Raw genomic sequence first — 252281 nt, forward strand, 5'->3', positions numbered from 1 at the left:
GTGTTGCCAGCACCAACGCTGCCATGGACTTGGTGCTGGCAACACTCTCCAGAAAAACAATCACACTCATCAGCATTCATGGAATGTACTCAGCAAATGCCTGCATATTTCTACTTTGTCATCTCGTAGACTCTCATTGCCTCTTTCTCTACAAACTCTTAAGCTGCTGTGTGACCACACTTATAAACATAGAACCATAGAAAATTACAGCTCAGAAACAGGCCTTTTGGCCCTTCTTGTCTGTGCCAAACCATTTTTCTGCCTAGTTCCACTGACCTGCACTTGGACCATATCCCTCCACACCCCTCTCATCCATGAACCCGTCCAAGTTTTTCTTAAATGTTAAAAGTGACCCCACATTTGCTACTTTAGCCTACAGCTCATTCCACACTTCCACCATTCTCCGTGTGAAGAATCCCCCCCTAATATTCTCTTTAAACGTTTCTCCTTTCACCCTTAACCAGTGCCCTCTGGTTTTTTTCCTCCCCTAGCCTCAGTGGAAAAAGCCTGCTTGCATTCACTCTATCTATATCCATCAAGATCTTACACACCTCTATCAAATCTCCCCTCATTCTTCTACGGTCCAGAGAAAAAAGTCCTAACCTATTCAATTTCTCTCTAAAACTCAGCTTCTCAAGTCCTGACAACATCCTTGTGAAACTCAGCTTCTCAAGTCCCGGCAACATCCTTATGAACTATGCTATCCACGAATCCCTTAACCTCATGGGTGCACCTCATTACCGCCACCAAACCATAAACTTTACTTTTAATAAGATTTACTACTATTGGTAAAGGTTATTAATGCTAATAAACCCTACTAGTACCTTACTGGTAATAAACCTTAAAGGAAACTGATAAGACTTACCAGTTTTCAGTGGATAGGCATATGGATAACATTGGAATAGTTTAAGTTAGAGGGTCATTAGATTGGTTCCACTGGTCGGCGCAACATCGGGGGTGAAGGGCCTGTACTGCGCTGTAATGTTCTATGTTCTAGTTTACTCCCAGCTTAGAAAAGATAAATAGGAAATACTCACCAGTCAATCACTACCTGGTTCCCTGTCATCGACTTCTCATTCCAAACATGGCTCCGAATCTACAGACTGGCTATAGCTCACTGTTTTAAGCAACACTGCTGCTTCTTGCCACTCATATGTATTTCATATTTCATATCTGTGGCATGATAATGCCTAATATCAAATAAACTAACCTCCATATTCTGAATTGGATGGGTCAATGGACAACTCTTCTAAAGTAATTTTCACATAGAAGTGAGAAGAACCTTTTGAGAGAGGACTAGCTAGCTGCCTAAACAATAGGACTGAAAGAAGTATGACTTGTCCCCAAGTCAATGCCCCTGCAGATATCTGAAGCAGCCTTGCCAGAAACTATGGTTTCCTAACTTTTCTTTGCAAACTTATATTCAAGGTATTAAGATCCTAGAACTTTGCTCTCGGACCTTTTCACAGAATTGTTACAGTGGAGGTGGCAGCAATTTAGCTCACTGCATCTGCACCAGCTCTCTCAATGGGCTTGGGCAATTCAATTCATGTAACACACAAGGTAACCCCCCCTCCTCTTTCTCCGTTCTCCAACCCCCAACAAACTAACCTCCAAAGATATAGTCATTTTTTAAAATATTAAACACACAAATGTATATTCAATCACCTACTTCACTACATATTATTTTATACATACACATACATATTCAGATATGCACATGCTATATAGCAATTAAGCTCCTAAAAACCAAGTTAATTTAGTCAGGATGGCTTTAGCTCAATGTAATTAATTGAAAGCAAATCATGGACTTTTACAACAAATGTGATTTCAAATCATGACCATAAAAATCAAATGTTTTGCACGTTTAGCAATTTATTCCATTAATATATTTGTGACCCACTGTCCCAAAACAAAATTCTTGGTGTGAAAGTACATGACTGTATTTACTAATATAGAAGCAGATTATTTTTCTGTAAAACTATAGTACAAATCATAACCTGGTATTTTTGTATGAAATGCAATGCAGAGGCTACATCTTCTTACTGCACAATCCTTACTTCTTTGCAGTTACGTTTTAACATGACAAGGTCAATAGCCCATTCCTCTATCACATAAGATCATGTTTGATCTATATCTCAGCTCATTCCACTTCTACTTCTTTGGAATTAAAAATGTTGATACTAGTAAAGTATTCCTTCACTTCGGCTTTTCTAATTAGGAAACACACAAGCTGACATAAAAAAAAGCATTAAAGATTTACCTGTAGTGTGCAATTTTCATTTCTTTTCAAGAATTCCACGAATCTTTCCACAACACCAGCTGTGTTGATTACTTCATCAATAGGAGGATTTGGCTCTACGAATAAACACAAGGTTTCATAACAACAAGCTGAAGGGATTAAACAGGTGTGTTTTTTTAAAAATACATGTAATTTGAAATTTTCAAGCAGCCTTTATACATTGGTCCATTTACAAGAAAGGAAAATTATTCATGCACATATATTTAAAACACACCCACAGAGCTTTCCTTGCATGCTTGGTTTCCAATTTCAGCATGCGCTAGCAGGTGTTTGATTTGAATAATCCAAAATCTTTTAATTGAACTTGGGCTGACCTTTTCAATATGTACTTTTTTCAATATGTAATTCTATTGTGACGACCCATGTTCTTTTGGGGGAAAAATTACAATTTATCTTGGGGTGATGGTCCCTTTAAGAACTAGGTTTCTCCAGGATATGATTTCTGGTAAAGCACCTAGCTGCCAGTAAATGATCATGCGACCATGTTGCCTGAGAGATAAATAGAGGAAAAGGGGTCAATGTAAGTTAAATTATAAAGATAATTCCGTGTTCAAACAGTTTAGGTTTTATATCTGATAACAAATTGGCAGTAGAAGAGAAACCAAGCCCCGCTAAAGTTCAGTTGAAATTTGTGCCGAATCCTCCTACTGAAGAAATGATCAACACATCTAATGTTGTAGAAAGTTTTGTGGAATTCTTAGAAAGAAAAAAAAGATTTAAATCTCTTGTTGACTGAAGGACTCCCTCCAGTGTACTGGATTTAATGGTCTAGTCAAACTCAGAAAGACTGCACGCATAAGAGAAAGTTTTAGATGTAAAACTCCAGAGTTCAAGAATGGCAAGTTAGATGATTGATCAGACAGAATGAACAGCAGAGAATGACAAAATGGTTAATCAGAACAAAGAAATTAAAGTATGATTATAAAGGAAAAGAGAAAGTAAAGCAAGTGTTGGTCCTCTAGAGAGTGATAATGGGGCATTAATAGTAGATAATAAGGAAATGGCAGATGAAAGTAACAAATATTTCATTTCTTCTTCACTATAGAGGATGCAAAAACATTCCAGTATTAGATGTAAATCAAGAGGTGTAGAGAGAGGGAAACTCGATGAAATTACAATCACTAGGGAAACAATACTGGGCAAACTGCGTGCAGGCTGAATAGTCACACCATGAAGTTGTTCACATTGAAACATAGGCAGGTGGAGTATAAAAGCTGAGTATTACTTAAATTACTGCAGAGTTCTGATAAGCAGAGGGACCTGGGTGTTTTAATACACAGGTCACAAAAGGTTAGTATGCAGATACAGCAGGTAATTAAGATAGCTAACGGAGTGTATTCCTTTATTGAGAGGAACTGAACATAAAAGTTATGATAAAAGCAAAATACCGTAAATACTGGAAATTTAGAAGGATCCAAGGCTTCAGTTATACAGTGCATTGGCAAGATCTCATTTCAAATTTCGTGTGCAGTATTAGAATCATACAGCACAGAAAAAGCCCTTTTGCCCATCGAGTCTACAGTGACACATTAGAAACACCTGAACTCCCATCTAATCCCATCTGCCAGCACTTGGCCCACAGCCCTGAATGTTACGATGTGCCAAATGCTCATCCAGATATTTTTAAAAGGACGCAAGGCAACCCGAATCTGCATGCTCCCAGGCAGCACATTTCTAGGCTGTCACCACCCTCTGGGTAAAAAAGATTTTCCTCACATACCCCCTAAATGTTCTGCTGCTCAGCTTGGACCTTCGTCCCCTTGTAACTGACCCTTCAACTAAGGGGAATAGTTGCTCCTTATTCACTTTGTCCCCGTCTCTCATAATCTTGTACACCTCAATCAGATCGTCCCCAAGTCTTCTCTGCTCTAATGAAAACAACCCAAGCTTACACAATCTCTCTTCATAACTTAAATGTTCTGTCCAGTCAGTATCCTGGTGAATCTCCTCTGCGCCCCCTCCAGTACAATCACATCCTTCTGATAATGTGGTGACCAGAACAGCACACAGTTCTAGTTATGATCTCACCAAAGTTCTACACAACTCCAACGTGACTTACTGCTTTTGTAATCTATGCCTCATTAATAAAGGGAGGTGTCCCATATGCCTTTTTCATCAGCCGACTAACATGCCCTTCCACTTTCAGAGATCTGTGGACAAACACGCCAAGGTCCCTTGGTTCCATAGAATTTCCCAGCGTCCTACCATTCATTGAATACTTTCTTGTCAGATTACTCCTCCCAAAGTGTATCAACTCTAACTTTTCAGACTTAAATTCCATCTGCCACTTATCCGCTCGTTTGACCATTCCGCCAATATCTCAAAACATTCTGCTTCACTGTTAACCACCCATCCAATCTCGGTGTCATCGGCAAACTTACTAATGCCCCCCTCACCCCAAGTCTTCAATGTAATTTATATAAATAACGAGTAACAGAGGGCGCAACACGGATCCCTATGGTATGCCTCTGGACACTTTTGCTACCAAATAAACCTGTTGGACTTTAATCTGGTGTTGTGAGATTTCTTCCAGTCACTCAAACAATCTTGTTATCATCTTGTCTCCTATAACTGAGCCAGTTTTGAATCCATTTTATCAAATCCACTGCATCCCATGTGAATTTACCTTCTTCATGTGTCTCCCACGTGAGACATAGAAACATGCACAGTACAGACCCTTCGGCTCTCGATGTTGTGCCAAGCTACGTCTAAACCCAAGCTCAAGCTATCCCATTCCCTATAATTCTGGTGTGCTCCATGTGCCGATCCAATAACCACTTGAAAGTTCTTAAAGTGTCCGACTCCACTATCACAGCAGGCAGTGCATTCCACACCCCAACCACTCTCTGAAAACAAACTTAAATCATATGATCACTATCACAATATCACAGGAGAGAGGCGGGCCAGATCATTCTCTGGTAGAGGGGGGAGGAGGAGGAGGGAGGCCAAATTGTTCTTTTTTTTGGGGGGATGGATCTCGGATTGGGGTGGGGGGAGGAGGAGGGAGGCCCGATTGTTCTGTGGTGGGGGGAGAGGGAGGTCCCGATTGTTGGCCAGATTGCTCGGGGAGTGGGGATGGGGAGCAGATGAATCTCTAATGGGGGAGTGAGTAAGGCACGACAGTTATGTTGTAGGGGTGGGGTGATGTCAATGGAGGCCATTGCTCCCAGGCCTGATCTGCTTTTTGCAGCCTGGGAGCGATGGGGCAGGGGAGCATTTTTCAAATTTTTTTAAACTATGCTTGTGTAGTTGAAGGCTCCAATTGGAGCAGCAGCATTTCAGGTGCAATAAGTCCCACCCACAGTGCAATTCAGACTCCTGACTTTTTCAGGCTGAGTGGTTATGGGGGCGCCTGAGAACAGGTTTACAAGTTCGGATCTGAATCATGCCCAGATTCTGAACTTAGAAGAATCAAAATGGTAAAATTGGGCCCTTAATGTGGCTTAGATTCCTAAACTCTATTCATAAGAACATAAGAAATAGGAGCAGGAGTAGGCCATCTAGCCCCTAGAGCCTGCCCCTCCATTCAATAAGATCATGGCTGATCTGAAGTGGCTCAGTACCACTTTCCTGCTTTCTCCCCATAACCCTTAATTCCCTTGCCTACCAAAAACCTATCTACCCATGTCTTAAATATATTTAGCGAGGTAGCCTCCACCACTTCAACGGGCAGAGAATTCCAGAGATTCACCACCCTTTGAGTGAAGAAGTTCCTCCTCAACTCCGTTCTAAACTGCACCCCCCCCTTATCTTGAGGCTGTGCCCTCTAGTCCTGCTGTCCTTTCTGAGCGGGAAGAATCTCTCCATCTCTACCCTATCCATCCCCTTCATTATCTTATACGTCTCTATAAGATCCCCCCTCATCCTTCTAAACTCCAACGAGTACAAACCCAGACTATTCAGCCTCTCTTCATAGTTCAACCCCCTCAACTCCAGTCTCAGCCTAGTGAACCTCCTCTGCACTCCCTCCAAGGCCAAAATATCCTTGCGCAAGTGCGGCGACCAAAACTGCACACAGTACTCCAGCTGCGGCCTCACCAGTGCCCTGTACAGTTGCAGCAAGACCTCCCTGCTTTTATATTCAATCCCCCTCGCTATAAAGGCCAGCATCCCATTTGCCTTTCTGATCACCTGCTGCACCTGCAGACTGGGTTTTTGCGACTCATGCACAAGGACCCCCAGGTCCCTCTGCACCGCAGCATGTTGCAGCTTTTCACCCTTTAAATAGTAATCCCTCCTACTATTATTTCTGACAAAGTGGATAACCTCACACTTGCTAACATTGTACTCCATCTGCCAGGTCCTCGCCCACTCGCTTAGCCTATCTAGATCCCTCTGCAGACTTTCCACAAAGCTTCATCTGATGCCCCCTTCAAGATGCCATCTTTCCATCCTGCAGTAACTGACTCCTTAACTAATAATGCAATACCTCCTCCTCTTTCTTTTCCTCCCCTTAAGATTCTATATCCTAGAATGTTGAGTTGCCAATCATGTCCTTCCTTCAACCATGTCTCTGTGACGGTTACTATATCACACTTCCACGTGTCAATCATCACCCTTAACTCATTCGTTTTACCTGCAATATTCCTGGTGTTAAAGAAGACGCCATCTAGCCAGCTGCACTGGCTCTGATTTGTTTGTTTTGCTGTATGATTCCCTATTTACAGAAGGATGTAAATGCATTGGAGGCAGTTCAAAGGAGATTTATTAGATTGACACCTAGAATGAGTGGACTGTCTTATGAGGAAAGGTTAGAAGTAAGCAGAAGGACGGTGCAGGGGTATGGGGAATTACAAAATCAAAGGTAAAGGAGAGGGTATGAGTGCAGGTTAATGTTGAGGACATTCAACTAGTTAAAGGAGTAGAGGGTTCTGGAGAGGTTAGTAGCATTTCAACAAATGGGGTCCAGATAAAGGTTGGCATAAAGACATTTTACCTGAATGCACTAAGCATTCGAAACAAAGTGAATGAGTTGATGGCACAAATGGGTATGATCTAGTGGCCATTACAGAAACATGGTGGCAGGGTGACCAGGGCTGGGAACTGAATATCCAGGGGTATCAGACATTTAGGAAGGATAGACAGGAAGAAAGAGGAGGTGGGGTAGCTCTGTTAGTAAAAGATAATATCAGAGTGGTAGTGAGAGACGATATAGACTCCAAAGAGCAAAACGTGGAATCGTTGTGGGTGGAGATACGGAATAGTAAGGGGAGAAAGTCACTGGGCGTGGTCTATAGGCCCCTAAATAATAACTTTGAGGTGGGGAGGGCTATAAACAAGCAAATAATGTATGCGTGCAAAAACAGAACGGCAATAATCATGGGGGATTTTAATCTGTATATTGATTATATGACTCAAGTCGGACACGGTGGGCTTGAGGAAGAGTTCTTAGTATGCTGTCGGGAGAGTTTCCTTGAACAGTATGTTACAGAACCTACGAGGGATCTTAGATCTGGTACTGTGTAACGACACAGGTAGAATTAAGGATCTTCTTGTGAGGAATCCTCTTGGGATGAGTGATCACAATATGGTTGGATTTCTGATATAGATGGAGGGTGAGAAAGTAGGGTCCCAAACCAGTGTCCTCTGCTTGAACAGGGGGGAGTATGATAGGATGAGGGCAGAATTGGCCCATGTAGACTGAGAGCGCAGACTGGTTGGTAGGACAGCTGAGGAACAGTGGAGGATTTTTAAGGAGATTTTTTTCAGTACTCAGCAAAAATATATTCCAGAGAAGGAGGAGGACTGTAAGGAAAGGGATAAATAGCTGTGGATAACGAAGGAAATAAAGGAGAGTATTAAATTAAAAACCGATGCATACAGAGTGGCCAAAAATTGTGGGGAATTAGGAGATTGGGAAAGCTTTAAAAAACAACAAAGAATGACTAAGAGAGCGATAAAGAAAGGGAAGATAGATTATGAAACTAAACAAGCTCAAAATATAAAAAAAAGTAAAAGTTTTTACAAATATATAAAAAGGAAGAGAGTGGCTAGAGTGAATGTTGGACCCTTGGAGGACGAGAGGGGGGATTTAATAGTGGGAAATGAGGAAATGGCTGAGACTTTAAATGAGTTTTTTGTGTCGGTCTTCACAGTGGAGGACACAAATAGCTTACCGAATATTAACGAATGAAGGTTGGTAGGAGGTGAGGTCCTTAACACAATTACTGTTACTAACGAGGTAGTGCTTGGATAGACTAATGGGACTGAAGGTAGACAAGTCCCCGGCCCGGATGGAATGCATTCCAGGCTACTGAAAGAACTGGCAGAAGTAATAGCAGATGCGTTAGTAGTTATTTATCAAAATTCGTTTAACGCTGGCAAAGTGCCAGCTGATTGGAAAATAGCTACTATTATGCCACTGTTTAAAAAAGGAAGTAGACAAAAAGTGGGTAACTACAGGCCAGTTAGCTTACCATCCATAGTTGGGAAAATGCTGGAATCCATCATTAAAGAAGAAATAGCAAGACATCTGGAAAAGAATGGTTCAATCAAGCAGACGTAGCATGGACTCATGAAGGGGAAGTCGTGTTTGACGAATTTACTGGATTTTTATGAAGATGTGACTACTGCAGTTGACAGAGGGGAACCGGTGGATGTGGTGTTTTTAGATTTCCAGAAGGCGTTCGATAAGGTAGCTCACAAAAGGTTGCTGCAGAAGATTAGGATACACGGAGTTGGGGGTAAAGTGTTAGCGTGGATTGAGGATTGGCTATCTAACAGGAAGCAGAGAGATGGAATAAATGGGTGCTTTTCTGGTTGGCAGTTGGTGACTAGTGGCATGCCGCAGGAATCCGTGCTGGGGCCTCAACTGTTTACCATATACATAGTCAATCTGGAGGGAGGGACTGAGTGTAGGGTAACAAAGTTTGCTGATGACACGAAGATGAGTGGGAAAGCAAATTGTGTGGAGGACGCGGAAAGTCAGTAGAGAGATTTGGATAGGCTGAGTGAATGGGTGAGGATCTGGCAGATGGAGTATAATGTTGGCAAATGTGATGTTATCCACTTTGGAAGAAATAATAGTAAAATGGACTATTATTTAAATGGTGAAAAATTACAACATGCTACAGTGCAGAGGGACCTGGGGGTCCTTGTGCACGAATCGCAAAAACCCAGTCTGCAGGTGCAGCAGGTGATCAAGAAGGCAAATGGAATGTTGGCCTTTACCGTGAGGGGGATGGAATATAAAAGCAGGGAGGTCTTGCTGCAACTGTACAAGGCACTGGTGAAGATGCAACTAGAGTAGTGTGTGCAATTATGGTCCCCTCATTTGCAAAAGGATATATTGGCCTTAGAGGGAGTACAGAGAAGGTTCACCAGGTTGATACCAGAGATGAGGGGGTTAACTTATGAGGAGAGATTGAGTAGGTTGGGCCTGTACTCGTTGGAGTTTAGAAGGCTGAGGAGTGATCTTATAGAGACATATAAGATAATGAAGGGGCTAGGTTGGGTAGAGGTAGAGAGATTCTTTCCATTTAGAAAGGAAACCAGAACTAGAGGGCACAGCCTCAAAATAAGAGGGGGGGGCGGTGGTCAGTTTAGAACAGAGTTGAGGAGGAAGTTCTTCTGTCAGAGGGTAGTGAATCTCTGGAATTCTTGCCCATTGAAGTGGTGGAGGTTATCTTGTTGAATATGTTTAAGGCATGGGTTGATAGATTTCTGATCGATAAGACAATTAAGGGTTATGGGGAGCAGGCGGGTAAGTGGAACTGATCCACTTCAGATCAGCCCTGATCTTATTGAATGGCGGGGCAGGCTCAAGGGGCTGGATGGCCTACTCCTGTTCCTATTTCTTATGTTCGGATGTAGAAGGCCCAAGAAATCTCAATGTTTATATGAATCTTCAAAGCACTACTTAGATCAAGCGATTAATCTTCCAATTTTTGTTAAATATCTGATTTAAATTTATTGGGAACATAAATATAATCGTTGTAGAAGAAATGCAATGGAGAGAATTCAGTTTAGTTTATAGGTTACTGAATTCATTCTACTTTTATCATTACTTTTACAGACTATTTAAGATACAGTTCATTGGTATTCACATTTTTTGATTTGTGTGTAATAAAACATCTTTTAGTAAATACCCAGATTCTGAATAAACAAAAAAAAATTACTGGTCTCTACTGAGATCTAACACAATATAATTTTTCAGTTTCTGGATCTGGAAGAGACGTGAAGAAATGACAGATAACTCATTACAAGTGTCGAAGAAAAGTGACACAGGTGTAATGATACTATCCTGGGCGTGCAAATGTTCCAGTGAGAACAATGAATGTAAAATGTGCAACCAGTTGCTTATCTGTGCAAGAATCTTGTGAAGTGATTTTTCCTTCTAATTAAAGAAAACTAACAATGCTTTGGCTCACGCTGCACTATTTCAATTTCATGATGTGATTTTGTACTCCTCAAACATTTGAAATGACTTTGTGTAAATTATAGCCTGCATGAGGATTGCACGGGAATCTCTTCCAAGAGAGTTAAAAGGGATGACATGGTGGTGAGCATTGCTGCCTCACAGCACCAGAGCCCCCGGGCAGCACAGTGGCAGTGGTTAGCACTGCTGCCTCACAGCGCCAGGGACCCAGGATGGCACAGTGGCAGTGGTTAGCACTGCTGCTACATTGCGCCAAAGATCAGGGACGGCACGATGGCACAGTGATTAGCACTGCTGTCTCACAGCGCCAGGAACCCGGGTCAGGGCAGCACTGTGGCATAGTGGTTAGCACTGCTGCCTCACAGTGCCAGAGACCAGGGTGGCATGGTGGCAAGCACTGCTGCCTCACAGCACCAGAGGCCCGGGGCGGCACAGTGGTTAGCACTGCTGCCTCATAGTGCCAGGGACCCGGATTCGATTTCTGGCTTGGGTCACTGTTTGTGTGGAGTTTGCACGTTATCCCCGTGTCTGCGTGGATTTCCTCTGGGTGCTCCGGTTTCCTCCCACAGTCTGAAAGATGTGGTTAGGTGCATTGACCCAAACAGATGCCGAAGTGTGGCAGCTAGGGGAATTTCACAGCAACTTTATTCACTGTTAATGTAAGCCTTACTTGTGTCTAATAAATAAACTTTAATTTAACTTTAAGATGGCGCCAGAGTGAGGCAACTTCTTGTAAGCTTTGATTTTGATTTGATTTATTATTGTCACGTGTATTAGCACACAGTAAAAACTATTGTTTCTGGCACACTATACAGACAAAGCATACCGTTCATAGAGGAGGAAATGAGAGTGCATAGAAGGTAGAGTTAAGTTGCAGTCAAGCTTTGCCATGCATACTTTTTAATTTGATTTTTTACTCTTGTTCTAAAATTTCTTCAGAAACATTCTGCACTCTCTCCTTTCCTTCTCTATGAACAGTACACTTTGTCTGTGTAGCGCACAAGAAACAATACTTTTCAGGTCAGGTATACTAATACCTGACAACAATAAATCAAATTGACTAATAGTACTTGCACAGAATCTTCTTAAGTCCTTCTTGTAAAATGCTGAAGCTAAAAAAAAGTTGAGAGGTGACTTGATGGGAAACCATGGTGTGGGCCATCAGAGGCAAATGCTTCACTGGCCCAAGGTTTTGTAATTGGCTAAAAATAGCAAAAATCTAGCAGGGCACAAGAATAGACTGCCTACGTCAGGAGAATTAAAAATTTAGCAGAATTCTAGGTCCTATTGAGCTGAGACAAAATAACTGACTACCAAAGCCAGCATGTTTTTCTTGCTTTAGTCAAGGTTGGCAGTGAGCTGCTAACGAGGTGTTAAGAGTTGAAGTATGAGAAGTCTGATTTTCCTTGGGTGGGCAGCTGGGTTCTTGACATTATTTGTAACTGGGCTGTTCAAACAGCACTGAGATAATGATTTAGATAAACTGACCTCCATAGGTTTTGTCATTTTTTTTCATTCATGGGAAGTGAGTGTCACTGGCTGGGCCAGCATTTATTGCTCATCCAAACCATCCTGAACTGACTGCTTGGAGGGCCATTACAGAAGACATTTAAGAGTCAACCACATTGTTATGGATCTGCAGATGTTTACAGCATAAAACAAGGCTATTCAGTCTATTACGTCTATGCTGGTCAACAAAGATCTGGCTACACTAACGAAACATAGTTCACCACACAAAAACTGTGGCTACAAGAGCAGGTCAGAGGCAAGGAATATTGCGGTGAATAATTCTCCTGACTCCATAAAACCTATTCACCATCTACAAGGCACAAGTCAGGAGTGAAATAGAATACTCTCCACTCGCCTGGATGAGTGCAGCTCCAGCAACACTCAAGAAGCTTGGCTATCCAGGACAAACAGCCTGCTTGATTGACATCACATCTACAAACACCTGCTCCCTCCACCGCACTCAGTAGCAGCAATTCTATTATCTACAAGATGCACTGCAGAAATTCACTATAGACCCTTAGCACCAGCCAAACCCACCACTATTTCCATCTAGAAGAACAAGAGCAATAGATATATGGGAACACCACCAATTGGAAATTCCCCTCCAAGCCACCCATCATCCTGACTTGGAAACATATCACTGTTCCTTCACAGTCACTGGGTAAAATCCTGGAATTCCCTCCCTAACGGCCATAGCACGTGTACTGCAGTGTTTCAAGGCAGCAGCTCACCACCACATTCTCAAGAGTAATAAGTACTGCCAGCAGTACTTATTACTTGAGAAGGTGGTGATGAGTTGCCTTCTTGAAACACTGCAGTATTGAAAAAATTTAAATTTCACCATCTGCCTTGGTGGGGTTTGAACCTGGGTCCCCAGAAGATTAACCTTTGTCTCTGTGTTACTAATCTTTCTTTACTAGTGTATAGAAAGTAGAAATGATTCCTTGGGCAGACAGCATGGTGATATTTGGTATTTTGGCATTATTCCTCATAAGGAGAAGCTACAGAAGGGTCCACACTGATATATTTAAGTATTGGTGTGTGAAACTACGCACAGGGCACAGTTGTTTTGCATAGTCATGTGGAGATTATGCTTCTATTCAGAGTATAATGTTGATGTGCTTTGATATTACTACACAAGACATTTGCATACGTCAAATCAACTTATTAATAATTGTTTTATTCTCCTTTGTCCAATAATGCATGCCAATTCTGGAAAGCACAGAAAGGTTTTTCATTGATGGGATAACATATATGCAGCACCTGCACCTCCTCAACAGGTGCCTGCATTCCCAAATTTCACACTCCTGAGTATTGTCAAAATGCTGTGTTTGTGATGTTAAGCCAGTGACTTTTCCTTACTGCAGCATGCCAAAAAGCATGGGTTGCAATGCCTTCCTTCTCAATGAGGTCACTCTACTTTCAGCTCTAACTCAATTCAACTTAATCCAGTCAATGTGCTCCTCCCAGATTGTCTCAAGCCCCTACGTTTGATTTACAATTGTGCCATTACTCTGGCAAGCTGGTAAGATATCTCAATTCCTTCTCCCATAAGGTACCTGGCTCCTCATCTTTGAATTGGCCCATAGTGAATTAAACAATATCAATATCAACTATCACTTCAAATCATTTCAGAATTTAAAAATGAAGGGGGTTAAAGGATTAGTTAACTTTGACATTTCCAATTACAACTTCAACTACTCGAGTTCTCTGTTGACACACAGCCCCCATTTTGCTGGGGGTGTAGCAAGGAGGCAGGTCCCAAGATCAACATCAGACAAACTAGGGATTGAATCCCACGCTGTTGCACACTTGCTATCTGACCAATTGAGGCAACCAAACCCTTCCATAAGGATTCCAAGTTGCTGCGACATCATGCACTTTTACTAAAGCTATGGCCAGTGATGGTAAAGATGCCTTTCAAGCATCTGGCTGACTAGGAATCTTTCCCATGCTTACTGCCTGCCATTGGCTTATGTTAAAAGGATTAAAAGTTGATACATAACCTGTTGGCTGAAACCTGTATGAACACACACTCCTTGAGCATCAAGTCCTGGCGTGCAACTTGAACTCACAGCTTCGGGCTCAGAGACAGGGATGCTATCCACTGCACAAGACCTCTTCAGCCCAATTATCCTGGTGCGGAGATGCTGGCGTTGGAGTGGGATGGGCACAGAAAGAAGTCTGAGAACATCAGGTTAAAGTCCAACAGGTTCATTTGGAATCACGAGCTTTCGGAGCCCTGCTGCTTCATCAGATGATACTGCCAGAAGACTGGAGAGTGGCAAATGTTGTTCCTCTGTTCAAGAAAGGAAATAGGAATGACCCTGGTAATTATAGGCCGGTTAGTCTTACTTCGGTAGTCGGCAAGTTAATGGAAAAGGTCCTGAGGGATAGGATTTATGACCATTTGGAAAGATGCAGTTTAATCCGGGATAGTCAACACAGATTCGTGGAGGGTAAGTCTTGCCTCACAAATTTGATTGAATTCTTTGAGGAGGTACCTAAGTATGTAGATGAAGTTAGGAGGAGTTGATGTCGTATACGTGGATTTTAGTAAGGCGTTTGATAAGGTTCCCCATGGTAGGCTCATGAAGAAAGTAAGGAGGTGTGGAATAGAAGGAAATTTGGCCGATTGGATAAGTAACTGGCTATCTCACAGAAGACAGTGGTACTGGATGGAAAATTTTCAGATTGGAGACCAGTTACCAGCAGTGTACCACAGGGATCAGTGCTGGGTCTTCTGCTATTTGTGATTTTTATCAATGACTTGGAGCAGGGGGCTGAAAGGTGGGTCAGTAAATTTGCTAATGTCACCAAGATTGGTGGAGTAGTGGATGAGGTGGAGGACTGTTGTAGGCTGCAAAAAGAAATTGATAGGATGCAGTGCTGGGCCGAAAAACGGCAGCTGCAGTTTAACCCTGGTAAGTGCGAGGTGATTCATTTTGGTAGGACAAATTTGAATGTGGATTACAGGGTCAACGGCAGGATTCTGAGGAATGTGGAGGAACAGAGAGATCTTGGGGTTCATATCCACAGATGTCTGAAGGTTGCCACTCAAGTGGATAGAGCCGTGAAGAAGGCTTACAGTGTGTTAGCGTTTATTAACAGGGGGTTTGAGTTTAAGAGCTGTGGAGTTATGCTGCAACAATACAGACCTTGGTGAGAACCACATTTGGAATATTGTGTGCAGTTCTGGTCACTTCACTATAAGGAGGATGTGGAAGCACTGGCGAGAGTGCAGAGATTTACCAGGATGCTGCCTGGTTTGGAGAGTGGGTCTTATGAGGAAAGATTGAGGGAGCTTGGGCTTTTCTCTTTAGAGTGGAGGAGGATGAGAGGTGACTTATTAAAGGTTTATAAGATGATGAGGAGGATAGATAGAATGGACATTCAGAGACTATTTCCTCGGGTGGATGTAGCTGTTACTAAGGGGCATTAACTATAAAGGTTCATATAGAAGGTTCATATTAACTATAAAGGGAGATATAGAAGGGATGTCCGAGGTAGGTTCTTTACTCAGAATGTGGTTGGGCTGTGCAATGCACTACCTGCTGTGATAGTGGAGTTTAGGCTGAGGCACTTTAGAAACTTTCATACGGTTATTGGATAGGCACATGGAGCACACCAGAATGATAGAGAGTGGGATAGCTTGATCTTGGTTTTGGACAAAGCTCAGCACAACATCGAGGGCTGAACGGCCTGTATTGTGCTGTACTGTTTTTTGTTCTATGTGAGTCCAAACAAAAAAAAAATATCGTCAATGTATCTGGTGTACAACGTCGGTTGATGGCCCTGTGCAACGAAAAGGTATTGCTCAAATTTGTGCATGAGGATGTTGGCACATTGAGGTGTGAATTTGGTCCCAACGGCTGTTCCAGATGTAAAATTGGAGATTGGCAGTTGTCGGTGTTGAGTATTGAGGCTGTTGTAGTAATGGCGCCATCGTGGATGACCAGTTGTGAGACGCCACCAAGCTGACGAAACAACGGAACTATGCCACCTGCATGTACACCAAGAACAGGAAACTTGAGAAACTTATAATCACCACCAGCAGCAACCAAGCCTCCCCCAGTTCACCTGGTCCATAGGTGTTGAGTTTCTATAACATGTCCATAGTGTTGTGACAGAAGCTGGGGGTTCTTTGTACAATGGGTTTCAGGATGCCCTCGATGTAGCCAGACAGGTTCTCACAAAGGATCCCGTTGCCTGAAACGATGGGACAGCTGGGTGCGTTGGCCTTGCGCATCTTTGGAAGACAGTAGAGATCCCCAGTGTGGGCAGCACGTGGACTGAGAGAGCACGCAGGGTGCTATGAAGGTCTGGATCAAAGGTCTTGATCAGACTGTTGCGTTGGCGGATGTGTTCTTTGATCAGATCTGCGGGTATCTGTTTGTAGTGTTGTTCAGTTGTAAGGGCAATGCCTTGGCCAGAATCTGTCAAGTTTGAACTCAGCAAAGCTTGGCAGTTAAGCTTCAATCTTCAGCACCTACAGCTCAGGGGCTGCAGCTAATCAAGAAGGCAGCTCAACACCTTCTGAAGGCAACTGCGAATGGGCAATAAATGGTGACCTAGCCTTTGACACCCACATCCCGCAAATTAATAAAAGTAATTGGTACATTTGCCATGGTAACATCACTAACAGAATTCACTTGCCAACCAATCAGCACTTTCCTTTCATGAACTATAAATTGTTGTCCCCTTTACATTTGGTATTCTTGGGAATTGTTCTGATGAGTACAAGATGAAAAGATTTGACAACATACCTTTTTTCAGCCAAAATCAAGTTCTGTACTACTAAGTAATTATTTAAATATAGATAAACTGAGCCATAATAATTTGTTTGGTAAGATCACAAGAGGTCATATGCACTGTGTCCAAGAGGAAAGTGGACAATTCAGACTTGAGTACTTCACAGGGGTGACAATTGTGCAAAATGACAAGGAAGCAGAGGAATCATTAGAAAATTCAGAATTAGAATCAGAAAAACAAGTATATTTAGAAGAAAATAGAATTACCACAAAAACAGCATTAAACCTTGTACCTGGTTAGTCAGACTGTATAATCTTAGACCTAAAACAAAGAACAAAGAAAGTTATAGCGCAGGAACAGGCTCTTCGGCCCTCCAAGCCTGAACTGACCATGCTGCCTGACTGAACTAAAACCCCCTGCCCTTCCAGGGACCATTTCCCTCTGTTCTCATCCTATTCATGTATATGTCATATGTATATGACACCCCTTAAAACTCACTATTGTATCTGCTTCTACTACCCCCCCGGACAGCAAGTTACAGGCTTCCACCACCCTCTGTGCAAAAAAACTTGCATCGGACATCTCCTTTAAACCTCGTCCCTTGCACCTTAAACCTAGGCCCTCTAGTAATTGACTCTTCCACCGTGGGAACAAGTCTCTGCCTATCCACTGTCCATGCCCTTCATAATCTTGTAGACTTCTATCAGGTCACCTCTCAACCTCCGTCGTTCCAATGAGAACGAACCAAGTTTCTCTAACATCTCCTCATAGCTAATGCCCTCCATACCAGGCAACATCCTGGTAAATCTTTCCATACCCTCTCCAAAGCCTCCACATCCTTTTGGTAGTGAGGCAACCAGAATTGAACACGATATTCCAAATGTGGCCGAACTAAACTTCTATAAAGCTGCAACATGACTTGCCAATTTTTAAACTCAACGCCCCAGCAATGAAGACAAGCTTGCCGCATGCCTTCCTGACTACCTTCTCCACCTGTGTTGCCACTTTTAGTGGCCTGTATACCTCTACACCCAGATCCCTCTGCCTATGAATACTCTTAAGGGTCTGCCATTTATTGTATATTTCCCATCTGTATTAGACCTTCCAAAATGTTTTAACTCACATTTGTCCAGATTGAACTCCATCTGTCATCTATCCACCCAAGTCTCCAACCTGATTTTCTTTGGGTAACAGTCATGTAATATTTAGCACAATGATAGATGTCTGGTTTGACCCCATTGTGCGATGGTTCTGATATCATCCACATCAGGAAAGAAAAATTTCTGACCCAGTTCCATATCTTTTGTTCCAGGAGAAGAACCAGGCATATTGAGAAACAATGTCAAAGTTGGTGAAGTTACACACAGGATTACATCCATGTTCTAGGGCATAAACTCTGGTCCTCACTGCAGAACCTGGACAATGAGTATGAAAGGGTCAATCAAACCAGGATGAAGTATGTTGGGACCACTTGCGTCCTGGGCTTCTTCAGTTACTCTGAAGGCCTGTTAGGAACCCTAGAAGTGCTCAGCAGGTGGGGCTCTGGCAAACAAGACCTCAGTCGCAAAACAGGCCATCTGGAATATCTCAATGGCTGTTCCAGCTAATGAAGGCCATAGCAGAATTAAGTTTCCAAAACAATTTGGTGTCCTTGCCATTGGTTCGAGGTTTTGTTCCATCAAGACACATGTGGAAGGTGGTCTGCAATGGTTTCTCCTCACTGAAAGATGTCATGCATCAGTATCTTTCTTTCCAAGCACAACTCTGAAACCCTTCAGTAATCAAGAAATGACAATGGAAGCATGATTATGTTGCTTGGAAGGGGCAGACAGAAAAGTAGAGTTGAGGCTACAGTCAGATTAACCATATTTTTATCAAATGGTGGACGAAGCTCGAGGAGTCGACTGACCTACTCCTGGTCCTAATTCAAATATTTGTATATATGTTTGTACACAACAGAACTAGCATGCTATAGACAGAACTAAAAGCCCCACAAGCAACAGATTAGGTCAAAATTCTCCAGTCCTTCCATATATTGTGAATAGTGGTGGATAATTAAACAAGGTAGGCAAAAATGCCATGAACATCCCCATTCCCAATGATGGTGAAGCCCAGCAAGAGTAAAAAAGACAGTATTTACTGCCAACTTCAGCAACAAGTGTTAAATGGATGATCCCATCTCAGCCTTTTCCTGAGGTTACAGCTATCAGTTTTCAGCTAATTGCATCACTTTATTTGGTATCACGAAATTGCTGAGGGCACTGGGCACAGCAAACAAAGCAAAAAGCTACAACAACATTCCGGGCGTAACATTAAAGCCTTGTACTCCAGAAGAAGCCTTGCTGCTAGCTAACCTGTACTAGTACAGTTTTAATAGATTTGGTCTCCTTATCTACAAAAGGGCATACTTACCATAGACAGCATAGCAAGTTTGCCATACTGATTCCTAGGATTAAAAGGGACTGATAAAGTAAACGTAGACCAAATGTTTCCTCTTATGGGGCAATTTAAAGCAACAGAACACAGGTATAGCTTGTGAGGTGGTAGATTTAAAACTGAGATGTGGAGGAACGACTTCTCGCAGAGGGTGTGAATTTGAGGATCTCACTGCCCCATAGTGTGGTGGAGTCTGAATTGTTGAATGGTTTCAAGAGAGTGATAGATATATTTCTAATGAAAAATGTGAAAGAGGGATATTGGGAACAGATGGGGAATTGGATTTGAGATTAGGGAGAGATCAGCCATGTTCTGATTGAATGGTGGAGCAGGCTTGAGGGCTGAATTTGCCTATTTCTGCTACTAATTCTTATGTTTCTTTAGGATGGGGTCGTATGAGGACAGATTGTGTAGACTGGGCCTATATTAATTGCAATCTAGAAGAATGAGAGGGGATTTAATTGAAACATATAAAAATCCTGACAGGGTTGGATAGATTGGATGCAGGAATTCAGTTTCATCTGGCAAGGGAACCTAGAATGGGGGAATCACAGTTTCAGGAAAAGGGGTACTTAGCTAAGAAGAAAATTCTTCACTCAGAGGGTGGTGAACCTGTGGAATTCCCTACCATAGAAAGCTGTGGAGACCAAGTCAATGAATAATGGTGCAGCAGGCTCAAAAGGGTCGAATGGCCTACTCCTGCTAGGATTTTATGCTTCTAACACTGATGTTTACCAATAGGCTAGGGTCCTCCACAGCCTAAAAAGGAAAGTGATTGCTGGAGTGCAATCATCTCAACCCCAGAACATCCCTGCAGGTATTTCTCAGTGTGGTGTCTTAGGCCCAATCACTTTCGGCTGCTTTAATGACCTTCCTTTCATCACAAGGTCTAAAGTGAAGATGCTTGCTGATGATTGCAATGTTCATTTGCAACTCCTCAGATGATGAAACTTCAATGTCTACATGAAGAAAGATGTGGACATCATCAGGTTTGGACTAATAAGTGGTAAATAAAAAATGAACTACACTAGTGGCAAGCAATGACCATCATTGAACAAGAGCCTATCCACCTCCAATTAGCATCCAACAGCATTAACACCTTGGAGATCATCCCTGACCAGAAACCAGATCAGCCATATAAATAGCATGGCTACAAAAGTAGTTCAGAGACTGGTTATTCTTCAATAAGGGATTCACCTTTGACTCTCCAGAGCCTGTCCACCATCTATAAAGACAAATGTTAGGCGCATGGTAGAACATGCTACTTGTCTGAATAAGTTTCAAAAACACTCAAGGAGCTCAACACCAATCCAAGACAAAGTAACCTATCCACAAGCTTAAACAATCACTCAGGTAAGTGGGGTATTGTGAGAACAATGAGTACCATCTCCAAATAAATTGCAATAAATTGTCAAGGCTTCTTTGGCAGCACCTACCAAAGGGTTGTTACAATCCCAGCTGATGTTACAACTGAACAGTCAGATTCCAGAACTGAACCCTGGCTCAATAGACCAGAACTTGGAGACGTGAATGAACAAAATCATGGGACTGCCCATCAACAAAAATAAAACATTTCTTCAATGCAGAATGATCAACTGGAAGGAATGCAGAGATTCACCAGGCTGCTCCTGGGATGGAAAATTTAAGTTATGAAGAGAGGTTGGTTAGTCTTGGGCTGATTTCATTGGGGTAGAGAAGACTTAAGGGTGACCTGATATACAAGATTATATGGAGCATGGACAGAGTGGATAGGGAGCAGCTGTTCCCCTAAAGCTGAAGAGTCAGTTACGAGTGGGCATAACTTCAAGATGAGGGGTGGGAGGTTTAAGGGGATGTGAGGAAAAACATTTCTGACCCAGAGAGCGGTGACATCTGGAATGCGCTGCCTGGGAGGGTGGTAGAAGCGGGTTGCCTTACATCCTTTAAAATGAAGATCAAAATTACATAATATAATGTGAGTTCAGGCTTGAATGATCAAGACATAAATCTGACATTTATGGACCTGGTGTGTATTCTGTTTTATAAAACGTATCTAGTGCAATTTGTAAAGTTAATGCTAAGGGAAGTAGTTGAAGCAGCCAGTAGTTGAAGCTCTGATGAAGGGTCACCCAGACTCAAGTGGAACATGGAATGCTTTGATGAAGCATTCCATTCCATAGAGCATTCAGCTTTGACATCTAGGGCCCGATTTTACCATTTTTGTTCTAAGTGCTGAATCTGAGCGTAATGCAGACCCAATTTAGAAATCTGCTTTCAGGTGCGCCCATATGCCCTCTGCCTGAAAAAAAATCACCAGTCCCATTCACGCTGTGAGCGAGGCTCAGTGCAGCTGAACCAACCACAGCTCTGAACTGCGCATGCACAGTTAGAAACAAAATTGAAGAGGGCACCTGTCACATTGCTCCCAGGCCGGATTGCACACCTGCAAGTGCTCACTTGCTTTCCCCTCAATGCTAACAAGCAAACTGCATGGAACTTGCTGGAACGCTCTGTCAAACTGCCTGCAGCTGATCTGCTCCATAAAAAACTCCAGAGTGGACAGGCAGGCAGTACAGGACAATGTGTGCACGACCAGCCCCCCAGTTTTCTGAGGACGACTTGGGGAGGCTGCTCAGCAAAGGTGAGGCAGGACATCCTCTTTCTCCCAGGAAGACATCCGTACAGCAAGGGTGAGTGCTGAACCCTATTTAGTATGTTCCCCCATATCTCCCCCGATCCTCCTATTCCCAGCACCTTGCGTGCTTCCAGCTCCTTACCCCCAAGCACCTCCTTCCTTTCCTCCAATGAGCCCCATTGTGTGTGCCCTCTAAGGGTCACCACCTGATTCTCTGCATGAGTCACGCCACCATTTATTTCATGGTTCCTTCTGTCTCCAGAAGACCGAGCACAACACTCGTGAGAGGGCGAAAACAGGGGGTGGTGACCCAGACCTCCAGGTCCTCACCCCGTTTGAGGAGCGGGCGTTGGAGCTCATCAGAGAAGACGAGACGTGGGCTGACAGTGGCAGCATGGTCGGTCTGCTGTCCAGACGTGAGCACCTGTCATTCCTACACTCATTTTGAGGCAACATCTTGGGGCACGAGTTTTGGTGCAAGGAACAAGGTGTAAAGGAGATGTACGAGGCATTTTATTTGCAAAGATAGGATGGTAGGTGCCTGGAACTTACTGGCCGGGGAGGTCATGGAAGCAGAAACTATAGGGACATTTAAGGGGCATCTCTACAGCTATCTGCATGGGATGGGAATAGAAGCATATGGCCCCCAGAAGGATAGGGGCAAACAAATCAGATAGGCAGCCTGGTCACTACAGGGTTGGAGGGCCGAAGGGCCTGTTCCTGTGATGTAATTGTCTGGGTTCAGTGTCCTATGTTCAAGGGAGCCATGTGATTCATGTGCTCGGAGTCCTCTCCCTCCCTTGCATTTAACCTCGTGCCGTGTTTCAGGGACAGATCCTGATGCCTCAGGGCCTTCTGGACCGCAGACCCCAGCTACAGCTCCCATCCATCCTGAGAACGATAGCTCAGATGAGTCCTTGGAGGAAATGGGTGAAGGGACCTCCAAGGGCGGCACCTTTCATCAGTCAGCTTGTACCTCACAACTCACTGTCGCAGAAACAGACAGGTAGATGGGTCCAGTTAGTGTTGAGGCTTCTGGGTCACAATCTGGTGAGCATGACACATCTGCTGACGTACATCGGGTGGAGGAGGAAATGTCCGAGGCCTCTGGCACGCAGGGGCTTGCTGGAGGCAAGGACTCAGCTGGCCCCAGGCCTCTGAGATCATTTCTCCCTCAGCTGCTGGAGATGCAGAATGCAGGGGAGGCTAATGGCCACACTGGACCAACTGCGAGGCTGCTGGGAGGAGTCCCAAAGCTTTCAGGCGGACCAGTTATTGCCTGTCAAGCGTGCTTCCAATGCCAACACTGTGAGGGTGGCGTCTGCAGTAGAAAACCTGGGGCAGGGGATCCTCACCATGGGTGGCAGGCTCCAAGCAATGGCCGAGTCACAGCAGGCCACAGCGGAGGGACTGAGCAGGCTTTGAGATTTTGCGGCCCATGGCTGAGCGGCTCAAGAGCTTACAGGAGATCCAGCGAGACAGCACTGAGACACAGCGGGCAATGGCAGCAACGCTTGAGAAGGGGGCCCAGTCTCAGAGGGCCATGGCTGAGGGCTTGCAGAGCTTGGCCCACTCTCAGAGGGCCAAGGCTGAGGGCTTACAGAGCATGGCCCAGTCTCAGAGGGCACTTGGTGCAGCCATTGAGAGATGGCCCACGACACAGGTGGTCCTCCAGGACTGGCAGTGCCAGGTGATGCCAGAGCTTCTGGAGCTCACTGCAGAAGCACCAGTGTCCCATGGAGTGACCCAGGGGCCAAAAGGAACCCCAAGGGAGGAGGAAAGGTTTGAGCCCACGCCGGGACCTTCCAGCCAGGAGACTGTGGCAACACCTTCTGACTCCCCCCTTCCTGACCATGGGGCATCTCAGGGACAGCGGGATGAAGAAGGTGTCATGGAAACGTCCCAGACATCTGGAAGCTGCCCAGGGCGCTCAAGGTCCAGGACTTCCAGAGGACGCCCGCCACGTGCATCACAGGCCACGGGACGAGGTCGGCAGCTGGCCTCCTCCACCTCTGATGTACATTTTGGGGAGTCACTGAGGTGTAGTGCTAGGCTGCGTAAGGTAGGAAGTTGTAGTTGCACTGAGATGACACGGAAAGGGCTACACTAGTTAGAAACAACTGTAAGCGCCTTAATGTTTTCTTTTCACAAGTTTTTGTGTTTCACCAGCTTTATCTGAATGCCTTTATTGTAAATAAATGTTTTTTCTCCACAACCATCTGCAAATTGGTTGTCTCGAGTAGGATTCCTGCTCCATTGACAATCACCCAATGGATGCCTTATGGTGATATCAATTTGGGTGGCCCCTCAATGCAGTGTCACTGAGAAAAGGAAGCCATTGGTCTCTCGTACCCCATGAGTGATGACTTCTCGCCCTCCAACCCACCCATCCCAGGGCCCGTATGGGGGCTTTGGATCCCTTACCCACTAGACAAGCATGGGCCCAGCTGCTAGCATGCATGTGGATCCAAACCCACAATCACCATACCCTAGTGGCTAAACTACCTGGTTATCAGAGCCTCCCTAGCCACCCTCGCATACCACAGCTGAGATGCCAGCCCTCAACCACCAGGCTGGTGTTCCAAGGTGTTCTCATCCTCCTCTTATTGGTCATCCTCCACATCCTCTTCCTCCTCCAAGAGGTCACCTCGCTGCAGAGCCAGATTGTACAAGGCACAGCAACCACCACAATGCAAGAGGAGATCAGGGGGTTATACTGGAGCGCCCCTCTAGATCAGTCTCGGCACCCTCTAGATCAGTCTCGGCACCGGAATCGCATCTCGAGGAGCCCAATGCAACTCTCTACTGTTGCACGGGTGGCTACATGGGCCTCATTTTTGCGGGTCTCCGCACAGGCATCATGAACCATGTCCAAAGCGGGTAATCCATATCACCCAGGAGTCACCCCCGCAACCTGGATTCCTCCTCAAATGCTTGCGGGATGTCCGAGCTCCTTACAATGAAACTGTCATGCATGCTGTCTGGATGTCTGGCGCAAACGTGCATGATGATCATATTGTAGTCACACGATATGTACATTCAGGGAGTGGAACCCCTTCCTATTAACAAATTGTTGTCGATTCTGTAGGGGGGCTCTGAGCGCAACATGGGTGCAGTTGACCGCCCCCTGCACATTCGGCATCCTCGCAACTGCAGCGAACCCTGCAGCCTGGGCTTCCTGATGGGCCTGGTCCCGGTTGAATTTGATGTACTGCCCAGCCCGGGCATACAGGGCTTCACTGACCTGCTTGACACACGTGCGGACTGAAGATTGGGAGATGTCACAGACATCTCCACTTGGGCTCCAGAAGGCGCCAGTTGCATAAAAGTTCAGAGCAGCCATCAATCTGACAGCCACTGAGAGCGAATGACACCCCCCCTCCTTCCGCCCCTAGGCGCCAGGTCCTGTAACAGGTTGAATAAGTGTCGCACATTATCCTTTCGGAGTCAGAGACATCGGTGGCACACAGTGTCCAACATCTCCTCGAAGAACACTCATACAAGGAACTGCCGAGGTCTCTGCTCCCTCCTTCTCCAATGCCCCCACTCTAAGTGAATGACGACCACCTCCTGCCTCTGATAGTCGTCTCCCTCCTGGGCCCGCAATTCTTCCTCCAGTTCCTCCTCCTCAGCTCCAGCAGCAGCCAAAGAATAGCAAGATCAATTGGTTACATTGCAAAAGCCATCTCATCACTCTGAAAGGTGGGTCTGGGGTGGAGATGAACAAATGTGGAAGTCATGCAATGCTGCTTGCCCCTAGCACATCGACAATCACAGCCCCCTCATGCCCCCTAATCCGCCCAGCCACATGCTCCACACAATCACAGTTCTTGATAAAGTTGAGAGGCTGCAGCAGTGTCATTTGCAAGGGCTTTGTGCAAATCCTTTAGCTTGAAGTGAGCTAAGATGCTAGGATCCAGCAGTACTGCAAAACCCGAGGTCAGTGCTGAGACCCGCGTCCGTGTTGCAAAACATCAGAGATTGTGCACTGCAACTGCCCCCACTGTCCGCTACCCGCCGCGCACCCCCCACACACTCACATAGCCGCCACCGACCCGAGGCAGAAAATAGCCACAACAGGACACCGTGAGTAGAACATAGAAAGAACATAAGAACATAAGAACATAAGAAATAGGGGCAGGAGTAGGCCATCTGGCCCTTCGAGCCTGCCCCGCCATTCAATAAGATCATGGCTGATCTGTCGTGGCTCAGTTCCACTTTCCCGCCCTCTCCCCATAACCCTTAATCCCCTCTCTTATCAAAAACCCATCAACCCGCTTCTTAAAAATATTTAGCGAGGCAGCCTCCACCACTTCAACGGGCAGAGAATTCCAGAGATTCACCACCCTTTGAGTGAAGAAGTTCCTCCTCAACTCCGTTCTGAACCGCCCCCCCTTTATCTTGAGGCTGTGCCCCCTAGTCCTACTGTCTTTTTTGAGCGGGAAGAGTCTTTCCACCTCTATCCTATCCATCCCATTCATCATCTTATACGTCTCAATGAGATCTCCCCTCATTCTTCTAAACTCTAACGAGTACAAGCCTAGTTTATTCAGCCTCTCCTCATAGCTCAACCCCCTCAACTCCGGTATCAGCCTAGTAAACCTCCTCTGCACTCCCTCCAAGGCCAAAATATCCTTGCGCAGGTGCGGCGCCCAAAACTGCACACAGTACTCCAGCTGCGGCCTCACCAATGCCCTATACAGCTGCAGCAAGACCTCCCTACTTTTATATTCAATCCCCCTTGCTATGAAGGCCAGCATCCCATTCGCCTTCCTGACCACCTGCTGCACCTGCAGGCTGGGTTTTTGCGACTCATGCACAAGGACCCCGAGGTCCCTCTGCACCGTCGCCTGCTGCAGTTTTTCGCCCCGTAAGTAATAGTCCTTCCTACCATTCTTCCTACCAAAGTGGACCACCTCACACTTGCCAACATTAAATTCCATTTGCCATTTCCTGGCCCATTCGCCCAGCCTATCTAGATCCTTCTGCAGACTCTCCACACCCTCCGCACAATTTGCCTTTCCCCCAATCTTGGTGTCATCAGCAAATTTCGACACCCTACACTCGGTTCCCTCCTCCAGATCATCTATATAAATGGTAAATAGCTGAGGCCCCAGCACCGACCCCTGGGGCACCCCACTAGTCACCAACCGCCAATCCGAATAGCACCCATTGACCCCCACTCTCTGCCTCCTATTTGACAACCAATCCTCTATCCACGCTAACACCCTACCCCCAACTCCATGTCCTCTGACCTTCTGCAGTAACCTCTTGTGAGGTACCTTATCAAACGCCTTCTGAAAATCCAGAAAGACCACATCCACCGGCTCTCCTCTATCCACCGCCCTAGACACATCCTCATAGAACTCCAGTAAATTTGTCAGACACGACTTCCCTTTAATGAAACCGTGTTGCGTCTGCCCTATCAAGCAATTCCCTTCAAGATGCCTCGCAATTTCCTCCTTAATGACGGATTCTAACATTTTACCTACCACAGACGTTAAACTAACCGGCCTGTAATTCCCCGCCTTTTGCCTGGCACCCTTCTTAAACAACGGCGTAACATTAGCCGTTTTCCAATCCTCCGGCACTTCCCCGGAATCCAGCGACGTCTGGAAAATAACCACCAAGGCATCCACTATCACCTCCGCCATTTCTTTCAGAACCCTCGGATGCATTCCATCCGGTCCTGGGGACTTGTCCACAATCAGCCCCTCCAGTCTGTCGCGCACCACCTCTCTAGTAACAGTAATGTCATTAAGACCCTCCAGTCCTACCACCTTTCCATCGCTAACACCCGGCAAATTATTCACGTCCTCCTCCGTGAAGACAGAAACAAAAAAGTTATTCAAGACCTTAGCCATATCCCCATCCCCTACCACTAGGTCCCCTTTCTCATCCGCTAAGGGACCAACGTTCACCCTAGCCAGCCTCTTCCTTTTTATATATTTATAAAAACTCTTGCTATCCTTTTTTATATTAAGCGCTAGCCCAGCTTCATAGCTTCTTCTACCCTCCTTTATCAACTTTTTTGTCAATCTTTGTTGACATTTAAACCTTTCCCAATCCTCTTCTCGCCCACTGCTCTTAGCTACTCTAAATTCCTCCGCTTTTAATTTAACACTTTCCTTCACCTCCTTCGTTATCCACGGCTTATTACCTCTCTTCCTACTGTCCTTTTTAACCATCGGAATAAATTTCTGCTGAGCACCAAGAAAGATCTCCTTAAAGATCCTCCACTGCTCCTCAGCAGACCTACCTTCCAACGCGCTCCCCCAGTCCACATTCGCCAATTCTTCTCTCATCCTACCATACTCCCCTCTATTCAAACAAAGGACACGTGTCCGGGAACCCACTTTCTCCTCCTCCATCTGCAACAGAAACTCCACCATACAATGATCACTCTCTCAGAAAAAAAATGACAACACAAACAGGCCCTTCGGCCCACAAGTTGCGTTGATCATATCCCTACCTACTAGGCTTACCTATAACCCTCAATCCTATTAAGTCCCATGTACTCATCCAGAAGTCTCTTAAAAGACCCTATCGAATTTGCCTCCACCACCACCGACGGCAGCCGATTCCACTCACCCACCACCCTCTGAGTGAAAAACTTACCCCTGACATCTCCTCTGTACCTACTCCCCAGCACCTTAAACCTGTGTCCTCTCACAGCGACCATTTCAGCCCTGGGAAAAAGCCTCTGAGAATCCACCCGATCAATACCTCTCAACATCTTATACACCTCTATCAGGTCACTTCTCATCCTTCGTCTCTCCAAGGAGAAAAGACCAAGATCCCTCAACCTATCCTCATAAGGCATGCCACCCAATCCAGGCAACATTATTGTAAATCTCCTCTGCACCCTTTCAATAGCTTCCACATCCCTCCTGTAATGAGGCGACCAGAACTGAGCATAGTACTCCAAGTGGGGTCTGACTCGGGTCTTATAAAGCTGCAGCATTATCTCCCAACTCCTAAACTCAATCCTTTGATTGATGAAGGCCTGTACACCATATGCCTTCTTAACCACATCCTCTACCTGCGAGGCTGATTTAAGAGTCCTATGGACCCGGACCCCAAGGTCCTTCTGGTCCTCTACACTGCTAAGAGTCTTATCCTTGAGATTATACTCCTTGAGATTATACTCCTTGAGATTATACTCCTTGAGATTATACTCCTGACCAAAGAGGTGGATGGGGGTAAGGCAGTGGACGTGGTGTATATGGATTTTAGTAAGGCGTTTGATAAGGTTCACCATAGTAGGCTTCTGCAGAAAATGCAGATGTATGGGATTGGGGGTGATCTAGGGAATTGGATCAGGAATTGGCTAGCGGATAGGAGACAGAGGGTGGTGGTTGATGGTAAATATTCATCATGGAGTTCGGTTACGAGTGGTGTGCCTCAGGGATCTGTTTTGGGGCCACTGCTGTTTGTAATTTTTATTAATGATCTGGATGAGGGTATAGCTGGGTGGATTAGTAAATTTGCTGATGACACCAAAGTCGGAGGTGTGGTAGATAGTGAGGAAGGGTGTCATAGTTTGCAGGAAGACTTAGACAGGTTGCAGAGCTGGGCCGAGAGGTGGCGGATGGAGTTTAATGCGGAGAAGTGTGAGGTGATTCACTTTGGTAGGAATAACAGATGTGTTGAGTATAGGGCTAACGGGAGGACTTTGAATAGTGTGGATGAGCAGAGGGATCTAGGTGTATGTGTACAGAGATCCCTGAAAGTTGGGAATCAAGTAGATAAGGTTGTTAAGAAGGCATACGGTGTCTTGGCGTTTATTGGTAGGGGGATTGAATTTAGGAGGCGCAGCGTTATGTTGCAACTGTACACAACTCTGGTGCGGCCGCACTTGGAGTACTGTGTGCAGTTCTGGTCCCCACATTACAGGAAGGATGTGGAGGCTTTGGAGAGGGTGCAGAAGAGGTTTACCAGGATGTTGCCTGGTATGGAGGGGAGGTCCTATGAGGAGAGACTGAGGGATTTGGGGTTGTTTTCGCTGGAAAGAAGGCGGCTAAGAGGGGATCTTATTGAAACATATAAGATGATTAGAGGTTTAGATAGGGTGGATAGTGATAGCCTTTTTCCTCTGATGGAGAAATCTAGCACGAGGGGGCATGGCTTTAAATTAAGGGGGGGTAGTTATAGGACGGATGTCAGGGGTAGGTTCTTTACCGAGAGGGTGGTGAGGGATTGGAATGCCCTGCCTGCTGCAGTTGTAAATGCGCCTAGTTTGGGGGCGTTTAAGAGATCCGTGGATAGGTTTATGGACGAAAAGGGATTGGTTTAGGTTAGTGGGTCATTGTTTTTTTAACTGGTCGGCGCAACATCGTGGGCCGAAGGGCCTGTTCTGCGCTGTAATGTTCTATGTTCATCCCATTTGACCTGCCAAAATGGACCACTACACATTTATCTGGGTTGAAGTCCACCTGAGTAGCGGAGAGCTGTCGGATGCCATGCACTTACCTCTTCGCCAACCCTCACTGAAGTGCCCGATTCAGGCTTTTATTTAGCAGGTCCATTAGGGCACGGTTCTGGATTGGTAAAGGGGGAAATGCTGATAAAGTTGGGTGGGCAGTTCATTAATTCAACTGAAATGCATGCAAATGCATTTAAATCGCCGTTGCACCCATTTTGGGCGCGAAGTGGATTGCCACCATTCCTAGGTTTTGTTAAAATGATTATCTGTGCAGCCGCGGGTGCGGATCGCGTTAATGGCCTCACACCAGACTTTATCACGTTTTCGCGCCTGTTTAAAATTGGGCCCCTAGACTTGCAATGTTGGCTCTACTCTCTCTCCACAGATGCTGTCAGACCTGCTGAGATTTTCCAATGTCTCTGTTTTGTTCCTGGTGAATCTCCTCTGCACCATTTCTAGCGCAATCACATACTTGACTTTGTCCTCAAGATAGAGGCGAGGAGGATATTTTTCTCTGGAAGTTGTTGGCTTTTGGAATTCTCTTTCACAGAGAACAGTGGAAACCAAGTCATTGAATTTATTTTGCCCAAGTTAAATTTTAATCGATAAGGGAGTTCAGCATTGTGTGGGGAAGACACGGGAAGAGCGGGATATTGGAAGAGAAACCACAATCAGATCAACCATTATCTTATGGACTGACTTAATGTCCAAATAATCAACAGCTGCTTCTACTTTTTTTATGTTATTTATCTTAAAAGAATATAATTAAAAGTTAAAATTTAATCAGAAGCAGCATTAATTTATAATTGATTCATACAAGCAGAAAGTTCAGAATTCTAGTCAGCAAGAATTAACTGTCATTTAAATACAACGAACAATTAACTCACCCTACCTCTTAGTTAGATTTCTAAGTATCATTCTGCAAATATTAATAAAAGCAAAAATAAACATCTAAGTTGATGTCCTAATGCAGGCCATGCCATTTAAAAGCAACTCCCATTCTGTCAGCTGAACAAGTACCAGCAATAACAGTAGAACGTTTTATTAAAATGGATTAACAGGAGTGTTTGCCACAATTCTAAGTGCAAACAAAATCAGTGGTCTAAAAATGGTTAAAATTTATTCGGAAGTCAGTGAAGCAGTTTTGGAATGTTAGTGCAAAGAACACAATAATTGGAATGCTTCCTCCTGTGCCATAAACCTCATGATCATGAAAGCTGTAATTTCAGAGAAAACATTTGGACAATACTACGTGTGGCACTAAAATAAAAACAAAATACTGGGGATACCGGAAATCTGATTTAAAACAGAAAATGCTGGAAAAGCACAGCAGGTCTGGCAGAATCTGTGGACATGATGTGGGAATGCCTGTGGAAACAGTTAACATTTTGAACTGTACGATACTTATTCAGATGCTGCCATACATGCTGAGTATTTTCACCATGTTCTGTTTTAGTACTGTGTGTGGCATCTGTTTGGTTAAGTAAATATGAGCATTATTGGTTCTGATCCCAACCTTTGGTTAACCACGTGGGTTAGTCAAAACAAAGAATCTTTAAATGAAACGTAACCAGATTTCCATTTTAAGACCCTCAAAGAATATATAATTTCAGAAGGGCCATTGTCCTGAAAGCAATTGTTTGATTAGCAATTTTTGATATCGTCATTTCCTTTGATTTTTCAGTTGACGTTTTATTACCTTTAGAAAGCAATTTTCGAAATTTTTGCGTGGTAGCTAGCTGCTGCTCAGTATCATCAGAGAAAAGCATCTGTACCATTTCCCTTGAGATCACACCCTCCTGAATTGAAAATACAATAAGATATAAATAGCATCATTTCTTTGTAACAATCCATCAATTCATAAATATTTAACAGGAATGCAATTATGATACAAAAGCAAAATACTGCAGACTTTAAAAAGTTGAAATAAGCAAAAAATACTGAAAGACTGGGAAGATTTGGCAGCATCTGTGAAGAGAAACAAAATTACATTTCAAATCCATAAGGCCCTTCTTCAGAATTAAAGAAGGGGAGAAATGTGATGAAGTTTACACTGTACTGTGAGCTGCATCTGCACGCTCACTTTCAGTGACTGATGCACAAGGACCCCAAGGTCTCATTGAATATCCATCTCTTTCAATTTACATCCATTCAAGAATAATCTGTCTGGCTATTATTGTTACTAAAATTGTGGACATGCTGGCATTTGACTAGGGTGGGCACAGTAAGAAGTCTCACAACACCAGATTAAAGTCCAACAGCTTTATTTGGCATCACGAGTTTTTGGAGCTCTGCTCCTTCATCAGGTGATCATATTAACCTGGGGTTGTGAGACTTGTTATCGTGCTACCAAAGTGGATACCCTCACATTTACCCATATTATACTGCATCTGACATGCAGATGCTCACACACACAGTCTGTCCAAATCACACTGAAGCACCTCTGCATCCTCCTCACAGTTCATCCTTCCACCCAACTTTGTATCATCTGCAAATCTGGAGATAATGCATTCAGTTCCCTCTTCCCAATCATTAATATGTTATGTGAAAAGTTGGGGTCCTAGCACAAAGCCCTACAGAACCCCACTAGTCACTGACTGCCAATCAGAAAAAGACCCATTTATGCCAACTCTGCTTTCTAACTGCTAACCAGATTTCTATATTTGAAAGTCTAAATAAACCATACGCATTGGTTCTCCTCAGTCAATTCTACTGGTTACATTCTCAAAAATTCCAATAGATTCGTCAAGTACCACTTCCCTTTTGTAAGTCCATGCTGACTTTGTCCGATTATAGCAATAGTCAGACGAAGTCAGCATGGATTTACAAAAGGGAAATCACGGGATGGCACAGTGGTTAGCACTGCTGCCTCACAGCACTAGAGGGCCAGGTTCAATCACGGCTTGGGTCACTATCTGTGCAGAATCTGCACGTTCTCCCCATGTCTGTGTGTGTTTCCTGCCACACTTCAAAAGATGTGCTCGTTAGGTGCATTGGCCATGCTAAATTCTCCCTCAGCGTACCCAAACAGACACTGGAATGTGGCATCCAGGGATTTTCACTGTAACTTCACTACAGTGTTAATGTAAGCCTAACCTTGACAGTAATAAATAAACCTTAAAAAAAACTTTAATCCACTGCCTTCCAAATGCCGAGCTATGAAGTCCTTGGTAAAAAAACTCATAGCAACTTCCCCAGTACCGAAGTTAGGCTCACTGGTTTATTGGACCATGTTTTCTCTCTACCTCTCTTTTTGAATAGCGGGTTTATATTCGCTACCCTCCAGTCTGTAGGAACTATGCCAGAGTCCAAAGACTGGAGAGTGGCGAATGTTGCTCCTCTCTCTCTTCAAGAAAGGAAATAGAAATGACCCTGGTAATTATAGGCCAGTTAGTCTTACTTCAGTGGTCGGTAAGTTAATGGAAAGGGTCTTGAGAGATAGGATTTATGACCATTTGGAAAGATGCAGTTTAATCCAGGATAGTCAGCACGGTTTCGTGAGGGGTAAGTCCTGCCTCACAAATTTGATTGAATTCTTTGAGGAGGTAACTAAGTGTGTGGACGAAAGTAGAACAGTTAGTATCGTATACATGGATTTTAGTAAGGCGTTTGATAAGGTTCCCCATGGTAGGCTCACAAAGAAGATAAGGATATGTGGGATAGAAGGAAATTTGGCCGATTGGATAAGTAACTGGCTGTATCATAGAAGACAGAGAGTGGTGATGGAAGGAAAATTTTCAGACTGGAGGCCAGTTACCAGCAGTGTACCACAGGGATCAGTGCTGGGTCCTCTGCTATTTGTGATTTTTATCAATGACTTGGAAGAGGGGGCTGAAGGGTGGGTTAGTAAATTTGCTGATGACACCAAGATTGGTGGAGTAGCGGATGAGGTGCAGGGCTCTTGCAGGCTGCAAACAGACATTCATAGGATGCAGAGCTGGGCTGAAAAGTAGCAGATGGAGTTTAACCCTGATTAAGTGTGAGGTGATTCATTTTGGTAGGACAAACTTGAATGCAGATTACAGGGTCAACGGCAGGGTTCTGAGGAATGTGGAGGAACAGAGAGGTCTTGGGTTCGTAGCCACAGATCTCTGAAGGTTCCCACTCAAGTGGATAGAGCCGTGAAGAAGGCTTATAGCATGTCGGCGTTTATTAACAGGGGATTTGAGTTTAAGAGCCACGGGGTTGTACTGCAACTATACCAGATGTTGGTGAGACCACATTTGGAATACTGTGTTCAGTTCTGGTCACCTCACTATAAGAAGGATGTGGCAGCATTGGAGAGACTGCAGAGGAGATTTACCAGGATGCTGCCAGGTTTGGAGGGTAGGTCTTATGAGGAAAGGTTGAGGGAGCTTGGGCTTTTCTCTTTGGAACAGAGGAGGTTGGAAGGCGACTTAATAGAGGTTTATAAGATGATGAGGAACTATTTCCTTGGATGGATGTAGCTGTTACTAGGGGGCATAACTTTAAGGTTCATGGTGGGGGATATAGGAGAGATAGATTCTTCACTCAGAGACTAGTTGGGGTGTGGAATAGACTGCCTGCTGTGATAGTGGAGTCGGACACTTTGGAAACTTTCAAGTGATTATTGGATAGGCGCATGGAGCACACCAGAATTATAGAGAGTGGGATAGCTTGATCTTGGGATTGGACATAGCTTGGCACATCACTGAGGGCTGAAGGGACTGTACTGCACTGTAATGCTCTAAGTTTCTTTGAATCTGATACTTTCTCTAATTTCCCTTGTAAGCCACGGTATGCCCACAATTCCCTGACCATTCTTGCACTGTAAGAAGTCTCACAACACCAGGTTAAAGTCCAACAGGTTTATCTGGTGCTACCAAACAAACCTGTTGGACTTTAACCTGGTGTTGAGAGACTTCTTACTGTGCTCACCCCAGTCCAATGCCAGCATCTCCACATCACTCTTGCACCAAACAGAAATAAACTACTTCTGGAGTTCACTTATTCATTCTTTAAATGCCTGCCATTGCCTGTCCAATGTCTTTCCTTTCAGTAATATTTCCCAATCCATCATGGCTAATTCATGCCCCATATTATCATAGTTACCTGGCCTCAGAATCAGTTACATCAGTATCCACCTTGATAAAAGAATTCTACATATTAGGATCACTCGTTCCCAAGGGTTCTCCCACAACTAGACTGCCATCTCATCCTTTCTCATTGCACAACACCCAGCCCAAGATGGCCTGCTCCCTTGCAGGTTCCTCAACATATTGCTCTAGAAAACCATTACGTATACACTCCAGAAATTCCTCCTCTCTTGTACTGTAACTAATTTGACTCTTCCAATTTATATGCAGATTAAAGACGCCCATAATCACAGACGTTCCTTTATCACATGCATCTGTGATTTCCTGTCTAATGCTTTTCCCAATGTTACCACAACAGTTTGGTGGTCTGACATGTCTGACAAAGCGGTTACGACGAAGGACAAAGATCACTGTCTAAAGTTGTTGGACTCACTGTTGGGTCCCAAGGATTGTCACATGTTCAATCGGAAGACAATCTGGAGGAGGGGGCTGAGTGCAGGGTAACGAAATTTGCTGATGACACGAAGATGAGTGGAAAAGCAAATTGCATGGAAGGCGCGGAAAGTCTGCAGAGAGATCTAGATAGGCTGAGTGAGTGGGCGAGGACCTGGCAGATGGCATGTTAGCAAGTGTGAGGTTATCCACTTTGGCAGAAATAATAGTAGGAGGAATTATTATTTAAAGGGCGAAAAGCTGCATCATGCTATGGTGCAGAGGGTCCTGGGGGTCCTTCTGCACGAATCGCAAAAAACCCAGTCTGCAGGTGCAGCAGGTGATCAAGAAGGCGAATGGGATGTTGGCCTTTATAGCGAGGGGGATAGAATATAAAAGGGAGGTCTTGCTGCAACTGGAGTACTGTGTGCAATTTTGGTCACTGCATTTGCGAAAGGATACATTGGCCTTAGACGGGCTGCAGAGAAGGTTCACCAGGCTGATGCCGGAGATGAGCAGGCTAGCCTATGAGGAGAGATTGAATAGACTGAGTTTGCACTCATTGGAGTTTAGAAGGCTGAGGGGGGGATCTTATAGAGACATATAAGATAATGAAGGGGCTAGATAGGGTAGAGGTAGAGAGATTCTTCCCGCTTAGAAAGGATAGCAGAACTAGAGGGCACAGCCTCAAAATAAGGGGCGGGGGGGGGGGGGGGGGGGCGGTGCTGCAGTTTAGATCGGAGTTGAGGAGGAACTTCTTCACTCAAAGGGTGGTGAGTCTCTGGAATTCTCCGCCCATTGAAATGTGGAAACTACCTCGCTGAATATATTTAAGTCACGGGTAGATAGGTTTCTGATAGACAAGGGAATTAAGGGTGATGGGGAGAAAGCAGGAAAGTGGAACTGATCCACTTCAGATCAGCCATGATCTTGTTGAGTGACGGGGCGGGCTCGAGGGGCTAGATGGCCTACTCCTGCTCCTACTTCTTACGTTCTTATGTTAAGACGAGATGCCGCCCTTCCAATCTGTACTGGACTTCACTGGAACATTGCAGCAGACCAAGAGCAGACATGTCGTCAAAAGATCAAGATACTGAGTTAAAACTACAGGAAGTCTGGGTTCATGCTTGCGGGCGAGACAAAACTGTCCTACAAGTCAGTCACTCAGTCTGAGGAGACCACATTAGGAGTAATGAATACAACAGACCAAAATGAAGGAAGTGCAAGTGAAATATTGCTTCACCTGAAAGGAGTGAGGAGGAGGATGGCAGGGGGTGAACAAAAGATAATGTCTTTGGTGACACACCATGTTGGAATTCAAATAAACAGCAGAGGATGATCCTTTGAACGCAGAGGCTGCCAGGGTGGAAATTGAGGACTAGGGGACCCTATCATGATTCTGGGAGGAAGGAAAAGGGGTGAGGACAAAGATGCGGGAAATGGGCTGAACATGGTTTGGGTGCCCTGTCAACCACGGGGTTTGGGGGGAACCATGGTTAAGGAAAAAGGTAGACATGTCAGAAGAGCCAAGCTTCTACAAGACGCCAGTTAGACCATACTTGGAATATTGTGGATGGTTCTTGGCACCACACAATAGGGATGATGTGAACGCACTGGACAGAGTGAGAACAGGTTCACAAGAATGGTTCCAGAGATGAGAAACTTCACTTATGAGGATAGATTGGAGAGGTTGAGACTCTTTGGACAGAAGGTGGCTAAGAACATAGAACACAAGACATTACAGCGCAGTACAGGCCCTTCGGCCCTCGATGTTGCGCCGACCAGTGGAACCAACCTAATGACCCTCTAACCTAAACTATTCCAATATTATCCATATGTCTATCCAACGACCATTTGAATGCCCTTAAAGTTGGCTAAGAGGAGATTTAATAGAGATGTTCAAAATCATGAGGGTGCTGGACAGAGTAGATAGGGAGAAACTGTTACTGCTGGTAAAAGGTCAAGAAAAAGAGGGTACAGGCTTAAAACGATTTGCAAAAGCGGTAACTGTGATATGTGAAAAAAACTTTTTCACACGAGTGGTTCGGGTCTGGAATGCTCCACCCAAAAGCGAGGTGAAGGCAGATTAAATTGAAGCATTCAAGGGGGCTTTAGATGTTTATTTGAGTGGAAACAATGTATAGGAGGTATGGGGAAAAAGCAAGGGAATGACACCAAGTCATAATACTCATCTGGACAGCCTATGCCGATATGAGCTAAACGGCGTCATTCTGCACTGTGACAATTCTGATATTCAGAATGGGCAAATATCTGGGAAGTGGGGTATGATGTGGGAAAATGTGAAATTGCCCATTTTGGAAGGAAGAATAAAGAAGCATATTATCTAAACAGTGAGAGATTGCAAAGTTTGAGAGTTAGAGGGACCCAGATGTTCTAGTGCATGAATCACAAAAGGCTGGTAGTATGCAGGTATGCTTCAGTTGTACAGGGTCATGTTTGGAGTACTGTGCATAGTACTGCTGTTGCCTTATTTAAGGAAAAACGCGTATGCATTAGAAGCAGTTCAGAGGAGGCTACTGGACTAATACAAGAACATAAGAAATAGGAGCAGGAACAAAGAACAACCCAGCACGGGAAACAGGCCCTTCGGCCCAACGAGCCCACGCCGCCATTTCAACAAAGCATTTTCCAACACCTACCCTGCCCCATGTGTATGTGAATGGTACTCCTAATGTAGCCAGATTCAGGGGAGAATAGTGTAGGGTCAACTTGGTGCACCAATCAGCCTAAGAGCACACCTTTGGGGTGTGGGAGGAAACCGGAGCACCCGGAGGAAACCCACACAACCACAGGGAGAATGCGCAAACTCCCACAGACACAGGCCCAAATCTATGCATCTGCACAGCTAGCAGTGATAGTCACTGAGCTGTTGTGGTGCCCGTCTGCTGGTCCAGGATTAAGCACACACAACGACACAAAGTACTAGGCCACTCTCGAAACCTCCAAGAGCAGCCCACGCACGACCCACCGTGTGCATGCCCCTCGTTTGACAACAAGGTGGACCGACACCTGTGGATTAAAAGAGACAAAACATTAACATGTAATATTACATTTCCAGTGTCGTCCCGAGGCTCTGACCCTTTTTAATACCGTCTACTATAACCCTCCATCCCTGTTTCGCTCATGTGTCTAAGTAAACTTTAAACAAGTCCAATGTGCCTGCCTCCACCACCTTAGTTGGTAGCGCGTTCCATACCCTCACGACCCTCTGCGTGAAAAACCTTCCTCTAGTATCCAAATTATACTTCTCCCCCCTCACCCTTAGATCGTGACCTCTCGTAATAGTTGTCCCCAATCTAGGGAAAAGCCTACCACTGTTGACTCTATCTATTCCCTTCATTATTTTACACACCTCTGTCAGATCCCCCCTTAATCTCCATCTTTCTAAGGCGAAGAGCCCCAGTTTTTCCAATCTTTCCTCGTAACTCAGTCCTTCCATGCCAGGCAACATCCTGGTAAACCTCCTCTGCACCCTCTCCAGGGTCTCCACGTCCTTCCAGTAGTAAGGTGACCAGAACTGGACGCAGTACTCCAAATGCGGTCTAACCAACGTTCTGTACAACTGAAGCATTAGACGACAGCTCTTATACTCTAAACCCCTTCCTATAACGGCTAGCATTCCATAAGCTTTCTTCACAACCTTCTCTACCTGCGTTGACACCTTCAGAGACTTGTGCACCTGCACTCCCAGGTCCCTCTGTATTTCTATACTCTTAATCGGTCTACCTTTTATCATGTAACTCCTCCCTGCATTATTCCTTCCAAAATGCATCACCTCGCATTTGTCAGGATTAAATTCCATCTGCCATCTATCTGCCCAATATACCAACCTATCTATATCCTGCTGTGTCACCTGACAATCTTCCTCATTATCCGCCAATCCTGCCATGTTGGTATCACCCGCAAACTTGCTGATCACACCACGTACGCCCTCTTCCAAGTCGTTTATATATATTACAAAGAGGAGGTCCCAGTACTGAGCCCTGCGGCACACCACTGGTGACTGACCTCCAGCCAGAAAAGGACCCTTCCACTACTACTCTCTGTCTGCCATTGCCCAGCCAGTTTTCAATCCATCTAGCTACCTGTCCTTGTATCCCACGTGCCTTAACCTTTTCTACGAGCCTACCGTGAGGTACTTTGTCAAACGCCTCTCTGAAATCCATATAGATGACATCAACGGCTCGCCCATCGTCAACCGTTTTTGTCAGGAGTAGGCCACCTAGTCCTTCGAGCCTGCCCCGCCATTCAATAAGATCATGGCTGATCTGAAGTGTTCCACTTTCCCGCTATCTGCCCATAACCCTTAATTCCCTTGCCTATCAGAAATCTATCTACTTGTGGCTTAAACATATTCAACGAGGTAGCCTCCACCACTTCAATGGGCAGAGAATTCCAGAGATTCACCACCCTCTGAGTGAAATCGTTCCTCCTCAACTCCGTTCTAAACAGCCCCCCCGACTATTTTGAGGCTGTGCCCTCTAATTCTGCTATCCTTTCTAAGCAGAAAGAATCTCTCTACCTCTACCCTATCTAGCCCCTTCATTATCTTATACGTCTCTATAAGATCTCCCCTCAGCCTTCTAAACTCTAACGAGTACAGACCCAGTCTATTTGATCTCTCCTCATAAGCTAACCCCCTCATCTCCGGTATCAGCCTGGTGAACCTTCTCTATACTCCCTCCAAGGCCAATATACCCTTTCGCAAATTCGGGGACCAAAACTGCACACGCTATTCCAGCTGCGGCCTCACCAGTGCCCTGTACAGTTGCAGCAAGACCTCCCTGCTTTTATATTCTATCCCCCTCGCTATAAAGGCCAACATTCCATTTGCCTTCTTGATCACCTGCTGCTCCTGCAGACTGGGTTTTTGCAATTCGTGCAGAAGGAACCCCCAGGTCCCTCTGCACTGTAGCATGCTGCAGCTTTTCGCCCTTTAAATAATAATCCCTCCTACTATTATTTCTACCAAAGTGGATAACCTCACATTTGCTAACGTTATACTCCATCTGCCAGGTCCTCGCCCACTCACTCAGCCTATCCAGATCTCTCTGCAGACTTTCTGCACCGTCCACACAATTCGTTTTTCCACTCATCCTTGTGTCATCAGCAAATTTTGTTACCCTACACTCAGCCCCCTCCTCCAGATCATCTATGTAAATGGTAAACAGTTGAGGCCCCAGCACCGATCCCTGCGGCACTCCACTAGTCGCCAACTGCCAATCAGAAAAGCACCCATTGATTCCAAGTCTCTGCTTCCTGTTAGATAACCAATCCTTAATCCATGTTAACACTTTACCCCCAACTCTGTGTACCCTAACCTTCTGCAGCAACCTTATGTGAGGCACCTTATTGAACGCCTTCTGGAAATCTAAAAACACATCCACCGGTTCCCCTCTGTCTACCACACTAGTCACATCCTCATAGAAATCCAATAAATTCGTTAAACACGACTTCCCCTTAACGAATCCGTGCTGCGTTTGCTTGATCAAACTGTTCTCTTCTAGGTGTCTTGCTATTTCTTCTTTGATGATGGATTCTAACATTTTTCCAACTATGGACGTTGAGCTAACCAACTTATAATTCCCTGCCTTTTGTCTGCTACCGTTTTTAAACAGTGGCGTAACATTAGCTGTTTTCCAATCCTCTGGCACTTCCCCAGAGTCCAGCGAATTTTGATAAATAATTACTAAGGCATCCGCTATTATTTCTGCCATTTCTTTCAGAACCCTGGGATGCACTCCATCCGGTCCCAGGGACTTGTCTACCTTCAGCATATAGATGACATCAACGGCTCGCCCATCGTCAACCGTTTTTGTCAGGAGTAGGCCACCTAGCCCAATCACTACATCTCTAGTGACAGTAATTGCATTAAGGACCTTATCTCCTACCATCCCTCTGTCTTTAATATTCGGTAAGCTAAATGTGTCCTCCTCTGTGAAGACTGACACAAAAAACTTATTTAAAGCCTCAGCCATTTCCTCGTTCTCACCGCTAAATCCCCCCTCTTGTCCTCCAAGGGTCCAACATTCACTCTAGCCACTCTCTTCTTCTTTATATATTTGTAGAAACTTTTACTATCATTTTTTATATTTAGAGCTAGCTTCGCTTCATACTCCATCTTTCCTTTCTTTATCGCTTTCTTAGTCATTCTTTGTTTTTTTTTAAATCTTTCCCAATCTTCTAATTCCCCACTACTTTTAGCCACTCTGTATGCATCGGCTTTTAATTTAATACTCTCCTTTATTTCCTTCGATAACCACGGCTGGTTACCCCTTCTCTTATAGTCCTTCTTTACCATCGGAATATATTTCTGCTGAGTACCAAAAAAGATCTCCTTAAAAATCCTCCACTGTTCCTCAGCTGTCCTACCAACCAATCTGCGCCTCCAATCTACATTCGCCAATTCCACCCTCATCTTATCATACTCCCCTCTGTTCAAACAGAGGACACAGGTTCGGGACCCTACTATCTTATCCTCCATCTGCATCAGAAATTCAACCATACTATGGTCACTCGTCCCAAGAGGAGCCCTCACAAGAAGATCCCTAATTCTACCTGCCTCGTTACACAGTACCAGATAACTCACTCCCTCGTAGGTTCCGTTACATACCGTTCAAGGAAACTATCCCGACAGTATTCCAAGAACTCTTCCTCAAGCCCACCACGTCCGACTTGCGTCAACCAATCAATATGCAGGTTAAAATCCCCCATAATTATCACCGTTCCGTTTCTGCACGCATCAATTATTTGCTTGTTTATAGCCCACCCCACCTCAAAGTTATTATTTGGGGGCCTGTAGACCACACCCACCAGCGACTTTCTCCCCTTACTGTTCCTTATCTCCACCCACGATTCCATGATTCCAAGAAATGGCTGTATTGTCTTACGAGGAAAGCTTGAACAGGCTAGGCTCGTATCCACTAGAGTTTCCAAGAGTAAGAGGTGACTTATTTGAAACCGAAGATCTTGAGGGATGTCGACAAGAGTAGATGCTTCCTCTTGTGCAATAATCTAGAATTGGGGTTTATCGGTTTAACAAAAAAGTGGTTGCTCATTTAAGACAAAGAGTAGGAGAAATGTTTTTCTCTGAAGGTCCTGAATCTTCCTCAAAAGGCAGTGGGATCAGAGTCTTTGAATATTCTTAAGGTAGAGCAATGTAAATTCTTGGTTAACAAGGGAGTGAAATGTTACTGAGGTAGGTAGGAATGTGAAGTGGAGGCTACAATCAGAGCAGCAATGATCGTATTGAATGATGCAGCAGGCATGAGGGGCTGAGCTGTCTGCTCCTGATCCATATGTTTGTGTTTATTGAATTCAATTTCACAATTTGTTGTATGAACTCATAACCAAATTGTTAATTCAGTACCATAACATTAACATGAAGATATTGATTAAGTAACATGCAGTTATCCATCATGTAGTTCCTACCCCTGCTGCAGTTGAGCTGACATAGGAATCCATGAGAGGACTTTCAAATATGGCTGACTCTTCATTGATGAGCTCCACGTTCCTCCTTTTAAATAGCTGGAAGAGAATAATACTTAGTATCAAATCTCAGAACTTTCTAATAATGCACTCTTTTCCAGAAAATAATTACTTTGTGAAGAATAAACAAAAATGTTGATGACTTTGTAGATTATTTCTGTTATCCAAAAGGGTGAGATGGTAGGTAAAAGCATGGAATAATTTTTCCAAGAATGAGCATCACAGTTTTAGGGATCAACTTGAGAATGTCTCAATTTCACATGCAAGATTGTTCAATTCTGTTTTATAAATACATTTAGGCAAGTTTAAAAACATGGTTTTTTGCTGAATAATACTGAAAACTAAATTTCTAGTCACGACCTCCAGCGTTTCTTGTAATTAATGAACTTACATCTACATCGTGTCAAATCACATTTTAGGACATCTTAAAGTTCTTTACAACCAAAGTGATTTCAAAAGGAATCAGGCACTGTTAAGTAAGCAGTTTGAGCACTCTTTAAAAAAAAGTGGAAAGAAGAAAATTAAGCTACTGATAGAATCAACGTTGGCAATACTAATTGTGCCAAAATAGCAATTCAAACTTGACCTCATTGAGAAATTAACCAGGACCCAACTTGTCAGCAGGGCTCAAACTGGCTTATTTTACTTCTGAAATAATTGTAAACAAATAAGCTCATCCAATCTTTTTGTGTAGTTGGCGGGTAAACAGATAACCTGTTTACTGAAAAAGAGGTTCTCTGCAACGAAATTAAATGTCAGCCTATGAAGTGCCCTAATGACATCACCATCAAATCATATAATCAGTCCTTAAAGCAATCGTGCAACCATTTAAATATATAACATTTGTCCCCTTTATTTCTATGGCCATGACAACTAATTACTATGATGTTTAAACATAGTATCAATAATACACCAGACACAATACTATGCATAATTAATCATTTCACACAGTTAATATTAAAGTTGATCAGGAGGATATCTATTCTTCTTTGGTTAGCTGCAATTTGGCTGTCCTTGACCTAGAAGTATGATTTGAAACTTCCGTACACATTTCTTCTCTTGGAACTAATTCTGCATCATTCTCACATGGTACAATAGTAGAGATAAAATCAGTAGGCAACTCACAGAATATACAGTGCAAAAGAGGCCCTTCGGCCACATTTGGAATATTGTGTACAGTTCTGGTCACCTCACTGTAAGAAGGATGTGGAAGCATTGGAGAGAGTGCAGAGATTTACCAGGATGCTGCCTGCTTTGGAGAGTAGGTCTTATGAGGAAATGCTGAGGGAGCTGGGGCTTTTCTCTTTACAGCAGAAGATGATGACAGGCGACTTAATAGAGGTTTATAAGACGATGGGGGGCGGGGGGATAGATAGAGCGGACATGCAGAGACTATTTCCTCGGGTGGACGTAGCTGTTATGAGGGGGCATAACTTTAAGGTTCATGGTGGAAGATATAGGAGGGATGTCCGAGGTACATTCTTTACTCAGAGAGTGGTTGGGGTGTGGAATACACTGCCTGCTGTGATAGTGGAGTTGGACACTTTAGGAACTTTCAAGCGGTTATTGGATAGGCACATGGAGCACACTGGAATGATAGGGAGTGGGATAGCTCGATCTTGTGTTTGGACATAGCTCGGCACAACATTGAGGGCTGAAGGGCCTGTACTATGCTGTACTGTTCTACGTTCTATTAAAGCTCCACAGACTTACTCCCCATATACTTGTAAAAAGCCTCTCTTTTCCTTCTCATTGTATCCCAAATGTCTCTGGTCATCCATGGATCTCTGGGTTTGTTACACCTTCCTTTTACCCAGAGGGAATATATTGGGCCTGTACCCTTCTCATTTTATCTTTGAACACCGCCCGCACCACCCCCCACCCCCACTACTCTTCTGTAGATATCCCCACAAGTAACTTGTTCCAGTCTATCTTGGCCAGATCCTGCCATATTTTGTTAAAACCTACTCTTAATCCAAAACCTTTCTCTGCAACTTGTCAGCTTCTTTGGCCATAACAAATTTGTACTGAACCATGTTGTGGTCGCTATCACCAAAATGCTCCCCCACCAACAGATCAACCGCCTGTCTGACTTAGGTCCAGAATTAGGCCCAGCGCAGCTGCTTCTCTTGTTGGATCCTCTACACATTGACGTAAAAGGTTTTCCTGTATACATTTTAAGAACTCTATTCCATCTAAGCCCTTGACATGATGGCTGTCCCAATTAATGTTGGGAAAGTTGAAATCATCGAACATAATTACCCTCGTGTTATTTCTGCACCTCTCCATGAATTGCGCACATATTTACTCTTCAATATGCCTGACGATCTGCAGTTCTAGAATAAACACCTAACAACGTAGCTGTCCCTTTTTTACTCTCAAACTCTACCTACAAAGCTTCATTTGATGCCCCCTCCAAGATATCATCTCTCCTTACTGCAGTAACTACCTCCTTAACTAATAATGCAATGCCTCTTCCTCTTTTACCCCCTTTCCGTTCACCTGAAGATTCTATATCCCAGGATGTTGAGCTGCCAATCCTGTTGCTCAGCTATCACAGAGACATGGTTAGGTATTATATCAAAATTACACATGTCTGTCCTCGCTCTTAACTCATCCATTTTACCTTTACTACCACTGGCATTAAAGTAGAGGCCCTCCAGCCATGTCTTACTCCCTTGAAACTTACTATGCTGTATTCCCTCTGACCTGATTGCTTTTCTATGTTACACTGTGTCCCTATTTTACTCAGTCTGGGTCCCCTCCCCCTGCCAATCCAGTTTAATTCTTTCCAACAGCACGGATGTTAGACCCACTCTGGTTCTGATGTAGACCATCCTGCTTGTACAGATCCCACCTTCCCCAAGAACAGTCCCAGTGGTCTAGGAATCAAAAACCCTTCCTCCTGCACCAACTCTTCAGCCACACATTCATCTGTGCTATTGACTAGTGGGGTGCCCCAGGGGTCGGTGCTGGGGCCTCAGCTATTTACCATTTATATAGATGATCTGGAGGAGGGAACCGAGTGCAGGGTGTCGAAATTTGCTGATGACACCAAGATTGGGGGAAAGGCAAATTGTGCGGAGGGTGTGGAGAGTCTGCAGAAGGATCTAGATAGGCTGGGCGAATGGGCCAGGAAATGGCAAATGGAATTTAATGTTGGCAAGTGTGAGGTGGTCCACTTTGGTAGGAAGAATGGTAGGAAGGACTATTACTTACGTGGCGAAAAACTGCAGCAGGCGACGGTGCAGAGGGACCTCGGGGTCCTTGTGCATGAGTCGCAAAAACCCAGCTTGCAGGTGCAGCAGGTGGTCAGGAAGGCGAATGGGATGCTGGCCTTCATAGCGAGGGGGATTGAATATAAAAGTAGGGAGGTCTTGCTGCAGCTGTATAGGGCATAGGTGAGGCCGCAGCTGGAGTACTGTGTGCAGTTTTGGGCGCCGCACCTGCGCAAGGATATTTTGGCCCTGGAGGGAGTGCAGAGGAGGTTTACTAGGCTGGTACCGGAGTTGAGGGGATTGAGCTATGAGGAGAGGCTGAATAAACTAGGTTTGTACTCGTTAGAGTTTAGAAGAATGAGGGGAGATCTCATTGAGACGTATAAGATGATGAATGGGATGGATAGGATAGAGGTGGAGAGACTCTTCCTGCTCAAAAAAGACAGTAGGACTAGGGGGCACAGCCTCAAGATAAAGGGGAGGCGGTTTAGAACGGAGTTGAGGAGGAACTTCTTCACTCAAAGGGTGGTGAATCTCTGGAATTCTCTGCCCGTTGAAGTGGTGGAGGCTGCCTCGCTAAATATTTTTAAGAAGCGGGTTGATGGGTTCTTGATAAGAGAGGGGATTAAGGGTTATGGGGAGAGGGCGGGAAAGTGGAACTGAGCCACAACAGATCAGCCATGATCTTATTGAATGGCGGGGCAGGCTTGAAGGGCTAGATGGCCTACTCCTGCTCCTATTTCTTATGTTCTTATGTTCTTATTTCTGTACTCACTAGATTGTGGCACTGCGAATAATCCATAGACAACCTGAGAGGTCCCACTCATCAGTCTATTGCCTAACTCCCTGAATTCTTGGTGCAAGACTTCATCCCTCTTTCTACCTGTCACTGGTACCGACATGTACCATGCCCACTGCCTTATCACCCTCCCCCATTCAAGATGCCACGCAGCTATTCAGTGACATCCTGGACCCTAGCAACAGCGAGGCAACACAAAGGATGGAAGCATCTATCTGTGTCCCTGATTATTAAGCCCCTTATGACTATCTTTTGTAAACTGCTTGTATCCACCTCGCACTTGCCTTTCCACCTATTTTTGTGATGTCTACATTACTATGGGTCTCAGAACTGAATGGTCTTGTTAGCAACAGACAGTATGGTTTTGTACGTGGGACTTCATGTCTCACTAACTGAATTTACTATTTTGAGGAGGTGACAAAAATGATGATTGACAAGGGAAGGGCTGTGAATGTTGTCTGCATGGACTTTAGTAAGGCATTCAACAAAGTCCCTCATGGCAGGCTGGTGCTAAAGATTAAATCTCACAGAATCAGAGGCGAACTAGCTACATGGATTCAGAACTGGCTTGGCTATAAAAGACAGAGGGTAGTGGTGGAAAGGTGTTTTGTGAATGGAAGTCTGTAACTAGTGGTATTCTGCAGGGATCAGTGCTGGGACCTCTGCTGTTTGTTACATAAATGACTTGGAAGAAAAATTAGCTGGTCTGATCAGCAAGGTTGTGGATGATCCTAAAATTGACAGAGTTGTGAATAGTGATGAGGGTGGCACGGTGGCACAGAGGTCAGCACTACTGTCTCACAGCGCCAGGGACCCATTTCGATCCCCAACTTGGATCACTGTCTGTGTGGAGTTGCACATTCTCCCCGTGTCTGCATCTGTTTCCTCCGGGTGCTGCAGTCTCCTCCCACAATCTTAAGACGTGCTGGTTAGGTGCACTGACCCAAACAAGCGCGGGATTAAGAATATATGAACTAGGAGCAGGAGCCAGGTTTGCCATTCAATAAGATCAAGGCTAATCTTTTCATGGACTTAGCTCCACTTACCTGCCCACTCGCCAGAACTCTTAATTCCTTTACTGTTCAAAAATTTATCTATCTTTGCCTTAAAAACATTCAATGAGGTGGCCTCAATTGCTCCACTGTGCAGGGAATTCCACAGATTCACAACCCTTTGTGTGAAGAAGTTCCTCTTCAACTCAGTCCTAAATCTGCTTCCCCTTACTTTGAGGCCATTTCCCCTAGTTCTAGTTTCACCTTCCAGTGGAAACAACATTCCGGCTTCCATCTCATCTATTTCCTTCATAAGATGTCAGCTCACTCTTCTGAATTCCAATAAGTATAACCCCAGTCTACTCAGTCTCTCCTCATAAGCCAACCCTCTCAACTCAGGAATCAACCTCATGGATCTCCTCTGCAACCCATCCAGTGGCATTAAGTGGCAACTATGGAAATTTCACAGTAACTTCATTGCAGTGTTAATGTAAGCCTTACTTGTGACTAATGAATAATAAAAAAAGATTGTCAGAGAATACAGCAGGATATAGATAGACTGGAAAATTGAGTGGAGAAACGGCAGACGGAACTTAATCTGGACAAATGCAAATGAAGCATTTTGCTACATCCAATTCAGGTGTCAGCTATAAACAGCAGAACCATCAGGAGCATAGACGCACAAAGAGATCTGGGAGTACAGGTCCACAGATCCTTAAAAGTGGCAGCACAGGCGGAAAAGGTGGTGAAGAAAGCATATAGTATGCTTGCCTTTATCGGATGGGGCATCGAGTATAGAAGTTGGCAAATTATGCTATAGTTGTACAAAACGTTCGTTAGGCCACATTTGGAATTCTGTGCCCAATTCTGGTCACCATACTATCAGAAGGATGTGTAGGCTTTGGAGAGAGTGCAGAAAAAGTTTACCAAGATGTTGCCTGGTATAAAAAGTATTAGCTATGAGGAGAGATTGAATAAACTGGAATTGTTCTCCCTGGAAAGATGGAGGCTGAGAAGCGACGTGATAGAAATTGAGGGGGGATCTTACAGAGACATATAAGATAATGAAGGGGATGGATAGGGTAGAGGTAGAGAGATTCTTCCCGCTCAGAAAGGACAGTAGGACTAGAGGGCACAGCCTCAAGATAAGGAGGGGGGGGGGGCAGTTTAGAACGGAGTTGAGGAGGAACTTCTTCACTCAAAGGGTGGTGAATCTCTGGAATTCTCTGCCCGTTGATATGGTGGAGGCTACCTCGCTAAATATATTTAAGTCACGGGTAGATAGGTTTTTGGTAAGGGAATTAAGAGTTATGGGGAGAAAGCGGGAAAGTGGAACTGAGCCACTTCAGATCAGCCATGATCTTATTGAATGGCGGGGCAGGCTCGAAGGGCTAGATGGCCTACTTCTGCTCCTACTTCTTATGTTCTTATGATATAATTATGAGGGGTATGGACAGGCCGAGTAGTGGGAAACTTTGTCCCAGGGCAGAAATGACAATTACAAGGGGGCACAAGTTCAAGATTGTTTGGGGAGGGCGGGGGGGGCCGCGAGCAAGGAGAAGGAGGAGAGAGATTCAGTGGAGGTGTGCGGGGGAAGTTTTTTTTTACACAAAGGATGGTGGGGGCCTGGAATGCATTGCCAAGTGAGGTGGTTGAGGCAGTTACGTTAGCCACATTTAAGATTTATCTTGATAGGCATAGGAACAAATGGGAAATAGAGCGATACCGATAGGTAAATGTGATTGGTGCAGACTTGGAGGGATGAAGGGCCTGTTCCTGTGCGTACTGTTCTTTGTTCTTTTTTCTCAGTTTAAAAATATGTGATTGCCCATTTTAGTAATAGGAGAAATTTTTCTCAATGAAGGTTGTGAATCTTTGGAACACACTTCCTCAAAAAGCAGTGGGAGCAGGGTCTTTGAATATTCTTAAGGCAGAGCTAGATAGAATCTTCATTAACAAGGGGGTGAAAGATTATGCCCTCCCACTGGTGTTCCAGTTATCAGCAGCAAATGCAGGAGAGAATCAGGCTGTGATTGGAGCAGCAATTCCCTGCAGAAATCCTCAAACTCACTGAGCTATCTGACCAGCATTTTAAAAAATTGCTCTTGGGCCGCATAGGGGCTATAGGTTGGACAAGACTGACCCAAACTAAACCAGGTGACATACCTGTTGTTCTCGCTTTTGCTTTCTTAGCTGAATCCCTTCTTCCTCTCTCCTCCTACGCATCTCTTCAGGATTTAATGCTTTGTTCTTGTAACGATTCATTCTATAGTTTTCTTTTGCTGGACTAGCCGTGGTTTCTATGGGAAAAAAGTTAATGTTTAAACAATGAAATCCATCACAAAGCAACACTGACATGACAAACATTAAGTTAAAATGCCACTGTTGTGCTCCCAATTCTCCAGTGGCAAATTCACACTATTATTTGCTGGAAAAATAATTAGAACACATCATAGTGAACAGAGACAATTAAAAAAAATTGCAGTTCCATACTCAAGTGCCGTGCAGGAACAATACCAAACCTAATTTGGCACTGAGCCACATAAGGAGACATTAGGCCGGGTGACCAAAAATTTGGTCAAGGAGGTAACCTTTAAGGAGCATCTGCAAAGGAGAACACTGTCCTAGCAAACCATTGCTCCATCTCCAAACTCATTTTCTTTAACCCCAAGGTCCTTGAACACATTGCCTCCCAATCCAAGCCTATATATTTCCATAAGTGTTAGATCCCCAATCAAAGTTTCTTCTTCTACTACTGGGATTATCTCTGAAGTTGCATTGCCAATGGGTTTTACCATAGCAACAGGAAAGGCAAAAGGAATTAAGCACTCTTTTTTGAAAGAGTTTACTGCAAACATACTGTAGGAAAAGGATGGACTGACTGTGTACAACACTTTAGCTAACAATTTATAAATGGAATACAGTTAATAAAACAAATTAGTTGACAAAATAAGTTTTATAACTTAAATTAATGATCCAAACTTCACTATAATGTTTCTGGGAGGAGAGGTGCAAAGAGGAAATAGATTTACACAAGAGAACAAATGAAATACTATTTTTTAGCAGTCAAGAAAATGAAGAGTTGATCTGATGGAGATCTTCAATAAAGCATGTTAAATGTTGAGTGATATCAGTCTCAAACACAATAGAACCAATGCGGGAAAGGTTCAACAAATCCAAACAAGAATTAACATGAAGTTAGAATAAAAAAATCCTTGGACAGCAGAGATTTTAAAATTCTGACTGAAATGGTGTTAATATGTTTAAAATCCTTTTAACGATAGAAGGAGGAAAACGTGTGTGAAAATAGATAAAGTATCCAATGTATTAAAAATTACCAATGCATATGGACTCTTTACACCATGTCATAATTTCCATCAGTAAATGTTGCAAGCAAGAACTTAATATTCAATGATAAATTACTTTTGATTCATATCTTCAAAATTCATTCAAAGATCAATATATAACTGTCGTTCAACAACTGTTCCAACCACTGTTATGTAATTGCTAGCTTGAAGTCACTTTGAATAAGTTCCGGCTTAATATCTTGTTAAAATTGACATGAGAGATTCAGAAATTTTGTCCCACAGCATAATATGACTCAATACAGATCATCATAGATCATAAGAACTGGCTCATGCATGCTCCGCTGTGTCAGTATCATGGCTGATCTGATTTGTCACATATATTAGTATACAGTGAAAAGTATTGCTAATGACAAAGCATACCAAACAGAGAAGGAAAGGGGAGAGTGCATAATGTAGTGTTACAGTCATAGCTAAAATCATAGAGGCTTACAACATGGAAACAAGCCCTTCGACCCAACTTGTCCACGCTGTCCTTTGTTTAAAAAAAACCACAAAGCTAGTCCCATTTGTCCGCATTTGGCCCATATTCCTCTACACCCATCTTACCCAGGTAACTGTCAAAATGCTTTGTAAAAAACAAAATTGTACTCGTCTCCACTATTACCTCTGGCAGCTTGCTCTAGACACTCGCTGAAAAAATTGCCCTTCTGGATAGCGAGGGGGATTGAATATAAAAGTAGGGAGGTCTTGCTGCAGCTGTATAGGGCATTGGTGAGGGGAGATCTCATTGAGACGTATAAGATGATGAATGGGATGGATAGGATAGAGGTGGAGAGACTCTTCCCGCTCAAAAAAGACAGTAGGACTAGGGGGCACAGCCTCAAGATAAAGGGGAGGCGGTTTAGAACGGAGTTGAGGAGGAACTTCTTCACTCAAAGGGTGGTGAATCTCTGGAATTCTCTGCCCGTTGAAGTGGTGGAGGCTGCCTCGCTAAATATTTTTAAGAAGCGGGTTGATGGGTTCTTGATAAGAGAGGGGATTAAGGGTTATGGGGAGAGGGCGGGAAAGTGGAACTGAGCCACAACAGATCAGCCATGATCTTATTGAATGGCGGGGCAGGCTCGAAGGGCTAGATGGCCTACTCCTGCTCCTATTTCTTATGTTCTTATGTACCTCTCCCCTCTCATCTTAAACCTATGCCATCTAGTTTTAGACTCCCTACCTTTGGGAAAAGATGTTGACTATCTAGCTGATCTATGCCCCTCATTATTTTATTGACTTCTATAAGATCACCCCTAAGCTTTCAACTCTCCGGGGAAAAAAAGTCCCAGTCTATCCAGCCTCTCCTTATAATTCAAGCCATCAAGTGCTGGTAGCATCCTAGTAAATCTTCTCCGTACTCTTTCTAGTTTAATAATATCCTTTCTGTAATAGAATACTGTGTGTTGTTGTGGTTGTCCTACTGTGGCTTTACTAATGTCTTGTACAATTGCAACAAGACATCCCAACTCCTACATTCAATGCCCTGACCAATGAAACCAAGCATGCCGATTGCCTTCATCACTCTGTCCACCTGTGATTCCACTTTCAAGGAGCTATGAACCTGTATCCCTAGATCTCTTTGTTCTATAACTCTCCTCAGCACCATGCCATTAACTGAGTAAGTCCTGTCCTGGTTCACTCTACCAAAATGTACCATCATCTCACATTTATCTAAATTAAGCTCCATCTGTCAGTCATTAGCCCACTAGCCCAATTGATCAAGATCCCATTGCAATCCTAGATAACCTTCTTCGCTGTCCACTATGTCACCATTCTTGGTGTCATCTACAAACTTACTAATCATGCCTCTAAATTCTCATCCAAATCATTAATATAAATGACAAATAACAGAGAACCCAGCACTGATCCCTGAGGCACACTGCTGGTCACAGGCCTTCAGTTTGAAAAACAACCCCCTACAACCATCCTCTGTCTTCTGTCGTCAAGGCAATTTTGTATCCAATTGGCTAGCTCACCCTGGGTCCCATGAGATTTAACCTTATGCAACAACCTACCATGCTCGGGTATGGGGAAAGAACAGTTTAATACAAGGTAGGTCCATTCAAAGTTTGATTGAAGCAGGGAAGAAGCCATTCTTGAATCAGCTGGTACGTGACCTCAGATTTTTGTATCTTTTTCCCGATGGAAAAAGGTGAAAGAGAGTATGCCTGGGTGGGGTCCTTGATAATGCTGGCTGCTTTTCTGAGACAACAGGAAATATAGACAGTACCAATGGGTGAGAAGCTGGTTTGAGTGATGGACTGGGCTTCGTTCACAACACTTTGTAGTTTCTTGCGGTCTTGGACAGAGCAGGAGCCATACCAAGCTGTGATCCAACCAGAAAGAATGCTTTCTATGGTGCATCTGTAGATTCACTGATGAACATACCCTCGATGCTGTTGTGCCCCGTTCTCTCCCAGCTGTATTTAGTTCTATCATTACTAACAGCACGCCGGTTATCCTGGGTATGCCCTGGGCATGAGCTCTTTAAGAAATCAGCGTCAACAGGCTTGTATCAGTAGAATGTCCCATTTCTCTAAGAGAGTCATAATGGGCATGCTGAATTTCCTTAGCCTCCTCAGAAAGTAGCGGTGTTGGTTAGTTTTCTGAATATAGCATTGACATGGAGGGACCAGGATAGGTTATTGGTGATCTGGACACCTAGAAACTTGAAGCTCTCAACCATTTCAACTTCATCCCCGTTGATGTAGACAGGGGTATGTCCTCCACTACGCTTCCTGAAGTCAATCACTACCTCCTTCATTTTGCTGACATTGAGGGAGAGATTGTCATTGAACCAGTTCATCAGATTCTCTACCTCTTTCCTGTATTCCATCTTGTTATTGTTTGAGATCTGACCCACTACAGCGGTGTCATCAGCAAACTTGACTGTCGAGTTGGAGGGGAATTTGGCCACACAATCATAGGTGCATGAGTATAGAAAAGGGCTGAAGACACAGGTGTTGAGACATAGATATAGAAGACAGGAGCAGGAAGAGGCCATTTAGCCCTTCAAGCCTGCTCCACCATTCATTATGATCATGGCTGACCATCCAACTCAATAATCCTGCTTTTTCCCCATAACCTTTGATCCCATTCAGCCCAAGTGCTTTATCCAGCCGCCTCTTGGATACATTCAATGTTTTGGCATCAACTACTTCCTGTGGTAATGAATTCCAAAGGCTCACCACTCTTTGGGTGAAGAAATGTCCCTTCTCACCTCTGTCCAAATGGTCAAGCCAAATCTTCAGACTGTGATCCCTGGTTGTGGACTCCCCCACCATTGGGAATATTCTCACTGCATCTACCCTGTGGGAATCATTGGGAATATTCTCACTGCATCTACCCTGTCTGGTGCTGTTAGAATTTTATAAGTCTCTATGAGATCCCCCCTCATTCTTCTGATCTCTAGCAAAAACAATCCTAGCCTAGTCATTCTCTCCTCATACATAAGTTCCACCGTGCCTGGAATCAGCCTGGTAAACCTTCACTGCATTCTCTCAAGAGCATGAACATCCTTCCTTTGAAAAGGGGACCAAAACTGCACACACTACTCTACTGTGGAGCCTCACCAAGGCCTTGTATAATTCCAACAAAACATTCGTGTTCCTGTTCCCAAAAGCTCTTGCAATGAAGGCCAACATGCCATTTGCCTTTTTTTGCACCTGCATGCTTACCTTCAGCAACTGGTGCACAAGGACACCCAGTCCTGCTGCATACTCCTCTCTCTCAATTTACAGCCACCTCAGGTAGTAATCTGCCTTCTTATTTTTGTTTCCAAAGTGAATAACCTCACACTTATCCAAATTATACTGCATCTGCCATTGATGAGCCCACTCACTCAACCTGTCCAGATCATTCTGAAGGATCTCAGCATCCTCATCACAGTTCACCCTCCCACCCACTTGGTATCATCTGCAAATTTTGAGACGTTACATTTTGTTCTCTCATTCAAATTATTAATATATATTGTGAACAGCTGGGGTCCCAGCACCAATCCTTGTGGCACCTCACTAGTTACTGCCTGCCACTTTGAAAGCACCCATTAATTCCAACTCGTTTCCTCTCTGCCAACCGGTTTTCTATTGGTCTCAATACACTTCCCCCAATCCCGTGTACTTTAATCTTGTACGATAATCTCTTGTGAGGGACTTCATCAAATGCTTTCGAAAGTCAAATTATACCACATTGACTGGTCCCCCCTTGTCAGCTCTACTGGTTACATCTTCAAAGAATTCCAACAGATTTGTCAAGCACGATTTTCCCTTCATAAATCCATCCTGACTCTGTCTGATCCTGCTACTGCTTTCTAAATGCTCTGCTATAAAGTCCTTGACAATGGATTCGAGAATTTTCCCCACTACCGATGTTAAGACTACTGGTCTATAATTCCCTGTTTTCTCTCTGCCTCCCTTTTTGCATATTGGAGTGACATTCACTGCCCTCCCATCTGCAGGGGCTGTTCCAGAGTCTACTGAATCCTGGAAGATGATCACCAATGCATCCACTATTTCTAGAGCCACTTCCTTAAGCACTCTGGGATGTAGATTATCAGGCCCTGGGGATGTATCCACCTTAATTCCATCAATTTTCCTAGCACCATTTCTCTGCTAATATTGATCTCCCTCAGTTCTTCCCTCTCACTAAATCTTGCACTGTCCAACATTTCTGGCATCTGATTTGTGTCCTCTTTTCTGAAGACAGAACGAAAGTATGTATTCAGTTGCTCGGCCGTTTCTTTGTCCCCTATTATGTATTCCCCTATTTCTGTCTGTAGGGGACCTACAACTGTTTTCACCAACCTCTTTCTCTTCAAGAATCCATAGGGCCCTGTTTTACCATTTTGATTTTAAGAGCTGCACGGACTTCAAACTGGGAGTGTTTCAGATCCAACTTTTGGATCCGTTCATTCTCAGGCACCACAATACACACTGTGCCTTAAGAAATATCAGTGATTCCAAATTGAAAAAATTGAAAGGCAAATTATTACCTGAAGGAAAGAGTTAATGCATTTTGTACCTAGAATATGTCTCAATATAACCCTTCCTCATGGCTGATCTCCTTTAGCTTATACTGTTCCTGGCATTAATAAAAATTATTTGTTCATGTCTTATATGCTTTAACTCTCATTTTTATAAAGACAGATAGTTAAATGTGACTGTTACTTTGTAGACTTTGTGAATCTTACCTGTTTGTGTTAGTTGGACATCATTATATAGATGGTGGATTACGATACAGGCTTTGGACAACTGTAGATAGCAGATCGCGATCACACAAGTAACTTCAAAGACAGGGATGCCGGTACTGCTGTTGAAGGGTTTTGAATCGTGACCGGATTAGGCCTGTGTCATGACTGCAGCTGCCAGCTGGACAGTAATCTCTGGTCAACTCTGAAGCCAAATCGTGACCAGGGAAGGAAGACCGGGAGATCTGGTTGGAATTGGAACTTTGGATCGTGATTACTGCTGGAGCTCATGATGTATAAATGCCCTGTGTTTGTGCTCTATGAGAAGTCTGGTAGTCCCTGTTTGGAACCAGTTCTCCCAAAGCTCTGGAATAAAACCACTGTATTTTGACTCATTATCAGTCTCAGAGGTATTATTTTACCTACAACATCACCTAAATGGAAAGCAAATTCAAAATGCACCCAGGCAGAGGGATCTGGCTGTCTATGTTCATGAATCGCAGAAACTCTGTATGCAGGAGTAGCACGTAATAAAAAAGTCAAATGGGATATTGGTCTTTTTTTATAATAAAAGAGAAGTGCTGCAATTTATAGCGTGTTGCTGAGCCCACATCTGGAGTATTGTGGCCAGTTCTGGTCTCCTTATTTGAGGAAGGATATGGTGGTATTGGAGGCAGCTCAGAGGTTCACCAGATTGATTCCGGGGATGATGTATGAGGAGAGATTAAACAGTTTGGGCTTGTACTCGCTGGAGCTTAGGAGGGTGCGAGGGGATCATCGATAAATTTTTAAAACAGGTCGATAAATTAAATGTAGACCCAATGTTTCCTCTTCTAGGGCTTCTAGAACAAGAGGTCACAGGTATAGGTTGCAAGCTGGTAGATTTAAAACTGAGATGAGGAGGAACTATTTCTCGCAGAGGGTGGTGAATTTGTGGAACTCATTGCCCCACAGCGCGGTGGAGTCTGAATCGTTGAATGGTTTCGATAGATAGATAGACATATTTCTAATGAAAAGGGGGATATGGGAGCAGGTGAAAAGGTGGATTTGAGACCACAGAGATCAGCCATGATAGAAACATAGAAAATAAGAGCAGGAGGAGGCCGTCTGGTCCTTTGAGCCTGCTCCACCATTCATTACGATCATTGCTGATCATCCAACTCAACCGTCTAATCTTGCTTTCTCCCTATAACCTCTGGTCCCATTCACGCCAAGTGCTGTATCCAGCCGCCTCTTGAGTACATTCGATGTTTTGGCATCAACTACTTCCTGTGGTAATGAATTCCACAGGCTCACCACTCTCCGATGAAGAAATGCTTCCTCACCTCCATCCTAAATGATCGGCCCCGAATCCTCAGACGGTGGCCCTTGGTTCTGGACTCCCCCACCATCGGAAACATCCTCCTTTTGCATCTACTCTGTCTAGTCCTATTAGAATTTTAAGTCTGTAAGTTCCTCCTCATTCAAAAAACAAAGAAAATTACAGCACAGGAACAGGCCCTTCGGCCCTCCACGTCTGCACCAACCACGCTGCCTAACTGAACTAAAACCCCTATCTTTCTGGGGATCATATCCCTCCATTCCCATCCTATTCATGTACTTGTTCAGATGCCCCTGAAAAGTCACTATTGTATCTGCTTTGACTACGTCCTCCTGCAGCGAGTTCCAGGCATTCACCACCCTCCGTGTAAAAAACCTTCCATTACCTCATTTGTGCATAATGCATTACCTCACATTTGTCCAGATTAAACTTCATCTGTCATCTCTCCGCCCAAGTCTCCAACTGATCTATATCCTGCTGTATCCTCTAATGGTCCTTATCATTATCTGCAAATCCACCAATCTTTGTGTCGTCCACGAACCTACTATCAAACCAGTTACATTTTCCTCCAAATACATATATATATATGACAAACAGCAAAGGTCACTGATTTCCTAGGAACGCCACTTGTCACAGCCCTCCATTCAGAAACACACCCTTCCACTGCTTCCCTCTGTCTTCTATGATCAAGCCAGCACTGTATCCACCTTGCCAGCTCACCTCTGATTTCTTCTGCATCAGTCTGCCATGAGGGACCTTGTCCAAAGGATTACTGAAGTCCATGTACACAACATCCACTGCCCTACCCTCGTGAATCATCTTCATCGCTTCCTCGAAAAACTCAATCAAGTCAGTGAGGCATGTCCTCCCCTTCACAAAACTATGTTGCCTCTTGCTAATACGTCCACTTATTTTCAAGTGGGAGTAAATCCTGTCTCAAAGAATCCTCTCCAATAATTTCCCTGCCACTGGTGTAAGGCTCACTGGCCTGTAATTACCTGGATTATTCTTGCTACCCTTTTTAAACAAAGGAACAACACTGGCTATTCTCCAATCCTTGGGACCTCTCCTGGAGCCAGTGAAGATACAAATGTTTCTCTCAAGGCCCCGGTAATTTCTTCCCTTGCTTCTTTCAGTATTCTGGTGTATATCCCATCAGGCCCTGGGGACTTGTCTACCTTAATGTTTCTCAAGAACCCCATACCTCTCCGTTCTGATCTCAACATGACTCAACTATCTACACACCCTTTCCCAGACTGATCATCCAAGTCCTTCTCTTTGGTGAACATTGACGCAAAGTACTAATTTAATACCTCACCCTCTGTTTAATACCTTTTCCTCTGGCTCCATGCAGAGAGTGGAAGAGTCAATTACTAGGGGGCACAGGTTTAAGATGCAAGGGGCAAGGTTTAAAGGAGATGTATGAGGCAAGTTTCTTTTACACAGAGGGTGGTGGTGTCTGGGACTCGTTGCCGGGAGAGATAGTGGAAGTGGATATGGTAGTGACTTTTATGTATCTTGACAAATACATGAATAGGATGGGAATAGGAAGATATGGTCCCCAGAAGAGTAGGGGGTTTTAGTTCAGTCGGGCAGCATGGTCAATGTAGGCTTGGAGGGCTGAAGGGCATGTTCCTGCGCTGTAATTTTCTGTTCTTTGACCCTTTTTAGCCCTCCTTCTTTAGGTTTCTTTCTACTTTTCTTGTATTCCACACTTGCTTTGTGTGTTCCCAGCCTCTTTGCTTTGACAAGTGCTTCCTTTTTCTCTTTGACTAGGCTCACAATATCTATTCCCAAAACTGGTCATACTTATCCTTCACCCTTACAGAAATGTGCTGGTCCTGAATCCCTATCAACTTGCACTTGAAAGCCTCCCTCATGCCAGTTGTTGATTAGCCCTCAAACATCTGCCCCCAATCTACATTCATCAGTTCCTGCCTAATATTGTTGTAATTAGCCTTTCCCCAATTTAGCACCTTAACTGGAGGACGACACTTATCTTTATCCATCAATACCTTAAAGCTTACTGAATTGTGGTCGCCGTTCCCAAACTGCTCCCCAACTGAAACGTCGGCCACCTGGCTGGGCTCATTCCCCAATACTAGGTCCAATACGGCCCCTTCCCTAGTTGGACTATCATAGAATCCCTACAGTGCAGAAGGAGGCCATTCAGCCCATTGAATCAACCACAATCCCACCCAGGCCCTATTCCTGTAAACCCCTTATATTTACCCTGCTAATCCCCTGACACTAGGGCTAATTTTGCACGACCAATCAACCTAACCCTCAGATCTTTGGACTGTGGGAGAAAACCGGAGCATCCAGAGGAAACCCATGCAGACTCGGGGAGGATGTGCAAACGCCACACAGACACTGACCCGAAGCTGGGAATTGAACCCAGGTCCCTAGCACTGTGAGGCAGCAGTACTAACCACTGTGCCATGATCGTTTACATACTGTTTCAAGAAGCTTTCTGGATGCTCCTTACAAACTCTGCCCCATCCGTGCCCCTAGCACTACGTGAGTCCCAGTCAACATAGCAAAAGTTAAAATCTCCCACCACAACAACCCTGTTACTTTTATACCTTGCCAAAATCTGTCCTCATACCTGTTCCTCCATCTCCTGCTGGCTGTTGGGCGGCCTCTCATAAGCCCCCAACACTGTGACTATACCCTTCCTCGTCCTGAGCTCTACCCATACTGCCTCGCTCTATGAGCACTCCGAGGTTCCCTGGAGCAAGTTGAGTGGAGGAGCGATTTGTGACTGGTGCAGTAAGGTAAGCGACTGAGTCTATTTTTATTTTCTCGCGGGTTTTTTCTTTTTGTGAGTAGTTTAACTTTAAAGCGGAAGTTGAGCCGCGAGGTGAGCCGGGAAGGGTTTTTGTAGTATAAGTAAGCTACTCACCTGCAGATCCCCCTCATTGTTCCCTGGAGCAAGTTGAGTGGAGGAGTGATTTGTGACTGGTGCAGTAAGGTAAGCGATTGAGTCTATTTTTATTTGTTCGCGGGTTTTTTTCTTTTTGCGAGTAGTTTAAATTTAAAGCGGAAGTGAGTCGCGGGGTGATCTGGGAAGGACACGCGAGATATAAAAGGAAGGCTGCACTATACAACAGGCAGCATCAGGAGCAGGCAGTGGAGTGAGAGGGAGCAGAGTGAAGGCTGAAAGTGCTTTGGCTCAACAGGCTTCAGCGAAAACAGGCAGAGGCAGGGTAGGTTATGTTTTTGGCTCTTCCAAAACTATAAAGGAAAGGGCAAGTAAGAGGCCAGTTTGCTGCTTTCGGTGTCGGATGTGGGAGTTCCTAGAGACGCCTAGCCTCCCGGAAGTCCATACATGTGCCAGGTGCGTGGAACTGCAGCTCCTGAGGGACCATGTTAGGGAACTGGAGCTGCGGCTCGATGACCTTAATAGATAAAAGTTATAGGCAGGTAGTCATTCCGGGGCCTCGGGGGGAAGACATTTGGGTCACAGTTAGGAAGGGTAAAAGTCAGAAGGGTGGCATACCAGAGAATATGCCAGTGGCTGTCTCCCATAATAGTAAGGGCTGGGCGACAGATGGGAGAGGGGAGTGGAGTGAGCAGTCCCCTGTGGTTGTCCCCCTCCAAAATAGGTATATCGTTTTGGATACTGTGGAAGGCGATGACCCTCCAGGGGTAAGCCACAATGTTAAGATTGCTGGCAAAGAGTCAGGCTCTGTGGCCCAGAAGGGAAAGAGGAGGATTAAGAGAGCAATAGTGATGGGGGATGCAATGGTTAGAGGCATGGACAGGCGGTTCTGTGGGCGTGAACCAGAGTCCAGGATGGTTGTCTGCCTCCCTGGTGTTGGGGTACTGGATGTCTCTGAGCGGATAGGAAGCATATTAAAAAGGGAAGGTAATCAAACAGATGTCATTGTACACATTGGTGAAAATGACGTAGGTAGAACGAGCAGGGGGATCCTACGAGAGCAATTCAGGGATTTGGGTGCTAGGCTAAAAAGTAGGGCCTCCAGGACAGCAATCTCTGGACTGATCCCAGTGCCTAGCGCTAGTGAGGCTAGGCATGATGTGGAGATGCCAGCATTGGACTGGGGTAAACACTGTAAGAAGTCTGACAAAGACTGACAAAGAGTTTAACCTGACGAAGAGTTTAACCTCGAAAGCTTGTGAGTTTACTATCAAATAAACCTGTTGGACTTAAACCTGGTATTGTCAGACTTCTTACAGTGAGGCTAGGAACAGGGAGATTGTACAACTGAACGCGTGGCTAAAGGACTGGTGCAGGAAGGAGGGTTTCAAATTCGTGGATCACTGGGAAGTCTTCAAGAGATGTTGGCACCTGTACAAGAGGGATGGTTTACGCCCAAACTGGAAGGGCACCAATGTCCTGGCTCGGAGTTTTGCTGGAGTGTTTCAGGAGGATTTAAACTAATGAGGCAGGGGGGTTGGGATCAAAACAGTAGGTCAGTAAGCACAGAGTCTGGGGACGAGCTTGGGGCCAGGACAAGGCTAGCTAAGAAGAAGAGCATTCTGGAGGAGGATGACCTAAGTGGGCCTGGAGGTCTGGAGTGCATCTACTTCAATGCGAGGAGCGTAACAAGACAAATGAACTTAGGGCCTTAATGCTTACGCGAAATTTGGATGTGGTTGCGGTGACAGAGACTTGGTTAAAAGAAGGACAGGACTGGCAGCTGAATATTCCGGGGTATAAGTGTTTTAGGCGAGACAGAGGAGGGGGGAGTAGTGATATTAGTTAGGGAGCATATTACAGCAGTGCAGAGGGTGGACAATTTAGAGGGGTCATGTACTAAGTCACTGTGGGTGGAGCTCAGAAATAGGAAAGGCGCAGTCACTATGCTTGGGGTATACTACAGGCCACCCAACAGCCCACGAGAAGTGGAGGAATGGATACGTAAGGAGATTCTAGATAAGTGCAGAAAAAATAGGGTTGTTGTAGTGGGAGACTTTAATTTCCCTGGTATAGACTGGAAAGTGCTCACGGCTGGGGGTCTGGACGGTGAGGAATTTGTAAAATGTGTACAGGAAGGTTCTTTGGAACAATATGTAGATAGTCCAACTAGAGAGGGGTCTATACTGGACCTAGTACTGGGTCAGGTCGTCAAAGTTTTAGTAGGGGAACATGTGGCAAATAGTGACCACAATTCTGTTAACTTTAGGATAGTAATGGAAAAGGATGAGTGTTGTCCTACAGGTGGGGTGTTGAATTGGGGGAAGGCTAACTATAGCCGGATTAGGCAGGAATTGGTGGCCGTTGATTGGGAGAGGCTGTTCGAGGGTAAATCCACATCTGACATGTGGGAGTCTTTTAAGGAGCAGTTGATGAGGCTGCAGGACAGGCACGTGCCTGTAAAAAGGAAGGATAGGAAAAGTAGGATTCGAGAGCCGTAGATAACCAGAGAAATTGAGGATCTGATCAAAAAGAAAAAAGAAGCTTACATTACGTCCAGGCAACTAAAAACAGACAGAGCACTAGAGGAATACACAGAAAGTAGGAAAGAACATAAACGGGGACATAAACATAGAAGGGCAAAAAGGGGTCATGAAATGTTCTTGGCAGACAGGATTAAGGAGAATCCTAAGCATTTTATTCACACATTAGGAACAAAAGAGCTGTCAGGGGGAAAAAAAAATCAGACCTCTCAGGGACAAAGGAGGTGAATTATGCTTATAGCCCAAAGAAGTAGGGGAGATTCTAAATGAATACTTTGCATCAGTACTCACAAAGGAGAGGGACGTGTTGACTGAGAGTGTCTCAGAAGAAAGATTTTCTCATCAGAGAAAATCTTTCTTCTGAGACACTCTCAGTCATTAGAGAAAATCTCCATTACAAGGAGGAAGTGTTAGGTTTTTTAGGGAACATTAAAACTGACAAATCCCCAGGGCCTGATGGCATCTGTCCTAGACTACTCAGGGAGACAAGAGATGAAATTGCTGGGCCTCTGACAGAAATCTTTATCTCTTCATTGGACACTGGTGAGGTCCCTGAGGATTGGAGGATAGCGAATGTGGTACTGTTATTTAAGAAGGGTAGCAAGGATAATCCGGGTAATTATAGGCTGGTGAGCTTGACGTCCGTGGTAGGGAAATTTTTGGAGAGGATTCTTAGAGATAGGATGTATGCACATCTAGAATGGAATAATGCCATTAGTGATAGATAGCATTTCGTACGAGAACATAAGAACATAAGAAATAGGAGCAGGAGTAGGCCATCTAGCCCTTCGACCCTGCCCCGCCATTCAATAAGATCACGGCTGATCTGAAGTGGCTCAGTTCCACTTTCCCACTTTCTCCCCATAACCCTTAATCCCCTTGCCTACTAAAAACCTATCTACCCGCATCTTAAATATATTTAGCGAGGTAGCTTCCACCACTTCAACGGGCAGAGAATTCCAGAGATTCACCACCCTTTGAGTGAAGAAGTTCCTCCTCAACTCTGTTCTAAACTGCATCCCCCCCCCCCCCTTATCTTGAGGCTGTGCCCTCTAGTCCTGCTGTCCTTTCTGAGCGGGAAGAACCTCTCCACCTCTACCCTATCCATCCCTTTCATCAACTTATACGTCTCAATAAGTCCCCCCCTCATCCTTCTAAACTCTAATGAGTACCGACCCAGTCTATTCAGCCTCTCTTCATAGCTCAACCCCCTCAACTCCAGTATCAGCCTAGTGAATCTCCTCTGCACTCCCTCCAAGGCCAACATATCCTTGCACAAGTGCGGTGACCAAAACTGCACACAGTACTCCAGAGGGAGGTCTTGCCTCACAAATTTGGTGGCGTTTTTTGAGGAGGTGACGAAAACGGTTGACGAGGGTAGAGCTGTGGATGTCATCTATCTGGATTTTAATAAAGCGTTTGACAAAGTCCCTCATGGCAGGTTGGTGCAAAAGGTTAAATCTCATGGGAGAAAAGAAGAGGTGGCTAGATGGGTAAAGAACTGGCTTGGCCACAGAAGACAAGAGGGTAGCAGTGGAAGGGTCTTTTTCCAGCTAGAGGTCTGTGACCAGTGGTGTTCCGCAGGGCTCTGTACTGGGACCTCTGCTATTTGTGATATATATAAATGATTTGGAAGAAGGTGTAACTGGTGTGATCAGTAAGCTTGCGGATGACACGAAGATGGCTGGACTTGTAGACAGCGATGAACATTGTCGGAGAATACAGCAGGTTACAGGTAGGCTGGAAAATTGGGCAGAGAAATGGCAGATGGAATTTAATCCAGATAAGGGACTTGATGGATTGAGTTGTAAGGAGAGGCTGAATGGACTGGGACTTTTTTCTCTGGAGCTTAGGGGGCTGAGGGGTGACCTTATAAAGGTGTATAAAATAATGAGGAGCATAGACAAGGTAGATAGTCAATATCTTTTCCCAAAGGTAGGGGAATCTAAAACTAGAGGGCACAGGTTTAAGGTGAGAGGGGAGAGATACAAAAGTGTCCAGAGGGGCAATTTTTTCACACAGAGGGTGCTGAGTGCCTGGGAACAAGCTGCCAGAGGTCGTAGTAGAGGCAGGTACAATTTTGTCTTTTAAAAAGCATTTAGATAGTTACATGGTATGATGGGTATAGAGGGATATGGGCCAAATGTGGGCAGTTGGGATTAGCTTAGGGGTTTTAAAAGAAAAAGGGTGGCATGGACAAATTGGACTGAAGGGCCTGTTTCCATGCTGTAAACCTGCTGCGGAAAAGTGTGAGGTGATTCACTTTGGTAAGAGTAACAGGAGTACAGAATATAGAGCTAATGGAAGGACTCTTGGTAGTGTCGACAAGCAGAGAGATCTCAGTGTACATGTTCATAGATCCCTGAAAGTTGGCACCCAGGTTGATAAGGTTGTTAAAAAGGCGTAGGGTGTGTTAGCTTTTATTGGTAGAGGGATTGAATTTCGGAGCCGTGAGATCATGTTGCAACTGTACAAAACTCTGGTGCGGCCGCACTTGGAGTATTGCGTACAGTTCTGGTCGCAGCATTATAAGAAAGAGGAGGCATTGGAAAGGGTGCAGAGGAGGTTTACCAGCATGTTGCCTGGTATGGTGGGAAGGTCTTATGAGGAAAGGCTGAGGGACTTGAGGTTATTTTTGTTAGAGAGAAGAAGGTTAAGAGGTGACCTAATAGAGGCATACAGGATGATCAGAGGGTTAGATAAGGTGGACAGTGAGAGCCTTTTTCCTCGGATGGTGATGGCTAACACAAGGGGACATAGCTTTAAATTGAGGGGTGGTAATTATAGGACAGATGTCAGAGGTAGGTTCTTTAATCAGAGGGTAGTAAGGGCGTGGAATGCCCTGCCTGCAGCAGTTGTGGACTCGCCAACTTTAAGGGCGTTCAAATGGTCAGTGGATAGGCATATGGATAACATTGGAATAGTTTAGGTTAGAGGGTCATTAGATTCGTTCCACTGGTCGACACAACATCGAGGGCCGAAGGGCCTGTACTGCGCTGTAATGTTCTAAATGCAAAGTGATGCATTTTGGTAGGACTAACGTAGGGGGGAGCTTTACGATAAATGGCAGAACCATCAAAAGTACAGACACACAGAGGGACGTAGGTGTGCAGGTCCACTGATCCTCAAAGGTGGCAGGACAGGTGGAGAAGGTGGTGAAAAAGGCATATGGCGTGCTTGCCTTTATAGGACGGGGTATAGAGTATAAAAATTGGTGTCTGATGTTACAGCTGTATAAAACGTTGGTTAGGCCACATTTGGAGTACTGCGTCCAGTTCTGGTCACCACACTACCAGAAGGAGGTGGAGGCTTTGGTGAGAGTACAGAGAAGGTTTACCAGGATGTTGCCTGGTATGGAGGGTCTTAGCTATGAGGAGAGATTGGGCAAACTGGGGTTGTTCTCCCTGGAAAGATGGGGAATGAAGGGAGACCCAATAGAGGTGTATAAAATTATGAGGGGTATGGATAGGGTGATCAGTGGGAAGCTTTTTCCCAGTCGGAGGTGACAAACATGAGAGGTCACAGGTTCAAGGTGAGGGGGGAGAGGTTTAACTCAGATATCAGAGGGACGTATTTTACACAGAGGGTGGTGGGGGCCTAGAATGCACTGCCAAGCAGGGTGGTGGAGGTGGACACGTTGGGATCGTTTAAGACTTATCTAGATAGTCACATGAGCAGACTGGGAATGGAGGGATACAAAAGAATGGTCTAGTTGGGCCAATGAGCGGCACAGTCTTGGAGGGTCGAAGGGCCTGTTTCCTGTGCTGTATCGTTCTTTGTTCTTCTGTTCTTTGAGGTGTCCTCCCAGAGTACAGCTGTGATATTCTCCTTAACCAGTAGTGCAACATTCCCACTCCTTTTACATCCCCCTCTATCCCACCTGAAACATCTGTATCTGGGAATGTTAAGCTGCCAATCCTGTCTTTCCCTTAACCAAGTCTCTGTAATAGCAACAACATCATAGTTCCAAGTACAAATCCAAGCTCTAAGTTCATCTGCCTTACCTGTGCTTTACCTGTTGCATTGAAACAAATGCACTTCAGTCCACGAGATCCCCTTTGGTCAGCAACCACACCATGTCTGCTCTTTCCCAGAGTCTTACTGACCCTACTCTATGGTTCCCCTTCAGTTAATTTTCTTTGCTTTGGTTCCCATTCCCCTGCCGAACTAGTTTCAATCCCCGTGTGATACTAGCAAACCTTCCAGCCAGAATATTTATGCCTTTCCAGTTTAGATGCAACCCGTCCTTCTTGTACAGGTCCCATCCCACCTGGAAGATTTCCCAATGGTCCAGATATCTGAATCCCTTCCTCCTACACCAGCCTATGTAGCCATGTGTTGAGCTGTACTATCTTCCTATTTCTAGCTTCACTGGCACGTGGCACAGGGAGCAATCCTGAGATTACAACCCTGGAGATCCTGCTTTTTAACTTTCTACCAGAGTGCTTTCTGCCCATTCAGAGACATCCTGGGCCCTGGCACCAGGGAGGCAACATACCATCCTGGAGTTTCTTCCACGTTCATAGAAGCACCTATTTGCACCCCAACTATAGAGTCCCCTATAACTATTGCTTTAGTGCTCTTGTCCCTGCCTGCTTAACAACAGAGCCAGTTGTGCTACTGTTATCCCCTGATAGGCCATCCCTCCAACAGTATCCAAAACTGTATACTTGTTAGAGAGAGGGATAGTCACAGGGGATTCCTGCACTGACTGTCTGCCCCTTCTAGCAGTCACCCATCTACCTGCCTGCATCTTGGGTGTGACATCTCTAAAGCTCCTATCTATGATGCTTTCTACCAACTCATGCTCCTAAGTGCACCCAACTGCTGTTCTAACCTATCCTTGCGTTCTGTAAGGAGCTGCAATTGGGTGCGTTTCCTGCAGATATACTCGTCCAAGACACTGGAAGCATCACGGATCTCCCGCATCTCACAAGTGCAGCACTTAACCCCACTGACCAACATTTCTAGCAACAATGAAATTATTTAAGAAAATTTATAAAATTCTTATCTTCACTTTTACCTTCTCACAGAGACCTTTTTTTAAGTTAGATGAGGGCGGAGGGAAACACTAATGTGGTGTTTCAGGCTTATTACTCCTTGACACCAGATCTTCTGCTTCCCACTTCTTAGTAGATGTTGTTCATCCAACTTCTCCCAGAATGCACCAATGAAGTTCCTCAGCCACCTCTACTGAATGCCTGGATTCATCTGAACTCCAGTGAAAACAATCCTAACCTAGTCAACCTCTCTTCATATATCAATACAGCCATCCCTGGATTCAGCCTGGTAAACCTTTGCTGCACTCCCTCCAGAGCAAGAGCATCCTTCCTCAGAGAAGGAGACCAAAACTGCACAGAATTTCTAGGTGTGGCGTCACCAAGGCCATTGTATGATTGCAACAACACATCCCTGCTCCTGTACTCAAAACCTCTCGCAATGAAGATCAACATACTATTTGCCTTCTTTACCACCTGTGGCACCTGCCTGCTTACTTTCAGCAACTGGTGCACAAGGACACCCAGGTCCCGGTGCCCACTCCCCTCTCCCAATTTACAGCCACTGAGGTAATAATCTGTATCCTATGCAAGGTCAATTTTTATAATTTCCTCTTCAATCCTTTTCAGAAATGTTAAATCATTACTGATTACACTAATCTGAATTGGGGTCTTGTCAAATCAAATGATCTGATTGAAGAGCTGAATTTGCCTACTTCTACTCCTAATTCCTATGTTCTTACGAAACTTGGAGTAAATTAATTAACTGAAGACTGGCATTTGTGACATGGCGGACTTCCGGAGGAGCCCCAGAGGATCATCAATTCGGCATTTCTGACTGAAAATCACTGCAGATGCTTTAGATTGTCATTTGTACTGATGTGCTGAGCTTCCATATCATTGAAGACGGGGATATTTGTGGAGCTCCAATGTTTTCTGGAATTGTCCACCACTATTCATGGCAGAATGTGTCAGGATTGTGGAGCAGGCACGAAGGGCTTAATTTGCCAACTTCTGCTCCTATTTCTTATGTTCCTATGTAACTTGGGAACTTGGGAATCATGGATTCTAGTTATTTGGATTCATTTAGATTTATGTGAATTTTCATATGAAATTACACAGAAAGCAAAAAAATAGCATTTAGATTAACCCAGGTCACTGAGCACAGTATATTCTCTGGATTATATTTTGGATAGTCTTTATTCGTGCTATATTTGTTCTCATATTCTGAATGTTAAGGATTTATTCTGTATCCGACGCAAGGTCAATTTTCATAATTTCCTCTTCAACCGTTTTCAAAAATGCTATATCATTACTGGTTAAACTAATCAGAGTTGGAGTCATGTCAAATCAAATTATTGTAGACAGAATTTTTGAGAAAGTGACCAAAGAGGTGGATGGGGGTAAGGCAGTTGACGTGGTATATATGGATTTTAGTAAGGCGTTTGATAAGGTTCACCATGGTAGGCTTCTGCAGAAAATGCAGATGTATGGGATTGAGGGTAGTCTAGGAAATTGGATCAGGAATTGGCTAGCAGATAGGAGACAGAGGGTGGTGGTTGATGGTAAATATTCGTCATGGAGTTTGGTTACGAGTGGTGTGCCTCAGGGATCTGTTTTGGGGCCACTGCTGTTTGTAATTTTTATTAATGATCTGGATGAGGGTATAGCTGGGTGGATTAGTAAATTTGCTGATGACACCAAAGTCGGAGGTGTGGTTGATTGTGAGGAAGGGTGTCATAGTTTGCAGGGAGACTTAGACAGGTTGCGGAGCTGGGCCGAGAGGTGGCGGATGGAGTTTAATGCGGAGAAGTGTGAGGTGATTCACTTTGGTAGGAATAACAGATGTGTTGAGTATAGGGCTAACGGGAGGACTCTGAATAGTGTGGATGAACAGAGGGATCTAGGTGTATGTGTACATAGATCCCTGAAAGTTGGGAATCAAGTAGATAAGGTTGTTAAGAAGGCATACGGTGTCTTGGCGTTTATTGGTAGGGGGATTGAATTTAGGAGTCGCAGCGTCATGTTGCAACTGTACACAACTCTGGTGCGGCCGCACTTGGAGTACTGTGTGCAGTTCTGGTCCCCACATTACAGGAAGGATGTGGAGGCTTTGGAGAGGGTGCAGAGGAGGTTTACCAGGATGTTGCCTGGTATGGAGGGGAGGTCCTATGAGGAGAGACTGAGGGATTTGGGGTTGTTTTCGCTAGAAAGAAGGCGGCTAAGAGGGGATCTTATTGAAACATATAAGATGATTAGAGGTTTAGATAGGGTGGATAGTGATAGCCTTTTTCCTCGGATGGAGAAAGCTAGCACGAGGGGGCATGGCTTTAAATTAAGGAGGGGTAGTTATAGGACGGATGTCAGGGGTAGGTTCTTTACCCAGAGGGTGGTGAGGGATTGGAATGCCCTGCCTGCTGCGGTTGTAAATGCACCTAGTTTGGGGGCGTTTAAGAGATCCGTGGATAGGTTTATGGACGAAAAGGGATTGGTTTAGATTAGTGGGTCATTGTTTTTTTTTAACTGGTTGGCGCAACATCGTGGGCCGAAGGGCCTGTTCTGCGCTGTAATGTTCTATGTTCTATGAATTAGATAACAGATGGAAGCCATTTGGCACATCATGTTTGCACTGGATCTTCAAATGTACCACTCCTCTGCCTTCTCCCTGTAACCCTGCACATTCTTCTAATCATCTAATTCCTTCTTGAATGCCTCAACTGAACCTGCCTCCACTCAATTCAGGAATTCTGTTCCAGATCTAAGCCACTCACTACCTGAAAAGTTTCTCCTCATGATTCCATGCCAAGCAAGGTGGTGGAGGCAGGAACGCTGGAGTTGTTTAAGAGTCACTTAGACAGGCACATGAGTGGGTTGGAGATGGAGGGATATAGGAGATGGTTTTAAATAAGGTTCAGTAGCCTTGGGACGTCCCTGGTAATGTATAAGGATGTGGAATGATACTAATGTTTTTCTCTTTTAATTCACAGGTTTTAAGTCGGTCCGCCTTGTTGTCCAACAAGGGGCATACACAAGAACATAAGAAGTAGGAGCAGGAGTAAGCCATCTAGCCCTTCGAGCCTGCCCCGCCATTCAATAAGATCATGGCTGATCTGAAGTGGATCAGTTCCATTTTCCCACTTTCTCCCCATAACCCTTAATTCCCTTGTCTACCAAAAACCTATCTACCTGTGACTTAAATATATTTAGCAAGGTAGCCTCCACCACATCAACGCGCAGAGAATTCCAGAGATTCACCACCCTTTGAGTGAAGTTCCTCCTCAACTCTGTTCTAAACTGTCCCCCCCTTATCTTGAGGCTGTGCCCTCTAGTCCTGCTGTCCTTTCTGAGCAGGAAGAATCTCTCTACCTCTACCCTATCCATCCCCTTCATTATCTTATACGTCTCTATAAGATCCCCCCTCATCCTTCTAAACTCCAACGAGTACAGACCCAGTCTATTTAGTCTCTCTTCATAGTCCAACCCCCTCATCTCCGTTATCAGCCTAGTGAACCTCCTCTGCACTCCCTCCAAGGCCAAAATATCCTTGCGCAAGTGCGGTGACCAAAACTGCACACAGTACTCCAGCTGCAGTCTCACCAGTGCCCTGTACAGTCGCAGCAAGGCCTCCCTGCTCTTATATGCTATCCCCCTTGCTATAAAGGCCAGCATCCCATTCGCCTTCTTGATCACATACACGCGATGGGTCGTACGAGGGCTGCTCTTGGTTGTTCGAGAATAGCCTAGTACTTCATGTCGTTAGTGTACGCTTAAACTGGACCAGATGCTGGGCAACACGACAGCTCAGTGACTATCACTGTTTGCTGTGCAGACACATGGATTTGGGCCAGTGTCTGTAGGAGTTTGCGCATTCTCCCCGTGCTTGCATGGGTTTTCTCCGGGTGCTCCGGTTTCCTCCCACACCCCAAAGATGTGCTATTAGGCTGATTGGCGGTAATAAATTGTCTCTAAATTAGTTTTCCCTCAATGTGGAATGCCATAAGCATAGATAAGGGTCATGGGTGGAGAGGGGACTCGTAATTTTAAAATGGCGGCGCGGGCTCGTTGAGCCGAAGGGCCTGTTTCCTGGGCTGTTTTTGTTCTTTGTTTCTCTTTGTCAATTACCTTGAATCCGTACTCTTGATCATTCCACCAACGGCAACAAGCTTTTCTTAAGTATTCTGTCAAACCACTCAGGATGTTGAATACCTCTATCACATTTAATTATGCTAAACATGTGTACAGTTTTTGAAAGCAGCAATGATTTTTCCAGAAAGTATTCTTATCACACCAGAAATGTTAGAATTTATGGATTAAGATTCTACTCCATTACTGCCCATGACAGAAGGAAATGCTCAAATTTATATAATCAAATGTAAAGTGTCTAAAGCATTTATACACCTTTTACAACTGGCAGATTTACCCAGCATTGTTCTATATGCATTTGTGCTAATGTACAAGTTACACAAATACAAGTTAGAAAATAATCCCTCCTCCTGGTTGTAACAAATTGCTCAGGCACTAATAATATTGCCACACTGGACACATTTCACTGTCCTTTCATCACTTGATCAAAATCTGAGAACTCCCTACCAAGCAGTATTTTTGGTGTACCTCAAGTACATGACTGCAGCGGTTCAAGAAGAAGGATCACCAGCACTCTGTTAAGGAAAATTGAGAATGGGCAATATATTCTGCCTTCCTAACGAGGCCCAGTCCTGAAGAATGTTATAAACAAATGTCAGTATGACCACATAGCTATAAGAGATTCCATGGCACTTTTTCCCAAAGAGGAGAAGCAAATTCTTCTGGTATCTTGGCCATCGTGCGTTCCTCAACTAACATTAAACAGGTTAACTGGTCATTCATCTCAGAGACCTTACTGTGTGAATTAGCTGCTTGCATTTACCTATTACATAACAAGAGATGCACTTCAAAAGCAATTGATTGGCCATGCAGTGCTTTATGAGGTCATGAAGACATAAACAATGCTGAACAAATACAAGTTTTGTTTTCTTTAATGAACTAGACATTATGCCTCCCTCCCAACGTAGCTTGCATTGTAATTGATCGAAAGAAATTAATAGCTGGGTGAAACCACGTAAACAGATTCCAATTTTCTTTTCAACAATTTACATTTTCAGTCAACCAAATCCCAATTTTGCCTATTTAAGCAGGTTATTTAATCAGTCACTCTGCTACAGCCGACAACCCAAGTCCAAAGTGAGGGCTATAATTATATTATTTTATCACTTTTCTACAAAAAATAGCCAGGCCTGTGCATTAACGATCCTCAAAATGCCTTCCTCATTTAAATTGGCTATGACCATTTAAAATTTAAATGAACCAAGTGTTAATTCTAAATCACTTAACACCACAAATCTCTGAAAATGAAGTTATATTTTAGCTTTGTTTTTATCCATGTCAATCTATGCCAGTCATGAAACATATTAGTTTTCAGTAAAAAGGAAACTACAGCCTTGGGTTTCTTTGCTTGGAATGTAGGGAAATGAGGGGTGATCTTATTGAGATGTATGAAATCATGAGGGGCATAGAGAGGATGAACACACATAAATCTATGCCCTCTACTCTGGAAGAAAGATTAAGGGGAAAAATTTAAAAGGGGCCCAAGGGGCAACTTCTTCATGCCGAGGGTGGTGTGTGTGTATGGAATGAGCTGCCAGAGAAAGTGGTTGAGGCAGATTCAATAACAATATTTAAAATGCATTTGGATAAATACATGGAAAGATTAGAGGGATAAAGGTGGGCAATTGGGACTAGCTGGGAGGGCACAATGGTTAGCATGGACTGGTTGGGCTGAAGGACTGGTTTCCGTGCTGTATTGTTCTATGACCCTATGACTCTATAACAACCAAACTAACTGCTACAAATTCCATTACCTGTTGGCAAATACCCAACTCACATAGCCATTGTGACTCATCTAAAAGGACATTGACCACATCAATTATTGTCTTTTTTTTGCTTTTATGCCAATTCAATCAAATCAAGCCCAATTCAGAGTCTTAACAAGTTGAGACATTCCTGATCCAAGCTGACAAGAAGGGCTCCCACCTCCTGTCTTGGGCTTGATCTACAGGATCCAAGCTGATTGGAGTAGGTATAGCTCCTCCTCCAAAGCTTGATCTCATTTGCATCTTAGCCAAAAGACCGAGATGCTGCTTTTAAAACTTGCTTCAAATGAAGCTAAAACGTAATCTAATGACTTCAACCAAGCACAGCATGTCGATACTACACTTGATCTTAGCCAAATGTCTTAGGCATATAAAAGTCAAGTGAATTTGTATAAATCACAAGGTTTCATCCTTTAGTGATGAATATATAGAAGTCTAAAACAGAACACCCTGAAATAATAAATTTAACATTGCCATATGTAATACACAGCCTGATCAAGTAGCTACATGGACTATCCAAACCCTTGATTAAATAAAGTTAAACCTCAAACATCAAACAAACTTCTAAAAACTATTATTCAGCAGAGACTTAGTCACATGAAGAAACTTCAGTCATGAAGATCGTGTGGAGAGGTTAGGAACATTCCCCTTGGAGAGAAGGCAGCACAACCCTGTCCAATCCACTCCTATTACACACCCCGTCCCCACCCCTCCCAGCTCACCCTTTCTCCCTTTCCCCCACCCTAGGCTCACCCCATCTCATAGAACTCAGAGCTGGAGAAGGCCATTTGGCCCCTTGAGTCTTCTCTGCCATTCAATAAGATCATGGCTAATCTTTTCATCCACTCAGCTCCGCTTGCCCTCCCGCTCACCATAACCCTAAATTCCTTTAGAGTTGAAAAATCTTTCTTTGCCTTAAAAACATTCAATGAGGTAGCCTCAACTGGTTCACTGGGCAGGGAATTCCACAGATTGACAACCCTTTGTGTGAAGAAATTCCTCCTCACCTCAGTCCTATTCCCTGTTATTTTGAGGCCATGCCCCCTAGTTCTGGTTCCACCCGCCAGTGGAAACAACTTCCCTGCTTTTATCTTATCTATTCCCTTCATTATATTTTTGCTTCCAAAAGATGCCCCTGACACCCCCTCCCCATCACCCAAACTTCCTCCTCCCCATCGCCCAAACCCCACGCCAACGATCACCCTAATACCACCCACCAAACTCGAGATCACCCTAACCCCTCCCCCCGCATCTGGATTTCCCTAACCCCTCCGGCCCAGAATCACAATAATACCACCACCCCTGCCCAGGAACACCCGAACGCCCCCCTTCTGGATTCACCTTAATCCTCAACCCCGAATGATCACCTTACCCCTACCCCCAGTCAATCAATCTGCCCCCAATCAATAACCCTAGCCCCCCCGCCACATCGATGACCGTAGCCCCACTCCCCACCACCCCCTACATCGGTGACCCTAGCCTGCACCACCCGCCACAGATGACCCTAGCCCCAACCCCCACATCGATGACCCTGGCCCCGCCCGCCTGCCAAATCGATGACCCTGCCCCCCAACACCCCCCCCCCCCCCCCCCCGCCTGCCAAATCGATGACCCTGGCCCACCCCCCCGCCCCAATGACCATAGCCGCCCCCCCACACCCACCCTCGATGACCCTAGCCATCCCCCAATGACCATAGCCGCCCCCCCACACCCACCCTCGATGACCCTAGCCATCCCCCAATGACCATAGCCGCCCCCCCACACCCACCCTCGATGACCCTAGCCACCCCCCCACCCGCCCCAATGACCCTAGCCGCCCCCCACCCGCCCCAATGACCCTAGTCGCCCCCCACCCGCCCCAATGACCCTAGCCGCCCCCCCAACCCTCCTCAATGACCCTAGCCAACCCCCCCGCCCCAATGACCCTAGCCGCCCCCCAACCCTCCTCAATGACCCTAGCCGACCCCCCAACCCGCCCCAATGACCCTAGCCGCCCCCCCAATGATCTTAGCCACTCCCCCAATGACCCTAGCCACTCCCCCAATGACCCAAGCCGCCCCCCCCCAATGACCCTAGCCAACCCCTCCCCCCCTGCATCACCCCCCCCGCATCCTCTCCACCCCTCGCACCCCCCTACACACCCCGCACCCCCTCCGCCCCCCGCACCCCCTGCATCCCCCCCTCCACCCCCCGCACCCCCTCCAACCCCCGCACCCCCTCCAACCCCCACATCCCCTCCACCCCCCCATCCCTCCCCTCGCACCCCCTCCACCCCCCGCATCCCTCCCCTCGCACCCCCTCCACCCCCCGCATCCCTCCCCTCGCACCCCCTCCACCCCCCGCATCCCTCCCCTCGCACCCCCCGCATCCCTCCCCTCGCACCCCCTGCATCCCTCCCCTCGCAACCCCCCACCCCCCGCATCCACCTACACCCCCCGCATCCCCCTCACCCCCCGCATCCCCCTCACCCCCCGCATCCCCCTCACCCCCCGCATCCCCCTCACCCCCCCATCCCCCTCACCCCCCATCCCCGTAACCTCCCCCATCTCCGTAACCCCCCCCATATCCCCCTACCCCCATCCCCGTAACCCCCCCATATCCCCCTACCCCCCATATCCTCCTACCCCCATCCCCTTAATCTCCCCATATCCCCCTAGCCCCCATATCCCCCTACCCCGCATATCCCCCTACCCCCATCCCCATAATCCCCCCATCCCCCTAACCCCCCACCCCCGCGTCCCCCTATCCCCCAGTCCCCCTACACCACCCCCCGCTCATCCCTCTACATCACCCCCGCTCATCCCCCTACACCCCCCCTCACATCGATGACCCTAGCCCCCCCCCCCTCACATCGATGACCCTAGCCCCCCCCCCCCTCACATCGATGACCCTAGCCCCCCCCCCCCTCACATCGATGACCCTAGCCCCCCCCCTCACATCGATGACCCTAGCCCCCCCCCTCACATCGATGACCCTAGCCCCCCCCCTCACATCGATGACCCTAGCCCCCCCCCCCCCCTCACTCACATCGATGACCCTAGCCCCCCCCCCCTCACATCGATGACCCTAGCCCCCCCCCCCCCCCCTCCCCTCACATCGATGACCCTAGGCCCCCCCCCCCCCACATCGATGACCCTAGCCCCCCCCCCCCCCCCCATCGATGACCCTAGCCCCCCCCCCCCCCCCACATCGATGACCCTAGGCCCCCCCCCCCCCACATCGATGACCCTAGCCCCCCCCCCCCCCTCACATCGATGACCCTAGCCCCCCCCCCCCTCACATCGATGACCCTAGGCCCCCCCCCCCCCACATCGATGACCCTAGCCCCCCCCCCCCCCTCACATCGATGACCCTAGCCCCCCCCCCCCTCACATCGATGACCCTAGCCCCCCCCCCCCCCCCCCTCCCCCTCCCATCGATGACCCTAGCCCCCCCCCCCTCCCATCGATGACCCTAGCCCCCCCCCCCCTCCCATCGATGACCCTAGCCCCCCCCCCCCTCCCATCGATGACCCTAGCCCCCCCCCCCCCCCTCCCCCCTCCCCCCCTCCCCCTCACATCGATGACCCTAGCCCCCCCCCCCCCTCTCACATCGATGACCCTAGCCCCCCCCCCCCTCTCACATCGATGACCCTAGCCCCCCCCCCCCTCCCCCCCCTCTCACATCGATGACCCTAGCCCCCCCCCCCCCCCCCCTCACATCGATGACCCTAGCCCCCCCCCCTCTCCCCCCCCTCCCCCCCCCTCACATCGATGACCCTAGCCCCCCCCCCTCACATCGATGACCCTAGCCCCCCCCCCTCACATCGATGACCCTAGCCCCACCCCCCACATCGATGACCCTAGCCCCCCCCCCCCCCCACATCGATGACCCTAGCCCCCCCCCCCCCCCCACATCGATGACCCTAGCCCCCCCCCCCCCCCCACATCGATGACCCTAGCCCCCCCCCCCCCCCCACATCGATGACCCTAGCCCCCCCCCCCCCACATCGATGACCCTAGCCCCCCCCCCCCCCCCCCCACATCGATGACCCTAGCCCCCCCCCCCCACATCGATGACCCTAGCCCCCCCCCCCACATCGATGACCCTAGCCCCCCCCCCCCTCACATCGATGACCCTAGCCCCCCCCCCCCCCTCACATCGATGACCCTAGCCCCCCCCCCCCCCCTCACATCGATGACCCTAGCCCCCCCCCCCCCCCCCTCCCCCCTCACATCGATGACCCTAGCCCCCCCCCCATCGATGACCCTAGTGCCCCCCCCCATCGATGACCCTAGTGCCCCCCCCCATCGATGACCCTAGTCTCCCGAATCAATCACCCTAATTCCCACTCATTCGCCGCCGGAATGATCCGAGGTGCCACAGTCTGTCCCACTCACCCATCCCGCCGCTCCTCCTGCTCTCGGTGCCGGAGTTGTTGTTGTTTTCCGCTCTCGGTCCCGGTGTTTTCCGGTCCCGGTGTTGTTGTTGTTGTTGTTTTCCGGCCGCTCCGCTTCGAACCGACTCCGCCGCTAAAATGGCGCCGGACGGAAGCCGGGCGCTGCGCGCGGTTGCGCCGAAGTCGAAACGGCGGCTTTTGAAAGTTCAGCAAGATTGATGGAGCAGAGTGAGGGGACAGAGTGCAGAGTGAGGGGAGGGGCAGAGGGCAGAGTGAGGGGACAGAGTGCAGAGTGAGGGGAGGGGCAGAGGGCAGAGTGAGGGGACAGAGTGAGGGGACAGAGGGCAGAGTGAGGGCACAGAGTGAGGGGACAGAGTGAGGGGACAGAGTGAGGGCAGGGGGCAGAGTGAGGGTAGGGGGCAGAGTGAGGGGAGGGGGCAGAGTGGGTAGCGTGTGGGTGCAGAGTGAGGAGGCAGAGTGAGAGGACAGAGAGACGGCAGAGTGTGAGAGCAGAGTAAGGGCAGTGTGAGACAGCAGCATGAGGGGGGGAGAGTCAAGGCAGAGTGAGGGGCCAGAGTGAGGAGGGCAGAGTGAGGGCAGGGAGCAAAGAGAAAACACTGGAAAATGTCAGCAGCTCTGGCAGCATCTGTAAGGAGAGAAAAGAGCTGATCTTTCGAGCCCAGATGACTCTGTCAAACTGAGGGTAGGGGATCAGTCAGAATAATACTGCCGCTTGTAGTTCGGTTTAAATTCTATTTCCTTTTCATTCTATATAGAGGCCAGAATGCCTGCTTTAGCCCTGCCCTCTCATTCTTGATGCCTCACCGTTAAACATTGGCACAGTGGTTAGCACTGCTGCCTCTCAGCCCCGGGACTCGGGTTCAATTCCTGGATCGGTCACTGTCTGTGTGGGAATGGTTCCAAATCTCAAATCTTCCATGTCAGATCAAACCTTATCTGTCAGATCTCTGGCGAGATTGTCATTTTGACTTGGGCCTCAGTGGTATTTAATCAATCACAAAACTGTTTGCATCAATCACAAAACGTTAGTTTGCAAAATATTATTTAAATTGAGAAAGAGTACAAAATGCCTCTAGCAGCAGCTTCCCACCAGCCTTATCCCAGCAAAGCCTTTGACAAAGTCCCACATGGGAGACTTATTAAGAAGGCTAATGCACATGGGGTACAGGGTGATCTGATAAGGTGGATTCATAATTGGTTTAGTGGTAGGAGACATTGGGTGGTGACAGACAGCTGCTTAAGTGACTGGAGAGCAGTGGAGTACCTCAGGGACCTGTGCGGGCCCCATATTTGTCATTTATATAAATGATATAGATGACTATGTGAGGGGTAGGATCTGTAAGTTTGCCTATGACACAAAGATTGGCTCGGAGGTTAACAGTGAGGTTGAGTGTCTTGGGTTACAGGAAGATATAAATGAGATCATCAAATGGGCGGATAAATGATAGATGGTATTTAACCTTGAAAAGTGTGAGATATTGCACTTTGGAAGGAGTAATTTGACAAGGAAGTATTATGAAAGGTCTGACACTGGGAAGTTCCAAAGAACAAAGGGACCTTGGCGTGTTTGTCCATAGATCTCTGAAGGTAGAAAGGCAGGTTAATGAGGTGGTGAAAAAGGCATATGGCACACTCACCTTTATCAATCAGGCTATAGATTACAAAAGCAGAGGGGTCATGATGCAGTTGTATAGAACTTTGGTGAGGCTACAGCTGGGGTACTGTGTGCAGTTCTGATCGCCACATTATCGGAAGCATGTGAACGCACAGGAGGGGTGCAGAGGAGATTTAACAAGATGCTGCCTGAGATGGAACATTTAAGTTATAAAGAGAGGTTGGATAGGATTGAGTTGTTTTCATTGGAGTAAAGAAGACTGAGAGGCGACCTGATTGAGGTGTTCAAGATTATGAGGGCATGGACAGGGTGTATAGGGAGCAGCTGTTCCCCTTAGTTGAAGGGTCAGTTACGAAGGAACACAAGTTCAAAGTGAGGGGTGGGAGATTTAGGGACGATTTGAGGAAAAACATTTTTACCCAGAGGGTGGTGACATTCTGGAATGCGCTGCCTGGGAGGATGGTGGAGGTGGGATGCCTCACATCCTTTAAAAAGTACCTGAATGAGTACTTGGCATGCCATAACATTCAAAACTGTGGGCCAAGTACTGGCAAGTGGGATTAGGTGGGCTGGTCAGGACATTTCATGTATCAGTGCAGACTCGATGAGCCAAAGGACCTTCTATGCACTGTGGTATTCTGTGATTCTGGTCTTAATTATCATTTCAGTTATCTAATTGAATCTTTTAGGAGTCCCTCATCCTGTAGGTCTACAGCAGTGTAGTCCCTTTTCAACTTCCATGGCAACCCAGGAGGAATAGCAATTCAAACAGTTGTACTGAATTAACTACCGTGTTTGCACTCTCAAACAATATCATGATATCGCCCAGTATACTACTTTTATCTTGTATCTGTGATTCAGGAGCAATTCTGTAAGTATAGTCACCAATGACGCTCTGCAGTTGGACTTCCCCCCCATTTAATGGCATTAGGATGATCATAGAACATAGAACACTACAGCACAAACAGGCCCTTTTGCCCACAAGTTGCGCTGATCATATCCATACCTACCGGGCCATGGAACTATCTGTAACTCCCAATCCCATTAAATCCCATGTACTCACCCAGAAGTCTTTTAAAAGACCCCAGCGAGTTCGCCTCTACCACCACTGACGGTAGCCGATTCCACTCACGCACCAGCCTCTGAGTGAAAAACTTACCCCTAACATCTCCCCTGTACTTGCTCCCCAGCACCTTAAACCTATGTCCTCTCGTAGCGACCATTTTAGCCCTGGGAAATAGCCTCTGAGAATCCACCCTATCTATACCTCTCAACATTTTATAAACCTCTATCAGGTCGCCTCTCAACCTTCGTCTCTCCAGGGAGGAGACCTAGCTCCCTCAACCTATCTTCATAAGGCATGCCTCCCAATCCAGGCAACATCCTTGTAAATCTCCTCTGCACCCTCTCAATAGCTTCCACATCCTTCCTGTAGTGAGGCGACCAGAATTGCGCACAATACTCCATGTGGTGTCTGACAAGGGTCTTATAAAGTTGCAGCATTACCTCTCCTTCATCCCATTGGACCTGCCAAAATGGACCACTACACATTTATCTGTGTTGAAGTCCATCTGCCACTTCTCCTCCCAGTCTTGCATCCTATCTATGTCACGCTGCAACTTCTGACATCCCTCCAGACTATCCACAACACCACCAACCTTCGTGTTGTCGGCGAACTTACTAACCCATCCCTCCACTTCCTCATCCAGATCATTTATGAAAATGACAAACAGCAAGGGTCCTAGAACGGATCCCTGGGGCACTCCACTGGTGACCGACCTCCATGCAGAAAAAGACCCATCCACAACCCCTCTCTGCCTCCTGCAGGCAAGCCAGTTCTGGATCCACAAATCTAAAGCCCCTTGGATCCCATGCCCTCTCACCTTTTCAAGAAGTCTTGCATGGGGGACCTTATCAAATGCCTTGCTGAAGTCCATGTAAACCTCATCCACCGCTCTCCCTTCATCACTGTGTTCAGTCACATTTTCAAAGAACTCAACTAGGCTCGTAAGGCACAACCTGCCCTTAACAAAGCCGTGCTGACAATTTCTGATCATACTAAACTTCTCTAAATGCTCATAAATCCTATCCCTCAGAATCCTCTCCATCAACTTACCAACCACTGAGGTCAGACTCACCGGTCAATAATTTCCCAGGCTATCCCTGTTCCCTTTCTTGAAAATAGGAACCATATCCACAGTCCTCCGGAACCTCTCCTGTCTCCATCGACGACGCAAAGATCATTGCCGGGGCTCTGCAATCACTTCCCTCACATCCCACAGTAACCTGGGGTACATCCCATCCGGTCCCGGCGACTTGTCTATCTTGATAGAGTTTAAAAGTTCTAACACATCCTCCTCCTTAACACCCACATACTCAATCTTTTCAGTCCGCCGCAAACCTGTAGTACAACCTCCCAGATCATTTTCCACCGTGAATACCGAGGCAAAGTAATCATTAAGCACCTCTGCCATTTCTTCCAGTTCCACACAGACTTTTCCTCCTTCATCTTTTATAGATCCTTTCCCTTCTCTTCTCATCCTTTTACTCTTCACATATTTGTAGAACGCCTTGGGATTCTCCTTAATCTTACCCGCCACGGCCTTCTCATGACCCCTTCTGGCTCTCCTAATTTCCTTTTTAAGCTCCTTTCTACAAGCCGTATACTCCTCTAGATCCTTAACCTTTTGTACGCCTTTCTTTTCTTCCTGACTAGGTTCATCACAACCTTCGTGCGCCACAGTTCCCGCGACCTACCAAAACCTCCCTGTCTCATCGGAACGTTGTCATGCAGAGCTCCAGACAAACATTCCTTGAAAATCCGCCACCTTCCTTCAGTACTTTTCTCCAAGAACATCTCCTTCCAGTTTACTCATCCAATTTTCTGCCTGATGTTTTCATATTGCCCCTTACTCCAGATAAACATCTTCCTAGCCTGCCTGATCCTATCTCTTTCCAATGCTATCGTGAAGGAGATAGAATTATGATCGCCATTCCCAAGATGCTCTCCCACCGAGAGATCTGATGCCTGTCCTGGTTCATTAGCCAGCACCAGGTCAAGTACAGCCTCTCCTCTCGTAGGCTTATCCACGTGTTGTGTCAGGAAACCCTCCTGAACTCACCTAACAAACTCCTCCCCATCCAAACCCCTTACCCTAGGGATATTCCAGTCGATGTTTTGGAATTCCAGTCGATGTTTGGGATGATCGTGGCATGTTGAATGTAATATTGTTAATAAACCCGAAACATTGTATGTTACCACGAGAGATACCATTGTCACATCATGTAATCGAGCTTTAGCTTTCCCAATCCCAACTAATCCATCCAGGGGCGGCTTTACCATGTTTGGACATTGGATAGGTTTTTGATATCTGCAGGTATTAAACTGGTAACATTTAACATCTTCACAGTTTAGTCTATCTATTATATGCTTACATAGTTATTGACAATACTGGCCCTCAAGACCAGGTTCCGTCACATTGCATAAATATGTTTCACAAACCCAGGGTGGAATTCTCCCAAAAAAATTGTAAGTGTCAAATTATGTGAAAATTGGAGTAAATTGTGCAGTGTGTTTCCTGAAACAACCTCCCACACTCTGTACACTACAGAGGTCTTTAACATGACGTCTATACCCACTGGAGAGGCTGAAATCAACCCCATTTCACACAGACTGGCCACACTTCTGCCTTGGACACAAATAGTACTGTGCTGCCATGCACACCGCCTGCCTGCAAACATCAGGTATGGATATGGTCGGTGCAACTTGTGGGCCAAAGGGCCTGTTTGTGCTGTAGTGTTCTATGTTCTATTCCCTCTTGTTTGAGAATCTTGAGCATTGCACCCCCTGGACAACAGTACATGATTGAATAAGAACGAATCAGCACCTTGGGAGATGGCTCACCCTTTATTGAAACCAGATTCCCTTTACATTTCTCACAACAGTTTTTTACTAATGGGCCCATGATTGGCCCAAAGTGACTACACCCTCACTTCCTTAAGCTGCAGTAACGGACACACAGCCAGTCACGCCAGGAAGATAGCTGGAAAGTAACCTGCCCCAAGGTTCTCCGAGGCTGACCAGGTCCACCTGCTGGACACCGTGGAGGAGAGGTGGCAGTTGCTGTTCCCTACTCAGGGCCGTTGCCCAAGGGATATCACCGCAAAAGCATTGTGGTGGCGGTGGGGGGGAGATGACAGCTACAGTTAATGCCAGAATCTGACATCTCGGTCCAGGGGAACAGAGTTAAAAGAAACTGTACTACCTTCTTCAGGCAGCAAGGGTGAGTGAGCATCCCATTCTGAAAGCTGCATATGCACTGGACTAACCATGTCAAACCATGCTCTAATACCTGCAGGGCATTCAACAAAAGCACTACCCCCCCACCCCCACCAAGAACTGCATCCAACCCCTTTCCGCCCCCCCAATCAATACCACCCTAATGGTGATCCTTTTCCCTGAAATGACCAACACAAGCTCCGCTCAAGCACCCCATGTATTTCAATATATTATTAATGCTTTCAATCCTCCTTACGTCCTCACAGGAAAAAATCACATAACTGGCAAGACAGGGCACAGACTGGTAGCGGGGTTCCTGAGCTGCGGCACCTGACAATCTGCGAGCAGCGTGCCCTGGAGTTGGCGGGGGGGGATTCAACGCTTAGACTGGTGACCAGGTCGGCGTCTGACATGCAAGTGAGCAGCAGCTTTGAAGTAAGTGCCATGACGCGCAGGCTGTTTTCCCTAATCTGTGTTCTTTGTTACAGTCCTGGACCCTGATGCACCAGGACCTTCAGGTGTCCATCCCCGGCTGCTCATGAAGAAACTCCCCAGGACACCTCAGACGACGTTGGAAGGAGGTCTTGAAGAATCCTCTGAGGATAGCATGAGTGATTCGGCACAGGCATCAACAACACGACCCACCAACACAGAGACTGTCACGACGGTGAATCACGTTAGTACTGAGGTTTCTGGGTCACTTACCGGTGAGCACATCACAGCCACTGTGATATGCTCACCTGTGGAGGAGGGCACATCTGAGGGCTTGGGCACATGGAAGTCTGTCAGAGGCAAAGAATCAGCTGGCCTCAAGCCAGATGCTGAGCCTCAGGATGTGTTCATCCCAAGGCTGGTGGAGGTGCATTAGGAAACCTGGGGAGGTATAGATGGGCTGTCAGCAACCATGCTACGAATGCAAGGTTGTTTAGAGGAATCCGACAGAGTGCTGTCGATACAGCGTGCGCACAGTAAGAAGTCTGACAACACCAGGTTTAAGTCCAACCCATTTATTTGATAGTAAACTCACAAGCTTTTGGGGTTTGCCCTTCGTCAGGTGAATGGTAAGTTCGGGCCTCAGACAGAGCATATAACAGCACAGACAGTTTACAGATTACTGATTAGAATGTGAGTCTTTACAACTAACTTGCTATTCAAGTCTTGAAGATGCCGACAATGTGAGTGGAAAGAGCATTAAGCATAGGTTAAAGAGGTGTGTATTGACTCCAGACAGTACAGTAAGTGAGGTTTTGCAAACCCAGGCCAGTCATGGGGGTTACAGACAGTGCGACATAAACCCAAGATCCCGGTTGAGACCGTCCTCGTGTGAGCGGAACTTGGCTAGCATGTGAACCAGGCTAACACTGCAAGGGGGTACCTGTGGTGGAAAATCTGGCTCAGGGGTCTGTCCTCATGGGTGACAGGGTCCAAGCCACCCTGGAGATGAAGCGGCCATGACAGATACACAGCAGGTCATGGATGAAGGTGTTGCTGGCATCCAGGAGGCACATTGGTCCGTAGCCATAGGTATTGGAGCATGTGGGAGACACACCTGGCCTTGGCTGCGACTCTCACTGGCATTCTGGAGACACAGGAGGCTGTGGCTATGAGCCTCAACAACTTAACCCAGTCTCAGATGGCTAATGCAAAGGGGCTCCAGAGCCTGGCTCGCTCACAGAATGCTGTAGCAGAAAGGTTATAGAGTTTGGCTCAGTGTCTAAGGGCCAGGGCTGAGTGGACTCAGACCACGAAGCAGACACATCTGGGCCTCTAGGACTGACAGAGCTTCTGGAGCTCAGTCCAGCTACCCTGGCACCCCATGGAGTGTACCCAAGGCTTCTGGGCACCCTAAGGAATATAATGTTAGCAAGTGTGAAGTTATCCACTTTGGCAGAAATAATAGTAGGAGGGATTATTATTTAAAAGGCGAAAAGCTGCAGCACGCTATGGTGCAGAGGGACCTGGGGGTCCTTATGCATGAGTCGCAAAAACCCAGTCTGCAGGTGCAGCAGGTGATGAAGAAGGCAAATGGAATGTTGGCCTTTATAGCGAGGGGGATAGAATATAAAAGTAGGGAGGTCTTGCTGCAACTGTACAGGGCACTGGTGAGGCCGCAGCTTGAGTACTGTGTGCAGTTTTGGTCGCCGCACTTGCGAAAGGATATATTGGCCTTGGAGGGAGTGCAGAGGAGGTTCACCAGCCTGATACCAGAGATGAGGGAGTTGGCCTATGAAGAGAGACTAAATAGACTGTACTCGTTGGAGTTTAGAAGGATGAGGGGGGATCTTATAGAGACATATAAGATAACAACGGGTATGGATAGGGTAGAGGTAGTGAGATTATTCCCGCTTACAAAGGACAGCAGGACTAGAGGACACAGCCTCAAGATAAGGGGGGTGCAGTTTAGATCGGAGTTGAGGAGGAACTTCTTCACTCAAAGGGTGGTGAATCTCTGGAATTCTCTGCCCGTTGAAGTGGTGGAGGCTACTTCGCTAAATATATTTAAGTCACGGGTAGATAGGTTTCTGATAGACAGGGGAATTAAGGGTTATGGGGAGAAAGTGGGAAAGTGGAACTGATCCACTTCAGATCAGCCATGATCTTATTGAATGGCAGGGCAGGCTCGAAGGGCTGGATGGCCTACTCCTGCTCCTATTTCTTATGTTTCTTATGGAAGGAGGAAAGGCTAGAGCCCATGCCAGAGCCTTCCAACCAGGAGACTCCAAACATCCCAAGACCCTCCAATTCCCCCTTTCCTCACACTGGGGCATCTCAGGGCCAGCTTGATGAACAGGGTGGCACAGAAATTTCAGTGTCTTCCTCAAGTTAGCCGGGGCTCTCCAGGTCTCAGCCACTCAGGCAATGGTCGCCGAGGGCATCACAGGCAACACGGGGTGGATCACAGCTGGACACCTCCATCTCCAATGAGCATCCTTGGGGAGAACCGAGAAGAAGCAATAGACAGCACAAGATTACAAGGTTCACTAAGAGGGCCCGGATGAAAGTCACCAGTAGTCAGGGTTAAGTTTTAGTCAATGTTAAGAACACAATAAACTATTATTTGCCCCTCACAGCTGTGACTAATGTGTCTACAGAGCTGAGTTTTCCCCAATCCAGCATTGAGGTGCTGACTGCTGTGCTGTGCGAAACTCGGCCAAATGTTACAGACTTCCTGCCCTACTTTCCCTACCATCCACCAGACCCTTAGTCAGACAGGACCCCCTTTCATGCCCGCCCCCCCCTTCCCCCCAGTAGCACCCCCGACCCAATGCCCCACACACTTATGTTCCTAATCCTTACTGTTACGTGCGCCCAGATGGCAGTGTGCATTCGGAGAAAAGGTAGGAGTCAGACTTGAGTGGCACCAGGGGCAGGATCCCAGTGAGTCATCATCACCCTCCAGCCTTCACCAAAGACTCGCTACCACCAGGCCCATTAACCAGTTCTGATGTTTCTCAGGTGCAGGGTGGTGGGATGAGAGATGGTGGGGGAGGACCATGTGGGTTGAGGAGCCAGTTTGGGGTTGTGGGGGGTGGAGGCTGCAGTGGTTTCTGGGTTGTGATGGAAGTGTATTCATAACAGCCCCCACACTGCACAGCACCAGCAATGTGAATGGGGCTGCCATCAGGGCGTCCCTCACTGCCCTGCTGGGCATCTGCCATCACTGCCCGCCCTCCATCCTCCGACTCCACGTATGGCAGGATATCCACCTTTCCCCCCCTCCCACCCCTTGCCACTCTTCCTCCTCCTCTTCCTGCTCCAGCTAGACTCACCGTTGCTGAGTGATGTTATCCAGGATGCAGCACACAATGATGATGCGTGAGGCACACACTGCATACTGCAGGGCCCCCCCCACAGCAGTCCAGGCAGCGAGCAGAACCATCTTTCCAGCAGGCCTATGCAATGTGCTACTACAGACTGGGTGGCAGTGTGGGCCTCATTGTAGCGGGTCACCACCTCGGTCTCAGGCCCCTGCACTGGCATCATCAGCTATGACCCCAGTGGGTAGCCCTTGTCCTGGCAGCCTGGGCTGGTCTTCACAGAGCCCAGGGATGTCCTACTGCCTCAGCACAAAGCTTTCATGGACTTTCCCTGGGTGGTGTGCAGACCTGGATGATGTTCATGCGATGGTTGCAGACAATCTGTACGTTCAGGGAGTGGAAATTCTTGCAGCTGATGAATGGTTGCCCCTCACCTCACAGGGACTGCGTGTGTCTCTTCCACTGTCCCCTGGACATGGGGCATCCCAGCAATGGCAGCGAAGCCTACCGCCCAGGCCTCCTGCTGAGCCTGCCCGGGCATACAAGACACCTGTGATGTGGCAAACACACCTTGGGACAGAGACCTAAGAAATTCCGCACAGGTCACTACTGGGTGCCTGAAATGACCCTGTTGTGTAGACATTACGGGCCGCTGTCACCTTAACTTCAACTGGGAGCGGATAGCTGCCCCTCCCGTCAAGTGCCAAGTGTGTGAGCACCTCACAAAGTGCCAGATCGTATCATAGAACCATAGAACACTACAGCACAGAAACAGGCCCTTTGGCCCTTCTTGTCTGTGCCAAACCATTTTTCTGCCTAGTCCCACTGACCTGCACCTGGACCATATCCCTCCACACCCCTCTTATCCATGTACCTTTCCAAGTTTTTCTTAAATGTTAAAAGTGAGCCCGCGCTCACCACTTCATCTGGCAGCTCATTCCACACTCCCACCACTCTCTGTGTGAAGAAGCCCCCCCCCCCAACAATATTCTCTTTAAACTTTTTCCCCTTCATCCTTAACCCATGTCCTCTCTTTTTTTCTCCCCTCGCCTCAGTGGAAAAAGCCTGCTTGCATTCGCTCTATCTATACCCATCATAATTTTATACACCTTTATCAAATCTCCCTCATTCTTCTACGCTCCAGGGAATAAAGTCCTAACCTATTCAACCTTTCTATGTAACTCAGTTTCTCAAGTCCCGGCAACATCCTTGTAAACCTTCTCTGCACTCTTTCAATCTTATTAATATCTTTCCTGTAATTAGGTGACCAAAACTGCACACAATACTCTAAATTTGGCCTCACCAATGTCTTATACAACCACACCATAACATTCCAACTCTTATACTCAATACTTTAATTTATAAAGGCCAATGTTCCAAAAGCACTCTTTACGACCCTATCTACCTGTGATGTCACTTTTAGGGAATTATGTATCTGTATTCCCAAATCCCTAAGTTCTACTACACTCTTCAGTGTTCTATCATTTACCTTGTATGTTCTACCTTGATTTGTCCTTCCAAAGTGCAATACCTCACACTTGTCTGCATTAAATTCCATCTGCCATTTTTTAGCCCATTTTTCTAGTTGGTCCAAAACCTTCTGCAAGCTTTGAAAACCTTCCTCACTGTCCACTACACCTCCAATTTTTGTATTATCAGCAAATTTGCTGATCCAATTTACCACATTATCATCCAGATCATTGATATAGATGACAAACAATGGACCCAACACCGATCCCTGCAGCACACCACTAGTCACAGGCTTCCACTTTCTGGCTTCTTCCATTGAGCCAGTGTCTAATCCAATTTACTACCTCCCCATGTATACCTAGCGACTGAACCTTCCTAACTAACCTCCCATGCGGGACCTTATCAAAGGTCTTACTGAAGTCCGTGTAGACAACATCCACCGCCTTCCCTTCATCCACTTTCTTGGTAACCTTCTCGAAAAACTCTAATAGATTGGTTAAACATGACCTACCATGTACAAAGCCATGTTGACTCTCCCTAATAAGTCCCTGTCTATCCAAGTATTTGTAGATCCTATCTCTTAGTACTCCTTCCAATAATTTTCCTCCTACTGACATCAACGTTACCAGCCGATAGTTTCCCAGATTACTTTTTGAGCCATTTTTAAACAACGGAACAACATGAGCTATCTCCAATCATCCGGCACCTCACCCGTGGATACTAACATTTTAAATATATCCGCCAGGGCCCCTGCAATTTCAACACTAGCCTCCTTCAAGGTCCAAGGGAATACCCTGTCCGGTCCTGAGGATTTATCTACTCTGATTTGCCTCAAGACAGCAAGCACCTCCTCCTTTTTAATCTGTAAAGGTTCCAATGACCTCCCTACTTGTTTGCTTATTTCCGTAGACTCCATGCCAGTTTCCTTAGTAAATACAAGTGCAAAAAACCCATTTAATATCTCCCCCATTTCTTTGGTTCCATACAAAGCCGACCACTCTGATCTTCAAGAGGACCAATTTTATCCCTTACTATCCTTTTGCTCTTAATATACCTGTACCCTTAGATAGTCTGAGTTGGCGAGGCACAAAACCTCTGATAGCCCCTCAGATGAATGCCTGGTCCGGTGCCACCTTTGCCTCCACATCCTCCTTCTCTTGGCCACCCTTTCAGGAGACTGCTCTCCCACCTCATGGCCTTTAGCAGCAGCCCTCTCCCCTTCTTCTAGAGGGCCTGCCACTGGCTCCTGTGATGGCCTCCCCACGCCCTCCACCTCCTGGTCCGCCTCCTTCTCCTCAGTCGCCATCATGATGGCCAGCTCTAAATCTATCGTCCCAGATCCATTCTGCATGGTGGGGGTTAGAGAGAGAGAGATTGATAGATACACGGCATTGCTTCCAGCTACCCCCCCCAACCCAAACCCCCACTGGGACCAATACCGCCTCTAGTGGGAGCTGGTAACACAACACAATCTGTGGTACCATGTGTCACCTGATTAGATTACCTGCCATTGACATTGTGAACATAGCTGGGAGGGTGAACATGCAGGTTGGTGTCTGGGCGTGACCATTGCGTCTCCTTGAGTCATTGCCAAGAGTGCAACTATAGCATTCCCTTCCAGGCATGTGTTGCAGGTCAGGAACACAGGGCAGGGACGGACTGCTAATTATACATCTCATTGAGACGTATAAGATGATGAATGGGATGGATAGGATAGAGGTGGAGAGACTCTTCCCGCTCAAAAAAGACAGTAGGACTAGGGGGCACAGCCTCAAGATAAAGGGGAGGCGGTTTAGAACGGAGTTGAGGAGGAACTTCTTCACTCAAAGGGTGGTGAATCTCTGGAATTCTCTGCCCGTTGAAGTGGTGGAGGCTGCCTCGCTAAATATTTTTAAGAAGCGGGTTGATGGGTTCTTGATAAGAGAGGGGATTAAGGGTTATGGAGAGAGGGCGGGAAAGTGGAACTGAGCCACGACAGATCAGCCATGATCTTATTGAATGGCGGGGCAGGCTCGAAGGGCTAGATGGCCTACTCCTGCTCCTATTTCTTATGTTCTTATGTTCTTATCACAAGATGGGTTTCCATTCACTGCAGAGTACATGCAGTATGAGTGTCTAAGCTAACCTGAGCACCTCTGCTTGGAGCACCAGCTGCTGGAACTGATTAGCCCTCAAGCAGCACATGGTGCACTTCTTTCGCCTCCCCCGTCACCCACCACCCGCACGCCCACCTCATCACTCCCCCCTCCCCCCCAATCTTAAATCCCCACTCAGTCCGAACCCTCACCACACCCCACAGCCAGAACAAAAGAACAGCACAGTGGCTGCACAGAGCAGCCTGGCCAGCACTCCGTTAAGGACCCAACCCACCCCACAGGGCCAGGGCACAGCACCTGAAGATCTCCAGGAAGCTCCACACTGAGGGCAGCAAATCTCCTGGCCTTACCTCTAACCTCCACAGCACTCCAGTACTGCAGTTCTATAAAACTGACCTCTTCTGCTCAATGCTGCCATGTCAACTCCTGACTTTTATATACCTAGTGTAAACTGTGCCAGAGTGACATCATGCCAGAGAGGTAGGAGATGCTAAAGCGGGTGGAGATTGTTGTCTCAAACCTGCTAATCAGCTGCTGAGGTATGCAAACACATGCAAATGACAGTGATGCTGATTATCAGCGTAGTTTTGTTGCCGCAAAAAAAACTTGTGTTGGGAGACGCAAACCTCATGAATCGGCCGCTGTAGGACTCTCATGCTTCTGTGCAGTAGAAATACTGGGGATGAGAGAATCACCCCACAGTATTTCAATCAGTAATCCCTTCAATGCCAAAATTGCCCTCTGAGTCTTTTCCATTTTTGAATCCCATCTCAGAGGGTGTTATAACAGATTTCCCCATTTTACTTCCTTCTTGAATCACCACCCTATGAGGAGGCTATAATATACCAGGTTCCTATCCTGTGATCCAATCCTTTCTCTGGCTATCCACAATCTGAATTAGCAATTCGGATTGGCATATCTGGCCTTTCTACAGGCATGAAAACTCCATGCTCTGTCTCAGCTTTCTATGATGGTGTGATTACTTGTGCCCAGTGACTGGTAGTGGTCACTTGATCTGATATTCAGATGATGGGTTTCTTTATCCACTCTGTTGTTCCTCCAGTGGGTAGCTCTGGGGAGTGAGCGAATGTTGCCTTCCGTGTCAATGTCAGTGTGTCCCACAATTCCTTAAAAATCATCAGAGTAAATAGTACACCCTGCTATGTTTCCCTCAGGTAGTTGTATAGTTCGATCGATCATTAGCTCAAAAGGAGTTAATTTGGTAATCTGATTCGGGGTGGCTCATAATCACATCAGAATAAAGTAAAATAAAGTTTATTTATTAGTCACAAGTAAGGCTTACATTAACACAGAAATTAAGTTACTGTGAAATTCCCCTAGTCGCCACAGTCCAGCAACTGTTCAGGTCAATGCGCCTAACCAACACATCTTTCAGACTGCGGGAGGAAACCGGAGCACCCGGGGGAAACCCATGCAGACATGGGGAGAACGTGCAAACTCCACACAGACATAGGAGAATGTGCAAACTCCACACAGACATAGGAGAACATGCAAACTCCACACAGACAATGACCTGAGGTTGGAATTGCACCCGGGTCCCAGATGCTGTGAAGCAGCAGTGCTAATCACTGTGTCGAATACTCGGCAGGACCATCGCCCATTCTTCCCCACTTTCTTGAATCACTTTTCTATGGATGTCTTGAGTCTGGTTCAGTCACTCAACCATTCCAGAACTTTGCAGATAGCAAAATATGTGAAATTTCTGTTTATCATAGAATTCCAACAGTGCAAAAGGAGGCCATTCGATTCATCGAGCCTGCACCGACAATTCCACCCAGACCCTATCCCGATAATCCAATATGTTTACCCTGCTGGTCTGCCTGACACTAAGGGGAATTTGACAAGGCCAATCAACTTAATCTGCACAACTTTGGGCTGTGAGAGAGAACCAAAGCACCTGGAGGAAATCTAAGCAGACACGGGGAGAATGTGCAAACTCCACACAGACAGTGACCTGAGGCACAGTGACAAGGAAATAGACAAGCTGCAAAAGACATTTTGGATTGGGGAAGAGTGGATTTTAGTAAAACAAGGCAGGATCTGGCCGAGGTGGACTGGGAACAGTGATGAATGGTAAAATCTACAGAAGAGCAGTGGGGTGGACATTCAAAAAGGAAATAGGGAGGGTGCAAGGCCAGCATGTTCTGTCTAGGGCGATAGGTAGGAATAACAAGCCCAGAGAACACGGATGACAAACGATATTCAGGATACAATGAGAAGAAAAGAAAAGGTTTTTAAAAAGTAAAAAGGGGAGCAAATCAATGGATGCATTAGTGAGGTATAGAAAGTGCAGGGTGGAGCTTAAGAAAGCAATTCAGAATGCAAAGAGGGGATATGAGAAAGCTCTGGCTGGTAAAAGTAAGGAAAATCCCAAGATCTTTTTTAAGTATATCAACAGAAAGAGGATAACCAGGGAGAGAGTAGGGCCCATTAGGGACCAAACAGGCAATGTGTGGATGGAGCCTGTAGACATTGGTAGAGTGTTGAATAATTCACATCCATCTTCACCCAAGAGAAAGAGGATGATGATATGGATTTCAGGGAGAAAAATTGTGAAGTACTTGAGCAAATTGACAAAGTATTGGATATGTTGGCAGTCTTAAAAGTGGATACATAGAATCATAGAATCGCACAATGCACAAGGAGGCCATTCAGCTCATCGAGTCTGCTCCGACCACAATCCCACCCAGGCCCTATCCCCATAACCCCATGCATTTAACCTAGCTAGCCCCCCTGACACTAAGGGGCAATTTAACATGGCCAATCCACCTAACCGCTACATCTTTGGACTCTGGGAACCAACCAGAGAACCCAGAGGAAACCCATGCAGACATGGGGAGAATGTGCAAACTCCACACAGACAGTAGATTTGTGTTGGGCTCCCTATTATTCATCATTTATATCAATGACATTAATGATTACGTGGGGGGTGGGTTTAGTAAGTTTGTGGATGACTCAAAGATTGGCCGGGTGGTTAACAGTGAGGCGGAGTGTCTTGGCCTACAAGAAGATATAGACAGAATAGTCAAATGGGCAGATAAGTGGCAGGGGGAATTTAACTCTGAAAATTGTAAGGTGATACACTTTGGAAGGAGTAATTTGACAAAAAAGTATGCAATGAATGATAGGACATTAGGAAGTCCTGTGGAACAAAGGGATCGTGGCGTGTTTGTCCACAGTTTGTCCTTGAAATACGGAAGGACATGTTAGTAGGGTGATGAAAAAGGCAAATGGACACTTGCCTTTATCAATTAAGGCATAGATTACAAAAGCAGGGAAGTCACGTTGGAGTTATGTAGAACTTTGGTGAGGCCACAGCTGGAGTACTGTGTGAAGTTCTGGTTGCCACATTATTGGAAGGATGTGATTGCATTGGAGGGGGTGCAAAGGAGATTTACCAGGATGCTGCTTGAGATGGAACATTTAAGTTATGAAGAGAGGTTGGATGGACTTGGGTTGTTTTCGTTGAAGCAGAGAAGGTTTAGGGACAACTTGATCGAGGTGTACAAGATTATGAGAGACATGGACAGAGTAGACAAGGAGTAGCCGTTCCTCTTAGTTGAAGGGTCAGTCACAAGGAATATAGGTTAACATAGAAACATAGAACAGTACAGCACAGTACAGGCCCTTCAGCACTCAATGTTGTGCCAAGCTATGTCCAAACCCAAACCCAATAGGTTTGGTTCAAGGTGAGGGGCAGGAGGCTTCAGGGGGATTTGAGTAGAACCATTTTTACCCAGAGGGTGGTGACGGTCTGGAATGCGCTGCCTGGGAAGTTGGTGGAGGCGGGTTGCCTCACATCCTTTAAAAAGTATCTGGATGAACACTTGGCACATCATAACTTCAGGGCTATGAGCCAAGTGCTGGCAGGAGGTATTAGGTGGGAGTTCAGGTGAACATAGAACACTACAGCACAAACAGGCCCTTCAGCCCACAAGTTGCGCCGATCACATCTATACCTACCAAGCCATAGAACTATCTGTAACTCTCAATGCCATTAGATCCCATATACTCATCCAGAAGTCTTTTAAAAGACCCCAGCGAGTTCGCCTCTACCACCACCGATGGCAGCTGATTCCACTCACTCACCACCCTCTGAGTGAAAAACTTTCCCTTAACATCTCCTCTGTACTTGCTTCCCAGCACCTTAAACCTGTGTCCTCTCGTAGCGACCATTTCAGCCCTGGGAAATAGCCTCCGAGAATCCACCCAATCTATTCCTCTCAACATTTCAAAACCTCTATCAGGTCGCCTCGCAACCTTCGTCTCTCCAGGGAGAAGAGACCTAGCTCCCTCAACCTATCTTCATAAGGCATGCCTCCCAATCCAGGCAACATCCTTGTAAATCTCCTCTGCACCCTCTCAATAGCTTCCACATCCTTCTTGTAGTGAGGCGACCAGAACTGCGCACAGTACTCCAAGTGGGGTCTGACAAGGGTCTTATAAAGTTGCAGCATTATCTCCTGACTCCTAAACTCAATCTCTCGATTAATGAAGGCCAGTACACCACACGCCTTCTTGACCACATCCTCCGCCTGCGAGGCAGATTTAAGAGTCCTATGGACCTGGACCCCAAGATCCTTCTGCTCTTCAACCCAGCTAAGACTCCTACCCTTGATATTGTACTCCTGCATCCTGTTGGTCCTGCCAAAATGGACCACTACACATTTATCCGCGTTGAAGTCCATCTGCCACTTCTCCACCCAGTCTTGAATCCTATCTATGTCACGCTGCAACTTCTGACATCCCTCCAGACTATCCACAACACCACCAACCTTTGTTTCGTCGGCGAACTTACTAACCCATCCTTCCACTTCCTCATCCAGGTCGTTTATGAAAATGACAAACAGCAAGGGTCCTAGAACAGATCACTGGGACACTCAGCTGGTGACCGACCTCCATGCAGAAAAAGACCCATCCACAATCACTCTCTGCCTTCTGCAGGCAAGCCAGGTCTGGATCCACAAGGCCAAAGCCCCTTGGATCCCATGCCCTCCCACCTTTTCAAGAAGTCTTGCATGGGGGACCTTATTAAATGCCTTGCTGAAGTCCATGTAAACCACGTCCACCGCTCTTCCTTCGTCAATGTGTTCAGTCACATTTTCAAAGAACTCAACTAGGCTCATAAGGCATGACCTGCCCTTGACAAAGCCTGCTGACTATTCCTGATCATTCCAAACTTCTCTAAATGCTCATAAATCTTGTCCCTCAGAATCCTCTCCATCAACTTACCAACCACTGAGGTCAGACTCACTGGTTGGTAATTTCCTGGGCTATCCCTGTTCCCTTTCTTGAAAATAGGAACCACATCTGCAATCCTCCGGAACCTCTCCCATCTCCATCAACGACGCAAAGATCATCGCCAGGGGCTCTGCAATCACTTCCCTCACTTCCCAAATAACCTGGGGTACATCCCATCCGGTCCTGGCGACTTATCTATCTTGATAGAATTTAAAAGTTCCAACACATCCTCTTTCTTATATCCACATACTCAATCTTTTCAGTCTGCCGCAAACCTGTAGTACAATCTCCCAGATCACTTTCCACCGTGAATACTGAGGTAAAGTACTCATTAAGCACCTCTGCCATTTCTTCCGGTTCCACATAGACTTTTCCCCCTTCACCTTTTATAGATCCTCTATCCCTTCTTTTCTCATCCTTTTACTCTTCACATATTTGTAGAACACCTTGGGATTCTCCTTAATCTTACCTGCCAAGGCCTTCTCATGTCCCCTTCTGGCTCTCCTAATTTCCTTTTTAAGCTCCTTTCTACAAGCCTTATACTCCTCTAGATCCTTAACATCTCCTAGCTCTCTGAACCTTTCATACGCCTTTCTTTTCTTCCTGACCAGGTTCACCACAACCTTCGTGCACCACGGCTCCCGCGACCTACCAAAACCTCCTTGTCTCATCGGAACATTGTCGTGCAGAGCTCCAGTCAAACATTCCTTGAAAATCCACCACCTTCCTTCAGTACTTTTCCCCAAGAACACCACCTTCCAGTTTACCCGTCCAATTGTCTGCCTGATGTCATCATATTTCCCCTCGAGGTGACGTCAAGTACCTTTTCCTCTCACGTTTGTTCCCTTAACACCTGCCACAAACCCAGTCCAGCAGTTTATATCCTTAGGACTTGGCCAACTTGGTCAGTCATGGTGCTACCTTGTGATGGACATTGAAGTTACACCATCAAGAATACATTTTCGTTCTACCTTCAGTGCTTCTTCCAATTGGTGTTCAACATGGAGAAGCACCAGTTCATCAGCTAAGGGGAAGATAGTTTGTGATAATCAACGGGAGGTTTCCTTGCCTGTGTCTGATCTGATATCATGAGACTTCATGGGGTCCAGAGTCAATTTTGAGTGTTAATTCCAATGATAGCATATTATAGAAGAATGAGTCTACAGCTAGTGTTTTACCACAAACAGGTTTATTCTTAAGACAGCTCAGCAGAGTGACAAACTTGTGTTCCTTCCACACCCCATCATCACAGCTGTGTATATTTATACTCTTTTGGGAAACAAATTAACAAGTAAAAGAGGAAATATTAACAAATATTAACAAAAGATCAACAAATTAATGGAGCAGCTCCTTAAAAGGGGACAGTAACAAAATCCAGGATCAGAAAGGAAATTGATCGACGTCAAATCAAAATGTGCTTTGTGGAGGTAACAAAGATCCCAGCTCCCCATAGCGTAAAGCAGACACGTGAGGCTTCAGTGCCCACAGCCTCTCCAGGACACCTAGCTGTGAGCATAGCCCCAAGGAAGGGGCAGATAGTGGGCCCCTTCATTGCCAGCTCCCTAGACTTGTTAAATGTCAACTTAACCAGACCCAGGAGCAGGTTAGGAAAAGGTCCTTTTCCCTCCCCTATCCACATCAGATTCCCAAAGAATTATATAACAAATATTTAAGGAAACAAACAAGAGTGCTAAGAACAAAGAACAACACAGCACAGGAAACAGGCCCTTTGGCCCAACGAGCCCGCACTGCCATCTTAACAATGTGTTTTTTCTCCTCCACCCTTGACCCATGTCTATGCTTATGACACCCCCAATGGAAACCAGATCAAGGGGAGAATAATTTAGGGACAATTTGTTACACCAATCAGCCTAAGAGCACATCTTTGGGGTGTGGGAGGAAACTGGAGCACCCAGAGGAAACACACGCAACTAGAGTGCTGTCTATAATAACTTGTATATAGAGTCATAGAGGTAAAGAGCATGGAACCAAGTCCTTCGGCCCAATTTGTCCACGCTGTCCAGTTTTTACCACTAAGCAAGTCCCAATTGCCCATGTTTGAACAAAGAGCAAAGAAAATTACAGTGCAGGAACAGTCTCTTTGGCCCTCCAAGCCTGCAGCGATCATGTTTCCCGATTGAACTAAAACCCCCTATCCTTCCAGGGACCATATCCCTTCATTCTCATCCTATCCATGTATTTGTCATGTAAAGTCACTATTGCATCCACTTTGACTACCTCCCCCGGCAATGCGTTCCAGGCACCCACCACACTCTGTATACAAAACTTGCCTCGTACATTTCCTTTAAATCTTGCCCTTTGCACCTTAAATCTATGCTCCCTTGTAATTGACTTTTCCTGGAAAAAGCTTCTGACTATTCACTCTGTCCATGCCCCTCATAATCTTGTAGACTTCTATCAGATCGCCCCTCAACCTCTGTCGATCCAGTGAGAACAAACCAAGTTTCTCCAACCTCTCCTTCTAGCTAATGCCTTCCATACCAGGCAACATCCTTTTCTGTACCCTCTCCAAAGCCTCCACATCCTTCTGGTAGTGTGGCGATTAGAATTGAACATTATATTCCAAGTGCGGCCTAACTAAGGTAAGGTAAGCTGATCTTACTTGGCGATTTCAATGCAAGAGTAGGGTGTGATCTGCAATCTGGCAGGGGGTCATCGGGAGGCATGGAGTGGGCAAGTGTAACAGTAACGGCCTACTCTTAATGAAGACCAATGCAGCACACGACCTCCTCATCACCAACACAACCTTCCGTCTGCCTACCTGTAACAAGACCTCCAGGATGCATTCCCCGCTGTAAGCATTGGCATCTTATTGACTATGTCATTGTCAGGAGAAAAGACAGGCAGGATGTCAGAGTGACCAACGCCATGTGTGGTGCTGACTACTGGACAGATCACAGGCTCATTGTCTCCAAAATGAGGCTCCACATCAGACCCAAGAGGCGACCACAAAGAAGCAAGGTTATGAAAAGAATCAATGCGGCCAAGCTAAAGAACCCCAGCATAGCTTCAGCACTGGCTGAAGACTTAGAAATCAAGCTTGCTGACCTACACGTCGCAGGCAGTGCTGAGGACAATTGGGAATGCTTCAGGGATGCTATCCATACATCTGCGCTGAAGATGCTCAGGCCCTCTACCCGCAAGCAGCATGATTGGTTCGATGAGAATGATGAGGAGATACAGGCTTTACTTGTTCAACAGCACTGTCTTCATTGGGCCTGTCAGAACGACCCATCATCAGCTGCCAAGAAAAATGCTTTTACTGGTGCTCGCAGGACAATCCAGAATAAACAGCGTAAAATGCCGGATGCCTGGCTGAGCGCCAAGGCAGATGAAATACAGGGATACGCTGACAGAAACACCTTGAAATGGTTCTATGAGGCCCTCAACACTCTCTACGGACCTCAATCTCTCGGGAGCTCCCCCCTCCTGAGTACAGATGGTACAACTCTCATTACAGAGAAGGCTCAGATCCTGCAGAGATGGGCTGAACACTTTGAGTCTATCCTCAACTGACTGTCATCTATTAACAATGAGGCAATAGACAGGATTCCCCAGGTTGATATCAACAGCACCATGGATGACCCACTGGTAGTAGCCAAAGTCACAAAAGCTGTCAGCCAGCTATCCAGTGGCAAAACCCCAGGGGTAGATGCCAGACCCACAGAGATCTATAAAGCCACTGGTCCTGCACTTATCGAGAAGCTCACTGAGTTGTTTCAGTTCTCAGAGCCAGAGATGCAAGTCAGTATGGACAAATTTTCCACGGCTTGTGACAACTTTGGACTCACCATCAACATTAAAAAGACCAAAGTCATGCACCAACCTGCTCCTCATGCACCGTATACAGAACTTATAATCACAATCAAAGGGCAGAAACTACAGGCAGTGGACTAGTTCACTTATCTTGGCAGCATCCTCTCCCAAGCAGTGACAATTGATACAGAAGTTAACTGCAGAATAGCAAAGGCAAATTCTGCTTACGGTAGTCAACTGTATGGGAACGTCGAGGAATCAGCCCAGCAACAAAACTGAAGGTCTACAGTGCCATGGTACTCACTACCCTCCTGTATGCCTGTGAAACGTGTACTGTGTATCGAAGGCGTGCAAGACAGCTCAATCATTTCCAAATGATTGTCTTCGCAGAATATTACGTATCCGATGGCAAGACAAAGTACCAGACACTGAAGTTCTCTCTAGAGCAAGTCTACCATTAGTCTACACACTGCTGATGAGAGCGCAGACCCGGTGGGCTGGTCATGTCATCCGTATGTCAGACAAGGGCATACCCGAGCAGCTCCTTTTTGGGGAACTCTCTGCTGGAAGACGCTCGCATGGAGGGCAGAAGGAACGTTTCAAAGACACACTCAAGGCGTCCCTGAAGTTGCTTGACATTGACACGACCATCTGGAAAACGCTGGCACAAAACCGCCCTACCTGGCGCTGCCTTATCCACAAGGGCTGTCAAGCTCAAAAAGCAAGGTGTATTGCTGAAGCACAACTTAAGCATGAGCTGCACAAGTCCAGAGCCACGAGCGCAACAACTACAGTGTCTACACAAGTCTATCCAATATGTGCCAGGACATTCCGTGCCCGAATTGGCCTGATCAGTCATCTTTGGACACACCAAAGCCAGCCTCAAAATGACTAATGGTGTTGAGGTCCTCATCGATGACGACGCACGAACAACAACAACTAAGGTTCTATAAAGCTACAACATGACTTGCCAATTTTTAAACTCAATGCCCTGGACAATGAAGGCAAGCATGCCATATGCCTTCTTGACTACCTTCTCCACCTGCATTGTCACTTTCAGTGAGCTGTGTATCTGCACTCTGAGATCCTCTGCCTATCAATACTCTTGATAGTTCTGCCATTTGCTATATATTTCCTATCTTTATTAGACCTTCTGAAATGCATTACCTCACATTTGTCGAAATTAAACTCCATCTGCTATCTCTCCCAAGTCTCCAACCGATCTATATCCTGCTGTATCTTGTGATGGTCCTCATCACTATCCGCAAATCCACCGATCTTTGTGTCATTCACAAACTTACTAATCTAACCAGTTAGTTTCCTCCAAATCATTTATATATATTACAAACAGCAAAAGTCCCAGCACCGATCCCTGAGGAACACCACTTGTCAAAACCCTCCACTCAGAAACGCTGCTACCCTCTGTCTTCTGTGACTGAGCCAGTTTTGTATCCACCTTGCCAGCTCACCTCTGATCCCGTGCGGCTTCAACTTCTGCACCAGTCTGCCATGAGGGACCTTGTCAAAGGCCTTACTGAAGTCCATGTAGACAACATCCACTGCCCTACCCTCATCAATCATCTTCATCACTTCCTTGAAAAATGAGATCAAGTTTGTGAGACACTACCTCCCCTTCACAAATCCATGTTGCTTCTCACTAATACGTCCACTTATTTCCAAGTGGGAGTAAATCCTGTCTCAAAGAACCCTCTCCAATAATTTCTCTACCATTGACATAAGGTTCAGTGGCCTGTAATTGTCTGGATTATCCTTGCTATCCTTCTTAAACAAAGGAACAATATTGGCTATTCTCCAATCCTCTGGGACCTCACCTGTAGTGAGGTGCAGTCACATAACCACTCACATTGCCTGTACCTTTAAGGCTTGATTGCCTGTAAAGACTCACATTTCCAACCATTATCTTGTAAATTGAGTTTGTGTCTATGTATGCCCTGTTTGTGAACACAACTCCCACTCACCTGATGAAGGAGCAGTGCCCTGGAAGTTTGTGGCTTGTGCTACCAAATAAACCTGTTGGACTTTAACCTGGTGTTGTGAGACTTCTTACTGTACCTCCCCTGTAGCCAGTGAGGATACAAAGATTTCTCTCAAGGCTCTCAAGGCAATCTCAGTGATTGCCTCCCTTGCCTCTCTCAGTATTCTGGGGTATATCCCATCAGGCCCCGGGGACTCATCCGCCTTAATGCTTCTCAAGAACCCTCCTCCTCCTTTTTGATCTCAATATGATTCAATCCATTTACACACTGTTTCCCAGAATTATCATCCACCACGTCCTTTAATGAATACTGACGCAAAGTACTCATTTAATACCTCACCCATTTCCTCTGGCTCCACGTGTAGATTCCCTCCCCTGTCCTAGAGTGGGCCAATTTTCTCCCTGGCTATCATCTTGCTCTTTATGTATGTATACAAAGCCTTGAGATTTTCCTTAATCCTGGATGCCACTGACTTTTCGTGACCCCTTTTAGACCTCCTTACTCCTTTCTTAAGTTTTTTTCTACTTTCCTTGTATTCCACATTTGCTTCGTGTGTTCCCAGCCTCCTATCCTTGACAAATGCTTCCTTTTCCCCTTTGACTAGGCTCACAATATCTATCGTTATCCAAGGTTCTCAAAACTTGCCATACTTATCCTTCATCTTTACAGGAATGTGCTAGTCCTGAATTCCTAACAACTTATACTTGAAAGCCTCCCACATGCCAGATGTTGATCTGTTCCCAATCTACATTCTTCAGTTCCTGCCTAATATTGTTGTAATTAGCCTTCCCCAATTTAGCACCTCAACTTGAGGACTACATTTATCTTTATCCATCAGTACCTTAACATTTACTGAATCTTGGTCACCATTACCAAACTGCTCCCCTACTGAAATGTTGACCACGTGGCCGGGCTCATTCCCCAAGGTCCAGTACAGCCCCAGCCCCTTCCCTAATTGGACATTTCTTCATACTGTTTCAAGAAGACCTCCTGGGTGCTCCTTACAAACTCTGCCCCCTCCATCCATTCTTCGCTCCCCCCCGCCAACCCCCACCCTCCCAGCACTAAGTGAGTCCCATTCAATATAGGGGAAGTTAAAGTCTCCCACCACAACAGCTCTGTTACTTTTACAGTTTGCCAAAATCTGCCTACATATCTGTTCCTCTATTTCCTGCTGGCTATTGGGCAGCCTATAGTAAACCTCCAACATTGCGACCACACCCTTCCTATTCCTGAGCTCTATGCATTTTGCCTCACTATCTGAGCCTGCCGAGATGTCTTCCCGCAGTGCAGCTGTGATATTCTATTCAACCAATAGGGCAACTCCCCCATCCCTTTTACACCTCCCTCTATCCTACCTGAAACATCTGTATCCTGAAATGTTAAACTGCTATTCCTGTCCTTCCCTTAACCAATCCTCTGTAATAACATCATAGTTCCAAGTACTAATCCAAGCTTTAAGTTCATCTGCCTTACCTGTTATACTTCTCCCATTGAAACAATGCACTTCAGTCCAGCAGACCCTCTTTGATTCGTAACCACACTCTGCCTGCTTTTTCTGAGTCTTACTGGCCCTACTCTCTGGTTCCCCTTCAGTTAACTTGGCTCATATCCCTCTATACCCATGTAACTGTCTAAATGCTTTTTAAAAGACAAAATTGTACCCACCACTATTCTGATAGCTTGTTCCCATCACTCACTACCCTCTAAGTGAAAGAAATTGCCCCTCTGGACTCTTTTGTAACTCTCCCTTCTCATCTTAAACCTATGCCCTCTAGTTTTAGACTCTAATAAGTTTGGGAAAAGATGTTGTCTACCTGATCTATGTGCCTCAGTATGTTATAGACCTCTATAAGATCACCCCTAAGCCTCCTACACTCCAGGGAAAAAAGTCCCAATCTGTCCAGCTTGTCTTTATAACTTAAAGAAGTTTTTCTATGTTCTATGTCCTAAACCATCAAGTCTTGGTACCATCCTCATAAATCTTTTCTGCACTCTTTCTAATTCAATAATATCCTTTCTATAGTAGGGTGACTAGAACTGTACATAGTATTCCAAGTGTGGTCCACAGATTCTGCAAAGCCGTGAAAAAACACAGGTGTCTTGGGAGTCCATGATCCACCATAGTTTATGTACATATAGGGCTGCTACACATCTGTTGGGCTGCAGGCAGAACATGGTGAATCGCAACACCTGTGGAACCTGAATGTCGTCTGGAGTCCTCCAGTTCTAGGCCCGTCAGAGGATGCCCATCAGGGGCATAACAGGCTAGAGGGTTTGAAAATCAGCAGGTCACCTCCAGCTCTAATGTGCTTTCTGGGGACAAACCTAGAAGGTGCAGGAAGCCACGGCAGGTTAAGCTGGTAAAGGACCACTTAGCTGGAATGTGTGAAGGCAGGCAGATGTAGATAGGGAGAAAAAGGCACTGACTGTAAAAATACACAAACACATTTTCGCAATTAAACCAACATGCCTCTCCCTCTCAATGCTTGCCCATGGTACTGGGGGAGAGGGTTATCTCTCCCATAATCTTTGAACCTGCTGCATGTCTTCCAGCCTAACCCACAAGTGAGAACCCATGAGACCACCAGTCCCAATCATCCTAGTATGACAGCCTCGCCAGTCTTTGAGCTCAGACCTCATGACATTTCCTGTCCCTTGCGAGGGAAGTGTCCCCATCGCACAGTCAGGAATGAGGCAAGAGGTCAGTGGGCTGACCTCAGAAAGGCAGGAGTCAGATTGTGGGCAACAATACAGCTTCCCTCACAGGGATGTTGTCAGCCTCCTGCCTTGAGAAGAGACCCGCTGATACTGCCCTGGTGTCATGTCAAATAAACCCTTGGAGCAGGGAGAGGAGGAGCACTGGTTGTGGGAAGGGGTGATTATGTTTGGAGGGGGAGAGAGTAGGTCTATGGCAAGGGGTGGGAGTAAGATTTTAGAAAGAGGAAAGAAGGGATTAAGCAGAGCAGAATTTGAGGGTAAATGGAAGAGGGGGATGGTTTGATTTTCTGGACAAAGATCTGCATTCGTGGTGAATCTGGAGGATATGATTGGTCTTTTGTATTGGGATGATGTGGAGATGCCTGCATTGGACTGGGGTAAACACAGTAAGAAGTCTCACAATACCAGGTTAAAGTCCAATAGTCTATTTGGTAACACAAGCCACAAGTTTTCAGAGCACTGCCCCTTCATAGGACGAGTGGAAGTTGTTAAAGAGATGTATTGGGATACAGTGAAAAATATTGTTTCTTGCGTGCCATGCAGACAAAACGTATCATTCATACAGTACAAAGGGGAGAAGGGAAGGAGAGGGTGCACAATATGATATTGCAGTTACTGTTAGGGTGGAGAGAAAGATCAACTTAATGTACGATAGGACCATTCAAATGAGAGGGGTGTGAGGGATATGGTCCAAGTGCAGGTCGGTGGGATTAGGCAAAAAATGGTTCGGTACAGACAAGAAGAGCCAAAAGGCTTGTTTCTGAGGTGTAATTTTCTATGGTTCCAAAAGTCTGATGGCATCAAGGAAGAAACTATTCTTGAGGCAGCTGGCTTGCAACCTTAGAATTTTGTATCTTTTACCCAATGGAAGGTGGTGGAAGAGAATATGTCAGATGGAATCAATGGATGGGAGGCTGGTTTGTGTGATGGACTGGGCTATGTTCACAACTCTTTGTAGCCTTGGAAAACGTTTACCCGAAGATTAGAGGCTGAATGCCTGTGACTGCTGAAGTGGAACAGTCTTGCCGGTGATTGTCGAGTGGTGTTCATTCATCCATTGTCGTAGCGTCTGCATGGTCTCCCCAATGTAACATGCCTAGGGACATCCATTCCTGAGCATATCAAATAGACAACGTTGGCCAACTTACAAGAGTAGGTACTGTGTACCTGGGGGATGGTGCCGTCATGTGAGATGATGGCATCCGTGTTGATGATCCAGCATGTCTTGCAGATGTCTTGCTGCTGTGGCAGGGTTGTGTGGTGTCATGGTCACTGTTCTCCTGAAGGCTGGGTAGTTTGCTGCGGACTTGATCTTTGACAAGGTCCCTCATGGCAGATTGGTGCAGAAGGTGAAGTCGCGTGGGATCAGAGGTGAGCTGGCAAGATGGACACAAAACTGGCTCAGTCAAAGAAGTCATGATGTGGATGTGCCAGCGTTGGACTGGGGTAAACACAGTAAAAAGTCTGACAACACCAGGTTTTAGTCCAACCGATTTATTTGATAGTAAATGCACAAGCTTTCCCTCTTCGTCAGGTGCATTTACTATCAAATAAATCGGTTGGACTAAAACCTGGTGTTGTCAGACTTTTTACTCAGTCAAAGAAGACAGAGGGTAGCAGTGGAAGGGTGCGTTTCTGAATGGAGAGCTGTGACAAGTGGCATTCCTCAGGGATCAGTGTTGAGACCTTTGCTGTTTGTAATATATATAAATTATTTGGAGGAAAATACAACTGGTTTGATTAGTAAATTTGCAGATGACACAAAGGTTGGTGGATTTGCGGATAGCGATGAGGACCATCAGAGGATACAGCAGGATAGAGATCAGTTGGAGATTTGGGCGGAGAGATGGCAGATGGAGTTTAATCCCGACAAATTTTGGAAGATCTAATACAGATAGGAAATATACAGTAAATAGCAGAACCCTTAAGAGTATTGATAGACAAAGGGATCTAGGTGTACAGATACACAGGTCACTGAAAGTGGCAATACAGATGGAGAAGGTAGTCAAGAAGGCATACGGCATGCTTGTCTTCATCAGCCGAAGCACTGAGTTTAAAAATTGGCAAGTCATGTCGCAGTTTTATAGAACCTTATTAGGAATATAGGGTTCAATTCTGCACTTGGAATGTAGGGTTCAATTCTGGTCACCACACCACTGTGGAGGCTTTGGCGAGGATACAGAAAAGATTTACCAGGATGTTGCCTGGTATGAAGGGCATTAGCTACGAGGAGAGGTTGGAGAAACTTTGTTTGTTCTCACTGGAACTACAGAGGTTCAGGGGTGACCTGATAGAAGTCTACAAGATTATGAGGGGCATGGACAGAGTGGATAATCAGAAGCTTTTTCCCAGGATGGAAGAGTCAATTACTAGGGGGCACAGGTTTAAGGTGCGAGGGGCAAGGTTTAAAGGAGATGTACGAGGCAGATTTTTTACACAGAGAGTAGTGGGTGCCTGGAACTCTTTGCTGAGAGTAGTGGAGCAGATATGATAGTGACTTTTAAGGGGCTTCTTGACAAATACATGAATAGGATCGGAATAGAGGGATATGGTCCCTGGAAGAGTAGGGAGTTTTAATTCAGTCGGGCAGCCTGGTTGGTGCAGGCTTGGAGGGCTGAAGGGCTTGTTCCTGTGCTATAATTTTCTTTGTTCTTTGAGGATGCAGAGATCCTTCAGCATGATCTGGACAGTTTGGGTGAGTAAGCTAATCAATAGCAGATGCAGTATAACTTGGATAAATGTGAGGTTACTTACTTTGGAAGCAAAAACAAAAAGGCAGATTGTGACCTGAATGACTAAATTGGGAGAGGGGAGTGTGCAGCAGGACCTGCATGTCCTTGTGCACCAGTCGCTGAAGGTAAGCAGGCAGGTGCAGTAGGCGGTAAAGAAGGCAAATGGTATGTTGGCCTTCATTGCGAGAGGTTTCGAGTACAGGAGTAGGGATGTGTTACAATTATACAGGGCCTTGGTGAGGCCACACCTAGAGTATTGTGTGCAGTTTTGGTCTCCTTTTCTGGGGAAAGATGTTCTTGCTCTCTAGGGAATGCAGCGAAGGTTTACCAGGCTGATTCTGGGGATGGTGAAGTGGTGAGCCTGTGGAATTCATTACCACAGGAGTAGTTGATGCCAAAACATTGAATGTATTCAAGAGGCGGCTGGATATAGCACTCGGGCGAATGGGATCAAAGGTTATAGGAGAAAGCAAGATTCGGCAATTGAGTTGGACGATCAGTTATGATCATGATGAATGGCAGAGGGGGCTTGAAGGGCCAAAAGGCCTCCTCCTGCTCCTATCTTCTATGCTTCTAACACTTCCTCCCTCATAATGATGAGTTGCTCTAGGGGGTTTACGTACTCCTCTGAGATACCATCAAACAATCTCCTTTGTGAATACTCGTGCAAAGTACTTATAACAGGGGCAATTCTCCCAAAAAAGTTCTAAACGTTGAATTCACGGAAAACATGGTGTAAATCACAATTGGTTTTTCAGTGGGAGTTCAGACTCGAATCTCCTAAGTTCTGTGTACTGCAGAGGTCACAATCGTGAGTACCATTAAAAGCTCGGGGGCGGGGCGTTTTCACGCCAAAGTCTGACAGTTCTGGAACTCTATACAGTGGCCCAAACTGTCAGCTGCCCCATATGCTGGACACTGGCCAGCTCGGGCTTTCACAGTGCTGACCCTCCATCCTCTCATGGCCTGATTGCAGCCTCCATGATCACTCCTAGAACATAAGAACATAAGAAATAGGAGCAGGATTCAGTCATCTAGCCCTTCGAGCCTGCCCCGCCATTCAATAAGATCATGGTTGACGTGAAGTGAATCAGTTCCACTTTCCCGCTATCTCCCCATAACCCTTAATTCCCCTGTTGACCAGAAATCTATCTACCCGTGACTTAAATATATTCAACCACTGCAATGGGTAAAGAATTCCAGAGATTCACCACCCTTTGACTGAACAAGTTCCTCCTCAACTCTGTTCTAAACTGCACCCCACCCCCCCTTATTTTGAGGCTGTGCCCTCTAGTTCTGTTTTCCTTTCTAAACAGAAAGAATCTCACTACCTCTACCCTATCTAGCCCCTTCAATATCTTGTAAGTCTCTATAAAATCCCCCCTCAGCCTTCTAAACTCCAACGAGTACAGGCCCAGTCTATTTAATCTCTCCTCATAAGCTAACCCCCTCATCTCCGATATCAACCTGGTAAACCTTCTCTGTACTCCCTCCAAGGCCAATATATCCTTACGCAATTAAGGGGACCAAAACTGCACATAGAACTCCAATTGCGGCCTCACCAGTGCCTTGTACAGTTGCAGCAAGACCTCCCTGCTTTTATATTCTATCCCCCTCGCTATAAAGGCCAACATTCCATTCGCCTTCTTGATCACCTGAGTTTTTGCGATTCGTGCACAAAGACCCCCAGGTCCCTCTGCACCGTAGCATGCTGCAGCTTTTCACCCTTTAAATAATATTCCCTCCTACTATTATTTCTACCAAAGTGGATAACCTCACATTTGCTAAAGTTATACTCCATCTGCCAGGTCCTCAGCCCACTCACTCCTGGGACAGCCCCGACCTCCTTCCCAACCTGGAGCACCCTAATCTCCAGCCCCTTCCCCAGTAGTGACGATGCCCCCACCACCGCTGCAGACTCCCCTCATGGGAACAGACTGTCCCTGGCAGACACCCCCAGCCTGCTCTGATCACTGGCCGTTCTCCAACCCCGACAGATCTGCAGAGTGGCAGCAGGACCCTCCAACCCCACTGATTGCCCTCCAGGCTGTGCCCCCTTGGCACTGCCCCATGCCTGGTGGGCTGTGCCAAAGTGCCCCCTAGGCCTTTGCACCTTGGGCAGTACCAGAGGCATAGACTGGCATTGCCAGGGTGCCACTGCACCCCATTCCCTTGGGGACTGTGATTGCCCCCTTCATTCCAGCAGGGTCTTCTGCTCGTTCCCTGAAAGTGGGCGGCTACTCCAAATCCTGCCGGAGTGAAATACACCTGATAGGATGGGTGATGCTATTGGGCCTGGAGAATTAAGTCTCAGGCCCGATAATTACATTTCAATGACATTAAAATAAGATTAAAATAACCTAACTGGTTTTCCCGCCGGTTTCTTGCGTGGCCCCGGATATCCGTTGCTGGGAGATGCGCTTCAAGAATACGTGAATCCTGCGAGTCAGCACACACACGAATCTTCCGGCCTGACCCACCAAAAAATTAGCAGATGCAATGGGAGAATAGCCTTCGAAGGATCTCACACACTTTTTTTGATTTTATGCATAATTTCCCTCCTTTTTCCTTGAGTGGACCAACTCTTTCTCTAGCTACCCTCTTGTTCCTAACATATATATAAAATGCCTTAGGATTCTCCTTAATTGTACCTGCCAAGCTCATTTCATAACCCTTTCTTGCCCTCCAAACTCTTTTGAGTTTTTTCTACGTTCCCTACATTCATCAAGTGCTTCATCTGTTTTTAGTTGTCTAGATCTCATGTCTGCATCCTTTTTCTTTTTAAAGAGAACAAAGAACAATACAGCACAGGAACAGGCCCTTCGGCCCTCCAAGCCTGCGCTGTTCATGCGCCCAACGAGATCAATCGTTCGTATCCCTCTATTCCAGTCTGTTCATGTGGCTATCTAGATAAGTCTTAAATGATCCCAGTGTGTCCGCCTCAACCACCTTGCTTGGCAGTGCATTCCAGGCCTCCACCACCCTCTGTGTAAAATATGTCCCCCTGACATCTGTGTTGAACTTTGCCCCCTCGCCTTGAACTTGTGACCCCTTGTGTTCATCATCTCCGACCTGGGAAAAAGTTTCTCACTGTTCACCCAATCAATGCCCTTCATAATTTTATATACCTCTATTAGGTCTCCCCTCATCCTCCGTCTTGCCAGGGAGATCAACAGTTTACCCAATCTCTCCTCCTAGCTAAGACCCTCCATGCCAGGCAACAGCCTGGTAAACCTTCTCTGTACTCTCTCCAAAGCCTCCACATCCTTCTGGTAGTGTGGCGACCAGAACTGGACACAGTATTCCAAATGTGGCCTAACCAACGTTCTATATAGCTGCAACATCACATGCCAACTTTTATACTCTATGCCCCATCCAATAAAGGCAAGCATGCCATATGCCTTCTTCACCACTCTCTCTACCTGTGCTGCCACCTTTAAGGATCTGTGGACTTGCACCCCCAGGTCCTTCTGTGTGTCTGTACTCCTGATGGTTCTGCCATTTATTGTATAGCTCTCCCCCCTACATTAGATCTACCGAAATGCTTCACTTCGTATTTATCTGGATTAAATTCCATCTGCCATTTCTCCACCCAATTTTCCAGCCTATCTATATCTGCTGTATTCGCTGACAATGTTCATCACTATCCGCAACTCCAGCAATCTTTGTGTCGTCCGCAAACTTACTGATCACACCAGTTACATCTTCTTCCAAACCACTTATATATATCACAAACAGCAGAGGTCCCAGTACAGAGCCCTGTGGAACACCAATAGTCACAGACCTCCAACTGGAAAAAGACCCCTCCACTGCTACCCTCTGTCTTCTATGGCCAAGCCAGTCCTCCACCCATCTAGCTAGCTCACCTTTTATCCCGTGAGATTTAATCTTTTGCACCTGCCTGCCATGAGGGACCTTTACTAAAATCCATATAGACGACATCCACGGCCCTTCCCTTGTCAATTGTTTTTGTCACCTCGTCAAAAAACTCAACCGAATCTGTGAGGCATGACCGCCCTCGTATAAAACATTCTGTCTGTCGTTAATGAGATTATTCAGTTCTAAATGTGCATATATCCTATCTCTAAGAATCTTCTCCAACAATTTCCCTACCACAGACATCAAGCTCACCAGCCAATAATTACCCGGGTTATCCTTGCTACCCTTCTTAAATAACAGGACCACATTCACTATCCTCCAATCCTCTGGGACCTCACCTGTGTCCAGTGAAGAGATAAAGATTTCTGTTAGAGGCCCAGCAATTTCATCTCTTGTCTCCCTGAGCAGTCTAGGATAGATGCCATCAGGCCCTGGGGATTTGTCTGTCTTAATGTTTCCTAAATAACCTAACACTTCCTCCCTTGTAATTGAGATTTTTTTCTAACGGGTCAACACATCCCTCTGAGACACTACCAGTCAACATGTCCCTCCTTTGTGAATACTGATGCAAAGTATTCGTTTAGGATCTCACCTACTTCCTTTGGTTCAAAGCATAATTCCCCTCCTTTGTCCCTGAGAGGTCCGATTCTTTCCCTGACAACCCTCCTGTTCCTAACGTATGTATAAAATGCCTTAGGATTCTCCTTAATCCTGTCTTCCAAGGACATTTCGTGATCCCTTTTTGCCCTTCTAACTCCCTGTTTGAGTTCTTTTCTACTTTCTCTGTATTCCTCCAGTGCTCCATCTGTTTTTAGCTGCCTGGACCCTACATATGCCTCTTTTTCCTTTTTGATTCGACCCACAATTTCACTGGTTATCCACGGCTCTCGAATCCTACCTTTCCTATCCTTCCTTTTTATAGGCACATGCCTGTCCTGCAGCCCCATCAACTGCTCCTTTTTGACTAGACTCACAATTTCCCTGGTCATCCACGATTCCTGAACCCTGTCTTTCCTATCCTTCATTTTCATAGGCACGTGCCTGTCCTGCACTTTAATCATCTGCTCCTTAAGACTCCCACATGCCAAATGTGGATTTACCCTCAAACGGCCTCTTCCAAACAACAGCCTCCAAATCCTGCCTAATGCGGTTCTAGTTAGCCTTCCCCCAATTTAGTACCTCAACCCTAGGACAACACATATCTTTTTCCATCGGTATTCAAAAGTTTATGGAATTGTGGTCACTGTTCGCCACTTGTTTCCACATTGCAACTTTGATGACCTGGCCAGGCTCATTCCTTAGTACTAGGTCCAGTATGGCCCCCTCTCTAGTTGGACTAGTCACATATTGTTCCAGAAAACTTTTCTAAAACATTTAACAAATTCCTCACCATTTGGATCCCTAGCCCTTAGGGATTTCCAGTCAATATGAGGAAATTTCAAGTCTCCCAGTATAACAACCCTATTATTTCTACATCTGTCAGAATCTACTTACATATCCATTCTTCAACGTTCTATGGGCTGTTGGGAGGCCTGTAGGACACCTCCATCATAGTGACTGCCCTCTTCCTGTTTTTGAGCTCTACCCAGCCTACTCTTTCTTTCGGCTAGCTGGGCCTTGGTCCCAAGCTCATTCTCAGTCTCTACATTTGCTGGCCTGCTGTTCTGATTCCGACCCTCTTGCCAGCCTCCAGTCTTCCAGCACTATGCCTGTAGACAATGATAACATAAAGATCAAAGCCAAAGGCTCTGCAATCTCCTCCCTAGCCTCCCAGAGAATCCTAGGGTAAATCCCATCCGGCCCAGGGGACTTATCTATTTTCACACTTTCTAGAATTGCTAACACCTCCTCCTTATGAACCTCAATCCCGTCTAGTCCAAAAGCTTGTATCTCAGTATTCTCCTCGACTACATTGATTTCTTCCTGTGTGAATACTGATGAAAAATATTCATTTAGCGCCTCTCCGATCTCTTCAGACTCCATGCACAACTTCCCACTAGTGTCCTTGACTGGCCCTAATCTTGCCCTAATCATTCTTTTATTCCTGACATACCTACAGAAAGCTTTAGGGTTCTCCTTGATCCTACCTGCCAAAGACTTCTCATGTTCTCTTCTGGCTCTTCTTAACTCTCTCTTTAGGTCCTTCCTGGCTAATTTGTAACTCTCCAGTGCCCTAACTGAGCCTTCATGTCTCATCTTTACATAAGTCTCCTTCTTCCTCTTCATAAGAGATTCAACTTCCTTAGTACACCACGGTTCCCTTGCTCGACCACTTCCTCCCTACCTGACAGGTACATGTTTAGCAAGGACATGCAGTATCTGCTTCTTGAACAAGCTCCACATTTCAATTGTGCCCATCCCCTGCAGTTTCCTTCTCCAAGCTATGTATCCTAAATCTCGCCTAATTGCCTCATAATTTCCCTTCCCCCAGCTATAACCTTTGCCCTTCGGTATATACCTATCCCTGTCCATCGCTAAGGTAAACGTAACTGAATTGTGGTCACTATCACCAAAGTGCTCACCTACCTCCAAGTCTAACACCTGGTCTGGTTCATTACCCAGTACCAAATCCAATGTGGCCTCACTTCTTGTTGGCCTATCTACATACTGTATCAGGAAACCTTCCTGCACACATTAGACAAAAACTGACCCCTCTAAAGTAATCGAACTATAGCTTTTCCAGTCAATATTTGTAAAGTTAAAGTCCTCCATAACAACTACCCTGTTACATTCGCTCCTATCCAGAATCATCTTTGCAATCCTTTCCTCTACATCTCTGGAACTTTTTGGAGGCCTATAAAAAACTCCCAGCAGGGTGACCTCTCCTTTCCTGTTTCCAATCTCAGCCCATACCACCTCAGTAGACGGGTCCTCATTGATCGTCCTTTCTGCCACCGTAATACTGTCCTTGACTAACAATGCCACACCTCCCCCTCTTTTACTGCCTTTCCTGCTTTTACTGAAACATCTAAACCCCGGAACCTGCAACAACCATTCCTGTCCCTGCTCTATCCATGTCTCCGAAATGGCCACAACATCGAAGTTCCAGGTACCAACCCAGGCTGCAAGTTCACCCACCTTATTTCGTATGCTCTTAGCGTTAAAGTATACACACTTCAAGCCACCCACCCGCCTGCCAGTACACTCCTGCGACCTTGAAACCTTATCCATGACCTCCCTACTCTCAACCTCCTGTACACTGGAGCTACAATTCAGGTTCCCATCCCCTTCTGAACCAGTTTAAACCTCCCAAAGAGCATTGGCAAATTTTCCCCCCAAGATATTGGTACCCCTCTGGTTCAGGTGTGGACCATTCCTTTTGTAGAGGTTTCACCTATCCCAGAATGAGCCCCAATTGTCCAGCATGGTATGGTGACCAGAGCTGCACACAGTACTCGGGCTGTGGCCTCACAGCGTTTTATACAGCTCCATCATAACTCCCTGCTCTTGCATTCTATGTCTCAGCTTATAAAGGCAAATATATGTCTTCTTAACCACCTTATCTACCTGTCCTGCTGCCTTCAGACTTCATGGACATCACCCTAGTCCTCTGTACTTCCTAGCTTCTGACGATTCATTGCACATTCCATTGTATTGTTTGTCCTTTCAAAATGCATCACCTCTCACTTTTCAGGATTAAATTCTGTCTGCCACTGTTCTGCCCATCTGACCAGCCTGTCTGGTAGAGGCAGCTGAGGGATTTCACTGATGCATTCTGGAAGAAGTTGGACCAGTAACATCTAGTAATAAGTGGGACGCGGAAGATCTGGTGTCAAGAAGCCCGAAACATTACATTAGTGTTTCCCTCCATCCTTTCTCCTCTAACCAAAAAAAATGCCATGTGAGAAGGTAAAGTGAAGATGCGGGATTAATAAATTTTTAAAAATAATTTCATTGGTGCGAGAAATGTCAGTCAGTGGGGTTAAGTGCTGCACTTGTGACATGTGGGAGATTTGTGACCCTTCCAGCATCTTGGATGATTACATCTGCAGGAAATGCACCCAGTTGCAGTTCCTTCCAGACCACATGGATAGGTTGAAGCAGCAGTTGGATGCACTGAGGTGCATAAAGGTGGCAGAAAGCATCATAGATAGGAGTTTTAAAGATGTGGTCACACCCAAGGTGCAGGCAGATAGATGGGTGACCACTAGAAGGGGCAGACAATCAATGCAGGCATCCCCTGTGGTTGTCCCACTCTCTAACAAGAATACCGTTTTGGATACTGTTGGGGGGGATGGCCTATCGGAGGATAATACAGCAGCCAGAGCAGTGGCATCATGGCTAGCTCTGTTGTTAAACAGGGAGGGGGCTAAGAGCACTAGAGCAATAGTTACAGGGGACTTTATAGTTAGGAGTACAGATAGGCATTTCTGTGGATGTGAAACTCTAGGATGGTATGTTGCCTCCCTGCTGCCAGGGTCTAGGATGTCTCTGAACCTGCAGAAAGCATTTTGAATAGCCCAAGGAAGTCGTACATATTGGTACTAATGACATTGCTAGGAAGAGTGATGAGATCCTGCAGCAGCAGTTTGAGGAGTTAGGTAGAAAGTTAAAAAGCAGGATCTCCAGGGTTGTAATCTCAGGATTGCTCCCTGTGCCACGTGCCAGTGAAGTAGAAATAGGAAGATAGTACAGCTCAACACATGGCTATATTGGCTGGTGTAGGAGGGAAGGTTTCAGATATCTGGACCATTGGGATATCTTCCAGGTGGGATGGGACCTCTACAAGAAGGACGGGTTGCATCTAAACTGGAAGGGCATAAATATTCTGGCCGGGAGGTTTGCTAGTGTCACACGGGCTGATTTAAACTAGTTTGGCAGGAGGTTGGGAACCAAAGCAAAGGTGAATTAATTGAAGGGGAACTAAAGAATAGGACCTGTAAGACTCAGAGAAAGAGCAGGCAGGGTGTGATTGCTAATCAAAGAGGGTCTGGTGGACTGAAGTGCATTTGGTTCAATGCAAGAAGTGTAACAGGTAAAGCAGATGAACTTAGAGCTTGGATTAGTACTTGAGGCTATAATGTGGTTGCTATTACAGAGACCTGGTTAAGGGAAGGACAGGATTGGCAGCTAGTTACAATGTTAGGGGTTTACTATTAGCCACCCAACTGCCAGCAGGAGATAGAGGAACAAATATGTAGGCAGAGTTTGGCAAGGTGTACAAGTAACAGGTTATTGCAGTGGGAGATTTTAACTTTCCCTATATTGACTGGAATTCACTTAGTGCTAGGGGCATGAATGGAGCAGAGTTTGTAAGGAGCATCCAAGAGGGCTTCTTGAAACAGTATGTAGATAGTCCAACTAGGAAGGGCCTTTACTGAACTGGTATTGGGGAATGAGCCCAGCCAGATGGTTGACATTTCAGTAGGGGAGCAGTTCGGGAACAGTGGTCACAATTCAGTAAGCTTTAAGGTATGGATGGATATCATTGATGAAAATGAACATCTCGCCAGGGCCATCCCCACACCCCCACTTCTTGCTTTCAGACAACCACGCAACCTCAAACAGAGGTTCGCAGCAATCTACCCAGCCTTCAGGAGAGCAGTGATCACAATACCACACAACCCTGCCACAGCAAACTCTACAAGACATGCCGGATCATCGACATGGACGACATCATCACACGTGAGAATACCATCCACCAGGTACACGGTAAATACTCTTGCAACTCGGCCAACGTTGTCTACCTGATACGTTGCAAGAAAGGATGTCCCGAAGCATGGTACATTGGGGAGACCATGCAGACGCTACAACAACGGATGAATGAACATCGCTGGACAATCACCAGGCAAGACTGTTCCCTTCCTACTGGCAAATACTTCAGCGGTCACGGGCATTCAGCCTCTGACCTTCGGGTAAGTGTTCTCCAAGACGGCCTTCATGACACACGACAGTGCAGAGTCGCTGAGCAGAGACTGACAGCCAAGTTCCGCACACATGAGGACGGTCTGAACAGGGATCTTGGGTTCATGTCGCACTATCTGTAACCCCCATGACTTGCCTGGGTTTGCAAAACCTCACTTACTGTACTGTCTGGAGACAATACATATCTCTTTAACCTGTGATCTGTGCTCCTTCCATTCACATTGTCGGCCACTTTAGGACTTGAACAGCAGGTTAGGTGTAAAGATTCGCATTCTAATCAGTAATCTCTAAACTGTCTGTGCTTTATATGCTCTGTCTGAGGCCAGAACTCTCCATTCACCTGACGAAGGGACAAACCCCAAAAGCTTGTGAGTTTACTATCAAATAAATCGGTTGGACTTAAACCTGGTGTTGTCAGACTTTTTACTGTGTTTACCCCAGTCCAACGCCGGCATATCCGCATCATGGATAAAGATAAGCATGGTCCTCCAAGATGCTAAATCAGGGGAAAGCTAATATTAGGCAGGAACTGAAGAATGTAGATTGGGGGCAGATGTTCGAGGGCAAATCAACACCTGGCATGTGAGAGGCTTTCAAGTGTAAGTTGATAGGGATTCAGGACCAGCACATTCCTGTAAGAATGAAGGATAAGCATGGCAAGTTTCGGGAACCTTGGATAATGACAGATATTGTGAGTGTCGTCAAAGAGAAAAAGGAAACATTTGCTAAGGCTAGCAGGCTGGGAATACACGAAGCAAGGTAGAAAGAAACGTAAGCAAGGAGTAAGGAAGGCTACAAATAGTCATGAAAAGTCATTGGCCAGCAGGATTAAGGAAAATCCAAAGGCTTTTTATACAAAAATAAAGATAGGTTTCTGATAGACAGGCGAATTAAGGGTTATGGGGAGAAAGCGGGAAAGTGGAACTGATCCACCGCAGATCAGCCATGATCTTATTGAATGGCGGGGCAGGCTCGAAGGGCTAGATGGCCTACTCCTGCTCCTATTTCTTATGTTCTTAAAGTGCAAGATAGTAATCAGGCAGAGGGTTGGCCCATTCAAGGGCAGGGGAGGGAATCTATGCGTGGAGCCAGAGGAAATGGGCAAGGTATTAAATGAGTACTTTGCGTCAATATTCACCAAAGAGAAGGACTTAGTGGATGATGACTCTGGGGAAGGGTGTGTAGTTTGCGTCATGTTGAAATCAAAAAGCAGGAGGTATTGTGGTACTTGAGAAACATTAAGGTAGACAAGACCCCAGGGCCTGATGGGATATACCTCAGAATACTGAGAGGGGCACGGGAGGAAATTGCTGGGCCATCACTGGCTACAGAGGTGGTCATGATGTGGAGATGCTGGCGTTGGACTGGAGTAAACACAGTAAGAAGTCTCACAACACCAGGTTAAAATCCAACAGGTTTATTTGGTAGCAAAAACCACTAGCTTTTGGCTCCGAAAGCTAGTGGCTTTTGCTACCAAATAAACCTGTTGGACTTTAACCTGGTGTTGTGAGACATCTTACAGAAGTGGTCCCAGAGGATTGGAGAATAGCCAATGTTGTTCCTTTGTTTAAGAAGGGTAACAAGAATAATCCAGATAATTACAGGCCAGTGAGACTTACGTCAGTGGTAGGGAAACTTTGGAGAGGATTCTTTGAGACAGGATTTACTCCCACTTGGAACTAAATGAATGTATTCATGAGCAGCAACATGGTTTTGTGAAGGGGTCATGTCTCATTAACTTGACCTAGTGTTTCAAGGAAGTGACAAAGATGATTGATGAGGATAGGGCAGTGGATGTTGTCTATATGAGCTTCAGTAAGGCCTTTGACAAGGACCCTCATGGCAGACTGGTACAGAAGGTGAAGTTGCACGGGATCAGACGTGAGTTGTCAAGATGGATACAGAACTGGCTTGGTCATAGAGACAGAGGGTAGCAGTGGAAGGGTGCGTTTCTGAATGGAGGGCTGTGACCAGTTGCGTTCCTCAGGGATCAGTGCTGGGACCTTTGCTGTTTGTAATACATGTAAATGATTTGGAGGAAAATGTAACGGTTTGATTTGTAAGTTTGCAGATGACACAAAGGTTGGTGGATTTGCAGATTGTGATGAGGACTGTCAGAGCGTACAGCAGGATATAGACTCTTGAGCACAGAGATGGCAAATGGAGTTTATTCCGGACAAATGTGAGGTAATGCATTTTGGAAGGTCTAATAAAGATAGGGAATATACAGTAAATGACAGAACCCTTGAGAGTACTGATAGGCAGAGGGATCTAGGTATACAGGTACATAGGACACTGAATATGGCAAAGCAGATGGAGAAGGTAGTCAAGAAAGCATACGGCATGCTTGTCTTCATCGGCTGGGGCACTGAGTTTAAAAATTGGCAAGTCATGTTGCAGCTTCATAGAATCTTAGTTAGGCCGCAATTGGAATATAGTGTTCAATTTTGATCGTCACACTACCAGAAGGATGTAGAAGCTTTGGAGAGGTTACAGAAAGGATTTACCAGGATGTTGCTTGGTATGGAGGACATTAGCTTTGAGGAGAGGTTGGAGAAACTCAGTTTGTTCTCACTGGAATGACGGAGGCTGAGGGATGACCTGATATAAGTCTACAAAATTATGAGGGGCATGGACAGAGTGGATAGTCAGAAGATTTTTCTCAGGGTGGAAGCGTCAATTGCTAGGAGGCAGAAGTTTAAAATGCGAGGAATAGGTTTAAAGGAGATGTACGAGGCAAGTTTTCTTTTACACAGAGGGTGGCAGGTGCCTAGAACTTGCTGCTGGGGGAGGTAGTGAAAGCAGATACGATAGTGATTTTTAAGGGGTACCTGGACAAATACATGAATGGGATGAGAATAGAGGGATATGGTCCCCAGAAGGGTAGAGGGTTTTAGTTCAGTTGGGCAGCATGTTCGGTGTAGGTTTGTAGGGCCGAGGGGCCTGTTCCTGTGCTGTAATTTTCTTTGTTCTTTGTCCATGTCATCCTGTATTCCAAGTCTTCCGAATGTAAGGGCTTTCATCGTCAGAAGGGGAGAACAAAACAAGAAATCAAAAATATCTTCTTTTCTTCCACATAAGCGGTTTCAAAGTATATAAAATTTTTAAAATTCATTCATGGAACATGGACGTTGCTGGCTAGCTAACATTTGTTTCCCATTCTTAGTTGCCTTATGGCAGTTGAGAATCAACTACACTGCTGTGGGTCTGGAATCACATATAGGCCAGACCAGATAAATATGGCAGATTTTCTTCCCTAAAGGTTATTCGTGAACCAGATGGGTTTTTATGACAATGAAGAATGGTTTCATGGTCATTAGTAGATTGTTAATTCCAGGTATTTTTTATTGAATTCAAATTCCACCATCTGCCATCGTGGGATTCGAACCCAGGTTCCCAGAGCAAGTATAATAACTGGGTGTCTTTTTTGGGAAGTGAGCATACAAAAATAAAACAGCAGTGACAATGAACAAAAATGGCTCTGTTCCAGAGATATAAAAATATTTTAATGAAAGTTACATGAAAAAAAGCAATTGTAACAAAAATACAAAGCTCTGATCATTTTAACAGACACTGGGGGAGGCAAAAAGAATAGTTTAATTCATTTTACTCTCTGAATTTCCACTTATACAGTATGAATATGCTTTCCCCAAAACAATTCTGTCTCGGAGTAGTTTAAAGAAGGCATAATAATTACTGAAGAGAATTAATGCCAAAGATATTGTTTGATGCCATTTTTCTGAGCAAATTAATGAATACAATTGATAGAGGATGATGACTCCTTCTATAATGATAAGAATGTTCAAAATCCTCAATGGTTTACTGAAGAAAAACTGCAAAGAGATGAAACAAATGAGAGAATTTATCTAAATCTAACACATATTAATTAATCAATTAGAAGTTTAGATTAGAACCGCTGCTGGCTACGGGAAATAACCAGCAGGCCAGCAGCATTTGTGAAAATAAAGAGAGTTACCACTTCAAATCAATAACATTTTGTTAAAACTGAGGTGAACCATAAAAATAGTTTTGAGCAAGGGAAGGTGGGGTGGGTGGGATGGTGGTGGAAGGGAGGAAAGAAAAACAAGAAAAGTCTCTGAAAGGATGGACAGCAGGAGTGATTAGATGACAAAAGTTAGTTGTTTTCTTTTATTCTTTCACAGAACATGGGCATCATTGCCAAATATTTTGACTGCTCATCCCTCATTGCTCTCAAGAAGGTGGTGGTGAGCTGCTTTCTTGAACCACTGCAGTCCATGTGGTGTAGATACACCTACTGTTTTGTTAGAGAGGAAGTTCCAGGATTTTATTATAGCAAAAGTGAAGGAACGATGATAAATTTCCAAGTCAAAATGCAAGTGTCTGAGAGGATTGTGTTCCCATACACTTGTGTTACTTACAAATGGTGCACACACTGTGGCTAGTGTTTGTCAGTGGTGGATGGAGTGGATTTTGAAGGTTGTGGATGGGCTGCCTATCAAGGGTGCTTTGTCCTGCAATGTTGAGTCCAGAAGGCTATAGAGTGCTGAGGTGAAGAACAAGAGTCTGTTCTTCAAGCTTCATTGAAGACTGTAACATGCCAAGGACAGGAAGGTCAGAGTTCAGTTAGAAAATTGAAATAACAAGTGATAGGAAGCTTGGTGTTATGCTTGCAGACTGAATGGTGGTGTTCTCCAAGTCTGCATTTAATCTTCCCAGTGTAGAAGAGACTATAGCATGATCAGCAAGTACAGTTTGCAAAACTGAAAGAAGTACTATGCAGTTTTATTTGGAAGGAATATTTGGAACCATGGATGGTCAGAAGGGTGGCTGGGAAGATGTTGTATCTACTGTGATTGCATGGTAAGATGCCACAGGAAAGGGAGGCAGTATTGGGAGGGGCTGAGGAAGATATGTTTGATGATGACATCATGCTGGGGGTGGAAAAAATGGCAAGGTTTTTTTTAACTCATTTATGGGAAATGGACATTAGTGGTTAGACCAACAGTTATTGCCCAGTCCCTAGTTGCTCTTGGGAAGGTGGTGGTGAGCTGCCTTTGTGAACCACTGAATTATCTGAGGTACACCCACACTGCTGTTAGGAAGGGGGTTATTGCATTTTGACCTAGTAACAGAGAAGCAATGGCAATATAGTTCCAAGTATCATCGACAGCCAGAGGTGAGGCATGTGAAGATTGGAGGGTGGCAAATGTTGTACCTTTGTTTAAAAAGAGCTGAAGGGAAGTCTTGGAATTACAGGCCGGTGAGCCTAACATCTTTAGTGGGCAAGTTGTTGGAAGGTATTCTGAGAGACAGGATCTACAGGCATTGAGAGAGGCAAGGACTGATTAGGGACAGTCAGCATGGCTTTGTGAGTGGAAAATCATGTCTCACAAATTTGATTGCATTTTTTGAAGAGGTAACAAAGGAGGTAGATGAAGGCAGTGCAGTCGGTGTTGTTTACATGGACTTTAGCAAAGCCTTTGACAAAGTACTGCATAGTAGACTGTTGTATAAGGTTAATCGCATGGGATCCAGGGGGAGGTAGCCAAATGGATACAAGATTGACTCAATGACAGAAGAGAGAGAGGGTGGTTGTAGCGGGTTGTTTTTCAAACTGGAGGCCTGTGACTAGTGGTGTGCCTGATGTGGAGATGCCGGCGTTGAACTGGAGTAAACACAGTAAGAAGTCTCACAACACCAGGTGGTTTGGCTTTAACCTGGTGTTGTGAGACTTCTTACTAGCAGTGTGCCTCAGGGGTCACTGTTATTTGTCATTTATATTAATGATTTGGATGAGAATTTAGGAGGCATTATTAGTAAGCTTACAGATGACACCAAGATTGATGGCATAGTGGACAGTGAAGAAGGTTATCTAGGATTGCAACAGGATCTTGATCAATTGGGCCAGTGACAAATGACAGATGGAGTTTAATTTGGATAAATGCAAGGTGATGCATTTTGATAGATTGAACCAGGGCAGGACTTTACTAAATTAATGGTAGGGGGTTGGGGAGAATTATAGAACAAAAAGATCTAGGAGGAAAGATTCATACTCCTGGAAAGTGGAGTCACAGATGGATAGAGTGGTGTAAAAGGCATTTGGCATGCTTGGTTTCATCGGTCAGAATGTTGAACACAGGAGTTGGGACATCTTGTTAAAGTTGTACAGGACATTATTAAGGTCACAACTGGAATACTGTGTACAGTCCTGGTCACCCTATTATAGAAAGGATATCACTGAAGTAGAAAGAATGCAGGAAAGATTTACTATAATGCTACTGGGACTTGATGGTTTGAGATATAAGGAGAGGCTGGATAGACTGGGGCTTTTTTCCCTGGAACATAGGAAGCTTAGAGGTGACCTTACAGAGGTCTATATAATAAAGAGGGCATAGATCAGCTAGATAGCACTATCTTTGCTCAAAGGTAGGGGAGTCTAAAACCAGAGGGCACAGGCTTAAAGTGAGAGGGGAGAGATACAAGAGGATCCAGAGGGGCAATTCTTTCACTGAGGGTGGTGAGTGTCTGGAACAAGCTACTACAGAGGTAGTTGTAAAGGTGAGTACAGTTGTATCTTTTAAAAAGCATTTAGACAGTTACATGGGTAAGATGGGTATAGAGGGATATCAGCCAAACATGGGGATTGGGACTAGCTTAATGGTTTAAAAAAAAGGACGGCATGGACAAGTTGGGCCGAAGGGCCTGTTTCCATGCTGTAAACCTCTGGGACTATGACTCTAAGTCAGGATGGTGAGTGACTTGGAAGGGAACCTTCAGGTGGTGGTGTTCCCAGGCATCTGCTGCAACTTGTCCTTCTAGATGAAATGGTCTTGGGTTTGGAAGCTGCTACCTAAGGAATCTTGGTGAGTTCTTGCAGTGCACCTTGTAGATCGTACACATGGCTGCTAATATTCGTCACTGATGGAGGGAGTGAATGGTTGTGGAAGGGGTACCATCAAGTGGGCTGTTTTGTCCTAGATGATGTGCTTCTTGAGTATGTTGAAGCTGCACTCATCCAGGCAAGTGGAAGAGTATTCCATCATACTCCTGACTTGTGCCTTGTACAAGGTGGACAGGATTGGGAAGTCAGAAGGTGAGTTATTCACTGCAGGATTCCTAGACTCTGACCTGCTCTTCTAGCCACAGTATCTATTTGTCTAGTACTGTTCAGTTTCTGGTCAACAGTAACTCACATGATGTTGATAGTGGGAGACTGTATAAGACTCCAAGAAGAAGCATACAAATTGGCAAGAAAAAGCAACAGATCTGAGAATTGGGAGCAGTTTAAAATTCGACCAACGCAGGCCAAGGGAGTAATCAAGAAGGGGAAAATAGAGTATGAAAGTTAGCTAGGGAAGAACATAAAAACTGATTGTGAAAGTTTCTGTAGGAATGTAGAGAGAAAAAGATTGACAATTACGAATGTACACTCCGTAGAATCAAATGGGTGAATTCACAGCAGGGAACTACAAAATGCTGAGGAACTAAATTCGAAATTTGCTTCTGTCTTCACATGCATAATGTACTGGAAGTTCTGAGAAACACAAGTTTTAGTGAGGAGCTGAAGGAAATCAGTGTTAGTAGAGAAATGTTTTGGGAAAATTAATGAGATTGAAGTCGAATAAATTTCCAGGGCCTGATAATCTTCAAACCAAAGTACTTAAGGAACTGGCCCTGGAAATAGTAAATCCATTGGTGGTTATTTTCAAAACTTCTTTGGACTCTGGAATGGTTCTTTCAGATTGGAGGGTAGTTAATGTAAGCCCATTATTCAAAAAGGAAAGTAGAGAGAAAGTAGGAAACTAGAGACCAGTAAGCCTAACGTTAGTACAAGGGAAGTTGCCAGAATCCGTTATCAAGGATTTCATAGTAAGCTTTCCACATTTGAAAACCAGTAGTATAATCAAAGTCAGCGTGGGATTTGTGAAAGGAAAATCATGCTTAACAGACTCATGGAGGTTTATAGCATGGAAACAGGCCCTTTTGGCCCAACTTGTCCATGCCACCCTTTTTTTAAACCCCTAAGCTAGTCCCAATTACCTGTGTTTGGCTGATATCCCTCTGTACCCATCTTACCCATGTAACTGTCCAAATGCTTTTTAAAAGACAAAATTGTACCCGCCTCTACTACTACTTCTGACAGCTTGTTCCAAAGACTGTGTGAAAAAATTGCCCCTCTGGACATTTTTGTATCTCTCCCCTCTCACCTTAAACCTATGCCCTCGAGTTTTAAACTCCTCTACCTATGGTAAAAGATTTTGACTATCTAGCTGATCTATGCCCCTCATTATTTCATAGACCTCTATTAGATGACCCCTCAACTTTCTACGCTCCAGAAGAAAAAGTCCCAGTCTATCTAGCCTCTCCTTATAACTCAAACCATCAAGTCCTGGTAGCATCCTAGTAAATCTTTTCTGCACTCTTTCTAGTTTAATAATATCCTTTCTATAATAAAACTATTTCAACAAGTTGTCCCAACTCCTGTATTCAATGTTCTTGACCAATGAAACCAAGCATGCTAAATGCCTTCTTCACCACTCTGTCCAGGGGGACTGACCCCTTCAAGCTCCTTGAAATCCACTTTCAAGGAGCTTTGAACCTGTATCCCTAGATCTCTTTGCTCTGTAACTCTCCCCAACCTCCTACCATTAACTGAGTAAGTCCTGCCCTGGTTCAATCTACCAAAATGCATCACCTTGCATTTATCCAAATTAAACTCTATATGCCATTCATCAACCCACTGGCCTAATTGATCAAGATCCTGTTGCAATCCGAGATAACCTTCTTCACTGTTCACGATGCCACCAATCTTGGTGCCATCTGCAAACATGCCTCCTTATATTCTCTCCAAATCATTAAAATGACAAATAACAATGGGCCCAGCACTGATCCCTGAGCCACACCACTGGTCACAGGCCTCCAGTTTGAAAAACAATTCTCTACAACAACTCTCTGGCTTCTGTCGTCAAGCCAATTTTGTTTCCATTTAGCTACCTGGCCCTGGATCCCGTGAGATTTAACCTTTTGCAACAATCTACGATGCATTAGCTTGTCAAAGGCCTTGCTAAAGTCCATGTAGACAACATCAACTGCACTGCTCTTGTCTACCTTCTTGGTTACCCCTTCAAAAAACTCAAATGAAATTTGTGAGACATGATTTTCCACTCACAAAGCCATACTGACTGTCCCTAATCAGTCCTTGCATCTCTAAATGCCTGTTGATCCTGTCTCTCAAAATACCTTCCAACAACTCCCGCACCACAGATCTACAGGGATTCTTTGAGAATGTAACGAGTATAGTTGACAAGGGAGAAGCAGTGGATAGGGTTTATTTAGACTTTCAGAAATCTTTCGATATGGTCTAAGAACTAAATGTATTATCTCCAAATTTGCAGATGATGCAAAGTTGAGTGGGAAGTTCCTCTTTCTCAGACTGAAAAGATTGAGTATGTGGATATTAAGAAAGAGGATGTGTTGGAACTTTTAAATTCTATCAAGATAGATAAGTCGCCGGGACCGGATGGGATGTACCCCAGGTTATTGTGGGAGGTGAGGGAAGCGATTGCAGAACCCCTGGCAATGATCTTTGCATTGTCAATGGAGACGGGAGAGGTTCCGGAGGATTGCGGATGTGGTTCCCATTTTCAAGAAAGGGAACAGGGATAGCCCAGAAAATTACCAACCAGTGAGTCTGACCTCAGTGGTTGGTAAGTTGATGGAGAGGATTCTGAGGGACAAGATTTATGAGCATTTAGAGAAGTTTAGAATGATCAGGAATAGTCAGCACGGCTTTGTCAAGGGCAGGTCATGCCTTACGAGCCTAGTTGAGTTCTTTGAAAATGTGACTGAACACATTGACGAAGGAAGAGCGGTGGACGTGGTTACATGGACTTCAGCAAGGCGTTTGATAAGGCCCCCCATGCAAGACTTCTTGAGAAGGTGAGAGGGCATGGGATCCAAGGGGCTTTGGCCTTGTGGATCCAGAACTGGCTTGCCTGCAGAAGGCAGAGAGTGGTTGTGGATGGGTCTTTTTCTGCATGGAGGTCGGTCACCAGTGGAGTGCCCCAGGGATCTGTTCTAGGACCCTTGCTGTTTGTCATTTTCATAAATGACCTAGATGAGGAAGTGGAGGGATGGGTTCGTAAGTTTGCCCACAATACGAAGGTTGGTGGTGTTGTGGATAGTCTGGAGGGATGTCAGAAGTTGCAGCGTGACATAGATAGATAGATAGGATGCAAGACTGGGCGGAGAAGTGGCAGATGGACTTCAACGCAGATAAATGGCAGGACCAACAGGATGCAGGAGTACAATATCAAGGGTAGGAGTCTTAGCTGGGTTGAGGAGCAGAAGGATCTTGGGGTCCGGGTCCACAGGACTCTTAAATCGGCCTCGCAGGCGGAGGATGTGGTCAAGAAGGCGTGTGGTGTACTGGCCTTCATTAATCGAGAGATTGAGTTTAGGAGTCGGGAGGTAATGCTGCAACTTTATAGGACCCTTGTCAGACCCCACTTGGAGTACTGTGCGCAATTCTGTTTGCTTCACTACAGGAAGGATGTGGAAGCTATTGAGAGGGTGCAGAGGAGATTTATAAGGATGTTGCCTGGATTGGGAGGCATGCCTTAAGAAGATAGGTTGAGGGAGCTAGGTCTCTTCTCCCTGAAGAGACGAAGGTTGAGAGGCGACCTGATAGAGGTTTATAAAATGTTGAGAGGAATAGATAGGGTGGATTCTCGGAGGCTATTTCCCAGGGCTGAAATGGTTGCTACGAGAGGATACAGGTTTAAGGTGCTGGGAAGCAAGTACAGAGGAGATGTTAGGGGAAAGTTTTTCACTCAGAGGGTGGTGAGTGAGTGGAATCGGCTGCCGTTGGTGGTGGGAGGGGCGAACTCACTGGGGTCTTTTAAAAGACTTCTGGATGAGTATATGGAATTTAATGGCATTGGAAGTTACAGATAGTTCTATGGCTTGGTAGGTATAGATGTGATCGGCGCAACTTGTGGGCCAAAGGGCCTGTTTGTGCTGTAGTGTTCTATGTTCTATGATACAGTGATGCTCCAGCATTATTTGTACAGGCTGAGTGAGTGGCATACGCTTACATGTATGAGAGAGAGAACCAATAGTCTACATTTTAAAAATGGTAAGGCATCTTTGGAGACATTCGATCTTAATATAAATTTTATCTTTCCACTGATAGTGAGAATTTAAAATGCTTATTCATACTTACATAGAATCTGAAGTGTGAAACATCTGAAGGGATTGCCACATTGTAATTTCCCATTGCTTTGTACACATTTTTATTATGTTTTACTAACACGCCCTGTGGCCACATATACTCTTCTGACCAGCTATTGGGAGGAAAAAATATACACCATTTGTACTTTGAAAGTTAAAAAAAAATGTAAATCATTATCTTTTCCAATGTATAGCAACCTGCAGTATTTCGAGATTCATTACTGATCTATTTCATTGTCTTGGTGAGGATTTTCTACAGTTTCAACATTCAGTTTCCATGGCTGCAAAATAGCTTTATTAATGAAATCATACTCCTCCTAATATTCTTGAAATATACTTGTTGCTGAACTGCTTCTATTTCATGTAGAAGATTACAAAAAGATACATTATTAAAGGGAATAAAGCAATAATTTGCTTTATTTTCTCCCCATTAGAATGGATTTTTGTATAGGCATGATAAAATTCCTGTAATCTATTGTGATAAACATGAGGATTTGTGATAGTGGCCATAATAAAGAACACATCGACAATGCAATCTTTATTCATTCTGCTCAAACATTTTATAACAGCTGAACCCACACATCTCTGGACACTGAGGGACAATTTAGCTTGGCCAATCGACCTAAACTGCACATCTCTGGACTGTGATAGAAACCGGAGAAACAGAAGAAACCCACGCAGACACAGGAAGAACATGCAAACTCCACATAGTCGCCCAACACTGAAATTGAACCCAGGCCTCTGGCACTACAAGACAGCAGTGCTAATGACTGTGCACCCACCTATCACTTAATGCAAAAAGGAAGATTCAACATTCTTTCAATAATTATAGTGAAATGCAGCATTGCATATCTCAGAACAAAAACAATCAAAATTGAAAAAGTGTAGAAATAATAAAAAGTTGCAACTTACGGATGCTGAAGTACGTTGGAACAGAGTGCAGGATCCACTTTTTGCCAGCTACCCAGATGTGCTGCTGCCTTATGTAGCAGGTCACAATATCGTGATGGTAAGAGATGCCTCGTTAGTATTACACAAGTGCTTGCCCAAACTAAGATAAAAAGTTCACACGACCACCTTTTATCATAATATTGTGTACTCTGTCAAAAGCACAAAATGTAGAAGTTACAGGAGAAGGTACCTAAAAAGAACAGATCTTTGAACCTATAGCACAATTCTGCACTTACGTAGCATTGTTTTTTGAATGAGGAATAAAGCGAGATCAGAAACGTTCATCTACAGGAGGCCATGGCCCAGAAATTGATTTAGGGAGAGATTGTGGCTGGAATTCTCCAACCTCACCTGCAGCTGGGATTCTCTGGTCCCACAGCAGTGAATGGTGGGGCACTGAACATCAGAGAATTCTGGTCTATCTATACCAGAGATTTCCAAATAATGGGCTTTTTGGCCAACAAAGCCCAGGCGATTCTGCTTTTTCACCTGTCAGCTGTGACTTAGTCAATAGCACGCTCGTCTCCAAGTCAGAAGTTCTGAGTTCAAATCCCACTTCAGCTTTGAGCACAGGGCTCAGTCCTGAGGAAGTATTGCAGTGTCCAAGGTACCGTCATTTTTTAGATCAAATGCTAAACTGATGCCTCATCTGTGTGTTCTGGTGGATGCAAAAGATCCCATGGCACTTGTTATGATCCCTCTTGATACCAAAAGAACCAAACAACTCCAAACGAAGAAACCGATACACGTGGTTTCACTTTTTAATAACTTTAACACTCAAATCTACCAACAATCAAATCGATACAAATTAAACATGAATTAACAGGCAAATTGTATTCAGCAGGAACTATAAACTATACTATAACTAGCCAATACAACAAAAACAGATCCCATAGATTCATTAGCAGTCCCACTAGCATATACGCCACCACATTCAGCCACAAAGTCCTTCACAGTCTTCCTTCAACTAGAGTTCAATATCTTTTCTTCATGCAAGATTTGGATACCCTCTTACCTTTTTTAATTAATCTATGGAATGTAGGCATCACTACCTAGCCCAGCATTCATTGCCCATCCCAAGTTGCTCTTGAGAAGGTGATGGTGACCTACCTTCTTGGACTACTTCAGTCCCCAAGGTGTAGGTACATCCACAATGTTGTTACGGAGAGTTTTGACCCAGTGAAAGTGAAGGAACAGCAATATATTTCTCAGTTAGGATGGTGAGTGATTTGAAGGGAAGGCTCCAAGTGGTACTGTTCCTAAATATCTCCTGTCCTTAATCTTCTAGACAGTAGTGGTTGTGGATTTGGAAGGTGCTGCCTAAAGATCCTCGGTTAGTTCCTGCAGTGCATCTTGTGAATGGTACACACTGCTTTCGCTGCTCATCAGTGGTGGATAGAGTAAGTACCTGTGGAACAGGTACCAATCAAGTGAATCTCTTTAGTGTTATTGGAGCTGTACTTATCTAGGCTAGTGTGTCTTGTGGATGTTGGACAGGCTTTGGGGAGTCAGGTAGTGAATTACTCGCCGCACTCTAACTTTCTCTTTTAGCCATGGAATTTATATGGCTAGTCTAGTTCAGTTTCTAATCAATGGTAACATCCAGGACATTGACAGTGGGGCATTCAGTAATGGGAATGCCCCACTGGTTAGATTCTCTCTTGTTGGAGATAGTCACTGCCTGGCACTTGCACAGCATGAATGTTACTTGCCACTTGTTAGCCCAAGCCTGGGATATTGTCCAGGTCTTGCTCCATTTGGACATGGACTGCTTCAGTATCTGAGGAGTTGCGAATGGCACTGAAAATTGTGCAGTGACCAGCGAACATCCCCACTTCTGACCTTATAATGGAAAGAAGGGCATCAATGAAGCAGCTGAAGCTGGTTGGGCCTAGCAAACTACACTGAGGAACTCCTGCAGTGGTGTCCTGGATGAAGACGTATAACCTCCAACCATTGTATTTTGTGCCCGGTAATACACTAACCGGTGGAGGGTTTTCCTCTGGATTCCCACAGATTCCAAGGGCTCCTTGATGCCATACGCTGTCGTATGCTGCCTCGATGTTGTAGGCAAATTGATGTTCAATGATTAGTTTGGTTTACATAGGGGAGGCAATAGGGTAATGGTATTGTTACTGGACTAGTAATCCAGACACCCAGGATGATCCTCTGCGGTCCCAAGTTTGAATTCCACCATGGTGAAATTTGAATTCAATAAAAAAAATCTGGAATTAAAAGCCTAATGATGACTATGAAATCATTGTTGATTGTAATAAAACTCATTTGGTTTGGAAGGAAATGTGCCGTCCTTACCTAGTCTGGCCTACATGTGACTCCAGGTTCACAGCAATGTGGTTGATTTTAACTGCCACTTGAAATGGCCGAGCAAGCCATAGTTCAAGGGCAAATATGGATGTGCAACAAAATTTGCCCAGTTAATGATGCACACATCCCATTGAAGAACAAAAAAAAAGTACGTCAACCCAATGTGGCTTTACGTTGAATTCTGTGACATAAGCTCATCACATGACTTGGTCTTGGCATCACACTCAAAATTGACAAGAGACAAAGAACATATGATCCTTGAAGCTACTGATTCAAAATGTCAAGATTGAACAATTGCTGGTATGGAACTATCCATCTCCCCAGCAATTAAAATTATCAGCTCTAGACTCTAAATTCAAAGTCCTACTGTATAAAGAAAAGCAAGTATTAAAATATTCAACCTCGTGCACTACATTAATGCAGTTTAACTTATGTTAAAGGAAGTCACGTTATTTCACAAAATCTTTGATTTTGTAAGTATAGAAAAGTTCTGCAATCAACTATTTGTAACTGTGTAGTTCTTTTAAATTGTAATATTGATTAATTAAATGTATTGCATTTATATTTAGCATTGATATGTACGTTATATAGACTTTATGCAATTTATGTAACTCTGAAAGTTTAATTGATCTTTACCAAGTGCTGACAGACATAACAAAAACAAATTATAGCAAAGCAGTTAGCTCACAACAGTACATTGATAAGTGCATTTTTAGAACATAGAACATAACAGCGCAGAACAGGCCCTTCGACCCACGATGTTGCGCCGACCAGTTAAAAAACAATGACCCTCTAACCTAAACCAATCTCTTTCCATCCATAAACCTATCCACGGATCTCTTAAACGCCCCCAAACTAGGCGCATTTACAACTGCAGCAGGCAGGGCATTCCAATCCCTCACCACCCTCTGGGTAAAGAACCTACCCCTGACATCCGTCCTATAACTACCCCCCCTTAATTTAAAGCCATGCCCCCTCGTGCTAGCTTTCTCCATCCGAGGAAAAAGGCTATCACTGTCCACCCTATCTAAACCTCTAATCATCTTATATGTTTCAATAAGATCCCCTCTTAGCCTCCTTCTTTCTAACGGAAACAACCCCAAATCCCTCAGTCTCTCCTCATAGGACCTCCCCTCCATACCAGGCAACATCCTGGTAAACCTCCTCTGCACCTTCCTCCACATCCTTCCTATAATGTGGGGACCAGAACTGCACACAATACTCCAAGTGCGGCCGCACTAGAGTTGTGTACAGTTGCAACATGACGCTGCAACTCCTAAATTCAATCCCCCTACCAATAAACGCCAAGACACTGTATGCCTTCTTAACAACCTTATCTACTTGATTCCCAACTTTCAGGGATCTGTGTACACATACACCTAGATCCCTCTGTTCATCCACACTATTCAGAGTCCTCCCGTTAGCCGTATACTCGACACATCTGTTATTCCTACCAAAGTGAATTACCTCACACTTCTCCGCATTAAACTCCATCCGCCACCTCTCGGCCCAGCTCTGCAACCTGTCCAAGTCTCCCTGCAAACTATGACACCCTTCCTCACTATCTACCACACCTCTGACTTTGGTGTCATCAGCAAATTTACTAATCCACCCAACTATACCCTCATCCAGATCATTAATAAAAATTACAAACAGCAGTGGCCCCAAAACAGATCCCTGAGGCACACCACTCGTAACTGAACTCCATGACGAATACTTACCATCAACCACCACCCTCTGTCTCCTATCTGCTAGCCAATTCTTGATCCAATTACCTAGATTACCCCCAATCCCATACATCTGCATTTTCTGCAGAAGCCTGTTATCTACAGATCAATTAGCCATCCAATGAATCCATGATTCCTGATATTGTGTGCTTGTTATCCCAAGTTAAAGCAGTCATGAAAATCGTTCTCAATTATATTCTAAGTATATATATTTTATATTGGTACTTTGTAAATTCCTTTATTAGTTTTAAGGTTATAATCAACTTTACCACTCTATTTTTTGTTTTAAAACTAAAGTAACTCATTCCAGGTAACCAGAGAGAAGAAACAGAAATCTTCAAATAACTTACAAAACACAGAGGGCCCAATTTTACCACTGCGTTGTGCCCGTTCTCAGGCGCAAAAACTTGGTAAAGTCAGGCATGAGGTGATTAGTGTGATCTGCGCCCGCCTCCGCACCAGTTACCCCTTTACCAAGGCCCGAAAATGGCCGTGATCAAGAACACGGCCAAAATGGTCACGATGGCCATTTAAATGCATTTGCATGCACTTAAATTGACTTAACGGGCTGCACACCCAACTATATTGGCACTTCCGCTCTCTCCTTGAGATCAGTGGGGGGATGGGGGAAGGTGGGTGCAACAACTCTCTGCTTGAATTCAGTGGGTGGGGGGGAAGTGGGGAGGAGTCTGCTGCCACTCTGAGATCAGTGGGAGGGGGGGCGTAGTCCACGATCAGTCTGGTGGTGGAAGGGGTCAGGCGATAAAAGGGTCAGTAATGTTGGGAAGGTGGGGCAATGTTTGTGGGAGCCAGGCAGTGGCATTATCTGGCCCAGGACCGATGTGGCAGAGCAGTTGCATTCTATCAATTTTTTTCTGTGCATGCACAGTAGGAGGCGCCCATCAAAGCTGCAAAATTTTGGGTGCGTTAAGTCCTGCCCCCAGGTTTCTGCAGCACGATTCGAAATCACCAATATTTTTGCAAGCAGAGTGCATATGGGGCGCCTGACAAAGGGTCTAAAAATTGGATCTGAAACGGTTCCAGTTCAAGTCTGCCCAGCACTTAGGATCAAAATGGTAAAATAGGGCCCAGAATCACTGACAGGACCTGACTTAATATCACTTCAATGAGATTTTGAGACAATGAACTCAAGGTATCAAGTATGGGGGCATGACAGCATATTTCCCCCATCCTGAACAAGTGGGTAAGGAAAATATAAAATATTATTTTATCTTAACAAAAAGTAGAGCAACACTAACAGAGAGGTTGTCCCATAAGTTACTGATACCTTAGAGGGCCAGTCAGGGGACTGTAGGAAATGATAATAATAGATGGCCTTCAGCCTCAAGAAACTAATTAGAAAACGATCATGCCCGATCACACATTGATCACACAACCCTTAAGCCAATTAAGAATTAGTCTTGTCTCATTTAGGCCAATAAGAATACAACATTATTTATTGGGTTATGGGTTGTGGCTTGGAATGAGTTAATAAGCCGAAACTTTCACTCAGCAAGATGTGCAGCAAATAACTGCTGTTCCAGAGAGAAACAAAAGTTATGGAGAGAGAACAGAGATTGAGTTTCAACCTGTGCCCAATGCTGAACCAGAAAACAAGAGCTGTAATATGCTACTCAAGTCCGCCCTGTCTTTAATGGGTATAAATTTACAACTTATTAAATAAAAATTTCCTGAGTTACTTCACCAAAATGTCTCCTGTTGCCTAAATGGTTGAAGTCTCAAATACACAATTAGAATTTAAGTTCAAGTAATATATATCAATGTGAAGGCAGCCACTCTCACCCCACTCTCGAATTCAGTTCTTCTGTCCGTGTTTGAAACAAGGCTGTAATGAGGTCAGGAACTGAGTGACCCTGATGGAACCCAAACAGGTGGAGGTGATAGAGTGGTCCATCTCTGCCATTTCCCTTGCCTTCTCTGTCTCCATTTCTGGTGATAAAGATCGTCCACTAGTGTCCATTATAAGCCCACCAATTCCAACAGCAACCTCAACCACAGCTCTTCATACCCTTTGTTCTGTAAGGACTCCATCCCATTCTTTCAGTTCCTTCACCTCTGTAGTACCTGTTCCGATGATGCTATTTACCAAAATGGCCCTGCTGATAGGCCTTCCTTCTTCCTTTATTGTGCTTTCCCACCCACTGTGATTGAGAGAGCTCTCAGCCGTATCTGATCTACCTCCTGCGTCACTGCTTTGACCCCTTCACCTCCATCCCAGGACTATATAGAAATTAGGAGTAAAAGTAGGCAAATTCAGCCCTTCGAGCCTGCTCTGCCATTCAATCAGATCATGGCTGATCTCTGCGTGGTTTCAAATCCACCTCCCTACCTGTTCCCCTAATCCCTTTTCAAATTAGAAATGAATCTATCTTCCTCTTGAAACTATTCAACTATTTAGACTCCATCGCGCTATGGGGCAGTGAGTTCCACAAATTCACCACTCGCTGCGAGAAACAGTTCCTCCTCATCTCAGTTTTAAATCTACTCCCACTCAACCTGTGACCGCTTGTTCTAGATGCCCAAGAGGAAACTTTGGTCAACATATACTTTATCGATATGTTTTAAAATTTTATCAATGATCCCCTTACATCCTTCTAAACTCCCAGCGAGTACAAGCCCGAACAAAGAAAAAGAACAGTACAGCACAGGAACAGGCCTTTGGCCCTCCAAGCCTGCACCGATCACATTGTCCTATCTAGACCAACTGCTTATGTCCCTCTCTTCCCTGTCTGTTCATGTGTCTATCCAGATAAGTTTTAAATGTCATTCATATCTGCCTCAACTACCTCACTTGCATAAGAACATAAAAAATAGAAGCAGGAGTCGGCCATCTAGTCCCTCGAGCTGTTCCCACCATTCAATAAGATCATGGCTGATCTGATAGTGGTTCAGTTCCACTCACCCGCCTGCTCCCCATAACCTTTAATTCCCTTATTGGTTAAAAATCTGTGACTTCAACACATTTAACGAGGTAGCCCCTATTGCTTCAATGGGCAGAGAATTCCAAAGATTCACTACCCTCTGGGAGAAGAAGTTTCTTCTCAACTCTGTTCTAAATTGACTCCCCCGTATTTTGAGGCTGTGCCCCCTAGTTCTTGTTTCAATTCTAAGTGGAAATAACCTCGTTGCTTCTACCCTGTCTATCCCCTTCATTATCTTGTATGTCTTATAAGATCTCCCCTCAGCCTTCTAAACTCCAATGAGCACAGGCCCAGTCTACGCAATCTCTCCTCATAAGCTAATCCCCTCATCTCTGGAATCAACCTTCTCTGTACCCCCTCCAAAGCTAATTTATCCTCTCTTAAATAAGGGGACCAAAATTGTACAAAGTACTCTAGGTGTAGCTTTACCAGTACCTTGTACAATTGCAGCAAGGTCTCCCTGCTTTTATATTCCATCCCTCTCGCGATAAAGGCCAACATTCCATTCGCCTTCTTAATTACCTATTGCACCTGAAACTGAAGTTTTTGTGATTCATGCACAAGGGCCCCCAGGTCCCTCTGCAAAGTAGCATGTTGTGATTTTTCACTGTTTAAATAATAGTCCATTTTACTATTATTCCTTCCAAAGTGGATAACCTCACACTTACCAACGTTATACTCCATCTGCCATATCCTTGCCCACTCACTTAGCCTATCCAAATCTCTCTGCAGACTTTGTGTCCTCCACGCAATTTGCTTTCCCGCTCATCTTTGTGACATCAGCAAACTTTGTTACCCTACACTCAGTCCCCTCCTCCTGATCGTCTATGTATATGGTAAATAGTCGAGGCTCCAGCACCGATCCCTGTGGCATGCCTCTAGTCACTTGGCAGGGCATTCCAGGCCCCCATCACTCTCTGTGTAAACCCCCCCCCCACCCACATGTCCATTGAACCTTCCCCCTTTATCTTGAACTTGTGTCCCCTTGTAATTGTCATTTCTGCCCTGGGAAAAAGCTTCCAACTGTTCGCCCTACCTCTATCTCTCATCATTTTATAAACTTCTATCAAGTTCTTTTATCATTCCTCAGCCTCCGTTTTTCCAAGGAGAACAATCCCAGTTTATTCAATCTCTCCTCATAGCTAATACCCTTCATACCAGGCAACATCCTGGTAAACCTTTTCTGCACTATTTCCAAAGTCTCCGCGTCCTCCTGGTAGTATGGTGACCAGAATTGGACACACTATTCCAAATATGGCCTAACAATGTTTTATATAACTGTAACATCATTTGCCAACTTTTAACTCAATGTCCTGTCCAATGAAGGCAAGCACGCCATATGTTTCTTCACCACCTTTTCCACCTGCGCTGCCACTTTTAAGGATCTGTGGACCTGTATTCTTGGATCTCTCTGTATATCCATGCTCCTGATGGTTCTGCCATTTGTTTTATTGCTCCCACCCGAATTAGATGTAGCAAAATGCATCGCCTCGCACTTGTCCAGGTTAAATAAAGAACAAAGAAATCTCTCATCATATGTCAACCCTTCCATCTCTGGAATCAATCTGGTGAACCTCCTCTGAACTGTCTCCACTGCCACGACATCCTTCCTCAAATGAAGAAACCAAAACTGACATAATACTCCAGATGAGAGCTCATAAACACCCTACACAATTGCAACAACGCTTCTCTACTTCTATACTCCAGTTCCTTTGCAATAAATGCTAACCATTCTATTTGACTTTTTTTATTACATGCTGCAGCTGCATATCTACTTTCTACGATTCATGAACATTGACACCCAGATCCCTCTGCCCGGCCACATTTTGTATCTGTTTTCCCATCTAGGTAATAATTTGTCTTTCTATTTTTTCTGCCAAATGAATACCTCACTCTTACCCACATTAACTCTGCGGAACTTGTTGTTGCAGAAGGCTGTGGAAGCCAGGTCATTGAGCGTTTTTAAGACAGAGATAGATAGGCTCTTGATTAATAAGGGGATCAGGGGTTATGGGGAAAAGGCAGGAGAATGGAGATGAGAAAAATGTCGGGTATGATTGAATGATGGAGCAGACTCAATGGCCGAGTGACCTAATTCTGGTCCTATGTTTTATTGTCTTATTAAACTCCATCTGCCAAATTTTGGTCCATACTCCTAGCCTATCTAAATCCATCTGTAAAATCTTTATACCCTCTTCATTGTCTGCTTTCCCTGCCTATTTTAGTATCATCCACAAATTTTGCAATGTTACACTCTGTCCCTGCTTGCAGATCATGTATATAGATTGTAAACAGTTGAGGTCCGAGAACAGACCCCTTATGGCACCCCACTAGTTACATTTCTCCAGCCAGAGAAGGATCCATTTATTCTGACTCTCTGCTTTCTGTCGGTCAGCCAATCCTTAATCCAATCTAGTATTCTACTCCCAATCACCTGCAATCTCACCTTCTGGATCAGCCTTTTATGTAGCATCTTGTCAAATACGTCTGGAAATCTAGATATACCACATGCACAGGTTCCCCATTATCCACATTGCTTGCTATGTCCTCAAAGAACTCAAGCAAATTTGTTAAGCATGGTTTACCCTTCATAAAACCATGTTAACAACGGTAGATTGAGCTTTGTCTTTCCAAATGCTCATTCATTTCCCTTATGACTGATTCTAGGAACTTCCCCCACCATAGTGGTCAAGCTAACTGGTCTATAGTTTCCTACCTTTTGCCTCTCTCCCTTTTTGTATAGGGGTATCACATTAGCATGTTTCCAATCCATCGGGACCTTACCAGAATACAAGGAATTTTGAAATATCATAACCAATGCATCCACTATTTCTGCTGCCACCTCTTTTAATACCCTAAGGTACCGACCATCAGGTCCTAAAGACTTATCTGCCTTTAAACCCATTGGTTCATTGAATACCTTCTCTCTAATGATGGTTATCTGGTCTTGTCTATCAGGTTTCTGATAGACAAGAGAATTAAGGGTTATGGGGAAAAAGCGGGAAAGTGGAACTGATCCACTTCAGATCAGCCATGATCTTGTTGAATGGCGGGGCAGGCTCGAAGGGCTAGATGGCCTACTCCTGCTCTTATTTCTTATGTTATTACACAAAGTTGCTCTGCATTAACTACAGTTTTTGAAAAATCTTCATTATTCTCTACCATGAAGACAAAGGCAAAATATTGGTTTAGTGCCTCCGCCATTGATGTGTTCCCAAATAATACCTCACCAGTATTGTCCTCTTAAAGGACAACATTTACTTCGGCTAGTCTCTTCCTCCTTGTATACTTATACTCTGGTATCAGTGTTTATGTTTTCTGTTAGTTTCCTTTCATAGCACTTTTGATTCTTTATTTTAGTAGCCTTTTGCTGAACTTTAAAGTTCTCCCAAACCTACTTTTGCAGTTAGGTATGTCCTAACGTGCCCCTTGTCCTCACTTTTCACCCCACCAGCTTTTGCAATGAAAGGATCTTCCCCCACCATTTCTGCCAATCTAGCATGATGCCACCACTAAACACATCTTCCCCTCACTCCCCCTGTCAGCATTCTGTAGAGACTGTTCTCTCCAGGATACCCCGGCCCATTCCTCCATCACACCCAACACTCCACCCACTTCCCATGCAACCATAGAGGCTGCAACACCTGGTCCTTAATATTATGACATTAAATAGGAAATTAGAGATGCATGCAATAAAGGAACGTCTTTAGTTATGGGTGATTTTAATCTGCATAAAGATTTGGAAAATCAAATTAGTCACAATACCGTAGAGGAGGAATTCCTGGAGTATATACAGGATAGTTCTCTGGACCAATATGTTGAGGAACAAACTAGAGAGCAGGCCATTCTAAACTATGTATTGTGTAATGAGAAAGGAATAATTCATAATCCAGTTATTTGAGACTTCTTGGGGGTGAGCGACCATTACATGATAGAATTTGTGATCAAGCTGGAGAGTGATGTAGTTGATTCTGAGACTAGGATCCTGAATCTTAATAGAAGAAACTTGATGATATGAAGCATATGTTGGCTATGATAGAATAGGAAATGGTATCTAATGAGATAAGGGTGGATAGACAATGCAGTGCATTCAAGGAGCACATGGGCGAACTGCAACAATTGTTTATTCTTGTCTGGCGCAAAAGCGTAACTGGAAAGGTGGGCAAACGATGACTTACAAGGGTAAATAGAGATTGTATTAGATCCAAGGGAGAGCCAAAATAACAAGACCTAAGGATTGGGAGCAGTTTAGAATCCAGCACAGGAGGACCAAGAGACTGATTAAGAAGGGGAAAATAGAGTATGAGGGTAAGCTTGCAGGGAACATTAAAACTGATTGCAAAAGTTTCTATAGGTATGTGAGGAGAAAAAGATTGGTGCAGACAACTGAAGGTTCCTTACAGTCAGAAACAGGAATTTTTCATGGGGAACAAAGAAATAGCAAATCAGCTGAATACATATTTTGGTTCGTTATCATTTGAATCCATTATCAAAGACTACAGCAAACATTTGGAAAACACTGGACAGAGTCAACATGGATTTTGTAATAATTTCAATCAGGCCACTGAGGTTGGCCTTTTGGAATATGAAGTCCCTGATTACAGAGTCCACAAAAAGATGTCACTGATTAAAGAGTCAATTGATGGTCCAATCAGGGAGTCTTTTCCTTGTATTTAACCGGGAGTGTCAGTTTCTCTGGCACTCCTGGAGGTAGACTATTAGCATTCTGTGTACTGCTGTTGGAATGGTAAATAAAGGGATTTTGATGAAGAGACTTCTGTCTCCAAAAACTTAAATACAGATTTATGAAAGGGAAATCATGTTTGACAAATCTACTGGAATTTTTTGAAGATGTAACCAGTAGAGTTGATGACAGGGAGGTCAGTGGATGTAGTTCATTTGGGCTTTCAGAAAGCCATTAACAAAGTCCCACAGAAGAGATTTGCATTGTAAAATTATAGCACAAGGGATTGGAGGTGATGTGTTGAGATGGATAGAAAACTGGTTGGCAGACAGGAATTGACAAGTAAAAATAAATGGGTCTTTTTCCAACTGGTAGGCAGTGACTAGCGGGGGCACCACAGGGATCCATGCTGGGACCCCAGCTATTCATGATGTATATTAATGATTTAGATGAGGGAACTAAATGTAATATTTCCAAATCTGTAGTTGACTCAAAGCTGGGTGGGAGGGTGAGCTGTGAGGAGGATGCAGAGATTCTTCAGAGTGATTTGGACAAATTGAATGAGTGACCAAATGATTGGCAGCTGCAATATAATTTGGATAAATGTGAGGTTATCTGAATGAACATGATTGTGTTAGAAACAGTTTAGAGAAGGTTCACTCCATTGATTCCTGGGATGAAGGGGTTACCTTATGAGGAAAACTTGATCAAATTGGGCCTATGTCCATTGGAGTTCCAAAGAATGAGAGGGGATCTTATTTAAACATAGATCTTAGGGGACTTCACAGGATGGATGTTGAAAGGATGTTTCCACCTGTGGGGGGAGTCTAGAATTAAGGGACACAATTTAAAATTTAGAGGTCTTTCATAAAAATTGTGATCAGTAGACTTTCTTTTCCCCTTGGATTCATTAGTCTGTAAATTCTGTTCCCCAAAGAGCAGTTGAGGTTGGGTCATTGAACATGGCATTTCATGTGTCGGTGCAGACTCCATGGGCCGAATGGCCTTGTCTGCACTGTAGTACTCTGTGATATTGAAGGCTGGGTTTGGTAGATTTTTGATCAAAGAAAATTTACAGCTCAGGAACAGGCCCTTCAGCCGTCCAAGCCTGCACGGACCACGCTGCCCGACTGAAGTAAAACCCCCTACCCTTCCGAGGACCTTACCCCTCGAATCCCATCCTATTCTTTGTTTAAATATTTAAATGTTTCAAAGTGGTGCTCCTCAGGGATCAGTGCTGTTTGTAACATATATAAATGATTTGGAGGAAAATGTAACTGGATTGATTAATAAGTTTGCGGACGACACAAAGGTTGGTGGGTCATTAGATTGGTTCCACTGGTTGGCGCAACATCGAGGTCCGAAGGGCCTCTACTGCACTGTAACGTTCTATATTCCAAGTGCGGCCTTACTAAGGTTCTATAAAACTGCATGTGGCATGCTTGCCTTCATTGGCCGGGTATTGAGTTTAAAAATTGGCAAGTCATGTTGCAGTTTTATAGAACCTTAGTACGGCCGCACTTGGAATATAGAACATTACAGCGCAGTACAGGCCCTTCGGACCTCGATGTTGCAGCGACCAGTGGAACCAATCTAATGACCCTCTAACCTAAACTATTCCAATATTATCCACATGTCTATCCAATGACCATTTGAATGCCCTTAAAGTTGGCGAGTCCACTACTGCTGCAGGCAGGGCATTCCACACCCTTACTACCGTTTGAGTAAAGTATAGTGTTCAATTCTGATTGCCACACTACCAGAAAAATATGGAGGCATTGGAGAGGGTACAGAAAAGATTTACCAGGATGTTGCCTGGTATGGAGGGCATTAGCTATGAGGAGAGGTTGGAGAAACTTGGTTTGTTCTCACTGGAACGATGGAGGTTGAGAGGAGACCTGATAGAAGTCTGCAAGATTATGAGAGGCGTGGACAGTGGATAGTCAGAAGCTTTTTCCCAGGGTGGATGAGTCAATTACTAAGGAGCGTAGGTTTAAGATGCAAGGGGCAAGGTTTAAAGGAGTTGTACGAGGCAAGTTTTTTTTTTACATAGAGGGTGGTGGGTGCCTGGAATTCGCTGCTGGGAGAGGAAATGAAAGCGGATATGGTAGTGACTTTTAAGGGGCGTTTTGATAAGTATATAAGAGGATGGGAATAGAGGGATATGGTCCCCAGAAGAGTAGGGGGTATTAGTTAAGTCGGGCAGCATGGTTGGTGCAAGCTTGGAGGGCTGAAGGGCCTGTTCCTGTGCTTAATTTTCTTTCTTCTTTATTCATGTATTTGTCAAGATGCCCCTTAAAAGTCACTACCATATCTGCTTCCACTCCCTCCTCCAGCAACGAGTTGCAGGCACCCAATATTCTCTGTGTAAAACATCTGTCGTGTAGATCTCCTTTAAACCTTGCCCCTTGCATCTTAAACCTGGACCCTCTAGTAATTGACTCTTCCACCCTGGGCAAAAGCTTCTGACTATGCACTCCGTCCATGCCTCTCATAATTTTTTAGACTTCTATCAGGCCGCCCCTCAACCTCCGTCGTTCCAGTGAGAACAAAGGAAGTCAAGGGTTATGGGGACCAGACAGGAAAGTGGAGTTGCGGTCACAATTCAATCAGCCTACTCCTGGTCCTAATTATCAGGTTCTTGGGTTACAATGAAGATGAGCAAATACATAAAAGATTCAAAAAACCTCCCTTCCATATTACTGTGTCTTGAGTTTGAGGCAAATATGGTTTGAATGGGACAGAGAAACGTATGAACCAAATAAAAGGCAGAAACATTGACTAATTAGCTAAGGTCTGCTAATGACAAATATGTGTATGCAAGATTAGACTATACTAAAGAACAAAGAACAGTACAGCACAGGAACAGGCCCTTCAATCCACCAAGCCTGCACCGATACATGACACCTTTCAAAACTAAAGACATTTTGTCTCTATATGGTCTGTATCCCTCTATTCCCTGTCAATTCATATTTCTGTGAAGATACCTCTTAATCATTTTTATTGTATGTGCTTCTACTGCCTCCGCTGGCAATGCATCCCAGACACTTCCCATCCTTTGTATAAAAAAGATTCCAGTAAACCTTTTCAGTACCCTCGTCAAAGTCTCCACATCCTTTTAGTAGTGTGGCAACCAGAACTGTACGCAACATTCCAAATGTGGCCCAACTATAGTTCTATACAGCTGCCACATGACTTGCTAATTTTTATACTCTATTCCACGACCGATGAAAGCAAGTATGCCATATGCCTTTGTGACCACCTTATCCAGTTGTCTTGCCGCTTTCAGGGAGTCCTGGATCAGTACGCCTAGATTCCATTTATTGTATACTTCCTTCCTGCATTACATCGTCCAAAATGCATCACCTCGCATTTGTCTGGATTAAATTCCATCTGATAAATCCATTTAGAACATAGAACATAGAACATTACAGCGCAGAACAGGCCCTTCGGCCCACGATGTTGCACTGACCAGTTACAAAACAATGACCCACTAACCTAAACAAATCCCTTTTCGTCCATAAACCTATCCACGGATCTCTGAAACGCCCCCAAACTAGGCGCATTTACAACTGCAGCAGGCAGGGCATTCCAATCCCTCACCACCCTCTGGGTAAAGAACCTACCCCTGACATCCGTCCTATAACTACCACCCCTTAATTTAAAGCCATGCCCCCTCGTGCTAGCTTTCTCCATCAGAGGAAAAAGGCTATTACTATCCACCCTATCTAAACCTCTAATCATCTTATATGTTTCAATAAGATCCCCTCTTAGCCGCCTTCTTTCCAGCGAAAACAACCCCAAATCCCTCAGCCTCTCCTCATAGGACTTCCCCTCCATACCAGGCAACATCCTGGTAAACCTCCTCTGCACCCTCTCCAAAGCCTCCACATCCTTTCTGTAACGTGGGGACCAGAACTGCACACAGTACTCCAAGTGCGGCCACACCAGAGTTGTGTACAGTTGCAACATGACGCTGCGACTCCTAAATTCAATCCCCCTACCAATAAACGCCAAGACACCGTATGCCTTCTTAACAACCTTATCTACTTGACTCCCAACTTTCAGGGATCTATGTACACATACACCTAGATCCCTCTGCTCATCCACACTATTCAAAGTCCTCCCGTTAGCCCTATACTCGACACATCTGTTATTCCTACCAAAGTGAATTACCTCACACTTCTCCGCATTAAACTCCATCCACCACCTCTCGGCCCAGCTCTACAACCTGTCTAAGTCTTCCTGCAAACTATGACACCCTTCATCACTATCTACCACACCTCCGACTTTGGTGTCATCAGCAAATTTACTAATCCACCCAACTATACCCTCATCCAGATCATTAATAAAAATTACAAACAGCAGTGGCCCCAAAACAGATCCCTGAGGATCTGTCTGGATTAATTTGTCTGGATTAAATTCCTCCTCGCACTGTGACTATGGATTTTACTCAAATTTTCGGTAGCTGTAACTTCATTTTGAGGCACCCGCAAACCTGGTACTGTTGCCACCTGTAGCCTCTCTCCCCAACAGGTGGACCTTTGCTCCTTGCATGCTTTGCAATTCTTGTTCCAAATTCGCTATATCCCTTCAATTTCGCAGCTTCCACAACCTTGTAATGAAATCTGCCTCCTGGGGCCCTCCCCATTTAACTAAATTTGCACCTCTGAAGAACCTTTTATTCCTGACCATCTCCATGAGCATGGTAAATGACTAAAGCCTCCAGATAAATCAAACTTATTACCCCATACGTTTGGGTGCCGCATATTGTAAGCAACTTTCTGCTTTTCTTCCCCTACTACGCTGTTTGTTCCAATGCTGCATACACTCTACATATTACATCCAACCTTCTTCACTTGCATCAAATTGTTCAAGCTTACCTAAAAACAGCACAATGGTCATTAAAAAAAAAATTCATTCGTGGGACATGGGCATCGCGGACTGACCAGCATTTATTGCCCATCCCTTGTTGCCCTTGAGAAGGTGGTGGTGAGCTGCCTTCTTGAATCGCTACAGTCTACGTGCCATTAGGGAGGGAATTCCAGGATTTTGACCCAGCAACTGCGAAGGGACGGTGATATATTTCCAAGTCAGGACTGAGTGTGGCTTGGAAGGAAACTTGCAGGTGGTGATGTTTCCATGTAGCTGCTGCTCTTGTCCTTCCAGATGGAAGTGGTCGTGGGTTTGGAAGGGTGCTGTCTAAGGATCTTCAGTGAATTGCTGCAGTGCATCTTGTAGATAGCAGCAGTGTGAGCATCGGTGGAGGAGGGAGGGGATGTTTGTGGGTGTGGCACCAATCAAGCAGGCTGATTTGTCAAAGAACAGTACAGCACATGAACAGGTGCTTTGGCCCTCCAAGCCTGCGCTGATCATGATGTCTGCCTAAACTGAAACTGTACGCACTTATGGAGTTCGTATCTTTCCATTCCCATCCTATTCATGTCTTTGTTGAGATGCCCCTTAAATGCTACTATCGTACCTGGTCCCACCGCCTCCCTCGGCAGCATGTTTCAGACATTCATCACCCTCTGTGTAAAAAACATGCCTCGCACATCTCCTCTAAACTTTTCCCTATGCACCTTAAACCTATGTCCCCTAATACTTGACTTTTCTACCCTAGAAAAGCGCATTTGACTATCCCCTCTGTTTATGCCACACATAATCTTGTGAAACTCTTATCAGGTCGCCTTCAACCTCCGTCGTTCCAGTGAGAACAAACCAAGTTTGCTCACAAAACCATGCTGGCTATCACTAATAATCCATTTGTTTCCAAATGTGAGTAAATCCTGTCCCTGAATCATCTCCCATAATTTCCCTACCACTGATGTAAAGCTCACTGGCCTTTAATTCCCTAGATTATCCCTGCTGCCCTTCTTAAACAATGAAGAATATTGGCTATTCTCCAGTCCTCTGTAGTCAATGAGGATACAAAGATTTCTGTAAAGGCACCAGCAGTTTTCTCCCTTGCCTCCTTCTGTAATCTGAGGTAGGTCCCATCAGACCCTGGAGACTTAACTACTTTAATGCTTTTTTGACACCCAACACTTCCTCCTTTTTGATATCGACATGGTCTAGAATATCTACACACCCTACCCTAAGATCCTCATCAACCAAGTCCTTCTCTTTGGTGAATATTGGATGTTGTCAAACTTCTTGAGTGTTGTTGGAGTTGCACCCATCCAGGCAAATGGAGAGTATTCCATCACACTCTTGACTTGTGTCTTGTAGATGGTGGATAGGCTTTGGAGCATCAGGAGGTGAGTTACTTGCTGCAGTTTTCGCAGATTCTGACCTACTCTTGTAATTACTGTGTTTATGTGGTGAGTCCAGTTGAGCTTCTGGTCAATGGTAACCCCAACGATATTGACAAAGAGGGATTCAGTGATGGTAACACCATTGAATGTCAAGGGGTGATGGTTAGAGGGTTTCTTATTGGTGATGGTTGTTGCCTGACATTTGCGTGGTGCAAATGTTACTTGCTACTTGTCAGCCCAAGCCTGGATATTGTTACACTTGAATTGATTTGATTTGGTTTATCATTGTCACATGTATTAGTATACAGTGAAAAGTATTGTTTCTTGCATACTACACAGACAAAGCTTACCATTCACAGAGAAGGAAATGAGAGAGTGTAGAATGTAGTGTTACAGTCATAGCTAGGGTGTAGAGAAAGATCAACTTCATGCAAGGTAGGTCCATTCAAAAGTCTGACGGCAGCAGGGAAGAAACTGTTCTTGAGTTGGTCGGTACGTGACCTCAGACTTTTGTATCTTTTTCCCAATGGAAGAAGGTGGAAGAGAGTGTGGCTATCACTAGGACCAACATGGACTGCTTCAGTATGAGGAGTTGTGAATGATGCTGGACATTGTACAATCATCAGCAAACTTCCCCACTTCTGACCCTCTGAGGGACAGGAGGTCATTGATGAAACAGCTGAAGATGGTTTTCTGCTCTGTAATAGCGTGCCAAAATTTTCTCCTCTAGGTGACCACCAGGTAATAATCAACTATGAACTATTTGTTTACAAACTAGAGCTCTGTACAAACTGTTGCGATAGAGGCCATACTTCCTCAACTTCCAAATCCAAGAACTGAGGACAAAAGCCCTGCTCTCACTGAGGCCATGCTCCTGTCCCAGTGGATTAATAGATCACATGATCCAACCAGAAATTGCCCCTTAAAGGGGGCATGCTCCAAAAGATAAGATGCATCTTTTCTGAAGCAGTTGCAAAATATATAAAGGTTTGTATTTTAACTTGCATGCTGCTGCCATAGTGACAGAAATTTTTGGAATGCTAAAATTTCTTAAATGGTGTTCTTTCAGATATGTCTGAATTTACACAGTGTAAAATAGCACTACAACCTCATCCATAAAAATATTCCCTTTCTGAACAAAGTAAAATACTTTTTAATTTTACTATATAGAACATACAATTGGAAAGGGAAGTAAAAGTGAAGAGTAAGGCTTGTTGTTCATCTATCGTCATCGATGAGAACCTCAACATCATTAGTCATTTTGAGGCTGGTTGCAGCATGTCCGAGGATGACTGATCAGGCCAATTTGGGCACGGAATGTCCTGGCACATACTGGACAGACTTGTGTAGACGCTGTAGTTGTTGCACTGGTGACTCTAGATTTGCGCAGCTCGCGCTTAAGTTGTGCTTTAGCAATACAACTTGCTTCATAAGCTTGACAGCCCTTGTGGATGAGGCAGCGCCAGGTAGGGCGGTTTTGTGCCAGCGTTTTCCAGATGGTCTATGTCAAGTGACTTCAGGGAGGCCTTGAGTGTGTCTTTGAAATGTTCCTTCTGCCCTCCATGCGAGCGTCTTCCAGCAGAGAGTTCCTCAAAAAGGAGCTGCTCGGGTATGCCCTTGTCTGACATACGGATGACATGACCAGCCCACCGGGTCTGCGCTCTCATCGGCAGTGTGTAGACTGATGGTAGACTTGCTCTAGAGAGAACTTCGGTGTCTGGTACTTTGTCTTGCCACCTGATGTGTAATATTCTGCAAAGGCAAGTCATGTGGAAATGACTGAGCTGTCTTGCATGCCTTTGATACACAGTCCATGTTTCACAGACATACAGGAGGGTAGTGAGTACCACGGCACTGTAGACCTTCAGTTTTGTTGCTGGGCTGATTCCTCGACGTTCCCATACAGGGGGAGCGCAGTCTACCATAAGCAGAATTTGCCTTTCCTATTCTGCAGTTAACTTCTGTATCAATAGTCACTGCTTGGGAGAGGGTGCTGCCAAGGTAAGTGATCTGGTCCACTGCCACTTCGATTGTGATTATAGGTTCTGCGTATGGTGCATGAGGAGCAGGCTGGTACATGACTTCATTCTTTTTAATGTTGATGGTAAGTCCAAAGTTGTCAGCTGTGGAAAATTTGTCCATACTGACTTGCATCTCTGGCTCTGAGCCAGTATGTGCAGATGCCGGCGTTGGACTAGGGTAAACACAGTAAGAAGTCTGACAACACCAGGTTTAAGTCCAACCGATGATCAGACTTCTTTCTGATCCAGTATACAGGGCACAGTCATCAGCAAAGAAGAAGTCTCTCAGAAGTCTCCTTCATTTTGGTAATAGTTTGAAGTCTCCTCAGGTTGAAGAGCTGTACTTGAGGCTGATTCCAGCAACACTGTCCTGGCAGGCATCATTCAGCATGGCAGTAAACATCATGCTGAACAGTGTGGGTGCGAGCACACAGCACTGTTTGACCACTGGTGACTGGGAATGCCTCAGAGGATTCTTCGCCATCCAGTATTCTGGCCATCATGCCATCATGGAACTGGCGTACCATCTGAATGAATTTGGGGGTGGGCAGCCAAACTTTGACATGATCCTCCACACGCCTTGTCGGCTTACACTGTTGAAGACTTCCGTGAAGTCAACAAAGGTTGTGCAGAGCTCGCGATTCTGCTTCTGACACTTCTCCTGAAGTAGGTGCACAGCAAAAATCATGTCAATAGTCCTGGGACCTTTATGGAAGCCACACTGTGATTCTGAAAGCAGGCACAGCTCTAGATGAGTGACTAGACGATTTAGCAGGACTCTTGCGAGGGTTTTTCCTGTAATGGGGAGCAGTGAGATTCCTCGGTGGTTGTCGCATACTTGACAATTGCCCTTCTTCTTGTAGAGGTGTACAATGGAGGCATCTTTAAGTTCCTAAGGAATGGATCCTTGCTTCCAAAAGAACTGGAACAACTTGGTGAGCTCCTTGATAAGTAAGGGCCAGCAGCTTTGTAGATTTCTGAGGGTATGGCATCTGCCCCTGGGGCTTTGCCACTGAACAGCTGGCTGACAGCTTTTGTGACTTTGGTTCCTACCGGTGAGTCATCCATGGCGATGTTGATATCAACCTGGGGAATCCTGTCTATTGCCTCATTGTTAATAGATGACGGTCGGTTGAGGATGGACTCAAAAGTGTTCAGCCCATCTCTGCAGGATCTGTAATGAGAGTTGTACCATCTGTACTCAGGAGGGGGGAGCTCCCGAGAGATCGAGGTCCATAGAGAGTGTTGAGGGCTTCACAGAACCATTTCAAGGCGTTTCTGTCAGCGTATCCCTGTATTTCATCTGCCTTGGCGCTCAGCCAGGCATCCGGCATTTTACGCTGTTTATTCTGGACTGTCCTGCGAGCACCAGTAAAAGCATTTTTCTTGGCAGCTGATGATGGGTCGTTCTGACAGGTCCAATGAAGACAGTGCTGTTGAACAAGTAAAGCCTGTATCTCCTCATCATTCTCATCGAACCAATCATGCTGCTTGCGGGTAGAGGGCCTGAGCATCTTCAGCGCAGATGTATGGATAGCATCCCTGAAGCGTTCCCGATTGTCCTCAGCGCTGCCTGCGAGGTGTAGGTCAGCAAGCTTGACTTCTAAGTCTTCAGCCAGTGCTGAAGCTATGCTGGGGTTCTTTAGCTTGGCCGCATTGATTCTTTTCATAACCTTGCTTCTTTGTGGTCGCCTCTTGGGTCTGATGCGGAGCCTCATTTTGGAGACAATGAGCCTGTGATCTGTCCAGTAGTCAGCACCACACATGGCGTTGGTCACTCTGACATCCTGCCTGTCTTTTCTCCTGACAATGACACAGTCAATAAGATGCCAATGCTTAGAGCGGAGGTCTTGTTACAGGTAGGCAGACGGAAGGTTGTGTTGGTGATAAGGAGGTCGTGTGCTGCACGGGTTTTCACTAAGAGTAGGCCATTACTGTTACACTTGCCCACTCCATGCCTCCCAATGACTCCCTGCTTGATTGCAGAGTCACCCCCTACTCTTGCATTGAAATCGCCAAGTAAGATCAGGTTGTCGGTGCTGCTCACTGCTGATGGCGTCTAGTTCTTTGTAGAACTTGTCTTTCATCTCATCCAGGTTGTTCATTGTGGGGGCATAGGCACTGATCAGAGTGGCTTGGCTTCTGTTTTGTAGCGGAAGCAGTAACGCCATAAGCCGGTCGTTCACACCCTTGGGTAGACTATCGAGTTTCCGAACAGGGTGATTCCTGATGGCGAATCCAACTCCAGCATCACGACACTCATCGCTGCCACGACCGCTCCAGAAAAAAGTGTATCCACCTCCAGTTTCAGTCAACTGACCTACGTTGGCAAGAAGAGTTTCGCTCAGGGCTGCAATGTCAATGTTGTATTTTGCAAGCTGATTGGCAACTAAGGTTGTTCTTGTCTCTGGTCAGTCTGCTGTCCGGTTGTCCAAAAGCCTGTGCACGTTCCAAGTGCCAGTGGTGAGCAGTGTCACCTTGTGTTTTATTTTGTTTGTTTGACCGCAAGATGGGATCCCCGCCAGCCGCAGTAAACTGACCAGGGTGTAGTGAAGCAGGGAATGTTTAGGGCACCTTTTCTAGCCCCTTCCTCATTCTACGGAGGTGAGCAGTGCGTTCCTGAAGAGGACTGCTCGGTCGCCCAGGTAGACGCCGAGTTTCACTGCTGCTTCGGTCAGCAGAAAACGACCATTAGACCTGAGTCGCCTATGTGCAGGTCCGTGACTACAGCTCCCAGTGTGTCCACACCTGCTGCTTCGTCGCTCGCCCATCGCCACAGGACTTCAAGGGCTGAAGACAATATGATGATGATGATGTTAAGACTAGTGCTTGATTTGGATTAAAGTGAGGGAGAGTTGTGCAGCATCAGCCTCACTCTCTCTTCCCAATTCCCATCTGGATCCAGTGTCAAGACAAGAGTCAAGATGGCTGGAGGTGGGACTAGGTGCAGTAGATGACCAGGGCGTCTTCTGTGTCTTGTTCTGCCCTTTGCGTTCCCCGACGCTTGCAGAGACTGCCTTCTTGACCGTTGGACCTTCCATTGGTCTCATCCGCTCAATCTGCCGGAGTCTGTCTTCACATGCTGGGATAGACATCTATCTCACCAAGCGTTGAGATCCGTCGGCTATCCTCACCTGGCTTAGCCGGCTTGTCAAAGCCGTTGCCTGGGGTATGACTGCTGTCGCATGCAAACAGCTACGGGAAGCCACAGGTGAGAGCTGAGTGCCAGGTGGGGAAAAGGGTGGACAAACCGCCCTGAAAGAATGCGACATGTTCCCCCACCAGAGATGCTACCCCTTCCTGACACCCCATACACAGAGTAAGGTTTACAGTTCTGTTCAAGGACAAATTACCTGTTTGTTGAGACATCTTTGAACTTGAGCTGGAAAAAAAAGTTACTTGAACATGGAATTTGGGGAAATGTTTTACTGGATCTCTCAAATGTTAATGAGGAAATATTATTTTTCTGCTCACTTTCCATTTCTTTTCCTAGTATTCAACATTGGAAGCTTATAATTAGCAGCTTTGTATTATTGGATTTACACAAAAAATATGTTCTGACAAATGAAAAGATTTTTCAATATTCGAGAATTAAACAGGGGAGGTGGAATAACCGGATTCAGTTTCAAACGTTCTGACACAGACTTAATAGGTTGAATGGTCTTCTGCGTTGTAGCGTCTATGATAATGAACCACTATTTAACAGCAATTAAAAATCTTTGTGACAGAGCTCAAATCCATCCAGCTGCTGAAGGCATGAATCAAAAAATGCAGCAAAGAGATTGCTCTTAAGTCAATTCTGCCTGTTGCCTACTTTTATACATATATAAAGAACAAGAGGGTAGCCAGGGAGAGGGTTGGCCCACTCAAGGACAAGGGAGGAAATCTATGTGTGGAGCCAGAGGAAATGGGTGAGATATTAAATGAGTACTTTGCGTCAGTATTTGCCAAAGAGAAGGATTTGGTGGATCACGAGTTTGGGAAAGGGTGTGTAGATAGTTTGAGTCATGTTGAGATCAAAAAGGTGGTATTGAACATAAGAACATAAGAAATAGGAGCAGGAGTAGGCCATCTAGCCCTTCGAGCCTGCCCCGCCATTCAATAAGATCATGGCTGATCTGTGGTAGCTCAGTTCCACTTTCCCGCCCTCTCCCCATAACCCTTAATCCCCTCTCTTATCAAGAACCCATCAACCCGCTTCTTAAAAATATTTAGCGAGGCAGCCTCCACCACTTCAACAGGCAGAGAATTCCAGAGATTCACCACCCTTTGAGTGAAGAAGTTCCTCCTCAACTCCGTTCTAAACCGCCTCCCCTTTATCTTGAGGCTGTGCCCCCTAGTCCTACTGTCTTTTTTGAGCGGGAAGAGTCTCTCCACCTCTATCCTATCCATCCCATTCATCATCTTATACGTCTCAATGAGATCTCCCCTCATTCTTCTAAACTCTAACGAGTACAAGCCTAGTTTATTCAGCCTCTCCTCATAGCTCAATCCCCTCAACTCCGGTATCAGCCTAGTAAACCTCCTCTGCACTCCCTCCAGGGCCAAAATATCCTTGCGCAGGTGCGGCGCCCAAAACTGCACACAGTACTCCAGCTGCGGCCTCACCAATGCCCTATACAGCTGCAGCAAGACCTCCCTACTTTTATATTCAATCCCCCTCGCTATGAAGGCCAGCATCCCATTCGCCTTCCTGACCACCTGCTGCACCTGCAAGCTGGGTTTTTGCGACTCATGCACAAGGACCCCGAGGTCCCTCTGCACCGTCGCCTGCTGCAGTTTTTCGCCACGTAAGTAATAGTCCTTCCTACCATTCTTCCTACCAAAGTGGACCACCTCACACTTGCCAACATTAAATTCCATTTGCCATTTCCTGGCCCATTCGCCCAGCCTATCTAGATCCTTCTGCAGACTCTCCACACCCTCCGCACAATTTGCCTTTCCCCCAATCTTGGTGTCATCAGCAAATTTCGACACCCTGCACTCGGTTCCCTCCTCCAGATCATCTATATAAATGGTAAATAGCTGAGGCCCCAGCACCGACCCCTGGGGCACCCCACTAGTCACCAACCGCCAATCCGAATAGCACCCATTGACCCCCACTCTCTGCCTCCTATTTGACAACCAATCCTCTATCCACGCTAACACCCTACCCCCAACTCCATGTCCCCTGACCTTCTGCAATAACCTCTTGTGAGGTACCTTGTCAAACGCCTTCTGAAAAATCCAGAAAGACCACATCCACCGGCTCTCCTCTATCCACTGCCCTAGACACATCCTCATAGAACTCCAGTAAATTTGTCAGACACGATTTCCCTTTAATGAAACCGTGTTGCGTCCGCCCTATCAAGCAATTCCCTTCAAGATGCCTCGCAATTTCCTCCTTAATGACGGATTCTAACATTTTACCTACCACAGACGTTAAACTAACCGGCCTATAATTCCCCGCCTTTTGCCTGGCACCCTTCTTAAACAACGGCGTAACATTAGCCGTTTTCCAATCTTCCGGCACTTCCCCGGAATCCAGCGACGTCTGGAAAATAACCACCAAGGCATCCACTATCACCTCCGCCATTTCTTTCAGAACCCTCGGATGCATTCCATCCGGTCCTGGGGACTTGTCCACAATCAGCCCCTCCAGTCTGTCGAGCACCACCTCTCTAGTAACAGTAATGTCATTAAGACCCTCCATTCCTACCACCTTTCCATCGCTAACAGCCGGCAAATTATTCACGTCCTCCTCCGTGAAGACAGAAACAAAAAAGTTATTCAAGACCTTAGCCATATCCCCATCCCCTACCACTAGCTCCCCTTTCTCATCCTCTAAAGGACCAACGTTCACCCTAGCCAGCCTCTTCCTTTTTATATATTTATAAAAACTCTTGCTATCCTTTTTTATATTAAGTGCTAGCCCAGCCTCATAGCTTCTCCTACCCTCCTTTATCAACTTCTTTGTCAATCTTTGTTGACATTTAAACCTTTCCCAATCCTCTTCTCGCCCACTACTCTTAGCTACTCTAAATTCCTCCGCTTTTAATTTAACACTTTCCTTCACCTCCTTCGTTATCCACGGCTTATTACCTCTCTTCCTACTGTCCTTTTTAACCATCGGAATAAATTTCTGCTGAGCACCAAGAAAGATCTCCTTAAAGATCCTCCACTGCTCCTCAGCAGACCTACCTTCCAACGCACTCCCCCAGTCCACATTCGCCAATTCTTCTCTCATCCTACCATACTCCCCTCTATTCAAACAAAGGACGCGTGTCCGGGAACCCACTTTCTCCTCCTCCATCTGCACCAGAAACTCCACCATACAATGATCACTCTCTCCAAGAGGATCCTTCACCGCAAGGTCCCTAATTCTACCCGCCTCATTACATAGCACCAGATCCAAGATAGCTCGCTCCCTCGTCGGCTCCAACACACACTGTTCAAGGAAATTATCCCGGCAGCATTCCAAGAACTCCTCCTCGAGCCCACCTCGTCCAACATGGGTCGACCAATCAATATGCAGATTGAAATCTCCCATAACTACTGCCGTCCCATTCCTGCACGCCGCACTTATTTGCGTGTTAACAGCCCGCCCCACCTCCAGATCATTATTCGGGGGCCTATAGACGACACCCACCAGCGTCTTCCTCCCTTTGCTGTTCCTAATCTCCACCCACAACGATTCCACGTTCTGCTCTTTGGCTCCGATATCATCCCTTGCTACCACCTTGATACTATCCTTAATCAGCAGAGCTACGCCACCCCCTCTTTCCTCCTGCCTATCCTTCCTAAACACTTGATAGCCCTGTACATTCATCTCCCAGTCCCTGTCACCTTGCAGCCACGTCTCTGTAATGGCCACCAGATCGTATCCATTTGTGTCGATCTGCGCCACCAGCTCATCCACTTTATTCCGAATGCTTCGTGCATTCAGATAAAGCGCTTTCATCCCAGCCTTCACCTGGACCCTATTTGCCGTAACGCCACCAATTGGGACATCCTTGGCCTCTTCCCTTACCTGTACCCTATCCTTAACTTTAGACCTCGTAGCGTCACCTACCCTCGCACCCTCCCCCCCCTAATTAGTTTAAAGCCCTGTCTACAGTCCTCTTTACTCGATTCGCCAACACTCTGGTCCCAGCACGATTCAGACCCACCCCATCCTGCCCGAACAAGTCCCACCTACCCCAATACTGGTGCCAATGCCCCATAAATTCGAACCCATTCCTCCCACACCAATCCCTGAGCCACCCATTCACTTCCTTTATCCTGTCAATCCTACGCCCGTCTGCACTCAGTTCAGGCAGTAGCCCAGAGACGACCACCTTGTCGGTTCTACTTTTTAATTCCATTCCCAGCTTCTCATACTCCCTCCCCAGATCCTCAGTCCGCACTTTGCCTACGTCGCTGGCACCCACATGTACTACAACGACCGGGTTCTCACCCTCCCACTCCAGGTTCCTCTGCAGCCCAGCTGCGACATCCCGTACCCGAGCACCAGGCAGACAACACACCCTTCTGTGCACTTTGTCATTGTGACAAAGGACAGTGTCAATACCCTTCACCCCACTATCTCCAATCACTACTACGTTCCTTTTCCCCTTCTCTTTGCCTATGTCCTGCTGCATCACTGTACCGTGTGCAGTTTGCTCACCAACCTCACCTGCCTCGTCCTCTTCCAGACTGGAAGCAAGAACCTCAAACCTGTTATGCAGATTAAGAGGCTGAGGCCTCCGCTCCTCACCCCCCTTCCTCCTCCTCCCAGCAGCCCCCTTTTGTCCCTGACCTTTAGATTTAGCCAGTCTAGGGGCACCCTCTCTCCCCCTGATGAGCCTCAGCGTCTGTAGCTCAGAGGCCAGCTCATCCACCTTGAGCTGGAGCTCCTCCAGCAACCTGCACTTACTGCAGACATGGTCACTGGGAAGGACCCTGGGGTCCGCCAGTTCCCACATCATACAGAAACCACACATCACATGCCCCTCCATTATTCACTGTAATTTTTTATGGGGAAAAAAAATTTTTTTCCTTGTTTCTTGCTGTAGTAGTTTTGAAAAAAATTTTTTTTCCTTGTTTTTTTTTCAAACAAACTCACCTGGCCTTTTTTCTTTCAAGCCCTTTTTGATATTAAGCCCTATTAACTCACTCTGCTTCCCCCTCACTCCGCTGCCCGCTCAGACGCTGCCCGCTGTCTACACCAGGCCTCCTTTTTAAACCTGGCGCTGATTTAAAGCAGGCTGGTCCACAAATGCCTTTTCACCACACCCTCAGAATTCTTAAAGCAGTAAATACAATAAATAAATGCTTTAAACAGTTCTACAAAGAGTAAAGTGCTTTAAACTTATTTTAAACAGGTTTTTAACAGGTAAAATCTTAGCTCTCTCTCTCTCTCATTGGGGTTCTTGAGAAGCATTAAGACAGACAAGTCCCCAGGGCTGAAGGGATATACCCCAGATTACTGAGAATGGCAAGGGAGGAAATTGCTGGAGTCTTGAGAGAAATCTTCGTATCCTCACTGGTTACAGGGGAGATTCCAGAGGGTTGGAGAATAGCCAATGTTCTTCCTTTGTTTAAGGAGCGTAGCAAGAATAATCCAGATAATTACAGACCGGTGAGCCTTACATCAGTGGCAGAAAAATTATTGGACAAGATTCTTTGAGACAGAATTTATTCCCACTTGGAAATAAGTGAACGCATTAGTGACTGGCAACATGGATTTGTGAAGGGGAGGTCGTGTCTCGCGAATTTAATCAAATTTTTTGAGGAAGTGACCAAGATGATTGATGAGGGTAGGGCAGTGGATGTTGTTTACATGGATTTCAGTAAGGCCTTTGACAAGGTCCCTCATGGCAGACTGGTGCAGAAGGTGAAGTCACGTGGGATCAGAGGTGAGCTGGCAAGATGAATACAAAACTGGCTCGGTCATAGAAAACAGAGGGTAGCAGTGGAAGGAAGCGTTTCTGAATGGAGGGCTGTGACAAATGGTGTTCTTCAGGTATCAGTGCTGGGACCTTTGCTGTTTGTAATATATATAAATGATTTGGAGGAAAACGTAACTGGATTGATTAGTAAGTTTGATGTCACAAAGATTGGTGGATTTGCGGTTGGCGATGAGGACCATCAGAGGTTACAACGTGGTATAGATCAGTTGGGGACTTAGGCAGAGAGATGGCAGATGGAGGTTAATCCGGACAAATGTGAGGTAATGCATTTTGGAAGGTCTAATACAGGTAGGAAATATACAGCAAATGGCAGAACGCTTAAGAGTATTGACGGGCAAAGGGATCTGGGTGTACAAAGAACAATACAGCACAGGAACAAGCCCTTCACCCTCCAAGCCTGCGCCCTCATGCGCCCAACTAGATCATTTGTTTGTATCCCTCTATTTCCAGTCTGTTCATGTGGCTATCTAGATAAATCTTAAACGATCCCAGCGTGTCCGCCTCAACCACCCTGCTTGGCAGTGCATTCCAGGCCCCCACCACCCTCTGTGTAAAATACGTCCCCCTGACATCTGTGTTGAACCTTGCCCCCCTCGCCTTGAACTTATGACCCCTCGTGTTCATCATCTCCGACCTGGGAAAAAGCTTCTCACTGTTCACCCGATCTATGCCCTTCATAATTTTATACACCTCTATTAGGTCTCCCCTCATCTCTGTCTTTCCAGGGTGAAACAACCCCAGTTTACCCAGTCTCTCCTCCTAGCTAAGATCCTCCATACCAGGCAACATCCTAGTAAACCTTTTCTGTACTCTCTCCAAAGCCTCCGCATCCTTCTGGTAGTGTGGCGACCAGCACTGGACGCAGTATTCCAAATATGGCCTAACCAACATTCTATATAGCTGCAACATCACATGCCAACTTTTATACTCTATGCCCCGTCCAATAAAGGCAAGCATGCCATATGCCTTCTTCACCACTCTCTCTACCTGTGCTGCCACCTTTAAGGATCTGTGGACTTGCACACCCAGGTCCTTCTGTGTGTCTGTACTCCTGATGGTTCTGCCATTTATTGTATAGCTCCCCCCGCTACATTAGATCTACCAAAATGCTTCACTTCGCATTTATCTGGATTAAATTCCATCTGCCATTTCTCCGTCCAATTTTCCAGCCTATCTATATCTGCTGTATTCGCTGACAATGTTCATCACTATCCGCAACTCCAGCAATCTTTGCGTCGTCCGCAAACTTACTGATCACACCAGTTACATCTTCTTTCAAACCACTTATATATATCACAAACAGCAGAGTTCCCAGTACAGAGCCCTGTGGAACACCAATATTCACAGACCTCCAACCGGAAAAAGACTCCTCCACTGCTACCCTCTGTCTTCTATGGCCAAGCCAGTCCTCCACCCATCTAGCTAGCTCACCTTTTATCCCGTGAGATTTAACCTTTTGCACCTGCCTGCCATGAGGGACCTTTACTAAAATCCATATAGACGACATCCACGGCCCTCCCCTCGTCAATCGTTTTGTCACCTCCTCAAAAAAAACTCAACCAAATTTGTGAGGCATGACCTCTGTCATATCGCTAATGAGATTATTCAGTTCTAAATGTGCATATATCCTACCTCTTAAGAATCTTCTCCAACAATTTCCCTACCATGGACGTCAAGCTCACCGGCCTATAATTACCCGGGTTATCCTTGCTACCCTTCTTAAGTAACAGGACCACATTTGCTATCCTCCAATCCTCTGGGACCTCACCTGTGTCCAGTGAAGAGATAAAGATTTCTGTTAGAGGCTCAGCAATTTCATCTCTTGTCTCCCTGAGCAGTCTAGGATAGATGCCATCAGGCCCTGGGGATTTGTCTGTCTTAATGTTTCCTAAAAAACCTAACACTTCCTCCCTTGTAATTGAGATTTTTTTCTAACGGGTCAACACATCCCTCTGAGACACTACCAGCCAACATGTCCCTCCTTTGTGAATACTGATGCAAAGTATTCGTTTAGGATCTCACCTACTTCCTTTGGTTCAAAGCATAATTCCCCTCCTTTGTCCCTGAGAGGTCCGATTCTTTCCCTGACAACCCTCTTGTTCCTAACGTATGTATAAAATGCCTTAGGATTCTCCTTAATCCTGTCTTCCAAGGACATTTCGTGATCCCTTTTTGCCCTTCTAACTCCCTGTTTGAGTTCTTTTCTACTTTCTCTGTATTCCTCCAGTGCTCCATCTGTTTTTAGCTGCCTGGACCCTACATATGCCTCTTTTCTCTTTTTGATTAGACCCACAATTTCACTGGTTATCCGTGGTTCTCAAATCCTACCTTTCCTATCCTTCCTTTTTATAGGCACATGCCTGTCCTGCAGCCCCATCAACTGCTCCTTAAAAGACTCCCACATGCCAGATGTAGATATACCCTTGAACAGCCTCTCCCAATCAACAGCCACCAGATCCTGCCTAATCCGGCTGTAGTTAGCCTTCCCCCAATTCAGCACCTTACCCATAGGACAACACTCATCTTTTTCCATTACTATCCTAAAGTTTAGAGAATTGTGGTCATCATTTGCCACATGCTCCCCTCCTGAAACTTCGATGACCTGACCGGGCTCATTCCCCAGTACCAGGGATAGCCTCCTCTCTAGTTGGACTATCGACATATTGTTCCAAAGAACCTTCCTGTATGCATTTTATAAATTCCTCCCTGTCCAGACCCCCAGTCCTAAGCGATTTCCAGTCTATACATGCAAAATTAAAGTCTTCCACCACAACAACCCTATTTTTTCTGCACCCATCCAGAATCTCCTTACATATCTGTTCCTCCACTTCCCATGGGCTGTTGGGAGGCCTGTAGTACACCCCCAGCATAGTGACTGTGCCCTTCCTGTTTCTGAGCTCCACCCACAGTGACTCATTACATGACCCCTCTAAATTGTCCACCCTCTGTACCACTGTAACATGCTCCCTAACCAGTATTGCTACTCCGCCTCCTCTTCCTCGCCTAAAACACTTATACCCTGGAATATTCAGCTGCCAGTCCTGTCCTTCTTTTAACCAAGTCTCCGTCACTGCAACCACATCCAAGTTCCGCATGAGCATTAAGGCTCTAAGTTTGCCTGTCTTGCCCGTTATGCTCCTTGCATTGAAGCAGACGCACTCCAGCCCTCCAGGCCCATTGAGATCATCCTCCTCCAGAATGCTCTTCCTCTTTAGAACATAGAATCCTACAGTGCAGAAACAGGCCCTTTGGCCCATCGAGTCTGCACCGACCACAATCCCACCCAGGCCCTACCCCCATATCCCTACACATTTACCCTCTAATCCCTCTAACCTACGCATCCCAGGACACTAAGGGGCAATTTTAGCATGGCCAATCAACCTAACCCGCACATCTTTGAACTGTGGGAGGAAACCGGAGCACCCAGAGGAAACCCACGCAGACACGAGGAGGATGTGCAAACTCCACACAGACAGTGACCCGGGCTGGGAATCGAACCCGGATTCCTGGAGCTGTGAAGCAACAGTGCTAATCGCTGTGCTACCGTGCCTTAGATAGCCTTGTCCTGGCCCCAAGCTTGTCCCCAGCCTTTATGCTTATTGACCTATTGTTTTGATCCCCACCCCCCTGCCACATTAGTTTAAACCATCCGAGCCACACTACCAAAACTCCCACCCAGGATATTTGTGCCCCTCCAGTTTAGGTGTAACCCATCCTTCTTGTACAGGTACCATCCTCTCTTGAAGACTTCCCAGTGATCCATGAATTTGAAACTCTCCCTCCTGCACGAGTCCTTTAGCCACACGTTCAGTTGTACAATCTCCCTGTTCCTAGCCTCACTAGCACTGGGAGTAGTCCAGAGATTGCTACCCTAGAGGCCCTGCTTTTTAGCTTACTACCCAACTCCCTGAATTGCTCTTGCAGGACCTCCCTGCTCTTTCTGTCTACGTCATTTGCACCAATGTGGACAATGACGTCTGTCTGATTATGCGCCTCTTTTAGGATGCTTCCTACCCACTCAGAGACATCCAGGACCCTAGCACCAGGGAGGCAGACTACTATCCTGGAGTCTCGCTCATGCCCACAGAACTGCCTGTCTGTGCCTCTAACTATTGCGTCCCCCTCTTTCCCTTCTGAGGCACAGAGCCTGACTCTGTGCCAGTGACCTGGTCACCATGGCTTACCCCTGGAGTGTCACCTCCACCGCCCCCCCCCCCCCCCACTCCAAAACGGTATACTTATTTTGGAGGGGGACAACCACAGGGATCCCTTCACTGACTGCCCTCTCCCCTCCCCTTTCCTGACTGTCACCCAGCCCTTACTGTTAAGGCGGACAGCCACCGGGGTACTCTCTGGTATATGACCCTTACCCTTCCTAATCGTGACCCACGTGACTTCCTCCTGTGGCCCCGGTGTGACTACCTGCCTGTAACTTCTCTCTATTAATTCCTCATTCTCCCTGACTAAACTAAGGTCATCGAGCCGCAGCTCCAGTTCTCTAACGCGGTCCCTCAGGAGCTGCAGTTTGACGCGCCTGGCGCAGGTATGAACTTATGGGAGGCTAGGCGACTCCATGAACTCTCACATCTGACACCGAAAGCAACAAACTGGCCTCTCACTCATAATTACCTCTTTCTTTAAATTACTGGAAGAACGAAGAACAGAACCTATCCTGCCTCTGCCTGATTACGCCTAAGCCCGTTCAGCCAAAGCCCTTCAGCCTTCACTCTGCTCTCTCTCACTCCATGCCTGCTCTCAATGCTGCCCACTGTATAGAGTGGTCTGCTCTTTATAGCTCCCGTTCACCACTGGCTGGCGTCAGGCACCTGCGCAGTTTTCCCAGTTAAAAAAAAACTTTTGCAAAGGGAAAAAGCTTGCGAAAAACCTTAATGGATAAATAAATAGCCAAACACTAACTGCCTTACCCTCAGCACAAATCTCTCTCCCTCAATCTTGCTCTGGTCGCACAATGAGGTCAATTCCCCAGGTAAGTGACTTTTATATTAAAATTTAAAAAACTCAAACTCCCAGACGAGCCCGCGGCCCACTTCCACTTTCCTAGTAAAAAAAACTTTTTAAGGGAAAAAGCCCATGAAAGACCTTAATGGATTAACAGATACACAGGTTACTGAAAGTGGTAATGCAGGTGGAGAAGGTAGTCAAGAAGGCATACAGCATGCTTGCCTTCATCGGCTGGGGCACTGAGTTTAAAAATTTGCAAGTCATGTTGCAGCTTTATTGAACCTTAGTTAGGCTGCACTTGGAATATAGTGTTCAGTTCTGGTCACCGCAGTACCGGAAGGATATGGAGGCTTTGGAGAGGGTACAGAAAAGATCTACCAGGATGTTGCCTGGTTTAGAGGGCATTAGCTACGAGGAGAGGTTGGAGAAATTTGGATTGTTCTCAATGGAACAACGGAGGCTGAGGGGCGACCTGACAGATGTCGACAAGATTATGAGGCATGGACAGTCAGAAGCTTTTTCCCAGAGTGGAAAAGTCAATTACTAGGAGGCACAAGTTTAAGGTACGAGGGGCAACGTTTAAAGGAAATGTATGAGGCTAATTTTTTATGATGTGGGTATGCCGGCGTTGGACTGGTGTAAACACAGTAAAAAGTCTGACACCAGGTTTTAGTCCAACCTATTTATTTGATAATATACTCGCAAGCTTTCGGGTTAGCCCCTTCGTCAGGTGAATTCACTTTTTGCTAATTTTTTACACAGAGGATGGTGGGTGCCTGGAATTTATTGCCAGAGAGGTAATGGAAGTAGATACGGTACTGACTTTTAAGGAGTGTCTTGACAAAAACATGAAAAGGATGGGAATAGAGGGATATGGTCCCCGGAAGGGTAAGTGGTTATAGTTAAGTCCGGCAGCATGGTCGATGCAGGCTTAGAGGGCTGAAGGGTCTGTTCCTGTGTTGTAATTTTCTTTATTCTTTATATATCAAAAAGTAGTCAAGTTCAAAAGACTAAATTCCTGTGACGATGATTTACTTTTAACAATGTAACAGAATGATTATATATATATTCACTATTTAGTTCTGATATGTGCCAATAAGCAACTATCCTTAGGAACATACAAATTAGGAGCAGGGATAGACCATTCAGCCCCATTCAATAAGCTCATGGTTGACTAGGCAGAGAAATCAAGGACCAGAGTCAGTTAAGGACCAAGTAAAAAATAGTAGGAAAGGGAAAGAAATGTTAAAAGTGCCCACCTGAAGGTTTTGTAGCTGAATGCTTGGAGTATCCAAAACAAAATGGATGAACTAGTTGCACAGATAGATATAAAGGGATATGGTACGGTTGGCATTAAGAAGATGTGGCTCCAAGGTGAGCAAGGATAGGAACTAAACATTGAAGGCTATTTGTTGTTTAGGAAGGACAGACAGAAAGGAAAAGGTGGTGGAGTTGCATTCTTGATCTAGACGATATGGATACGATATTGAGGAAAAATATTAGCATAGATGATATGGAATTTGTATTGGTCAAGTTAAGAAACATCAAGGGCAAAAAACACTGGCGAGGGCGGCACTGTAATGGTAATATTGGGAAAAACTTTAGACAGGGAATCAGAGATGCGTGCATTAAAAGAACGTCGGTGATTATGGGCGACTTTACTCTGCACATGGATTGGGAGAGCCAAATAAGTCAAACTACAATAGAGAAGGAATTTCTGGAGTGCATACAGGATGGTTTTCTGGAGCAATATGTTGAGGAACCAACAAGAGAGCAGGCCATTCTTGGACTGGGTGTTGCGCAATGAGATAAGATTAGTTGGCAATCTAGTTGTGAGAGAACCCTTGGGGACGAGTGACCATAACACAGTAGAATTCTTTGTCAAGGTAGATAGTCATCGAGTCATACAGATTTATAGCATTGAAAAATCCCTTTTGCCCAATTTAAAACAGCAGCAAAGACAAGTCAGGGAATTATAGGCAATGAGTCTGACATCAGTGGTGGTTAAGTTACTGCAGTGGATTATGAGGGACAAGATCTACCAACATTTGGATAGTTAAGGTCAGTTTAGAGATAGTCACCATGGTTTTGTGCATGAGAGGTGATGTTTGATGAATCTTTTAGAATTTCTCAAAGAGGTATTGATTGAATTTTCTGAGGAGGTGACCAGGTGTATAGATTAGGGTAATATAGTCAATGCAGTTTATACGGATTTCAGCAAAGCCTCTGACAAGGTCCTATTTGTTAAGAAGGTAAATTCACAAGGGATACAGGAAATTTGATGAAGTGGATTCAAAATTGGCATAGGTTAGGAGGCAGGGCAATGACAGAAGGGTACTAGAAGCCAGTGTCCAGTGGCACACCACAGGGATCTATGTCAGGCCCCCTGTTATTCGTCATTTAGATAAATGACATTCATGGCTATGTGGGGGATAGGATTAGTAAGTTTGCGGATGACATAAAGATTGGATGGGTGGTTAACAGTGAGGTGGAGTGTCTTGGGCTACAAGAAGTTAAAGACGGAATGGTCAAATGGGCAGATAAGTGGCAGATGGAACTTAACCCTGAAAAGTGAGCGGTGATACACTTTGGAAGAAGTAATTTGACAAGAAAGTATTCAATGAATGCTAGGACACTAAGAAGTTCTGTGGAACAAAGGGACCTTGGTGTGTTTGACTACAGATCACTGAAAGCGGAAGGGCATGTTAGTAGGGTGGTGAAAAAGGCATATGGGACACTTGCCTTTATCAATCGAGGCATAGATTACAAAAGCAGGGAAGTTATGTTGGAGTTATGTAGAACTTTGGTGAGGCCACAGTTGGAGTACTGTGTGAAGTTCCAGTTGCCATATTATCGGAAGAACGTCATTGCACTCTTCTTGTGGAAGGGGCGCAGAGGAGATTCGCCAGGAAGCAGCCTGGGAATGGAACATTTTAGTTATGAAGAGAGGTTGGATAGACTTGTGTTGTTTTTGTTGGACCAGACCAGACTGAGGGGCGACCTGATCGAGGTCTACAAGGTTATGAGAGACATGGACAGTGTGGATAAGGGGCAGCTATTCCCCTTAGTTGATGGGTCAGTCACATGGGGATATAGGTTCAAGGTAAGGGGCAGGAGATCTAGAGGGGATGTGAGGAAAAACTCTTTTATCTAGAGGGTGGTGACAGTCTGGAATGCACTGCTTGGGTGGGTATAGAGGCAGGTTGCCTCACATCCTTTAAAAATTATCTGGATGAACATTTGGCACATCATCACATTCAGGGCTATGGGCCAAGTGCTGGCAGATGGGATTACGTGAGGGTTTAAATGCTTCTAATATGTCAGTGCAGATTCGATGGGCCTCTCCTGTGCTGTATGATTTTTTGAGGATGAAACGAGGAAGTTAGATAAAGGAGAACCAGTGGACATTATTTATTTAGATTTCCAGAAGGCCTTTGACAAGGTGCTGCATAGGAGACTGTTAAGTAAGTTAAGAGCCCATGGTGTTAGTGGTAAGATCCTGGCATGGATAGAGGATTGACAGACTAGCAGAAGGCAGAAGAGAGTGGGGATAAAGGGGTCTTTTCAGGATGGCAGCTGGTGACTAGTGGTGTGCCTTAGGGGTTGGTGCATCTTTCCACAATATACATTAATAATTTGGAAGAAGGAACTGAAGGCACTGTTGCTAAGTAAAAGTAAAGTAGTTTATTTATTAGTCACAAGTAAGGCTTACATTAACACTACAATGAAGTAAGTGAAATTCTCCTAGGCATCACAGCCCAGCGCCTGTTCAGGTCAATGCACCTAACCAGTACGTCTTTCAGGATGTGGGAAGAAATCAGACCACCTGGAGGAAACCCACACAGACGTAGGGAGAACATGCAAACTCCACACAGGCAGTGACAGGCAGTGGGAATGCAGCCTCTCCTGATAACTCAAACCACCAAGTTCTGGTGGCATCCTAGTAAATCTTTCCTGCATTCTTTTCTACTTTTGTAATATCCTTTCTATAATAGTGACCAGAATAGTGATGTAGTTGATTCTGAGACCAGGGTCCTGAATCTCAATAAAGATAACTACGATGGTATGAGGCACGAATTGGCTATGGTGGATTGGGAAACATTACTAAAAGGGAAAAAAGTAGACAGGCATTTTTTTAAAGAACGAATAGGTGAACTACAAAAGTTGTTTATTCCTGTTTTGCACAAGAATGGTAAGGGAATTGTGGCCAAACCATGGATTTGGAGTATAACATTAGCCAATGTGAGGTTATCCACTTTGGTAGAAATAATAGTAGGAGAGATTATTATTTAAACGGTGAAAAGCTGCAGCATAAGAACATAAGAAATAGGAGCAGGAGTAGGCCATCTAGCCCTTCGAGCCTGCCCCGCCATTCAATAAGATCATGGCTGATCTGAAGTGGCTCAGTTCCACTTTCCTGCCTTCGCCCCATAACCCTTAATCCCCTTGCCTACCAAAAACCTATCTACCCGCGTCTTAAATATATTTAGCGAGGCAGCCTCCACCACTTCAATGGGCAGAGAATTCCAGAGATTCACCACCCTTTGAGTCAAGAAGTTCCTCCTCAACTCCGTTCTAAACTGCCCCCCCTTACCTTGAGGCTGTGCCCTCTAGTCCTGCTGTCCTTTCTGAGCAGGAAGAACCTCTCCACCTCTACCTTATCCATCCCTTTCATCATCTTGTACGTCTCAATAAGATCTCCCCTCATCCTTCTAAACTCTAACAAGTACAAGCCTAGTTTATCCAGCCTCTCCTCATAGCTCAACCCCCTCAACTCCGGTATCAGCCTAGTGAACCTCCTCTGCACTCCCTCCAAGGCCAAAATATCCTTGTGCAAGTGCGGCAACCAAAACTGCACATGCTACAGTGCAGAGGGACCTGGGGGTCCTTGTGCACGAATCACAAAAGCTCAGTCTGCAGGTGCAGCAGGTGATCAAGAAGGCGAATGGAATAAAGAACAAAGAACAAAGAACAAAAACAGCCCAGGAAACAGGCCCTTCGGCCCAACGAGCCTGCACCGCCATCTTAACACCACCAGTACCCCCCTCCACCCATGACCCTTGTCTAATGTTTTATGGCCATCCACATTGAGGGAAACTAATTTAGGGACAATTTATTACTGCCAATCAGCCTAACAGCACATCTTTGGGGTGTGGGAGGAAACCAGACATCAAGCCCCTCTCCTTCATGAATACCGACGCAAAGTATTCATTCAGGATCTCCCCCATTCCCTCTGCCTTTAAGCACAATTCCTCTCGTCTGTCCCTGAGAGGACCGATTTTACCCCTAGCCACCCTTTTGCTCTTAAGATGGGAGTAAAACGCCTTTGGATTCTCCTTAATCCTACCTGCCAAAGCCATCTCATGCCCCCTCTTTACTCTCCTAACTCCCCTTTTGAGATCCCTCCTACTCTGTCTGTAATCCTCCAACGCTCTCTCCGTTCCCAGCTGCTTAGACCTGACATATGCCTCTCGTTTCTTCCTAACCAGGTCTTCTATATCTCTAGTAATCCACGGATATCTAATCCTACCTAATGTGGGCCTTCATCGCGAGGGGAATAGAATATAAAAGCAGGGAGGTCTTGCTGCAACTGTACAAGGCACTGGTGAGGCCGCAACTGGAGTACTGTGTGCAGTTTTGGTCCCCTTATTTGCGAAAGGATATATTGGCCTTGGAGGGAGGACAGAGAAGGTTCACCAGGCTGATACCGGAGATGAAGAGGTTAGCTTATTAAGAGAGACTGAATAGACTGGGTCTGTACTCGTTAGAGTTTAGAAGGCTGAGGGACGATCTTATAGAGACTTACAAGACAATGAAGGGGCTAGATAGGGTAGAGGTAGAGAGATTCTTTCCGCCTTGAAAGGGAAACAGAACTAGAGGGCGCAGCCTCAAAATAAGGGGGAGGCAGTTTAGAATGGAGTTGAGGAGGAACTTCTTCACTCAAAGGGTGGTGAATCTCTGGAATTCTCTGCCCATTGAAGTGGTGGAGGCTACCTTGTTGAATATACTTACGTCAAGGGTAGATAGATTTCTGATAGACAAGGGAATTAAGTGTTATGGGGAGAAAGCAGGAAAGTGGAACCGATCCATTTCAGATCAGCCATGATCTTACTGAATGGAGGGGCAGGCTCAAAGGGTTAGGTGGCCTACTCCTGCTCCTATTTCTTATGTTTTATGTTCTTATGGATTACAAGGGAAATTAGAAATATTATCAGATTCAAGGAAAAAGCATTCAAATTGGCAAGAAAAAGCAGTATGCCTGAGGATTGGGAGCAGTTTAAAATTCAACAAAAGAGGACCAAGGGATTGATGAAGAAGGGAAAAATCAAGAATGAAAGTAAGCTAGCAGGGAACATAAAAACTGAATGTAAAAGATTCTATAGATATGTAAAAAAAACTGATAAAAGCTAATGTAGGCCCCTACAGTCAGAAACGGGAGAATTCATAACAGGGAATAAAGAAATGGCCAAGAAATTAAAATGGTACTTTGCTTCAGCCTTCACAAAGGAAGACATGAATAAAGTACCAGAAGTTTTGAGAGAAACATATGTTAGTGAGGAACTGAAGGGAACCAGTATTAATAAAGAAATGGTTTGGGGGAAATTGACGAGAATGAAGGTGTATAAATCTCCAGGTTCTTTTCAACTTCATCCCAGAGCACTTAAGAAAGTGGCCTTGGAAATAGTAGATTAATTGGGTGGTGTGACATTAGTATACCTTTAAGAGTTTTTTTTAAAAATCTGCAACTCTTACAGTCAGGGTTTCTCAGCCTTATCTGATATCATTATGTGATGAGTCCTTTTATTGCTACTTAAGTAGTTTAAATAGGGTTGTTTGTGATTGAAACACATTGGATATCTTTATTAAGGGTTATATGTTATAGTGGTTGTTTACTTTCTTGTTTGTAATTGATATAAGTTTTTGCTAATTTTCTTACTATACATGTCAACTGTATTCTTAAATGAACTTTGTTTGATAAAAGCTCCCTGGTGGGTCATTTGAATCATACCTGATTCAATACAAATGCAAGAAAAAAAGTTATGATCCATGTGGGCTCCATAGAACACTTTGGAGTTTCTGATCCGAACCATAACAGTGGTTATTTTCCAAAATTCTTTGGACTCTAGAACAGTTAGAACATAGAACGTAGAACACTATAGCACAAATAGGCTCTTCGGCCCACAAGTTGCGCTGATCATACACATACCTACTAGGTCTATCTATAACTCTCAATCCCATTAAATCCCATGTACTCATCTAGAAGTCTCTCAGAAGACCCCAGCGAGTTCGCCTCTACCACCACTGATGGCAGCCGATTCCACTCACTCACCACCCTCTAAGTGAAAAACTTACCCCTGACATCTCCTCTGTACCTGCTCCCCAGCACCTTAAACCTGTGTCCTCTCGTAGTGACCATTTTAGCCCTGGGAAGTAGCCTCCGAGAATCCACCCTATCTAGACCTCTCAACATCTTATAAACTTCTATCAGGTCGCCTTTCAACCTTTGTCTCTCCAGGGAGGAGACCTAGCTCCCTCAACCTATCTTCATAAGGCATGCCTCCCAATCCAGGCAACATCCTTGTGAATCTCCTCTGCACTCTCTCAGCGGCTTCCACATCCTTCTTGTAGTGAGGCGACTAGAACTGCGTACAGTACTCCAAGTGGGGTCTGACAAGGATCTTATAAAGTTGCAGCATTACCTCCCGACTCCTAAATTCAATCCCTCATAGAGATTGGCAGGTAGCTATTCAAAAAGGGAGGTAGAGGTAGAAGAGGGAAGTAAAGACCAGTGAGCTTAATGTTGCTATTGGGGAAGTTGCGAGAGTCCATTTTCAAGGATTTCATAACTCGGCATTTTGAAGGCAGTGGTATAATCAGACAAAATCAATATGGAATTGCGAAAGAAAATCACGCTTGGTGAATCTACTGGAATTCTTCAAAGATGTAACTAGTAGAATTGACCAAGGAGAACCAGTGGATGTGGTTTATTTAGTCTTACAGAAGGCTCTCGGCCAGATCCCACTTAACAGACTACGATGGAAAGTAAAAGAACATGGGATTGCAAGTAATGTCTTGAGATGGAAAGAACGCTGGTTAGCAGATAGGAAGCGAACAATTGGTATAATTTGTTGACAATTTACATAGATTATTGGAACTGGGGACCAAGTGTAGTGTGTCAAAGTTCGCAGATGACACCAAGATGAGTGACAGAGCTAAGTGTACAAAGGACACTGAACGTCTGCAAAGGGATATCGATAGATTAAGTAAGTAGGCAAGGGTCTAACAAATGGAGTACAATGTTGGTAAATGTGAGGTCAACTATTTTGGCAGGAATAACAGCAAAAAGGACGATTGTTTAAATGGCAAAAAATTGCAGCATGCTGCTGTGCAGAGGGACCAGGATGTCCTTGTGCATGACTGACAAAATGTTGGTTTGCAGGTGCAGCAGGTAATTAAGAAGGCAAATGGAAATTTGTTCTTCAGTGCTGGAGGGATGGAGCTTAAAAACAGGGAAGTTATGTTGCAGCTGTATAAGGTCTGCTGAGGCCACACCTGGATTTCTGTGTAGTTTTGGTCTCCTTGAGAAAGGATATACTGGCACTGGAGGGGTGCAGAGGCGATTCAATAGGTTGATTCCGGAGTTGAGAGGGTTGGTTTATGAGGAGAGACTGAGTAGATTGAAGTCATACTCATTGGAATTGAGAAAAATCGGCCGGGGGGGGGGGGGGGGGGGGTGCGTGGTGGGATCTTATAGAAACATATAAAATTAAGAAGGGGATAGAAAAGGTAGAAGCGGGGAGGTTTTTTCCACTGGTGGATGAAACCAAAACTAGGGGGCATAGCCTCAAAGTAAGGGGGAGCAGATTTAGGGCTGAGTTGAGGAGAAACTTCTTCACCCAAAGGATTGTTAAGCCATGGAACTCCCTGCCCAGTGAAGCAGTTGAGGCGGAAATTCCAGAAATGGAATTTGTCTGGACCATGATGGTCCTGGTCCTTCTCTCTCACCGCACTTTGCACCATCCATTGCAGAGAGTAATTACCCAAGTACACAAACTAAATTGGCTGAGATACATTATAATTCAAGTAAAATATTAGTCGTCATATACTAACTCACCAAAATGCAACTTAAATTCAGAAAATCAAAACAATGGGAACCAACGGTTATTGGGAGAAGGCTGGAAGGTGGAATTGAGGAATATAATTTCAATCAGTCGTGACTTCATTGAATGGCAGAGCAGCCTTGATGGGCCAAATGGCCTACTTCTGCCCTGACATCTTACGGCTTGGAATGGCTTTCTATCAAACGGCATCATAATAACTCCACTGTATTTTACTACTTACCTTTATAAACCAAACAGGAACAAAGGCTATGTAATATGCACTCAACATTGCATTGACCAGAACTTCCTTCATACGCCAGTTGAAATCCATTTTCAGATGTTCTACTTCGTTTCTAATCAAGTCTGGAGACAAGCAGCATGCATGCGTTGGCATAGTGCTTAGACTGTACATCTGGTTAGTATGATGTTTCCAAGTTTCCTTTAAAACTGTTAGATAGTCTTTACTTCTTCCAACAGCTGTTCCTGTGTCATTGGGACCAATGTTAGTCACAGATGTTGGGAGATTTGATTTCTTTGGATCATAATTCAGTCGAAAGAAAGGTATGTATATTCCAAACCTGCAAACACAGGAAATATTATAAGCCTGTTATCCCCCTATAAATTTTAGCACAATTTATTACCAGCAATTTTTTACCAACTTATCAAAGATGATCAGTTTATGGCAGAATTTGGTCACACCATGCAATGAGACAACAGTCAGAGATCTGTGCATTGGTGGATTAAATTATGACAATAGCAGGCTGTTTTATAGTCCAGTAGGGAATAACAGTGAGTCTAAGACAATAGAGAGAGAAAAGTAATAGATATGCGGAGTAGAAAAATCGGATGCAACAAAAGTGGAGTTGGAGATAAAGATGAAACAGGGAGGAAATGGGAAGGGAGGTAGAATTGCTTAGGTTCAGGACAGCAACTGCTATGTACACAGTGAAGCAGAAAACAACGATGGTCTCTTGTTGAAGAATTTGCAGTAATACAGGAAGCTCTCTCAGTATTCTGCACTCTAGGGATTCTATGATTCTATCCGGAACTGTACTGTCAAAATTAAACTAAATAAGCCTCACGGAAACACTATTACAAATCTGGATGTAAAAATATGAATGCAGATTAAGAATATCAAAATGAATATCTTTTGAGAAAATCTGGTAATTATTATAGATGTCACTCTCACCAACCTGAATCAGATTTGCATTGCATCAATTTAAGAAACTACATCAACTGGAAAGATGCGAGTAATTTTTCAGACAAAGTATTGCAATGACAACTTCAATTTGTGGAACCTCAAATTTGAAACATAGGTAAATGGAATTCTAGCACTTCAAGGGCAAAATCTTTTCCAATTATATTCTTAATGTGGTCACTATTATCTAAGCCCTTTTCATTCCAGATTCAATTACAAACATGCGCTACTGCTGGAAAGCTGAACATCACTTCTATTTCCATTATACAGCACATCACTGTCTAATTTATTTCTCAATTTTGCTGTACTTTTAAAAATGAAAACAAATTATATTACTTTGCATTACTACATTGCATTACTTCTTAAAACAAACATTCACATAAACTTTAACTATAGAATGTAATTCACCAATGTTTTTCAATTCATTTATAGAATGTGAGCAGTGCTGGCATTTATTGCCCATCCCTAATTGGCCTCAAGTGGTGGTGAGCTGCATTCTTGAACCGCTGCATTCCCTGAGGTGAAGGTACATCCACAGTGCTGTTATGGAGGGGGTTCCAAGATTTTGACCCAGTGACAGTGAAACATTAGCAATATATTTCCAAGTCAGGATGGTGAGTGGCTTGGAGGGGAACTTCCAGTGGTGATGTTCCCATGCGTCTGCTGCCCTTGTCCTTCTAGATAGTAGCGTTCATAGATTTGGAAGTTGTGGCCGAAAGGGCCTTGGTGAATTCTTTCTGTACATCTTATAGATGGGGCACACTGCCACCCGCGTTCATTGGTGCTGGAGGGAATTAATGTTTGTGGAAGGGGTACAAATCATATGGGCTGCTTTGTCCTAGATTGCATTGAGCATCTTGAGTGTTGTTGCTGCACTTATCCAGGCAAGTGGAGAATATCCCAGTACACTCCTGACTTGAGACGTGTAGATGGTAGACAGATTTTGGGGAGTCAGGAGATGAGGTACACTCTACATAATTCCGAGCCTCTGACCTGCTCTTGAAGTCACAGTATTTATATGGCTAGTCCAGTTGAGTTTCTGGTCAATGGAAACCTGCAGGATGTTCATAGTGGGAGGGTCAGTGATGGTGATGTCACTGAATATTAAGGGACAATGGTTAAATTCTGTAAGGAGATGGTCCTTGCCTAGCACTTGTGTGGCATGAATATTACCTGCTACTTGTCAGCCCAATCCTGGAAACTGTCCTGCTGCATTTGGATGACATAGACAGCTTCAGTATTTAAGGGATCACAAATGTGAACATTGTGCAGTCATCAGCGAATGTCCCCACTTCTGATATTATATTGGAAGGTACATCATTGACGAAGCAGCTGAAGATGTTTAGGCCTAGGATGTCGTGCAGCTCAGATGATTGTCCTCCAATCACCACAACCATAAGAACATAACATAAGAAATAGGAGCAGGAGTAGGCCATCTCGCCCTTTGAGCCTGCCCCGCCATTTAATAAGATCATGGCTGATCTGAAGTGGATCAGTTCCACCTTCCCGTTTTCTCCCCATAACCCTTTATTCCCTTGTCTATCAGAAACCTATCTACCCGTGACTTAAATATATTCAGCGAGGTAGCTTCCACCACTTCAACAGGCAGAGAGTTCCAGAGATTCACCATCCTTTGAGTAAAGAAGTTCCTCCTCAACTCTGATCTAAACTGCACCCCCCCACCTTATCTTGAGGCTGTGCCCTCTAGTCCTGCTATCCTTTCTAAGCAGGAAGAATCTCTCTACCTCTACCCTATCTATCCCCTTCATTATCTTATACGTCTCTGTAAGATCGTCCCTCAGCCTTCTAAACTCCAACGAGTACAGACGCAATCTATTCAGTCTCTCTGCATAGGCTAACCCCTCATCTCTGGTATCAGCCTAATGAACCTCCTCTGCACTCCCTCCAAGGCCAATATATCCTTCCACAAGTGCAGCCACCAAAACTGCACACACTACTCCAGCTGCGGCCTCACTAGCACCCTGTACAGTTGCAGCAAGACCTCCCTGCTTTTATATTCTATCCCCCTCGCTATAAAGGCCAACATTCCATTCGCCTTCTTGATCATCTGCAGACTGGGTTTTTGTGATTCGTGCACAAGGACCCCCAGGTCCCTCTGCACCGTAGCATGCTGTAGCTTTTCGCCTTTTAAATAATAATCCCTCCTACTATTATTTCTACCAAAGTGGATAACCTCGCACTTGCTAACATTATACTCCATCTGCCAGCTCCTCGCCCACTCACTCAGCGTATCCAGATCTCTCTGCAGACTTTCCACACCCTCCATGCAATTTGCTTTTCCACTCATCTTCGTGTCATCAGCAAATTTCGTCACCCTACACTCAGCCGCCTCCTCCAGATCATCTAGTAAATGGTAAACAGTTGAGGCCCCAGCACTGATCCCTGCGGCACTCCACTAGTTACCAACTGCCAACCAGAATAGCACCCATTGATTCCAACTCTCTGCTTCCTATTAGGCAACCAATCCTCTATCCACGCTAACACCTTACCCTCTACTCTGTGCACCCTAACCTTCTGCAACTATCTTTGTTTGAGCTAGGCATGATTGCAACGAGCTGAGAGTTTACCCTCAATTTCCATTATTCCAGTTTTTCTAGGGCTCCTTGATGCCATATTTGGTCAAATACTGCCTTGATGTCAAGGGGAGTCACTCTCAACCTCTGGATTTCACTCTTTTGTCCCTGTTTGAACCAAGACTGTAATGACGTCTGGAGCTGAGTGACCCTGGCTAAACACAAACCCTGGCTGAACAACATTGGGAAGGTTATTGTTAAGCAACTGCTGTTAATAGCACTGTTGATGAATGCTTCCATCACTTTGCTGATGACAGAAAGTAGATGAAATGGGTCGTAATTGGCCGAGTTAGATTTGTTCTGCTTTTTGTGTAAAGTATATACCTGGGCAATTTTCCATATTGCTGGTTAAATGCCAGTAGCTGTATTAGAAAGAGCTTTGCTAAGGGTGTACCAAGTTCTGGAGAACAAGTCTTCAGTACAATTGCAGGAATATTGTCAGGGCCCATTATCTTTGCAGTATCCAATGCACAGCCATATTTTGATATTACGTGGAGTGAATTGAATTGGCTGAAGACTGACATGTGTGATGCTGGAGACCTCTGAAGGAGGCCGAAATGAATAATCCCCATGGTACTTCTGGACAAAGATTGTTGCGAATGCTTCAGCATCTTTTAGACGGATGTACTGGGTATGGGGTAACGTCTGTAGTTGAAAAAATGCTTGAATCCGTCATCAAAGAAGAAATAGCGAGGCATCTAGAAAGGAATGGTTTGATAGAGCAGACGCAGCACGGGTTCGTTAAGGGGAAGTCGTGTTTGACGAATTTATTGGATTTCTATGAGGATATGACTCATGCGGTAGACAGAGGGGAACCGTGGATGTGGTGTTTCTAGATTTTCATAAGGCGTTTGATAAGGTGCCTCATAAAAGGTTGCTACAGAATGTTAGGGTGCACGGAGTTGGGGGTAAGGTGTTAGCGTGGATAGAGGATTGGTTGTCTAATAGGAAGCAGAGAGTTGGTATCAATGGGTGCTATTCTGATTGGCGGTTAGTGACTTGCGGAGTGCTGCAGGGATCGGTGCTGGGGCCTCAGCTATTTACCACTTATGTAGACGATCTGGAGGAGGGGGCTGAGTGCAGGGTGACGAAATTTGCTGATGACACGAAGATGAGTGGTAAAGCAAATTGCGTGGAGGATGTGGAAAGTCTGCAGAGGGATCTGGATAGGCTGAGCGAGTGGGTGAGGACCTGGCAGATGGAGTACAATGTTGGCAAGTGTGAGGTTATCCACTTTGGCAGAAATAATAGTAGGAGGGATTACTATTTAAAGGGCGAAAAGCTGCAGCATGCTAAGGTGCAGAGAGACCTGGCGGTCCTTGTGCATGAGTTGCAAAAACCCAGTCTGCAGGTGCAGCAGGTGATCAAGAAGGCAAATGGAATGCTGGCCTTTATAGCGAGGGGGGTAGAATATAAAAGCGGGGAGATCTTGCTGCAACTGTACAGGGTACTGGTGAGGCCGCAGCTGGAGTACTGTGTGCAGTTTTGGTCGCCGCACTTGCGCAAGGATATTTTGGCCTTGGAGGGAGTGCAGAGGAGGTTCACTAGGCTGATACCGGAGATGAGGGGGTTGGACTATAAAGAGAGACTAAATAGACTGGGTCTGTACTTGTTGGAGTTTAGAAGGCTGAGGGGGGATCTTATAGAGACGTATAAGATAATGAAAGGGATGAACAGGGTAGAGGTAGAGAGATTCTTCCCGCTTAGAAAGGATAGCAGGACTCGAGGGCACAGCCTCAAGATAAGGGGGGAGCAGTTTAGATCGGAGTTGAGGAGGAACTTCTTCACTCAAAGGGTGGTGAATCTCTGGAATTCTCTGCCCGTTGAAGTGGTGGAGGCTACCTCGCTAAATATATTTAAGTCACAGGTAGATAGGTTTTTGACAGACAAGGGAATTAAGGGTTATGGGGAGAAAGCGGGAAAGTGGAACTGATCCACTTCAGATCAGCCATGATCTTATTGAATGGCGGGGCAGGCTCGAAGGGCTAGATGGCCTACTCCTGCTCCTATTTCTTATGTTCTTATATTTGTGGAGTCTTCGCTTCCAGCAAGTTGTTTAATTGTCCACCACCATTCATAACTGGATGTCGCAGGACTGCAGAGCATAGATCTGATCCATTCGTTGTAGAATAGCTCAGTTCTGAACGTTAGTTGCTGATACTGTTTGTCATGTAAATAGTCGTGTTGTAGTTTTACCAGGTTGATAACTCATTTTTCGGGAGGCCTGGTGTTGCTCCTGCCATGTCCTCCTGCATTCTTGTTTGAATCGTGGTTGATCCACTTGCCACGTGGAAAGGATAAGGTGGGATATTTGCCAGTCCATGAGTTTACAGATGGTGGTTGGGTACAATTCTGCTGTTTATGATGGCCCACAGTACCTAATGGATGTCCAATGCTAGATCTGCTTGAAATTTATCCTATTTAGTACAGTGGTAATGCCACATAACATGAAAATGAGGATGGAACTTTGTCCCCACTAGGATTGTTTCTCTCTCTTGTTGGTTCCCTCACTGCCTGCTGCGGAGCCAGTCCGTTAGGATTTGGCCAGCTTGCTCTGTGATAGCGTTTCCAAGCCAGTCTTAATGCTAGACACTGAAATTTCTCACCCACAGTACATTCCTTTGCCATTCTCAATGTTTCTTCCAAGTGGTGTTCAACATGGAGGTGTACTGATACATCGGCTGAGGTGATACGGTACATGATAATCAGCAAGGGGTTTCCTTGCCATGTTTGACCTGATGCCATAAGACTTCAAGACGTAGAATCATAAAAACCCTACAGTGCAGAAAGAGGCCATCTGGCCCACTGAATCTGCACCGATCACAATTCCACCCAGGCCCTACCCCCACATCCCTACATATTTATCCCTCTAACCTATGCAACTCAGGACTCTAAGAGGCAATTTTTAGCATAACCAATCAACATAATCCACACATCTTTGGACTGTCGGAGGAAACCCACGCAGACACAAGGAAAATGTGCAAACTCCACACAGACAGTGACCCAATCCAGGAATCGAACCCAGATCCCTGGAGCTGTGAAGCAGCAGTGCTAACCACTGTGCTATTGTGCTATCCACAGCCTTTGTTGAGAACTCACAGGGCAAGTCCCTCCTGATTGCATAACATTGTGCCACCACCTCTGTTGGGTCTGTCCTGCTGGTGGGCCAGGTATACTCAAAGATGATAATGGTGGTGACTAGGGCATTATTTCGAAGTTATAATTCTGTGAGTACCATTATGCCAGGCTGTTATTTGACTAGTCTATGAGTCAGCTCTCTCAATTTTGGCACAAGACCCCAGTTGTTTCCGGTTGATGCTGGGTGGTCTATACGGTTTAATTCCTTTTTGTTAACTTTGTGGTAGCTTAATGCAAACATGGCTAGCATGTAGCACAACGCTTAGAACTGCTGCTTCTCAGTGTTAAGGAGCCTGGTTCGATTCTAACCTTGGGTGACTGGCTGTGTGGAGTTTGCACATTCTCACCATGTCTGCATTGGTTTCCTCCATGTAATCCAGCTTTTCCCATAGTGCAAACATGTGGTTAGGTGACTGGCCATGAATAATGCATGGGGTCACAGGGTAAGGGTGGGAGATTGGGCCTGGGTAGGGTGCCCTTTTGTAGGGTTGGTACAGATTCGAATGGCTGAATGACCTCTTCTGCACTATAGAGATTCTATGACACAACTGAGTGGCTCGATAGGCCTTTCAGCAGGTATTTAAGATTCAACCACATTATGTGATAACACTGTCATAAAACATCTATATTATAGATATTATATAAATACAAGCGTGCTGAAAATAAAAGTAGGTTTATCGTAACAAATATGTTTTCCTATCTCATGAAAGTCCAATTATTCTTTTCAACCTCTATTTTAGTCTCATGCATGTAACTTCATTGTAACTATTTTTATTTTAAAAATCTTATTGTCTGTTTCATATTCCAATTTTGTTCTTGCACTGGGAGGTCTTTCCAACGTGGCAAATGCTATATCAATGTTCTATGATACTAAATGGGTTACTTTTTTGTGAAATAACATTAAATCTTCAGAAGACAGCGACTTACGGATAACATAGGAACAATAAATTCAAAAAAGAATATGTTCTGAAAAGGTAAATGAGTGATCGGCACAGACTCCATCCTGTTCCAGTCAGAACTACGAATCGAGTGGTCACAAAAATGACAGACTGTGGTACTGAGATTTTACCACCATGAGAGGCCTGAGGAATAAAACAGAAATAAGCAGTGAAGCAAGAATTTAAAAGTAGAACATTAGTTGGATTTTGCCCCTACTGATGACAACTTTATTGAAACCATAACCGTGGATCAAGACTGACATGTGCATCATCAATTTAAAATTCAAAACTGTTGCTCACTATTCAATTCGCTAATATGCTATAAATCTTAAACTGTACCTTTATTTTTAGAATATCCATTTCTACATTGGCTGTGCTCATGGCCAAATGAAGTCTCGAATTTAGAGCAGATAGTATCCAATTATATAAGGATGATAGAATCATAGAACCCTCCAGTGCAGAACGGGGCCCTTCGGCCCATCCAGTCTGTACCAAACACAATCCCACCCAGGCCTACCCCTTATCCCTACATATTATACCCACTAATCCCTCTAACCTACGCATCCCTGGATACTAAGGGGCAATTCCTTAGCATGGCCAATCAACCTAACCCGCACATCTTTGGACATAGCTTTATGTTGCCTTCAAAGGCGATGAAGACTGATCCACCTCATTTTATTAGTCAAGCGGTGATTGCGAGATTGAAGGAAATTGTTTGCATCCACTTGACGATGTCGCCTGATGAAGGCATTTTGAATACAAGTAATTTATGCTGCAAGTTGTAGAACTTTCGTCAAATTCTATTTAATATATTCAATAGATCAAAATGGTAAGATTTTACACTAGCCAAAAGGAGCTCTTCTGGAAAAGTGAAAATTAGGCAAAGGTTGCATGTAACTGTTATATATTTAAAGAGGTTGCTTTAAGAGCTGATCACATTATTTAATGATGATGTCATTAGGATATTCGCAGAGTCTGCTGTTTTACTTTCAGTTTGTATTTGATGCAGTGAAGACAATATCTGGAATAAATCTGTTGTTGTTACTTTCAATCCACGTGTGCAAACCACATCTTTTCTTTTTCTGTTAAAACCCACAACCCCTAACATGGTTACAGCATTACAGAAAGAAAATTGGTGACGTCAGGATTTTCCTTTATCAAGAACATAAAGTTGGGCGGCGTGGTGGAACAGTGGTTAGCACTGCTATCTCACAGCGCCAGGGACCCGGGTTCAATTCTGGCCTCGGGTCACTGTCTGTGAGAAATTTGCACTTTCTCCCCACGTCTGTGTGAGTTTCCTCTGGGTGCTCCAGTTTCTTCTCACACTCCAAAGAGGTGCGGGTCAGGTTGATTGACCAATCTAAATTGCCCCTTAGTGTTGGGGGGACTAGAAAGTAAATCCATGGGGTTACATGAATAGGGCCTGGGTGGGATTGTTGTCAGTGAAAGTTTGATGGGCCAGATGGGCTCCTTTTGCACTATAGAATTCTATGATTCTATGTCATTAGGGTGTTTGCAGAAGCTACTGTTTTATGTTCGGTTTGTACGTGGTACAGTGCAGGGGACATCTCCTAGAATAAATCTCTGGTTGTTACTTTGAATCCGCATGTGCAAACCATGTCTTTCCTTTTTCAGTTAAAACCCACGACCCATAACAGTTAGAACGTTACAGGAACTTACCTCTTTTACAACTGCAATTATAAGACGACGTGCCAACACAATAATAGTGAGGACTAATAAATTGTAGTCAATCAGATGGAAATTCTAAAGATAGAGAGAAAAGAAGTACTTTAACATTATCTAATGTTCTGCTGTGGTCATGGAGTTTTATAGCACAGAACAAGGCTCTCCAACCCATCATATCTGTGCCAGCTGTCAAACATTTATTTATTTTAATCCTATTTTCCTATCCTTGATCTGTAATCTTCTATGCTATAGTGTTTCAAGTGCTCATCTAAATGCTTCTTAAATGTTGTGAAGGTTCCTGCCTCTACCATCCTTTCAGGCAGTGAGTTTCAGATTCCAACCACCCTCTGGGTGAAAAGGTTTCTCCTCAAATTCTCTCTAAATCTTCTGCTCCTTACCTTAAATCTATGTCCCTTAGTTATCGACCCCTCCACTAAGGGAAACTTTTCTTTCTGTCTACATCCTTCATAATTTTGATGAGATTTCTCCTCAACCTTCTTGCTCTAAGGAAAACATCCTCAGCCTATCCATCCCCCCTTCATAGTTGAAGCTCTTCAGCCCAGACAAAATTCTGGTGAATCTCCTCTGCTCCCTTTCTAATGCAAACACTAGTGCAACCAGAATTTCATGCACTATTCTAGCTGTGGTCTAACAAGTGTTTTATACATCTCCACTATAACCTCCCTGACCTTATATTCTACTCCATGGCTAATAAAGACAAGTATTCTATGTGCTTTCTTAACCACTTTGCCTGCCAGTCCTGCTACCTTCACTGGGGCAGCACGGTGGCACAGTGGTTAGTAATGCTGCCTCACAGCACCAGGGACCAGGGTTTGATTCCCATCTTGTGTCACTGCCTATGTGAAGTTTGCCCCGTTTCTGTATGGATTTCCTCTGGTGCTCTGTTTTCTTCCACTCCAAAGATGTGTGGGTTGACCATGCTAAATTGCTCCTTAGTATCCGGGGGACTAGCTAGGGTAAAATGCATGGGATTACAGGGATAGGGCCTGGGTGCGATTGTTGTCAGTGCTGATTCGATGGGTTGAATGGCCTCCTTCTGCACTGTAGGGATTCTGTGAATCTATGAGTACAATCCCAGCAACGTGATTGCACCCTTTTTGTTTTTAACTTATAAGTGCGAGATGATTCATTTTGGTAGGACAAACTTGAGTGCAGATTACAGGGTCAATGGCAGGGTTCTGAGGAATGTGGAGGAACAGAGAGATCTCAACAGCAAAAATATCATAATCCCATGTGTTAATCGATGCCCACCCTCAGTTCATCGGACATACCCGTAAGATAGATCCTGCTCTTCAATTTGCTACTTAGCTCCCTAAATTCTAGCTGCAGGACCTCATTCCCTTTTCTACCTATGTTGGTACCAATATGAAACATAACCTCTGATTTTTCAACCTCCCCTTTCAGAATGCCCTGCAGCCATTCAGTGATATCTTTGACCCTGACACCAGGAAGACAACACATCATCTTGGAGTCACATCTGTGGCCAAAGAAATGTCTGTCTGCACCTCTCACTACTGACTCTCCTACCACTATTTCTCTTCCACTCTTATTACCCCTTCCTTGTGCAGCTGAGTCACCCAGAATGCAGTGAACTTGGCTCTGGCTGCACTCCCCAGAGAAACCGCCGCTCTTATTATATCCCAATACAGAAAAATGGTTCTTGTATGAGATACACTCTGGGGCTTTCCAAACTACCTGCCTGCCCCACTTCTTTTAACCGGTGGTCACCCATTCCCTCTCTGACTATACTTCCTTAAGCCGTGGGGTGACCATGTCTAAAAGCATGCTATCCACAAACCTATGAAGACAGGTTGGAGAAACTTGGTTTGTTCTCACTAGAGCGACGGAGGTTGAGACGAGACCTGATAGAAGACTACAAGATTATGAGAGGCATGGACAGAGTGGATAGTCAGAAGCTTTTTCCCAGGGTGGATGAGTCAATTACTAGGATTACGGTTAGGGTTAGGTGCGAGGAGCAAAGTTTGAAGGAGATGTACGAGGCAGATTTTTTTTTACACAGAGTGTAGTGGGTGCCTGGAACTCATTGCCGGGGGAGGTAGTGGAAGCGGATACGGTAGTGACTTTTAAGGGGCGTCTTGATAAGTACATGAATAGGATGGGAATAGAGGGATACGGTCCCCGGAAGGTAGGGGGTTTAGTTCAGTCGCGCAGCATGGTCGGTGCAGGCTTGGAGGGCCGAAGGGCCTGTTCCTGTGCTGTAATTTTCTTTGTTCTTTGTTTCAGGTGTGAGGGGCAAGGTTTAAAGGAGATGTACGAAGCAAGTTCTTTTTTTACGTATAGGGTGGTGGGTACCTGGAACTCGTTGCCGGGGGAGGTAGTGGAAGCAGATATGATAGTGAATTTTAAGGGGTAGCTTGACAAATACATGAATAGGATAGGAATAGAGGGATATGGTCCCCAGAAGGGTAGGGGGCTTTAGTTCAGTCAAGTAGCATGGTCTGCGCATGCTCGGAGGGCTGTTCTTGTGCTATAATTTTCCTTGTTCTTTGTTGAGAGCAATGCATTTTCTACAGAAAAGTCCAAGATTTTAGCTTCATTTTTCTCAGGTGTTGTTTGGATATCAGACAGAAAGCAGCACCTCTTGTTTACCCCCTTTCTGGAGTTGAAAATTCTGCTGTCTGTTAGTTGTTAGCTATAAGGTGGTGGTGGGAGGCAATGTTTCTGTCTCTCTCTTTCCAGAGATGTGCTGAAAGTTCTGGGACTTGGATGCTTCAGCGTATCAATCCACCAGTCAAAGGACCAATTCACGGCAGGGATAAAAAATTGCAAAATCCTGCATCACTTGAGCATTCTTGGTTGACCCATGTTGGACGTGGTGGGCTTGAGGAGGAGTTCTTGGAATGCTGCCGGGATAGTTTCCGCGAACAGTGTGTGTTGGAGCCGACGAGGGAGCGAGCTATCTTGGATCTGGTGTTATGTAATGAGGTAGGTAGAATTAGGGACCTTGTAGTGAAGGATCCTCTTGGGAAGAGTGATCATTGTACGGTGGAGTTTCTAATGCAGATGGAGGAGGAGAAAGTGGGTTCCCGGACATGTGTCCTTTGTTTGAACAGAGGGGAGTATGGTAGGATGAGAGGATTGGGGGAGTGTGTTGGAAGGTAGGTCTGCTGAGGAACAGTGGAGGATCTTTAAGGAGATCTTTCTTGGTGCTCAGCAGAAATTTATTCCGATGGTTCAAAAGGATCGGAGGAGGAGAGGTAATCAGCCGTGGATAACGAAGGAGGTGAAGGAAAGTGTTAAATTAAAAGTGGATGCGTTTAGAGTAGCTAAGAGTAGTGGGCAAGAAGAGGATTGGGAGAGGTTTAAATGTCAGCAAAGAATGACAAAGAAATTGATAAAGAAGGGTAGGATAAACTATGAAGCTGGGCTAGCGCTTAATATAAAAGAAAAGGATAGCAAGAGTTTTTATAAATACATAAAAAGGAAGAGGCTGGCTAGGGTGAACATTGGACCCTTAGAGGATGAGAGGGGGGACTTAGTGGTAGGGGATGGGGAAATGGCTGAGGCCGTGAATAACTTTTTTGTTTCGGTCTTCACGGAGGAGGACGTGAATAATTTGCCGGGTGTTAGCGATGGAAAGACGGTAGAAGTGGAGGGCCTGAATGAAATTATTGTTACTAGAGAGGCGGTGCTCGACAGACTGGACGGACTGATTGTGGACAAGACCCCAGGACCGGATGGAATGCATCCAAGGGTTCTGAAGGAAATGGCGGAGGTGATAGTGGATGCCTTGGTGATTATTTTCCAAACGTCGCTGGATTCCGGGGAAGTGCCGGAAGATTGGAAAACGGCTAATGTTACGCCGTTGTTTAAGAAGGGTGGCAGGCAAAAGGCGGGGAATTATAGGCCGGTTAGTTTAACGTCTGTTGTAGGAAAAATGTTAGAATCCGTGATCAAAGAGAAAATAGCGAGGCATCTTGAGGAGAATTGTTTGGTAGAGCAGACGCAGCACGGTTTCGTTAAGGGGAAGTCGTGTCTGACGAATTTATTGGAGTTCTATGAGGATGTGTCTAGGGCGGTGGATAGAGGAGAGCCGGTGGATGTGGTCTTTCTTGATTTTCAGAAGGCGTTTGACAAGGTGCCTCACAAGAGGTTATTGCAGAAGGTCAGGGGGCATGGAGTTGGGGGTAGGGTGTTAGCATGGATAGAGGATTGGCTGTAAAATAGGAGGCAGAGAGTGGGGGTCAATGGGTGCTATTCGGATTGGCGGTTGGTGACTAGTGGAGTGCCCCAGGGGTCGGTGCTGGGGCCTCAGGAATTCAGCATTTATATAGATGATCTGGAGGAGGGAACCGAGTGTATGGTGTCGAAATTTGCTGATGACACCAAGATTGGTGGAACGGCAAATTGTGCGGAGGGTGTGGAGAATCTGCAGAAGGATCTAGATAGGCTGGGCGAATGGGCCAGGAAATGGCAAATGGAATTTAATGTTGGCAAATGTGAGGTTGTCCACTTTGGTAGGAATAATGGTAGGAAGGACTATTACTTACGTGGTGAAAAACTGCAGCATGTGACGGTGCAGAGGGACCTCGGGGTCCTTGTGCATGAGTCGCAAAAACCCAGCCTGCAGGTGCAGCAGGTAGTCAGGAAGGCGAATGGGATGCTGGCCTTCATCGCGAGGGGGATTGAATATAAAAGTAGGGAGGTCTTGCTGCAGCTGTATAGGGCACTGGTGAGGCCGCAGCTGGAGTACTGTGTGCAGTTTTGGTCGCCGTACTTACGCAAGGATATTTTGGCTTTGGAGGGAGTGCAGAGGAGGTTTACTAGGCTGATACCAGAGTTGACGGGGTTGAACTACGAGGAGAGGCTGAATAAACTAGGCTTGTACTCGTTAGAGTTTAGAAGAATGAGGGGAGATCTCATTGAGACGTATAAGATGTTGAATGGGATGGATAGGATAGAGGTGGAGAGGCTCTTCCCGCTCAGAAAGGACAGTAGGACTAGAGGGCACAGCCTCAGGATAAAGGGGGGGCGGTTTAGAACGGAGTTGAGGAGGAACTTCTTCGCTCAAAGGGTGGTGAATCTCTGGAATTCTCTGCCTGTTGAAGTGGTGGAGGCTGCCTCGCTCAATATTTTTAAGACGCGGGTTGATGGGTTTTTGATAGGCAAGGGGATTAAGGGTTATGGGGAGAGGGCGGGAATGTGGAACTGAGCCACGACAGATCAGCCATGATCTTATTGAATGGCGGGGCAGACTCGAGGGGCTAGATGGCCTCCTCCTGCTCCTATTTTCTTATGTTCTTTTTTGTGGCGAGTCTAGGAGGAGTGGTATGTTTGTTGGGTGTTGTTTGACTTGGAACATCATTGCTAGCTGTTAAAGTTTATGCTATATCATGATTGTTTTTTTATAACTGGTAAAAGTTGTACTAATTTTTCTTATTATATGTTAACTGTGTTCTTAAATAAACTTTGATGTGGAGTTGCTGCCGTTGGACTGGGATAGGCACAGTAAGAAGTCTCATAACACCAGGTTAAAGTCCAACAGGTTTATTTGGTAGCACAAGCTTTTGGAACACTGCCCCTTCATCAGGTGAATGAACAGTTGGATTCACAAACATGGCATATGTAGACACAAACTCAATTACAAGATAATGGTTGGAATACAAGTCAACGCGTACGGAGTGTCGGCGAGGGATAGTACCTCTGGTGGGGGAACATGTCACGGCCTTTCGGGGTGGTTTGTCCACCCTTTGTCCCCACCTGGCACTCAGTTCTCACCTGTGGCTCCTTGTAGCTGTTTGTATGCGACAGCGGCCACACCTCGGGCAACGGCTTCAACAAGCCGGCTAAACCAGGTGAGGGTAGCCGACGGGTCTCAACCCTCGGTGAGACAGGGAGATGTCTATCCCAGCATGTGACAGACAGACTCCGGCGCATTGAGTGCATGAACATAGAACATTACAGCGCAGAACAGGCCCTTCGGCCCACGATGTTGCGCCGACCAGTTTTTTAAAAAAAAACACTGACCCACTAATCTAAACCAATCCCTTTTCGTCCATAAACCTATCCACAGATCTCTTAAACGCCCCCAAACTAGGCGCATTTACAACTGCAGCAGGCAGGGCATTCCAGTCCCTCACCACCCTCTGGGTAAAGAACCTACCCCTGACATCCGTCCTATAACTACCCCCCCCTTAATTTAAAGCCATGCCCCCTCGTGCTAGCTTTCTCCATCCGAGGAAAAAGGCTATCACTGTCCACCCTATCTAAACCTCTAATCATCTTATACGTTTCAATAAGATCCCCTCTTAGCCTCCTTCTTTCCAGCGAAAACAACCCCAAATCCCTCAGTCTCTCCTCATAGGACCTCCCCTCCATACCAGGCAACATCCTGGTAAACCTCCTCTGCACCCTCTCCAAAGCCTCTACGTCCTTCCTGTAATGTGGGGACCAGAACTGCACACAGTACTCCAAGTGCGGCCGCACCAGAGTTGTGTACAGCTGCAACACGACGCTGCGACTCCTAAATTCAATCTCCCTACCAATAAACGCCAAGACACCGTATGCCTTCTTAACAACCTTATCTACTTGATTCCCAACTTTCAGGGATCTATGTACACATACACCTAGATCCCTCTGCTCCTGCACACTATTCAAAGTCCTCCCGTTAGCCCTATACTCAACACATCTGTTACTCCTACCAAAATGAATTACCTCACACTTCTCCGCATTAAACTCCATCCGCCACCTCGCGGCCCAGTTCTGCAACCTGTCTAAGTCACCCTGCAAACTATGACACCCTTCCTCACAATCTACCACACCTCCGACTTTGGTGTCATCAGCAAACTTACTAATCCACCCAACTATACCCTCATCCAGATCATTAATAAAAATTACAAACAGCAGTGGCCCCAAAACAGATCCCTGAGGCACACCACTCGTAACCGAACTCCATGACGAATATTTACCATCAACCACCACCCTCTGTCTCCTATCTGCTAGCCAATTCCTGATCCAAGTACCTAGATTACCCCCAATCCCATACATCTGCATTTTCTGCAGAAGCCTACCATGGTGAACCTTATCAAACGCCTTACTAAAATCCATATATACCACGTCAACTGCCTTACCCCTATCCACCTCTTTGGTCACTTTCTCAAAGAACTCAATAAGGTTAGTAAGGCACGACCTACCTGCTACAAAACCATGCTGACTGTCTCTAATCAATTCATTACTCTCCAAATAACTATAAATCCTATCCCTAATAATTCTTTCTAAAACCTTGCCCACAACAGAAGTAAGACTCACCGGTCTATAATTCCCGGGGAAGTCTCTGTTCCCCTTCTTAAACAACGGGACAACATTCGCTGTCCTCCAATCTTCCGGTACTGTACCAGAGACCAACGATGACCTGAAGATCAGAGCCAGAGGCTCTGCAATCACCTCTCTTGTCTCCCAGAGAATCCTAGGGTAAATCCCATCCGGACCAGGGGACTTATCTATTTTCAAGCCCTCTAGAATATCCAGCACATCCCCGGTATCAACTGCAATACTGTTTATTTTACACCCATGAGACCAATGAAAGGTCCAACGGTCAAGATGGCGGTCTCTGCAAGCGCCGTGGAATGCGAAAAGCAAGATAAGACACAGAAGACGTCCTGGTCATCCATTGCGCCTAGTCCCATCTCCAGCCGTCTTGACTCTTGTCTTGACACTGGATCTAGATGGGAATTGGGAAGAGAGAGTGAGGCTGATGCTGCACAACTCTCCCTCACTTTAATCCAAATCAAGCACTAGTTTCAACACTGTCATCATCATCAGTGTCCTGTTCAACCCTTGAAGTCCTGTGGCGATGGGCGAGCGACGAAGCAGCAGGTGTGGACACACTGGGAGCTGTAGTCACGGACCTGCACATAGGCGACTCAGGTCTAATGGTCATTTTCTGCTGACCGAAGCAGCAGTGAAACTCGGTGTCTACCTGGGCGACCGAGCAGTCCTCTTCAGGAACGCACTGCTCACCTCTGTAGAATGAGGAAGGGGCTAGAAAAGGTGCCCTAAACATTCCCTGCTTCACTACACCCTGGCCAGTTTACTGTGGCTGGCGGGGATCCCCTTCCGGTCGAACAAACAAAATAAAACACAAGGTGACACCGCTCACACTGGCACTTGGAACGTGCGCAGGCTTTTGGACAACCCTACAGCAGACAGACCAGAGACAAGAACAGCCTTAGTTGCCAATGAGCTTGCAAAATACAACATTGACATTGCAGCCCTGAGCGAAACTCGTCTTGCCAACGTAGGTCAGTTGACTGAAACTGGAGGTGGATACACTTTTTTCTGGAGCGGTCGTGGCAGTGATGAGCGTTGTGATGCTGGAGTTGGATTTGCCATCAGGGGTCACCTTGTTCAGAAACTTGATATCTACCCAAAGGTGTGAACGGCTGGCTTATGACATTACATCTTCCGCTACAGAACAGAAGTCAAGCCACCCTGATCAGCGCCTATGCCCCCACAATGAACAACCTGGATGAGATGAAAGACAAGTTCTACGAAGAAGGGTGGTGAATCTCTGGAATTCTCTGCCCAATGAAGTGGTGGAGGCTACCTCGTTGAATATATTTAAGTCATGGGTAGATAGATTTCTGATAGATGAGGGAATTAAGGGTTATGGGGAGAAAACGGGAAAGTGGAACTGATCCACTTCAGATCAGCCATGATCTTATTGAATGGTGGGGCAGGCTCGAAAGGCTAGATGGCCTACTCCTGCTCCTATTTCTTATGTCCTTATGACTGGCTGCAGCCTTAGAAATCAAGCTTGCTGATCTACACCTCGCAGGCAACGCTGAGGACAATGGGAATGCTTCAGGGATGATGTCCATACATCTGCACTGAAGATGCTCGGGCCCTCCATCCACCAGCAGCATGATTGGTTTGATGAGAATGATGAGGAGATATAGGCTGTACTTGTTGAAAAGCACCGTCTTCATTGGGCCTGTCAGAACGAACCATCTTCAGCTGCCAAGAAAAATGCTTTTACCAGTGTTCGCAGGACTGTCCAGAATAAACTGCGTAAAATGCAGGATGCCTGGCTGAGCGCCAAGATGAAATGCAGGGATACGCTGACAGAAACAAATTGAAACAGTTCTATGAAGCCCACAATACTCTCTACGGACCTCAATCTCTCGGGAGTTCCCCCTCCTGAGTACAGATGGTACAACTCTCATTACAGAGAGGGCTCAGATCCTGCAGAGATGGGCTGAACACTTTCGAGTCCGTCCTCAACCGACCGTCATCTATTAACGATGAGGCAATTGACAGGATTCCCCAGGTTGATGTCAACAGCGCCATGGATGACCCACCGGTAGTAGCCGAAGTCACGAAAGCTGTCAGCCAGCTATCCAGTGGCAAATCCCCAAGGGTAGATGCCAGACCCACAGAAATCTACAAAGCTGCTGGTCCTGTACTTATCGAGAAGCTCACTGAGTTGTTCTAGTCCTTTTGGAAGCAAGGATCCATTACTCAGTAACTTAAAGATGCTTCCATCATACACCTCTACAAGAGGAAGGGCAATCGGCAAGTATACGACAACCACCGAGTAATCTTGCTGCTCTCCATCCCAGGAAAACCCTTGCAAGAGTCCTGCTAAATCGTCTGGTCACTCATCTGGAGCTGGGCCTGTTTCCAGAGTCACAGTGTGGCTTCTGCAAAGGTTGCGGGACTATTGATATGACTTTTGCTGCGTGCCAAGTTCAGGAGAAGTGTCAGGAGCAGAATCGCGAGCTCTACACAACCTTTGTTGACCTTGCGAAAGCCTTCAACACTGTCAGCCGACAAGGCGTGTGGAGGATCATGTCAAAGTTCAGCTGCCCACCCCCAAATTCATTCAGATGGTACGCCAGTTCCATGATGGCAGAGAATCCTCTGAGGCATTCCCAGTCACCAATGGTCAAACAGGGCTGTGTGCTCGCACCCACACTGTTCAGCATGATGTTTACTGCCATGCTGAATGATGCCTTCTAGGACAGTGTTGCTGGAATTAGCCTCAAGTACAGAGTGGATGGGAAGCTCTTCAACCTGAGGAGACTTCAAGCTATTACCAAAGTGAAAGAGACTGTTCTGAGAGATTTCCTCTTTGCTGTTGACTGCACCTTGTATACTGGCTCACAGCCAGAGATGCAAGTCAGTATGGACAAATTTGCCACAACTTGTGACAACTTTGGACTCACCATCAACATTAAAAAGACCGAAGTCATGCACCAGCCTGTTCCTCATGCATCGTACACAGAACCCATAATCACAATCCAAGAGCAGAAACTACAGGCAGTGGACCAGTTCACTTATCTTGGCAGCACCCTCTCCCAAGCAGTAACTATTGATACAGAAGTTGGCTGCAGAATAGAAAAGGCAAGTTCTGCTTTTGTTAGACTGCGCTCCATTGTATGGGTCAAGAATTCAGCCCAGCAACAAAACTGAAGGTCTACAGCACCGCAGTACTCACTACCCTCCTGTATGCCTGTGAAATGTGTACTGTGTATTGAAGGCATGCAAGACAGCTCAATTATTTCCACATGACTTGTCTTCGCTGAATATTATGCATCAGATGGCAAGACAAAGTACCAGACACTGAAGTTCTCTCTAGAGCAAGTCTACCATCAGTCTACACACTGCTGATGAGAGCGCAGACCTGGTGGGCTGGTCATGTCATCCGTATGTCAGACAAGGGCATACCCAAGCAGCTCCTTTTTGGGGAATTCTCTGCTGGAAGATGCTCGCATGGAGGGCAGAAGAAATGTTTCAAAGACACAGTCAAGGCCTCCCTGAAGTCGCTTGACATAGACACAACCACCTGGGAAACGCTGGCACAAAATCACCCTACCTGGCGCTGCCTCATCCACAAAGACTGTCAAGCTTACAAAGCGAGGTATATTGCAGAAGCACAACTTAAGCGCGAGCTGCGCAAGTCCAGAGCCACCAGCGCAACAACTACAGTGTCTACACAAGTCTATCCAATATGTGCCAGGACATTCTATGCCCGAACTGCCTGATCAGTCATCTTTCGGACACCCTGCAACCAGCCTCAAAATGACTACTAGTGTCAAGGTCCTCATCGATGACAATGGACGAACATATATGCCCTGTTTGTGAACCCAACTCTTCACTCACCTGGCAAGGGAGCAGTGCTCTGAAAACTTATGCTACCAAATAAACCTGTTGGACTTTAACCTGGTGTTGTGAGACTACTTACTGTAAATGAATTTTGTTTGATAAAAGCTTCCCAGTGGATCACTTGAATCATACCTGGAGTGAAACATCTTATGCTCACCCGTGCCAAATTCAAATATAAAAACTTAGGACTTAGGTATAAAACACCTTGGAGTTTTTGGTCTGGGTTATAGGAAGCCTCAGGCTTCAAAAGTTAAATGAAATGTTTAATGTCATTTTAATAAGAGTCTGAGAATTTAGAGTTAAAGCTAATATGAAACATTTGAACAGTGGTCAAGGTGGTTGGTTGAAATGCTGGACAGGATTCCCTGTTAAAAGTGGAGGAGGAGCTTTGTTCAGAAATGTCATTTGGAAAACTTGGTCTGGATATCAAAATGGAAATCACTAAGAGAAAGCATGAGAACGAGAGAAGATTTTAAAGATGTTTTTGGGAGTGGAGGTTGGAAATGCTAATATGTAAATCATCTGAGAGGATTCTGAGGAGACAGCCAAATAAAGACACCAAAACTGCACATAATACTTTAGGTGTGGCCTCACCAACGCCCTGTACAATTGCAACAAAACATCCCTATCCCTATAGTCAAATCCTCTCGCTTTGAAGGCTAACATACCATTTGCCTTCTTTACTGCCAAATATGCCTGCGCGCTTACTTTCAGCGACTGATGCACAAGGACATCAAGGTCTCGTTGAGTATCCACCACGCTCAATTTACACCCATTCAAGTAATAATCATTCTTTAAAGGGCATCAGTTATCCCGATGAGTTTTTAGCTCAATCACCAATGTGATTTAATTCCAGATTTTTACTGAATTCAAATTTCACCACAGCATTTACCAGGATCATTCAATTACTAGTCCAGTGACATTACCACAATGCTACAGCATTCCCCTGGTTGCACTACAACAGTAACCATACTTCCAACCATATGACCAAAACCTCTACTTTCTCAGAAGACTAAGGAAATTCAGCATGTGCTGCAATTCTCACCAACTTTTACAGATACACTATGGAAAGCATTCTTTCTGGTTGCCTCACAGCTTGGTATGGCTCCTGCCCTGTACAAGACCACAAGAAACTGCAAAATGTTGTGAATGATGCCCAGTCCATCATGCAAACCATCCTCCCAACCACTGACTCTGTTTACACTTCCCGCTGTTTTGGAAAAGCAGCCAGCATAATTCAGGACTCTGCATACCCCAGACATTCTCTCTTCTATCTTCCGTCTGGAAAAATATACAAAAGTCTGAGATCCCACACCAACTGACTCACGAACAGCTTCTTCCCTGCTGCCATCAGACTTTTTGGATGGACCTACCTCACATTAAGTTCATCTTTCGCTATGCCCTAGCTATGACTGTAACACTACATTCCGCACTCTCTCATTTCCTTCCCTATGAACAGTATGCTTTGTCTGTATAGCGCAAGGAACAATACTTTTCACTGTATACTAATATATGTGACAATAATAAATCAAAACAACTTCAAAAACTCTTAATTGGCTATGAAGGACTGAGACAATTTGAGGTACTGAAAGAAACTATATAAGAAACTATATAAGACGAAGGTTGAGAGGCGACCTGATAGAAGTTTATAAAATGTTGAGAGGAATAGATAGGGTGGATTCTCAGAGGCTATTTCCCCAAGTTGAAATGGTCGCTACGAGAGGACACAGATTGAAGGTGCAGGGAGGCAAGTACAGAAGTGATGTTAGGGGTAAGTTTTTCACTCAGAGGGTGGTGAGTGAATGGAATCGGCTGCCGTCAGTGGTGGTGGAGGCGAACTCGCTGGGGTCTTTTAAAAGACTTCTGGATGAGTATATGGGATTTAATGGGATTGGGGGTTATAGATAGGTCTATAGATTGGTAGGTGTTGATGTGGTCGGCGCAACTCGTGGGCCGAAGGGCCTGTTTGTGCTGTAGTGTTCTATGTTCTAAGTGCAAATCTTTTTTACCACTCTAATGTTGCCAAATCATAATTCCATTTCCTATGCTAAATTATAGGGCTGTTCTGATGGTCAGTGGTAAAATCCTAGCTATACAAAACAGGAAGATGCTGGCTGTGATTCCCCAGTATGAGTTAAATGCTCTTAAATATTAGAGGTAGTAAGGATGCTTCAACTGACCCTCAAACTCAAAGCAGGGAGAGAGGTCTCATAAAAGGATTAGGTTTACAGACTGGAATTGGAACATTGTTGAAAGAGTAAACTTGATTGAAAAATCAATATTCTAACATCAGCTCCTTTGAAGACACTTGCTGTCACACCATCTCAAATGATGGCTGTGAAGACAGTAAGATACCCCTCAAAGTCATGCTGTGATGAACTTCTGAGCTTTGTACATTAGACTGCCTCATACCTTCATACACATAATTATTACAGCGCAGGAGAACATAAGAACAGAACATAAGAACATAAGAAATAGGAGCAAGAGTAGGCCATCTAGCCCTTTGAGCCTGCCCAGCCATTCAATATGATCATGGCTGATCTGAAGTGGATCAGTTCCACTTTCCTGCTGTCTCCCCATAACCCTTAATTCCCTTGTCTATCAAAAACCTAACTACCCATGACTTAAACATATTTAGCGATGTAGCCTCCACCAATTCAACGGGCAGAAAATTCCAGATACTCACCACCCTTTGAGCGAAGATGATCTAAACTGCACCCCCCCCTTATCTTGAGGCTGAGCCCTTGAGTCCGGCTCTCCTTTCTAAGCGGGAAGAATCTCTCTACCTCTACCCTATCCATCCCCTTCATTATCTTATACGTCTCTATAAGATCCCGCCTCATCCTTCTAAACTCCAACGAGTACAGACTCAGTCTATTTAGTCTCTCTTCATAGTCCAACCCCCTCATCTCCAGTATCAGTCTAGTGAACCTCCTCTGCACTCCCTCCAATGCCAATATATCCTTCCGCAAGCATGGCGACCAAAACTGCACACAGTACTCCAGCTGCGGCCTCACCAGTACCCTGCACAATTGCAGCAAGATTTCCCTACTTTTATATTCTATCCCCCTCGCTATAAAGGCCAACATTCCATTCGCCTTCTTGATCACCTGCTGCACCTGCAGACTAGGTTTTTGCGACTCATTCACAAGGACCGCCAGGTCTCTCTGCACCTTAACATGCTGCAGCTTTTCGCCTTTTAAATAATAATCCCTCCTACTATTATTTCTGCCACAGTGGATAGCCTTACACTTGCCAACATTATACTCCATCTGCCAGGTCCTCGCCCACTCGCTCAGCCTATCCAGATCCCTCTGCAGACTCTCCACACCCTCCATGCAATTTGCTTTTCCACTCACCTTCGTGTCATCAGCAAATTTCGTCACCCTACACTCAGCCCCCTCCTCCAGATCGTCTATAGGTAGAGGCGAACTCGCTGGGGTCTTTTAAAAGACTTCTGGATGAGTATATGGGATCTAATGGCACTGGAAGTTACAGATAGTTCTATGGCTTGGTAGGTATAGATGTGATCGGCGCAACTTGTGGGCCGAAGGGTCTGTTTGTGCTGTAGTGTACTATGTTCTATATAAATGGTAAATAGCTGAGGCCCCAGCACCGATCCCTGTGGCACTCAACTAGTCACCAACCGCCAATCAGAATAGCACCCATTGATACCAACTCTCTGCTTCCTATTAGACAGCCAATGCTCTATCCACGCTAACACCTTACCCCCAACTCCGTGCACCCTAACCTTCTGAGGCATCTTATCAAACGCCTTCTGGAAATCTAAAAACACCACATCTACCGATTCCCCTCTGTCTACCGCACTAGTCGCATCCTCATAGAAATCCAATAAATTCCCCTTAACGAATCCGTGCTGCGTCTGCTCGATCAAACCATTCTTTTCTAGGTGCCTCGCTATTTCTTCTTTGATGACGGATTCAAGCATTTTTCCAACTACAGACGTTAAACTAACCAGCCTATAATTCCCTGCCTTTTGTCTGCTACCTTTTTTAAACAGCAGTGTAACATTAGCCATTTTCCAATCTTCCGGCACTTCCCCGGAACCCAGCGAATTTTGGTAAATAATTACTAAGGCATCCACTATCACCGCTGCCTTTTCTTTCAGAACCCTGGGATGCATTCCATCCGGTCCTGGGGACTTGTCCACCTTCAGTCCCATTAGTCTATCAAGCACTACCTCTCTAGTGACAGTAATCGCATTCAGGCCCTGAACTCCTACCATCCTTCTATCTTTAAGATCCGGCAAACTATTCACGTCCTCCTCCGTGAAGACGGAGGCAAAAAACTTATTCAAAGCCTCCGCCATTTCCTCATCTCCCACCGCTAATCCCCCCTCATCCTCTAAGCATCCAACATTCACTCTAGCCAGCCTCCTCTTCTTTATATATTTGTAAAAACTTTTACTGTCCTTTTTTATATTTAGTGCTAGTTTAGCTTCATAGTCTATCTTTCCTTTCTTTATCACCTTCTTAGTCATTCTTTGTTGATTTTTAAATTTTTCCCAATCTTCTAATCGCCCACTACTTTTAGCCACTCTGAATGCATCGCCTTTTAATTTAGTACTCTTTTTTATTTCCTTCGATAACCACGGCTGGTTCTCCCTTCTCCTACATTCCTTCTTTACCATCGGAATATATTTCTGCCGAATACCGAAAAAGATCTCCTTAAAAATCCTCCACTGTTCCTCAGCCGTTCTACCAACTAATCTGCGCCCCCAATCTACATTCGAGGAGGCTAGTGCAATTAAGGGTAGAAACAAAGGATAGCCTTGTTAGCAATGCTCATTTGCTATGAATGAATAGAAAAATTGATTCCTTCTCAATTACTAAAAATCTGTACCTTCAGGCTTGTACTGGGAGCAGCAAACTTCATCAAAACAGTCAAAGGTGCGAAGGAAAACATTTCAAAATGGGACCTATCAGAAATCTCATTTTTTTCTGTAAAACAGAATACTGGTGTGTGCCAGTACAACAGTACTGGTATGAAGAATAATTCATGATCCATGCTATCAAAAAGAGGATTGAGGATGGTAGAAGCATTTTAACATAGAACATAGAACACTATAGCACAAACAGGCCCTTCGGCCCACAAGTTGCACCGATCATATCCATACCTACCAGGCCATAGAATTATCTATAACTCTCAATCCCATTAAATCCCGTGTACTCATCCAGAAGTCTTTTAAAAGACGGCAACAAGTTTGCGTCTACCACCACCGATGGCAGCCGATTCCACTCACTCACCACCCTCTGAGTGAAAAACTTACCCCTGACATCTCCTCTGTACTTGCTCCCCAGCATCTTAAACCTGTGTCCTCTCGTAGCAACCATTTCAGCCCTGGGAAATAGCCTCTGAGAATCCACCCTACCTATACCTCTCAATATTTTATAAACTTCTATCAGGTCGCCTCTCAACCTTCGTCCCTCCAGGGAGAAGACACCTAGCTCCCTCAACCTATCTTCATAAGGCATGCCTCCCAATCTAGGAGGTAAATCTCCTCTGCACCCGCTCAATAGCTTCCACATCCTTCCTGTAGTGAGGCGACCAGAACTGTGCACAGTACTCCAAGTGGGGTCTGACAAGGGTCTTACAAAGTTGCAGCATTACCTCCCGACTCCTAAACTCAATCCCTCGATTAACGAAGGCGATTTGATTCACCTAAGAGTTCTGATAAGTGTGCAGAAAACTTGCAAGGTTACCAAGTTTCTGATTGTATAGATTTTGCATGGATCGTTGTAGAAGTGTGTTTGATAGTGAAAAGATTATTCTTGTTTTAAGTTTGTGTTCTTAAGCCCTGAGCAAGGATGTTCAATGCCAGAGCACAACAGGAGCTGAATAGAAACTCATTTGGTGCACAGAATGCATACAGCATAACATTTTGCCATCACAATACCATGAATTTCACAGTGCAGTAAACATGAACATGCACGTATTCTCTCATATCAACATTAAGTCTCACTGGCATTTTAGACAGTCAAACAGAAAGTTGGATTCCACTGACCCATTAGGCAAAATATCTCTCAAATACTGGATCACAAGGAGTAATAAAATGATACTCACCAGTGATGTAAGTGCAGGTGGATGAGTAGGAGGATACCACCATACAGTTTTATAGATGTTGATGTAATGAACAAACAAAGCTACGAGGTGGCAGAAGAGTAGGTGAACTTCGAACAGAATGCCTTTCTCAAGAGGTAATTCAGGGATCTTATTGTGTTTCAGAGGGATCACAGTCTGGGTTGCAAGGGGAGGGCTTGTCAAGCCAGTTCCTGAGCCACTCCTAATGACAAACAACAAATAAATTGCAGTTGATCAGGAGTCAAAGCATAACGTTTCTTCATATCTTGATGTAAAAGCAAATTAATGAAAAAATTCTTCCACAAATATCATAAACCAAATGGGTTTTTGGAGTTAATATGTTGGAAGAGGAACACAGAGGATTCTTGCATTAATCAAACCATTAAATGAGGAAAATGCTTTGGCTCTGTTACATTTTAATCCTAATCTAGAGTCCTAACATCCATGCAGGTAAATGAAACACCACTCCAATTGGATATCCACAATTGGCAAACATTCTAATGTTAGGCTACTGTCAAATTCTCACTGCTTTGTCCTAATGTTTTTAACCCCTTCTTTCCCTGAGTGAGTGGGTGATGACCTGGCAGATGGAGTATAACATTAGCAAATGTGAAGTTATCCACTTTGGTAGAAATAATAGTAGGAAGGAATATCATTTAAAGGGTGAAAAGCTGCAGCATGCTACTGTGCGGAGGGACCCGGGGGTCCTTGTGCACGAATCGCAAAAACTCAGTCTGCCGGTGCAGCAGGTGATCAAGAAGGCAAATGGAATGTTGGCCTTCATCGTGAGGGGGATAGAATATAAAAGCAGGGAGGTCTTGCTGCAACTGTACAAGGCACTGGTGAGGCCACAACTGGAGCATTGTGCGCAGTTTTGGTCCCCTTATTTGCGAAAGGATATATTGGCCTTGAAGGGAGTGCAGAGAAGGTTCACTAGGCTGATACCGGGGATGAGGGGGTTAGCTTATGAGGAGAGATTAAATAGACTGGGCCTGTACTCATTGGAGTTTAGAAGGCTGAGGGGGGATCTTATAGAGATTTACAAGATAATGAAGGAGCTAGATAGAGTAGAGGTAGAGAGATTCTTTCCACTTAGAAAGGAAAACCGAACTAGAGGGCACAGTCTCAAAATAGGGGGGCGGGTGCAGTTTAGAACAGAGTTGAGGAGGAACTTCTTCACTCAAAGGGCGGTGAATCTCTGGAATTCTCTGCCCATTGAAGTGGTGGAAGCTACCTCGTTGAATATATTTAAGTCATGGGTAGATAGATTTCTGATAGACAAGGGAATTAAGGGTTATGGGGAGAAAGCAGGAAAGTGGAACTGATCCACTTCAGATCAGCCATGATCTTATTGAATAGCAGGGCAGCCTTGAAGGGCTAGATGGCCTACTCCTGCTCCTATTTCTTATGTTCTTATGTTCCCCATCATGCCACTCGAGGGCACAAATGGTAATGTTTTCATTTTCCACATCAACTATTTCTTCTCTCCCAATGAAGAGCAAACTGGAAACATATGGAACTTAATAACGGCTGCTCCAATTTATTTCATGTAGCATCAGTACACCAATACAGACAAATCTTTCATGTTAGCAGATTTGATCCTAACTTTCTGAAGTCAAAGAATTAAACCAATATGCTTCCAAAGTCCCAACTGTCTAATATTAATAAACATGACATTACACCTCTCTTGGCTACATCCAAATAAATGCTACTATTTTATGGAAATAACCAAAAACACAAAGCTCTGCAAAAATACAATGCTCCTCCTGCATAATGAAATGAACAAAGAACAAAGAAAAGTACAGCATAGGAACAGGCCCTTCAGCCCTCCAAGCCTGTGCCAATCACGATGCCCTAACTTAAAAAACCTTCTGCCTTTACTTAGTCTGTATCCCTCTATTTCTTCTCCATTCATGTACCCATCCAGTTTCCTCTTAAATGTTGCTAATGTGCCTGCTTCCACCATATCCTCTGGCAGCGTGTTCCAGGCACCCATCAAAACTGCCCGCACATCTCCCTTAAACATTTCCCCTCTCACCTTGAACCTGTGCCCTCTTGTAATTGACACTTCCATCCTTGGAAAAAGCCTCTAATAATAGACCTCATCTATGCCTCTCATAATTTTTGTAGGCCTCTATCAGGTCTCCACTCAGTCTTTGTCTTTCCAGTGAAAACAATCCCAGTTTATTCAACCTCTCTGAAGGACACTGATGACCATGTGTGCAGAAGGTGTATCCAAATGAAGCTCCTAGGTAACTGGATTTCAGAGCTGGAGCTGCACGTGGTCTCACTGTGGAGCATCAATGACGTTGAGCAAGTCATGGATAGCATATTTAGTGAAGTGATCATACCGCAGGTGAAGACTGCACAGGCAGAAATAGGTGACCATCAAGAACAGTAAAAGACTCAGGAAGGGAGTGCAGGAGTCTCCTATGGTCATCCCCCTTTCAAATAAATATACAGCTTTGGATACTGTTGGCGGGGGGCGGGGGGAAGGGGGAATGGCCTCTCAAGGGAAAGCAGCAGCAGCCAGGTTCATGGCACCATTGTTGGCTCTGCTGCTCAAAGGGATGGGAGGAAAAATGGCAAGGCTGTAGTGATAGGGGATTCAATATTTATGAGCACAGACAGACTTCTGTGGTCGCGAACATGAATGAAGGATGGTATGTTGCCTCCCTGGTCCTGGGATCTGTGATGTCATGGAGCAGCTGCTGGGCATTCTGGGGAGGGAAGGTGAACAGCCAGTGGTTGTGGTACACACTGGTACCAATGACAGAGATAAACTAAGGGATGAGAACCTGCAAGCTGAGTACAGGAAGTTAAGCGATAAATTAAAATGCAGGACCTCAAACGTAGTAATTTTAGGATTACTCCCAGTGCCACATGCTAGTGAAAGCAGAAATAAGAGGATAGACCAAATAAACACATGGCTGGAGAGCCTGTATAGCCAGGAACGATTCAGATTCTTGAGGCAGTGGGACTGGCTCTGGAGAAGGTGAGACCTGTACAAACCGGACCCTCCTCTACTACTACCACCTCTGGCAGTTTGTTCCAGACACTCACCACCCTCTGTGTGAAAAAATTGCCCCTCTGGGCACTTTTGTATCTCTCCCCTCTCACCTTAAACCTATGCCCTCTAGTTTTAGATTCCCCTACCTTTGGGAAAAGATATTCTTGTCTATGCCCCTCATTATTCTACAGATCTCTATAAGGTCACCCCTCAGCCTCCTATGCTCCAGAGAAAAAAGTCCCAGTTTATTCAGCCTCTCCTTAAAACTCAATCCATCAAGTCCCGGTAGCATCCTAGTAAATCTTTTCTGCACTCTTTCTAGTTTAATGTCTTGTACAACTTCAACAAGATGTCCCAACTCCTGTAACTCAATGTTCTGACCGATGAAACCAAGCATGCCGAATGCCTTCTTCACCACTCTGTCCACTTGCAACTCCACTTTCAAGGAGCTATGAACATGTAGCCCTAGATCTCTTTGTTCTGTAACTCTCCCCAGCGCCCTACATTAACTGAGTAAATCCTGCCCTGTTCAATCTACCAAAACGCATCACCTAGCATTTGCCGAAATTAAACTCCCTTTGCCATTTGTCAGCCCACTGGCCCAATTGATCAAGATCCTGCTGCAATTGGAGATAACCTTCCTCACTGTCCACCACACCACCAATCTTGGTGTCATCTGCAAACTTACTAACCATGCCCACATATTCTCATCCAAATCATTAATATAAATGACAAATAATTGATTTTCTAATCCTCACTAAATACAGGAGAGGTACCAGAGGATTGGTGAAATGCAAATGTAGTTCCATTGTTTAAAAAGAGCTTGAAGTAAATGCCAAACAATTATAGGCCAGTTATTCTTACTCCAGTGGTAAGCAAATTAGTAGAATCAATCCTGAGGTATAGGATTAACTGTCACATAGAAGTGGGTGAGCGTTCTCCAAGGCAGCCATCATGACCAATGACAACACAGAATCGCTGAGCAGAAACTGATAGCCAAGTTCCGCATGCATGAGGATGGCCTCAACCGGCTTCTTGGGTTCATATGCACATCGGTTAGCACTGCTTCTTCACAGCTCCAGGGTCCTGGGTTCGATTCCCGGCTCGAGTCACTGTCTCTGTGGAGTTTGCACGTTCTCCTCGTGGCTGCGTGGGTTTCCTCCGGGTGCTCCGGTTTCCTCCCACAGTCCAAAGATGTGCGGGATAGGTTGACTGGCCATGCTAAGAAATTGCCCCTTAGTGCCTAGGTTAGAAGGATTAGTGAGTATAATATGCAGGGATATGGGGGTGGGGCCTGGGTGGGATTGTGTTCGGTGCAGACTCGATGGGCCAAAGGGCCTCTTTCTGCACTGTAGTGTGTTATGATTCTATCTGTAACCCCCACGGCTTGCCTGGCTTTGCAAAATCTCACTAAAGTCTTGGCTGGAGACAATTCACATATTTTTAACCTGTGCTTAACCCTCTCTCCACTCACATTGTTTGCATCTACATAAGATAAAGGTGCATGGTGTTACGGGTAATGTATTAGCATGGATAGAGGATTGGTGAACTAACAGAAAGCAAAGAGCAGGGGTATATGGGTGTTTTTCTGCTTGGCGATCAGTGACTAGTGGTGTACCTTAGGGATCAGTGTTGGGACCACAATTGTTTACAATTTAAATAGATGATTTGGAGTTGGGGACCAAGTGTAGTATGTCAAAATTCGCAGATTACACAAAGATGAGTGGCACAGCAAAGTGTGCAGAGGATGCTGAAAGTCTGCAAAGGAATATAGATAATCTAAGTGAGTGGACGAGGGTCTGGCAGATGGAGTACAATGTTGGTAAATGTGAGGTCATCCATTTTGGTAGGAATAACTGCAAAATGGGCTGTTTAATGGTAAAAAAATTGCAACATGCTGCAGTGCAGAGAGACCTGGGTGTCCTTATGCAAGAATCACAAGGAGTTGGTTTGCAGGTGCAGCAGGTAAATGGAAGGCAAATGGAATTTTGTCCTTCATTGTTAAAGGGATGGAGTTTAAAAACAGCGAGGTTATGTGCAGCTGTATAAGGTGCTGGTGAGGCCTCACCTTGAGTACTGTGTACAGTTTTGGTCTCCTTGGGAAAGGATATACTGACACTGGAGGGAGTGCAGAGGAGATTCACTAGGTTGATTCAGAGTTGAGAGGGTTGGCTTATGAGGAGAGACTGAGTAGACTGGGGCTATACTCATTGGAATTCAGAAGAATGAGGGGAGATCTAATAGAAACATATAAGATTATGAAGGGAATAGATAAGATAGAAGTAGGGAAGTTGTTTCCACTGCTCGGTGAGACTAGAACTAGGGGGCATGGCCTCAAAATAAGGGGAAGCAGATTTAGAACTGAATTGAGGAGGAACTTCTTCACACAAAGGGTTGTGAATCTATGAAACTTTCTGCCAGTGAAGCAGTTGAGGCTACCTCACTGAATGTTTTTAAGGCAAGGGTCGATAAACTTTTGAACAGTAAAGGAATTAAGGATTCTGGTGTGCGAACGAGTAAGTGGAGCTGAGCCCATGAAAAGATCAGCCATAATCTTATGGAATGGCAGAGCAGGCTGGAGGTGCCAGAAGGCTTCTCCTGCTCCTAGTTCTTTTGTTCACCTGTAAAGACTTGATTATCTGTTAAGACTCGCATTCCAACCATTATCTTGTAATTGAGTTTGTGTCTATATAATATGCCCTGTTTGTGAACCAATCCTGCACTCACCTGATGAAGGGGCAGTACACTGAAGGCTCATGCGACCAAATAAACCTGTTGGACTTTAACCTGGTGTTGTGAGACCACTTACTGTGGTAGTTATAGGACGGATGTCAGAGGTAGGTTCTTTACCCAGAGGGTGGTGAGGGATTGGAATGCCCTGCCTGCTGCAGTTGTAAATGCGCCTAGTTTGGGGGCGTTTAAGAGATCCGTGGATAGATTTGTGGATGGAAAGGGTTTGGTTTAGGTTAGAGGGTCATTGCTTTTTAACTGGTCACGCAACATCGTGGGCCGAAGGGCCTGTTCTACGCTGTAATGTTCTATGTTCTACTCCAGTCCAACGTTGGCAACTCCCCATCATGTCACATAGAAAGACATGGGCCTATCAGCGATGGTCAGCATAGATTTGTTAAAGGAAGGTTTTGTTTTACGAACTTGACAAAATTCTTTCAGGAAGTGACAAGGTAGCTTGATGAAGGTGGTGCAGTGGATGTTGAGTCCATGGATTTTAGCAAGGCATCTGACAAGGTCCCACATGGCACATTGGTCAAAAAAAAAGCCCTTGGGAAACAGGAGAGTGTGGCAAATTGGATCAAAGTTGGCTTAATAACAGGAAACAAAGAGTAATGGTTGATAATGCTCTTGTGAATGGAAAGCTGTTTAAAGTTGTGTTCCACAGGGTTCGGCGTTGGCACCCTTGCTGTTTGTGTTATTTATTAATGATTTGGGCGTGAACATGGTGCAGGATTGGAAAATTTGCAAATGACACAAAGATGGCCAAATAATATCAATGGGTTAGTGGAGTGGGCAATCAAGTAGCACATGGATTTTTAACATAGAGAAGCATGAGATAATGCACTTAAGGAGGTCAAACAATTATAGAGAATACACAATAAGTGGAGTGAGAGATCTTGACGTACAAGTACACAGGTCCCTAAAGGCAATAGCTCCAAACAGACAAGGTTATAAGGAAGGCATATGGAATGCTCTCCTTCATTGGCAAAGGAATATAGCATAAAAATAAGGATGCTGGAATTGTATAAAACACTGGTGAGGCCACAACCGGAGTATTGTGTACAGTTCTGGTCATATTACAGGAAGAACATAACTGCTCTGGAGAGAGTGCAGAGGAAGTTTACAAGAATGTTGCCAGGGTTAGAAATGTGTAGCTGTGAGGAGAGATTGAAGAGGTTGGGGTTATTTTCCTTGGAACAAAGGTGGCTGATGGGTGACTTCATAGAGGTGTACAAAATTATGAGGGGAAGAGATAGAGTGGATGCAAACAAATTATTTCCCTTCATGGAGAATTCTAGAACCAGGGGACATAGATTCAATACAAGTGGCAGTAGGTGCAGAGGGGACATGAGGAAGAACTTTTATACACAAAGTGTGGTGGATATCTGGAATTCATGGTCCACCTTGATGGTGGAGACAAAGACTAAACTCTTTTTAAAAAAGCACAGGGCTATGAGCTGGTGCAGAAAGGTAGGAATAGAAAGGGCACCTGGGTGTTCTTGGGCTGCCATGGACAAATGGGCCATTAGGCTCACCAATCTGTAGTTCCCAAGCTTTTCCCTGCAGCCCTTCTTAAACAAAGGCACACTCCAATCTTCAGTCACCTCACCTCTGGCTGTCGATGATTTAATTATCTCTGCTAGGGAACACATAACCTCCTCCGTACCCTCCCAGAATGTTCTGGGATACACTTCATTAGGTCCCCAGGATTTATCTACCTTGATGCGCTTTAAGAATTCCAGAATTTCCTTCTCAGTTATATATACACTTGTCAACACATCTCTATTTATTTCCCAAGTTCCCTAACATCTGTGCCTTTCTCAACAGTAAATACTGATGAGAAATATTCATTTAGGATCTCATCTATCTCTTGTGGATCCACACATTGATGACCCTGTTGATCCTTACGAGGCCCTACTCTCTCACTAGTTATTCATTTCCCCTTTATGTATTTGTAGAATTTCTTTAGATTCTTCTTTGCCTTATCTGCCAAAACAATCTCATATCCCCTTTTTGCCCTCTTGATTTCTCTCTTAACTCTACTCCTACACTCTCTATACTCTTCAAAGGATCCATATGATCCCAGCTGCCGATGCATGTCATATGCTTCCTTCTTCTTCTTGACCAGGGCATCGATAACCTGAGTTATCCAGAGTTCCCTAATTCTACCAGCCTTGTCCTACATTCTAAGAGCAATTTGCTTACCTTGAATCCTGATAATACATTCTTGGAAGCCTCCCATTTACCAGATGTCCCTTTGCTTGCCAACAGATTCTCCCTATTAACTTTTGAAAGTTCCTGTCTGATACCATCAAAATTGGCCTTGCCTGAATTTAGAATTTTAACTTTTGGGCCAGACCTATCATTCTTCATAGCCATCTTAAACTAATGGAATTATGGTCACTGGTCCCAAAACGATCCCTCACTAACACCTCTGTCATCTGCCTTTCCTTATTTCCCAACAGGAGGTCAAGTTTTGCTTCCTCTCTAGTCAGGTCATCAACATACTGAATGAGAAATTCCTCCTGAATACACTCAACAAATTTCTCTCCATCCAAGCCTCTAATACTATGGTTGTTCCAGTCAATGTTGGGAAAGTTAAAATCCCCTACTACGACCACCTTATTTTTCTTGGAGCTATCTTTAATCTCCTTATATTTTTGCTCCTCAATTTCCCACTGACTAAACCTCTGACTGGCAGACCAAATGCAAATTGGGTGATTGCTTTTTGAAGCACCTTGGTTTTATCCACATTGTCCCAAGCTTCCAGTGGCCTGTCATTTTTATTCTTGACCTTACTTTCATGCTGACATCTCTGTCTTTGGTCTGCTGTACTGTTCCAATAAGGTTCAACCTGCATTTCAGAAACTGCATTTCAAAAGAAAATAGAGCTTCAAAGAAAATTACAGCACAGGAATACGGCCTTTGGCCCTCCGAGCCCGTGTCAACCATGATGACCTAACTAAAGAAAAAACTTTCTGTCCTTCCTCGGTCCATATCTCTCTATTCCCTCCCTACTCGTGTACCCTTCCAGATGTCTACTAAATGTTGCTAATGTGCCTGCTTCCATCACCTCCTCTAGCAGTGCGTTCCAGGCGCCCACCATTTTCTGCGTGAAACTTCCTCCGCACATCTCCCTTAAACTTTCCCCTTTTCACCTTGAATCCGTGTGCCCTTGTAATTGACACTTCAACCCTGGGAAAAAGCCTCTGACTATCCTCTTGGAATTTTGTAACCCTCTATTAGGTCTCCCCTCAGCCTCCATCTTTCCAGGGAAAACAATTCTAGTTTATTCAACCTCTCCTCATAATCAACACCCTTGAGACCAGGCAACATCCTGGTGAACCTTCTTTGCACTCTCTTCAAAGCTTTCACGTCCTTATGGTAATATGGTGACCAGAACTGTATGCAATACTCCAAATGCAACCTAACCAAGATTTTATGTAGCTGCAATATGATTTTAACATAAGTAAGAACATAAGAAATAGGAGCAGGAGTAGGCCATCTAGTCCCTCCAGCCTGCCCCGCCATTCAATAAGATCATGGCTGATCTGATAGTGGTTCAGTTCCACTTATCCACCTGCTCCCCATAACCCTTAATAGAACACAGAACATAGAACACTACAGCACAAACAGACCCTTCGGCCCACAAGTTGCGCTGATCGTGTCCCTACCCACCAGGCCTATCTATAACCCTCAATCCCATTAAATCCCATGTAATCATCCAGAAGTCTTTTAAAAGACCCCAACGAGTTCGCCTTCACCACCACCGACGGCAGCTGATTCCACTCACTCACCACCCTCTGAGTGAAAAACTTACCCCTGACATCTCCTCTGTACCTGCTCCCCAGCACCTCAAACCTGTGTCCTCTCGTAGCAACCATTTCAGCCCTGGGAAATAGCCTCCAAAAATCCACCCTATCAATACCTCTCAACATCTTATATATCTCTATCAGGTCACCACTCAACCTACGTCTCTCCAGGGAGAAAAGACCTAGCTCCCTCAACCTATCCTCATAAGGCATGCCTCCCAATCCAGGCAACATCCTTGTAAATCTCCTCTGTACCCTTTCAATAGCTTCCACATCCTTCTTGTAGTGACGCGACCAGAACTGCGCACAGTACTCCAAGTGGGGTCTGACAAAGGTCTTATAAAGTTGCAGCATTATCTCCCGACTCCTAAATTCAATCCCTCGATTAATGAAGGCCAGTAAACCATATGCCTTCTTGACCACATCCTCCACCTGCAGGGCCGATTTAAGAGTCCTATGAACCCGGACCCCAAGGTCCTTCTGCTCCTCAACACGGCTAAGAGTCCTACCCTTGATATTGTATTCCTTCATCCCATTGGTCCTGCCAAAATGGTCCACTACACGTTTATCCGCATTGAAGTCCATCTGCCACTTCTCCGCCCAGTCTTGCATCCTATCTATGTCTCGCTGCAACTTCTGACATCCCTCCAGACAATCCACAACACCGCCAACCTTCGTGTCATCAGCAAACTTACCAACCCATCCCTCCACTTCCTCATCCAGATCATTTATGAAAATGACAAACAGATCCCTGGGGCACTCCACTGGTGACCGACCTCCATGCAGAAAAAGACCCATCCACAACCACTCTCTGCCTTCTGCAGTCTGGATCCACAAGGCCAAAGTCCCTTGGATCCCATGCCCTCTCACTTTCTCAAGAAGTCTTGCATGGGGAACCTTATCAAACGCCTTGCTGAAGTCCATGTAAACCACATCCACCGCTCTTCTTTCGTCAATGCGTTCAGTCACATTTTCAAAGAACTCAACTAGGCTCGTAAGGCACGACCTGCCTGCTGTGCCTTACGACAAAGCCGTGCTGATTATTTTTGATCGCTCTAAACTTCTCTAAATGTTCATAAATCCTGTCCGTCAGTATCCCCTCCATCAACTTACCAAACACTGAGGTCAGACTCACTGGTCGGTAATTTCTCGGGCTATCCCTATTCCCTTTCTTGAAAATAGGAAACACATCCGCAATCCTCCAATCCTCTGGAACCTCTCCCGTCTCCAGAGATGACGCAAAGATCATCACCAGAGGGTCTGCAATCTCTTCCCTCACCTCCCACAGTAACCAGGGGTACATCCCATCCGGTCTTGGCGACTTATCTATCATGATAGAATTTCAAAGTTCCAACACATCCTCTTTCTTAACGTCCACATACTCAATCTTTCCAGCCCGCCGCAAACCTGCAATACAACCTCCCTGATCATTTTCCACCGTGAATACCGAGGCAAAGCATTCATTAAGCACCTCTGCCATTTCTTCCGGTTCCGCACAGACTTTTCCTCCTTCACCTTTTATAGATCCTATTCCTTCATTGGTCAAAAATCTATCTATCTGTGACTTAAACACATTTAATGAGGTAGCCTCCACTGCCTCAATGGGCAGAGAATTCCAAAGATTCACTACTCTCTGGGAGAAGAAGTTCCTCCTCTACTCTGCTCTAAATTGACTCCCCCTTATTTTGAGGCTGTGCCCTCTAGTTCTTGTTTCCATTCTAAGTGGAGATAATCTCTCTGCTCTTACTCTGTCTAGCCCCTTCATTATCTTATATGTCTCTATACGATCTCCCCTCAGCTTTCTAAACTCCAGTGAGTGCAGGCCCAGTCTACTCAATCTCTCCTCATAAGCTAACTCCCTCATCTCCGGAATCAACCTGGTAAACCTTTGCTGCACTCCCTCCAAAGCCAATATATCCTTTCCCAAATAAGGGGACCAAAACTGCACACAGTACTCCAGTTGCGGCCTCACCAGTACCTTGTACAGTTGCAGCAAGACCTCCCTGTTTTTATATTCCATCCCTCTTGCGATAAAGGCCAACATTCCATTTGCCTTACTGATCATCTGTTACACCTGCAGACTGGTTTTTGTGATTCATGCACAAGGACCCCCAGGTCCCTCTGCACAGTAGCATGTTGTAATTTTTCACTGTTTAAATAATAATCCATTTTACTATTATTCCTTCCAAAGTGGATAACCTCACACTTACCAACGTTATACTCCATCTGCCAGATCCTTGCCCCCTCACTAAGCCTATCTAATCTCTCTGCAGACTTTCTGCATCCTCTATGTAATTTGCTTTCCCACTCATCCGCAAACTTTGTTACCCTACACTCGGTCCCCTCCTCCAGATCATCTATGTATGTGGTGAACAGTTGAGGCCCCAGCACCGATCCCTGCGGCACGCCACTCGTCACCAACTGCCAAACGGAAAAGCACCCATTTATTCCAACTCTCTGCTTTCTGTTACATAGCCGATCTTCAATCCACGCTAACACTTTACCCCCAACTCCGTGTACCTTAATCTTATGCAGCAACCTTTTGTGAGGCACCTTATCGGACACCTTCTGGAAATCTAAAAACACCATATCCGCTGGTTCCCCTCTGTCAACTGCACTCATTACATCTTCATAAAAATCCAGTAATTTCGTCAAACATGACTTCCCTTCAGGAATCCTGAGATTATTATCCTAGAGACTTTTAGCTCCCTACCTAACTCCCGGAATTGTCTTTGCAGAACCTCTTTCCCTTTTCCTGCCTATGTCATTAGTGCCAATGTGGACAATGACATCTGTCTGTTTACCTACCCGTTTCAGGATGCCCTGTAACCCAGAGGCATCCAGGACCTTGGCACCAGGAATGTAACACACCATCCTAGAATCTCGTTTGTGGACACAGAAGCACCCGACTGTCGAGCCTCCTAGTACTATCACTTGCTTGGACTTAGCCCGACCGTGCTCTACAGTAGAATTGGTTGTAGTGCCACAGGCCTGGTTGCTGCTGGTATTTTCCCCTAAGAAGCTATCACCGCACCCCCCCCCCCCCCCCCCCCCCCCCAAAACAGGATCCAAAACAGTATCCCTATTTGAAAGGGGATTAATCACAGGAGAGTCCTGCTTTACCCACCTGCCTCACCTGGCAGTCACTCATCTACCCGTCTGGACCTGTGGTGTGACCAGCTCCCTGAAGCTAGTATCTATCACACTCGCTGCTACCTGTATGCTCTGCAGTGTGTCTAGCTGCTCTCCAACTGAATCACAAGGTCTGTGAGGAGCTGCAGCTAGTCACACTTTCCATAGACATAGTCGTCAGGGACACTTGATAGCTCCCTGATTGCCCACATCTGGCAGGAGGAGCATATCACTGCCTCATGTCTCATCTTTCAATTGGACACAGCCTTCCAGGCTCAACACTGAGTTCAACAATTTCAGACTATAATTTCTGTCCACCATTTTGTTTCCTTTTTTTTCTTGTTTTTTTCAGTCAGTAGCACACCTGCTCTGGTTACATCTTTTTTCTTTGTTAATGATGGTAGGAAGGACTATTACTTACGGGGTGAAAAACTGCAGAGGGAGCTCAGGGTCCTTGTGCATGAGTCGCAAAAACCCAGCCTGCAGGTGCAGCAGGTGGTCAGGAAGGCTAATGGGATGCTGGCCTTCATAGCGAGGGGGATTGAATATAAAAGTAGGGAGGTCTTGCTGCAGCTGTATAGGGCATTGGTGAGGCCGCAGCTGGAGTACTGTGTGCAGTTTTGGTCGCCGTACTTACGCAAGGATATTTTGGCCTTGGAGGGAGTGCAGAGGAGGTTTACTAGGCTGATTCCGGAGTTGAGGGGGTTGAGCTATGAGGAGAGGCTGAATAAACTAGGCTTGTACTCGTTACAGTTTAGAAGAATGAGGGGAGATCTCATTGAGACATATAAGATGATGAATGGGATAGAGGTGGAGAGGCTCTTCCCGCTCAGAAAGGACAGTAGGACTAGGGGGCACAGCCTCAAGATAAAGGGGGGTGCGGTTTAGAACGGAGTTGAGGAGGAGCTTCTTCACTCAAAGGGTGGTGAATCTCTGGAATTCACTGCCTGTTGAGGTGGTGGAGGCTGCCTCGCTAAATATTTTTAAGACACGGGTTGATGGGTTTTTGATAAGCGAGGGGATTAAGGGTTATGGGGAGAGGGCGGGAATGTGGAACTGAGCCACGACAGATCAGCCATGATCTTATTGAATGACGGGGCAGGCTCGAAGGGCTGGATGGCCTACTCCTGCTCCTATTTCTTATGTTCTTATGTACTTTTCTTGCCACATCACCAATTCCTATTTCAAGTGAAAGCAAGTGTCCAGGTGAGAGCAGCAGAGTGGCAAAGGTGATTGGTAGTTGCAGGTCACATTTGCATAAGTGTAGTCACTGCAACCAGAAGGTGGGTTTCCGGGAGACTCATGCACAAGGACCCCCAGGTCCCTCTGCACCGTAGCATGCTGCAGCTTTTCACCCTTTAAATAGTAATAGACACTGTAATTTGGACAGATCTGCAAACATGTTTTGATTTCGCATTATCTTGCTACTCAAAGCCCTGTACAATGTAATAGATTACTTGAGATTTTTATGAATAAAGTATATTTTTGGAAAAAAAAATCCCTCCTACTCTCCGAAATCAGTTGCATTCTTGGACACATGCATTTTCATCAAGGACTGCCACCTCAGCACCTCACTGTACCACGTGCCCACGGATAACCTCACGATACTCCACTTCTCCAGCTTCCACCCTAAACACATTAAAGAAGCCATTCCCTACAGACAAGCCCTCCATATATACAGGATCTGCTCAGGTGAGGAGGATTGCAACAGACACCTCCAGACACTGAAAGATGCCCTCATAAGAATAGGATATGGTGCTCGACTCATCGATCGACAATTCCGACGCGCCACAGCCAAAAACCGCACCAACCTCCTCAGAAGACAAACACGGGACACGGTGGACAGAGTACCCTTCGTCGTCCAATATTTCCCCGGAGCGGAGAAGCTACGACATCTTCTCTGGAGTCCTCAATATGTCTTTGAAGACGAACATCTCACCAAGGCCATCCCCACACCCCCACTCCTTGCCTTCAAACAACTGCACAACCTCAAATAGACCATTGTCTGCAGCAAACTACTCAGCCTTCAGGAGAATAGTGACCACGACACCACACAACCCTGCCACAGCAACCTTGCAAGACATACTGGATCATCATCATCTCACGGGGGAACACCATACACCAGGTACACACGCTTGCAACCCGGCCAACGTTGTCTACCTGATACGCTGAGGAAAGGATATCCCGAGGCATGGTACATTGGGGAGCTCACCAGAACAGATGAATGAATGAACACCGCTCGACAATCACCAGGCAAGACTGTTCTTTTCCTGCTGGTCAACACTTCAGAGGTCACGGGCATTCGGCCTCTGATCTTCAGGTAAACGTTTTCCAAGGTGACCTTCATGACACACGACAGCGTAGTGTCGCTGAGCAGAGACTGATAGCCAAGTTCCACACACATGAGGACAGCCTCAACTGGGATCTTGGGTTCATGTCACACTATTTGTAATCCCCATGACTTGCCTGGGCTTGCAAAATCTCAGTTACCATCCTGTCTGGAGACAATACACATCTCTTTAACCTATGCTTAATGCTATCTCCACTCACATTGTCTACACCTTTAAGACTTGATTAGCTGTAAGGACTTGCTTTCTAATCAGTATTCTGTAAACGGAGTGTGTGTCTTTATATGCCCTGTTTGCGATCAGAGCTCCCCACTCACCTGACGAAAGGGCAAAGCTCCGAAAGTTAGTGGTGTTTGCTACCAAATAAACCTGTTGGACTTTAACCTGGTGTTGTGAGACTTCTTACTGCGTTTACCCCAGTCCAACGCCAGCATCTCCACGTCATGACTACAGGGGAGGTCCCAGAGGATTGGAGTTACAATATGTCTCAATCCCATACATCTGGAGGGCATTAGCTATGAAGACAGGTTGGAGAAACTTGGTTTGTTCTCACTGGAGCAATGAAGGTTGTGGGGAGACCTGATAGAAGTCAGAAAGATTATGAGAGGCACGGACAGAGTAGACAGTCAGAAGCTTTTTCCCAGGGTGGAAGAGTCAATTACAAGAGGGCATAGGTTTAAGGTGTGAGGGGCAAGTTTTAAATAAGACGTACGAGGCAGATTTTCTAAATAGAGAGTGGTGGGTGCCTGGAACTTGTTGCCCGGGGAGGTAGTAGAAGCGGATATGGTAGTGACTTTTAAGGGGCTTCTTGACAACTACATGAATGAGATGGGAATAGAGGATATGGTCCCCGGAAGCGTACGGGGTTTTAGTTAAGTTGGGCAGCATGGTCGGTGCGGCTTGGAGGGCCGAAGGGCCTGTTCCTGTGCTGTAATGTTCTTTGAGGGCAGCCGAGCAGCAAAGGTGATTACAGGTCACATTTGCATAAGTGCAGTCACTGCGACCAGAAGGTGGGTTTGCGGAGGAGCTGCTGAGAAGGGACAGTTAAACCCCGAACACTACTTCAGTGTTTCCCTCTCTACCTCCTCTAACCAAAAGAAAAGTTGGTAGGAGGACCCACAAGCAAGGGAAAGGTGAGTTGAGATTCTTTTATCCTTTTGCCTGCGTAGGGGCAGTGATATGCTTCTGCTGCCAGATGTGGGCAATTACGGAGCAATCATGTTTCCCTGACAACTTCGTCTGCAGGAAGTGTGTCCAGTTGCATATAGGAGGCAGAGAGTGTGATAGACACTAGTTGCAGGGAGGTTATCACACCATAGGTTCAGACAGGTAGGTGGGTGACTGCCAGGAGAGGCAGGCAGATAGTGCAGGAGTCTCCTGTGCCTATTCCCCTTTCAAACAGGTATATTGCTTTGGATGCTGTTGAGGAGGATAGCCTGTCAGGGGGAAATACCAGCAGCAGCCTGGCCTGTGACATCATGCTGGTTCTGCTGTGGGACAGGGTCAGGCAAAGAGCAAGCAAGCAGTAGTAATAGGGAACTCACTAGTTAGAGGCACGGATAGGCATTTCTGTGACTGCAATCGAGACTCCAGGATGGTGTGTTGTCTCCCTGATGCCAGGGTCAAGGATGTCTCTGAGGATTGCAGGACATTCTTAAAGGGGAGGCTGAGCAGCCACAGGTCGTTGTACATATTACTGCCAACGACATAGGTAGGAAAAGGGATGAAGTCTGAAATGAGAATATAGAGTTATGATGTGGAGATGCCGGCGTTGGACTGGGGTAAACACAGTAAGTCGTCTGACAACACCAGGTTTAAGTCCAACCGATTTATTTGATAGTAAACTCGCAAGCTTTCGGGGTTTGCCCCTTCATCAGGTGAATGGAGAGTTCTGGCTTCAGACAGAGCATATAACAGCACAGATGGTAACTGTTGGACTTAAACCTGGTGTTGTCAGACTTCTTACAATATAGACTTAGGCAGAAAGCTGAAGTGCAGGACTTCGAAGATTTCAGGACTACTACCGCTGCCACGTGCTAATAAGAGTAGGAATAGGGGGATTAGACAAATGAATGCCTGGTTTGAGAACTGGTGCAGGGGGCAGGGATTTAGATTTTTGGATTACTGGGATCTTTTCTTGGGAAGGGCTGACCTGTTCAAGAGGGGTGGATTACATCTGAACTGGAGGGGGCTAACATTCTGGTGGGGAGATTTGCTAGAGCCGCTTGGGAGGGTTTGGCAGGGAGTTGGGATCCACAGCAGTAGGGAGATAGAAGAGAAGTTTGAAGACAGCACAGAAATTAGATAGCACATTGAGTAGTAAAGGGAGTGTCAGTAATTTTAGTATCAGACAGATCAGGCAAAAGCAAGACAGAAAGCAAAGGATTTCCAGATTTCAATGCATGAGGCCTGACAGGAAAGGCAGATGAACTCAGGGCATGGATGGATACGTGGGACTGGGATATTATAGCAATTACTGAAATATGGCTAAGGAATGGACAGGACTGGCAGCTCAATATTCCAGGGTACAGATGCTATAGGAAAGATAGAACAGGAAGTAAGAGAAGAGCGGGAATTGCACTTTTGATCAGGGAAAGTATCACGGCTGCACTGAGAGGAGATATATTCAAGGGTTTGGCCACTGAGTCTATATGGGTAGAACTGAGAAATAAGAAGGGGGCAATCACTTTGACAGGGTTGTACTATAGGCCCCCAAATAGTTGACGGGAAATTGAGGAGCATTTACGTAAGGAGATTACCGGTAGCTCCAAGAAAAATAGAATGGTAATAGTCGGAGAATTTAACTTTCCCAACATGGACTGGGACAGCCATTGTATTAGAGGGTTGGATGGAGAGAAATTTGTTGTGTATTCAGGAGGAATTTCTCATTCAGTATGTGGATGGCTAGACTTGAGAGGGGCCAAAACTTGACCACCTCTTGGTAAATAAGGAAGGGCAGGTGACAGAAGTATTAGCGAGGGATCACTTTGGGCCCAGTGACCATAATCCTATTGGTTTTAAGATAGCTATAGGGAATGATAGGTCTGGCTCAAAAGTTAAAATTCTAAATTGAGGCAAAGCCAATTTTGATGGTATCAGGCAGGAACTTTCAAAAGTTAATTAGGGGACTCTGTGAGAAGGCAAAGGGACATCTGGTAAGTGGCACGCTTTCAGAAGTGTGTTAACCGGGGTTCAGGGTAAACATATCCCTCTTACAGTGAAGGGCAAGGCTGGCAGAAATAGGGAACCCTGGATGACTCGGGATATAGAGGCCCTGGTCAAGAAAAAGAAAGAGGCACATGACATGCACAGGCAGCTGGGATCAAGCTAATCCCCTGAAGAGGGACTGTAGGAGTAGAGTTAAGAGAGAAATCAGGAGGGCAAAAAGGGGATACGAGATTGTTTTAGCAGATTAAGGCAACGGAGAATCCAAAGAGCTTCTACAAATACATAAAGGACAAAAGAGTAACAAGGGAGAGAGTAGGGCCTCTTAAGGATCAACAAGGTCATCTATGTGCAGATCCACAAGAGATGGATGAGATCCTAAATGAATATTTCTCATCAGTATTTACTGTTGAAAAAAGCAATAATGTTAGGGAACTTGGGGAAATAAATAGTGATGTCTTGGTAAGTGTACATATTACAGAGAAAGAGGTGCTGGAAGTCTTAAAGCGCATCAAAGCAGATAAATCCCCAGGATCTGATCAAGTGTATCCCAGGACGTTGTGGGAGGCTAGAGAGGAATTTGCATAAATTTAATCAATACATATGATGCTCTGGAATTATTTGTCCAAAATGATGATAAAAGCAAATTCAAATGTACCTTCAAAAGGGAAGTGGATGTATTCTGCAAACAAAGAAACATTCTCAGGATTGTGAGGAAAGAGCATGAAATGGAACTAACTGCACAGTTCTTTCAAAGGGGCAGATTGGCACAATGACCTCCTTGTATTCTGAATGATGCAATGACCACAAGTTCATCAAGAAATGCAGCAGAAGGGATTCCCTTTTTCGGGATTTCTGACGAAAGAGGTTTACAGGAACATAGCACAAAAAGAGGAGCCTATGCTCCCAGGGAAGTTTACCAGCCTTCAGAAGGGCAAAAATGGATTGCCAAAGGAGGGTGGGCCAGAATAGGAAAGCGATTTTCAACATCCAAATCCAAGGTTTATTTCAATGAATAAGTTAGTGAAGAACTGTTCTGTATATTTGTTCTATTTTACATGTCCAACAGCAGATTTCAATAATAGTAGGTGAGTACTTTAAAATCATTTAAACATAATTAAAAATTAAGGAGTTATCAGACCTTCTGCATTGCTCACATATAAAATCAGCAAGGAGTCACGAGATGAAGTAATTTTTATAAAAGTAGATTTTGCTTTATAAACAATGAAATTGTACTGAAACTCTACTTCTGTAAGTTAAAGATAAGATTTTGTAAGTGTTTCACTTCCTGACAGACAATCAAAATCTGTAAAGAAGAAATTAGATGAGTCAGTTGCTACTCACTAGATATGTTTTCAGGAATAACATACTATTTTCCCTCCTTCAGGAAGCTCTTTACCTTGTCCTTGATCGCACTCCTGTAATGGGTGAGCTGGTGGAATAGCTAGAGCCCCCTAATGTTCCAGATTCATTGAGTGGTGTTCTGCAGTAGGATGCTCGGCTGGGCCCTCTTCGACCCCCTGCCATACCAGAGAAAGGCACTTTTTCAGCTTTGGCGCTTACCTTTGGTATGAGGGCTTGCTGTAATTAAATAAAACAACATAAGTGCTACACCACCATTTGTGTAACATTTTAAAAAATGGATAGTAAATTCACCTTTACATGTGAAACAATTGTAACCATAGATACACCACATTTTAACATTGTATATTTTGCTTTGGCAAAGTGCTCCCCTACTAGTCTACCTGTCCACTATTTGTCCAATACAAGTTCAATTCAACGATGTAGAATCAAAACGTAGAATGGAGAATTGCTATTACAAACCTGTTGAAGGTCCAAGATCAGTCCCTACTGATGTGCAATGTACTTTGAACTATTCTGCTAATTATCTCAATTACTCTTGTAGAATCACGTTATGCTTTGTAAAATTTTAGTCAGGATTCTTTCGAAGACTTGGGGAGTCCATGGACCATGTCCTTGTTCAGTGTTACAGGCTGCACTCCCTTTTCAATTACCTTAAAGACCTTTTATTGATGCTTTGTTTGCACTTCAGTCCCATGCTCCTGATCTACGGGCACCTGTGCGGAGGGGGTGGGGGCAGGGAAGGCAGAGGACCTCTTCGTGATTCTGCTCCTGGGTCTGGCCAAACTTGCCACCAACAGGTCCAGGCAGTGAGCAGCCGAAGGGGTCATCCGATCCAATTGTCTGCTTCTACTGCAACTATATTCACAGTTGGGTGTTCCTAGAGAGGGAGCGTACGATGTTCGATAATGTTAGCAAGTGTGAGGTTATCCACTTTGGCAGAAATAATAGTAGGAGGGATTACTATTTAAAGGGCGAAAAGCTGCAGCATGCTACGGTGCGGAGGGACCTGGGGGTCCTTGTGCACGAGTCGCAAAAACCCAGTCTGCAGGTGCAGCAGGTGATCAAGAAGGCGAATGGAATGCTGGCCTTTATAACGAGGGGGATAGAATATAAAAGTAGGGAGATCTTGCTGCAACTGTACAGGATACTGGTGAGGCCGCAGCTGGAGTACTGTGTGCAGTTTTGGTCGCCGCACTTGCGGAAGGATACATTGGCCTTGGAGGGAGTGCAGAGGAGGTTCACTAGGCTGATACCGGAGATGAGGGGGTTGGACTATGAAGAGAGACTAAATAGACTGGGTCTGTACTCGTTGGAGTTTAGAAGGATGAGGGGGGATCTTATAGAGACGTGTAAGATAATGAAAGGGATGGATAGGGTAGAGGTAGAGAGATTCTTCCCGCTTAGAAAGGATAGCAGGACTAGAGGGCACAGCCTCAAGATAAGGTGGGGGTGCAGTTTAGATCAGAGTTGAGGAGGAACTTCTTCACTCAAAGGGTGGTGAATCTCTGGAATTCTCTGCCCATTGAAGTGGTGGAGGCTACCTCGCTAAATATATTTAAGTCACGGGTAGATAGGTTTTTGATAGACAAGGGAATTAAGGGTTATGGGGGGAAAGCGAGAAAGTGGAACTGATCCACTTCAGATCAGCCATGATCTTATCGAATGGCAGGGCAAGCTGAAAGGGCTAGATGGCCTACTCCTGTTCCTATTTCTTATGTTCTTATGAGGGCACCGTTGAGGCCTTCCATGCTTGTTGGGCACTGCAGGGGCTAGTGTGTATTACTGACCCTATTAACCACATTTTGGTTTCATGTCTTAAGTTTCTTTTCTGATTTGTTTTTAGTTTTGGATGGTTCCCTTCTTTTTGGGAGCTGCTCTTTTTCATTTGTCCCTCAGTTAATTTGACTTAGTTTATTTGTTCAGTCAAAAAGATTGACACTTTGGAAGATAATTTATAGTATACTTTGGGCCTTTAAATTGCATTACAATTGAAATTTTAATTTTGCCAGTTCTCCTTACAAGTTGCAAACTACAGTGGCATTTTAATTGAAGTTCTGTGCAAGTTTTTTTGTTCTACAATATTCTGTATTCTAATAAAATTCTTCAGATTAAATAAATTATAGAATTTTTGCAGCACAGAAATATGCTGTGACAAATAGTGTTCCAAAGGTGCTAAGACCTTTGCTGTTTGTAATATATATAAATGATTTGGAAGAAAATGTAACTGGATTGATTAGTAAGTTTGCGGATGACATAAAGGTTGGTGGATTTATGGATAGCGATGACGATCATCAGAGGATACAGCAGGATATGGATGAGTTGGAGACTTGGGCGGAGAGATGGCCGGTGGAGTTTTATCCAGACAAATTTGTGGTAATGCATTTTGGAAGGTCTAATAAAGATAGGAAATATACCATAAATGGCAGAACCCTTAAGAGTATTAATAGAACATAGAACATTACAGCGCAGAACAGGCCCTTCGGCCCACGATGTTGCGCCGACCAGTTAAAAAACAATGACCCTCTAACCTAAACCAATCCCTTTCCATCCATAAACCTATCCACGGATCTCTTAAACGCCCCCAAACTAGGCGCATTTACAACTGCAGCAGGCAGGGCATTCCAATCCCTCACCACCCTCTGGGTAAAGAACCTACCCCTGACATCCGTCCTATAACTACCCCCCCCTTAATTTAAAGCCATGCCCCCTCGTGCTAGCTTTCTCCATCCGAGGAAAAAGGCTATCACTGTCCACCCTATCTAAACCTCTAATCACCTTATATGTTTCAATAAGATCCCCTCTTAGCCACCTTCTTTCTAACGAAAACAACCCCAAATCCCTCAGTCTCTCCTCATAGGACCTCCCCTCCATACCAGGCAACATCCTGGTAAACCTCCTCTGCACCCTCTCCAAAGCCTCCACATCCTTCCTATAATGTGGGGACCAGGACTGCACACAATACTCCAAGTGCGGCCGCACCAGAGTTGTGTACAGTTGCAACATGAATAGGCAGAGGGATCTGGCTGTACAGATACACAGTTCACTGAAAGTGGCAACGCAGGTGGCAAAGATAGTCAAGAAGGCATAGGGCATGCTTGCCTTCATCAGCTGGGGCACTGAATTTAAAAACTGGCAGCTTTACAGAACCTTAGGTCACATTTGGAATATAGTGTTCAATTCTAGTCACCACAGAAGGATGGGGAGGCTTTGGAGAGGGTACAGAAAAGATTTACCAGGCTGTTGCCTTGTTTGGAGGGCATTAGCTATGAGGAGAGGTGGGAGAAACTTTGTTCTCACTGGAACGATGGAGGTTGAGGGGAAACCTGATAGAAGTCTACAAGATTATGAGGGGCATGGACAGAGTGGATAGTCAGAAGATTTTTCCCAGGGTAGAAGAGTCAATTACTAGGGGGCATAGGTTTAAGGTTTGAGGGGCGAGGTTTAAAGGAGATGTACAAAATAAATTTTTTACACAGAGGGTGGTGGGTGCCTGGAACTCGCTGCCGGGGATGGCAGTGGAAGCAGATATGATAGTGAGTTTTAAGGGGCATCTGGACAAACACATGAATAGGATGGGAATAGAGGAATATGGTCCCCGGAAAGGGAAGGTTTTAGTTCAGTCGGGCACCATGGTTGGTGCAGGCTTGGAGGCCGAAGGACCTGTTCCTGTGCTGTAATTTTCTTTGTTCTTTAGGCCAATCGTATAACTGTTGAGGATGGAGAGGGGTGTGGGCGTGAGTAGGAATAAGATGAAGGGGGATTTCGAAGTCTGAAGAGAAAAAAAGTGCAGCCAACAAATCAATGTAGAGACTTGGATAAAGACAAAGTGGGACAGGAATAGGATGTAGGAGCAGAAATAGGCAATTCAGCCCTTTGCGCCTGCTCCACCATATCCCTTTAGCCTGTTTTTTAATCAAAAATATATCTATCTACTTCATAATTCAGACTCCACCATGCTATGGGGCAGCAAATTCTACAAATTCACCACCCTCTGCAAGAAGTAGTTCCTCCTCATCTCAGTTTTAAATCTATCACCTGAGTTTATACCTGTGACCTCTTGTTCCAGATTGCCCTATAAGAGGAAACATTTGGTTTATGTTTACGTTATCAATCCCTTTTAGTATTTTATATACCGCTATCAGATCCCCTCTCATCCTTCTAAATTTCAGCGAGTATAAGCCGAACTGTCTAATCTCTCCTCATACGTCAACTCCTTCAGCCCTGGAATCAATCTGGTGAACCTCCCGTGAACTGCCTCCAGTGTCACCACATCCTTCTTCAAATAAGGAGATCAAAACTGCATACAATACGTCAGATGTGGGCTCAGCAACAGCCTATACAATTGCAACAACACTTCTCTACTTTTATACTTGTGTTTTTGCATTAAATGCAATACATTTGCTTTTTTTATTACGTGTTGCACCTGCGTATCGACTTCCTGCTATTCATGAATAAAGACACCCAGATCCCTCTGCCCAGAAGCATTTTGAATCTACTCTCCATTTAGGTACTAATTTGCCTTTCTACATTTTCAAACTGGATAACGTCCACATTAAACTCCATCTGCCAAATTTTGGCCTATTCTACCCTTTCTATATTTGTCTGTAAAATCTTTATCCCAACTTCACTGCCTGCTTTCCCACCTATTTTAGTATCATTTGCAAAGTTTGCTATGTTACATTCTGTCCCTGCTTGCAGGTCATTTATATAGATTGTAAACAATTGAGGTCAAGGACTGACCCCTGTGGTACCCCACTAGTCAGTTCAGCAACCAGAGAAGGATCCATTTTCCTGACCCTCTGCTTTCTGCCAGTCAGCCAATCCTCAATCCAATCTAGTATTCTACCCCAATATCCTGCAATCTCACTTTCTGGATCAGCCTTTTATGTGGCACCTAGTCAAACACCTTCTGGAAGTCCAGATGTACCACATCCAAAGGTTCCCCATTATCTGCCTGTGCTGTTAGCAAGCTACCTTAAAAATAATGCTATTTAGGACAAAGCAATCAAATTTAAGAACAAACAATCAAAATAGATATGAAGGTGGGGAACGAACACCTCACAGTTCTGCAAGATGAAGAAAAGCTGGACAAGATAAAGGAGGCTGCAAAGTGTCAGACTTCTCAAAAGGACCAGGTATAATCCAACAACAATGGAATTGAGACAGAAATAATGTCATGGAAGACTGAAGTTAAGGAAACAGAGACCAAGAAACTGAACAACATACTGTTCTGGAAAATTCAAGGGAAAATCAGATATAGTACTCAGATAAAGAGACAGCTGCAGTAATTTGGGAAAGCAGACTCTAGAGGTAAGTCGAAGTTTGGTGCCATCTTAATACACCTAGGAATCAATACTTAAAACAATTGTGAAGGGGAGGTGATGGCCCAGTGTTATTATCACTAGACTATTAATCCAGAGACTCAGCTAATGTTCTGGGCACCCGGGTTCGAATCCCACCGAGGCAGATGGTGTAAGTTGAATTCCATAAAAAAAGTCTAGAATGAAGGTACTACTGGTGACCATGAAACCATTATTGATTGTCAGAAAAAAAACTGTTTCACTAACATCCCTTAGGGAAGGTAATCTGCCACCCATAAGAACATAAGAAATAGGAGCAGGAGTAGGCCATCTAGCCCCCTCTCAACATCTTATACACCTCTATCAGGTCACCTCTCATCCTTCATCTCCCCAACGAGAAAAGACCGAGCTCCCTCAACCTATCCTATATCTGAGTGCAGGAGCAAGGATGTTTTACTGCAGCAACACAGGGCCATGTTGAGACCACATCTGGGACAATCTTTGTAGTTTGGTCTCCTTTGCAAGGGTTCAGAGCAGGGGAAATTCAGGACAAGAGAAAAAGACAATAGGTAGAATAAGGAAAGTGATAGGCAAAGAAGTCAAGGACAGAGTAAAAACTCATAGGAACGGGACAAGAAACATTAAAAGAGATCACCTTACAGTTTTGTAACTTAATGCTTGGAGCATTCAAAACAGTTACACAGGTAGATGTAAAGGGGTATGGTATGGTTGGCTTTACGGAGACGTGGCTCCAAGGTGATTAAAGATTGGAACTAAAGATTAAGGATTATCCAGTGTTTAAGAAGGACAGACATAAAGGAAAACATGGTGGAGTTGCATTGTTGATTAAAGAAGATATTGAGTTAAGAAACAACAAGGGGCAAAAAACCTTGGTATACAGACCACCAAACTGTAGTGGTAATGTTGGGTAAAGCCTTCGACAAGAAATCAAAGATGCATGTGTTAAAGGCACTGCTGTGATTATAGGCACCTTTAATCTGCACATAGATTGGGAGAGTCAAATGAGTCACAGTACAATAGAGGAGGAATTTCTGGAGTGCGTACGGAACGATTTTCTGGAATCCGTACGGGAACAGGCTATCTTCAACTGGGTGTTGTGCAATCAAAAAGGTTTAATTGGCACTCTAGTTTTGTGAGAGAACCGTGGGGGACAACTTTAAGGGCGTTCAAATGGTCAGTGGATAGGCATATGGATAACATTGGAATAGTTTAGGTTCGAGGGTCATTAGATTGGTTCCACTGGTCGGCGCAACATCGAGGGCCGAAGGGCCTGTACTACGCTGTGATGTTCTATGACAAGTGATCATAATATGGTAGAATTCTTTGTCAAGGTGCATAAGTTGATTCTGAGACCAAAGTCCTGAATCTCAATAAAGGTAACTATAATGGTATGGGAAATGAAAATTTTTTTAAGTTTAATGTTTCTTTATTTGTGTCACAAGCAGGCTTACTTAAACACTGCAATGAAATTAATGTGAAAATGCCCTAGTCACCACACTCCGGTGCCTGTTCAGGTGTACTGAGGGAGAATTTAGCATGGCCAATGCACCAAACCAGCATATCTTTTGACTGAAATTAGATAAATCTTTGATTTGATTTATTATTGTCACATGTATTAGCAAACAGTGAAAAGTATTGTTTCTTGCATGCTATACAGGCAAAGCATACCATTCATAGAGAAGGAAGCAAGAGAGTGCAGAATATAGCGTTATAATCATAGCTAGGGTGCAGAGAAAGATCATCTCCAGGGCCTTTTAATCTTCATCCCAGAGTACTTAAGGAAGTGGCTCTGGAAATTGTAGATCCATTGGTGATTATTTTCAAAAATTCTTTGGACTCTGGACTGGTTCCTACAGATTGGAGGGTAGTTAATGTTAGGCCTCTATTCAAAAAGGGTGGTAGAGAGGAAACAGAGAACTATAGAACAGCAAGCCTAACATCAGTACTAGGGAAGTCATATCCATTATCAAAATTTCCATAACTCAGCATTTGGAAAGCAATGGTATAATCAGACAAGTCAGCATGAATATACAAAAGGGAAATCACGCTTGACAAATCTATTGGAATTCTTTGCGAATATAAATAATAGAGTTGACTGAGGAGGACCAATAGATGTGGTTTATTTAGACTTTCGGAAGGCTTTCGACATGGTCTCACATAATAAACTACAATATAAAGTTAAAGCACATGGGATTGCAGGTAATGTCTTGAGATGGATAAAAAGCTGGTTAGCAGTTAGGAAGCAAAGAGTGGGCATAAATTAGTCTTTTTCTGATTGGCAGTCAGTGACTAGTGAGGTTCCACATGAATCTGTGCTGGGACTCCAACTGTTCACATTATATATTAATGATTTGGAAGAAGGAACTGAATATTATCTCCAAATGTGCAAATGATACAAAGTTGGGTGGAAGGGTGAGCTGCGAGGAGGATGCAGAGATGCTTCAGCATGATTTAGATAGGCAGATGCAATATAATGTGGATAAATGTGAGATTATCCACTTTGGTAACATAATAGAAAAACAGATTATTATTTGAATGGGTGTAAATTGAGAGAAGTGGATACTCAGCAAGACGCTGGTGTCCTCATGCATCAGTTGTTGAAAGCAAGCGCGCAGGTACAGAAGGCAGTAAAGATGGCAAATGATATGTTGGACTTCATAGCGAGAAGATTTGAGTATAGGGATGTTTTGCTGCAATTGTGAACAGTGAGAAGGTTTTTTAGGGTGAACAGTGGGAAGCTTTTTCGCAGGTCGGAGGTGACGATCACGAGCTCAAGGTGAGAGGAGCGAGGTATCACTCAGATATCAGAGGGACGTATTTTTACACAGAGGGTGGTGGGGGCCTGGAATGCACTGCCAAGTAGGGTGGTGGAGGCAGACACACTGGCATCATTTAAGACTTACCTGAATAGTCACATGAGCAGATTGGGATTGGAGAGATACAAATGGAATGGTCTAGTTGGACCAATGAGCGACACAGGCTTGGAGGGCCGAAGGGCCTGTTTCCTGTGCTGTATTGTTCTTTGTTTGTTGTATAGGGTATTAGTGAGGCCACACCTGAAGTATTGTATGCAGTTTTGGGTCCTTAACAGAGGAAGAATATCCTTGCGATAGAGGGAGTATAGCAAAGGTTTACCAGGCTGAATCCTGAGTTGGCAAGTCTTACATATGGGGACAGACTAAATCAGTTAGGATCGTATTCACAGGAGGTTAGAAGATGAGGGAGGATCTCATAGAAACTTATAAAATTCTCAAAGGGTTAGATAGGGTAGATTCAGAGAGAATGTTCCCAATGGTGGGGTGTCCAGAACTAGGGGTTATAGTTTGAGGATAAGGGGGTAAACTTTTCAAACTGAAGTGAGGAGAAATTTCTTCACGCAGAGGGTGGGGTGAATATTTGGAATTCACTACCACAGAATGCAGTTCAGGCCAAAACGTTGTCTGATTTCAGGAAGAAATTAAATATAGCTCTTTGTGCTAAACGCATCACGGAATATGGGGTGAAGGCCGGATCAGGATATTGATTTTGATGCTCAGCCATGATCAAAATGAATGGTGGAATTGAAGAGCCACGTGGCCTGATCTTGCTTCTATTTTCAATGTTTCTACGGGCTCTTATCTTATTAATAGCCTTTTATGCAGTAACTTATTGAACATTTTTTGAAAATCCAAGTACATTATATCTACTGATTCTCCTTTATCTATCTTCTTGATATCACCATGGCCAGGGGCTGGAAGGGAGCATCCAGTCGGGCTGAGCCTGGGATGTTGTGTTGAGTTGGGATGGGTGGTTCTATCTTGCCACGTGGATTGGGAGGGGGCAGGGTCGCAGCCAAGTTTGGCAGTCAATTCTGTTAAATTTTTCAGGCATGATTTCTCCATCATGAGTCTATGCTGGTTATGCTTGATTATATTGTGCATTTCTAAATGTTCTGCTATTTCATCCTCTATAATGGACTCTAACATTTTCCCAATTACAGAAGTTAACTGGCCTATAGTTACTTGTTTTTTTGTCTCTCTCCTTTTTTGAGTAATTAATGTCTCAGTTAGGGATCCGCTCAGGAGTGATCACAGTATGGTTGAATTTAAAATGCAGATGGAGGGTGAGAAGGTAAAATCCAATACCAGTGTCTTATGCTTAAACAAAGGGGACCACAATTGGATGAGGGAGGAGTTGGCTAGGTAAACTGGGAGCAAAGACTTTATGATGGGACAATTAAGAAACAGTGGGGAACTTCCATAACAATTTTTCACAGTGCTCAGCAAAAGTATATACCATCGATAAAGAAGGACTGTAGGAAAAGGAATAATCAGCCATGGATATCTAAGGAAATAAAGGAAGGTACTAAATTGAAAGAAAATGCATACAAAGTGGCAAAGATTAGTGGGAATCTAGAGGATTGGGAAATCTTTAAAGGTTAACAAACAAAGGAAAGTAAGGTAGCCGAGAGTAAAGTAGCTCACAATATAAAAACAGATAGCAAAAGTTTCTACAAATACATAAAATGAAAAAGAGTGGCTCAGGTAAACATTGGTCCTTTAGAGGATGAGAAAGGGGACTTAATAATGGGAAATGTGGAAATGGCCAAGACATTGAACAGGTTTTTTGTTGGTCTTCACAGTGGAAGAGACAAATAAATGCTAAAAATAGATGATAAGAAGGCTATGGCAGGTGAGGACCTAGAAATGGTCATTATCACTAACGTAGTAGTGTTGGGCAAGCTAATGGAGCTAAGGTAAACAAGTCTCCTGGCCCTGATGGAATGCATCCCAGGGTCTTAAAAGAAATGGCTGGGGAAATAGCAAATGCACATGTGGCAATTAACCAAAATTCGCTGGACTCTGGAAGATTGAAAAACAGCAAATGTGACGCCACTGTTTAAAAGGCAGACAGAGGTGGGTAATTATAGGCCAGTTAACTTCTGTAGTCGTGAAAATGCTTGAATCTATCATCAAGGAAGAAATAGCGAGACATAGAACATAGAACACTGCAGCACAAACAGGCCCTTCGGCCCACTAGTTGCACCGATCACTTCTATACCTACCAAGCCATAGACCTATCTATAACCCCCAATCCCATTAGATCCCATATACTCATCCAGAAGTCTTTTAAAAGATCCCAGCGAGTTTGCCTCCACCACCACCGACAGCAGCCGATTCCATTCACTCACCACCCTCTGAGTGAAAAACTTATCCCTAACATCTCCTCTGTACTTGCTTCCCTGCACCTTAAATCTGTGTCCTCTCGTAGCAACCATTTCAGCCCGGGGAAATAGCCTCTGAGAATCCACCCTATCTATTCCTCTCAACATCTTATAAACCTCTATCAGGTCGCCTCCCAACCTTCGTCTCTCCAGGGAGAAGAGTCCCAGCTCCCTCAACCTATCTTCATAAGGCATGCCTCTCAATCCAGGCAACGTCCTTGTAAATCTCCTCTGCACCCTTTCAATAGCTTCCACGTCCTTCCTATAGTGAGGCGACCAGAACTGCGCACAGTACTCCAAGTGGGGTCTGACAAGGGTCTTATAAAGTTGCAGCATTACCTCCCGACTCAAACTCAATCCCTCGATTAATGAAGGCCAGTACACCATACGCCTTCTTGACCACATCCTCCACCTGCGAGGCTGATTTAAGAGTCCTATGGACCCGGACCCCAAGATCCCTCTGCTCTTCAACACAGGACATCTGGATAGAAATTGTTCCACTGAGCAAATGCAGCATGGGATCATGAAAGGCAGGTCATGTTTAACTTATTTACAGGAATTCTTTGAGGACATTATGAGCACAGTGGACAACAGGGAATTGATGGATGTGGTGATCCAGATTTCCAGAAGGCATTCAACAAGGTGCCGCACAAAAGGCTGCTACATAAGATAAAGGTGCACAGTATTACGGGTAATGTATTAGCATGGATAGAGGATTGGTTAAACAACAGAAAGCGAAGAGTGGGGATAAATGGGCGTTTTTCTGGTTGGCGATCAGTTGCTAGTAGTGTGCCTCAGGGATCAATGTTGGGACCGCAGTTGTTTACAATTTACATAAATGATTTGGGGACTAAGTATAATGTGTCAAAGTTTGCAGACTACACTAAGATGAGTAGTACAGCAAAGTGCGCAGAGGACGCTGAAGGTCTGCAGAGGGATATAGATAGTTTAATAGAGTCGGCAAGAATCTGGCAGATTGAGTACAACGTTGGTAAATGTGAGGTCATCCATTCTGGTAGGAAAAACAGCAAAATGGACTATTATTTAAATGGTAAAAAAATTGCAGCATGCTGTTATGCAGACGGATTTGGGTGTCCTTGTGCATGAATCGCAAGAAGTTGGTTTACTGGCACAGCAAGCAAATAAGAAGGCAAATGGAATTTTGTCCTTTATTGCTAGAGGGGTGCAGTTTAAAAACAGGGAGGTTATGTTGCAACTGAATGAGGTGCTGGAGAGGCCACACCTGGAGTAATGTGCACAGTTTTGGTCTGCTTACTTGAGAAAGGATATACTGGTACTGGAGAAGTGGGGAGGAAATTCATTAGGTTGTTTCCTGAGTTGAGAGGGTTGACTTATGAGGGGAGACCAAGTAGTCTGAGACTATATTCATTGGCATATAGAAGAATGAGGGGGAATCTTATAGAAACATATAAAATTATGAAGGGAATAGATAAGATAGAAGCAGGGAGGTTGTTTCCACTGGTGGGTGAAACCAGAACTAGGGGGCATAGCCTCAAAATAAAGGGTAGCAGATTTAGGACTGAGTTGAGGAGGAACTTCTTCACCCAAAGGATGTGAATCTGTTGAATTCCCTGGTCAGTGAAGTAGTTGAGGCTACCTCATTGAACATTTTTAAGGCAAAGATAGATAGATTTTTTCAACAGTAAAGGAATTAAGGGTTATGGTGAGGGGGCGGGTAAGTGGAGCTGAGTCACAAAAAGATCAGCCATGATTTTATTGAATGGCAGAGCAGGCTCGAGGGGCTAGGTGGCCTATTACTACTCCTAGTTCTTATGTTCTGATATGGCACATTGACGATTTTCCAATCCTCTGGGACTTTGAAAATTTAAGGACTCTTGGAAGATTATGACCACTGTACCCATTATCTCTGTAGCTATTTCCTTTGCTATCCTGGGATGAATTATTCAGGTAAATGGGATTTAATCGGCCTTTGGCCCCATTAGTTTCCTTAGTACTTTTTCTCTAGTGATTGTCATTATATTTACTTCCTACCCGACTCTGCCCCTTGATTTAGTATTTTTGGAATGTTATTAGTATCATCCATCATGCAGACTAAAGTGAAGTTCTTTTTTAACTCCTCTGCTACTTCCTGATTCTCCATTATTATTTCTCGTTCTCTAAGGGGCCTATGTTCACTTTGGCCTCTCACTCAAGAGTCATAGAGAGCCATAGAGGATTACGGTATGGAAACAGGCTCTTTGACCCGGCTTGTCCATGCCAACTTTTTTTAAAATCCCAATTGTCCGCATTTGGCCCACATCCCTCTATACCCATCTTACCAATGTAACTGTCTAAATGCTTTTTAAATGACAAAATTGTATCTGCCTCTACTCTAACTCTGGGAACTTGTTCTAGACACTCACCACCCCCTGTGTAAAAAATTACCCCGCTGGACAATTTTGTATCTCTCCCCTTAAACCTATGCCCTCTAGTTTTAGACTTCACTACCTTTGGGAAAAAATATTGACTAGCTGATCTGTGCCCTCATTATTTTACAGATTTCTATAAGGTCACCCCTCAGCCTTCTATGCTCCAGAGAAAAAAGTCCCAGTCTATCCAGCCTCTCTTTATAATGCAAACTATCAAGTTCTGGTGGCATCCCTGTAAATCTTTCCTGCACTCTTTTTAGTTTAATAATATCCTTTCTATAATAGGGTGACCAGAACTGTGCACAGTATTCCAAGTGTGGCCATACTAATGTCTTGTACAACTTCAACAAGACATCTCAACTCCTGTATTCAATGTTCCGACCAATGAAACCAAGCATACTGAATGCCTTCTTCACCACTCTGTCCACCTGTGACTCCACTTTCAAGGAACTATGAACATGTACCCCTAGATCTCTTTGTTCTCTAACTCTCTTTTGTTATGTAACTTCCTTTTTATATATTTAAATAAACTCTTGCTGTCCATTTTTATATTACTTGCTAATTAATACTCATAGTTCATCTTCTCCCTCTTTCTTTTTTGGTCATCGTTTGTTGTTTTTTTAAAACTTTCTCAATCCTCTGGCTTTCCATCAAACTTTGCCACATTCTATGTTTTTGCTTTCAGTTTAATACTATCCTTAATTTACATGGTTGATTTATCCCCTTCCTACAATCCTTCTTTCTCACTGGGGTATATTTTTATTGAGCCATGACTATTTTCAAAAATATCCCCCATTGCTAATCAACTGTCTTTTTAGCTAAACCCCTTTCCCAGTCCAGTCCAGCCAATACTGCCTTCATTCCATTATAATTACCCTTATTTAAACACAGTTGTTTCTGAACCATGTTTTTCACGATCAAACTGAATGCTAAATTCTACCATGCTATGGTCACTGCTTCCTCGGGAATCTTTTACTCTGAGATTGTTTAGCAAACCTGTCTCATAACACAACCAAATCTAAAAAAGCCTGACCCCTGGTTGGATCCACAACATATTGCTCTATGAAACCGAACCGAATACACTCTGGGCAGCATGATGGCACAGTGGTTAGCACTGCAGCCTCGCAGCTCCAGAGATCTGGGTTCAATTCCTGGCTTGGGTCACTCATTGCCTGTGAGGAGTTTATATATTCTCCCTGTGTCCGCGTGGCTTTCCTTAGGATGCTCTGGTTTCCTCCCACAGTTCAAAGATGTGTGGTTTAGGTGCATTGGCCACGCTAAATTGCCCCTTATTCTCCCGCGATGTGTAGGTTAGAGGGATTAGCAGAGTGAACATGTGGAGTTATGGGGATAGGATTGTTGTTGGTGCAGGCTTGATGGACCGAATGGCTCCTTCTGCACCGTAGGTATTCTATGATTATATAAGTTCTTCCTCATGGCTACCTCTGCCAATTTGTTTTTCCCAATCTACATGAAAATTAAAATCACCCACAATTAGTGGGTGATTTTACATGTCCTTATTATCTCCAGATTTACTCTCCATCCTACAGTACTGTTACAGTTAGGGCCCTACAGACTCCCACCAATGTCTTCTTCCTTTTGTTATTTTTTTACCTCCATCCATATGGATTTTACATCTTACAATGTCAAGAGTCAGGCAATGAAAATCTCCAACAAGACAGAATCTAATATTTCCCTTGGCATTCAATGATATTATGATTGTTGAATCCCAAGAACAACATCCTGGGGATTACTATTGATCAGAAATTGAACTGGACCAGCACCATAAATAGTGTGGCAACAAAAGTAGTAGTTATTTATATAACAAGACCCAAACTTACAATGCATCCTGCTCACACATGACGCCCAAGCAAATCCCTCCATAAACATCTTACTCCCAGTTGACAGATCCCAACTCCACCATGACCGCCAGACCCGGCTGCCCCCTCCATCCACCTGGCCAGACAGAACCACCCACCCCTCCCCTCTGCTAATGACAGTATTGGTTTTAAATTTAGCGATTTTTGTTATTTCTGCTATGTTTGGTGCAGTATTTCAACTTGAACATTTTCTTTTCCAGGTGAAAAATGTCCAAAAGAACAAATGTCTAAAAGAACCTAACTCCAGTTTTAACAGTGATTCCCATGTGAATCTATGATTTATTTACATTTATTCACTTCAAGTCATGATCTTAAGAATGCAACCACAACTTTAAGCAAAGAGACATCAAGCCATCATCTGAATAGTGTTTGTGAAGACAACTTAGACAGCAGTAGTCTACCAAATAAGTTAAAGAAACAAGCAATATTATACAAGAAAAATGATATACATGTGATATTCAATTTTGCCACCTTTGTTTAATATGTTTCATCTAATTCCATGCAGACATTATCATTAGGTGGTTCTTCACGACCACCAACATCCTTCCTGAAATCACTCCATTTTCCCATCCCCCAATTAAAAAAAAAAGCTCTGAAAACAAAATACAGCCATTAGGAACATAGGAATTAGAAGCAGAAGTCGGCAAATTCAGCCCTTCGAGCCTGCTCCGCCATTCAATCAGATCATAGCTGATCTCTCCCTGGTCTCAAATCCACCTCTCCACCAGTTCCCCTTCTCCTTTTTTTATATAAGAAATATATCTATCTCCTTCTTGAAATCATTCAATGATTCAGACTCCACCATGTTATGGGGCAGCGAATTGCACAAATTCACCACTCTCTACAAGAAATAGTTCCTCCACACCTCAGTTTTAAATCTGCCACCTCTGAACCTATACCTGTGACCTCTTGTTCTAGATTGCCCCATCTGGGGAAACATTTGGTCTACATTTACTTTATCAATCCCTTTTAAAATGTTATATACTTTGATCAGATCCCCTCTCATCCTTCTGAACTCCAGCGAGTACAAGCCCAAACTGTTTAATCTCACCTCATACATCAATCTCTTCATCCCTAGAATCAATCTGCTGGACCTTCTCTGAACTGCTTCCAATGCCACCAGAACCTTCCTCAAATAAGGAGACCAAAACTAGACACAAAAGTCTAAATGTGGGCTCACCAACACCTTATATAACTGCAACAACACTTCTCTACTTTTGCAATAAATGCGAACATTCCATTTGCCTTTTTTATTACATGCTGTATCTGCATACCAATTCATGAACACAGACACCCAGATCCCTCTGCCGAGATGCGTTTTGAATCAGTTCTCCATTTAGGTGATAATTTCCCTTGCTATTTTTTCTGCCAAAATGGATAACCTCAAACTTATCCACACTAAACTCCATCTGCCAAATTTTGGCCCATTCTCCTACCCTATCTACATCCATCTATACATTCTCTCCCTGCTTGTAAGTAGATTGTAAATAGTTGAGGTCCAAAGACTGACCCCCTGCGGCACCCCACTAGTTACATTTTGCCAGCCAGCGGAGGACACATTTATCCTGACCCTCTGTTTTCTGTCAGTCAGCCAATCCTTAATCCATTCTAGTACTCCTACCCCAATCACCTGCGATCTCACCTTCTGGATCAGTCTTTTATGTAGCCCAAACACCTAACTGGATCAAACACATTCTGGAAGTCTAGATATAGCACATTGACAGGTTCCCCATGATCCACTTCACTGGTTTTGTCCTCAAAGAACTCAAGCAAGTTTGTCAAGCATGACCTACCCTTCATAAAACCATGCTGACAATGGTGGATTGAGCTTTGTCTTTCCAAATGCTCATTCATCTCATCCTTCATGATTCCAGCAACTCCCTCACCAAAGAGGTCAAGCTAACCAGCCTATAGTTTCCTACTTTTTGCCTTTCTCCCATTTTCCAATCCACTTGAACCATACCAGAATCCAATGAATTCTTACCAGAATCCAAGGAACCATTATTCTTACCAAACTCATCTCCAAACTCTGTGGCCTGGGGCTCAGCTCCCCCCTCTGCGACTGGATCCTACACTTCCTAACCCATAGACCGCAGCCAATAAGGATAGGCAGCAACATCTCCTCCATGATCAATGGCTTTTTTAAATCACCGTCATCGTGCTCATCATACATCAAATGAATCCCACCTTTAACTCTGTCCTGCTCACCTATCAGATCTCCTATGACGACTCTTCTGTTATGACTCTACTTTCTCAGGACGCTAAGGAAATTCAGCATGTCCACTATGACTCTCACCAATGTTTATAGATGCACCATAGAAAGCATTCTTTCTGGATGTATCACAACTTGGTATGGCTCCAGCTCTGACCAAAACAGCAAGAAACTACAAAGGATTGTGAACAAAGCTCAGTCCATCACGCAAACCAGCCACCCCTCCAATGATTCCGTCTACATTTCCCACTGCCTCGGAAAAGCAGCCAACATAATCAAGGACCCCACGCACCCCAGCCATTAATCAAATCAAAAGAATTCTGAAATATCACAACCAATGCATCCACTATCTCAGCTGTCACCTCTTTTAATACTCTAGGTGCAGGCCATCAGGTTCTGGAGACTTATCTGCCTTTAATCCCATTAGTTTATTCAATAGCCTCTCCCGAGTGATAGTTATTACAACAAGTTGCTCTGCATTAATTACAGTTTTTGGAAAATCTTCATTATTCTCTATCATGTGTTGGAACTTTTAATTTCTATCAAGATAGATAAGTCGCCGGGACCGGATGGGATGTACCCCAGGTTACCGTGGGGGGTGAGAGAAGCGATTGCAGAGCCCCGGCGATGATCTTTGCATCGTCAACGGAGACGGGAGAGGTTCCGGAGGATTGCGGATGTGGTTCCTAATTTCAAGAAAGGGAACAGGGATAGCCCGGGAAATTACCAACCAGTGAGTCTGACCTCAGTGATTGGTAAGTTGATGGAGAGGATTCTGAGGGACAAGATTTATGAGCATTTAGAGAAGTTTAGAATGATCAGAAATAGTCAGCACGGCTTTGTCAAGGCAGGTCGTGCCTTACGAGCCTAAAATGTGACTGAACACATTGATGAAGGAAGAGCGGTGGACGTGGTTTACATGGACTTCAGCAAGGCACTTGATAAGGTCCCCCATGCAAGGCTTCTTGAGAAGGTGAGAGGGCATGGGATCCAAGGGGCTTTGGCCTTGTAGATCCAGAACTGGCTTGCCTGCAGAAGGCAGAGAGTGGTTGCGGATGGGTCTTTTTCTGCATGGAGGTCGATCACCAGTGGAGTGCCCCAGGGATCTGTTCTAGGACCCTTGCTGTTTGTCATTTTCGTAAATGACCTGGATGAGGAAGTGGAGGGATGTGTTAGTAAGTTTGCCGATGATACAAAGGTTGGTGGTGTGGTGGATAGTCTGGAGAGATGTCAGAAGTTGCAGCGTGACATAGATAGGATGCAAGACTGGGCAGAGAAGTGGCAGATGGGCTTCAATGCGGATAAATGCGAAGTGGTCTATTTTGGCAGGACCAATGGGATGCAGGAGTACAATATCAAGGGTAGGAGTCTTAGCAGTATTGAGGAGCTGAAGGATCTTGGGGTCCTGGTCCTTAGGACTCTTAAATCGGCCTCGCAGGCGGAGGATGTGGTCAAGAAGGCATATGGTGTACTGGCCTTCATTAATCGAGGGATTGAGTTTAGGAGTCAAGAGGTAATGCTGCAACTTTATACAGACCCCACTTGGAGTACTGTGTGCAGTTCTGGTCGCCTCACTACAGGAAGGATGTGGAAGCTATTGAGAGGGTGCAGAGATTTACAAGGATGTTGCCTGGATTGGGAGGCATGCCTTATGAAGATAGGTTGAGGGAGCTAGGTCTCTTCACCCTGGAGAGACGAAGGTTGAGAGGTGACCTGATAGAGGTTTGTAAAATGTTGAGAGGAATAGATAGGGTGGATTCTCGGAGGCTGTTTCTGAAATGGTTGCTACGAGAGGACACAGGTTTAAGGTGCTGGGGAGCAAGTATAGACGAGATGTTAGGGATAAGTTTTTCACTCAGAGGGTGGTGAGTGAGTGGAATCGGCTGCCGTCGATGGTGGTAGAGGCGAACTTGCTGGGGTCTTTTAAAAGATTTCTGGATGAGTATATGGGATCTAATGGGATTGGGAGTTACAGATAGTTCTATGGCTTGGTAGGTATAGATGTGATCGGCACAACTTGTGGGCCGAAGGGCCTGTTTGTGCTGTAGTGTTTATGTTCTATGAAGATAGAGACAAAATATTGGTTTAGTGTCTCTGCCATCTCTATGTTCCCCATTAATACCTCACCAGAATCATCCTCTAAAGGGCCAATATTTACTTTATCTCTCTTCCTCTTTATATACTTATAGAAGCTTTTGGTATCTGTGTTTATGTTTTCTGCGAGTTTATCTTAGCTCTTTTGATTCTACTTTTAGTAGTCTTTTGCTGAACGTTAAAGTTCTCCCAGTCCTCCAGCTTACTGCTATCTTTTGCAGTTTGGTATGCTCTAGTTTTTGTCTTTGTGTCCTCTTTGGCTTCCTTATCTAGCCATGGAACGTTCTTCTTCATTTTACAATTCCTCTTCCTCAGGAATATACTTTAATTGAAGGGTATTCAATATCTCACTGAATATCCACCATTGTTCCTCAAATGTCCTGCCCTTAATTATTTGTGCTCAGTTTACTTAGGCCAACTCTTTCCTCAAGCTTGTATAATTACCTGTCCCCACTGCTGAAACTCTAGTATGGCACTCTGAAATTCTAGCATGCTGTGATCGCTCTTTCCGAGAGGATCTGTAACAACGAGACTACTTATCATAATACTTCATTACATAATACTAAATCTAAAATAGTCTGCTCCCTGGTTGGTTCCCTAACATATTACTCCAAGAAACAATCCCTCATACACTCTGTAAAATCTCCCTCAAGGCTACCTTTGCCAATTTGATTAATCCAGTCAATATGCATACTAAAATCAGCCACGATTCCGATGTGCCCTTCTCACAAGCTCTCATTATTTTGTGGTTTAAACTATGTCCCACTTTGGAAGTACTGCTTTGGGGCCTGTAAGTTACTTCTACCAAGATGTTTTTCTTTTGCTTTTTTATTTCCACCCAGATCGATTCAACATGTTGGCCCTTAATGCCACTGTCATTTCTTAATACAGCCTTAATGTCATCTTTAACCAATAAAGCAATTCCACTTCCATCTTGTCTATCCTTTCGGAATACTGAGTATCCTTGGACATTCAACTCCAGTCTGTATCTCCCGTAACAATGTTTCAGAAATCCCCGCCAAATCAAATCCATTTGTGCCATCAGCTCATTGACCTTATTCCGAATACTGTGTGAATTTAGGTGCAGGATTTTTAAATATGTCCTATGGTTGGTCTTTCCCTTGCAGAATTTTCTTGTGCGCCACACCTTCCACACATTTTGACCTCCTTTATTAATCTCTGATGATCATTAGACTGGACCTGCTCATCCTATTAATCTTTATCCTCTCCTTACATGCTAACTGATGCTTTGGTTCTCATTAATCATTATACTTCTTGTAGTTTTACCCTTCCTTTCCCCTTTAACAAAATTAAACTGGGTAGTTTTTTTTGCTCAAAATGAGTCCTGAAAGAAAATAAATTATTCTGATCATGAATGCCACAGAGACATTGAAAAGTTATACCAACAGCAGCAATATCAATCTTAGAGCACTCATTACAAATTCACAGTGAAGGGGTTGCAAATATTTTACAAGACCCAAGTATCAATACTTGCTTGTACCAATGTCCCTGTACAGATGTTACAATTAGAATGCATTATATCTAATGGATGCAAGGGATAGGGATAAATTATTGGAAGGAATTGATCAAACATTCTGCAGCTTCATACCAATATGTTATAGTTTATATCGCATTGGGGTGTCTGGTTTTCGGTCGGGGGTGGGGGTTTGAAGTTTTGCGGTGGGTTTTGGATGTGGGAGTGGGTTGGGTGTCCAGTGATTTGGATTTGTGGAGGGGTTGGGTGCAGTTGGGTTTTGGATGTAGGGAGTCCGGTGTTGGGGAGGGGTTGGGTGCAGTTGGGTTTTGGATGCAGGGGGCTTGGGTTTTAGGTGCAGAGGTATGAGGGGCTTGGGAGTGGGATGGGTTTCAGGTTTGTGGGTGGGGTGGGAAGTGGGTGTAGAGGGTTTAGGGATGAGAGGTGTTGGTGATCGGAGGGGCGGGAATGGGTTTCAGTTTGAGGGGGATTGGGTTTTGGGTGTGGTGGTATCGGGGTTTGGGGGGGACACGGGCCCGACGCGACGCCTTACGGCCGATCAGGCGGCTGTCCGCTTCTCACAAACTCCGAGGCCCCAAACCGAGCGCCGCAAAACTCACCGTCCGCCCGCGCGCCGCCTCCTGTCGCCGACTGGAGAAACGCTGGGCGTGAGCGAGTGCGTCGCCGCCGGGCCCGGCACTCGGGAGCGCGCTGGGCCACGGGAGCGCGCCGCCGCTGGGCCCGGGACTCGGGCGGTGTTGATTTGTGAGAAGCTGCCGTGGAGAGCGCGCGGCCTTGGGTTCACCTCTCCTCAGGCCCCGGCTTTTGGTTCCAGTGGCGGGCAGCAAGGCCTCACATCCCCACGGGCTCCCTCAGGGCAGAATCGGGCCCTCGCTGCTGCTTCAATAACCCGCCATCCATCAGGTCAGAAATGGGGAGGGTCTTTGAAGCAATCCAGTTATAGCGAGGCTGTGCTAACTCCAGGCAATAACCATCTCCAAGAGAGAATTTAACTATCTTCACATTCAATGGCATTTCCATAGCTGAATGCCCCATAAACAATATCCTTGGGGGGGGGGGGGGGGTGGCGGTAGTATCATCAAACAGAAACTGAACGGGAGGGACCCAGACATATAAACACTGTGGCTGACAGAGCACAGAGACCTGTCTGGAGACTACAGACATCTCTCTAACCTGTGCTTAATGCTCTTTCCACTCACATTGTCTGTACCTTTGAGACTTGATTATCTGTAAAGACTCGCATTCCAATTATTACTCTGTAAATTGAGTTTGTATCTTTATATGCTCTGTTTGTGAACAGAACTCCCACTTACCTGACAAAGGAGCAGCACTCCAAACCCTAGTGGCTTTTGCTACCAAATAAATCTGTTGGTCTTTAACCTGTTGTTGTGAGACTTCGCACTATGTTTATCCCAGTCCAAAGCCAGCATCTCCACATCATGGCTCACAGAGCAGTCAGATGCTGGGAGTCCAGCCTAAAGTAACTCACCTCCTGACTCCCCAAAGTCTGTCCACCATCCACAACAAAGAACAAAGAAAATTACAGCTCAGGAATAGGCCCTTCAGTTCTCCACGCCTGCACTGACCATGCTGCTCGTTTGAACTAAAACCGTACCCTTCCAGGGACCAGATCCCACTGTTCCCATCCTATTCATGTATTTGTCAAGACGCCCCTTAAAAGTCACTACTGTATCCGCTTCCACTACCTCCCCTGGCAGCAAGTTCCAAGCACCTATCACTGTCTATGTAAGAAAACTTGCCTTGTACATCTCCTTTAAACCTTGCCCTCGCACCTTAAACCTATGCCCCCTAGCAATTGACTCTTCCACCCTGGGAAAAAGCTTTTGACTATCCACTCAGTTGATACTACTTGTAATCTTGTAGATGTCTATTAGGTTGCCCCTCAGTGAGAACAATCCAAGTTTCTCCAATCTCTCCTCATAGCTAACGCCCTCCATACCAGGCAACATCTTGGTAAATCTTTTCTGTACCCTCTCTAAAGCTTTTACATTCTTCTGGTAGTATGGCAACCAGAATTGAACACTATGTTCCAAGTACAGCCTAACTAAGGTTCTATAAAGCTGCAATATGACTTGCCAATTTTTAAACTCAATGCCCCAGCCGATGAAGGCAAGAATGCCATATACCTTCTTGATTACCTTCTCCATCTGCGTTGCCACTTTCAGTGACCAGTGTACTTGTATACCCAAATCCTGCCTATCAATATTCTTAAGGGTTCAGCCATTTACTACATATTTCCCATCTGTATTAGACCTTCCAAAATGTATCACCTCACGTTTGTCCAGATTAAACTCCATCTGCCATCTCTCCGGCCAAGTCTCCAATTGATCTATATCCTGCTGTATCCTCTGACGGCCCTCATTGCTATCTGCAATTCGCCAACCTTTGTGTCATCTGCAAAAGTACATAAGAAATAGGAGCAGGAGTAGGCCATCTAGCCCTTTGAGCCTGCCCCGCCATTCAATAAGATCATAGCTGATCTGAAGTGGATCAGTTCCACTTTCCTGCTTTCTCCCCATAACCTTAATTCCCCTGTGTATCAGAAACCTATCTACCTGTGACTTAAATATATTCAGCGAGGTAGCCTCCACCACTTCAACGGGCAGAGAATTCCAGAGATTCACCACTCTTTGCGTGAAGAAGTTCCTCCTCAACTCTGATCTAAACTGCTACTCCCCCCCTTATTTTGAGGCTGTGCCCTCTAGCCTTGCTATCCTTTCCAAGCAGGAAGAATCTCTCTACCTCTACCCTATCTATCCCCTTCAATATCTTATAACAAAGAACAACACAGCATGGGAAACAGGCTCTTCGGCCCAACAAGCCCGCACTGCCATTTCAACGTTGTGAGTCCCTTCTTCCACCCATATAGAGACTGTTATCTGTCTCTATAAGATCCCCCCTCAGCCTTCTAAACACCAACGAGTACAGACCCAGTCTATTCAATCTCTATTCATAGGCTAACCTCCTCATCTCCGGTATCAGCCTAGTGAACCTTCTCTGCACTCCCTCCAAGGCCAATATATCCTTCCACAAGTGCGGTGACCAAAACTGCACACAATACTCAAGCTGCAGCCTCACCAGTACCCTGTACAGTTGCAGCAAGACCTCCCTACTTTTATATTCTATCCCCCTCGCTATAAAGGCCAACATTCCATTCGCCTTCTTGATCACCTGCTGCTCCTGCAGACTGGTACTAATCAAAGCAGTTACATTTTCCTTCAAATCAATTATATATATATGATAAACAGCAAGGTCCCGGCCCTGATCCCTGTGGAACGCTACTAGTCACAGCCCTCCATTCAGAAATGCACCCTTTCACTGAGGCGGCACGGTAGCACACTGGTTAGCACTGCTGCTTCACAGCGCTAGGGACCTGAGTTCAATTTCCAGCTCGGGTCACTGTCTGTGTGGAATTTGCACATTCTCCCCATGTCTGTGTGGGTTTCTTCTGGGTGCTCCAGTTTCCTCCCTCTCTCCAAAGATGTGCAGTTTAGGTTGATTGACCATATTGAATAGTGTCAGGGAGATTAGTAGGGTAAATATATGGGGTTGCAGAGATAGGGCCTGGGTGGGATTGTTGTTGATGCAGGCTCAATAGGCCGAACGGCCTCCTTCTACATTGTATGGATTAAAAACATTCACTCTCTCCACCAATAACAAACAATGGTACCTGTTTGTACCATTACAGCTTGGTATGGTACCTGCTCTGCCCAAGACTGCAAGGACTACAGAAGGTCATGAATGTAGCCCAATCCATCACACAAACCAGCCTCCCATTCATTGATTCTGTCTACACTTCCTGCTGCCTTGGCAAAGCAGCCAGCACAATTAAGGACCCCACGTACCCTGGACATTCTCTCTTACACCTTCTTCTGTCGGGAAAATGATACAAAAGTCTGAGGTCACGTACCAACCAATTCAAGAAGAGTTTCTTCATTGCTGCTGTCAGACGTTTGAATGGACTTACCTTGCATTACATTGATCTTTCCCTACACCCTAGCTATGACTGAAACACTACATTCTGCACTCTCTGATTTCCTTCTCTATAATCGGTATGTTTTTTCTGTATAGTGCGCGAGAAATGATACTTTTCACTAAAAGTACATGTGACAATAATACATCAAATCAAATCATCTACAAGATGCACTATTGGAATTCACCAAGGTTCCTTTGGAAGTCCATATGCAAATGCAACAAGATCTGGATAATATCCAGGCTTGAGCTGACAAATAGTAAGTAACATTTGCTCCACACAAATGCCAGGCAATGACAATCACCAATAAGAGACACTCTAACCATTGCCCCTTGACATTTAATGGTATTACCATCACTGAATCCCCCACTGGCCACACCCTTGGGGTTACCATTGACTAGAAACTCAATTGGACTCATCACATAAAGACAGTGGCTACAAGGACAGGTCAGAGGCTAGGAATATTGCAGTGAGTAACTCCTGCTCCCCAAAGCTTGTCCACCATCTACAAGGCACAAATCAGGAGTGTGATGGGATTCTCTCCACTTGTCTGGATGGACGCAGCTCCAACACTCAAGAAGCTTGACACCATCCAGGACAAAGTAGCTCACTTGATTGGCATCACATCCACAAACATCCACTACCTCTACCACTCAGAGTCATATAGGTTTACAGCATGGAAACAGGGCTTTCTGCCCAACTTGTCCATGCTACCCCTTTTTTTAACCCCTAACCTAGTCCCGTGTCCGCATTTGGCCCGTATCCCTCTATACCCATGTAACTGTATAAACAATTTTTAAAAGACAAAGAATTTCTCCCACCTCTACTACTACCTCTGGTAGCTTGTGCCAGACACTCACCACCCTGTGTGTGAAAAAATTGCCCCTCTGGACCCTTCTGTATCTCTCCTCTCTCACCTTAAACCGCTGCCCTCTATCTTTTCCTACCTTTGGGAAAAGATATTGACTGTCCAGCTGATCAATGTCTCTCATTATTTTGTAGACCTCTAGAAGATCACCCCTAGCCCCCTTGGCACAAGAGAAACAAGTCCCAGTCTATCCAGCCTCTCCTTATAACTCAAATTATCAAGTCCTGGTAGCATCTTAGTAAATCTTTTCTGCGCCCTTTCTGGTTTAATAATATCCTTTCTATAATAGGGTGTTCAGAGCTATACACAGTATTCCAAGTGTGGCCTTACCAATGTCTTGTACAACTTCCACAAGAAGTCCCAAATCCTGTATTTAATGTTCTGACCAATGAAACCAAACATGCTGAATGCCTTTCTCACCACTCTCTCCACTGGTTACTCCACTTTCAAGGAGCTATGAACCTGTACCCCTAGATTCTTTATTCTATAACTCTTCCTAACGCCTTACCATTAACTGAGTAAGTCCTGCCCTGGTTCAATCTACCAAAATGCATCGTCTCACATTTATCTAAATTAAACTCGATCTGCCATTAATCAGCCCACTGACCCAATTGATCAAGATCCCATTGCAATCCTAATGCATGATAACCTTCTTCACTGTCCACTATGCCACCAATCTTGGTGTCATTTACTAATTTGCTAACCATGCCTCTATATTATCCAAATCATTAATATAAATGACAAATAACAGTGGACCCAGCACTGATTCCTGAGGCACACCACTGGTCACAGGTCTCCAGTTTGAAAAACAACCCTCTACAAACACCCTCTGAGAGACAGTGTGAGGAAGTGAGAGAGAGTGAGAGTGTGAGGGAGAGAGAGAAGTAAGAGGGAGTGAAAGAGAGAGTGGGTGAGAGAGAGAGTGTGAGAGAGAGAGAGTGAGAGAGAAAGAATGAGAGAGAGGGAGAGTGATAGAGAGTGCGAGTAAAAGAGCGTAAGAGAGAGTGAGGGAGAGAGTGAGGAAGAGAAGAGAGTGAGAGAGTTTGAGAGAGTGAGTGAGAGAGTGAAAGTGAGAGTGAAAGAGAGAGAAAGCGGGTGTGAGAGAGAGAGAGAGAGAACGAGTGTGAGAGTGATGAGAGAGAGAGTGAAAGAAAGAGAGTGATAAAGAGTGAGAGTTTGAGAGAGTGAGAGACAGTGGGAGTGAGAGTGAGAGAGATTGAAAGAGAATGCGAGAGACAGAGAGTGCGAGAGAGAGACAGAGAGAGTGGGAGAGAGAGTGAGTGAAAGGGAGTGAGAGGGAGTGGGGAGAGAGTGTGAGAGTGAGTGAGAGAGACAGTGCGAAAGAGTGTGAGAAAGTGAGAGAGTGAGGGAGAGAGTGTTAGAGTGAGAGAGAGTGATAGAGACAGAGTGAATGAGAGAGATAGAGTGAGAGACAGAATGAGAGAGAGTGAGTGAGGGCAAGAGTGAGAGACAGTGAGGGACAGAGTGAGAGTGAGAAAGAGAGAGTGAGAGATAGAATGTTAGAGAGTGAGAGAGAGAGTGAGAGAGTGAGTGAGAGCGAGTGAAAGCAAATGAGAGAGTGAGAGTGATAGGGAGAGAGGGTGAGAGAGAGTGAGAGAGAATGAGAATAAGAGAGAGTGAGAGCGAGCAAGAGTGAGAGCATGAGAGCAAATGAGAGAGAGTGAGGGCGAGAGAGAGTGAGTGCAAGAGAGAGTGAGAGGGAGTGAGAACATGAGTGAGAGCGAGTGAGAGAATGCAAGAGTGTGAGAGAGTGCGAGTGAGAAAGTGAGAGTGAGTGAGATTGGGAGAGCGAGTGAAAGAGAGGGAGAGTGAATGAAAGGGAGTGAGGGAGAGTGCGAGATTGAGAGAGAATAAGAGCAAGTGAGATTGAGAGTGTGAGAGATAGAGACAGAGAAGGAGATAGAGAGAGTGAGAGAGAGAGTGAAAGAATGAGAGAGTGTGAAAGAGAGACAATGAGAGAGGTAGTGAGGGAGAGAGTGAGAGGGAGAGAGAATCAGTGAAAGAGAGTATGAGAGAGAGAAGTGAGAGAGTAAAGGGGAGTGTGAGAGAGTGAGCGAAAGAGAGAGTGAGAGAGAGCGAGAGAGAGAGTGTGAAAGAGTGAGAGAAAATGAAAGAGCATGAGAGAGAGTGAGACCAAGTGAGTGAGTGAGAAAGAAAGTGAGCGTGAGTGAGATTGAGAAAACGAGAGGGAGAGGGAGTGAGATTGAGAGAGAGAGATAGAGACAGAGAGAGAGTAAGAGAGAGAGAGTGAATGAGAAAGAGTGAGAGAGAATGAGTGAGTGAGCGAGAGAGTGAGTGTGAGTAGAGAGTGAGAGAGAGAGACAGAGAGTGAGAGAGAGAGAGTGAGACCGAACGAGAGTGAGAGCAACAGAGAGAGAGTGAGTGAGAGAATGAGAGTGAGTGAGAGCAAGCAAGAGTGAGAGCGAGAGAGAGTGAGTGAGAGAGAGTGAGGGCGAGCAAGAGTGCGAGCATGTGAGAGAGCATGACAGAGAGAGAGTGAGAGAGAGCGAGAAAGAGCAAGAGAGAGTGAGAGCGAGTGAGAGTGAGAGGAAGTAAGAGTGAGAGCGAGTGAGAGTGAGAGGAAGTGAGAGCGAGTGAGATTGAGAAAGAGAGACTGCGAGAGAATGAGAGAGAGAGACAGAGTGAGAGAGAGAGGGGGAAAGTGAGTGAAAGAGAGTGAGAGGGACTGTGTGAGAGAGAGAGAGACAATGAGAGAGACAGTTTGAGCGGGAGAGTGAGAAAGAGTGAGAGGGAGAGAGAATGAGTGACAGAGAGAATATGAGAGAGAGAACTGAGAGGGAATGAGAGAGAGTGAGTGAAAGAGAGAGTGAGAGGGAGAGTGAGAGAGAGTGAGAGTGTGTCACAGTGACAGAAAGTGAAAGAGCATGAGAGAGAGTGAGACCGAGTGAGCAAGAGAGAGTGAGAAAAGTGAGAGTGAGTGAGATTGAGAGAGAGAGACAGGGTGAGAGAGAGAGTGAGGGAGAGAGAGTGAGAGAGACAATGGGAGAGACAATGAGAGAGAGTGTGAGAGTGAGGGAGAATGTGGGAGAGAGAGAGTGAGGGAGAGTATGAGAGAGAGAGAGAAGTGAGAGGGAGTGAGAGTGAGAGAAAGTGAGAAAGAGTGACAGAGAGCGAGAGGGAGTGAGAGATAGTGAGATTGAGTGAGAGCGGGTGAAAGAGTGCAAGTGCGAGAGAGCGCAATAGAGATAGTGAGAGCGAGTGAGATTGAGACATAGAGACAGAGAGACAGTGACAGAGAGAGAGGGAGAATGAGTGAAAGGGAGTGAGAGAGACTGCAAGGAAGAGAGTGAGAGCGAGTAAGAGTGAGAGAGAATGAAAGCGAGAGGGAGTGAGATTGAGAGAGTGTGTGAGAGAGAGAGAGATATAGAGAGAGAGAGAGACAGAGTGAATGTGAAAATGAGAGAGTGAGAGAGAGGGAGAGTGATGAAAGGGAGTGAGAAAGAGTGAGAGAGGATGAGAGAGAGAGTGAGAGAGAGTGAGGGAGAGTGAGATAGAATGACAGAATGTGAGGCAGAGAGAGTATGAGAGAGAGAAGTGAGAGGGAGTGAGAGAGACTGAGAGTGAGAGAAAGAGTGAGAGAGAGAGAGAGAAACAGTGAAAGAGAATGAGAGAGAGGGAGAGAGTGAAAGAGAGAGAAGGAGAGTGAGTGAAAGGGAATGAGAGAGCGTGACAGAGAATGAGAGAGTGAGAGAGACAGGGAGAGTGAGCAAAAGGGAGTGAAAGAGAGGGAGACAGTGTGTGTGAGAGAGAGAGAATGAGAGAGATAGTGAGAGAGAATGAGAGGGAGACAGAATGAGTGAGAGAGAGTATGAGAGAGAGGAGTGAGAGACAGTGAGTGAGAGAGAGTGAGTGAAAGAGAGTGGGTGAGTGAGAGCAAAAGAGAGTGCGAGAGAGTGAGAGAAAATGAAAGAGCTTGAGATTGAGTGAGACCGAGTAAGTGAGTGAGTGCGAGACTGAGAAAAAGTGAGAGTGAGTGAGATTGAGAGAGTGAGAGAGAGAGGAGAGTGATTAAAAGGGAGTGAGATGGAGTGAGAGAGAGAGACAGACTGAGAGAGGGAGAGTGAGAGAGAGAGTGAGAGACAATGGTAGAGACAGTGAGAGAGAATGTGAGAGTGAGGGAGAGAGAGAGAGTATGGGAGAGTGAGAGAGTGAGAGTGAGACAGAGTGAGAGTATGAGAGAGAGAGAAGTGAGAGGGAGTGAGAGAGAGTAAGAGAGAGCGAGAAAGAGAGAAGTGAGAGTGAGTTGGAGGAGTGAGAGTGAGTGAGAGAGTGTGAGAACGAGAGGCAGAGAGCGTGAGAGAGAGTAAGGAAGTGAGAGAAAGAGTGGGAGAGAGTGACAGACAGAGAGCGAGAGTGAGTGAAAGGGAATGAGAGGGAGTGACAGTGAGAGAGACTGAGAGAGTGCGAGAGAGAGTGACACCAAGTGAGAGTGAGAGAGAATGAGACTGAGAGTGAGTGAGAGAGAGGGAGTGAGAAAGAGCAACAGAGACCGAGACAGAGAGAGAGTGAGACTGAGTAAGAGCGAGTTAGAGAGTGCAAGTATGAGAGAGTGAGAGCGAGTGAGATTGAGAGAGTGTGAGAAAGATAGAGACAGAGAGAGTGGGAGAGGGTAAGAGAGTGAGAAAGAGTGAGAGAGGGAGAGTGAGTTGAAAGGGAGTGAGAGGGAATGAGAGAGAGTGAGAGAGACTAGGAAAGAATATGAGAGAGTGAGAGAATGAGAGTGAGAGCGAGTGAGATTGAGAGAGACAGTGTGAGAAAGAGAGAGAGAGATACAGAGAGAGAGAGTGAGAGAGAAAGGGAGATGGAGAGTGATTGAAAGGGGGTGAAAAAGGGTGAAAGAGGGTGAGGGTGGGTGAAAGGGTGAAAGCAGGTCAAAGTGGGTGATAGATGATGGGTGAGGGTGAAAGAGGTGAAAGAGGGAAGAGTCTCTCCACCTCTATCCTATCCATCCCATTCATCATCTTATATGTCTCAATGAGATCTCCCCTCATTCTTCTAAACTCTAACGAGTACAAGCCTAGTTTATTCAGCCTCTCCTCATAGCTCAACCCCCTCAACTCCGGCATCAGCCTAGTAAACCTCCTCTGCACTCCCTCCAAGGCCAAAATATCTTTGCGTAAGTGCGGCGACCAAAACTGCACACACTACTCCAGCTGCGGCCTCACCAGTGCCCTATACAGCCGCAGCAAGACCTCCCTACTTTTATATTCAATCCCCCTCGCGATGAAGGCCAGCATCCCATTCGCCTTCCTGACCACCTGCTGCACCTGCAGGCTGGGTTTTTGCGACTCATGCACAAGGACCCCGAGGTCCTCCTGCTGCAGTTTTCCGCCACGTAAGTAATAGTCCTTCCTACCATTATTCCTACCAAAGTGGACCACCTCGCACTTGCCAACATTAAATTCCATTTGCCAGTTCCTGGCCCATTCGCCCAGCCTATCTAGATCCTTCTGCAGACTCTCCACACCCTCCGCACAATTTGCCGTTCCACCAATCTTGGTGTCATCAGCAAATTTCGACACCATACACTCGGTTCCCTCCTCCAGATCATCTATATAAATGGTAAATAGCTGAGGCCCCAGCACCGACCCCTGGGGCACTCCACTAGTCACCAACCGCCAATCCGAATAGCACCCATTGACCCCCACTCTCTGCCTCCTATTAGACAGCCAATCCCCTATCCACGCTAACACCCTACCCCCAACTCCATGCCCCCTTACCTTCTGCAATAACCTCTTGTGAGGTACCTTGTCAAACGCCTTCTGAAAATCAAGAAAGACCACATCCACTGGCTGTCCTCTATCCACCGCCCTAGACACATCCTCATAGAACTCCAATAAATTCGTCAGACATGACTTTCCCTTAACGAAACCGTGCTGCGTCTGCTGTATCAAGCAATTCCCCTCAAGATGCCTGCTATTTCCTCCTTAATGACGGATTGGGTGAAAGAGGGTGAAAGTGGGTGAAAGAGGGTGGGGGAGGGTGAAAGAGGGTGAGAAAGGATGAAAGAGAGCAGTGGAAGGTGAAAAAGGGGGATGAAAGAGGGTGCAGGAGGGTGAAAGAGTGTGAAAGAGGATGGTGGACTGTGAAGGAGGGCAGTGAAGGGTGAAAGAGGGTGGGGGGTGATGGAGGGTGAAAGAGGATGAAAGAGGGTGGTGGAGGTGAAAGAGTGTGAGAGAGGGTGAAAGAGGACGGGGAGGATGAAAGAGGGTGGAAGAGTTTGAAAGAGGGTGAAGGACAGTGGGGGCGGGTGAAAGAGGGTGGGGGAAGGTGAAAGAGGGTGAAACTTGTTGAAAGAGAGTGAAAGAGGGTGGGGGGGTGAAAGCGGGTGAAAGAGGGTGAAAGTGGACGGGGAGAGTGAAAGAGAGTAGAGAAGGGGGAAAGAGGGTGAAAGAGGGTGGGGGAGAGCGAAGGAGGGTGAAAGAGGATGGGGGAGGATGCAAGTTGCTGCAAGAGGGTGGGAGATGGCGAAAGAGGGTTAAGATGGGTGAAAAAGTGTGAAAGGGTGTGAAATAGAGTGGGAGAGAGTGGAGGGGGTGAAAGAGAGTGAAAGAGGTTGGGGGAGAGTGAAAGAGGATGAAAGAGGCAAGAGTTAGGGTGAGGGCTAGAGTTAGGGTTTAGGGTCAGGGTTAGGGTTAGAGTTGGGGTTAGGGCCAGGGTTAGGGTTTAGGGTCAGGGTTAAGGTTTAGGGTCAGGTTTAGGGTGAGGGGTTTGGGTTAGGGTTAGGTGTTAGGATTAGGGTTAGGGGTTAAGGTTAGGGTTCTGGTTAGGGTTAGGAGTTAGGGTTAGGGGTTAGGGTTAGCGGTTTGGGGTTAGGGTTAGGTTTAGGCATTAGGGT

General features: G+C 45.2%; 2 protein-coding genes across 8 annotated transcripts in view; both read right to left on the reverse strand.

Moving 5' to 3' along the window:
- Positions 1-79127, reverse strand: part of LOC145357985 (importin subunit alpha-7) — a 153793-nt gene extending 74666 nt beyond the window's left edge. For all 6 annotated transcript variants that reach the window (XR_013889409.1, XR_013889408.1, XM_080211637.1 and 3 more), the window contains exons 1-5: positions 78991-79127; positions 50589-50722; positions 43357-43452; positions 32115-32214; positions 2264-2358 (exon numbers count right to left, since the gene is read on the reverse strand). Coding sequence is in view for 4 of the 6 variants with exons in the window: in XM_080211637.1 (XP_080067763.1) it covers positions 2264-2358; positions 32115-32214; positions 43357-43452; positions 50589-50722; positions 78991-78994 (429 nt within the window). In the remaining 2 variants the exon portion in view is untranslated. The remainder of the gene's footprint in view (positions 1-2263; positions 2359-32114; positions 32215-43356; positions 43453-50588; positions 50723-78990) is intronic.
- Positions 79128-121951: 42824 nt separating this feature from the next.
- tmem39b (transmembrane protein 39B) lies at positions 121952-241567 on the reverse strand. Of its 2 annotated transcripts, none has more exons than XM_080211481.1 (9): positions 241139-241567; positions 219979-220160; positions 200362-200581; positions 183124-183207; positions 181433-181587; positions 173817-174153; positions 130588-130775; positions 129668-129788; positions 121952-122294 (listed from the first exon to the last, which is right to left on the reverse strand). In XM_080211481.1, exons 2-9 carry the CDS (start codon positions 220104-220106, stop codon positions 122058-122060), a joined length of 1470 nt encoding a protein of 489 aa, XP_080067607.1. In that variant the 5' UTR covers positions 220107-220160; positions 241139-241567; the 3' UTR covers positions 121952-122057. The 2 variants fall into 2 exon arrangements, with proteins under 2 accessions (XP_080067607.1, XP_080067608.1); XM_080211482.1 differs by lacking the exon at positions 241139-241567 and adding an exon at positions 240546-240560.
- Between the last annotated feature and the right edge of the window lie 10714 nt (positions 241568-252281).

The sequence above is a fragment of the Carcharhinus amblyrhynchos genome, chromosome 24 (genome assembly GCF_965287045.1).
Source record: "Carcharhinus amblyrhynchos chromosome 24, sCarAmb.v2.hapA, whole genome shotgun sequence".
Lineage (NCBI taxonomy): Eukaryota > Metazoa > Chordata > Chondrichthyes > Carcharhiniformes > Carcharhinidae > Carcharhinus > Carcharhinus amblyrhynchos.

Bases quoted from the DNA above. Each gene is read 5' to 3' on its own strand.
- tmem39b (XM_080211481.1), bottom strand. From the start codon at position 220,106: ATGGCAGGGGGTCGAAGAGGGCCCAGCCGAGCATCCTACTGCAGAACA. The intron at 183,208-200,361 runs GTGAGTATCATT...CTCTATCTTTAG, and splicing joins CACCTGCACTTACATCACTG to AATTTCCATCTGATTGACTA. The intron at 122,295-129,667 runs GTAAGTATGAAT...ATCTCTTTGCAG, and splicing joins TTTCACACTTCAGATTCTAT to TTTTTCTTCAGTAAACCATT.